Genomic DNA, 288358 nt, shown 5'->3' on the forward strand with positions numbered 1-288358 from the left:
CATCATATATGGGTATCTGTAATTCATTGTATGGGGTCCTGGGGTTGGCAAGCACATTAGCTGGCAATCTGAGGCTGCCACTGTTCGTTACCCTGGTGTTAGTACTGCTCATCGTATAAAACTGAAGGTATGCTAGTATTATCATCAAGGGTTAGATGTCATCACCACCAGAGGTCAGAGGGTATACAGCCTTCTTACTTTTGCTTAACCCACACACCATTCTTTTTCCACATGGAATCTAACAGGTGTCTAACCCTGGGAGTTTTTTTTTAAATGCATGGGGCAAAACAGAAGGCAAGCAACCCGGGACAGACCCCTAAAATCGGGACTGTCCCACAAAAATCGGGACAATTGGGGGGTATACAAGTGAGTTGGGGGGTATGGATTAGTGTTATTCAAGAGAGGAGCATCCATTTAAAGGGACAGTATACACTCATTTTCATATAACTGCATGTAATAGACACTACTATAAAGAATAAGATGCACAGATACTGATATAAAAATCCAGTATAAAATGGTTTAAAAATTTACTTAGAAGCTTTCAGTTTAGCTCTGTTGAAAAGGCAGTCGGAAAGCCCACTGCAAGTGGGAAATAAGACACTCCCCCCTCCCCCTTCTTTTGCATATGAAAAGAACATTTACACCAACAGGAGCAAGCTGGAAAAGGTAGCTGACAGTATTCAAATAAAACTTTGGGGCTTGTTTAGGAGTCTGAAAATCAGAGCAATGTTATTTAATAATAAGCAAAATTATAATTTAAAAAAAAAAAAAAAAAAACTTTATGGGCTTTATAAATAGGTCATCTAAATGGTTTTTAGATGACCTATTTATAAAGCCCATAAAGTTTTTTTTTTTTTTTTTTAAATTATAATTTTGCTTATTATTAATAACATTGCTTATTAAAAACCATTTATGCAAAGAAAAAATGAGTGTATAATGGCCCTTTAATACAACTCCAAGGATTTTTGCAGCTGTGTGTTGTGAACCATAAGGAGCAGTGTGTTGCCTAAGGGCGCTGACAAATATTTCTGTAGGGATTCTTAATGGTAAAAATATGTTTTAAAGAAGCTTAGCAACAACATTATAAGCATGTGATGAAATCTTCCAAATGGATCCAGTACTCCTAACAGACTATAAAAGCAGTATAGATAAACTATAAAGCATAGTACAGATGCAAGATAGGCACTTCCTGGATTTGTAGAAAAAATAATAAGCGATAACAACAACTTGATTTAATTTTTTTTGCTATGAATCCAATGAGTGCATATTATTCTGCATCTATATATACAGTATATCTATTTTTTCTTTTTGTTTATTAGTCTGTGTTTCATTGTGTCTGTGTGTATAAGTGTGTTTTTCTCAGTCTTTCTATGTGAGTGTCTGTGAGTGTTTTTGTGTCTTTGAATCTGTGTTTCTGTGTCTCAGGAGTGTTTCTGTGTATGAGTATTTCTGAGTGTCTGTTAGTGAGTAAATGTTTCTGTGTGTGAGTATTTCTGTGTGTGTGTGTGTGTGTGTGCCTTTGAATGTTTCTGTTTGTGTGTGCCTGAATGTTTAAAGGGACACTGAACCCAAATTTTTTCTTTCGTGATTCAGATAGAGCGGGACATGTTAAAGGGACAGTTCACCCAAAAATGTTCTCCCTTTTAAATTGTTCCCAATGGTTCATTTTTCCTGCTTGAGTGTTTTAAATTGTTTACAAGTAGCTCCTTTACTCCTAATTTGGCATTTGAAATAGTTGATTTAGCGTGTGGTATCCCAACCTATACTGAAAGTTTCTATACTGTAGTATATTCTATTGAATAGCCTAAGTAAACACAGCCAGCAGAAGAGATTACACTCTCAGTGGGGTACAGGATAGTTAAGTAATACAATTATAATTTTCCATTGTTCTCTCTTGAGCTTTGGTTTTCAAGACAAATATAAGATAAGGAAGCAAGTGTGTGTACACAAAGTGATAACATAATGAGATCTGATATTACCTGAAGCTCAACCCATTGTAATAGGCTGTGGTTTAAAAGCACAAAACCAGCTACTTCATATACACAAATAAACCGAAAAATGCAATTTCTCATACATTTTATACTCTGTAGCTGGTATAACAAGTCATTGAAAATACATTCATATAAAAACAATTTTACAGTGTACTGTCCCTTTAAGAAACTTTCTAATTTACTCCTATTATCAAATTGTCTTCATTCTCTTGATATCTTTATATGAAATGCAAGAATGTAAGTTTAGATGCCGGACCATTTTTGGTAAACAACCTGGGTTGTTCTTGCTGATTGGTGGATAAATTGATCCACCAATAAAAAAGTGCTGTCCGGAGTACTGAACCAAAAAAAAAAAGCTTAGATGCCTTCTTTTCCAAATAAAGATAGCAAGAGAACGGAGAAAAATTGATAATAGGAGTAAATTAGAAAGTTGCTTAAAATTGCATGCTCTATCTGAATCACACAATAAAAAAATTGGGTTCAGTGTCCCTTTAAGCAGATTTAAAGGGACATAATACTCATATCCTAAATTGCTTGAAAGTGATGCAGCATAACTGTAAAGATCTGACTATAAAATAACACCTAAATATCTCTATGTAAAAAAGGAAAATATTTTACCTCAAAATGTCTTCAGCTCACCAGAGTAAGTGCTGTGTAAACAGTTATACTTCAGCTACTGTCCTGCTGCAAGTTGAAAAAACAAACAATAAAGCAATAGCCAATCAGCATCAGCAGTGCTGAGGTAATGCTTTGCCTTTGCTTTGATCTCATGAGATTTCATAGAACTTACTTAAAGGGACATTTTAGTGAAAATTGAAATGCACATAGATGAATTAGATCTTTGAATATAAACATATTTGCAATATACATGTATTGGCAAAATTGGTTCTAGTGAAAGTTATTGCTGTTTTAATGTTAACATTTTTCTCTGCACTTGCATGTGAAGAATAGCTAGATATTCTCAGTGCACCAACATTTTAAATAATGCAGCTGCTCAGAGCACCAGTGGGGCTTGTATCATGTCAGCAGTTAACAACTGAATCTTTACCAGATGTTACAAGCACCTTAGACTCTCTGAGCAACTGCTGCATTTAAAATGCTGGTGCACGGTGCATACTTAAAGGGACAGTATACTGTAAAATAGTTTTTCCCTTATGTGTTTACAATTGCTTTTTTTACCAACTGCAGAGTAAAAAATGTATGAAAATTAGCTTTTTAAGGTCTATTTCTGTATATTAAAGCTCTGATTTTGTGTTTTGAAGCCACAGCCTAATAAAATAGGTTGAGCTTGTAGGTATAATCAGATCTCATTACTGTATCACATTGTGCAAATATACCTGCTTCTTTATCTTATATCTGTCCTTAAAACAATCACCAATACTTTGAGAGAACAATGGAAAATCAACATTTTATTACCTTATATCTGCTTTATCACACTGGGAGTGTAATTTCTTCTGCTGGCTGTGTTTACAAAGCTTATCTATAGCTGGTACGCGCGGCCACAAACTTTCAGAATAGGTGGGGATACCACATGCTAAATTAACAATTTCAAATGCCAATATAAGGGTAAAGGAGCTACTTGTAAACAATTTAATACACTCCAGCAGGTAAAGTGGATCATTGGGAACAAATTAAAGGGGAGAATTTTTTTGAGTAAACTGTCCCTTTAAATACTCTTTTGAAACAGCTATAGCTTTTATTAGAATAATTTTTGCTTATACATGTATATTAGTAAAATGCTTCTATTCAAAACTTAAATTCATCCATGTGGATTTCAATTGTGTCTGGTATGTCCCTTTAATACCATGGGGTCAATTTATTTAATGGCAGGCAGACATAATTAGCTGTAGTGAATCATGTCTGCCCGACATCGCTAAATGCCGACAGCATACGCTGTCGGCATTTAACATTACACAGGCATTTCTTGTGAAATGCTTGTGTAATGCTGCCCTCGCTAGCAGGGGGTGTCAATCATCCTGATCGTATCTAAAAGGTGGCGGACAAGTTAAGGAGCAGCAGTCTTACGACCGCTGCTTCTTAACTTAAGATTCTGGCGAGCCAAAACTTAGGGGGTAGAAAGCAGCATTCGCTGCTTAATAAATCTACCCCATGACTTTGCCTGCACATTACAGATGCACACTCCCTAGCTTGTCCTGGGACAAGCATCCTGACTGGCTGCTTAAAGTATCTTTGCAGTGGGGTGTGTAAAATATATTTCTTTTTTACATAGGTGGGTCTACATCTGGGTCTACATCTCATACTTTGGGGCTTGGTTAGAAGTCTGAAAGTCATCACATTCACCTAGATTACGAGTTTTGAGCACTATAGGGAGAGTAAAGAACGCCACAAAAGTGGTGTTAATTAAACCCCCTATAGCGCTGCCATTACATGTTTTGAAAAACACAACTTTTGCGGGTGATATGGAGATTTTAAGCTCCATACCAGACTCAAAACAAGCGCTGTGTTTGCCGTGCTCGTGCATGCTTTCCCCATAGCCATCAATGGGGAGAGCCGGCAAAAAAGCTTGGAAACAAAAGCTCTGTAACGCAGCCCCATTAATGTCTATGGGGAAAAAGAAAATACAGTTTAAACCTAACACCCTAACATAAACCCTGAGTCTAAACACCCCTAATCTGCTGCACCCGACATCGCCGACGCCTGCCTACAGTTATTAACCCCTAATCTGCCACTCCCAATATCGCCGCCACCTAAATAAAATTATTAACCCCTAATCTGCCGCTCCCGATATCGCCGCCACTATACTAAAGTTATTAACCCCTATTCTGCCGCACCACAACATCGCTGCAACTATAATAAAGTTATTAACCCCTATTCCGTCGCTCCCGATATCGCTGCCACCTAAATAAAGCTATTAACCCCTAAACCTCTGGCCTCCCACATCACTACCACTAAATAACCTATTAACCCCTAAACTGCCAGCCCCCCACATCGCAACAACCTAAATTAAACTATTAACCCCTAACCCTAACATAACCCTAATACTAACCCTAACAGCCCCTGACTTTAACATAATGAAATTAGATCTAAATTAGTTATAATTATTAACTAAATAATTCCTATTTAAAACTAAATGCATACTTACCTGTGAAATAAAACCTAAGCTAGCTACAATATAACTAATAGTTACATTGTAGCTAGCTTAGGATTTTTTTATTTATTTCACAGTTAAGTTTGTATTTATTTCAACTAGGTAGACTAGTTAGTAAATAGTTATTAACTATTTAATAACTACCTAGTTAAAATAAATAAAAACTTACCTGTGAAATAAAACCTAACCTGCCTTACACTAAAACCTAACATTACAAAAAATAAAAAAACCTACCATTACAACAAAATAAAAAAAACCTGCCATTAAAAAAAATAAAAAAACCTGCCATTACAAAAAATAAAAAAACCTACCATTACAAAAAAAACGAAATTATCAAAAAACAATAACGATTGTTCCTATTCAAATACCCTTTAAAAAAAAAAAAAAGCCACCCCAAAATAAAAAATCCTAATCTAGAATAAACTACCAAGGGCCTTAAAAGGGCCTTTTGTAGGGCATTGCCCTGAGATAAACAGCTGTTTTGCTCCAAAAAAAATACAAACCCCCACCCTCAAATTACCAAGGGCCCTTAAAATGGCCTTTTATAGGGCATCGTCCATAGATAAACATCTCTTTTGCTCCAAAAAACAATACAAAAACCCCCTAACACTATCCAAACCCCTACCCCCCAAACTACCAAGGGCCCTTAAAAGGGCCTTTTGGGGGGCCCTTAAAAGGGCCCTTTGTAGGGCATTGCCCTAAAGATATCAGCTCTTTTAGTGGAAAAAAAAAAAACGTACAAAGACCCACTAACATTACAAACCCTCACCCCTCAAACCCACAAAATAAAAAAATAAATATCTAAAAAACCTAAGCTACCCATTGCCCTGAAAAGGGCATTTGTATGGGCATTGCCCTTAAAAGGGCATTTAGCTATTTTACTGCTCAGACCCTAAACTAAAAAAACACCCAAAAAAGCCTTTAAAAAGCCTAACACTAACCCCCTGACAATCCAATTACAGTGCTTTGAAGTCCTAAACCAGGCGGCGAGAAGTCTTCATTAAGACAGCCTCTTCAATCTTCGTCCCGATGGCAAAGTTCTGATCCAAGCGGCTAGAAGTCTTCATCCAGGTGGCCTCTGCAATCTTCATCCAGGCGGCATCTTCTATCTTGATCCAGGAGGCGTGGAGCGGGTCCATTCTGGAGAAATCCGGCGCGGAGCATCCTCTTCATACAGTCGCCGCCGTACACTGAATCTTCAATACAAGGTAAGCGATCCAAGATGGCATCCCTTGCATTCCTATTGGCTGAAAAATTTGAATCAGCCAATATGAATTAGGGCTGCTAAAATCCTATTGGCTATTCAAATCAGCTAATAGGATTTAAGCAGCTCTCATTCTATTGGCTAATTTGAATTAGCCAATAGAATGAGAGCTGCTTAAATCATATTGGCTATTCAAATAGGTACAGCTATACCGACAAGACTTGTAATGGCGGCGGTGCTGTTTTAATGCTGAAAATACCATATTTTCAACGTTAAAAGACGAACGCACAAACTTGTAATTTATCTGAAACTATACAGTGTTACAAATGAATCATCTACAAAACATTTATGCAAAGAAAAATCTAGTGTACAATGTCCCTTTTTAAAGGGACATACAAGTGCACATAAATGTTATAGTGTTTTATTATTGCACTATTAATTACATATAAATAAAATATCAAATTGTTTATCTACAAATCTCCCCATACACATTAATGGTGTTTTTTTGTAAAACAAAAACACAAGATCTATTTTTTTAAAAGCATTGTAATCGATCCCTATGTATTTATCACGTGCAAAGGCAGCACTGCACACTGGGACCCAGCTGCACATATCTGATGAGGTATATGTGTGTAGTCACCAATCAGCAGCTAGCTCCCAGTAGTACATTGCTGCTCCTAAGCCTATCTAGGCATGCTTTTAAACAATGGATATCACGAGAACAAGGTACATTTGATAATAGAATTAAAATGAAAACTCTATTCAAATGATATGCTTTGTCTGAATTATGAAATTGTCATTGTTACATTGATGTAAAAATTGTACTTTGTCCCAAGCTCCATAATGAACTCAAAAAGCAGATTCTGTAATCTAAGTCTTCAAATTTATTAGGACAGTGTTTGTTTTTTTATTTGATTTTTTACTACTAGCATATACAGTAGTAAAACCCAGTGTATTTTACAGGAATAGAGTTGTTATTTAAAATGAATAGATGAAAATGCACAATTATTTAGTTATAAAGGACTAATATTTGTTTAATACATACAATGATCTAGTATCTCTACAAGCTATCACAAACTATACACTGACACCACTATTTCTACAAGTGACATGTGTCATGGGGGAGAGGAAATAGTTAATGGGAGCATCTGGGAGTCTCGCCCACCATCCTGCACCTCCACCAATCAGCAGAGAGACTGGCTAAATGCTGGGAGAGAAAAAAAACAGACAGGGAGAGGCAGGGAGCTAGAAAGGGAAACTGCGATAAGGAGGAATGAGCAAAGGAAGGAGATAGAGGTAAAGAGAGAGAGAGAGAGGGGCAGCACATAATGTGGGAGAGGAGTATAAAGGTGAGTTAGGATCTGAGAGAGGGAAAACAGTGTCTCATTGCTAAAGGTTGTATGAGATATAGATGAAGGAGGACGAGCAGGTGGAAGAAGTGCTATTGCTTACAAGAGATAGTAAAAGCACTGACGCTGCAATTGTGATTTTATTTAAGGAGATAATAATCCCCCCTTTGGAAGTCTCACAATAGAGGGGCATTTGCTACTTCCGAATTCCATAGAAGAGGAGCCGTCTGCTTTTTTTATCCACCCTGAAGCAGAGACAGGAGGAGACAGAACGATTCTTTGTATTAACACAAGAACCATGACTGTCTGCAAATCGAACTCTTTATCTTGCCTGCAGGCGGCTAAATCTGGACCTCCACCGCCGCCTGCAGGTGAGGTAGCGACGGACTCCACGGCCACTCTCAACAAGCTAGCACTGGCCACAGGTGGTGCAGAGAAGTCGTGGCACCGCTGTGTGTTTCCATTTGGGGTGGTCGCCCTGGTTATTGGCATTGCCGCTACCTGCATTACATTTAAGTTCCGAGGGCCACACATGGACATTGCCAAAGCTGTGTCAGTAGCTGCCCTGGCAGCAGGTGTGGCCCTGTTGGTGGCCGCTTTTTTGTGTTGGAGGTCCAGAAAGGAGCGGCAAAAGAGACGAAGAGAGGAGGCAGAAGCAGAGGAACAAGGTGGACTTTAATTTGGGTTATCCAAATTATTCATGGACAAACAACTAAATTTAGCATGGGGCAGCCAAGTAGTATGTGTGTGCACCAGGCAATAAGGCACCAAGGGAGTTGGCTGGCTTCTGGCAATGAATGGGGCAATGTCCCACGTGATGTTTATGAATGTGAGGTATTTGCTTAACCCATTACTACAATCACAAGGTGTATTCGCTCTTTATAATTGGTTATATGAGCTCTCTTAAATGACATAATTTAAAGTTATTTTGTTTTACTTAAACTGATAAATGACTGTACCTATGCATTCTTGGTGGGTGTAAAATGATATGGTTGCATCAATGCAGCACTTTTAATGATTCATCATAATACTGCTGCCTTGGTTAAGCTTTCAGGATTTTCTTTAGAAAAAAAAATGTAAACTTGACATGTGCTTCAGTAACTATGTGGAAAATCATGAATGCACCTTTGTAGGGTAAAAAAAATATCTTGCCAGCTATGGGTTGCAAATCAGGAGTGCCTTATTGCCCTTCATAACAAAAAGCTGTCTCCTTTCCCCTGTTTCATATGTGGACCAATATGATTAAATTCTGCAAGATCTCTGTGAAGTGGCCTTAACTTCTCTTATCTAAGAGGCATTAGACTTGGGTACCCAGACCCCTTATCACCCCTCTCAATAAACTGCAAGTCTCTATGGAAAAGGAATTACAGCAATGCTCTGACCCCTGCAGGGTCACAATCAGTGGTTTTGAGAAACCCAAGTACATTGTAATTGTCTACATCTTGTCTTTGTAGGGGAAATTAGACCTATGCTGGTGACTGCTTATTTGTTTGTGGGGTGTTTAATTCCTTGTTCTTATAAATTGTTATGTGTTTGAGTTTGTCTTTCTATCAATGCCTTTATGAATTTCTGTAGTTATTATCTATTTCTCTACCAGAGAAGAAAAAACAAAAAAACAAGCAGGACAGATAGACAAGGATTAAGGAAACCCATACTAAGTAGCAGAACTGTTCACACCCTTCAACTGTTTAAATGAATGGAATATATATATATCAAGATGTATTTTGGTGCATAAGCTATGGAGGCTGCAACAGACAGGTAATGGTTATGTTGTTACAATACATCTGGCAGTCTATAAATGGTTAATCACCATTACATTTAATTCTATATAGAAAAACCCAGCAGCATTCCTACTAAGGATAGGTAAATAAGTAATCATCTGCATAGTTATGTTTCAATAACTTGTCCACAGTTAAAAAGAGGTAATCAGTTCAGTGTAGTGATCTTTAGAGAATAGGTATGCAAAATATTACATGCCAGGATCATTAAAAAAATGATTATTGTTCCAAGCTGCATTTATGTCCGTGACTTTATTGGTGACATATGTCTTAATTGTTATTGCAGCTATATTTATGTTATATATGTAATTTCCTTGTAATCTTAGGTGCAGCCTTTTTTATCATATTTATTTTTATTGTTGCATTACATATTCTATATAGACATTTATTAAAAGTTTTTCCAAGATAAGGCAGTTTTATAAATGTGGTCGAAAAAGATGACATCAGGGGGACTTTGTAAACACAGCTGAGACTAATCATATATATACATAAATGATTATCTATCTAATCTATATCATCTATCTATCGCATCTATCTATCTATCTATCTATCTATCTATCTATCTATCTATCTATCTATCTAATCATGTATATCCCATAGTTTCTGCATTGTAGTGTATGTGGACACATCTCGTATATGTTGATAAAGAGTAGGAAAACTACTTTTATAGGTCTGATTAATTAACTATATCTAGGCACTGCATAATCAATTTCCCTCTGTATTCTATTTTTTGCTCCTTTCACCCTTTTCTTTGCCTTTAAAGCTAATAATTATTTTATTGCCTTCTGATAAATTCTTTATATGACTCCAAATGATCTCCATTCCCTGCTGTCATTAGAAATTAAAATAACTGCCACCACTTCAAAGGCCAGTACATTGCCACTGAACTGTCCCCCCTTTCTAGTTATTCCACTGCATTTGCTCATCATTATACTGTAATCGTTTCTCTCCCACTTCCCTATATCATTAGCCAGACTCTCTCAATTATTTCTCCCAGACTCCCCTCCTCTGTCTCTGCTAAATTCTTAGTATTACAATGACTGATAATCTCTCTGCTCAAAATGTTTCCTTCCCATTATAAGTTTGCTTACTCTTTTTTTTTATATAATTTACTATTAATCTTCAATACCTTTTTGGTACCTACCTTCCCAGACTGCACCAATACCATACTCCATTATTTAATTCTCTCACACATATTCCCATTGTCTTATTTCATTTACTTCCTCACATAGCTCGCTCTGTCTCATCTTTTGTGCTTCTCTATACAAAGCTTTTTTTTGTTTGTTCTATTTTTTTCTTTTATTCTTCCAAACAGCTTTTCCTGTACCTAATTGTTTTTGTAAAGCATGATCTGTATAATGTATTCACACAATGCTTTCATGCATTCTCATTCATTCAATTCATCCACACTGTCTCTCTCTCTCTCTCTCTCTCTCTCTCTCTCTCTCTCTCTCTCTCTCTCTCTCTCTCTCTCTCTCTCTCTCTCTCTCTGTGTCTTCTATCTATTCTCTGTTTCACACATACTAATTTATCTTCTATTTATATATTTTTCATTTATCTTCATTTCTGCTCTCTGTCACCCTCATTCCTCCCACCTCCTTATGTTTTTAGACGTGACACGTTGAGGTTTCCCAAGACGTATCTTGCCATTAGCTAGTGCCCTCAGTTTTGTCACTATGAGAAACTGTCATCTGCAGCTGGTGACATTGTTTGAGGAAAGATGATAAAATGTTAACCTTTCAATGAAACCAACTCTACTTGACCTTTTATAGTTCAGTATTTTCTTAACCTTTTATAGTTCAGTATTTTAATTTGTAGAGTATATTTAACCCCTTGGCTGATAAACAGAGCTGCATCAGATTGTTATGCATTTCAATGCTTTCTTTCAGCCAATGGGTTAAATAATATAGTAGAGCAATAATCTAAATATTATAATAACTGTAACTATACCTCTAAATGTACCACACTTATCCCCGCACCCCCACAACATTACTGTGTGTATTAGACTATCTGTGCCCCTATACTTGCCCACAAGGGACAGATTTTGCTGTGCGTCAAACAAACGTACCAACTCTAACTATAGCACTGTGTTCTGACATATCCAAAGGCCAGGGATTCCTGGGGGTCATGAGAAGGAGACAGAGGGATCATTTAGGGAAGAGGTAACATTTTTCCATTACTCTGTTCCTTTGTAATCCTTGAGTTGCACACACAGATAATTTTACAGGGTTTCCATTTAAAGCACAAAAAAATATTAGTATGGAGTTAAATTGCAGTTAGATTCTCAGCTCAAAGAATAACATAGGTATGTGACAAGCAAATGTAGCAGTGCTACAAATCCAAACCGTTAAACTTCACCCATAAATAACGCACACGGGCACTTATTGCCTTACCACAGTCCATACATGTGTCCTGCTACTGTATATTCAGATGCCTAGGGCTGGCCCTAGTTAGATTGAGACTATTGTCAACATTTTGTTTGGGTCTCTGAGCTGGAAAAAAAATCTAGTGACAAGATAACATTTTTTTATTATTTTGGCAAAGCATAGATTGCATATTTTTTGATAATTTGTAATATTTACAGAAGCAGTTTGCAACATCTGTTAAACTTTACATGGACTTATGTCGTTTGCTAACAGTTGCTAAAATGAAAAAAAAAAATAATAATTGCCAGGGCATTTTTGCTTTTGGCAAGAATAAAACTTAAATCAAACCAAGCATTTGATGTAATTTTTTTTTTCAGCAGTGTATTTTAAAAGTAGTTAAAGGACCAGTAAATACAGCAGATTTTCATAATCAACAAATGCATGATGAAAAGACAATGCAATAGCACTTAGGAGCCGATTTATCATGGCCTGAATGAATAAATCTGTTTCCGTGCAAGCCTTCAGGTTCGCCGAAACAGGAGTTGAGAAGCAGCGGTCTTAAGACCGTTGCTCCTTAACTCGTACACCGCCTCTGAGCACGTGTACAGCAATCCGCCCGATCACATACGATCAGGTTGATTGACACCCCGTGCTAGCGGCCGATTGGCCGCGAATCTGCAGGGAGCGGCATTGCACAAGCATTTCACCAGAACTGCTTTGCAATAATAAATGCTGACAGTGTATGCTGTCTACATTTATCGATGTCTGGCGGTCATGATCGTTACAGCGGATCATGTCCGCCAGACAGACACATGATAAATCGGCCCCTAAGTCTGAACTTCAAATTAGTTTAATTTTGAATTGAGTGTCCCTTTAAAAAACTGTTCACGAGTTATGCTTACTGAATGTTTCATGGCATGAATAGATGTATGTAATCCAGAAGGCGACATTATTATTACTATTCACAGGTTTTGACATTTCCAGTAGTCCCGGAGGAGTAAGAAATTGCAGTAGACAAGTACAACATTTTAAGGGACACAAAACCCACAATTTTTTCAGATCGAGCATATAATTGTAATTAACTTTTTACTTTACTTCTATTATCTAATCAGCTTAGTTCTCTTTGTATCCTTTGTTGAAAATCATACCTAGTTAGGGTCAGGAGCTGAAAGCTAGCTGCTGATTGGTGGCTGCACATATATGTCTCTGAAGAAAAAAAAAGTGAACCATAAATTAAAAGTTCATATGTAAGGATATATTCGTTCCTTTGGGATATGTCTCCTCACTCCTCTGCGATCCTCCGTGTGTTCTCAAGAAAAAAGAAACAAAATATGCAACATAGTGTAACTCTGTAACCACTTGAAATGAAATAGTTCTGCTTGTATGACGAGTGATTACTCACATTGGTTGGAGCTTATGACCAAGCTCAGGGAAATGCGCACTCCCACTTTATACTGGTGGGAAAACAGTACTCTCAGGCAAATCTCTTAAAACAAATATTTATTTAAAATACATAAAAAACATCACAAATGCCCCCAAGACACCTCTTACAAAGGGTAAATGAGTAATAGTAATAGTAAAATTGCTCAAAAGAGCTGATACAAGTCCTGGATGGAGATGGATGGAAAAGCAGAACCTTATTCCTTGAAAAAGCTGATCCAGCGAAACGTACGTCGGAATTGACACTCTCTTGTGCGTCTTTACATCTGCCTGTACACCTGGGGGAGGAGCGTTCTATACTGGCATTGTGAGGTGTTGGATTTAGCGGTTAAGGTTCTGCTTTTCCATCCATCTCCATCCAGGACTTGTATCATCTCTTTTGAGTAATTTTACTATTACTATTACTCATTTACCCTTTGTAAGAGGTGTCTTGGGGGCATTTGTGATGTTTTTTATGTATTTTAAATAAATATTTGTTTTAAGAGATTTGCCTGAGAGTACTGTTTTCCCACCAGTATAAAGTGGGAGTGAGCATTTCCCTGAGCTTGGTCATAAGCTCCAACAAATGTGAGTAATCACTCGTCATACAAGAAGAACTATTCTATCTCAAGTGGTTACAGAGTTACACTATGTTGCATATTTTTTTCTTTTTTCTTGAGAACACACGGAGGATCGCAGAGGAGTGAGGAGACATATCCCAAAGGAACGAATATATCCTTACATATGAACTTTTAATTTATGGTTCACTTTTTTATTTTTTTATCACATTTATTTCACTTATTTTTATTATTGTGATATTTGGTATATTTATTGTATACATATATGTCTCTGATTATTGGATAACCCATGTGTTCAGCTAGCTCCCAGCTGTGCATTGCTGCTCCTTCAACAAAGGAAACTCAGAGAATGAAGCACAATTGATAAAAGAAGTAAATTGGAAACGTGTTTAAAAATATATTCTCCATCTGAATCACAAAAGAAAAATGTGGGGTTTCATGTCCCTTTAACGAGCGGGCTAGTAAATGTTAACCCATGACTAGTAAACTACAGGGAGTGCAGAATTATTAGGCAAGTTGTATTTTTGAGGATTAATTTTATTATTGAACAACAACCATGTTCTCAATGAACCCAAAAAACTCATTAATATCAAAGCTGAATAGTTTTGGAAGTAGTTTTTAGTTTGTTTTTAGTTATAGCTATTTTAGGGGGATATCTGTGTGTGCAGGTGATTATTACTGTGCATAATTATTAGGCAACTTAACAAAAAACAAATATATACCCATTTCAATTATTTATTTTTACCAGTGAAACCAATATAACATCTCAACATTCACAAATATACATTGCTCACATTCAAAAACAAAACAAAAACAAATCAGTGACCAATATAGCCACCTTTCTTTGCAAGGACACTCAAAAGCCTGCCATCCATGGATTCTGTCAGTGTTTTGATCTGTTCACCATCAACATTGCGTGCAGCAGCAACCACAGCCTCCCAGACACTGTTCAGAGAGGTGTACTGTTTTCCCTCCTTGTAAATCTCACATTTGATGATGGACCACAGGTTCTCAATGGGGTTCAGATCAGGTGAACAAGGAGGCCATGTCATTAGATTTTCTTCTTTTATACCCTTTCCTGCCAGCTACGCTGTGGAGTACTTGGACGCGTGTGATGGAGCATTGTCCTGCATGAAAATCATGTTTTTCTTGAAGGATGCAGACTTCTTCCTGTACCACTGCTTGAAGAAGGTGTCTTCCAGAAACTGGCAGTAGGACTGGGAGTTGAGCTTGACTCCATCCTCAACCCGAAAAGGCCCCACAAGTTCATCTTTGATGATACCAGCCCAAACCAGTACTCCACCTCCACCTTGCTGGCGTCTGAGTCGGACTGGAGCTCTCTGTCCTTTACCAATCCAGCCACGGGCCCATCCATCTGGCCCATCAAGACTCACTCTCATTTCATCAGTCCATAAAACCTTAGAAAAATCAGTCTTGGGATATTTCTTGGCCCAGTCTTGACGTTTCAGCTTGTGTGTCTTGTTCAGTGGTGGTCGTCTTTCAGCCTTTCTTACCTTGGCCATGTCTCTGAGTATTTCACACCTTGTGCTTTTGGGCACTCCAGTGATGTTGCAGCTCTGAAATATGGCCAAACTGGTGGCAAGTGGCATCTTGGCAGCTGCACGCTTGACTTTTCTCAGTTCATGGGCAGTTATTTTGCGCCTTGGTTTTTCCACACGCTTCTTGCGACCCTGTTGACTATTTTGAATGAAACGCTTGATTGTTCGATGATCACGCTTCAGAAGCTTTGCAATTTTAAGAGTGCTGCATCCCTCTGCAAGATATCTCACTATTTTTTACTTTTCTGAGCCTGTCAAGTCCTTCTTTTGACCCATTTTGCCAAAGGAAAGGAAGTTGCCTAATAATTATGCACACCTGATATAGGGTGTTGATGTCATTAGACCACACCCCTTCTAATTACAGAGATGCACATCACCTAATATGCTTAATTGGTAGTAGGCTTTCGAGCCTATACAGCTTGGAGTAAGACAACATGCATAAAGAGGATGACGTGGTCAAAATACTCATTTGCCTAATAATTCTGCACTCCCTGTATAGTGATATTTTTCCAGCCCTGGCTATTCATGTATTCATCCCCCTATAGTTTGGTCCCAGTTGTGCCCACTATAATCTGCTGCTTCTACAAGTATATTTTTGCTTTGTGAGAGCTACACTTACCCATATGCAGTGTGCTGTCAATTCTGCAGTTTACAAACTGCAAGAGGTCAGAGAGGGATTATTTGAGTAAACTTGCCCCAGGCAACTATTAACTGTGACATTTTTAATGACTTTAGCTCAGGGTAAATGAGAATGTGGTATTTGAGGAATCTAGAAGAGAAATGAAAGGTAAAAAACTAAGTGATATGGGTAGATACATTCAGAATATATTTGGGGTGAAAGAGAGTACAAATAAAGTGTAGAAACAGATTCTAAAGCAAGATCACCATTTAGTTGATCATATTTGTATGTAAACTCTGGGTCCCATTAGCTACCCTGCCTTGTTCACAAAGAATTCTTGAATTCCTCTATTATATTTTTTTCTCTTTCTTCTGCATGAATCAACCATCCTTTTTGGGACATAATACCAAATGTTGAAGCACTTGAAAGTGATGCAGCATATCTGTATAAAACTGACTAGAAAATATAACTTGAACATCTCTATGTAAAAAAGGAAGATATTGTACCTCAAAATTTCCTAAGTATTGACACCTCACAGTAAAGAGACTTTAAGCAGCCAATCAGGATGCTAGTCTCAGGACATGCAAGGGAGTGTGCATCTGGCATGTGCAGACACAGTCATGTTATTTTCCTATTCAGTTTAATGAGGTTTACTATGAAATCACACAATATTTCTGTGAAATCTCATGAGATCACAGCAAAGGAATGCATTACCTTAGCACTACTGATGCTGATTGGCTATTTTTTTTCCAACTTGCTGCTGAAGTATAATTGTTACCAGAGCACTAACTCTTGTAAACTTAAAAAGATTTGAAGTAAAATTATCTTCTCTTTTTACATAGAGATGTTCAGGTGATATTTTCCTGTCAGCCTTTTACAGCTATGCTGCATCACTTTCATGTGATTTAGCATATAAGTATAATGTCCCTTTAAATAAAAAAAAACCATCATGCTATTCTCCAACTTCCTCTAAATCATTGCCATTATTTTGATATTCTTTGATTTGTTAAAAAAAAAAAAAAAAATCCTCCATAAAATGATATGAAAACCAAAATGTTTCTTTCGTTATTTAGATAGGGCATACAATTTTTCAAATATTTCCAATTTACTTCTATTATCAAATTTACTTAATTCTCATGGTGTTCTTTGTTGAAGAGCATACTTAGGTAGGTAGTGCACATGAGCACTAGATGGCTGCAGTGTTTGCACAGGATTTAACATTGTTAAAAGCATTCTTGCAAAATAGACATGAGCATGCTCCTGTTGCTTTTCAACAAATGATACATAGAGAACAAAATATATCGGATAACAAAAATAAATTGGAAAGTTAATTTTAAGACTTTATGCTCTATCTGAAACATGAAAGAAAAATTTGGATTTTTATGTCCTTTTCCTCATGATATCCTGTAATATATTTTGAAATTTTCTATAATATTGCCCATCTATTTTCTATTCTTCATGCTATACAGTTTTCCTAAATAATTTTCTTTTTTAACCTTTTAACGTCGTTAGGACGTTTCATGCCGTCCTTACTGTGCTGGGCTAGCGCTGTTAGGACGGCATGGAACGTCTTAGCCTTTTGGCTGTCCTGAACCGATCCCATCATTGAAATCTTGCGATCATGTGCACGATCGCAGGATTTCAATTTGTTTACATCGGAAATTAACCATGTCATCAAACAGTTAAACCATGCACCATTTTAGTTTTTTTTCTTAATCTTTTATTTAAGGCCAAAAGTGGAGACAGAAAAAAGTAACAGTACTATGGCGTCACGAAGGACCCAAAACACAAACCAAATTACACAAAAATATATAGAGGTCAAGAGCAGGCCGTGCATATAGACCATCTGTCTCCATATTTGGAGTTTTTAAATTATATAATAAGAGTTACAACTTCATAGTAATTACAATACAATCTTTCCCTTATCAAAGCGTACCTATTGTTCCTTCACAATATAGAATCTATCATTAACAGGGCAAAACTTAAAGGGACAGTCTACTCTACACCAGAATTTTTATTGTTTTAAAAGATAGATAATTCCTTTATTACCCATTCCCTAGTTTTGTATAACCAACACAGTTATAATAATACACATTTTACCTCTGTGATTACCTTGAATCTAAGCCGCCGCAAACTCCCCCCCTTATTTCAGTTCTTTAACAGACGTCCATTTTAGTCAATCAGAGCTGGCTCACTGGAACTCCATGTGCGTGAGCACAGTGTTATCTATATGACACACATGAACTAACACCCTCTAGTGGTGAAAAACTGTCAAAATGCCCTGAGAGGAGAGACGGCCTTAGAAATTAGCATATGAACCTCCTAGGTTTAGCTTTCAACTAAGAATACCAAGAGAACAAAGCTAAATTGGAAAAATGTTTAAAATTACATTCTCTATCTGAATCATGAAAGTTTATTTTGGACTAGACTGTCCCTTTAACTATACTATATTATATCTTAGCAGTAATTCATAAAAGGGAGAGAGAGAAAGAGAGAAAAACACAACAACATAAAAAGTCCATAAAATTAAACAACATATGAAAAAAAGAGAAAAAAAGAAAAAAAAAGGGGGGGAGGGGCAGCCCTCCTCTCTCAGTCGCTCTCATGACCCAGCCACAAACTGGGTAGGTGCCCAGTATACACATTCAGCTGAGTGTGCTTTCCTTGATCTTAAAATTTAGGTTACGAGCTATAAACACAATTGTGTTAATTAAACTAAAATGTTTATATGAACCTCTAGAAAAAACACTTCATATGGACGAATACAAAAGTCTAGAGTTAGTACTGAGTTCATCCAGTGTGTAATTTTTGCCCAAAACTGCGCAATTTTAGGACAGCCCCCAAAAAAGTGAAAGATGTCAACGCGTCTCGCACTACATCTTGAACGTAAGATATTTGATTTATACCATCTGGACAGAATCTCTGGTGTTAGGTAGACTGCAAAACTTAATTTAATCTGGGACTCTCGCCAAGTCGTCACAACCCAGGCTTTATCTATTATTTTAAAACTATCTGGAACTTCCTGTGTATTGATATCAGGGAAATATTTTAGCCATTTAACTACTATATATTCTAATTGCTTAGACGAGGGGCGTTGATTTAATAAGGAGTAGAGGGAAGAAATGGAATGTAATATATGCCAGCTTGGTATAAGTTAATTCTGCTAAACACAGCACCAAGAGACTAATCTAGGTCAAAATGTTATTTCAATTCAGAGATATAATGCCTTTACAGTAAGAATGCTTAGAAGTCTCTTTTTGATAATCCGAATTTATTTCATAAATCAGAAAATGTTTTGGGGACTAGATCGGATCTTAATATTTGATTAACCCATCTTAGGCCTTTACTCTGCCATTGTCTAAAAACTATCGGCTATATTACGAGTTGTGCGTTAGGCTTAAAAAGCAGCGTTGGCCGGTCCTAACGCTGCTTTTTAACGCCCGCTGGTATTACGAGTCTTGCAGGTACAGGTGTACCGCTCACTTTTTTGGCCAGACTTGGAAATACCGCAAATCCATTTACGTAAATTGTGTATCCTCTTTTTTCAATGGGACTTGCATAGTGGCGGTATTACGAGGCTGACAAAAAGTGAGCGGTACACCCTCTCCTGTCAAGACTGGTACCGCATTTTAAAGTCAGTAGTTAAGAGTTTTACACTACAACGCTGTAGCATAAAACTCTTAACTAAAGTGCTAAAAAGTACACTAACACCCATAAACTACCTATTAACCCCTAAACCTAGCCCCCCCCCCACATTGCAAACACTAAAATAAATTTTTGAACCCCTAATCTGCCGAACCGGACATCGCTGCCACTATAATAAATATATTAACCCCTAAACCGCCGCACTCCCGCATCGCAAACATTAGTTAAATATTATTAACCCCTAATCTGCCGTCCCTAACATCGACGCCACCTACCTACATTTATTAACGCCTAATCTGCCGCCCCCAACGTCGCCGCCACTATATTAAAGTTATAAACCCCTAAACCTAAGTCTAACTCTAACCCTAACACCCCCTAACTTAAATATAATTAAAATAAATATAAATAAAATTAATATAATTAACTAAATTATTCCTATTTAAATACTTACCTATAAAATAAACCCTAAGCTAGCTACAATATAACTAATAGTTACATTGTATCTAGCTTAGGGTTTATTTTTATTTTACAGGCAAGTTTGTATTTATTGTAACTAGGTACAATAGTTATTAAATAGTTATTAACTATTTAATAACTACCTAGTTATAATAAACACAAAAGTACCTGTAAAATAAAACCTAACCTAAGCTACAATTACACCTAACACTACACTATAATTAATTTATTTCCCTAAATTAAATACAATTAAATACAATTAAATTACATTATCTAAAGTACAACCCCCCCACTAAATTACAGAAAAAAATAAACAAAATTACAAGATTTTTAAACTAATTACACCTAATCTAATCCCCCTAACAAAATAAAAATGCCCCCCCCAAAATAAAAAAGCCCTACCCTAAATTACATATAGCCCTTAAAAGGGCCTTTTGCGGGGCATTGCCCCAAAGTAATCAGCTCTTTTACCTGTAAAAAAAAAGTACAAATCCCCCCCAACATTAAAACCCACCACCCACACAACCAACCCTACTCTAAAACCCACCCAATACCCCCTTAAAAAAACCTAACACTAACCCCTTGAAGATCACCTTACCGGGAGAAGTCTTCATCCAACCGGGCCGAAGTCCTCAACGAAGCTGGGAGAAGTCTTCATCCAACCCGGGCGAAGTGGTCCTCCAGACGGGCAGAAGTCTTCATCCAGACGGCATCTTCTATCTTCATCCATCCGGAGGGTCCATCTAAGGCTAAGACTGAATGAAGGTTCCTTTAAATGACGTCATCTAAGATGGCATCCCTTCAATTCCGATTGGCCAATCGGAATTAAGGTAGAAAAAATCCTATTGGCTGATTGGATCAGCCAATAGGATTTTTTCTACCTTAATTACGATTGGCTGATAAAATTCTACCAGCCAATCGGAATTGAAGGGACGCCATCTTGGATGACGTCATTTAAAGGTACCTTCATTCAGTCTTAGCCGTCGTCAGAAGAGGATGCTCCGCATCGGATGTCTTGAAGATGGACCCGCTCTACGCCGGATGGATGAAGATAGAAGATGCCGTCTGGATGAAGACTTCTGCCCGTCTGGAGGACCACTTTGCCCAGCTTGGATGAAGACTTCTCCCAGCTTCGTTGAGGACTTCTGCCCGGTTGGATGAAGACTTCTCCCGGTAAGGTGATCTTCAAGGGGTTAGTGTTAGGTTTTTTTAAGGGGGTATTGGGTGGGTTTTAGAGTAGGGTTGGTTGTGTGGGTGGTGGGTTTTAATGTTGGGGGGGATTTGTACTTTTTTTTTACAGGTAAAAGAGCTGATTACTTTGGGGCAATGCAATGTAATTAGTTTAAAAATCTTGTAATTTGTTTATTATTTTCTGTAATTTAGTGGGGGGGGGGTTTGTACTTCAGATCATTTAATTTAATTGTATTTAATTTAGGGAAATAATTTAATTGTAGTGTAGTGTTAGGTGTAATTGTAACTTAGGTTAAGTTTTATTTTACAGGTACTTTTGTATTTATTTTAGCTAGGTAGTTATTAAATAGTTAATAACTATTTAATAACTATTGTACCTAGTTAAAATAAATACAAAGTTGCCTGTAAAATAAAAATAAACCCTAAGATAGCTACAATGTAACTATTAGTTATATTGTAGCTATCTTAGGCCTAGATTTAGAGTTGGGCGGTAGCCGTCAAAACCAGCGTTTTTACCGCCCTCTGGTATTTAGAGTCAGTCATTAAAGGGTCTAACGCTCACTTTCCAGCCGTGACTTTTGCATACCGCAGATCCCCTTACGTCATTTGCGTATCCTATCTTTTCAATGGGATCTTTCTAACGCTGGTATTTAGAGTCGTGTCTGAAGTGAGCGTTAGAAATCTAACGACAAAACTCCAGCCGCAGAAAAAAGTCAGTAGTTAAGAGCTTTCTGGGCTAACGCCGGTTCATAAAGCTCTTAACTACTGTGCTCTAAAGTACACTAACACCCATAAATTACCTATGTACCCCTAAACCGAGATCCCCCCACATTGCCGCCACTATATTTAAATTTTTTAACCCCTAATCTGCCGCTCCGTATACCGCCGCCAACTACGTTATCCCTATGTACCCCTAATCTGCTGCCCCTAACACCGGCGACCCCTATATTATATTTATTAACCCCTAATCTGCCCCCCACAACGTTGCCGCCAGCTACCTACAATTATTAACCCCTAATCTGCCGACCAGAGCTCACCGCTAGTATAATAAATGTATTAACCCCTAATCCGCCTCACTCCCGCCTCAATAACCCTATAATAAATAGTATTAACCCCTAATCTGCCCTCCCTAACATCGCCGACAGCTAACTTCAAGTATTAACCCCTAATCTGCCGATCGGAGCTCACCGCTACTCTAATAAATTGTTTAACCCCTTAAGCTAATTCTAACCCTAACACTAACACCCCCCTAAGTTAAATATAATTTTTTTCTAACTAAATAAATTAAGTCTTATTAAATAAATTATTCCTATTTAAATCTAAATACTTACCTGTAAAATAAATCCTAATATAGCTACAATATAAATTATAATTATATCTTAGCTATTTTAGGATTAATATTTATTTTACAGGCAACTTTGTAATTATTTTAAACAGGTACAATAGCTATTAAATAGTTAATAACTATTTAATATCTACCTAGTTAAAATAATTACAAAATTACCTGTAAAATAAATCCTAACCTAAGTTACAATTAAACCTAACACTACACTATCAATAAATAAATTAAATAAACTACCTACAATTATCTACAATTAAACCTAACACTACACTATCAATAAATAAATTAAATACAATTCCTACAAATAAATACAATTAAATAAACTAACTAAAGTACAAAAAATAAAAAAGAACTAAGTTACAAAAAATAAAAAAATATTTACAAACATTAGAAAAAAATTACAACAATTTTAAACTAATTACACCTACTCTAAGCCCCCTAATAAAATAACAAAGACCCCCAAAATAAAAAAATGCCCTACCCTATTCTAAATTACAAAAGTTCAAAGCTCTTTTACCTTACCAGCCCTGAAAAGGGCCATTTGCGGGGCATGCCCCAAATAATTCAGCTCTTTTGCCTGTAAAAAAAACAAACAATAACCCCCCCCAACATTACAACCCACCACCCACATACCCCTAATCTAACCCAAATCCCCCTTAAATAAACCTAACACTAAGCCCCTGAAGATCTTCCTACCTTGTCTTCACCATGCCAGCTATCACCGATCGTTCCAGGCTCCAAAATCTTCATCCAAGCCCAAGCGGGGGCTAGACATCCATCATCCGATGGCTGAATAAGTCCAGAAGAGGCTCCAAAGTGTTCATCCTATCCGGGAAGAAGAGTAGATCCGGACCGGCAACCATCTTCTTCCAAACGGCATCTTCTATCTTCATCCGATGAGGACCGGCTCTATCTTGAAGACCTCCACCGCGGACCCATCTTCTTCTTCCGACGACTTCCCGACGAATGACTGTTCCTTTAAGGGACGTCATCCAAGATGGCGTCCCTCGAATTCCGATTGGCTGATAGGATTCTATCAGCCAATCGGAATTAAGGTAGGAAAATTCTGATTGGCTGATGGAATCAGCCAATCAGAATCAAGTTCAATCCGATTGGCTGATCCGATCAGCCAATCAGATTGAGCTCGCATTCTATTGGCTGATAGGAACAGCCAATAGAATGCGAGCTCAATCTGATTGGCTGATTGAATCAGCCAATCGGATTGAACTTGATTCTGATTGGCTGATTCCATCAGCCAATCAGAATTTTCCTACCTTAATTCCAATTGGCTGATAGAATCCTATCAGCCAATCGGAATTCGAGGGACGCGATCTTGGATGACGTCCCTTAAAGGAACCGTCATTCATCGGGAAGTCGTCGGAAGAAGAAGATGGGTCCGCGGTGGAGGTCTTCAAGATGGAATGTCCAGAGAATATCAGTCAGCACCTGAACCACTTGCACGCCATGTAGGGGTACCACCAAACCCTACTCACAATATAGTAAAAATCCAAGAAGTATGGCAGCAATCAGTGGTTTAACAAATGGTTTTTATTTGGAGCACAGCAAAAAGAGCAGCGACGTTTCGGGAGCTTCCTCCCTTTGTCAAGCATAAAACATTGTGGTAACAAACCTCTTAATATACCCACATCCACTAGGTGGCAGCAGAGAGTAATTTCCTCCTATATAGGATACATTTTAACTAATTCATGTACTTGGCATATTACAAAGAGTTTAACCACATAAATATATTACAAAGATACACTATACAAATTAAAAAGTATATATATTTTAAATTGTTTCAGAATACACAATCACAATTGATACATTATTTAACTATATATACACATGGTGCAAGAATCATTCCTTATAAGCTAAGGTGCATAATTATTGGAGATGCAAAAATTACATTGCAAAAACAGTTACAAAAGTAAATTTAGCAAAGAACATCTGTACAGAAAACAGATCCAAATTTATTTATTCTATAGGAACACTGATAGGTCCCAATCCTTGTTAAGCCCTATAGGTTGGAGGGTATTCAATTCAAAGATCCAAAATCTCTCTCTTTGATGGAGCAACAGCTCCCTATTACCTCCTCTCCTGGAATAGGGACATAATCAATCACTTGAAATCGTAATTGGTTAATGGCATGTCCAGCTGAATTAAAGTGACAAGCAACAGGGGACTTTTCATTCTTTATTCTAATGGAGCTCTTATGTTCCACAATTCTATCCCTAATGTGCCTAGTGGTCTCGCCCACATAGCTCCGCCCACAGGGACACTTGATTAGATAGATAACGAATTTTGAGTGACAGGTGTAGAAGTTCTTAATTTTATATTTTTTGCCTGAGCTGGGATGATAAAAGGTAGATCCCTTAATCATATTACCACAACAAGAACATCCCAGGCACGGAAAAAAAAACCCTATTCCTGTCAGTCAAAAATTGGACAGAAAAAAATTGGACAAACCTTTATTCAATACAGCTAACTCAATATCAGAAATTTCTGCTTTAGAGATATTTAGCACTATATCACTCTTAGTAATCTTAGCTGCTGGTTGGGATACACAGCAAGAGGACACAGTCTCTGATGGTAAATGGACCAGTCCTTCATATAATGTAAGTTCATCATGCCCAATCGTGTTAGCATTCTCCTCAATTATTGGCCCCAATCTTACCGGCCTTACTTCTGCTTCTTCCTGACAGTGCGAAGCGGACGTGGAGCTTTTTCCTTTCCTCCTTCGGTGATGTTTCCGCCCCCCACGATGGCCATAATCTTCAACAAAAATTGATTAGGGCTGATATTGGTAGCTCTAGGAGTGGGGATGGTCAAAGATTTTTGACTGACAGGAATAGGGGTTGTTTTCTGTGCCTGGGATGTTCTTGTTGTGGTAATATGATTAAGGGATCTACCTTTTATCATCCCAGCTCAGGCAAAAAATATCAAATTAAGAACTTCTAGAGCTACCAATATCAGCCCTAATCAATTTTTGTTGAAGATTATGGCCATCGTGGGGGGCGGAAACATCACCGAAGGAGGAAAGGAAAAAGCTCCACGTCCGCTTCGCACTGTCAGGAAGAAGCAGAAGTAAGGCCGGTAAGATTGGGGCCAATAATTGAGGAGAATGCTAACACGATTGGGCATGATGAACTTACATTATATGAAGGACTGGTCCATTTACCATCAGAGACTGTGTCCTCTTGCTGTGTATCCCAACCAGCAGCTAAGATTACTAAGAGTGATATAGTGCTAAATATCTCTAAAGCAGAAATTTCTGATATTGAGTTAGCTGTATTGAATAAAGGTTTGTCCAATTTTTTTTTGTCCAATTTTTGACTGACAGGAATAGGGGTTTTTTTTCCGTGCCTGGGATGTTCTTGTTGTGGTAATATGATTAAGGGATCTACCTTTTATCATCCCAGCTCAGGCAAAAAATATAAAATTAAGAACTTCTACACCTGTCACTCAAAATTCGTTATCTATCTAATCAAGTGTCCCTGTGGGCGGAGCTATGTGGGCGAGACCACTAGGCACATTAGGGATAGAATTGTGGAACATAAGAGCTCCATTAGAATAAAGAATGAAAAGTCCCCTGTTGCTTGTCACTTTAATTCAGCTGGACATGCCATTAACCAATTACGATTTCAAGTGATTGATTATGTCCCTATTCCCAGGAGAGGAGGTAATAGGGAGCTGTTGCTCCATCAAAGAGAGAGATTTTGGATCTTTGAATTGAATACCCTCCAACCTATAGGGCTTAACAAGGATTGGGACCTTTCAGTGTTCCTATAGAATAAATAAATTTGGATCTGTTTTCTGTACAGATGTTCTTTGCTAAATTTACTTTTGTAACTGTTTTTGCAATGTAATTTTTGCATCTCCAATAATTATGCACCTTAGCTTATAAGGAATGATTCTTGCACCATGTGTATATATAGTTAAATAATGTATCAATTGTGATTGTGTATTCTGAAACAATTTAAAATATATATACTTTTTAATTTGTATAGTGTATCTTTGTAATATATTTATGTGGTTAAACTCTTTGTAATATGCCAAGTACATGAATTAGTTAAAATGTATCCTATATAGGAGGAAATTACTCTCTGCTGCCACCTAGTGGATGTGGGTATATTAAGAGGTTTGTTACCACAATGTTTTATGCTTGACAAAGGGAGGAAGCTCCCGAAACATCGCTGCTCTTTTTGCTGTGCTCCAAATAAAAACCATTTGTTAAACCACTGATTGCTGCCATACTTATTGGGTCTTCAAGATGGAGCCGGTCCTCATCGGATGAAGATAGAAGATGCCGCTTGGAAGAAGATGGTTGCCGGTCCGGATCTACTCTTCTTCCCGGATAGGATGAAACTTTGGAGCCTCTTCTGGACTTCTTCAGCCGTCGGATGATGGATGTCTAGCCCCCGCTTGGGCTTGGATGAAGATTTTGGAGCCTGGAACAATCTGTGGTACCTGGCATGGTGAAGACAAGGTAGGAAGATCTTCAGGGGCTTAGTGTTAGGTTTATTTAAGGGGGGTTTGGGTTAGATTAGGGGTATGTGGGTGGTGGGTTGTAATGTTGGGGGGGGGGGTATTGTATGTTTTTTTTACAGGCAAAAGAGCTGAATTATTTGGGGCATGCCCCGCAAATGGCCCTTTTCAGGGCTGGTAAGGTAAAAGAGCTTTGAACTTTTGTAATTTAGAATAGGGTAGGGCATTTTTTTATTTTGGGGGTCTTTGTTATTTTATTAGGGGGCTTAGAGTAGGTGTAATTAGTTTAAAATTGTTGTAATTTTTTCTAATGTTTGTAAATATTTTTTTATTTTTTGTAACTTAGTTCTTTTTTATTTTTTGTACTTTAGTTAGTTTATTTAATTGTATTTATTTGTAGGAATTGTATTTAATTTATTTATTGATAGTGTAGTGTTAGGTTTAATTGTAGATAATTGTAGGTAGTTTATTTAATTTATTTATTGATAGTGTAGTGTTAGGTTTAATTGTAACTTAGGTTAGGATTTATTTTACAGGTAATTTTGTAATTATTTTAACTAGGTAGCTATTAAATAGTTATTAACTATTTAATAGCTATTGTACCTGTTTAAAATAATTACAAAGTTGCCTGTAAAATAAATATTAATCCTAAAATAGCTAAAATATAATTATAATTTATATTGTAGCTATATTAGGATTTATTTTACAGGTAAGTATTTAGATTTAAATAGGAATAATTTATTTAATAAGACTTAATTTATTTCGTTAGATAAAAATTATATTTAACTTAGGGGGTGTTAGGGTTAGCTTTAGGGGTTAATCCATTTATTACAGTAGCGGCGAGATTCGGTTGGCAGATTAGGGGTTAATAATTGAAGTTAGGTGTCGGCAATGTTAGGGAGGGCAGATTAGGGGTTAATACTATTTATTATAGGGTTATTGAGGCGGGAGTGAGGCGGATTAGGGGTTAATAACTTTATTATAGTAGCGGTGCGGTCCGCTCGGCAGATTAGGGGTTAATAAGTGTAGGCAGGTGGAGGCGACGTTGAGGGGGGCAGATTAGGGGTTAATAAATATAATATAGGGGTCGGCGGTGTTAGGGGCAGCAGATTAGGGGTACACAGGGAAAATGTAGGTAGCGGCGGTTTACGGAGCGGCAGATTAGGGGTTAAAAAAATATGCAGGTGTCAGCGATAGCGGGGGCGGCAGATTAGGGGTTAATAAGTGTAAGGTTAGGGGTGTTTAGACTCGGGGTTCATGTTAGGGTGTTAGGTGCAGACGTAGGAAGTGTTTCCCCATAGAAAACAATGGGGCTGCGTTAGGAGCTGAACGCTGCTTTTTTGCAGGTGTTAGGTTTTTTTTCAGCTCAAACAGCCCCATTGTTTTCTATGGGGATATCGTGCACGAGCAAGTTTTTGAAGCTGGCCGTGTCCGTAAGCACTGCTGGTATCGAGAGTTGCAGTGGTGTTAAATTATGCTCTACGCTCCCTTTTTGGAGCCTAACGCACTGAAAACCCAGCCATTCTGTGAACTCTAAATACCAGCGGTATTTAAAAGGTGCGGGGGAAGAAAAGCACGCGTAGCTAACGCACCCCTTTGGCCGCCAAACTCTAAATCTAGGCCTTAGGGTTTATTTTACAGGTAAGTATTAAGTTTTAAATAAGAATAATTTAGTTAATTATAGTAATTTTATTTAGATTTCTTTTAATTATATTTAAGTTAGGGGTGTTAGGTTTAGGGTTAGACTTAGGTTTAGGGGTTAATAACTTTAAAGGGACACTCAGGTTAAATTAAATTTTCATGATTCAGATACAGCATGTCATTTTAAACAACTTTCCAATTTACTTCCATTAAAAAAAATGTGCACAGTCTTTTATATTTACAATTTTTGAGTCACCAGATCCTACTGCGCATGTGCAAGAACTCACAGAATATACGTATATGCATTTGTGATTGGATGATTGCTATCACATGGTACAAGGGGAGTGGAAATATACATAACTTTAAAATTTGTTATAAAAAAATCTACTACTCATTTGAAGTTCAGACTAAGTGCTATGGCATTGTCTTGTTATCTTGCATTTGTTGATTATGCAAATCTAATGTGTTGACTGGTCCTTTAATATAGTGGTGGCGACGTTGGGGGCGGCAGATTAGGGGTAAATAAATGTAGGTAGGTGGTGTCGATGTTAGGGCCGGCAGATTTGGGGTTAATAATATTTAAATAATGTTTGCGAAGCTGGAGCGTGGCGGTTTAGGGGTTAATATGTTTATTATAGTGGTGGTGACGTTGGGGGCAGCAGATTAGGGGTTAATAAATGTAGGTAGGTGGCGGCGACATTGGGGCAGCAGATTAGGGGCTAATAAATGTAGGTGGCTGCGATGTTGGAGGCAGCAGATTAGGGATTCATACGTATAATGTAGGTGGCGCCGGTGTCCGGAGCGGAAGATTAGGGGTTAATAATATAATGTAGGTCGCGGCGATGTCGGGGGCAGCAGATTAGGGGTTAATAAGTGTAAGATTAGGGATGTTTAGACTCGGGGTTCATGTTAGGGTGTTAGGTGTAGACATAAAATGTATTTCTCCATAGGAATCAATGGGGCTGCGTTAAGGAGTTTTACACTGCTTTTTGGCAGGTGTTAGACTTTTTTTCAGCCGGCTCTCCCTGTTGATTCCTATGGGGAAATCGTGCATGAGCACGTTACACCAGCTCACCGCTAACGTAAGCAGCGCTGGTATTGGAGTGCGGTAAGGAGTAAAATTTTGCTCAACGCTCACTTCTTGTCTAGGTTGTAAAAACCCATAATACCGTCGCTGTCTGTAAGTGAGCGGTGAGCATAAGCTGCTCGTTAGCACCGCACAGCCTATAACGCAAAACTCGTAATCTAGGTGTATGTTTACCAGGCCTAGAGGGAAATTAGGATTCCCCATAAATGGGAAAAATTTTGAAACATATGGAGAGGCACCAGTGTTCTGAGCAAAATTTCTGCCATGCTACCACAATATTTGTAAAGGTTATTAAATTGAAGACATTAGATGGGAGAGATGTTATTGGGCAGTGCAATAATGCATTCAGATGAAACGGGGCAACAAGATTAGATTCACAGGTCAAAAAGGTAACCTGTTCTTTTTCAGTGATCCAGTCTATGGCTATTTTGGTAAGGATAGCTAAATTATAGCTTTGGCACCTTTCCATATAAACCTGGAACAAGATTTATTAAACATTTGCATATCAGATTTGTGTATGAATACCGGGATATTTTGGATTAGGTATAATAGTTTGGGAAACAGTAAGGTTTTAATCAGCATGGCACGAGCTGTCAGAGATATAGGTAAAGTAAACCAGTCATCTAGTTTCTTATTACAATTATTAAAACATTTGGGGAAATTTAACCTATACCACTCATACGGGTTGATACTTAATCTTATACCTAAATAGGTTATCTGGGAAGTCTCAATGAATGGATGCTTGATGGTATTGTCACCCGTCTTATTTAGCCATAGGAGTTCTGATTTTGACAGGTTTATATTATACTCTGAAATTACACCAAACATAGGAATATCATTCGATAGCCAAGGCAAATTCATCTTTAAATTACTTAAAAATAGGAGAAGGTCTCCTGCATAGAGTGATAATACTAACTTTTGCCCACCTAATAAGATTCCCTTAAGATTTTGATGAAGGAGGATCGCCAATGGCTCTAACGAAATATTAAAAAGAAATGGCGAGAGTGGGCTACCTTGTCTGGTGCCCCTTTGCAAAGCCAGGCGCTGGGAGATGGAATTATTAATAATTATGGAAGATATTGGAGAACTATAAATGTATGAAATTATTAAGATAGCCTGTCAAACCAAATTGTTCTAACGTAAAAAACAGATGATCCCAACTAATACGGTCAAATGCTTTCTCTGCGTCAACTGTCAATATGGCCAAGTCAGACAAATCTCTGCGTTTGGAGGATTTAAATTTGTTCCAAAAAAGTCTAATGCTAACATCACCTTACGCATATTTTTCACTGAGTTTCTCTTGGGCATAAATCCTGTTTGATTTTCGTGTATTATATTGCCTAAATGAGGTTTTAATCTATTGGCTATGATAGATGTAAGAAGTTTGTAGTCAGAATTCAGGATCTGTATATATAGGTATGACGGGTTCCATGCACAAGAAAAGATTTAAAGAGACATAAAGCCCAAAAACTCAATTTTAAACAGCTTTCCAATTTACTATTATGATAAAAAATTTCCTGTTTTTTTGTTATTCTTTGTGCAAAAGCAGGAAGGACTGTGCACGTTCACGTGTCGGCAGCACTAGATGGCAGCACTAGTTCCTGTCATGTAGAGCTACAGACATGTCTCCACTACCTGTCTAGACATCTCTTCAATACAGAATAACAAAATTTGATAATAGAAGTAAATTGGAAACTTTTTTAACCCCTTAACAACCAACAACGTTGGTCGTTATGCCCTTAACGACCCCTTAATGACCTGTACGACTATGTTCATTATGCCCTTAAGGACCAGCGTTGTACCCTGTATGTCACTGCAGTCTTGGGCTTCTCTCTGCCGCGATCTCGCTCAAAATAGCAAGATTGCGCTATTTCTGCATGCCCCACGAGTGGGGCACTGCAGAAATAGAATTTCAAAGTTGTCAATGCAGAGAGGGCCACTCTGTGGCCCTCTCTGCATCGGCAAGCGATGGTGCCGATCGTTGGTAGGTGGGAGCCAATGCAGGGAGGCAGGTGGGCGGCCCATCGCCGGTGCGTGCTCCGGATCCTGTGATGAAAGTGTCCGTGAGCATGCAAGGAAGCGGGGGGCGGGGTTCGGGAGCATGCACGCATGTGGCCATTATACTCAAGGAAAGGAGGGAAAGGGAGAGGGAGGGGAGAAAAATAGTTTGGAAAGGGATCGGGGAGGGGGGAGGGTATTCAGGGGGGAAGCTACACTACAGAAAAAAAAAAAGATTTATATGGACAACTGGGTACTGGCAGACAGCTGCCAGTACCCAAGATGGCAGACAATAAGGTAGAGGGGGGAGGGTTAGAGAGCTTTTTGGGGGGATCAGGGAGGTTGGGGGCTAAGGGGGATCCTAAAAGGAAGAATAAATATTTAAAAAAAATAATAATAATAATAATAAACTGGGTACTGGCAGACAGCTGCCAGTACCCAAGATGGCAGACAATAAGGTAGAGGGGGGAGGGTTAGAGAGCTTTTTGGGGGGGATCAGGGAGGTTGGGGGCTAAGGGGGATCCTAAAAGGAAGAATTAATATTTAAAAAAAAAAATAATAATAATAATAATAAAAAAAGTACTTTCTGCCAGTACTCAAGATTGCGGGGTCAATTGTGGGGTGGGGGAGGGAAGAGAGCAGTTTGGGAGGGATCAGGGGGTGGGATGTGTCAGGTGGGAGGCTGATCTCTACTCTAAAGCTAAAATTAACCCTACAAGCTACCTAATTCACTACTGGGCATAACACACGTGTGGTGCGCAGCTGCATTTAGCAACCTTCTAATTACTCAAAAGCAATGCCAAAGCCATATATGTCTGCTATTTCTGAACAAAGGGGATCCAAGAGAAGCATTTACAACCATTTGTGCCATAATTGCACAAGCTGTTTGTAAATAATTTCAGTGAGAAACCTAAAGTTTGTGAAAAAGTGTGTTTTTTTCCCATTTTTTTCATCATATTTTTTATAGTAAATGATAAGATATGATGAAATAATGGTATCTTTAGAAAGTCCATTTAATGGCGAGAAAAATGGTATATAATATTTGTGGGTGCAGTAAATGAATAAGAGGAAAATTACAGCTAAACACAAACACCGCAGAAATGTAAAAATAGACCTGGTCCTTAATGGTAAGAAATTGAAAAATGGCCTTGTCCTTAAGGGGTTAAATGGTATTCTATGTATTATGAAAGAAACAATTTGGGTTACATATCCCTTTAAAAGAACTGTGATTACTTTTCAAAGAAGCAATTTTAAATTTAAAAATTCTATTTGTCCGTTTAACATAAGGGGCGCGATCCGATATACGGCGTAGTTTTCGGCGCAAGCGAGGTAACCCGCGCCGTCCGTAATTTCACCTTGCACATCGGGGTATTACATATACGTCGCCGTCAGATGCTAAAGTGGCGTAAGTAGGAAAAACTGGTGTTGTTCCGAAAAGTGCGCAAATACACATTTTAGTCGTTGCAAGTACTTACGCCAGTATTTTGTCCACGTAAAGTCTCAATAAAGTGTAGTTTTATGCAAATTAGGCTAACACTCGTAAAAATGACTCGTGACTTCATCTAAAAATGCGCCACGTAATTACGCTATTCAAAATTCATATATAAACCCATGCGCAGCCGCCATTTTCTTCAGTGTGTTTGGATGGTTCGTTGAGCTAAAGCACACTACAGTGGAGTTGAGAATTAGTTAGAGAAGAGAGAGAGGCGCAAACAGAGGAGTTAGGTCGCATTGTTGGTTGGGTAAGCTTGTACACTTACACATCTTTTTACATATTGCACACATTTTGAATACATACATATACAAAATACACAACACTTTTTTTTTCTAACACCTCACACATTTTATTTGAATTTTACAGTGTGATAGGCTGAGTGTTTGGTTGTGATTGTGTGTGATTGAACTGGGAGTGAGTGTGAGTGTGTGTAGTGTGAGGATGGTAGCGGGAGGTAGGGCGGAGGGGAGGAGGGGAGAGGAGTGGCAGGGAGAGGAGTATTGTAGCGGATAGGAGGAGCAGCGGGGTCCCCGTCAGGGAGTAAGCAGAGTGGGGAGAGGGAGAGCTAGAAGGGATGATGGGAGGGGAGATGCCCAGAGACCAGGCACATCTAGGAGAGGGACAGAGGATGCACATGGGTAGGCTTACCATAATGAGGTGAAACTGGGACCAGCTGGTGCGGTGCCAGTGGGTGTGTGGTCAGGGGCGTGGTCAAGGGGGCGTGGCAATTGCAGGTCCTTTTGAAGTAGTAACTTTTATGTGTAATGTTTTGTTGATACTCTACCCTTCCTCAGTCTAACAACAAGTGAATCACACAGTTTAAATAGACCATAACATCACCCCCTAGTAAAAAAGGCACCATTACGTTGTCATGGCAACCCATACACAACATGAGCAAATAAATCATTCATCTAAATCTCAGATTCTAAATAATGTCAAACATCAAGCATAATGATCAATTTAATAAAATAGTGAAAGCGTATACATCACACAATTTAATATCTGCAGTGTAATATGTGTTTTATGTGTCTAATTAAGGAACAGAGCCAAATACTGATAAGGCATAAATACAACATTGAATGAAATAAGTGAAAAAGAAACACGTACCTGCTAAAGCTGTTTAAGAGGCTACTCTATACCATAATGCAGGAAGTTTACAGCCAAAATGTTATTCTGCATGAAGTAAAGAAAGATCCTCGCCAAAAATCCTGCCTGTCTGCACTTCCTGGTCATACCCATATGATTCCCCTAAAGGTGTATGACTGGTGATGTCACCAAGGGTGGGGGATGTTAAATTCTTAGAAAAATAAACCAAGTAGCACTACAAAATTAAGAAAACCCTATACTGCTCACTCTAAATGTAAACTTTGAAGGACACAAGCGTTAAGCTAAGCAGGGCTGTATGTAACAAAGTACCAGCATCTAACTATGCTGGAGAGTCACAGTCCAGTCATTTTGACTAATGTGTCTGGGTTTCAGGCGGTCCGAAACTCGGACACATGATTTGAAACCCGGAGGTGGCAACCCTACTGGGACAGAATGAACAACCGGGTGGGACACTGGGACAGTGCCTCCAAACAGGGACAATCCCAGTAAAAGTGGGACTTCTGGTAAGCCTACACATGGGGACAGAAGGGGGGAGGAGGGAGAGGATAGGGAGGAACCCACACCAGGGACATCGCAGGGAGGAAGACAGGTGTCCACAGAGGATGAGAGGATGAGATGTCCTAATTTCTCATTCTCTGAGAATGTTGCCCTAGTCCAGGCCATCATGGACAATCACAGTGCCCTCTTTGGCCGAAAACAGCATGGTTGGCGGTAGAGGATGCCGTCAACAGTGTGGCCCCGCAGAGGAGGACTGTTGAGGGCCTTAAAAAAATGATGGAATGACTGTAAGAGGCGGGTGAAAGAGAAGATGGGGCAGGAAGCCATGCACCAGAGGGGAACAGGCGGTGGTCCACCCTTGGAAGCAGAATACAACACCTGGCAGGAGATGATACGCAGGTCCCTGAGTATCACAGCAGTCTGTGGACTTCCAGGGGCTTGTGACTCAGGGGTTGCAACCACAGCACCTCATGCTGGTGAGTAACATCCCACACATCAGTATGATATGTATTTGAGATATAACATCCTTTAATGTCACACATTCATGTACACAATGAGGAGCATGGTATTTGGCCTACTAACAAAAACATCTACAATTATATTTGACATTAATGCTACTTAACACAATGCAATTCATGATATGAGGTGGAATAGTGCAATACTAACATGTCTCAGAGTAACACAGGCCACAAGTCACATGTAGAGTTTTCAGTAAATGGACACTGTAGCCATCACAATACTTTTAGCTCAGAAAGCAGGTTCTGTGCCTACATCAGGCTAAATTAAATTGTGTGACCATAGTGTCACTTAAAGAACACATTTTTTCCATCACTGACATGTACACATAACTATTGTATGAAACACATACCTGTATACTGTGCAGATTAAAATCCCTCATATCACAAATCACATTGTGCACATGCATTTTATAGAGTTTGACATGAGAATGAGTATAGACCCTAGCATGTATCAATGTACATTGTATGCCCACATGGACATATATATGACTGTACTAATCCCTCTCATCATTTGACTCCTCCACAGAACCTCCTGTCACCAGGCTGCAAACAGGCATGCCGCCACCTCCACCACCACCACCACCACCAGTCACAGGCATGCAGCCACCACCACCAGTCTACAGGCAACCACGTGAACTTTATGCTCCCAGGCATGAGCAGGGTTGGATGGCTTCTGTTGAGGACCCGGAAGTGATGCCACCACCATTGCCATATGAGCCCTGGCAAGATTCCTGGCCAGAGGAATACTCTTCTTTTGGCTTTGAGGGGGAGCCAAGTCAGTCACAAAGGGTCCATGTCTTTACCCCCCAACACAATATCAGGGCAGTCATGGCTATTACACACAGGGTATGTCCCAAGAAGTGCAAACTGGACAGGCTGAGTGGTCATAATGGGACTACCAATCCACCCTGAGAGCTCCACCATCCTCTTCCCTTGGGAGAGCTCCACCATCCTCTTCCCTTGGGAGAGCTCCACCATCTGCAGATGAGCATATAGCTGAAGATGTCCCACAAGCACCAGCAGATGAAGATGTTCCACAAGCACATGCAGATGAAGATGTTCCACAAGCACATGCAGATGCAGATGCAGCTGAAGTTGTTCCTCAAGCACATGCAGCTGAAGTTGTTACTCAAGCACATGCAGATGCAGCTGAAGTAGTTCCTCAAGCACCAGTAGATGCAGCTGAAGTAGTTCCTCGAGCACCAGCAGATGCAGCTGAAGTAGTTCTATATAATATATGCGCATAACTTGTATGCCACGCCGTATATGTGATACCAGACACGTGCAAAATCTGGCATCACCGGCTTTTGCGGGCGACGCTGCATATCGGATGGAGCGCAAGGTCTTTTTTTTTAAATATATATATATATATCCATACATTTGGGAAGAGATCTTTGTGTTTACACCTATAATAACATCAGAAAAAGTTACGATCTTACCGGAATGAGCAAGGAGAGGAGGAAAAATACGTCTAAAAAGTTCAATTTATTGAATCCAGTTTAAAAGCGAGAAAAGGACACAGCATGACAGAGAGAACAGCTGACGCGTTTCCTGCCACAGGGGCAATTCATCAGAGCTGAGAAACAAGCGTCACTAACAGCTGTTAAATCTACACAGAGGGAGGTAATGCAACCAATCAAAGGTGCATTTTGTGATCACTTAGTTTTAACTCTTTCAGTACCTCCATATAGATAGATATCATAATACATATACATATATATAAAAAATACTTAACAACTATAAGATAAACTTGTTTAAAAACGGTATACACTATATCAAGTTAGAAAATTATTCATGGGACAACCCTGTATGGATGTGTATTAAACATAAGTGTGGATTTAGATATCGTTTAGAGAAAATGGGAAACAGCAGACATAGACAAGTATATGAATAAGGTATTGTCAAGCTGCTGTAAACCAATAACTCATCACAACAACCAAATACCACAGTATCATATTTGGGAACGGCTTAGGCTGGGCTTATAATTTTCAATGAGTTTTATGTTTTATGATTTATAGCACACAAAAAAATAAGAAAAACAAATAATCGATCTACACCTATAACCAGGGCTCAAGATTTCTATGGAACTAGAGAAGTTTCTCCTGACTAAACCTTTTTTGCCCTGATCAGTAAACCATAGTCATATCTTTCCACCCTTAGGGGACAGTGAAGTCATAATTAGATATTCATGATTCAGAAAGAGAATATAATTTTAAACAACTTTCCAATTTACTTCTATTATTTAATTGGCTTCCTTCTCTTGTTATCTTTTGGTGAAAGGTTTATCTAGGTAAGCTCAGGAGCAGCAAAGAACCTAGGTTATAGCTGCTGATTGGTGGCTGCATATATATATACCGATTGTCATTGGCTCACCCATGTATTCAGTTACAAACCAGTAGTGCATTGCTGCTCCTTCAACAAGTGATACCAAGAGAATGAAACACATTTGATAATAGAAATTAACTGGAAAGTTGTTTAAAATTGTATGTTCTATCTAAATCATGAAAGAAAAAGTTTGGGTTTCATGTCCGTTTAATGCTGAAATTATCATAGCGTTCAAGTTTTCAAAGGCAATCAAGGAGATTGTATATTATAAGCAACGAATGCACAATAAAAAGACAATGCAATAGCACTTAGGGGCACTGAGCGGCGGACAGCAATCAACCCGATCCTATACGATCGGGTTGATTGACACTCCGAATCTGCAGGGGGTGGCATTGCACAAGCAGTTCACCAGAACTGCTTTGTGATGCTAAATGCCGACAACGTATGCTGTCGGCATTTAGCGATGTCCGCCGGACATGATCCGCTGAGCGGATCATGTCGGACAGACGTTTACTAAATCGGCCCCATCGTCTGAACTTCAAATGAGTAGTAGATTTTTTTCTGTCATACTTTAAAGTTATGTCTATTTTCACTCCCCCCTGTGTCATGTGACAACCATCAGCCAATCACAAATTCTGTGCATTCTTGCACAAGTTCAGTAGGAACTGGTGACTCAAAAAGTGTAAATATAAAAAGACAATGCAGCGTTTGTTAATGGAACTAAATTAGAAAGTCGTTTAAAATTATATGCTCTATCTGAATCATGGAAGTTTAATTTTGACTTGAGTGTCCCTTTAAGTGATGAAATGTGCATGGGAGCATTTCAACTTAAAACAGAAGCATTTTTGTAATATACTTTAATTAGTAAAAAATGCTTCTAATAAAAGTTAGTTTTTATGTGGCATACGCACCTATCCTGTGTGGGCCCGTGCACCAGTATTCAAAAATCACACCTTCTCATAGTGTAAGAAGTAGCTTGTTTGACACAAATGACATCTTCAAAAGCAATACACACTACCGGCAGCTCTCTGAACAGGCCTGGTGTTTGAATACTGGCGCACCCATGCACTTTTACATTTTGGGCTTTCTATCCCTTTAAGAAAATTTTTAAAGAAGCTCTTACTTAAAATGTTCAAGAGACTTTTAAATGGGTCTGTTCCTGGACATCTCTGAGTTTGCGAAATATTGCAAATTCTAATAACAAACACTAAACGTTTCCATTGCTTTGAAAATAATTATGTTGTATTCAAATCTTTTGTAATGCAGTGGGTAATTGCTGGGATCTGCTATGCAAATATAAATAAGTGACTTCAGGATCACAGTACAGGAAAACATTTAAAGAATGTATGTTTAGTAACTTCATGGATATTTTAAATTAAACTTACTCCTTTTTTTAGCTTCCAGACAACCTTTATTTGCTCTTCTGTTTTTCTAAAAAAAAAAAATGGTGTGGCAGTTATACCAAATCAAAGGCTATAATGCCCCTGTCAATGTTCTCAGCGCCATCATGCTCACTACTGTTTGGTGCCTTAAGGGCAGAAAGACACTATAAGCTAGATTACGAGAGTAGCGCTATCGTTGGCGCGAGGAGTGTAAACACAATCGCAAGATCACAATCTTTTTTTTAAAATTCTAATCCATATTACAAATGGCGTGCTCTTTAAATTACCGTGAAATAGTTTACGCAAACTCATGGTAATTTATGCTCCCCATATTTTCTGTGGGCGTTCTTGAACAGCAATGTCCGCTAGTATTACAAGCTGAAAGTAAATGCGATTGTTTGAATGATTTTTACACAACCTGAAAGTTCACAAAAAGAGTTTGGCCGGAGGAAACAGTAGCACCAAACTATATTATTAAAGGAATAGTCAAGTTATAATAAAACTTTCATGATTCAAATAGGGCATGTCATTTTCTCAAATATCATTTTTATTAGGGAGAACAAAATGCACATACAGATCAAGGTTCAATGATGCTGTCATGTTACAACAAGGGACAGTTGTTCATTACAATGTCGTAAAGTAGTATACAATTTCCATGGTCAACACAGTGTTTACCATTAAGAGATAGCAGTCAAAATTTGCATTACAGTATATGTTAAAAATAGGAATGACAAATGTGCATAACTCCTACTCCCAAACTCTTCTTTTTCCTTTTTCTTTCAAAATACAAAACCATTAGCCTAACTAACCAATATAACACTAACTAACAAGAGCAATCAGTAAAACCTCCGTCAGAGGTAACTGGTATGGACCTGACAGAGCAGGACCGCTTCAGTGCTGGGGCCCGGCTGGGGAAAAAAAAAAAAAAATTATAATAATAATAGGGAAAGAAAAGGAGGTGGGGGGAATAGAGATACAGGAAGGTTACGGAACTTGACACTATATCCCCAACAGATTTTTAGTTGAGTAGGTGATCCCAGTCTCCTCTAAGAGTATCCTCCATGAGAGCGACTGAGTCTCTAAATGGCCCTAGAACCAGCCTCTGAACCTCCAATTCAAAAGTGAGTATAAGTCTGCGCTATTTACGTAGGAACAGCCTTAATCTATTCTGAACATCGAGTCTCACATCCATCTGTTTTATGAAAATTTGTGATTTTAGCAGATTTTTGAAACCTCTTAAAGAGGGCCCTTTGGCTGCTATCCAGTGTTGCACTAAGTGTTTCCTAGCCACTAAGATAATTAAGCTTAGTATCGAGTCATGTTGTCGGAGTCTCTCATCCCATAGTTGGAATATAATAGTCTCAGGGTGCATGTCAATCTGTATCTGTAACCGTCGTCTCAACCAGAATTGTATCTTACCCCAGTATTGCCTAACTGGGGGGCATTCCCATACATAATGTAAAAGACCGGGATTAGCTGAGGCGCATTTGGTACACCTATTCGGGCAGGATGAAACCCATTTTGCCAGCGCCCTTGGGGTGAGGTAGGCCCTGTGCAAGAAACGTATTTGAGATTCTCTGTATGAAGCTGACAAAGTTGCTCTCTAACGGCTAGATTTAGAGTTCGGCGGTAGCCGTCAAAACCAGCGTTAGAGGCTCCTAACGCTGGTTTTGGGCGCCCGCTGGTATTTGGAGTCAGTGATTAAAGGGTCTAACGCTCACTTTACAGCCGCGACTTTTCCATACCGCAGATCCCCCTACGCCATTTGCGTAGCCTATCTTTTCAATGGGATCTTCCTAACGCCGGTATTTAGAGTCGTTTCTGCAGTGAGCGTTAGAGCTCTAACGACAAGATTCCAGCCGCCTGAAAATAGCAGGAGTTAAGAGCTTTCTGGCTAACGCCGGTTTATAAAGCTCTTAACTACTGTACCCTAAAGTACACTAACACCCATAAACTACCTATGTACCCCTAAACCGAGGTCCCCCCACATCGCCGCCACTCGATTAAAAATTTTAACCCCTAATCTGCCGACCGCCACCTACGTTATACTTATGTACCCCTAATCTGCTGCCCCTAACACCGCCGACCCCTGTATTATATCTATTAACCCCTAACTTGCCCCCCACAACGTCGCCGCAAGCTACTTAAAATAATTAACCCCTAATCTTCCGACCGCAAATCGCCGCCACCTACGTTATCCCTATGTACCCCTAATCTGCTACCCCTAACATCGCCGACCCCTATGTTATATTTATTAACCCCTAATCTGCCCCCCACAACGTCGCCGACACCTACCTACACTTATTAACCCCTAATCTGCCGAGCGGACCTGAGCGCTACTATAATAAAGTTATTAACCCCTAATCCGCCTCACTAACCCTATCATAAATAGTATTAACCCCTAATCTGCCCTCCCTAACATCGCCGACACCTACCTTCAATTATTAACCCCTAATCTTCCGATCGGAGCTCACCGCTATTCTAATAAATGTATTAACCCCTAAAGCTAAGTCTAACCCTAACACTAACACCCCCCTAAGTTAAATATAATTTTTATCTAACGAAATAAATTAACTCTTATTAAATAAATAATTCCTATTTAAAGCTAAATACTTACCTGTAAAATAAATCCTAATATAGCTACAATATAATTTATAATTATATTATAGCTATTTTAGGATTAATATTTATTTTACAGGCAACTTTGTAATTATTTTAACCAGGTACAATAGCTATTAAATAGTTAAGAACTATTTAATAGTTACCTAGTTAAAATAATAACAAATTTACCTGTAAAATAAATCCTAACCTAAGATATAATTAAACCTAACACTACCCTATCAATAAAATAATTAAATAAACTACCTACAATTACCTACAATTAACCTAACACTACACTATCAATAAATTAATTAAACACAATTGCTACAAATAAATAAAATTAAATAAACTATCTAAAGTACAAAAAATAAAAAAGAACTAAGTTACAGAAAATAATAAAATATTTACAAAGATAATAAAAATATTACAACAATTTTAAACTAATTACACCTACTCTAAGCCCCCTAATAAAATAACAAAGCCCCCCAAAATAAAAAATTCCCTACCCTATTCTAAAATACAAATATTACAAGCTCTTTTACCTTACCAGCCCTGAACAGGGCCCTTTGCGGGGCATGCCCCAAGAATTTCAGCTCTTTTGCCTGTAAAAAAAAACATACAATACCCCCCCCCAACATTACAACCCACCACCCACATACCCCTAATCTAACCCAAACCCCCCTTAAATAAACCTAACACTACCCCCCTGATGATCTTCCTACCTTGTCTTCACCATGCCAGGTTCACCGATCCGTCCTGGCTCCAAGATCTTCATCCAACCCAAGCGGGGGCTAGACATCCACTGAAGAAGTCCAGAAGAGGGTCCAAAGTCTTCCTCCTATCCGGCAAGAAGAGGACATCCGGACCGGCAAACATCTTCTCCAAGCGGCATCTTCTATCTTCTTCCATCCGATGACGACCGGCTCCATCTTGAAGACCTCCAGCGCGGATCCATCCTCTTCTTCCGACGACTAGACGACGAATGACGGTTCCTTTAAGGGACGTCATCCAAGATGGCGTCCCTCGAATTCCGATTGGCTGATAGGATTCTATCAGCCAATCGGAATTAAGGTAGGAATTTTCTGATTGGCTGATGGAATCAGCCAATCAGAATATAGTTCAATCCGATTGGCTGATCCAATCAGCCAATCAGATTGAGCTCGCATTCTATTGGCTGTTCCGATCAGCCAATAGAATGCGAGCTCAATCTGATTGGCTGATTGGATCAGCCAATCGGATTGAACTTGATTCTGATTGGCTGATTCCATCAGCCAATCAGAAAATTCCTACCTTAATTCCGATTGGCTGATAGAATCCTATCAGCCAATCGGAATTCGAGGGACGCCATCTTGGATGACGTCCCTTAAAGGAACCGTCATTCGTCGTCTAGTCGTCGGAAGAAGAGGATGGATCCGCGCTGGAGGTCTTCAAGATGGAGCCGGTCGTCATCGGATGGAAGAAGATAGAAGATGCCGCTTGGAGAAGATGTTTGCCGGTCCGGATGTCCTCTTCTTGCCGGATAGGAGGAAGACTTTGGACCCTCTTCTGGACTTCTTCAGTGGATGTCTAGCCCCCGCTTGGGTTGGATGAAGATCTTGGAGCCAGGACGGATCGGTGAACCTGGCATGGTGAAGACAAGGTAGGAAGATCATCAGGGGGGTAGTGTTAGGTTTATTTAAGGGGGGTTTGGGTTAGATTAGGGGTATGTGGGTGGTGGGTTGTAATGTTGGGGGGGGGGGTATTGTATGTTTTTTTTTACAGGCAAAAGAGCTGAAATTCTTGGGGCATGCCCCGCAAAGGGCCCTGTTCAGGGCTGGTAAGGTAAAAGAGCTTGTAATATTTGTATTTTAGAATAGGGTAGGGAATTTTTTATTTTGGGGGGCTTTGTTATTTTATTAGGGGGCTTAGAGTAGGTGTAATTAGTTTAAAATTGTTGTAATATTTTTCTTATCTTTGTAAATATTTTATTATTTTCTGTAACTTAGTTCTTTTTTATTTTTTGTACTTTAGATAGTTTATTTAATTTTATTTATTTGTAGCAATTGTGTTTAATTAATTTATTGATAGTGTAGTGTTAGGTTAATTGTAGGTAATTGTAGGTAGTTTATTTAATTATTTTATTGATAGGGTAGTGTTAGGTTTAATTATATCTTAGGTTAGGATTTATTTTACAGGTAAATTTGTTATTATTTTAACTAGGTAACTATTAAATAGTTCTTAACTATTTAATAGCTATTGTACCTGGTTAAAATAATTACAAAGTTGCCTGTAAAATAAATATTAATCCTAAAATAGCTATAATATAATTATAATTTATATTGTAGCTATATTAGGATTTATTTTACAGGTAAGTATTTAGCTTTAAATAGGAATCATTTATTTAATAAGAGTTAATTTATTTCGTTAGATAAAAATTATATTTAACTTAGGGGGGTGTTAGTGTTAGGGTTAGACTTAGCTTTAGGGGTTAATACATTTATTAGAATAGCGGTGAGCTCCGGTCGGCAGATTAGGGGTTAATAATTGAAGGTAGGTGTCGGCGATGTTAGGGAGGGCAGATTAGGGGTTAATACTATTTATGATAGGGTTAGTGAGGCGGATTAGGGGTTAATAACTTTATTATAGTAGCGCTCAGGTCCGCTCGGCAGATTAGGGGTTAATAAGTGTAGGCAGGTGTCGGCGACGTTGTGGGGGGCAGATTAGGGGTTAATAAATATAACATAGGGGTCGGCGATGTTAGGGCAGCAGATTAGGGGTACATAGGGATAACGTAGGTGGCGGCGGTTTACGGAGCGGCAGATTAGGGGTTAAAAGTGTAATGCAGGGGTCAGCGATAGCGGGGGCGGCAGATTAGGAGTTAATAAGTGTAAGGTTAGGGGTGTTTAGACTCGGGGTACATGTTAGGGTGTTAGGTGCAGACGTAGGAAGTGTTTCCCCATAGGAAACAATGGGGCTGCGTTAGGAGCTGAACGCTGCTTTTTTGCAGGTGTTAGGTTTTTTTTCAGCTCAAACAGCCCCATTGTTTCCTATGGGAGAATCGTGCACGAGCACGTTTTTGAGGCCGGCCGCGTCCGTAAGCAACTCTGGTATCGAGAGTTGCATTTGCGGTAAAAATGCTCTACGCTCCTTTTTTGGAGCCTAACGCAGCATTTGTTTGAACTCTCGATACCAGAGTTAAATTTATGGTGCGGCCAGAAAAAAAACCCGCGGAGCGTTAACAGCCCTTTTACCGCCGAACTCTAAATCTAGGCCCTAGTTTTTTCCAAGCTATAGCTTACTTCTATCCATGAGACTTCCCTCATACCCTCTCTAACCCAGCCTGTCTGTATCGAAAACTGGTGAGTTGTGGAAAGATGGTGCAGGAGTGTATGGTAGATTTCCGAAAGTGAGAATTTACCCATGGCATATAGTGTCTGAGAAAGGCGCCCAAAAATCTGCATTGTCTCTGACCAACGCCCCCACATAATGACGAACCTGTAGGTAGGCATAGAAATGAGCTCTTGGTATATTGTAATCTCTCTGCAAAGCCCCAAATGTTTTAATTGTTTTAGTTAGCGGGTCTAGCAAATGTTTAAGTGATGACAGCCCCTGCGCCTCCCAAATGCGAAAAGGTAGGGTCTCGGAACCCGCCGGAAAGACTGGGTTTCTCCTAATGGGTAAGTAGGGTGAGGCATGGCAAGTTTTACCCAGGTACCTATGTGCCAATTGCCAGGCCTTCAAGGGGTCTTTGTATAACGTGCTAAGACCCAGGGTCCGCAGGGATCCCATGTCCGTCACGTGGGGGAGGTAAGCCAAAGAGACATTACCTAGTACCGCCTGTTCTAGATCTGCGCGACAAAAGTGGCCAGTGCCAACCTGCCAATCCACCACCAGTCGGGTCAGTGTGGCCCAGTTGTATAGCCAAAAGTCCGGAAGTGCCAGGCCCCCGTGAAGAAAGGGCAAGCTAAGCTTGTCTCTTGAGATCCGCAATTTTTTCCCCTGTCAGATAAAGGTTCTTGCTGCCGAATTTAAGAGTTTGATATCAGATTTGTTCAAAAGTAAGGAGAGCATGAGCAGTGGATAGAGAACTCGGGGGAGTACCACCGTTTTGAGTAGAGCCACCCTTCCCGACAATGAAAGCGGGAAGGTCATGTCATTTTAAACAACTTTCCAATTTACTTTTATCACCAATTTTGCTTTGTTCTCTTGGTATTCTTAGTTGAAAGCTAAACCTAGGAGGTTCATATGCTAATTTCTTAGACCTTGATGGCAGCCTCTGCATTTGACAGTTTTTCACCACTAGAGGTTGTTAGTTCATGTGTTTCATATAGATAACATTAAGCTTATGCACATGAATTTACAGAGAAGTGAGTACTGATTGGCTAAAATGCAAGTCTGTCAAAAGAACTGAAATAAGGGGGCAGTCTGCAGAGGCTTAGATACAAGTTAATCACAGAGGTAAAACGTGTATTATTATAACTGTTGGTTATGCAAAACTGGGGAATGGGTAATTAAGGGATTATCTATCTTTTAAAACAACAAAAATGCTAGTGTTGACTGTTCCTTTAACCCCTAAACTGCCACACCCCTACATCGCAAACTACCCCTCTACACTTTTAACCCTTAAACTGCCACATTACCAATCACAAAGTACCCCACTACACTATTAATCCCTCCACAACCCCCATCACAAAATAACCTCTATACTATTAACCCCTAAACCACCATAACCCCCCACGCAAAATACCCCACTACACAACCCCTAAACCGACACATAGCCCATTGCAATATATCCTACGGCACTATTAACCCCATAACATCTAAACCCCCTAACCAACTAACACCCCTAACCTAACACAATCTAAGTTACATTACCTTTGAAAAACAAAAACCTAACATTACCTTAAAAAAAAAACAAAAAAAAACTAAGATTACCTGGAAAAAAATATTATTAAAAAAAATAAAAACCTACCATTACAGAAAAAAATTACCAAAAAGAAAAAGTTACGCCTATTCTAAAACTAAAGTCCCACAAACTATAGTAATAGGACTTTTTGTAGGGCATTTTCCTAAAGTGATTAAAGGGACAGTATACACAAATTTTCATATATCTGCATGTAATAGACACTACTATAAAGAAGAATATGCACAGTTACTGAGCAAAAAATCCAGTATAAAACCTTTTAAAAACATACTTAGAAGCTCCCAGTTTAGCACTGTTGATGAGGTCAGGCTGGGACACCCACTGAAAGGGGCAGGGAAAACAAGAACAGCAAACAGTCCCCCCTACCCCTTACCTGCATATGAAAAGACAGATTATACAAACAGGAGCTGCAGACATCAGTATACAACTAAAACTTTGGGGCTTGGTTAGGAGTCTGAAAATCAGCACAATGTTATTAAAAAATAAGCAAAACTATACATTGTTACAAAAACACTCTCAGGTGGGCTATATAAATGTATAATCTACAAAACATTTATGCAAAGAAAGTTCTAGTGTATAATGTCCCTTTAAGCTCTTTTTCACACACAAAAACGACCCCATTCTACAACACTTTGCGGTGGGCTATGTGACGGTTAAGAGGTTATTAGTGTTTTGGGGTACTTTCTGGTGGGCTGTTTGGGGGTTTAGGGGTTATTAGAGTAGGGAGCTTATGGCGATTCTGGTTAGTGCCCGAGTATGGGTGTAAGATTTTTTACCTGATTTTCTCACTCAATTGAAGTCTATGGGGAGTAAGTTAACACGGTCGCAATATTCTAACTTTGGCCCTTTGTGTGCGTCGTGTTAGCATGCAAGCAAAATAACTTTACTTCTTACTTGTAATACGGGCGCTACCTAACTTGGAGTTAGCGCTTCTTTTGTAATCTAATCTAGCCCTATGTTCATCTCCAAGGCAAAATGACATGCTCTGATTAAAAAGCAATAGCTTGGGTACTATAGCCTCTAATTGGAAGATGCACCCACATTCTATTTTTGAAAAAAATAACAAGCGGCGTGACCAGAGGGGTCTGCCAAAAGGCTAAAAAATATGGTAAGTTTCATATAAAATATACATGAACTAAACATATATATTCTAAAAGCTTCCCTGTAATGAATTCCTCCTGGGACATTAGGAGTTATGAATTAACTTTAATAAGCATGACATAAGTATAAATAGCGTGTGCTGCTTGATAACAAATCAAGAGTACATGAAAAAGTATTAATTTATATAATGAAAAGATATGGAAATCAATGCAGATTCATTATTTACATGTGATTTAATATCTTCATGATTTATTTATAATGCATATTATTCATAATAATTTGTATCAGTTTCATGAATTCTTGATTTCTGTCATGAATTGACCCTCAAAAACATATTTGAAGAACACACTTGTCCCTAACAATTCTATTTAAATCTTATTTTCATAAAATAATGCTTAAAAGGAACATGATACCCAAATGCTGAAGTACTTAAAAGTAATGCAGCATAGCTGACAAGAATATATCACCTCAACATCTCTGTAAAAAAATGAAGATACTTTACCTCAAAATTTTCTCAGTAGCCTCATCCCATTGTAAAAGGACTTTGAGCAGCTAATCGGGAAGCTAGTCTTGGGACTTGAAAGGTAACGTGTATGTGGCATGTGCAGCAGGCTTAGTCACTTTATGCCTCTCCTCAGTTTAAGAAAGTTTACTATTAAATCTTATAATATTTAAGTAAAATCTTATGAGATCACTGTGAAGCAAAATATGGCATCAGCATAGATGAAGCTGACTGGCTGTGGGTTTTTTTTTGTTGTTGTTTTTTTAAATGCAACTTATAGCAGCTTAACCCCTTAAAGACCAGTGACGTACCTTGTAAGTCGCTGGTCTTTCTCTGGGGGTGACTTTTTCAATAGCGCGGTCTGCAAGATCCACGCTATTATACCCAGACAATCCTATAACGACCAGTGATGTACAGGGTACGTATTGGTCATTAAGGGGTTAAAGTGAATGTAAATTTTGATGCTAAAGTGCCTGGTTTTTAAAAATTTGATTAAAAACAGGGGCACTTTAATTCATCAAAATTTACATTTCACTCATTGTGAAAAAAATACTTACCTTTTAAACTTGATAGCCACCCCAGCTTCCGCCGGTCGTCGCAAAGCCATTTCTGAAGTCAGAAATTATGGATCGATCAATCCTCCAATCACGGCTTCCTCCCCTGGGGTATCAGTGTCTGATTCAACGCCGTGATTGGAGGAAGCCGGATTCCTCATTTTGGATCCAGGAAGAGGCTTTGCGACGGGCGGAGGAAGCTGGAGCGGCTGTCAAGTTTAAAAGGTAAGTATTTTTTTCACAACAACACAAGTGAAAACAGAATTTATGCTTACCTGATAAATTACTTTCTCCAACGGTGTGTCCGGTCCACGGCGTCATCCTTACTTGTGGGATATTCTCTTCCCCAACAGGAAATGGCAAAGAGCCCAGCAAAGCTGGTCACATGATCCCTCCTAGGCTCCGCCTACCCCAGTCATTCGACCGACGTACAGGAGGAATATGCATAGGAGAAATCATATGATACCGTGGTGACTGTAGTTAGAGAAAATAATTCATCAGACCTGATTAAAAAAACCAGGGCGGGCCGTGGACCGGACACACCGTTGGAGAAAGTAATTTATCAGGTAAGCATAAATTCTGTTTTCTCCAACATAGGTGTGTCCGGTCCACAGCGTCATCCTTACTTGTGGGAACCATTACCAAAGCTTTAGGACACGGATGAAGGGAGGGAGCAAATCAGGTCACCTAAATGGAAGGCACCACGGCTTGCAAAACCTTTCTCCCAAAAATAGCCTCTGAAGAAGCAAAAGTATCAAATTTGTAAAATTTGGCAAAAGTGTGCAGTGAAGACCAAGTCGCTGCCTTACATATCTGGTCAACAGAAGCCTCGTTCTTGAAGGCCCATGTGGAAGCCACAGCCCTAGTGGAGTGAGCTGTGATTCTTTCAGGAGGCTGCCGTCCGGCAGTCTCATAAGCCAATCGGATAATGCTTTTAAGCCAAAAAGAAAGAGAGGTAGAAGTTGCTTTTTGACCTCTCCTTTTACCAGAATAAACAACAAACAAAGAAGATGTTTGTCTGAAATCCTTAGTAGCCTCTAAATAGAATTTTAGAGCACGGACTACGTCCAAATTGTGTAACAAACGTTCCTTCTTTGAAACTGGATTCGGACACAAAGAAGGTACAACTATCTCCTGGTTAATATTTTTGTTGGAAACAACTTTCGGAAGAAAACCAGGCTTAGTACGCAAAACCACCTTATCTGCATGAAACACCAGATAGGGCGGAGAACACTGCAGAGCAGATAACTCTGAAACTCTTCTAGCAGAAGAAATTGCAACCAAAAACAAAACTTTCCAAGATAATAACTTAATATCTACGGAATGTAAGGGTTCAAACGGAACCCCTTGAAGAACTGAAAGAACTAGATTTAGACTCCAGGGAGGAGTCAAAGGTCTGTAAACAGGCTTGATTCTAACCAGAGCCTGAACAAAAGCTAGAACATCTGGCACAGCTGCCAGCTTTTTGTGAAGTAAAACAGATAAAGCAGAGATCTGTCCCTTCAGAGAACTTGCAGATAATCCTTTCTCCAAACCTTCTTGTAGAAAGGATAGAATCTTAGGAATTTTTATCTTGTTCCATGGGAATCCTTTAGATTCACACCAACAGATATATTTTTTCCATATTTTATGGTAAATTTTTCTAGTTACAGGCTTTCTAGCCTGAATAAGAGTATCTATTACAGAATCTGAAAACCCACGCTTTGATAAAATCAAACGTTCAATCTCCAAGCAGTCAGTTGGAGGGAAACCAGATTCGGATGTTCGAATGGACCTTGAACAAGAAGGTCCTGTCTCAAAGGTAGCTTCCATGGTGGAGCCGATGACATATTCACCAGGACTGCATACCAAGTCCTGCGTGGCCACGCAGGAGCTATCAAGATCACCGAAGCCCTCTCCTGATTGATCCTGGCTACCAGCCTGGGAATGAGAGGAAACGGTGGGAATACATAAGCTAGGTTGAAGGTCCAAGGCGCTACTAGTGCATCCACTAGAGTCGCCTTGGGATCCCTGGATCTGGACCCGTAACAAGGAACCTTGAAGTTCTGACGAGAGGCCATCAGATCCATGTCTGGAATGCCCCATAATTGAGTTATTTGGGCAAAGATTTCCGGATGGAGTTCCCACTCCCCCGGATGGAAAGTCTGACGACTCAGAAAATCCGCTTCCCAATTTTCCACTCCTGGGATGTGGATTGCAGACAAGTGGCAGGAGTGATCCTCCGCCCATAGAATTATCTTGGTCACTTCCTCCATCGCCAGGGAACTCCTTGTTCCCCCCTGATGGTTGATATATGCAACAGTCGTCATGTTGTCTGATTGAAACCTTATGAATTTGGCCTTTGCTAGTTGAGGCCAAGCTTTGAGAGCATTGAATATCGCTCTCAGTTCCAGAATGTTTATCGGGAGAAGAGATTCTTCCCGAGACCATAGACCCTGCGCTTTCAGGGGTTCCCAGACCGCGCCCCAGCCCACCAGGCTGGCGTCGGTCGTGACAATGACCCACTCTGGTCTGCGGAAGCTCATTCCCTGTGACAGATTGTCCAGGGTCAGCCACCAACGGAGTGAATCTCTGGTCTTTTGATCTACTTGAATCGTCGGAGACAAGTCTGTATAATCCCCATTCCACTGTCTGAGCATGCACAGTTGTAATGGTCTTAGATGAATTTGTGCAAAAGGAACTATGTCCATTGCTGCAACCATCAATCCTATTACTTCCATGCACTGCGCTATGGAAGGATGAAGAACAGAATGAAGTACTTGACAAGAGCTTAGAAGTTTTGATTTTCTGACCTCTGTCAGAAAAATCCTCATTTCTAAGGAATCTATTATTGTTCCCAAGAAGGGAACTCTTGTTGACGGGGACAGAGAACTTTTTTCTATGTTCACCTTCCATCCGTGAGATCTGAGAAAGGCTAGGACGATGTCCGTATGAGCCTTTGCTTTTGACAGAGACGACGCTTGAATCAGGATGTCGTCCAAGTAAGGTACTACTGCAATGCCCCTTGGTCTTAGAACCGCTAGAAGGGGCCCTAGTACCTTTGTGAAAATCCTTGGAGCAGTGGCTAATCCGAATGGAAGTGCCACAAACTGGTAATGCTTGTCCAGAAAAGCGAACCTTAGGAACCGATGATGTTCCTTGTGGATAGGAATATGTAGGTACGCATCCTTTAAATCCACCGTGGTCATAAATTGACCTTCCTGGATTGTAGGAAGGATCGTTCGAATGGTTTCCATTTTGAACGATGGAACCCTGAGAAATTTGTTTAGAATCTTGAGATCTAAAATTTAAACACCAAAAAACTCTTAACCATCTCCGTGGAGATGTTGCCTGTGCAACGGCAAAGAGAATGACTGGGGTAGGCGGAGCCTAGGAGGGATCATGTGACCAGCTTTGCTGGGCTCTTTGCCATTTCCTGTTGGGGAAGAGAATATCCCACAAGTAAGGATGACGCCGTGGACCGGACACACCTATGTTGGAGAAATGTACATTTTGATGAATTAAAGTGCCCCTGTTTTTAATCGAATTTTTAAAAACTAGGCATTTTAGCATCAAAATTTACATTCACTTTAAGGATAACTATTCACAGAGCACTTACTATTGTGAGCTAAACAAATTTTGTGGTAAAATATCTTCCTTTTTTACATAGAGATGTTCAGGTGATATTTGATTTTTACAGTTATACTGCATTACTTTCAAGTTGTTTAGCATATGTCTCTTTAAATAAATCTGCTTAAATAAGAGTATGTAACAATTCCATTTAATAAGAAAAGTGTAATGGGAAGACCCTGCTACTGGATTTAACACGTAGGGCCGATTATCTAAATCTCTTTAGGCTTTCTTTTTTCTAAGAAATCTCATCAGTACTATAAAGCTCCTATCTTAATTCTCTAAAGGCAGTTTTTACTTTGAGAATAGTGCGACTTGCAAATGGTAGGACTCAGAAAAAAATCGTAATTAAAATTTTTTGTATAAAATGAATAAATTAATTATTAAAATAAAATGATGCAGTAGAACAATTGTACATGCACATGCAAAAAAAGCTGTAAAATTTTATTTTTATAATATATTTAAAGCATATTGTTTCCTTTATTGTAAATTGAGTTGCCATGATTCTGCTGAACAGGGGAATTCTATGGATGTAGCTGAAATTTCTCTGCTAGGAGTGGCGTATTCTTGAAACATTCTGCAGATTCCCTGCAGTTCTCGCTGTTTTTTTTTTTTTTGCAAACTGAAAAGTAGTGAGATTTGTTAAAATACGCTAAATACTTATCACCCTAATAGAAAAACACATACATGTAAAAATAGAGATGATTGTAAAGAACTAAGGGCCAGATTACAAGTGGAGCGGTATTTAATGCTCCCGCTCAAGCGCTAACTGCGCTAGAAGTAAGCTTTTTGTGTGTGTCAGGTCACGCTTATATTACAAGTTGAAAATAAACTTTTTTAATTGTGCACTAACTCGATGCTTGTAAAAAGCTGAACTTAGAATATCTAATGTGTAATAACATATTCCCCCATAGATGTCAAAAGAGCAAGAAAAAGTGGGAAAAACCCTACTCGCACGCAAACCCAATCGCATATTCTCAAGTGCGCTAAACCAACATGAAAATATAAATATTTCACATTCCAATGTTCTTCACATAGAAGAATATGTTCTATTTATTCATAAATACATATTTCTACATATATCTGATGGTATTTTGGTACAGTATATATCTATACCTATTTATATACATTATTATATATAGGTATAGATATATACAGATTAATCTAGGAATATCTATTTAACCATACATAGAACATATTCCCCTATGTGAAGAACATTGTATTTAATGTAAATATTTCAAATTCCAAAGTATAACACTTTATTAAATATGGATATTGCATAAATATTTGTACATGTTTTCATCTACTTAAAGTGATGGTAAATCCTAGCGTTTGTGAAAATGCTTGGATTTACTATTGGAACAAATAAAGGGGACTTTCAGTCATGAAGTATTAAATACTTCATGCTGGAAGTTCCTTTATTTGTTTGAAGCGTTCACCGCGCTGAGCACCTCAGGCAGCCCAAGGCAGAACGCTTTTTCATAGCCCAACTGGCGCCAAGCCGGATAGCCCGCTCGGCTATTGGCTATGAGGTGGAAATGTCACCTCTCAGCAAAAAAACGTTCTGCCGTGGGCTGCCTGAGGCACTCAGCGTGGCAAACGCTTCAGGCAAATAAAGGAACTTTCAGCATGAAGTATTTTATACTTCATGACTGAAAGTCCCCATTATTTGTTCCAATGGCAAATCCTAGCGTTTCACAAACACTAGGATCTACCATCACTTTAACTGTAAAGGGTTCCAAAGCTATATATATATATATATATATATATATATATATATATATATATATATATATATATATATATATATATATATATATATATATATATATATATATATATATATATATATATATATATATATGAGTTTATGTAAATAAATACATATATACACATTTCAATACATCTGTACACACATATAAACATATCTATACATACACATATTTAGACAAGTAATGTATATGTATGTATCTCTATGTTAAAGTCATTTAGCTGCCTTTTTTTATAACCCCTAAGATCTCATATATTTGAACCCTTATAACTTTTTTGTGCAATTTTTTTTATATAATTTTTACTAGATAGTGTTATATTAATGTAACTGTACTTTGTAAAGCATTTTAAGTGTTTTGTTACACTTTAGTTTCGCGAAACAGCTAACCAGAGCTCTGAGGACGCAGTAATCATTCTATTGTAAATCTTAATTGCACTCAAACGATCACATTTACTTTTAATTAGTAATACGAGCAGTAAACCTGATGTGCGCAAAGATCCGCGATAAACCACTTTTCGCTCGCTACTCGTAATCTGGCTCTAAATGTGTAAAGCAGAGTAATCTAATTTGTATTGGTTATAGTATTTTATTTTTAAATTGAGCCCCTTGCTACCTGCCAACTTCTCTCCCCCCAGCGTAGTTTCACCTTCCTGCAAGCTTCTTAACTTTCTATCGGAGACGTCTCAACACTCACAGACGGAGCCCCTTTTTTAAAATTCCCTAAGGGCAGCCTCTGAGGATGTCAATGTTTTTTTTTTCTCGTCAGGCCAGGCAAAGTTGTGGGCATGTAATGAGAATATTTTCCTGAAAAATAGACCCTGTATAGCTTCATAGAATAAATTAAAAATCGGGGAAGCTTCTTTCACATCTACGTCAATTAGAATTGTCCTCAATACAGGGAAATAGAGGTTCTACCCTGGCAGTGGAAGTCTTGTGAATATGACAATGCATTCCTATGGGATTAGTTGGCATTCTGACAGTTTCCTGCATTTCTATAATTCAGGATTCTTTCAACCATGGGAGCGATCTAAGAAAATGTAGTTGTGAAGATTAAAGGGACAGTCACGTCAACATTTCATGATTCAGATAGGGCATTTCATTTTAAACACTTTCCAATTTACTTTTATCATCAAATTTGCTTTGTTCTGTTGGTATTCTTTGTTGAAAGCTAAACCTAGGTAGGCTGATATGATAATTGATAAGCCCTTAAAGGCTCTTATCTCTGTGCATGTTGGCCATTTTTCATGCCATATAGATAACATTGTGCTCACTCCCCTGGAGTCAGCACTGATTGGCTAAAATGCAAGTCTGTCAACTGAAATAAGGGGGCAGTCTGCAGAGGCTTAGATACAAGGTAATCACAGAGGTAAAAAGTATATTAATATAACAGTGTTGTTTATGCAAAACTGGGGGATGGGTAATAAAGGAATTATCTATCTTTTTTAACCATACACATTCTGGAGTAGACTGTCCCTTTAGAGCAGTGCTTCTCAACCTTTTGGTAGTAAGTGCCCCTGTAGGTATACATTTATTTTCTATGTACCCCCAACTGTATCGGAATCAGATATTGGTTTTATGTTTTCCAGAATTCAATATGTGGCAATATGACAAAAGGAATAATAAACACATAAAACACAGATATATAGTCCATTGATATTAACAATTATATGCAATTAATCTGCTTCTTACAATAATATAGAGGGGAAAAAATATTTTTTGCATGATGAGGAAAGTAATATTTATGGTACCATCTGTCTATTTTTAATAATCATTTCATACACAGTTTATCTGTCTCATTTTACTGAGGCATACTTCAGTATGATACACTTTACCTATTTCCCAGTGGCATCTGCCACTTGCCTCTGTGACAATTGGTAAAATTTGTGATAAAAGTAAATTGGAAAGTTTTTTTAAAACTACATACCCTATTTGAATCATGAAAGTTTTTTTTGGACTTGACTGTCCCTTTAAGTTTTTGCGTGCATGTATTTCCCCATATAAGTCAATGGAGAGAAAAAAATTTAACACCTGAGATCGCCCAACACGATCGCATTTTCACATTCTCCATAGAAGTCAATGGAGAAAAAAGGTTTGGGGGAAAAAAAACACCCATTGCGCAAACAACATAGAATATTCGCATTAGCAATTGTTAAATATTTACAGTAAATACATAGTTAAAATCTTTATCAAATATGAATATTGCATAAATATGTTTTTACATCTTTTCATCGGACATAAAACCCAATTTTTTCTTTCATGATCATGAAAGAAAATTTTTGGGTTTAATGTCCCTTTAATGTCCCTTTAATGGCAAAGGGATCTAAAGCCATTATATATATATATAAGTATATATGTGTGTGTGTGTGTGTACATATATATATATTTGTGTTTATATTTGTATATATGTCTGTCAATATATATATATATACACACATATAAATACATTACTATATATGTAGATATACTGTATATATCTAGCCCTAAACACCTTGTAATTACAAGATATGTCTGTGTCCGGTTTCTTGCAATAGAAAAACATATCAGCCAAATCTGAACATTTTGCCATACTCCTCCTACCGCTTGCCTCATTTGGAAGAGCCAATCCAGGTTTGAGTGTGCAGCTGACAAGGCTAGGAACTGTAATAATGTTAAAATAAAGTGCATTATTTAGCTCTTGGTATCTGCTTAAAGGGCCACTAAAGTTAAAATTAAACTAGGGCATTATGGACTGCTATTAGCTTTGAGAAGTTTCCAGTATACATTTCCAACTCTGAGAATGATAAAATCATAGCTAAATTATATGAATTCAAGTATATTACAAAGTTGTTTAATACTAGTACTCATAACAAAACATTTTCTATAAAAAAATCTCAAGGTGTTTGCTTTCTCAGTCTACTTGAAAATGTTTACGATTTAAAAAGATTAAAATGACAGACTTGCATTTTAACCAATCAGTGCTGACTCATTTACTCCACGGGAGTGAGCACAATGTTATCCATATGACACACATGAATTAGCAATGTCTAACCGTGAACAACTGTCAAAATGTCAAAATGCACTGAAATAAGAGGCGGCCTTCAACGGTTTAGAAATCAGTTTGAACCTACCTAGGTTTAGCTTTCAACAAAGAATACAAAAGGAACAAAGCAAATTTGATGATAAAAGTAAATTGGAAAGTTTTTAAATTTAAATGCCCTATCTGAATCATGAAATGTTGACTTGACTGTCCCTTTATGCTTCACAGCTACATTTTTTTAGATAGCTCCCATGGTTGAAATAATCATGAAATACAGTAATGCAGGAAACTGATAGAATGCCAACTAATCTCATTGGAATGCATTGTCATATTCACAAGACTTCCACTGCCAGGGTAGAACCTCCATTTCCCTGTATTGAGGACAATTGTAAATGACGTAGAAGACATTGAAGAGGATATAAGTCCTAAAATACAGGAAGGAAAACCAGTATACATTCTATAACAAGAGGTCTGCTGTATAAATGAGAATGGTATATCAATCAGGTTTTACCCAGCTCCCAGACAAATAAAAAGTATGTACCTTTTGTTCAGTGCTTGCTGTCAGTATTTGCAGCTTAGTTTGGGTAGGAAGTTTTGTGTCACTTTAATCAAGACTGAAACAACAGACACCCTGCACTGCAGGATTATTTAACCTAATTAACCCTGAAACTTCCATCATCTTCCCCCTAGAAGACCCCCTTACCTAAGTAACCACTAGACCACTACATCACTTACGTTAAAGGGACATTCATGTGGATTTTTTTTTGTATTACTGACCCTAGTAAACTGTTTAACTCCTTCATTACCGGGACTTTCAGAGTAGAACTTGCCTTTTTAGCATTTTTGCTATCGCTCCATTTAAACAGAAATAGAGCCTGGAGCTAGCTGAGCACATCAGTTGAGCCAATGACAAAAGGCATATATGTGCAGCCGCCAATCAACAGTATTCCAGGAGTGCTTTGCTGCTCCCTAGCCTACCTATGCTTTTCAATAAAGGATAACAAGAGAACAAAGTAAATATGGAAGCAAAAGTAAATTGGGAAGTTGTTTTAAAATGAATGGTCTATGTAAATTATGAAAGAAAATGTTGGGGTTTCTTGTTACTTTAACTCCCAGGAAGGGTTTCAACACATAGGTAAAGTCCTGCTTGGACGCCTCAAGCTCTAAAACTCTGGAGCTGAACACATGCAGTGATTGGCAGGATTGTGCGGCTTGTGCTGCTGATTGGTTCACCATCTGTTTTCTGCTCGGGACCAGCAGTTCTCTGCAGCTCCTAAACATAACTTTATCTAGGTGCTTAATCCTTTTTAGGGACTTTACCTGTATACTTAACCCCTTTACAGTGGAATTATTATAGTTTTGCATTTTCCAATTAGTTTTTATTTTACTACAATTTCTAGATTCAATTTCATTTTAATTTTAGTTAGTTCCAGCAATGGTTTCGTTAGTTAGAGTTTAGGTTTTATTTTGTGGCTGCATTCCTGTTTCATGTAATTTACTTTTCTTTTTAGTTGTATTAATCATAACGAATCAGTTTAGGAATTAACAGAAGATTGTCAGAGAGCAACTTTTAAATACACTTAAAGGGACTAGAAAATATCACCTGAGCATCTCTATTTAAAAATGGAAGATATTTGACCTCACATTTTCTTAAGTATTCCCACCCCACTGTAAAGAGACTTTTAATAGTCCCAGGACTTACAAGGGAGTATGCATCTGACATGTGCAGACACAGTTATGTTATTTTCCTATTCAGTTTAAAGGGACAGTCAAGTCCAAAAAAACCTTTCATGATTTAAATAGGGCATGCAATTTTTTTTTTTTTTTATTTCTTTTATTTATAACCAACACGTAAAAAAAAAAAAAAAAACACTGTACATATCATTATGCCTCACAGGGCAAAGAAAAAAAGAAAAAAAGTTCTGATAATACACAGTGTTGCATTATAATTAGGTATACAACATTTACATAAACAACATGCTCTAGTAATAGAGTTCACTATATTATGAGCAGATGATATGTTAATATATACATCTTAAATAAAATATGTACATACCTATTCTATTCGAGACGTGCTTAGGTCCACATTTTATAAGGATAAAACTTGTCTTATACGGTTTAAATAACCACGTTGTTGGATTTTTATATTTTTAACAACCAAGCCAAAAGATTCATCTAAACAAGATAGTGAAGAACAAAGCGGGGTAAAACGAAACATAGCAAAACTAAACAAAGAGAAAAAAAAAAAGGGGGGGGGGGGTTCCTCTCTCCTCCCCCCTCCCCTGCTACCAGGCATTTAACTGCACCAGCTCTGAGTTTCTAAATGGAAAGATCAGATGCTCTATTTCATTGCCCGGAAAGCTTTTGATAAATACTGACCACTTCTTGAAAAATACCTTGATATCTTCCTCGTTACTTAAATTAGTATCTCTCTGTTCTAACATGCATTGTTTTTTGAGATAATTTTTTACTTCTGATATTGTGGGGGCCCTATGCTTCTTCCAGCACCCGGTTATTACGTTTCTGGCAGCTAATATTGAGAGAATCACTAATTTTTCCTGGGGGTGTTGCTTTTCCTGCTTTTTTATGCAGAAGACCACCTGCGTAAGTGTGAGACCCAGAGGGGAAATCCCCAACGTGTTATTGAGCCAATACTCTAATTTATGCCAAAATTGGCTAATTTTCGGACAGCTCCAAATCATATGTTTTAAATCTGCTGCAAAGAGGGAGCATTTTGGACATGTGTTAAAATTTATGTTGTGCAGTTTATGACCCTTCTCTGGCGTGAAATAAGCTCTATGCAAAAGTTTAACATGTGCCTCTCTCCAATTCGCAGAGAGCGTGGCCTAAGATACTTTTCTAATAGATCTTTGAATGAATTTTGGTTCAATGTCATTAGAGATAGTTAACCTATTCCAACCCATCGTTATGTGATCTAGTACAAATAGTCCCTTGGTATTACATATAGATCTATAGCAATATGTGATTGATGTATGCCCGCTCTTTGTTAATAAGAGCCAATTTTCCATTTTTCCCATGTCCCAACTCTAGCCTATCTTTCTCACCAATTCTGAGATATAGGGCGCGATCCGATATAGATCGCAGTTTGCGGCGCAAGCGAGGGAACCCGCGTCGCTCGCAGTTTCAGCTCGCAACTCGAGCCATCCAATATGCGGCGCCGTCACTTGCTAAAGTGGCGCAAGTCTCACAAACCAGCGATGTCCAGAAATCTGCGTAAGTACAGATTTTTGGAGTCGCCAGTGACTTGCGCCACGTTAGAAACTGCCGGCGCCTATAAAACCTGACTAAAGTCTAAATCACCCGCACTGTCTAACACGCCTCCTAAACATAGCCCGACACGTCTAACTCTCTATCCGCTATCCCCCCTCACTAGCCTAACAATAAAAAAAGTTATTAACCCCTAAACCGCCGCTCCCGTACCCCGCCGCAACCTAATAAAGTTATTAACCCCTAAACCGCCGCTCCCGTACCCCGCCTCCAGCTATATTAAATCTATAACCCCCTAAAGTGAGCCCCTAACACCGCCGCCATCTCTATTAAAATTATTAACCCCTAATCTAATCCCCCTATACAGCCGCCAGCTATATTAATATTATTAACCCCTAATGTAAGCCCCTTACACCGCCGCCATCTCTATTAAAATGATTAACCCCTAATTTAATCTACCTACCCCACTGCCAGCTATGTTATCTATATTAACCCTAAGTATATTATAGTTAATATAGGTATTACATTATATATATTAACTATATTAACCCTAATTATATTAGGGTTAATATAGTTAATATAGTTACTATAGTATTTATGTTATATTATAACTATATTAACTCTATCTAACCCTAACACCCCTAACTAAATTCTTATTAAATTAATCTAATTCATATTATAAACTAAAATATTCCTATTTAAATCTAAATACTTACCTATAAAATAAACCCTAAGATAGCTACAATATAATTAATAATTACATTGTAGCTATGTTAGGGTTAATATTTATTTTACAGGTAAATTGTTAATTATTTTAACTAGGTATAATAGCTATTAAATAGTTATTAACTATTTAATATCTACCTAGTTAAAATAATTACCCAATTACCTGTAAAATAAATCCTAACCTAAGTTACAAATACACCTACACTATCAATAAATTAAATAAACTACAAACATCTATCTAAAAATACAATTAAATTAACTAAACTAAATTACAAAAAAAACAAACACTAAATTACACCAAAAAAAAGATTACAAGATTTTTAAGCTAATTACACCTATTCTAAGCCCCCTAATAAAATAATAAAGCCCCCCAAAATAAAAAAAATTCCCTGCCCTATTCTAAATTAAAAAAATTTCAAAGCTCTTTACCTTACCAGCCCTTAAAATGGCCTTTTGTGGGGCATGCCCCAAAGAATTCAGCTCTTTTGCATTTAAAAACATATACAATACCCCCCCCATTACAACCCACCACCCACATACCCCTATTCTAAAACCACCCAAACCCCCCTTAAAAAAGCCTAACACTACCCCCCTGAAGATCTCCCTACCTTGTCTTCACCACACCGGGCCGAACTCCTCATCCGATCCGGGCGATGTCTTGCTCCAAGCGGCAAAGAAGAATTCTTCCTCCGGCGATGTCTACCTCCAAGCGGCAAAGAAGAATTCTTCCTCCGGCGACGTCTTCCTCCAAGCGGCAGCAAAGTCTTCATCCTTCCAGCGGCATCTTCAATCTTCTTTCTTCGCTCCGCCGCCGTGGAGCATCCATCCCGGCCGACGACTGAACGACGAATGAGGTACCTTTAAATGACGTCATCCAAGATGGCGTCCGCCGAATTCCGATTGGCTGATAGGATTCTATCAGCCAATCGGAATTAAGTTAGAAAAATCTGATTGGCTGATTGAATCAGCCAATCAGATTCAAGTTCAATCCGATTGGCTGATCCAATCAGCCAATCAGATTGAGCTCGCATTCTATTGGTTGTTCCGATCAGCCAATAGAATGCGAGAATGGGGGGGGGATCGCGGTTGACAGGTAGATAGACATTGCGCATGCGTTAGGTGTTAGGTTTTATTTAGCAGATCGCGGGTGACAGGTAGATAGACATTGCGCGTGCGTTAGGTGTTAGGTTTATTTTCTAGCTAGTTTAGGTAGTTACGGGGCTCCAATAGTCAGCGTAAGGCTTCTTACGGCTGCTTTTTGTGGCGAGGTGAAAATGGAGTGTTTTCTCCATTTTCGCCACGTAAGTCCTTACGCTGCATATTGGATACCAAACTGCGCTGGTTTGGTATACCTGCCTATAGCCCAAAAAACTACGGGCGACGGCAGAAATATACGGGCGTAACTTCTAGGTTATGCCGTATATAGGATACCAAACCAGCGCAAATATTGGCGTTGCCGGCTTTTGCGGGCGACGATTTTTATCGGATCGACCCCATAATGTCTTAATTGCAGATATGCAAAAAATTTGTTATTTGCTAGATTGAATTCACTTTTCAGTTCCTCGAATGTTCTCACACATTTTATATCTGCCCTGACAATTTGATAAACTTTCACCAGGCCCCTAGAAGACCATTTATTGAAAATTGCAGAGTTCAAACCCGGGCAAAAGTTAGGGTTGCCCTGTATGGGTAAATACTGTGAGGCGCTACACTCAGCTTTTAAAATACTCCCTATCTTCCACCATGCTTTGATGGGATTTAGCATAGTTTTAAGATTCTTGATTTCGGTCGGGAGTGCTTTAGGCTCGCAATGGGCCAGTCCTGCAGGAATAAAAGGATAGCAGATATTTTCATCTAGCTGATTGTTAGTCGCATAGTTTTTGGAGAGAAACCAGTCTGTCACCGTGCGCGCGAGAAAAGCGAGATTATAAATTCTTATATCTGGCAAAGACAGTCCTCCAAATTCTTTACCTACTGACAGTTTAGATATTGAGATTTTAGATCTCCTTCCTTGCCAAATAAAGTTTCTAATTGCCGAATTAAGAAACCGAATGTCTTTTTCAAGCATCATTATTGGTGTGTCTAGACAAATCAGAATAGAGGGCGCCACATAGTGCAGATCAGAAGGTAAATAATATAACATGCAAAGAGGACATAAGAATCCTACTCACAATAAGTAAAGCACAGATGTGCAAAACCAGCAATCCGGAACCACTCGTCGTCCGGTAGACCGATAGATGTTTATCACAAGGGTAGATCCTCGTCTCACCAGGGAGAGTCCAGGGATACTCAGGGATGTTTGAACAGAAGTCAGTCCACAATAAAGGAATCCAGCAATAACCAGTCTCACGCCTCAGGCAGCTGGAAGGGAGACTAGAGCAACTCCAAAAAAAAGGGAGGTCAACGGTTCAAAGGATAAAGAGGTCGGCAGCAAGTGAGGAGATGGTTAAATCTTAAAATTTATTTAAAATGATAAAAACAAAAGCAACGCGTTTCTCAGTGTAACACACTGTTTCATCAGGCTGTATCATCATACAGCCTGATGAAACAGTGTGTTACACTGAGAAACGCGTTGCTTTTGTTTTTATCATTTTAAATAAATTTTAAGATTTAACCATCTCCTCACTTGCTGCCGACCTCTTTATCCTTTGAACCGTTGACCTCCCTTTTTTTTGGAGTTGCTCTAGTCTCCCTTCCAGCTGCCTGAGGCGTGAGACTGGTTATTGCTGGATTCCTTTATTGTGGACTGACTTCTGTTCAAACATCCCTGAGTATCCCTGGACTCTCCCTGGTGAGACGAGGATCTACCCTTGTGATAAACATCTATCGGTCTACCGGACGACGAGTGGTTCCGGATTGCTGGTTTTGCACATCTGTGCTTTACTTATTGTGAGTAGGATTCTTATGTCCTCTTTGCATGTTATATTATTTACCTTCTGATCTGCACTATGTGGCGCCCTCTATTCTGATTTGTCTAGATCCTTTTCACTTGTGTCGTGGCGTGACACCCTAGAGGAGCGGCCCTTCCATCCGGATTTTTCTCTTCTGGAACCTTACGCTACGGACATCAAGGACTTTCCCTTCCTATGCCATTCCATACTGGACTGATTGTTTGTATATCATAGTTATCATACTGTGTATATTACTGTCTTTAGCTAATTATTGACATATATATCAGATTCTATCACCAGTTATTGTTTGTCACTCCTAGGCGCCTCTTTTTAGTACTATAGTGACACAAGTTGTCACTACAGTACTAGTTTGCTTATTATTGGTGTGTACTGTAAAACGTATAAAAGTTTAGGGAGGAGGACCATCTTGAATAGCGCAATTCTCCCGGAAAGTGAGATTGGTAAATTTAACCAGATTTTCAGTTTCTCTCGGATCAGTAAGAGAATTGGTGTTACATTGAGTTTGTATAGATCTGAGGGATTGACTGGAATAATAATTCCCAGGTATTTGATTGATTCTATCACCTCTTTGAATGGGCAATCACTTAGTGAATCTTTTTTTTTTTCTGAGCCACAGAATCTCTGATTTAGATGCATTTATTTTGTATCCGGAAAAAGACCCAAACCTGGTTATTACATGTATATGCATCAATTTGAGTATATTCCTCTTTGTATTTGAGATATACAGAAGTATATCATCCGCATAAAGCGCAATTTTTATTTCATGCTTAGATATGTGACCCCTTGAAGAGACTGTCTGATCCTTATTGCCAGAGACTCAATGGCTATGTCAAAGATGAGAGGAGATAGGGGGCAGCCCTGTCGTGTACCCCTTTGAATTCCAATATCTGGTGATAAAAAATTATTGATTATTAATTGTGTGTGGGGATTTTCATATAGATTTTTTATGAAATTTAAAAATTTGCCTGAGATTCCGAATTTTGCCAAAGATGTAAATATATGGCTAAAATATACCGAGTCAAAGGCTTTCTCGGCATCGATTGCAATTATTGCAAGGTCTGAGGTGCCCCCTATCTCCTCCCCGGCAGCTATCTTCCGAGAAAGATATTCTGTTATTACTAGTACTTCTCTAATTTTAGAAGCCAAGTTACGATGTTTAAGAAAAGCTGCTTGATCACTATGGATGATATGAGTGAGACCGCTTTGAAGTCTACTTGCTAATATTGAGGCTAAGATTTTATATTCAGTATTCAGAAGAGCTATGGGCCTATAAGACTCTCTTTGAGTTGGATTTTTCCCCCCTTTGAGCAATAGAGTTGTATATGAAGCCGTGAAACTAGGTGGTATATTTTTACCATCTATAAAAAATGTGTTAAATAGCTTACAGAGATATGAAACCGCTTCAGAGGCTAACATTTTATAAACTTCATTAGGGAGCCCGTCTGGGCCTGCCGCTTTATTAGGTGATAACTCAGAGATCGTTTTGCTAACTTCTTCCTCTGAAATCGGTTTGTTCAGATAAGAGATTATTTCCTCAGGAACTTTGGGACAAGTTATTTTGCTCCAAAATTCTTGAGACTGATCCGAATCCGCAGCTCTAGCAGAATAAAGATCTTTATAATATTTTGTAAAGCTCTCTAAGATATCCTCCGATTTTGTGAGAGTGATCGCTTTTTGTTGTAGTCTATCGATAAATGAGGGTTTTTTTTCTCCCTTGACTAACCTAGCCAATAATTTCCCGGATTTGTTACCGAATCGATACATTTTTGCCTGAAATCTAAGACCTTTTTGAGTTTCTGTGAATAATGTTAAGGCATCTCTTTCTTTTTTGGCTTTAATGTATTTAGCCCAATTAAAAGGTGACTTGTATAAAAGATAATGGTTGTATGAGTTTATAACAAAATTAGTAGCTTCCTTTTCTCTATTTTTCATAATCTTAGTTATTTTGGCCGCATACGCTATTATTTCTCCTCTAATGACTGCCTTAGCAGCTCCCCAGAAGATTTCCGGTCTGTCAATATATTCCACGTTAAATTGAATATATTCTTTAAATTTATCATTTAGATATTTTTTAAATTTTGCATCATTAGCCAGATGGTAAGGGAACCTAAATCTCAGGGGGGCTGTTTTTAAACTATTTAAGTGTATCTCAAGAAAAATGGGGGCATGGTCTGAGATGATTATGGGTGTAATTCCTGTTTTTATATTCTTTGAGCAGAGTCTCTCGTCAGCTAGGAATAGATCTATTCTGGATAAAGTTTTATATACCCTAGATAAGCAGGTATAGTCTCGGACATCAGGCTTTTGCATCCGCCAGATGTCTTTGACAAATTCTGAAAGAGATTCTTGAAAATTTTTGTTTCTAGTTTGTCCTTTTTTACCTTTAGTTGTCTACTGCTATATCTCAGTCTGTCCAAAGGAGATTGTGGGGCCATTGTGGGGGATGTAGTTTTAATATAATAGCCCTGTTATGCTTATGTGATAGATAAAGGAAAAAAAAAAGTGTCACAAAAAACAAAATTATTTCTGTTCTCTTAATTTTGAGCTATATGTCCTTGCTAAGAGAGAGCTTATCCTACTGACTCTACTTCAGTATATAACCTTTCTGCCGCTTTAGCATTGTCAAAAAAATGTATGTTATCTCCAATGACTACTTTAAGTTTGGATGGATAGATTAACATTGCCCTGTAACCTTTTTGAATGAATTTTGTGCATATAGGTGCTAGGTCTCTCCTTTTTATGGAGGTTTCTACTGAGTAGTCCTGAAACAATAAAATTTTAGCACCATCTATATTGATAGGTTGCTTTTTTCTAAACTGTTGCAATATAAAGACTTTGTCTAAGTAATTAAAAAACCGAGCAATAACTACCCTAGGCCTCCTGTTTCTTTTATTGTTATCTAAGGGAGGACCAATTCTGTGAGCTCTTTCGATTATTATCTGTGTGCTTGATATTTCCAGTAGTTGACCTAGCGTTTCTGTTATAAATAGCGTTAAATTTTCATATTTGTTTTCCTCTGGTATACCGATTATCCTTATATTATTTCTTTGTGACCGATTTTCTAGGTCTTCTAATCTGAGCTGCATTTTTTGTAGCTTAATTTCTGCGTCTTCCAATTTAGAGCCTTGTGCCACTGTAAGATCTTCTAAATCTGACACCCTCTGCTCTGCCTCTTGCAGTCTGCTTGAAAATTGCCTAACTTCTTGAGATAGTCGATCTATATCGTGTTTTATTTCAATTCTTAAAGTGTCAAATTTAGGAGTCAAGGCTTCTGATATATTGGTGACCAGGTTTTGTAAATTCAGTCCCTCACTCATTGGATTAGGATTAGTTGCAAAGTGTACCTCCGCTAGAGGCTCAGCAGTTCCTTTCAATTTCGTATCTCTATGTCTGCCTGTCATGCCTGGCGATATTGTCTTGGAGGAAGTATTAAGAAATTTATCCATGTGCCAATTGTGCGTGCGTAAAATCACTTATTGGGGGGAACACCCTTGGATAGTGAGTGATGATATTGAGATAGGGGAATGGGTGACTTGTGTAAGCCAGAGAAAAAGAGAAAAAGAAAAAATGAAGGTGACTTGTAAATGTGAGGATAGTTAAAAGGGCAGGGAAAGTGAAGGAAGGTGACTAATTTGTGTGACTATTTGTGAGGAACGTGCAGGAATAAAAAAAAAAAAAAAGAGTGTGAGTGACTTCAAGATTATAATATCAGGCTTTGGCAGTCAGACAAAGAATCGCAGTCAAATTTAAAAAGATAAGAAAGGACAGATAATATGTGGTCTCTGCCTCCAGGAACAGTTCCTTTGCTAGTTTTTAAATTTAAATTAGCTACAACATTAAATCACGATCTTAAATCTCTTAATAGGGGGCTAGTTAAAAAGATACTGGCCACAAGATATTATGCAACTCTGCTTAAATTTACCCTGCAATTAGATGTCTGCGATTAAGGCTAAAACCTTATCCCAGAAAATTCAGGTGAGGGACTTCTCAGAACAGTTACCCAGACTTATCACAAATAACAATATGGCTAGACCACAGTACAATTATAGCAATGGTTAGACAAGCTTTTTGTTCTTAGGCCAAGCGCTTTGTTATATTTTTTATTTTTTATTTTTTTATTTCCTTTTCTTTTTTCCCTTTCCTTCCCCTTCCCTTCCTCTCTTTTTTAGATAGTTATGATACGTGCTCTTTTACCTGACTGTAATTAGATATGATTTATCTATATATACACATACAAGGAGAAAGGAATGTAATGTCTGCAGTTAACGGAGATTTCTAAGATTGGCAATTTTGGCCCTATAATTCCAGAGCCTCTACATAAACCTAAGAGCTTAATTTACAGATACCTGACAAATACCCTCTGAAGACAAGTTAATAAGGCTAACCTAGGTTATTATACGACATTGTTTTAGACTCAGGGAGTGGATTGGCAATGTTAATGATAAAAATACAGCAACTGACAGTAAATCTACACACAGCTATTAAATCAACAATTTGACAGGTCACAGGTGATTCTTATATGAGAATTTATACAGTGACAATCCTTTTAATGCAGTAAGGGAAAATACTTATTATGCTAAGGTCAGAGCAGAGACTTTTAGTGCTACTTTGTCTCTTTCTTTAACTTGTGCTGTTCAAAGAAGAAAATTATGTAACTTTTTATTGTAGCTATATCTTCTAGCAGCGTCCCCTTAGTATAAGTCTTTGATTTGCCCCTGCTTTCAATTCTTTGGGCTTTTTCACAGCGTTCTGTATTTTTTATTTTTTTTTGAGGTCCCACAGGCTATGTCTTGTTGTTCACAGAGGTTTTGTCCCAAAGAAAAAAAAAAAAAATAGTGTAAGATACTTTTCCCAGGTAAAGGAATATTTTGATTTTCTATATGTTTCAGTCCAGCTTGCGTAATGTTAGTGCTTCTATTCCCCCTTCTGACTAAGCCCCTTTCCTCTTTCTCCTTTCCCTTTCACCTTGAAGGTTTTTTAGAGGGAAAAAAACAAAAAGTCCTGAAGTTTCCAGAGATACAGTGTTTAACTCTAGTTGTTGCACTCACCCTCCGGTGTCCTTTTGGTGTCTACAGTCTGATGGATATCCTCTGGGCTTGAAACTTTTCCGTTGCCAGCCGAGGAATAGGGAACACTCCTGAGTCCTGCTCCGTTTCGCCAGAATAGGCGACCCCTCTAATCCTCTCTGACCCACCTCCTCCCACGCAACCCCGGTGGGGGGTGGGGAATCAGATGGTAATCTCTGGGCTGGGTCCAGGAGCGGCACCGCCAATACAGGTGCTAAACAAGCCGTCCCCAACCGAGGACTCTAAGTGAAGTCTCCACGCTCAGAGTCCCTCCGATACTCCGACGCAGCTGGCTCCCGCAGATACCTCCTCCTGCGCAGCACCGGTGGGGGAGGAGGGGCAGACCTCGAGCACTCACCAGACTCCCAAGCTCTCCTAGGTGTAATTCAGCATTCCTCGACGGCCTGAAGCGGTAGGTACTCAGTCTTTACACTGGGAGGGGAGGGATGCAGACAAGGAAAGTTGGCAGGGGACGGTAATGTGAAACAGGCAGTCAGAAGCCTTGTCGGGTAAGCAGCCTTGCAATTTTTCTCCATCAGTTGCACATGTAGGTCTTTCTGATTTGCAACGCAGTGTGTTGGGGTTGCGCTCCCCTTCAGAACAGGGGGTCTCTCAACAGTGGGCTGGAATTTCCACTGTGCATTCCGGCAGCGTGTGATTCTTGCCGTCCAGGTAGCAGCCTCTAGATTCAGGGCTTGGCGCGTGGATTACACTGCCAGGTGCTTGGGACTGGAGGACAACCGCTCAGCTACCTGTGCTAAGCTCCTCCTCCGGAACCAGAGATCAGGGCATGCAATTTTAAACAACTTCCCAATTTACTTTTATCACCAATTTTGCTTTGTTCTCTTGGTTAGTTGAAAGCTAAACCTAGGAGGTTCATATGCTAATTTCTTAGACCTTGAAGACTGCCTCTAATCTGAATACATTTTGACCACTAGAGGGCATTAGTTCACATGTTTCATATAGATAACATTGAGCTCATGCACGTAAAGTGACCTAGGAGTGAGCACTGATTGGCTAAACTGCATGTCTGTCAAAAGAACTGAAATAAGGGGGCAGTCAGCAGAGGCTTAGATACAAGATAATTACAGAGGTAAAACATGTATTATTATAACTGTGTTGGATATGCAAAACTGGGGAATGGGTAATAAAGGGATTATCTTTCTTTTTAAACAACAAAAATTCTGGTGTTGACTGTCCCTTTAAGGAAGTTTACTGTGAAATCTCATGAGATTTAAGTGAAATCTCACAAGATCACAGCAAACCAATGCGCATAAGTTCAGCACTGATGATGCTGATTGGCCATTGTTTTTTTTGTTTGTAGCTTTACACCAGCTCTAACTGTTCACAGAACACTTACTCTGGGGAATTGACGAAATTCTGAGGTAAAATATCTTCCCTTTTTACATAGAGAATGATATTCAGGCGATTTTTCTTGTCAGCTTTTAACATTTCTTCATCACTTTCAAGTGATTTAGCATATGAGTATTGTATCCCTTTAAAAAAAGCAAGAATACTTGCACATTTTGCTTGGAATGCAGCATGCTGGGAACTCACAGTAACATGTGAAAGTCATACCACACTCACAGTAATATATTAAAGTCATACTACACTCACAGTAACATATTACACTCATACCACACTCACAGTAACATATGAAAATCATACAATACTCACAGTAACATATAAAACTCATACCACACTCACAGTAACATATGACACTCATACCACACTCACAGTAACATATAAAAGTCATATCACACTCACAGTAACATATGACACTCATATCACACTCACAGTAACATATGAAACTCATACCACACTCACAGTAACATATGACACTCATACCACACTCACAGTAACATATAAAAGTCATATCACACTCACAGTAACATATGACACTCATACCACACTCACAGTAACATATAAAAGTCATATCACACTCACAGTAACATATGACACTCATACCACACTCACAGTAACATATAAAACTCATACCACACTCACAGTAACATATGAAAGTCATATCACACTCACAGTAACATATGAAGCTCATACCACACTCACAGTAACATATGACACTCATACCACACTCACAGTAACATATAAAAGTCATATCACACTCACAGTAACATATGACACTCATACCACACTCACAGTAACATATAAAACTCATACCACACTCACAGTAACATATGAAAGTCATATCACACTCACAGTAACATATGAAACTCATACCACACTCACAGTAACATATGACACTCATACCACACTCACAGTAACATATAAAAGTTATATCACACTCACAGTAACATATGAAACTCAAACCACACTCAAAGTAACATATGACACTCATACCACACTCACAGTAACATATGAAAGTCATACCACACTCACAGTAACATATGAAACTCATACCACACTCACAGAAACATATACAACTTATACCACACTCACAGTAACATATGAAACTCATACCACACGTAACATATGTATATCGTACCAAGAACCAAAGCACTGCACAATAAGTTAAAATGTTTATAAAAGTCTCAAAACATAACTCTGAACATTTGTGTAGGTTTTTGTTTACGCAAGTTATACAAATTTGTATGTTTTTATTTTTTATAAACTCACTTAATTTAAATCATTTCTGATAGAGGAGCTTTTAAATACACCTGGAAAATTAAAAGGTAACAGATGAATACTTATACAAGTTACTTGAACTGAGAAAGCTGAGCATTCAAATTAATGTATTAATTGGTTTGAAATATACATCATACTAAGGAGTATGTCATTTTTGCACTACTAACTAACTAGGTAGCTAGTTAAAATAAATACAAAGTTGCCTGTAAAATAAAAATAAACATTTCCGTAAAAGTCACATTTAAGACTTACGTGGAGTGCTCGCTGACACGTCATCACGCAGTGTAGGCGGCGTGATCCCAGAACGAGGGCAGGCACGATAGCGGGGAGAAGAAGCCACGCCTGCTGCAAAGGCTGGGATTCTTGGGCCCATTGGAGTTCCACCGGTGTGAAGGAGGTGTGGAGGTACAACGGCAAGTTACAGCAGAGCCGCCACCTCTGACCTAGGGAACCAGCCAAGAGGGAAACGCTGCAGCGCGGGTGACTGCGCAGACTGCAGGGACAGCGGCACAAGAAGGGTCTAGCAGCTCTCTGTCTGTTTGGAACTGCCGACCAACGCTGGGGCTATACGGTGCTCTGAGAGGTGGGAGTAGGACACCTTAGAAGTCGCAGGGTTGCCTCTAGTCGAGAGGCCTTTAAAACCCCCCCCCAAAAAAAAAATAGAAAAGGGAAGAGAATCTGGAGAGATTTGCAAAGACCTGGCAGAAGGAGAGAAGGGAGGTAGGAACTGTTAATCTATTTATTTCCCTTGCTAATCCAGCCTTGAATCAATGGTCTGGTATTGATGTTAAACAAGATGGCTAAGAACTGGGTTAAAGACTGTAATAACTAGGAGTTTTTCCTATTTTTAAAGCTGAAACCCTAAAGCTGCTGTTCTCTAAGCACTACTTTGCTAAACAAAGTTGTTTTTTTTTTTTCTCTTCTTGTTGTGCTTGCTGGACTTGATGGTAAAACAGGGCCTCTCAATGTGTTAAACCTTCAGCCTTTTCCCTCTCCCTAACTTCCTATTAATAAAGACTCCCTTAAGGGATTGTTCAGGGATTTAACATCTTCAGTGGATGTGAGGCAACATATGTACACCTGGTAGCCATAAAATTAGCTACAGTATTTTGTGGTGAAGGAGTTATTTCTCTTTTGCAATATGGGTGGTCACTAAAAAAAAAAATATATATATATTAGATATCTGAGTTGATGAAGCTTTTCCTATATAATCTGCTGTGGAACTTTAGGAGCTTTTTAAGAAAACCTTGCATGATTGGAGGGCTTATGAAACTTCAGAAGTACTTATATGTATAGGAAGATTGAGGTGCTGGATTTAAGACAGAACTGCCTTATAAAATGATATGGATAAATATCTCATCCAAGCGAAAATGTCTCCAAAAATGAAACAAACAGAGAAAAAAGGCAACAAATCAGCCATCTCAATTAGCTCTCCTAATAAATCCACACTAGAAGATAAGAGTTCTGACACCTCTTATGCTGGTGAGATCGCAACTCTGGTTGCTGCTCTAATTAGCCCAAAGATAGAGGAAATTTACACATTATTGAATACAATACTGGAAGAGTTGAAAAATCAAGCGGAAAGAATAAAAGAAACAGAGCAGAGGATTTCAAATTGTGAAGACACCCAGAATACTTTACAATTGCAACTTGAATCTCTTCTAAAACAAAACATAAGCCTGGCCAGTAAAATAGATGATATGGAAAACAGGGCAAGGCGAAACAATCTGCGGTTAATTGGAATCCCCGAAGCCTTAAGACCTCAAGATCTGAAAAAATTTGTGGAACACTCCATTCCAGAGCTACTAGGCCTAAATCCAGGGGATAACATCTTTACAATTGAAAGAATACATTGATTGGGGAGAGAGAGGGAAGACTCAGCACCCAATCCCAGAAAACCAAGACCAGTCATAGCAAATTCTTAAATTTCCAAGGGAAACGTGAGATCCTGAGAGCCTATAGGAAACAACAGCCCTTACAGTTTCAAGGAGTGAAGATCTTGCTTTTTCAGGACTTTTCTATTGAAACTTCAATAAAAAGAAAACAGTTTTCGCCTCTATATTCTCGTTTAGTGGCTGAAAATAGATTCTTCTCCTTGATATATCCAGCTAGGTTGAAGATAAAGTCTGGAATGGATTTTGTTTTCTTTGACTCTCCGAAAGCAGCATTAACTTTCTTGGAAAAGGAATCAAAGAATTAAAAGATTTAATGAGAGTCCTCTTTTCAGTCTCCAGATATTTTGTGCTATATTGCTCACTGTGTGTATTATGTTTCTATTTGTGTGTTTTTTTCTCCTTCTCCTCCTCTCTATTTAAACTATGAAAACAATTGAGAACAATGTGATACATGGTAATCGCTTTAGCCTTTTTATACTTAGCGAGTTTACTATACAAACCACATATTAGAAAATGCTATTTTCAATGGGCTTTAGGTTGTATTGTGTATTTGTGCATGGCCTAATTTTTTTTTTTTATTTATTTTCTTGATGAAAATTTTGATTATAGGTTATATAAAGTTTTGCTCAGGTGTTTTTTTCTAAAAATGGTTTTAGGTATATTGTGCACTATATATATATATATATATATATATATATATATATTTTTTTTTTTTTTTTTTTTGATCAATTAATATTTGAAAATATTGATATACACATATATAGCCTTATTGGCTTAATAATCTATCTTATTAAGCACATACTAGAGAATGTTGGGTCATATTCACCAAAGAGTATTGATTACTTACACTATATTAAGTATACAAATTTTTTTTTATTTTTTTTTGTAAATCAACTGATAATTGAAAATATTGATATATATATATAGCCTTATTGGCTTAACAATCTATCTTATAAAGCACTTACTAGAGAATGTTGGGTTATATTCATCAAAGATTATTGATTACTTACACTGTATTAAGTATATATAATTTTTTTATTTATTTTTTTACATAAAAAAGAAAATGTTGATTATATGCTATATAAAGCTTGTGCAGGTGTTTTCTAAAAAAGGTTTTAAGTGCATTGTGCACCATATATCTGGACATGGGTTTTTTTTTTGTTTTTTGTTTTTTATATAAAAACGTTTGAAAGATATACTTTTGCCCGTAAAGGTAAAGATATATATTACACAGGTTTTTTTGTTTTAATAGTTCACTTTATAAAACACTTATTAAAGCATGTTGATTATATGTATTGGAGAATATTGATTAGATGCATTATATTGTGTGGTATAAAGATTTTATTTTTTTATGTAAATTACACTTTGGAAAAAGTTGGCTATTTGTGTAATATTAATTGGCACAACTTTCTCTTAAACTCGATTAGGATGAAAGTTTTAGAAGGTACTATATATGTCTTTTTTAGTGAGATTAGTACTTTATTGGGCACAGAATGTATTAGAATATGGTGGATAGAGCGTTTTTTTTTTCTCTTCTTCCCTCTCTCCCCTTCGTTCCTCCCTCTCCTCCCTTCTATCTTCCCTTTTTTTTGATTGAATGGTTAAAATTTTAACATGGAATATAGGGGGGATTCATTCCCCAGTAAAAAGAAAGGCGGTTTTGAATTTTTTAGGAAAAAGAGATTTTGATATAGCTTGTTTACAAGAAACCCACTTGTCAGACAAGGAACATTGAAAGATTAGAGCAAGATGGCTGGGGGAATCGTGTTTTTCATCCTATATAAAATCCTCTAGAGGAGTGATCGTGTTATTCCATACAAGATTTGACTGCAAAATTCTAAGCACTATAACGGATAAAGAGGGAAGATTTTTAATTATTAGATTCTTTACTCAAAACGAGGAATATTTGCTAGTTAATATCTACGGCCCGAATAACCCCAATGAAAGATTTTGGAATTTGTTGGTTAAAAAAAATGTTTAAATTTCCGAAAGCTAAGATATTAATGCTAGGGGACTTTAATCTCACTCCTAACTCATATTTGGATAGAAGGAAAGTGGGGGTCAATACTTCTAAAGTGAAATATAAACCTTTCCAGTTGAAATTTGAGAAAAAAATATTTAATTTACTTCACAATTCATTAAACTTAGTTGATATATGGAGATTACTGAATCCTAGTAGTCTGGAATACACATGTTGTTCCAAGACACACAATACTCTTTCAAGGCTAGATCTTTTTTTGATTTCTGATCAACTGGTCTCTAAAGTAAAGAATTGTAAGATCTGTGATTTTAGTCTTTCGGACCATGCCCCGGTCATTTTAACACTTACAGCGAAAAATAAATTTCTATTTAATTCTTTTTTTTACCCAACATATCTTCGGGATTCTCCCAAATTCAAAACTTTTTTAACTACAGTGTGGGGAGAATTACAATGAGATGATGTTCAGTTATTCTGGGAAACTGCTAAAGTATATCTGAAAGCAGAAATCAACACTTATGTGGCAAGACTTAAAAAAGAAAGTCTTAGGAAAGATAAAGCTCTCTCAGACAAAGTGAGGGAGGCTTATACTCGGGTCTTAGAAAACCTGTGTAAGGTAAATACAGAGAGTTATTTTCAGCTTAGGAAAGAAAGAGAGATTTTTCTTCTGGGAGAGGCACAGGTACTTTTATCTAAAAACTCTGCTAGATTCTCAAAATTCGGTAATAAGGTAGGTAAATTTATGGCTTCCATGTTTAAGAGACAAACCAGAAGGAAACCAGTGGCAGCTTTAAAATTAAAAGATGTCATTTATACAGAACAAGATAAAATTTCACAATTATTTCATAAATTCTATTTTGAATTATATGCATCTCAATGCCCAGACCCAGAAAACATTAAAACATTTCTAGATGAGATTCAGTTTCCTAAAGTTTCAGAAAAAGAATGTGATGTACTGAATCAACCAATAACAGAAAATTAGGTTAAAAAAATAATTAACTCTATGGCTAGAGGGAAAACTCCAGGCCCAGATAATCTACCTCTTGAGTTTTATCAAACTATGCGATCAGAAGTTGGGCCCGTACTAACTGAATTATTTAATGTATATTTTAGTACAAATAGCAAGATATCTGAAAGCTTCAAAAGAGCTAATATTATTTTAATTCCAAAGACTAATAAAGATCCCTTGGATATGACTTCATACAGGCCCATCTCTTTGCTGGATTTCAAAAGAACTCCAGCCACCAACTTCTTTAAAAGACCTTTATTCTTTTATCTTGGGTCCCATTGATAATACAATGTTTCAAGCCTGCACTGGTACATGACTAAGAGCCTAGTGCAGGCTTGAAACATTGTATTATCAATGGGACCCAAGATAAAAGAATAAAGGTCTTTTAAAGAAGTTGGTGGCTGGAGTTCTTTTGAAATTCATGGATGTTGGTGAGACTTGGCAAGTCTGTTGCTCCGTGCCCCACTAAAGGAAAATACAGGTGTGCTGTTTCCACTATTCTGAATTTACTCCATCTCTTTGCTGGGCCTGGATTATAAAATTCTTATGAAGCTACTAGCTAAAAGACTGAAGCCTTTATTACCATTGATTGTTCATCAGGACCAAGCAGGGTTCATAACTGGAAGAGCCTCAGAGATGAACATAAGAAAGATATTACAAGTAGTCTGTCACTATGGAGGGGACCGCTCTGCCCTGCCTGAGGCCTTCCTGCTATCTCTGGATGCAGAGAAGGCCTTCGACAGGGTAGAATGGCCCTTCTTGATTCAGGTTTTGGAGAGATTTGGGTTTGTAGGCTATTTTAAAGATTTCATTGTTAAAATCTATTCAGATATTAAAGCCTCTATATTGATTAATAACTGTATTTCAAACTCCTTCACTTTAACAAGAGGGACCCGCCAGGGTTGCCCGATGTCCCCTCTATTATTCAACTTGATAATGGAGCCCTTAGCTATTAGATTGAGGAAATTGTTGATCAGAATTAATATTGGTCAGGCAAGATTTAAAATGGCCTTATTTGCAGATGATCTTCTGCTTTTTGTTGTGGATCCAAGGAGTCAAATTGATGCGGTTGTGAAGCTACTTGACCAATATAGCATGGTTTCAGGTTACAAAACTAACTTTACAAAATCTAAAATCCTATGGCTTAAACAAAACCCAGAGGGTTCACAGCCCTATCAATTTATAGAAACTAAAACATTAGAGTACTTGGGGTTAAAAATCTCTGCAAATACAGCCGATTGGTACAAAGATAATTTTTCAACATTTTTAGGAGATAGTATAGATAAGTTGAAATCGTGTTCATTGCTCCCAGTCTCCATACTGGGTAAGATAGCTCTCTTTAAAATGTTTATTATCCCTAAAATTCTTTATACCCTGAGTATGCTTCCCTTTTTGATAAATAAAAATGATCTTTGGCGCTTCAATCAATCATTGAGAATTTTTTTATGGAGTGGGAGAAAACCAAGAATGAAACTAGCTAAGTTATATCAACCCTATGATAAAGGAGGGCTAGCTCTACCACATTTGGAATGGTATAATCACGCTTCTATCTCACGATTCCCTATGGACTGGCTATCAAGATCCTTTCTATATTCGGACGAGGTCTTAGAGAACCAGGTGTGTTTCCCGCTCTCATTAAATTATGCTATGTTTGCATCAAATAAGGATCTGGGGGAAGAATCTTGAAACATCCCTTATATAAGGATATACTATGGGTCTGGAGAAATCTTTCTAAGCGTATTGGTACGAGGCAAAATATTTCAAAGTGGTTACCGTTAGGCGGTAACACTCACTTTCCTTTAGGTAACTCGGTGGACATCTTTAAAAGATGGTCGCCAGAAAAATCACTGATAGTGAGGGATTTCTGCGACACCAATTTTTGTAAACTTTATACGTTTGAAAAATTTCAAGAAAACTTCCCCGCAGTACAAAGAAAACACTTATTTTTCTTCATACAAGTCAAAAATTATATTCTTAAGTTAATATACTTAGATCCCCAGATTTGGGGACACCACCCTCTTCTTGATGCAGTAAAAATAGGGAAAGGTTCATTGTCTCTAATCTATAATTTTTTTCTATCCTTAGAAGAAACTTCTTCGGTGTCAGAATTGGCATCTGGTTGGGTAACAATGGTAGAGTTAGCCGACCTTGATAAAATATTGTTAAAAAGTTTAAATACAACCCAAAACCTTTTTTCCTCATCCTATTATAGAGAATCCCAATTTTGAGTAATACATAGGGATTATTTAATCCCACGTAGAGTGGCCAAATGGAATAAAACTGAGTCTAATTCCTGTCCTAAATGTCGTTTTTATGATCCAGATTTAGCCCACTTGCTATGGGACTGCCCTAAACTGAATCAGTTTTGGTCAAAGATAAGTTGAAATCGTGTTCATTGCTCCCAGTCTCCATACTGGGTAAGATAGCTCTCTTTAAAATGTTTATTATCCCTAAAATTCTTTATACCCTGAGTATGCTTCCCTTTTTGATAAATAAAAATGATCTTTGGCGCTTCAATCAATCATTGAGAATTTTTTTATGGAGTGGGAGAAAACCAAGAATGAAACTAGCTAAGTTATATCAACCCTATGATAAAGGAGGGCTAGCTCTACCACATTTGGAATGGTATAATCACGCTTCTATCTCACGATTCCCTATGGACTGGCTATCAAGATCCTTTCTATATTCGGACGAGGTCTTAGAGAACCAGGTGTGTTTCCCGCTCTCATTAAATTATGCTATGTTTGCATCAAATAAGGATCTGGGGGAAGAATCTTGAAACATCCCTTATATAAGGATATACTATGGGTCTGGAGAAATCTTTCTAAGCGTATTGGTACGAGGCAAAATATTTCAAAGTGGTTACCGTTAGGCGGTAACACTCACTTTCCTTTAGGTAACTCGGTGGACATCTTTAAAAGATGGTCGCCAGAAAAATCACTGATAGTAAGGGATTTCTGCGACACCAATTTTTGTAAACTTTATACGTTTGAAAAATTTCAAGAAAACTTCCCCGCAGTACAAAGAAAACACTTATTTTTCTTCATACAAGTCAAAAATTATATTCTTAAGTTAATATACTTAGATCCCCAGATTTGGGGACACCACCCTCTTCTTGATGCAGTAAAAATAGGGAAAGGTTCATTGTCTCTAATATATAATTTTTTGCTATCCTTAGAAGAAACTTCTTCGGTGTCAGAATTGGCATCTGGTTGGGTAACAATGGTAGAGTTAGCCGACCTTGATAAAATATTGTTAAAAAGTTTAAATACAACCCAAAACCTTTTTTCCTCATCCTATTATAGAGAATCCCAATTTTGAGTAATACATAGGGATTATTTAATCCCACGTAGAGTGGCCAAATGGAATAAAACTGAGTCTAATTCCTGTCCTAAATGTCATTTTTATGATCCAGATTTAGCCCACTTGCTATGGGACTGCCCTAAACTGAATCAGTTTTGGTCAAAGATAAGTTGAAATCGTGTTAATTGCTCCCAGTCTCCATACTGGGTAAGATAGCTCTCTTTAAAATGTTTATTATCCCTAAAATTCTTTATACCCTGAGTATGCTTCCCTTTTTGATAAATAAAAATGATCTTTGGCGCTTCAATCAATCATTGAGAATTTTTTTATGGAGTGGGAGAAAACCAAGAATGAAACTAGCTAAGTTATATCAACCCTATGATAAAGGAGGGCTAGCTCTACCACATTTGGAATGGTATAATCACGCTTCTATCTCACGATTCCCTATGGACTGGCTATCAAGATCCTTTCTATATTCGGACGAGGTCTTAGAGAACCAGGTGTGTTTCCCGCTCTCATTAAATTATGCTATGTTTGCATCAAATAAGGATCTGGGGGAAGAATCTTGAAACATCCCTTATATAAGGATATACTATGGGTCTGGAGAAATCTTTCTAAGCGTATTGGTACGAGGCAAAATATTTCAAAGTGGTTACCGTTAGGCGGTAACACTCACTTTCCTTTAGGTAACTCGGTGGACATCTTTAAAAGATGGTCGCCAGAAAAATCACTGATAGTGAGGGATTTCTGCGACACCAATTTTTGTAAACTTTATACGTTTGAAAAATTTCAAGAAAACTTCCCCGCAGTACAAAGAAAACACTTATTTTTCTTCATACAAGTCAAAAATTATATTCTTAAGTTAATATACTTAGATCCCCAGATTTGGGGACACCACCCTCTTCTTGATGCAGTAAAAATAGGGAAAGGTTCATTGTCTCTAATCTATAATTTTTTGCTATCCTTAGAAGAAACTTCTTCGGTGTCAGAATTGGCATCTGGTTGGGTAACAATGGTAGAGTTAGCCGACCTTGATAAAATATTGTTAAAAAGTTTAAATACAACCCAAAACCTTTTTTCCTCATCCTATTATAGAGAATCCCAATTTTGAGTAATACATAGGGATTATTTAATCCCACGTAGAGTGGCCAAATGGAATAAAACTGAGTCTAATTCCTGTCCTAAATGTCATTTTTATGATCCAGATTTAGCCCACTTGCTATGGGACTGCCCTAAACTGAATCAGTTTTGGTCAAAGATAAGTTGAAATCGTGTTCATTGCTCCCAGTCTCCATACTGGGTAAGATAGCTCTCTTTAAAATGTTTATTATCCCTAAAATTCTTTATACCCTGAGTATGCTTCCCTATTTGATAAATAAAAATGATCTTTGGCGCTTCAATCAATCATTGAGAATTTTTTTATGGAGTGGGAGAAAACCAAGAATGAAACTAGCTAAGTTATATCAATCCTATGATAAAGGAGGGCTAGCTCTACCACATTTGGAATGGTATAATCACGCTTCTATCTCACGATTCCCTATGGACTGGCTATCAAGATCCTTTCTATATTCGGACGAGGTCTTAGAGAACCAGGTGTGTTTCCTGCTCTCATTAAATTATACTATGTTTGCATCAAATAAGGATCTGGGGGAAGAATCTTGAAACATCCCTTATATAAGGATATACTATGGGTCTGGAGAAATCTTTCTAAGCGTATTGGTACGAGGCAAAATATTTCAAAGTGGTTACCGTTAGGCGGTAACACTCACTTTCCTTTAGGTAACTCGGTGGACATCTTTAAAAGATGGTCGCCAGAAAAATCACTGATAGTGAGGGATTTCTGCGACACCAATTTTTGTAAACTTTATACGTTTGAAAAATTTCAAGAAAACTTCCCCGCAGTACAAAGAAAACACTTATTTTTCTTCATACAAGTCAAAAATTATATTCTTAAGTTAATATACTTAGATCCCCAGATTTGGGGACACCACCCTCTTCTTGATGCAGTAAAAATAGGGAAAGGTTCATTGTCTCTAATCTATAATTTTTTGCTATCCTTAGAAGAAACTTCTTCGGTGTCAGAATTGGCATCTGGTTGGGTAACAATGGTAGAGTTAGCCGACCTTGATAAAATATTGTTAAAAAGTTTAAATACAACCCAAAACCTTTTTTCCTCATCCTATTATAGAGAATCCCAATTTTGAGTAATACATAGGGATTATTTAATCCCACGTAGAGTGGCCAAATGGAATAAAACTGAGTCTAATTCCTGTCCTAAATGTCGTTTTTTATGATCCAGATTTAGCCCACTTGCTATGGGACTGCCCTAAACTGAATCAGTTTTGGTCAAAGATGGAATATTTTCTTTCAAATGTAGTAAAAAGGAGAATACAATTGACGAAAAACTCTGTTCTTTTTCTGATGACCCATACTTCCTGGGATAGCAATGTGAACTTTATATTATCAGCAATAATAGTTGCTAGGACACTTATCTTTAAGAATTGGATTACCTATAAAATACCTTCCATTTCAGAAGCAAAGAAATTGTTACTAGACTCAGCAATTAAAGCGGCCTATGAACTTAAATTAGAGGGGACGACAGGAAAAAAATTTTATAAGACGTGGAAAGATTTTGTATGCTCTCAGGGTAATGAGGTTGTATTTTATATAGAACAAATTGTTAATAGGAAGCTGAATTAGGGAGGGAGAGGGGGAGGAATAGGTGGAGGAGAGAGGGGTTTCTTTTTTTTTTTTTTTCCTTCTCTTTCTCAGACACAAAGAGAGGAGAGGTATGGAGGGATTAGATTAATTTAGGTATGGAATTGGAGGACTATGAATGATGTTTTTTTTTGTTTTTTTTCCTTTGATGTTTTGTCTTGTTTGTTTCTGGAAAACCACCAACAAATGTCTGATGACCATGCTTTTATGTATTGTAATATGTTGTTACTGTATGTTGTTGTTTTTTTTCTGTTGCATTTTTGTAAAAAAAATAAAAAAATAAAAAGAAACTCATACCACACTCACAGTAACATATGAAACTCATACCACACTCACAGAAACATATAAAACTTATACCACACTCACAGTAACTGAAACTCATACCACAGTAACATATGTATATCGTACCAAGAACCAAAGCACTGCACAATAAGTTAATATGTTTATAAAAGTCTCAAAACATAACTCTGAAAATTTGTGTAGGTTTTTGTTTACGCAAGTTATACAAATTTGTATGTTTTTTTTTGTAAACTCACTTCATTTAAATCATTTCTGATAGAGGAGCTTTTAAATACACCTGGAAAATGAAAAGGTAACAGATGAATACTTATACAAGTTACTTGAACTGAGAAAGCTGAGCATTCAAATTAATGTATTAATTGGTTTGAAATATACATCATACTAAGGAGTATGTCATTTTTGCACTACTAACTAACTAGGTAGCTAGTTAAAATAAATACAAAGTTGCCTGTAAAATAAAAATAAATCCTAAAATAGCTACAATGTAATTATTAATTATATTGTAGCTATATTAGGGTTTATTTTATAGGTAAGTATTTAGTTTTAAATAGGAATAAATTAGTTAATTTTAGGAATATTATTTCGTTTAATATAAATTATATTTATGTTAGGGGGGTGTTAGGGTTAGGGTTAGAGTTATGTTTAGGGGTTAATAACTTTATTATAGCGGGAGATTAGGGGTTAATAATTGTAGGTAGGTGGTGGCGATGTTAGGGAGGGCAGATTAGGGGTTAATACTATTTATTATAGTGTTTGCGAGGCGGAAGTGCGGCGGTTTAGGGGTTAATACATTTATTATAGTGGCAGCGAGGTCCGGTCGGCAGATTAGGGGTTAATAAGTGTAGGTAAGGTGGCGGCGACGTTGGGGGGGGTAGATTAGGGGTTAATAAATATAATATAGGGGTCCGCTATGTTAGGGGCAGCAGATTAGGGGTTCATAAGTATAACGTAGGTGGCGGCGATGTCCGGTCGGCAGATTTGGGGTTAAAAAATTTATTAGAGTGGCTGCGATGTGGGGGTGCCTCGGTTTAGGGGTACATAGGTAGTTTATGGGTGTTATTACAATAAATATACCGAATATCACAAAGAAATAAATGTGAAATAAATGTGATAACAAAAATCATAAAAGGAAAACCAAATAAAGTTCTGAATCAAGGATATGTCTGTGTCCTCTGGATGAGTTTTTCAGCTTGTTAGCATTCCTCAGTGAGATCCCATAAAAAAGGAAACAGAAAATTGCAACATAGTGTGAATCTGTAATGGCACTTTGAGGAAGTAGTTGTTTTGTAACAAATGACTACTCACATTTGTTGGAGCTTTCCACTAAGCTCAAGGATATGCGCACTCCCACTTTATACTGATGGGAAAACAGTACACTAGGCAAAACTTGGATACAAATTTATTTTAAAATATATAAAAGCGTCACATAAGCCTTGATAACACCACAATGTAAGGGTACAATAGCAGATATGCTGTAACAAATGCTTCAAATCGCCAAACTTACAAAGAGGTAAATGGATCAGCAGGAGTGTGACCGCTGAAACCAAAACCTTTTTAGTAGCAAGACAATAGCGCTAAGCCCCCAGGTGTCCTGGCTAGTGTAGAGACGCAATAAAACTCAATATAGAACAGTTCAGTTCCTTGAGCTTAGTGGAAAGCTCCAACAAATGTGAGTAGTCATTTGTTACAAAACAACTACTTCCTCAAAGTGCCATTACAGATTCACACTATGTTGCAATTTTCTGTTTCCTTTTTTATGGGATCTCACTGAGGAATGCTAACAAGCTGAAAAACTCATCCAGAGGACACAGACATATCCTTGATTCAGAACTTTATTTGGTTTTCCTTTTATGATTTCAGTTTATGGGTGTTAGTGTACTTTAGAGCACAGTAGTTATGAGCTTTATATTCCGGCGTTAGCCCATAAAGCTCTTAACTACTGACTTTTTTTTGCGGCTGGAGTCTTGTCGGTAGAGGGTCTACCGCTCACTCCAAATACCGGCGTTAGGCAGATCCCATTGAAAAGATAGGATACGCAATTGGCGTAAGGGGATCTGCGGTAGCCTGGAATCGTGGTAGGGAAGTGAGCGTTAGACCTTTTCCTGGCTGACTCTAAATACCAGCGGGCGGCCAAAAGCAGCGTTAGGACCCCTTAACGCTGCTTTTGACGGCTAACGCAAAACTCTAAATCTAGCCGATAGAGTTCCACTGTGGGTAAAAAATACTTGCTTTAATTAATTAGAGCATGCCATTTTTCTACTACAATGTATCTTTAAATTCCAAGTATTTCCACATGGGGCTCTACTGTTTCCTACCCGCCATAATATAACGATTACGGCCTATCAGTAATTTTACTTGCATAGTTCACCATATACAGCAGTGATGGCAAACTTCCTAAAACATGGGGGCAGCAGATCAGTATTTAAGAAGCTTTAAAGGGACACTTAAGTCAAAATTAAAATTACATGGTTCAGATAGAGCAGCAATTTTAAACAACTTTCCAATTTACTTCCATTAACTAAATGTGCTCAGTCTTTTTATATTTACACTTTTTTTGTCACCAGCTCCTACTGAGCATGGGCAAGAATTCACAGAATATACGTATATGCATTTGTGACTGGCTGATGGTTGTCACATGGTACGTGTATGCATTTGTGATGGGCTGATGGTTGTCACATGATACGTGTAAGCATTTGTGATTGGCTGATGGTTGTCACATGGTACGTGTATGTATTTGTGATTGGCTGATGGTTGTCACATGGTACGTGTATGCATTTGTGATTGGCTGATGGATGTCACATGATACAGGAGGAGTGGAAATAGACATAACTGAAATTTGTCAGAAATGTCTACTACTTATTTGAAGTGGAGACTAAGTGCTGTTTTTATTGTCTTTTTATCATGCATTTGTTGATTATGCAAATCTGCTGTATTTACTGGTACTTTAAGCGTGGCAAATGTATGACTACACACAAATAATGATATATTTCCTAAAAATAGCCAATAGGACAAGCCCAGATTTCGGTATGGTTGGAGGTGTTTGCCCATCACCAGAATTCCACAAAACACACATGACCTGTTAGTCATCAGGTTCCGGCCCCTCCAAAACAAATAATAACCACCTTACAAAACAACCCCCAACTCCTTAAAGAATGACTCAAGACTTAGTTATTGGTGCAACTTGGCCGCAGCTCCTTTATTTTATAAATAACCTTTTAGAAAACTTAAATATCTTAATAATTAACAGTGCAAATATTGCAATAACATTTTTTTAAATTACACATTAAGCGGTGCTAGTTCAATATAATATTTTTAGATATGGCCGTCATTTCACTGGACCCAACCATGCAATTGATTGAGGCCGTAAAAGATAATCAACATCAGTCTCAAGGATCCCCTTGCCCTTAGAGACCCCAAATAGCATTCCACCCCGTGGGAATGCAATATTCTGCCACACTACCAATTGGCCATAACCTACTGTACCTGCAAGGACTAGCACCCCTGCCAACGACAGGCCTGAAACCTCAGTCCAGTCCTGTCAACCTCACAACTTTACAAAGGACCTCCTTAAAATCAAGGATAAAAAGCTGCAGTCCAAAGTCATTTAGATGCACCCCATCCTGCAAATAAAATTCACCCTGCCCAACCTCCTCCAAGTCTGGATGATGAACTACCACACTTCCAATTCTACGGACAAAAGACCCCATCAGCTTATTAACTTTCCGTCTGCTTTTATCTAACCGCACAGGGTCCTAAGCGGCCCTCCAAACCATCCGTGGAATAATATCCGACCACACAACCATCAATGTAGGGTACAACTCAACCAACCTCCCAAGATCTCTCTTAATGTGCCGCATCAAATCCCTCTGTGGCACAAAACCCAGATCATTGCCCCCGGCGTGGACCACCAACACAGACGGAGGTTGAAACCGCCTGGAATAGTCCACCACCAAAGCAACAACCTGTCCCAATGAAGTTCCCGGACACCGAACCATTTAACTTCACAACGCGACCTGTCAAAACCCATTTGCAAACCATCCACCTTCATTGCAGCTGCTCAACATGCCCAATAAATGAAAGAGTGGCCGACCAATCATAAATGTTCCAAACCTAGAACACAGAAATATAAATAAATGAACAACACCATTAGACACCCAACTCAGGACGGACATACAGACGAAACCTCCCAGATCCCCACCTGCCAATGCCCTTAACCGCATTCTCAGACAAACCTCTAACTGAGGCCTCCGTGGAAGCCCCGATTCTGAAAGAATGGGATCCAAAATCCCCCGCAGGGAGCCCCAATCTCCCTAACGATTTTTTGAAAACAGCATGAAACTGGAACTGAGACAAAGGAGAACCATCCTGGTGGACCAACAATGATCCCCCCACAATGGGGGTGAACCTGCAAATAAGACTTCAAACACATCCAAGGACAAACTTCCAAACCAGTTGGAAAAAGGACAACTGTCCGTCCCCTCCCCATCTGGTCCATTTTACTCCATCTCAAGAATATTTCAACCTTTGAATCAGCCAAAAACACATTGAAAAAACTTAAGCCACCCATGGTAGCCAAATTCTTGCCAATTCTGAAATTCTAAAAGCCCCAAAAAGGCCAAAACATAAGCCAATCGGAACAAACAAACTTCAAAATCCGATACACACACGACCGATAACACCCCATAAAGACGCTGTAACAAGGAGAATGTAATCGGACGCCTGCTATCAGGAAGACTACGCCCAAAACCCTTCTTCAAACCCTTCAGAACCTGACGTACACAAAAACTTTTGGTAATGTCACACAAACCCAAAAGCCAGAAATGGAGACAAACGCCTAACTATAACAGAAGAGGACATATGTGAGGATCCCCAATCCCACATCCATTCCAACAAAGGACCAGTAAGGTCATTGTTACCCTCGAAAACACCCTTGGAAGTCAACAGAGCTTCCCATTCCCACCACACTCTAGAGTAAGCCACCCAAGTACCTGGCGCAAGCGAAGCTCTCACCAATCCAGCCAGTCCTCCACTCCAAGCTGCCACAGGAAACTTGGACATGGATAACCCTCCACGTCTGCCAGCGGAGCCATCTCCCGAAACTGCTGCCACTGAAAACGAGAGAGAGAGTCTGCTATATAATTAAATACACCTGGAATGTGTTTAGCTTTAATGCAGACATTCATTCTCAGACATTTCAAAACTAAGACTCTCAACAATCTCAATACAGGAGGATATGAGGACGTCAAACTATTCAACACATAAACCACTCCCATATTGTCCGAGTAAAAAACCACTGCACGATTGGCCAAATCTACTTCCCACACAAACAAGGAAACAACAATTGGAAACAACTCCAAAAAGACCAAGTTCGTAACTAAACCCAATGCCGCCCATTCAGCCAGCCATGCAGCAGCACACCAATGACCCACAAAATAGGCCCCAAAACCGCAACTGCCAGCAGAATCAGTCACAAGACCCAATTCCTCATTAGACACCTGCGCCTTCTGAATCAAAGTTGAGCCATTAAATCCCAACAAAAACTTCCTCCATACCCTCAAATCATCCTTAAGCTCTTTAGAAATCCGTACAAAATGATGCGGCTTGGTCACCCCAGCAGTAGCCAGGGACAATTTTCTGCAGAAAACCCTCCCAATCGGGATAATTCTGCAGGCAAAATTCAACTTGCCCAACAGGGATTGGAGCTCCCGAAGCGTGATCTATTTTGCCAACAAAACCCATTCAATGACTGCCAAGAGGTCAGAGACCTTATCACCGGGAAGCCGACATTCCATATTAACAGAGTCAATAGTGATGCCCAAAAAGCTGAGGGACGTGACAGGACCCTCAGACTTCTCAAGAGCAATGGGCACACCAAAATCTGCCGCTACCAGGTAGCACACATCCCTCAATGATCTACAATCGCCTGCACCAGCCGGGCCCACGAACAGGAAGTCATCAAGGTAATGAACTAGAGACGTAAGACCCAACCTCTTTCTGACAACCCACTCAAGGAATGTGCTGAAACATTCGAAGAGTGAACAGCAGATGGAGCACCCCATTGGCAGACACAGGTCAACATAGTAAAGACCATCAACACAACAACCCAGAAGATGATGCGACGACGGTTGCACCAGCAAAAAGCGAAAAGCGGCCTCAATGTCAACTTTCGCCGACCAGGCAGAAGGACCAACCTCCCTAACCAGGCTGACTGCTTGATCAAAAGAAGTATATTTGACAGAAGACAATTCCTATGGAATACCATCATTTACCGATGCCCCTTTAGGAAAAGATAAATGGTGGATCAACCGGAATTTACCCGGTTCACATTTTGGAACAACCTCAAGCGGCGAAACCCTCAAATCCACAATGGGAGGACCGGTAAACGGACCAGCCATGCGACCCAATGAGACCTTCTTGTGGAGCTTGTCACGAACAACCTCCGGCCACAAATGAGCGGATTTTAAATTACCACAGAAAACCCCACTAACCCCTTGGGAAGGAATGACAAAACCAAACTGAAAGCCATGCAATAACAAAGCAGCCTTCTCCCGGCAACCCCGCCGCCTAGCGTACAAGGCGAGCCAAGGCTCCATCACGCCTGGCATCACCGGCGTTACCCCCTTTGTCAGGGGCTTCGTCATTACCACTTGGCTTACCCTTGCGGAAACATTTGGCATAGGGGTGGGAGCCCCCACACCCACAGCATTCATGCCTAAACTTGCACGCGGATCCCCACTTGCAAACTTTTTCATTATAGACAAAGCAAAAGCCTTTTTTACCCGCTGTCAGGGACACATTGATAGATTGTCCACTGACAGCTGACCGAAAGGACTGCAAGGCCCTAAGAGGCGTCATAATCTTGAGCCACAACCCCATGTCCCGGTCGTTCAACTTCATATCCGGTTTTACAGACAAACACTGTCTAAACTGTTCATCGTAAGACCACCAGGCTATACCCCCGTACGTCCGCTGGGCGGCCGCCACCTCATCAAGATAACAAAACAACGCCCCACCCTGCTCTGGGAACCGACCCGCGAGTGCACTCGCATAGATAACAAAGGCCTGGAACCAATTGGTAAAGGTTTTAAGCAACTTCCGATACCGTTTTTGGAGTCCTCCGGGACCACAAAAGACTACTCAAGAGGGAGGAGAGAGAACAACTCAATAAATTCCCTCTTATATATTTTTCCTTAACTTCCGACGACAAGTGCATACCCAAGGGACCTATGGAGTAGAGGCATGACCGAGACATAGCCGTGTCTGCCACCCTCAATTCAGCCCCCCCCAACGACTTCATGGGAACAATAACGGGCACATCGGGCGCCACAACAATGCCTGGCCCGAAACGGCCACAGGAACACTTGCCGTGCTAGAGGCAGGGGGCTGAACGCTGATCGCCTCCACCCACCCAAAAACAGGCACACCCACCATCTCAGGGGCAGGTATGCAGGCCCTCTCCACCGAAGCATTGGGGGGGGCCGAGGGACCCTCCAGCTTCAATAACAACTCCCTCAAACCAGCTACCACCCTACCTGCCACTGAATCACTTTCACCCCCACGAACACTCCCCTCTAAAACTTCCCTTCCCCGCACAGTCTGCAACCCCATCTCACCTGTCACGGCCTCCGCCGACTGCTGTGCTCTTGAGGAGTCGGAAGGTGCCGACTGGAGCCCGCCCATGTGATGCTCCGTTATCCGATGTCCAACTCCAGGCATTATGGCAGCAGCCCCTCCGGGCTGATCCAGCTGCCGTGGTTGATCCTAAAAAAAGGCAGAATGTGAGCACATCTCCAGGGGAATAAAACTTCTATCTCCCTGTCTCCCCCATGTGCAGGCTGGAACCCCTAGCAGTAAAGCCACCCCTCCCTCTCTTAGGGGCCCCTCCTCCAGCACCACCAGACCAAGTAAGATCAGTCACTGGCCGTCTCCGTGACCTGCCCCTTGTCTCCTCAACACATTCCCTAAGCCTCCCAGGCCGTGTTATTCTACCCCTACCTCCCCTAGCGGCAGCCGTACATATCCTGCCCCACCGCGATTCCTGGCCAATTCTCCCACCTTGACCGTACACCTCTGCCTCACCTGGCTTCCGCCAACCGGCCGAACCTCCGGCTGCATGCTGTCATCAGGCTCCAGATGAATAGACTCCTTCCAGGAGCCATGCAGGCCAAAGAAATCCTCCTCCAGGCCGTGAACTCTCTCAGCCGCCATGGATGGACCAGGCTGAACCAATGGCCGTTGCCCCGCAGGGCCAGAACCTGGAAAAGAAAAACTGAAATGTGAGGTACCCACACCAACATCCTCCAATACCCCAGAAGCCCCGGACCCACCAGGAAGGGGCAGAAGACCCACCAACCTATCCCCAGTAACAGACCTGCCTCCAAATCCCTTAAAGAGGGCCCTAGGGCGTACCTGGGCCACAGGGGAGGGGGGACAAATTCCTCCTCAGATGAATTTAGGTACAATTCAGCAACACCTGCATCTAGCTCCAACTCCTCATCCTCACCTGACCCATACTCCTCATCAACCAATCTCCGGTCAGGGACAACCCCACTGTCCCTAAAAGGGGGTCCCTCAAGAGGCCTTGAACTACTACCCCCCATGCAGGGGGTTTCCCTCCCACCTCTCCCACACTAACAGCAACAGCCTGGCTAGGAGCCCAAGCACCCTCCCCTTCACTCCCGCTATCCCCAACGACCCCCCCCAAAATCAACAGTAGGCCCAAACAGGCCGTAACTCCCCTGCTGCCCCTGCTGCCCAGAAGGCCCTACCCCAACAGATTCAGGCCCACACGGACCGTGCCCCACCTTAGGACCGCCCCCTTTACCCTTGGTGGACCGCCTGGAATAGGCTTTCAGCTCCGGATCACCGCCGTTCTCCACCTCTGCTGACGACACCACCAAAGGCCCCACCGGATCCTCCACTGCGTCAGAGGACTCCAGATGAGACGATCTCCTGCCGGAACCGGAGCTGCTCTTCTTTCCGCCTCCCAGCCGCTTACTGCCATCAGGACCGAGACAGACCGGAGACCTGGAACGCCTGGATGACTTCTGCCGGGTCACAATCTTCTCCTGGACCGGATCCGGACGAACATCCAGCAAGGACCGGACCTGTGATTCCAGCCAGGTAGGTCCCCTTGACACCGCCGCCTCCTTCAACTGAGCCAGCAAATCCTCCTCAGAGGCCATGGCCAGGGCGGGAAAGACACACAGTAAGAGATGCTTCCACAAATTTTACAATAACAAACTGCTGCCTTTCCCGCCCAGACCAGCCATACATACTGGCCTCCAAGCTCCGCCCCCTCTGTACCCTCTCAACCAATCACCATGGGCCTCTTCCTCCCTGGTCAAAGCTCCCTCCGGCAATGCGCTGCCCGCCTCAAGGAGCAACTTTTTAGTTTTACTTTTTGGGACCACAAAAACTATTGCAGAGATTCTTAGTTTTTGCTTTCTCCTTAGGGTCCGCACAAACTAGTGCAGAGGGCCGCATGTGGTTGGTCATCCCTGATCTACAGGATGGATATCATTTCAGACAGTGGTTAGGCAATTCCAGAATCCTTTATCAGTCATGTGAAGAAGGCAGAAATACAAAGAAAACATAAATGTATTTTTTCTGTTTTGTTTATTTTTAATTTTTTTTTAGTGGGACCACTACAGACAAAAACTTCAGTGCGTGGGAAGGAGGGAGGGGGGGATCCGAGGTGGGAAAGGGATCTGGGACGGGGAGGAGGTAGGTTAATGAGGGGGGGGGTAGCTACACTACAGAAAAAAATGTTATTGTTTTTTTTTTTTTTATAAAAAATGAACATAATTTGCAGCAAACTGAGTACTGCCAGACAGCTGCCAGTACCTAAGATGGCATGGCAGCAAATAGGTAGAGGGAGGGGAGGGTTAGAGAGCTGTTTAGGTGGGATCTGGGAGGTTGGTGGGTAAGGGGGGATCCTACATTGCAGAAAAATATATAAAATAATATATATATATATTAAAAAGAAAAGAAAAAAACTTTTATTTTCATACTGGCAGACTTTCTGCCAGTACTTAAAGTGAAGGTAAAGTCAAGCTAACTGCGTTATGCAATTGAACAATTGCATAAAATAAGCCTAAGTTTCATTCATGGATTTGTCAATCAATGCTTATTTAGCAGTTATAATACCTTATAAATGATATATGTAATAACGCAGTTCGTCCGCCCGCATTATTCTAATTTTTTAATACAATTTCCAATCAGCACTGCCCCCCCGGGGTGTTCAACCACCTTTACAAATACGCCCATTGTATAATGTGTGCATGCGCAATATAATTAGCGCATGAGGACAAAAACAAATACGCCCATTGTATAATGTGCGCATGCGCAATATAATTAGCGCATGCGGACAAAAATACTGATTTGTATTCTGTGTATATGTGCGTTCATGAGCCGCGCATGTCCTGTTACAGCCAGCACGATCGATACAATGAAGTGAAGAGACAGCTACTTTCATAGCGCTTTGGTGTGATATATATTAATCGTACCTATCTATTATCAGTAAGATAATAAACACATATAATAAAACACTTTTTATTTATAATTCTTATATTCATATTATTGAATTATATTATTTTAATTCAATTCGTTTAATCACGTAATCCAAATGTCACATAAGTAAGTTAGTATTGGAAGTCTTCAACGATTGCAAAGAAACAACTGTGCTCTGTTCAGAAATAGTTCACAATCAGTTTACCAACTCATTGCATATATATGTATCATTGAAGTTTAAGCGGAGAGTGGTGCATGCGCATATACATTTATTCACGGGAGCACTCTTCATTGCTACGTATAGAGCGGGTGGGTCACACACTGAAAAAACAGGAAGTTTTGGATGGGAGGAGTTGGCGACGAAACGGTACAGATTTTAAACTTAGCAACAATGTTTACTGAGACTTAAAGGGACATGAAACCCAAATTTTTTCTTTCATGATTCAGATAGAGAATACAATTTTAAACAACTTTCCAATTTACTTCTATTATATAATTTTCTTCCTTCTCTTGTTATCCTTTGCTGAAATGTTTATCTAGGCAAGCTCAGGAGCAACAGAGAACCTAGGTTCTAGCTGTTGATTGGTTGCTGCATATATATTGATTGTGATTGGCTCACACATGTGTTCCATTACAAATCATTAGTGCATTGCTGCTCCTTCAGCAAATTATACCAAGAGAATGAAACAAATTAGATAATAGAAGTAAATTAGAAAGTTGATAAACATTATATTCTCTATCTGAATCATGAAAGAAAAAATTGGGTTTCATGTCCCTTTAATATAAGTGTAGTATAGATCCAGAATGGTTAACATTACCTTCACTTTAAAATAGGGGTGACCATTGGGGGGTGGGGGAGTAAAGAGAGCTGTTTGAAAGGGATCAGGAAGGGATCAGGGGGTGGGATGTGTCAGGTGGGAGGCTGATTTCTAAACTAAAGCTAAAATTAACCCTACAAGCTACCTAATTAACCCATTCACTGCTGGGTATAATACAAGTGTGGTGAGCAGCTGCATTTAGCAGCCTTCTAATTACCCAAAAGCAATGCCAAAGCCATATATGTCTGCTATTTCTGATCAAAGGGGAAGCATTTACAACCATTTGTGCCATGATTTCACAAGCTGTTTATAAATAATTTTAGTGAGAAACCGCATTTGGCGGTGAAATGGTGGCATGAAATATTCCAAAATGGGCCTAGATCCGTAGTTTGGGTTGTCTACTAAAAAAACAAATATATCGTTTTGATAGGTAAATATAAAAAAAGGCTCTATTTCTGTTTAAATAGAGTGATAGCAAAAATGCTAAAAATACTCTGGTCTTTTGGGGAAGTTTTAGTCTGAAATTCCTGGTCCGTTAATGGGGTAAACATTGGGTATTTCTAAACTCAGGACAAAATTTAGAAACTATTTAGCATGTGTCTTTTTTAGTGGTTGTAGATGTGTAACAGATTTTGGGGGTCAAAGTTAGAAAAAATGTGTGTTTTTCCATTTTTTTCATCATATTTTATAAAAAAAATTTATAGTAAATTATATGATACTAGTCCTAAATCCCGTGTACATGGGCCAATTTTTGCAGTACAGCGGTTCCACTCCTTGCTCTCTATCTCCCCCCTCTCTTTTGCTCTCTCTCTCCATCCTCTCTTTTCCTCCCTTTTTTGCGCTCTCTCTCCCCCTCTCTTTGCGCTCTCCCCCTCTCTTTTGCTCTCTCTCTTCCTCTCTTTTGCTCTCTCTATCCCCCCTCTTTTGCTCTCTCTCTCTCCCTCTCTTTTGCTCTCACTACCCCCCCTCTTTTGCTCTCTCTCCCCCTCTCTTTTGCTGTCTCTCTCCCCCTTTCTTTTGCTCTCTCTCCCCTCTCTTTTGCTTTCTCTCTCCCTCTCTTTTGCTCTCTCTCCCCCTCTCTTTTTCTCTCTCCCTTTCCCTTTTGCTCTGTCTATCCCCCCTCTTTTGCTCTCTCTCTCCCCTACTCTTTTGCTCTCTCTATCCCCCCTCTCTTTTGCTCTTTCTCTCCCCTTTATTTTGCTCTCTTTCCCCCCTCTCTTTTGCTGTCTCTCTCCCCCTCTCTTTTGCTCTTTCTCTACCCCCTCTCTTGTGCTCTCTTTCCCCCCTCTCTTATGCTCTCTCTCTCCTCTCTTGTATGCTTTTTCTCTCTCTTCCCTCTTTTGCACTCTGCCCTTCTCTTTTGCTCTCTCTCCACTTTCTCCCCCCTCTCTTTTGCTGTCTCTCTCCCTCTCTTTTGCTCTCTCTGCCTCTCTTTTGCTCTCTCTATCTCCCCTCTTTTGATCTCTCTCTCCCCTTTCTTTTGCTCTCCCTCCTCCTCTCTTTTGTTGTCTCTCCCTCTCTTTTGCTGTCTCTATCTCCCCTCTTTTGATCTCTCTCTCCCATTTCTTTTGCTCTACCTACCCCCTCTCTTTTGCTGTCTCTCTCCCTATCATTTGCTCTCTCTATGCCCCCTCTTTTGAGCTCTTTTGAGCTCTCCGCATGACCTCGCAAGGCCCCACCCAGTCCAGCCACGCCCACGTCACGCCCAGCGGCCCGTCACGCTACTCACTCTGAGTCTGCAGTGTAGAAGGCCAGGTGTGTTTGTCCTCATGCTCAGTCTCTACTGCGCATTACAGCTTCGGACAAACACACTTGGCCTTTTATAGTATAGGATGATGAAAATAATGGTATCTTTAGAAAGTCCATTTAATGGCGAGAAAAACGGTATATAATATGTGTGGGTACAGTAAATGAGTAAGAGGAAAATTACAGCTAAACACAAACACCGCAGAAATGTAAAAACAGCTCTGGTCCTTAACGGTAAGAAAATTGAAAAATGGTCTGGTCACTAAGGGGTTAAGCCTTTAAAGGGACATAAAACCAACATTTTTTTTCTTTTGGGATTCAGATAGAAAATACAAATTTGAAACAATTTTCACATTTACCTCTATTATCACATTTGCTAAATTTTGCTGATATCCGTTGTTGAAGGAGCAGTAAAGTCAGCCCCAGGACATGCGTAGCATAGGGGGAGGGGGCCCATGACCCAATGGGAGGAGTCAGGCCCCTAGGTGTAAGCAAAGGGGTGGTTCCTTGCAGGGGATGTATTTAAGGGGAGGAGTGGCGGCCATTTTAGGTCAGACGTTAGCGTAGCAGCAAGTTTTCGCAGGGATAGTTTTCACTCCACTGTTTGCATCATGGACGTGGAGGAGCTTCTGCAGAGAGTTAGAGCGCTGGCGGAGGAGAGAGGATCCGGGTGGATCAGTGAACAGCTTGCAGGTGTTCTTCAGGTTACCAGTGCTACAACACGGCCGCTAGATGAACCAGCTGGCAGGAGGACCACGCGGCGTTCTAACCCACTGAAAAGGCTCAGTCCTGAGTTGAGCCGTGGTCCTGTCGGTAAGAAAAAGAGCAGGGGCAGCGATTCAATCAGCAAACTCAGCTGGAGTCCTGGAGTGGAGTCTATCGTGGAGGAAGGGCCTTGTGTGAGCCAGGGTGTTCCGGTCTCAACGGCTACGCAGGTGGAGGTCCATCCAGTGCATCAGGACATGCTGGAAGGTGAGGCTGGGAGCGGGATTTAATTTATGGCCCGGGTCGGCCTGAGCAGGGTAATGTGGCCTTTGCAAATCAGGAGTGCGCAGACGGCTTAGCAGAGCCTGAAGGGGGAAGGGTTGAAGGGGACATTGTTTTTTGTGTGGATAATGTGGGTGAGGGTGGACTGATTTAAATTCCTGGTCCTCCTGAGGACATTGTGGACGTTGAGTCTATTTTCTCTGTGGGGGGTAGTGACCAAGTGACTATTATTTCACCTAAGGTTACTGACAGGCCTGGCCCCCCTAGGTATGTGTTAGCCAAGCAAATAAAGGTCTACAGGGGTATGACAAGAGCAGGGGTTTCTAGGGCCCCCATGCCTGGGGGCCGTGCATACCATGCATATCCAGGCTATTCCAGGGCTAGAGGTCAGTCTAGGAGGGGCATGAGGGGCCGAGGTTCTGTGTATTATGGCTTAGAGGAAGGTAGAATTGAGTCTTTTTCTAGTCCCTCAGATGGGGAAGATGTTATCCCCCCTCGCCGCAACCTTGGATTTCTGGTCATAAGTTCAGCCAGTTATGGTCCGTAGCTGGGGCTAACACTAGAGCCAGGGTACAGTTGCCTTAGGCCCCGTATGTAGTAGGTTCAGATTCTGGTACAGTGGGACAGGGCCGCGTTGTGTCTGTTACTAATTTGTCTCCCTCAGCAGATATTCCCATAAGACATCTGATGCCTTCAGGGCCATCAGTGGTATTGGAGGAGGAGGCTGAAACATTTTGCCTGGCGGATTCTTGGACTGAATCCATTCGTTTGGATGCAGATGGCGGTGTGGATTTGGGTGGGGCCGAGGACTCGGCTGGTGCGGTAAGTTTTCCTGTACCTGTGGGAGTACCAGGAGAAAGGTTAGGTTTGACCAAGGGTGCCGGTAGGGTACGGCAGGATCCCATAATGGTTCCTGTTCTGACTGGGGGTGTGCAGGATACTAAGAGCAGGGTTAGTGTTAAACGGAGAGGTGGAGTGTCTAGCTCATCAATGGGGTGGGACAAGCTATTGTTAAGCGGGCCAAGGGGTGTTCCTTGGCTGGGGCAGCCCTTCCACGAGGAGGGGTTAAAAATACATTATCAATTCAGGGCAATTCTCAAATTGATATGTTGCAGGATTCATCACAGTCTTTGGGGAAGGACTTGAGCATCGAAGTGCCAGTTCGTGCGCAGCCAACTCAAAGGGAGGAGATGGATGTTGCATCAACAGCAGGTAAGCAGATTCCTGTGGGTCATTGTAGGGTTATGGGAGGAGTTGGTGGTTCAGGAGGGGTTTCTGCTGACTCAGCTTCAGTTCAGATATTGGAAGGGATTAAGGAATTGCTTAAAAGGTTAGAGACGTCAGCATCTGTTGACTCCCCTTCTTCTACTGTATTGAGGGCATGGGTCCCTGCTGTGGGATTGGGTACAATTCCACCAGCTGAGTCCAGTGTTGTTGCACACAATGCAGAGGCGCAGGGGGTCGGGGGAACCAGTGGCCTGCCTGCTCAATCTACCCAGGTTGAAACTCTGATAGTGGGTGTTGATAAGGCTAAAGAGGGCTCAGAGCTGTGGGTGGCGGACACGGCCTTGTCCAGATCTTGCCTCTGTTCGATTGGCCCATTGGGTTTGCATTTATCAAAGGATACTAGGGAAAAAATATGGAAGAGGGAGTACTTGGAGTTGTTTTCTTTGTTACCCTTGGAGCAATCTTTTGAGTTGCCTGAGGACTCTAAAAAAGAGACCTCAAAAAAGGAGGAGGAGGAGCGCAAGAAGCGCTATAGGAAACTCCCTAAGACCTTTACCAATTGGTTTCAGACATTCGTCATCTACGCTAGTGTGCTGGCAGAAAAGTTCCCGGGTCAGGGTGCCCCCCTTTTTGTTACCTGGATGAGATTGCTGCAGCGCAGCGTACATACGGGGGTTGGCCTGGTGGACGTATGACGAACATTTCTGTCAGCGTTTGGCCGTGAAACCTGACATGAGGTGGGACGATAGGGATATGGGTCTATGGCTGAAAGTCATGACAATGCTTCGTGCATCACAGCCTTTTCATGGGGTTGCCGGCAGATTAGCATCCACAGGTTCATTGGCCCCCTTTAAAAAAAGTTTTTGTTTCGCCTTTAATGAAGGTCAGTGCAAGTGGGGCACCTCTTGCAAATTTTTGCACGAATGTTCAGGATGTGGGGGTGTCCATTCCTACTCTAAATGTTTTAAGAAAGGAAAACCGCCCGGTAGGACAGACTGGCCTGCCAAGGGGAATAACTCTGGTATGGGTGGAAAAGATGGAGACGTGGCTAGGCCAGTACGGCAGTAGGCGTGGTTTCTTTGATAGAGCAGCTGTGCTTTTGCACGGTTTTACCTACGATTTTATCATACCGCCGGTTGGGGGGTTGAATTGTTTTTCTGGTAATCTTAAATCGGCTAGGGAATGGCCATCTGTGGTTAGAGATAAACTTAACCGTGAAGTTGAATTGGGTCGAATGGCCGGCCCCTTTATTTCCCCTCCATGGGCAGATTTGAGGGTTTCTCCCCTGGGAGTGGTACCCAAAAAGGAAGTTGGCAAATTCAGACTTATCCATCACCTCTCTTATCCTGATGGGCTATCAGTGAATGATGGCATTCCACCGGAGTTAGTGTCGGTCAAATACGCTTCCTTCGACCAAGCTTTGGACTTGGTTAGGAACGCTGGCAGGCATGCGTTGATGGCCAAAGTGGATATTGAGGCTGCCTTTTGCTTGTTGCCCGTTCACCCTGTTTCTCATAAGCTTCTGGGGTGTTTCTTTGATGGGGCTTTCTATGTGGACTTGTGTCTCCCCATGGGGTGTTCTATTTCTTGTTCGTTGTTCGAGAGTTTTAGTTCATTCCTGGAATGGGTCTTGGGTGAGCAGTCTTGGCTTCCACCATCCATTATTTGGATGACTTTCTGTTTGTTGGTCCTGCCGACTCCAACACTTGTATGAGTTTGAGGGATAATTTTTACAAGCTGGCAGAGGATTTTGGTGTGCCCATAGCCTTCGAAAAGTCTGACGGTCCGGCTACGGTTCTTTGTTTTCTGAGAATTACGATCAATTCCAACAGGTTGGAATGTAGGCTTCCTGAATCTAAGGTTTTTGATTTACAAGAGGAAATAAGCAAGTTTTTGTGGTCAAAAAGGGTACAGCTTAAAGTGATGCAACCGCTGTTCGGAAAACTCAACTTTGCCTGCCGAATTATCCCGGTTGGGAGAATTTTTTGTAGGCGTCTGGCGAGGGCTACAGCGGGGGTGAAATGCCCTCATCATTTTGTGAGGCTTTCGAAGGAGCTAAAGAGCAACCTTCGGATTTGGGCGGATTTTCTGGTAGATTATAATGGATCAACGTTGATTCAGGCACCCAGAGTTTCTTGTGAGGAATTGGGGTTGGCCACTGATGCCGCAGGGAGTACGGGTTTTGGTTCTATATTCCGGAATGAGTGGTGTGCTGCGGAATGGCCGGTGGCATGGAGGGAGGGAGGTCTGGTTAAGAACATGGTCCTTCTGGAATTGTTTCCTGTATTGGTGGCTATGTTTGTGTGGGCAGGATCTTTTCAGAACAGGTCTGTCCTATTGCACACGGACAACATGGATGTTGTGTCAGCTGTTAACACCTTATCTGCTTCCTCTCCTCCAGTCATCCGGCTGTTGAGGGTGTTTGTGTTGCAGTGCTTGAGATTGAATGCAGTAGTCAGGGCACAGCACATAGCAGGAGTCAATAATTCATTGGCTGATGCGCTCTCTCGTTTTCAGTGGCAACGCTTCTGGGAGCTGGTGCCTCAAGCCGACAGAGTGGGAAGGACCTTCCCGGCGTGGTTGTGGACCCTTGGTACAGAGGATTAGCAAATTTTGTTAGATCCTCCTTGTCGACAAATACTTGGTCCGCTTATGCAAAGGTGTGGTCGGAGTGGGAATGCTTGCTTTCCCAGAATGGCATTTCAGATGGTGATGAAGCTTGTATGGGAGTATGGTTGCAATGGTTGTGGACGTGGGGCACCTGCGGGTGGTCGCCGTCCACAATACACAAGAGAATTGTAGCCATGACATTCCGATTTAAGTTGCTAAATGTGGTGGATTTAACAAAGATATTTTGCGTCTGACAGGTCATTAAGGGTATTAAGAAGGGATCAGGGCGTTCAACGGATGTACGGCGCCCTGTATCATTTTCCTTATTGGTTAAGCTGATAGAGAAATTGCCTTCAGTATGTGTTTCTCGTTATGAGGTCTCCCTGTTTACGGCTGCTTTTGTCCTGGCCTTTTTTGGAGCCTTTTGGATTTCCGAATTAATCAGTCGGAACAAATGGTGTCAGGGAGGGTTGGACGTTAGGGACGTGGTGGTCACGGACTCGCAAGTGTCCATTTTCCTCAGGCAATCAAAGACAGATCAGTTAAAAAAAGGAAAGTCTATGTCTTTGTTCCCGACTGGGGTTGCTACTTGTCCATGTGTGGCTTTACGTACTTTCTTACAGTTGAGACCTAAGATTGGGGGGTCTTTGTTGATTCATGAGGATGGTGGGTCTCTATCACAGTTTCAGTTTAGGGCTGTGTTGGCTAAGTTGTTGGTGGTATTGGGTTTGAATCCGGGTGAGTTTGGGTCCCATTCTTTCCGGATCGGGGCGGCCACTGAAGCAGCAGTTTCGGGGCTGGGGCAGGAGGTTATCAAGGGTGTGGGTAGATGGAGTTCGAACAGGTTTCAGACATATGTTTGACCTCATTTAACAGTTTAAGATGTTCATGTTGTTTTGTTCTTCTCTTTGTAGGTCCGGTTCACGTGTGGGTGGTGGGCCACTCATTTATTTATTGGGCCAGGAGAGAGACAGCAGGCAAGACGGATGGTCTTCAGTTGGGGTTTGAGAGGACTAAAGTACTATTGAAGTGGTTTGGAGTCAGGGGACTGAAATGGGATTGAGTGTTACCATTAGTGGTGGATTACGCTAAGCAGTTTCCTCCCCCTGAGGTTTTGGTGGTGCATGCGGGGGGAAATGATCTTGGTTTTTTGCCACAGAAGGAGTTGATGGGTAGGATTAAAAGGGATCTAGTGAGATTGTTGGCTCTATTTCCTGGTTTGACTATAGTGTGGTCGGCCATGGTCCCGAGATTAAAGGGACAGTCAAGTATAAATTAAACTTTCATTATTCATATAGGACTTTTAATTTTAATCGACTTTCCAATTTACTTTTATTATCAAATTTGCTTTTTTCTCTTGGTATTCTTAGTTTAAACTAAACCTAGGTAGGCTAATATGCTAATTTCTAAGCCTTTGAGGGCTGCCTCTTATCACATGCTTTTTAAATCTCTTTTCAACACAAAGCGACAGAAAGTACACGTGGGCTATATAGATAACACTGTGTTCAGGCACAGAAAGTTATTTAAGATCTAGCACAATACAATGCTAAATTTAAGACAATAGATAATAAACAGTCACAGTCATGTGATCAGGGGGCTGGAAGAAGGTTCCTATATACAAGGTAATCACAAAGGTAAAAAGTACATTAATATAACTGTGTTGGTTATGCAAAACTGGAGAATCAGTAATAAAGGGATTATCTATCTTTTAAAACAATAACAATTCTATGGTTGACTGTCCCTTTAAGCTGGAGGGCGGCGTGGGACCATGTAAGGCTTAATAACAGCAGAAAAAAGGTTAACAAATTGGTCGCAGCCTTCATGCATAGGGTTCAGGGAGTGGTAGTCCGGCATTTGGACCTGGAGGATGTTGGAAATGGCAAGTTTTATCTGGCGGATGGTGTGCACCTTAATGTCTTTGGATTGAGGCTTTTTATCCTGGGTCTCCAGGAATCCTTGGAGAAGTTGTTGTGAGGGTTGGCTGGTCTGGTCTGTCTGGTATCCAGTCCAGTCTTTGGCGGGTGCTAGTCCCCTCACGTCAGTAATTGGACTATGGCCTTAATTTAATAGGTTAACCTCCCCACGGGGTGGGAGAGCAGTTTAAGTAGCTCTTCGTGCAGGGGGTCCCGTTGAGCTTGGGGTAAAAATGAGTAACGGACTTATTTAAGTCCATGTGAATCTAAATATGGCCTGGTCAACGTGAAGAGGGATGTTAAGATTTATGATTGGGGCTAGAATCTTTGTTTTGTTTGCACTTTACCATTTTCTATTTATAAAGTTTATATAATTCAAAGAGTTATTTATTAAGTTTTTTAAAGTGTTATTTAATAAACAGGATGTGGCCAAGTTTTATACCAAATATTAAGTGTCTGTGTCTTATTTATATTTATAAGAGTGTATTGTGATCTAGAGATTAGGGGTCGTTACTTGACGACTCAGGGGGTCATGCACTGCTGGGGGCTAGCTAAACACATTAAGTCAGCCAATCACAAGAGATAAATGTGTGCAGGCACCAGGTAGCTCCCACTCGTGTAGGATGTGTACATATTCTTTTTCAACAATTGATAGCAAGAGAACAAAGTATGGATTTGAAAATAAAATTTAATTTAAAAGTGTCTTAAAATGACATGCTATATCTGAATCATAAAAGTTTAAATTTTACCTTCTATTCCTTTAAACTAACAGCCTTATATTTTGATTTGTATTTGCTCCGTAGGGAGTGCTGGGTAGTGGGTATCTCTATAATTAACTTTACAGTTTATGTGAGATGAAGACTTTAAACAAGACATATTGCTTTTTATAGGATGCTACTTACAGATTTCTAGCACTTCAAAGCACATCTATTTGGCTTTGGTGAATTCTTTGGGGACATGCAAGCTATATGATTTTTGCTATGTATGAGTTGCTTGCATATGCTTGATGTACATTACTGAATTCAGGATACAACATGTGTGTAGCATTCATACTGTTTATGAATGCATGTGCCTGACTAACCCTGTGATATGAACATCAGGGACAGGGTATGAGATTACAGGTAGCATGGCAAATCCTTGCTGTAACTGGAAACTTTAGTATTAAAGGGACAGTCTACTTCAGAATTGTTATTGTTTTAAAAGATAGATAATCCCTTTATTACCCATTCCCCAGTTTTGCATAACCAACACAGTTATAATAATACACGTTTTACCTCTGTAATTACCTTGTATCTAAGCCTCTGCAAACTGCCCCCTTATTTTAGTTCTTTTGACAGACTTGCATTTTAGCCAATCAGTGTTGACTCCTAGGTAACTCCACGTGCGCAAGCACAATAGTATCTATATTGCACACATTAACTAACGCCCTCTAGCTGTGAAAAGCTGTCAAAATGCCCTGAGATAAGAGGCAGCCTTCAAGGGCTTAGAAAATAGCATATGAGCCTACCTAGGTTTAGCTTTCAACAAAGAATATCAAGATAACAAAGCAAATTTGATGATGAAAGTAAATTGGAAAGTTGTTTAAAATTGCATGCTCTATCTGAATCATGAATTTTAAAGGGACATGAAACCCAAATTCTTTCTTTCATGATTTAGAGAGAGCATGTCATTTTAAACTTTTTTACTTATGTTATCTAATTTACTTACGTTATCTAATTTTCTTCATTCTCTTGCTATCCTTTGCTGAAAAGCATATCTAAAGAGGCTCAAGTAGTTTCTGATTGGTGGCTAATCATACATGCCTTATGTGATTGGCTCACCCATGCACATTGTTATTTCTTTAACAAAGTATATCTAAAGAATGAAGCAAATTAGATAATAGAAGTAAATTGAAATGTTGTTTAAAATTGTATCCACTACCTGAATCATGAAAGAAACATTTTGGGTTTAGTGTCCCTTTAATTTTAACTGTCCCTTTATTGTTTTTTCAGCTACCATTAGATAAGTGTGCAGCCCATGGCAATATTTATAGAAAAAAAGTTGATTCAGACAGTTATTATCAGTTCCCATTTTAAAAGCTTATAACTATTGAACCACTAAGCATATTTGGCAGTTAAACTTGGTTGAGTATTTTTCGGTTTATTAAAGACATGAATAAACATGAGATTGAAAATTGGAAAAGGACTTCAGTTTTAAAAGTCGAAATTGTTTTTATGGTCCCTAAAAATTAAGCTGTTAAATTTTGGAAGAGTTTATATGATTTTTTTTGGCACTAATAAAAGCCACAGTTTAAAAAAGTGGACAATTTAGTTGGAATTGAAATACATATTAGAAGCAATTTTGGAAAATACTTTCTAAAGCAAAACTGTTTATGTGAAAGGGATAATCTAGTCAAAATTAAACTTTCATGATTCAGATAGAGCATGCAATTTTAAGCAACTTTCTAATTTACTCCTATTATAATTTTTTCTTTGTTCTTTTTCTATCTTTATTTGAAAAAGGAAGAATGTAAGCTTAGGAGCCGGCCCATTTTGGTTCAGGTACTGGGTAGTACTTCCTGATTGGTAGCTAAATGTAGAAACCAATTAGCAAGTGCTACCCAGGTGCTCAACCAAAAATGGTCCAACTCCTAAGCTTACATTCTTGCTTTTTCAAATAAAGATACCAAGAGAATGAATAAAAAATGATAATAGAAGTAAATTAGAAATTTGCTTAAAATTGCCTGCTCTATCTGAAACTTGAAAGTTAAATTTCGACTAGATTATCCCTTTACAACTAAGGCGCCTTGCTCACATGTAGTGTTTATGTTGTATCACATTACTGGCACTATACGCCCTAGTTAGACACAAACCGTGAAATAGTGCGCACACAACCTACGTTAGTATGTTCCCCATGTCAAGGGGGTCGCTACCTTTTCTGCGAAAAAATACTGGCCATGCTAATTAGCATACATTTGCATAAATAATTATACAACATAAATTAGAAACTAAAGCTGATAGGACTGATTTTTTTTAATAATCATTGGTTTCACCATGATATCATCTGTATTTCTATATTTAATCTTTATTTCCAACTTTGACCTGAGCCTTAAAAATACCGACCATGTCAGTAAAACCCTACATGTCACGTGCAAGGCATTATTAAAACAGGTTTTACTCGAAGCGTTTCTACTTGTGAAAGAATATTGAAAGACTTAATTAAAAATGAAATGTACTGCTGGGATTTTCATTATCCGCACCATATCACTATGGAATATAATTACAGAGCTCATTTGTCACCGTATTACACCTTTTGCAAAGATGTACCAAGTGTCAAACTTGTTATGAAATATAATTTTGAAGATGAAAACTACTAATGAGTTGGTCAATGGGCAAGAAAGGCATTTAATGTATTCCTGTTTTTCTGGCAATAAAGTTAGTGCCCTTGGAATTATAGATATTTAAAAAATACATTAAACATTGAACAATTATTTCATTTTACACTATTGTTGGGAGCTCTGGTATTTACAGAAATAATATTAAAAACAAACAAACAATACTTCATATAAGATCGTCATCTTCGAATTGTTGTTTGAAATCCTGCCCCAGTTGAGAAATATGCCAAATCCGTAGTTACAATCCTAAATTCAACAGTTAAAATGTTGTGAAGTTTATGTGGATATATTTAGCTGAATACGTTTTGCTATTAAAATATTTCCCGTGGTATGAAATGGTCACTATTTGACATAGCAAGTTACAGAAATGAACAGTTGCTTATTTCTACGCTAGCCAGGTGGATCACCATTTCTTTAAGATAGTATTTATTTTAAGGACCCCATGGACAGGAAACTTGAAGGTTGCCATAGGCAATGTTTTCAATTGACAGGCTTCTCTGTAAGTCAAAATGTGTTGATGAGCAGTCCCCTGAAGAGACTGACTTTTATACAAAGGAAACAGTATTTCTACAAGTTTGGCCATTTAGTGGGTTTTCCAGAGAAGGTTCAACCGGTATTGGGTGTCTTATACTAATAATGTTTAAGCAGTAGCAGTGTCCTTTTTTTTTTTTTTTTTACAATCTTTTTCTTTTATTGAGAAGATAGAAAAACAAACAAAAAGAAAAAAATATTTACATTTATAGGCTGCTCATGATGGGTTCCCGGAGACGCAGATCCATTAATACAGTACCTTAATTTGGAGAGGCAGCTCCTCATTTATCATTTATAATCTGGAGACGCAGCTCCTCGTTTAACATTTATAATCTGGAGACGCAGCTCCAGTATACCTCCAAAAAATCATAATTATCTTCTCCATTCTGAATTAGACCCCTACTACAGCCTTTATAACTTAGAGATGGGGGAAGAGGGGAGAAAAAACCAAAACAAAAAAAACACAAAATAATTATAGATATATTTAAATGAACCTATTGTCTTTCCTTCCCTCCCCTAGACTCCCTCTCCTCTCCACCCCTGTAACCTCCATAGGAGGTATGTACAAAATAATCACGTGTTTACCAGATTCCCAGCAAAACTATTTCAGAGTTCCTATAAGGGTAGATCAATTGATCTATTTCCCCAGCAGGCAATATTTTAATGAAAGACTATTTAAAAAAATGTTTTTAAAAATTGTATAACATTCTGAGTTCATGTCTGTGTCAATTTGTTCAATAATAAATTGCTTCTTCACATAATTTTTAATGTCTGTCAAGTTAGGTACAGTTTTATCCTTCTACTTTTTAAAAATTAAATTTCTTACTGCTAAGATTATAGTATTAACGATTTTATCATGTTCACTGAGCTGTTTTTCCCCTTTAAGAAAAATTATTCTTACTAAGGTAAGGTCAGCCGGGTTAATCTTCAGAACTTTTGTGACCCAGTAGTCAATTTTTAACCATAATTGCCTAATCTTAGGGCAAGCCCAGATCATATGTATTAAATCAGCTGCTGAAAGATCACATTTCGGGCATTTGTTAAAATTAAGATTATGCCATTTATATCCTTTTTGTGGTGTATAATATGTTTGATTTAACAATTTTAGATGGGACTCTCTCCATGTCATCAACAAAGTTGTATGCAGGATTACCGCAAAAGATTGTTTTATAAAGTTTAAATCTAAAGCATAGTCAGCGATTAGGGTTTCCCATTTATGTGCTATGTCCGATAGATTTCTATCGCCCTTCCATGAAACTAATAAATCATATCAGGGTGAAACCGATAGCCAATGATCAATTTTCCCCCAGGTCCAAATCCAGCCAAACTCAGAGACAAATTGAAATACTAAGGGGCTGAATTATCAATGTCTGTTCGACATGATACACTGTAGCATATCATGTCCGACAGAAATCGCGTTGGCATTTAACATTGCACAAGCAGTTCTGGTGAACTGCTTGTGCAATTCCCCCCTGCAGATTTGCGGCCAATTGACTGCTAGCAGGGGGTGTCAATCAACCCGATCGTATAGGATCGGGCGGATTGATGTCCGCATCCTCAGATGCAGGGGACCAGTTAAGGAGCAGCGGTCTTAAGACTGCTGCTTTATAACTGCCGTTTCCGGCGAGCCTGAAGGCTCGCGCAGAAACAGGGGCCACTGACCCTTGATAAATCGGCCCCATAATGTCTAGTTTGTAAGTAGGCAAATAAATCTTTTTTTTATCAAGTTTGAATTCCTGTTTTAAAGAATCAAAGGATTTGTTATGTTGTAAGTTACGGTCTAAAAGTTGAGTTAAACATGTAAATCCTAAATTTTTCCACTTATGAAAAACTGGTGCCTGTGTGCTGTGTTCCTTCTTGAAACTCAGGGTTACCTAGAAATGTTTGAAATTTGGGTATATTAGAGTTAAAGCCTGATATTATTCCTTGTTTTCTCCATGCCTGTACTACAGTATATATGGATTTAATTTGTTTCACCTGTTTAGGAATTAGTCTAGGTGTACAGTGAATAAAAGCTACCGGAGAGAATGGATAGATCATGTTTGTTTCTAAACTGTTATTTGTAAAGTAGTCCATGTTCAAAATCCAGTCTATCACTATTCGACTCAAAAACACTAAATTATATATTTTTATATCTGGGAGGGCTAGGCCTCCAAATTTCCTAGGTAGAGACAGTTTCTTAATAGACATTCTAGGCCTCTTATTTTGCCATATAAAATATGAATTGCAGTATTGAGACCTTTAATATCTTTACTTTTTAATAAAACTGGGTCATTTTGCAATGCATACAACATTTTTGGAGCAGGAGCATTTTAAATAACGTGACCCGTTCTGACATAGAAATGAGTACGTTCTGCCAGTTTCTCATGTCATCTTTAATCCTCTTTAGAACAGGGAGAATATTAAGATTATACCAGTTCTGAGGGAGGGAAGAGATATTAAAGGGACACTGAACCCAATTTTTTTCTATCTTTATTCAGATAGAGCCATGCTTTGGTATCTCCTGATCGCAGTGTTGCAGTTGGGAGATCTTGTTGTTGACTATATCCTCATGAAAGAATATTGTGGCCAACCTCAGTCTCAGGTAAGGTTAGGGGTTAATGTTAAAGGGACACTGAACCCAAATCTTTTCTTTCGTGATTCGGATAGTGCATGCAATTTTAAGCAACTTTCTAATTTACTCCTATTATCAAATTTTCTTCATTCTCTTGGTATCTTTATTTGAAATGCAAAAATGTAAGTTTAGATGCCGGCCCATTTTTGGTGAACAACCTGGGTTGTTCTTGCTGATTGGTGGAAAAATTCATCAACCAATAAAAAAGTGCTGTACAGAGTTCTAAACCAAAAAAAAGCCTAGATGCTATCTTTTTCAAATAAAGATAGCAAGAGAATGAAGAAAAAATGATAATAGGAGTAAATTAGAAAGTTGCTTAAAATTGCATGCTCTATCTGAATCACAAAAGAAAAAATTTGGATTCAGTGTCCCTTTGATTCCTAGATATTTAAAGGAACTGGTTACAATTCTAAAAGGTATGCCTAGAGATGGATCCTTATTATTTCTGATCCAATAAATCTCAGACTTTGAAGCATTAATTCTATAGCCAGAAAATGAACTGAAGGAGCATATTATAGAGAGAAGTTTCGGGATATTGACCAAGGTATTGGAGACAAAAAGCAGGATATCATCCTTTTTGGACTGGTGTTCTTAGAAGGATTATCGTTGTTACTCTTTTTTGAATTTCTAGCATTATGGAATTTCTTCAGGAGGGTTTAGAGAAAGCCTTATCTTTCAGTTCTCTTAAAAGTCTGAGTTCAGCTTTATCTGTCCTCTACCACAAGAAGATCGCCAAAATTCCTAATGTTCAGGCATTGATTTGACCAATATTTCCTCCTTTGAGTCTTAATCTGTTATTGAAGGTTCTTCAATTCCCTTCTAACTCATGCATGGATTAGACCTTCAGCTATTGCCCTGGAAGGTTCTTGTCAGGTAACATGCTCCCACTTCACCTACTCTGCCTTTGTACTGCACCTTTAAGACCTGCAGCACTTAAACTCCTCTCCCTATATAAGGCTCCTCCTTGTTACATATCATTGCTTAGTATTGCAGAATCTGTTTATGGTCCTCTGTGAGCCTTGCCATTTGTGAACGCTGTTCTTATCCTCCTGTTCCAGTGATTTCAATTGTATGCACTACCCTCTAATGTGTTTTCTGAGCCTCTCCTGTCTAAGGTCATCTAGCTCTTAGCCTTTCTACTCAGCCTCAACGGACTTACCATCACTTCAGCCTGATACCTGTTCCCCGTGAGCGGCCCCGCTCTGCCTCCCTGTCAGTCTCCTGCGCACAGAACCGGAACGCGGTGACGTCATCCGCCAGCTGCGTATCTCTGCCGCATACAGCAGGCCTGAAGCCCTGCTCGCTCTCCGAAATTGGCCTGTCTCACCTCCGTTCTACCTCGGTAAGCCTAACCCTTTCAGTAACTCTGAGCTGCTAACGTATTTGGCTTACACTTATCCTCAGTGCACTGAATCCTTTAACCTTGGTCCATATGCAGCTATTTGTACTCCGATATTACCCTACCCTTGCTTAGTTTATATTTATTGGCTGCCTTTACCTCTACTTGTATTCACTCTTCAAATGTTTATATCATATGATATCCAGACCAACCATTATTCCTCAGTTCAGCTTGTATTTACCCCTGCTGCTATTTTTTCTATCACAGTGTCTACCCTGACACATGTGGCAGCTATAGGGTGCAATTGCAAACTACACCTGTAGATTAAACATTGCATGTTGTGATTATGAGTACTACATTGTTGCGCAGGTTCTATATATGTTATCTATACTGATCACCTATGCAAAACACCCTATGATTTTATCTGACTTCCTAGCAGTTGTGGTCCTCAATTCTAACCATACACATATTTCTTAGATTTTTGATTCCAGTCTACTCTGACAGAATACTAAGCCCGCAACTATGGACCCAGCTGGGATGAACACTCATGTGCAGAACCTTACTCAGAGGGTTGATCTGCTTACAGAAGCTTTAAACTCCTTGAAGGTTGAAAATGACAATATGAAGGCATACATCAGGGATGTTGTGGATAAAAGGGTTCCCATACTTGAGCCCCAGGTTAGTACCCCAGAGAAGTTTAGTGGTGACAGGTCTCAATATAGAGACTTTAAGAATGCCTGTTTGCTTATGTTTTCCTTGAAACCCCATACATACCCAAATGATAGAGCAAGATTTCTTACAGTTATTTCCTACTTAAGGGGAGAGCCTCGCACATGGGCTAAGTCCTATTTTGAGAACAACGATGACATACTGAATTCCCTGGAGAATTTCTTTACTGCCATGGGTCAACTTTACGAGGACCCATACTGTATAAACAACTCACCGCGGAAAACGCTATGAGAAGCCTGAAACAAAAGAAAAGAATAGTCGAAGACTATATTACAGAGTTTAAAAGATGGGCTACGGACTCACAGTGGAACAATCTCTCACTGAGAAATCAGTTTAGGTTGGGCCTTTCAGATGGCATAAAGGATGTGCTCTCCAGATCCGAGTTACCCCAAACTCTTGAGGAATTAATGTCACTTTGCATCACCATTGACAGACGTCTCAGAGAGAGACAACAGGAGCGGTCCTACCATGATAATTACCCTAAAAAACAAACTATACCCCCTGTCAGCAAGTCCACACCTGAACCTATGGATATAGGTTTCATTAAAGGGCCTCTTTCCCCTGAGGAGAAGATCAGGAGAAGGTCTAACAATTTATGTTTATATTGTGCTTCTGAGATTCACACTGTCAGAGACTGTCCTTCCCTGCAGAAACAAAACAAGGGTAAGACTTCCATTCAACCTTTTTGTTGTACCACTCAGCAGTTACCTGTTCCATACTTACACTTATCTCTTCTCTTGCAGTGGGACTCTCAGCGGGTCAACGCTTCCGCGATCATTGACTCGGGAGCAACAGCTTCATATATCGATAGTGTATTTGCTCATACAAATAAAATACCTGTAGTGAAAAAAAAGTCTCCTGTTTTATTAAGGGGAATTGATGGTAACCCTATCCCAACTGGTCCTGTAGAATACCACACTATTCCTTTACTTATCTCTTCTACCGACCATCATAGGGAATATATTACATTTGACATCATTCCTTCTCCCATTTCGCCTATTGTATTATGTATAAAATGGCTCCGTTGTCATAACCCTCAAGTAGATTGGTCCACTCTGAGACTTACCTTTAACTCAACTTTTTGTCTTTCTACTTGTTTTCCAGCTACTGTTTTGCAGACATCTGAATGTCCCGACATTCCCCAGCTTCCTGACGTTTACCAGGATTTCGCTGATGTTTTCAGTAAAGCAGAATCTGAAAATTTACCGCCCCATAGAAAATATGATTACCCTATAGAGATCATACCAGGTTCTGAAATCCCTACAGGGCATATCTATCCCCTTTCCAATCCAGAACTCTCACATCTAAAGTCCTACTTAGATGAAAACCTCAAGAAAGGGTTTATTCGCCCCTCTACCTCTCCAGCTAGTGCAGGAATATTTTTTGTGAAAAATAAGGATGGTACACTGAGACCTATTGTCGACTATCGACAATTAAACAAAATCACAATAAAAAACCGTTACCCCTTACCTCTTATTCCCGAGTTGATAGAGAGGTTAGAGGGTGCAAAGTTTTTTACTAAGTTGGACTTAAGGGGTGCTTATAACCTCATTCGTATCAGAGCTGGGGATGAGTGGCTGACGGCATTCCGAACCCGCTATGGTTTGTTCGAATATGTCGTCATGCCTTTTGTAACGCCCCTGCAACTTTTCAGCACCTTATCAACGACATCTTTAGGGATATATTAGATGTTTTCATTGTCATATATCTCGATGATATTTTAATCTACTCCAAAACATATCAAGAACACATCTCACATGTTAGGCAAGTACTTTCTAGACTCAGGGGAAACTACTTATATGCCAAGGCAGAAAAATGTCTCTTTAACACACAGTCCATATCTTTCCTGGGTTATCAGATTTCTCCCAATGGTATCTGTATGGAGGACAAAAAGGTTGAAGCAGTCTTGAATTGGCCTATACCCAAAACCATACGCCAGGTCCAATCCTTTATGGGTTTTGCCAATTTTTACCTCAAATTCATAAAAAAAACTTCTCCAGGATAGCTCTTCCTCTCACCTCCCTCACTAAAGCTAACACACCATTCAAGTGGACACATCAAGCCCAGTCTGCTTTTGACTTGTTTAAACAAATGTTCACTACTGCTCCAATACTCCGTTTTCCTGACCCTAACTTGCAATTTGTATTGGAGGTAGACGCATCTAATCATGCTATTGGAGCAGTTCTCTCACTAAGAGAGAACTTGACCACACCTCTCCATCCTGTGGCCTTTTACTCTAGGACTTTAAACTCTGCTGAACAAAATTACCCTATAGGTGATAAAGAACTTTTAGCCATAAAACTGTCCTTAGAACATTGGCGGCACCTTCTTGAAGGGACTTCAATTCCGACTCTCATTTACACAGATCATAGAAATCTACAGTATCTGAAATCCACTAGAACATTGTCAGCCAGACAGGTTCGGTGGAATCTATTTTTTTCCCGTTTCAACTTCCTCATTACTTATCGACCAGCAGGAAAGAACCAGAAGGCTGATGCTCTTTCAAGAATTGGAAATCTCTCCTCATCCCCACCAACAGTTCGCTCAGTGATACCAGAAAACAACTTCATATCTTTTGCAGTTGATATGTCATCTGTTCTTAAAAGAGAACAAACTAAAGATTTGACGAAACCATTACATCTTCTACAAATCAATGCTCAAGGCCTTTATTCTCACAACACTAAACTATATCTGCCACCATCTCTCTGACCCTCACTTCTTCGTTCTGTACACGACTCTATCCTCGCTGGCCATCCAGGTCTCCACAAGACCCAAGAATTGGCGAACAGGAATCACTGGTGGCCAACTATATAATCCGATGTTAGGAACTACGTGTCCTCCTGTCCTACCTGTACCATCTCCAAGAAGGATAAACATGCCCCTTATGGTCTCCTATTATCTTTACCAACACCAAAGAAACCTTGGGCTGAAATCGCTTTAGATTTCATCGTGGATTTACCCCTATCTTCTAAGAATAATACCATCCTAGTCGTAGTGGACCTCTTCACGAAGATGTGTCACTTCATCGCCTTCTCCAAACTTCCTACTGCATTCGAGACCGTACAGTTACTCATCAAACACGTCATCAAACTTCATGGGTTACCTCTTTCCATACTTAGTGATAGAGGGACCCAATTTTCTAGCAAGTTATGGTACCAATTTTGCAAGACCTTCTCTGTTGAAAGAAAATTGACAACTGCTTATCATCCTCAATGCAACGGCCAGACCGAGAGATGTAATCAGTGGCTGGAACAATTTCTAAGACTATACTGCTCCAACAATCAAAATTCCTGGTCTGACTTTCTCCCCTATGCAGAATTTTGTTATAACAACACGATCCATTCCACTACTGGGATCTCTCCATTCTTTGCAAATTATGGGTTCCACCCTAGTTTCCACCTATTCGAATCCTCTAACACTACCTCACCCAATATCTCTGAGTTGTCTGACAACATATCATCTAATTTCAAAACTATAGAATCCGCCATAATCAACGCGAAAGAGATATAAAAGAAGTACTACGACAGGCATAGACATCCTCCTCCTGTCTATACTGAAGGTGATCTTGTCTGGCTCTCCACCAAACACTTATGTCTCAACACTCCTTCTAAGAAAATGTCTCCTCTCTTCGTTGGACCATACCCAGTATCACGTATTCTGGGAGAGTGGGAGAAATCAAAGCTCTAGTATGTTTTTGCCTCCTCTTAGTGGACTGGAGTGTAATCCCACACGTGATGCCTTGTGGACTCTCACCATTATTAAAGAAATTAATTTATCAGGTAAGCCTATGGTAATAGCATAGTATGTGTGTGTGTATAGATCTCAGATAGTCTAGTCTTGTTTTTATGTATCAGTGTATGTATCTTAGTCCGAATTTTGTGCATTGGTGTATCGTGTATGGTGTATTTGTGTTTGTTTTGATTTGATCTATATAAATTCATACCTTTGGACCCAGACCACCTCAATAAAGTGAATATTTCTATAAATCATTAAATGTAGCGACCAATCAGCAAGTGCTACCCATGGTGCAGAACCAAAAATTGGCTGGCTCCTAAGCTTACATTCCTGCTTTTTCAAATAATGATACAAAGAGAAAGAAGAAAAATTGATAATAGGAGTAATTAGAAAGTTGCTTAAAATTGTATGCTCTCTCTGAATCATGAAAGAAAAAATTTGGGTTTTTTCCTATCCCTTAATCTTTTTGCTGGTGGGGTGTGTGTATGTATGTAACTATGTATGTATGTATGTGTGTATGTATATATATATATATATATATATATATATATATATATATATATATATATATATATATATATATATATATAAAACATTGTATTCAACAGAACGTACTTTCTGGATTTACAACATTTAAAATTTTATTGTGAATGTTTTTGAACCCCTTTGAATGCTATAAAAAGAGAGTGCATCCTGTTTGAATATTGTTGATGTTGAAGATTGCACTCTGGTCCAGAAGAATTTGTGTTTGTGAGAGTGTGCTTCTAAGGATTTATTTATTTTTATATATATACAGTGGGGGGAAAAGTATTTAGTCAGCCACCAATTGTGCAATTTCTCCCACTTAAGAAGATGAGAGAGGCCTGTAATTTCCATCATAGGTATACCTCAACTATGAGAGACAAAATGTGGAAACAAATCCAGACAATCACATTGTCTGATTTGGAAAGAATTTATTTGCAAATTATTATCCTTTGTTGCCTAATACCTGAAATATGGACAAGTGAAAGGTCACCACCTAGCAATGTCCTATTTCTAATTGTTAAAAAAGATGAGTGAGAAGGATGGTATCAAGGCGCACTGTTCATGTGGAAGATTATATATATAACAGAGGATATATAGTGTGAATAAATCCCACAATGCTAAACAGGTAATAAGCTTAGACAAACCAAAAATTAGGTCACATAAAATAAAAATATAATTTATGCTTACCTGATAAATTCATTTCTCCTGAAGTGTAGTCAGTCCACGGGTCATCCATTACTTATGGGATTATATCTCCTCCCTAACAGGAAGTGCAAGGGGATCACCCAAGCAGAGCTGCTATATAGCTCCTCCCCTCTACGTCATATCCAGTCATTCGACCGAAACCATACGAGAAAGGAGAAACTATAGGGTGGAGTGGTGACTGGAGTTTAATTAAATTTTAGACCTGCCGTAAAAAACAGGGCGGGCCGTGGACTGACTACACTACAGGAGAAATTAATTTATCAGGTAAGCATAAATTATATTTTCTCCTGTTAAGTGTAGTCAGTCCACGGGTCATCCATTACTTATGGGATACCAATACCAAAGCTAAAAGTACACGGATGACGGGAGGGACAGGCAGGATCTTTACACGGAAGGAACCACTGCCTGTAGAACCTTTCTCCCAAAAACAGCCTCCGAAGAAGCAAAAGTGTCAAATTTGTAAAATTTTGAAAAAGTGTGAAGTGAAGACCAAGTTGCAGCCTTGCAAATCTGTTCAACAGAGGCCTCATTCTTAAAGGCCCAAGTGGAAGCCACAGCTCTAGTAGAATGAGCTGTAATCCTTTCAGGAGGCTGCTGTCCAGCAGTCTCATAGGCTAAACGTATTATGCTACGAAGCCAAAAAGAGAGAGAGGTAGCCAAAGCTTTTTGACCTCTCCTCTGTCCAGAATAAACGACAAAAAGGGAAGAAGTTTGACGAAAATCCTTAGTTGCCTGCAAATAAAATTTCAGGGCACGGACGACGTCCAGATTGTGCAGAAGTCGTTCCTTCTTTGAAGAAGGGTTAGGGCACAATGATGGAACAACAATCTCTTGATTGATATTCTTGTTAGTGACTACCTTAGGTAAGAACCCAGGTTTAGTACGCAGAACTACCTTGTCTGAATGAAAAATCAGATAAGGAGAATCACAATGTAAGGCAGATAACTCAGAGACTCTTCGAGCCGAGGAAATAGCCATTAAAAACAGAACTTTCCAAGATAACAGCTTGATATCGATGGAATGAAGGGGTTCAAACGGAACACCTTGCAGAACGTTAAGAACTAAGTATAAGCTCCACGGCGGAGCAACAGTCTTAAACACAGGCTTAATCCTAGCCAAAGCCTGACAAAAAGCCTGAACGTCTGGAACTTCTGCCAGACGTTTGTGTAAAAGGATAGACAGAGCTGAAATCTGTCCCTTTAACGAACTAGCAGATAAACCCTTTTCTAAACCTTCTTGTAGAAAAGACAATATCCTAGGAATCCTAACCTTACTCCATGAGTAACTCTTGGATTCGCACCAATATAAGTATTTACGCCATATTTTATGGTAAATTTTCCTGGTAACAGGTTTCCTAGCCTGTATTAAGGTATCAATCACTGACTCCGAGAATCCCCGCTTTGATAGAATCAAGCGTTCAATCTCCATGCAGTCAGCCTCAGAGAAATTAGATTTGGATATTTGAAAGGACCCTGAATCAGAAGGTCCTGTCTCAGAGGCAGAGACCATGGTGGACAGGACGACATGTCCACTAGATCTGCATACCAGGTCCTGCGTGGCCACGCAGGCGCTATTAGAATCATCGATGCTCTCTCCTGTTTGATCCTGGCAATCAATCGAGGAAGCATCGGGAAGGGTCGAAACACATAAGCCATGTTGAAGACCCAAGGTGCTGTCAGAGCATCTATCAGTACCGCTCCCGGGTCCCTGGACCTGGATCCGTAACAAGGAAGCTTGGCGTTCTGGCGAGACGCCATGAGATCCAGATCTGGTTTGCCCCAATGATGAAGCAGTTGGGCAAACACCTCCGGATGAAGTTCCCACTCCCCCGGATGAAAGGTCTGGCGACTTAGAAAATCCGCCTCCCAGTTCTCCACGCCTGGGATGTGGATCGCTGACAGGTGGCAAGAGTGAGACTCTGCCCAGCGAATTATCTTTGAGACTTCCATCATCGCTAGGGAACTCCTTGTTCCTCCTTGATGGTTGATGTAAGCCACAGTCGTGATGTTGTCCGACTGAAACCTGATGAACCTCAGAGTTGCTAACTGAGGCCAAGCCAGAAGAGCATTGAAAATTGCTCTTAATTCCAGAATGTTTATTGGAAGGAGTCTCTCCTCCTGAGTCCATGATCCCTGAGCCTTCAGAGAATTCCAGACTGCGCCCCAACCTAGAAGGCTGGCGTCTGTTGTTACAATCGTCCAATCTGGCCTGCGGAAGGGCATCCCCCTGGACAGATGTGGTCGAGAAAGCCACCATAGAAGAGAATCTCTGGTCTCTTGATCCAGATTTAGCAGAGGGGACAAATCTGAGTAATCCCCATTCCACTGACTTAGCATGCACAATTGCAGCGGTCTGAGATGTAGGCGCGCAAAAGGTACTATGTCCATTGCCGCTACCATTAAGCCGATTACCTCCATGCACTGAGCCACTGACAGGTGTTGAATGGAATGAAGGACACGGCAAGCATTTAGAAGTTTTGATAACCTGTCCTCCGTCAGGTAAATTTTCATTTCTACAGAATCTATAAGAGTCCCTAAGAAGGGAACTCTTGTGAGTGGCAATAGAGAACTCTTTTCTACGTTCACCTTCCACCCATGCGACCTTAGAAATGCCAGAACTAACTCTGTATGAGACTTGGCAGTTTGGAAACTTGACGCTTGTATCAGAATGTCGTCTAGTTACGGAGCTACCGCTATGCCTCGCGGTCTTAGTACCGCCAGAAGAGAGCCCAGAACCTTTGTAAAGATTCTTGGAGCCGTAGCTAACCGGAAGGGAAGAGCTACAAACTGGTAATGCCTGTTTAGGAAGGCAAATCTTAGATACCGGTAATGATCCTTGTGAATCGGTATGTGAAGGTAGGCATCCTTTAAATCCACTGTGGTCATGTACTGACCATCTTGGATCATGGGTAAGATGGTTCGAATAGTTTCCATTTTGAACGATGGAACTCTTAGGAATTTGTTTAGGATCTTTAAGTCCAAGATTGGTCTGAAGGTTCCCTCTTTTTTGGGAACCACAAACAGATTTGAATAGAATCCTTGCCCGTGTTCCGACCGCGGAACTGGGTGGATCCCTCCCATTAGTAAGAGGTCTTGTACACAGCGTAGAAATGCCTCTTTCTTTATCTGGTTTGCTGATAACCTTGAAAGATGAAATCTCCCTTGTGGAGGAGAAGCTTTGAAGTCCAGAAGATATCCCTGAGATATGATCTCCAACGCCCAGGGATCCTGGACATCTCTTGCCCAAGCCTGGGCGAAGAGAGAAAGTCTGCCCCCCACTAGATCCGTTTCCGGATCGGGGGCCCTCACTTCATGCTGTCTTAGGGGCAGCAGCAGGTTTTCTGGCCTGCTTGCCCTTGTTCCAGGACTGGTTAGGTTTCCAGCCCTGTCTGTAGCGAGCAACAGTTCCTTCCTGTCTTGGAGCAGAGGAAGTTGATGCTGCTCCTGCCTTGAAGTTACGAAAGGCATGAAAATTAGACTGTTTAGCCCTTGGTTTGGCCCTGTCTTGAGGCAGGGCATGGCCCTTACCTCCAGTAATGTCAGCGATAATTTATTTCAAACCGGGCCCGAATAATGTCTGCCCTTTGAAAGGAATATTAAGCAATTTAGATTTAGAAGTCACATCAGCTGACCAGGATTTAAGCCACAGCGCTCTACGCGCTTGAATGGCGAATCCGGAGTTCTTAGCCGTAAGTTTGGTTAAGTGTACTACGGCATCAGAAATAAATGAATTAGCTAGCTTAAGGGCTTTAAGCTTGTTCATAATCTCATCCAATGGAGCTGTGCTAAGGGTCTCTTCCAGAGACTCAAACCAGAATGCCGCCGCAGCAGTGACAGGCGCAATGCATGCAAGGGGTTGTAATATAAAACCTTGCTGAACAAACATTTTCTTAAGGTAACCCTCTAACTTTTTATCCATTGGATCTGAAAAGCACAGCTATCCTCCACAGGGATAGTGGTGCGCTTAGCCAGAGTAGAAACTGCTCCCTCCACCTTAGGGACCGTCTGCCATAGGTCCCGTGTGGTGGCGTCTATTGGAAACATTTTTCTAAATATAGGAGGGGGTGAAAAAGGCACACCGGGTCTATCCCACTCCTTGTTAACAATTTCTGTAAGCCTTTTAGGTATAAGAAAAACGTCAGTACACGCCGGTACCGCAAAATATTTATCCAGCCTACATACTTTCTCTGGAATTGCAACTGTGTTACAATCATTCAGAGCCGCTAATACCTCCCCTAGTAATACACGGAGGTTCTCAAGCTTAAATTTAAAATTTGAAATGTCTGAATCCAGTTTACTTGGATCAGATCCGTCACCCACAGAATGAAGCTCTCCGTCCTCATGTTCTGCAAATTGTGACGCAGTATCAGACATGGCTCTATTATTATCAGCGCACTCTGTTCTTATTCCAGAGTGATCGCGTTTACCTCTTAATTCTGGCAATTTAGATAGTACTTCAGTCATAACATTAGCCATGTCTTGCAAAGTGATTTGTATGGGCCGCCCTGATGTACTTGGCGCCACAATATCACGCACCTCCTGAGCGGGAGGCGAAGGTACTGACACGTGAGGAGAGTTAGTCGGCATAACTTCCCCCTCGTTGTCTGGTGATATTTTTTTCACATATAAAGTTTGACTTTTATTCAAAGTAACATCTATACATTGAGTGCACAAATTTCTATTGGGCTCCACATTGGCCTTTAAACATAGTGAACAAACAGCTTCATCTGTGTCAGACATGTTTAAACAGACTAGCAATAACACTAGCAAGCTTGGAAAAAAACTTTTAAATAAATTTACAAGCTATATAAAAAACGCTACTGCGCCTTTAAGAAACATAAAAATGTGACACAGTTGAATTAACAATGAACCAAATATGTTAAAACAACCAAATTTTAACAGAAAATGTATAAAGTTAGCAGAGAATTGCACCCACAAGCAAAAGGATGATTAACCCCTTAATACCCAAAACGGATAACAGTTGAAATAATAAACGTTTTTTATCACAGTCAAACACACTGTCACAGATCTGCTGTGACTGATTACCTCCCTCAAAACTAGTTTTGGAGACCCCTGGGCTCTGTAGAGACGTCCTGGATCATGGAGGAAGAAATAGGAAGACTGTGACTAAATTTTTACTGCGCAATAAAGCGCTAAAATAGGCCCCTCCCACTCATATTACAACAGTGGGGAAGCTCAGTAAACTGTTTTTATTCAGAAACAAACGACAGCCATGTGGTAAAAATCATGCCCATAAAATTTTATCACCAAGTACCTCAGAAAAAACGATTAACATGCCAGTAAACGTTTTAAAATTGAAAATTATGAAGTGTTATTAATAAGCCTGCTGCTAGTCGCTTTCACCGCAGTGCAGGCTCAAATATTACTTTAATATAGACAGTATTTTCTTAGTGAAATTCCATTCCCCAGAAATACCTCAGAGTATACATACATACATATCAGCCTGATACCAGTCGCTACTACTGCATTTAAGGCTGCACTTACATTACATCGGTATTAGCAGTATTTTCTCAGTCAATTCCATTCCTTAGAAAATAATTTACCGCACATACCTCCTTGCAGGTGGGCCCTGCATGCTATCCCCTGTTCTGAAGTTACCTCACTCCTCAGAATGGCCGAGAACAGCAAGTGGATTTTAGTTACGACCGCTAAGATCATAGACAAACTCAGGTAGATTCTTCTTCTAATGCTGCCTGAGAAGAAACAACACACTCCGGTGCCGTTTAAAATAACAAACTTTTGATTGAAGAAATAAAAACTAAGTTTAACACACCACAGTCCTCTCACACGTCCTATCTTTAGTTAGGTGCAAGAGAATGACTGGATATGACGTAGAGGGGAGGAGCTATATAGCAGCTCTGCTTGGGTGATCCTCTTGCACTTCCTGTTAGGGAGGAGATATAATCCCATAAGTAATGGATGACCCGTGGACTGACTACACTTAACAGGAGAAATAAGGTAAAAAGATGCACACCAAAATCCTAAATGGATCAAATATGAATATATACTCTTTTCAGAGTGATAGTTTTTTTCACAATGTGTTTTTTTTTCCCTTTTTTCCAAGGGCTAAAAATTAATCAATCAGTTCATAAAATTTGCAGTCCAAAGTATAAAGCAAACACAAAATATGAGTCCCCAAATATTAGGCGTAGGGTCTTAGTCACATGTTATCCACACACAAGTAATAAGTGTCCACTTACTAAAAGCAACCTCAATCCTATTAGGTAAGTATTTGCGTCCCTTTAAGGCAATCTGTCCCGTAGCAATTCTGGAAGCCGCTTCAATGCCACCTCAGTATGGTAGAAGTTCTTATTCTTCCTTCCAGATCTGTTCTATAAACTCCTCTTACAAAAAGGAAGTGGAATAAACTCATTAGTAGAATGGAGACATATCTGTTTAATTACTTTTAAATGAAGTTGACACGTCTAAGCAAGTTGCTGGATGTGTAAAGGAATGTCGGGTTTAACAAGGAAAACAGAGTTTTATTCCTTATAACATGTAATGTTTCGGAGTTTTACCTCCGTTTTCAAACAAACAACCTCATCTTTTTACCTTATTTTATGTGACCTAATTTTTGGTTTGTCTAAGCTTTATACCTGTTTAGCATTGTGGGATTTATTCACACTATATATCCTCTGTTATATATATAATCTTCCACATGAACAGTGCGCCTTGATACCATCCTTCTCACTCATATATATATATATATATATATATATATATATATATATATATATATATATATATGCATGTGTATTTATGTGTTTATATGTGTATATATGTTGGAAAAATGGCGACAATAGACTTCCTCAACGCAGGGTTGCCACAAACCTACAATTTGTAAAAAACGTGATATCTGCAAAGTGCAGCTCTTTCTCTCATACGCTCTCTCTCACTCTCTCTATCTCTCTGTCTCTAACACACACTCTCACTCTTTCTCTCATACTCACTTTCTCTTTCACACTCTCACACACTCACACAGGCCCCAATGATCGAAAGTGCTGCGAGGTGATGATATATTCAAAAGGGATCCGATGCGATGTTGAGAATGCCAGCGAAATATTCAAAAATCAAAACTCCATATTGAGTTGAAAATTGAGGGAAGGCAGTCACCCTTTTTCCACGTGTATCAGATTAACTCTTGCTTGGCGAATTATTCAAAAAGGGCCGACATTACTCTTTAAAGGCAGCATTGCAGAGGGGCATTTTACTATACAACGCAATGGGTGGCAATGCTGGGGGTATATTCCAAGCAGCATCGGCACCGTCATTGGCATTGTAAAGTAAAGGATCCCTTTCCCTTTTAAATATATAGCACTGAGCCTAATAACTATACCTATGTACCCCTAAACTGCCATAACCCACCACCTCAAACTAACCCTGCACTAACTAACCCCTAAACCTTCAAAATCCCACCACAATCATCTCCTACACTACTTAACACCTATTCTGCCAATACCCCCTAAGCTATTAACCCTTATACCGCCCCAACACAAACTACCCCTACACTACTTAACTACCTAACACCGAACACCCCCACCCACCTCAAAGCTAAAAAAACCCTTGGTTAGAAAAATAACAAGCACTACATTTACAAACAATATTACAGAAAACAACACTACCAAAAATAAAAAAACCCACAGTTATGCCTATGCTAAAACTAAGGTCCCCTAAAAGTCACTTTAACAATCGCCCTTAAAAGGGCTTTATGTAGGGAATTGCCCTAAAGTGACACAGATCTTTTTCAAATAAATAAGGTAAAAATGAAAGGGCGCCTCATAGAGCAGACTATGGGGCCGATTTAACAAATGTTGAACGGATATGATCCGCTGTAGCGGATCATGTCCGCCCGACATTGCTAAATGCCGACAGCATACGCTGTCAGCATTTAGCATTGCACAAGCATTTCTAGTGAAATGCTTGTGCAATACCGCACCCTGCACATTCTTACGACCGCTGCTTCTTAAAGGGATAGGAAAGTTAAAATTAAACTTGCATGATTCAGATAGAGCATGTCATTTTAAGACACTTTTAAATTCGCTTCTATTTTCAAATGTGCTTCGTTCTCTTAGTATCCCTTGTTAAAAAATAAATATGCACATATCATACACTAGTGGGAGCTGCTGCTAATTGGTTTACAAAGAGAAGATTACCAATGGCACTACTGGTGTATAAGAGACCTGCCTGGTTTGATATCTAGTTGGCTGGAATAGCCTTATATCTAGATGCAGGGCCGCCATCAGGGGGTGACAGGGGTGACTCCTGTCAGGGGCCCAATGGGCCAGGGGGGCCCCATGAGGCAAGAACTAAAAAAAAAAAAAAAAAAATTAATTTTAGCAGCCACCAGTGGGTACTACAGCAGAGTGCTAATTGAGCATGGGAAATGTTATTACAAGGAGTAAAGTATTAGTATTTGAGATGATTTTTGAGTGTGCACTAAACCACTATGCACAGTGTGAGACAGATTAGGCACTTTGTTTGTACAGTGTGTGCCTGAGTCAGACAGCAGATCACTTTCATTTTCAGAGGAGGTAGGACTTACTTAGCAAATGTTTTTTATTTCTTTCTGCAATTTCGGATTGTAACTTCAGTGTGGTAGTAGTTGTATGGTGGGGCCAGGGGTCCTTAAAAACACATTTTTTAGCAATATGTAGCAGCATATTTATGATTATTTGACAATGCTGTAGAAATATATTCTATATTTAAAGCCATGTAGAAATGTTTCCTCCTCAATACACAAATGGTAGGTGCCCTTTTGGCAGATATTTGTTTTTTTTATTACTATATATATTTTCATTACATTCCAGTTTACTGCCCCTTTATGCAAGGACTTTCCAGATGCAAGGAGGCATTTTATCTAAGGGTTTTACATCTGCATAAAATGTTACTCTCAGACTAAGATTGCTCAGTGTTTGAAATGAGACAGGTTAACTTAACACTGTTCAGTTTACACTACAGCTGACTTGATTTTGAAATACATACCAACAAGCCTAAATCCTGCATTAAACCAGATCTAATGGTATGAGTACCACAGCTTATGGTTCCACCAAGACCATATAGAGTACAGCATTTTCAAAATACATAAGTACAGCTGACAGATGGGAACATTTGTACACTATATTTGAAGTGGTGCTCTTGGTTGGGAAAAAACAAACAAACATATGTCAACCTTTTAAAAGTACTTTTCTTCATCTAGCCATCTACCCAGATCATTCATGTAAAATTTTGAATTCACAAAATTCTTTTTGTTTACGCATTTACAAATATGATTCTTTAAAAAGTGTTCTCTTAATTTCTGCAATTTTTTTATCATGCATGTCACACACTGTTGATTTAGGGGATGCAAGGTGCATAAATGTTTCCTCCTGTAAGTGTTTCTGTGGGTGTCTGTGTTTATGTCTTTGTGCTTTGGTTTGTGTCTATGAGTGTGTATGTATTTTTTTTCTGTGGGTCTCTCTGTGAGGGTGGGTGTGTATGTCTTTGTGCATTTTCTGTGGATGTCTGTAAGGGTGTGTGCATATGCCTTTGAGCTTTTTCTACGGGTGTCTCTGTGAGGGGGTGTGTATCTTTGCCTTTGTGTATTTTCTCTGGATGCCTCTGTGAGGGTGGGTGTGTATATCTGTTTTCTGTGGATGTCTCTGTAAAGGTGTGTGTGTGTATTTATGTATGTCTGTGTTTTCTGTGGATGTTTCTGTGAGGGTGTGTGTTTTCTGTGGGTGTCTCTGTGAGGGTCTGTGTGTGTCTTTGTGTGTTTTCTGTGGGTGTCTCTGTGTGTGTGTGTATGTCTTTGTATGTTTTCTGAGGCTGTCTCTGTCGGTGTTTCCTTGGGTGTATGTGCAAGTTTGAGTTTGTGTGTGTGTGTCTATTGTCTGTTCCTTTTTAGGACATTTTGACCTTACTACTGATTATTCACATCTTTCTACAGACTTTGAGACTAATGAGACCTTTACGGAAGTCACAAATCCACCATTTAACCTTTAAATTATTGTTTAGGCAGTTCAGGGCCCTTCTTTTCAGCCACTGCATGCTGTTGTCATCATTTAGCTGGCATCTTCCTTTACAAAAAGATAATCAGAACTCCATATTTTGTTTTCTAAATCTCCTTTTTTTTACAAAACTGTAGTCTACCTCATCACTTGTCAGGTCAATGTAATCAAGTGCTGAGTGTCTGTTTGGGTGTCTGTGTCTGAGTGTGTTTGTGTGTTTCTTTGCATCTGCTAGAGTGTCTATATGTGAATCCTTATGTGTGAGTGTGTGTGTTTCAGTGTATGAGTGTGTCTGTGTGTTTGTATGTTACTACCTTTACAACATTTCCGATTTTAAATAGACACTTAAGAATAAAGTGCATATACGTTTTAGTCACCTGGTCAAAAATTGCACATGTCAAAGGGGGGGGGGGGGGGCATGGTCAATGGTTAAGTCAGGGGCCCCAAAATTTCTAGTGGCGGCCCTGTCTAGATGGCCTAATTAATGCGGCTAAATATGGGTGCTGTGTGTAAGTCCTTGAGTTTCTACTACCAAAAGAAGAAAGTATACACAGAAATAGCACTCCCAGGTCACATAGAAATGATAAGAATATATTAAATGTAGTCCAACGTTGGAATGTGGGGAGACAGAAACTTAACTAAAATTAAAATATAACTTTTATTGGGGTTTATAGATAAAACATAGGAAAAATAGAATTTTAAAAATACTCTCAAGCTTCGACTGTAATCAAATCAAATAATATGGCAGTAATACGTGTACAAAGAGGAAACCAAGAGATACTCTCAGGTTAGGTTTGTCTGTTAGAAATTTAGCTTGCTTCTCCAATGTGATCAGAGAAAAAAAGAACTATTCGTTGTATTACTGAATAGAACGTGAATGCAGGTACATGACAACCTATATTTATCAAAAATGTCTAATCTAGACCACTCAGGTGTTAAAGGATTCTACACCTTAGTATATTAAGTGGATAATATCCACTTCTATTATCTATGGTAAACACTGTTCCTTTGTATTAGGTAAGTAAATTGCCCAGGTGCTATTACAGAGCTGCTTGTATACATTTAAACACAAAAATACTAATAGCCGTTGTGCATGACTATTAAGACTGTGCCAATGACAGTTCGATAATGTATGGTATGTAATTCAATAGAATGCTTTCATGTAGGGTGACACTCAGTACAACAAATGTGATAATATGGATTATATTATTTCCGAAGTTGCAGCTGAATTTTCAAAGCGGATATATGCTTAGAGTCAGAATTACTGATTATCACAGTTTGTGTAGCAACCTACTAAGAAAAGTTGTATGGCTCATATACTGTCTACACAATTATTTGAGCAACAGTGTATAGTTTATGAATCGTCCAGATTAAATGTTGTGAATGGATGTGTCTTCTGTACCTCCACAGTGGGTCGTGAGCTTGGGCAAAATTATTTTGTGATATTAAATTGTGAGTACTTATGAGCTTGATCACTGTTGTGATAGATAGTGTGTGATGTCAGCGTGTCCAGTGTTACCTCCTCTTATACCCAATTCTTTCTTTTCAATTCCAAAACATTTGAGTTCCGATATCATTAATATAGATATCCAACGTATATTTGAATTTAAATACATAGTAACATCTGTAACTATTAAGGCACTCAGTCCCAGTTGAAACAAGGTGAATACATGCTCAACGAGATGTTTGCTCTTATATAACCACACGGATATACTATCACCCCTGCTCTGATCAGAAAGAATAATTGTATCGAAACACCACTTGTAATTACGAATACACCTCTAGCCAATGACCTATTACTAAGGTGTAATTTTAGATACATAAATTATTAATTAATGTTGTACAAACTTGCTAGTGCAACCGAGCCAAGACAATACCTTTAATACCTACAACTTGTATGGTGACTAAACGACGTATAATCTAGGCAGCCAACACATACTGTACTTATGGCCAATAAATAAATATGGTTATACCAATGATTCTTACAACAGCTGTGGTAAAAAATAATTGTGTGGACAGTATATGAGCCATACAACTTTTCTTAGTAGGTTGCTACACAAACTGTGATAATCAGTAATTCTGACTCTAAGCATATATCCGCTTTGAAAATTCAGCTGCAACTTCGGAAATAATATAATCCATATTATCACATTTGTTGTACTGAGTGTCACCCTACATGAAAGCATTCTATTGAATTACATACCATACATTATCGAACTGTCATTGGCACAGTCTTAATAGTCATGCACAACGGCTATTAGTATTTTTGTGTTTAAATGTATACAAGCAGCTGTGTAATAGCACCTGGGCAATTTACTTACCTAATACAAAGGAACAGTGTTTACCATAGATAATATAAGTGGATATTATCCACTTAATATACTAAGGTGTAGAATCCTTTAACACCTGAGTGGTCTAGATTAGACATTTTTGATAAATATAGGTTGTCATGTACCTGCATTCACGTTCTATTCAGTAATACAACGAATAGTTCTTTTTTTCTCTGATCACATTGGAGAAGCAAGCTAAATTTCTAACAGACAAACCTAACCTGAGAGTATCTCTTGGTTTCCTCTTTGTACACGTATTACTGCCATATTATTTGATTTGATTACAGTCGAAGCTTGAGAGTATTTTTAAAATTCTATTTTTCCTATGTTTTATCTATAAACCCCAATAAAAGTTCTATTTTAATTTTAGTTAAGTTTCTGTCTCCCCACATTCCAACGTTGGACTACATTTAATATATTCTTATCATTTCTATGTGACCTGGGAGTGCTATTTCTGTGTATACTTTCTTCTTTTGGTAGTGCTGCTAATTGGTGCCTGCACACATTTGTCTCTTGTGATTGGCTAAATAGATATTTTCAGCTTCCTGTCAGTAGTGCAATGCTGTCCCTTCAGCAATGGATAACAAGAGAATGAAGAAAATTTGATAATAGAATCAACTTGGAAAGTTGTTTAAAATTGTATGTTCTAACTAAATCATAAAAGAAAATTTTGGGGTTTACTATCCCTTTAACTTATGTTTCCGGCGAGCCTAAAGGCTTGCACGGAAACAGCTGCATTTGCAGCATGTTAAATCGGCCCCTATGTGAATTATGAAACAAATTAAAAAAAATCCAAATGGTTCACTCACAAGTGAGATGGCTCTACATAGATGGATAGTGCAAATAGGCAGGCTGAATATCGCAACCACCAGCTGGCTGATGCTCCCAGCAACAACCTCCAGAGGAAATACTCCTTAGACATGGGAGTCTCCAATATCCGGCCACAAGCAATCAGAAATCCAGCAGCCACTTTCCACAAACATTACGCTGCAACCTAATAAAGGTACTAAAAACTTTCATTGGTCATCAGTGTACAGCTGATCTGTTTAAAAATATACAACGCATTTCTCAGCTTAAAGGTGAGCCATAGAGTTGAGAAATGCGTACTGTTTGTGGAAAGCGTACTGTTTGTGGAAAGTGGCTGTGGGACTTCGCCTCATTACCTGTGGCCGGATATTGGAGACTCTTGTGTCTATGGAGGAATTCCCCTGGAGGTTTCTGCCGGGAGCATCAGCCAGCTTGTAGCTGCGACATCCAGCCTGCCTATTTGCACTATTTATCTTTATAGAGCTCTCTCACTTGTGAGTAACCCATTTGGGATTTCTTTTTATTTGTTTCACAATTCAAATAGTCTACACCATGAGGTGCCCTTTGTTTTTGTTAGAATTATTATTAGTTAGTAATAATTTATTAAAAGGGACTGGTGCTGTGTATAATAAATTCTACTATTCAAGAATCAGTAAAGACACTGAAAAAAAGTATATACTGTCAAGCACTCCACCAAATGTTCTCACAAGAGATTGGCTAAAGACAAAGAAAAATAAATAGAGGTACTTTTACCTCTCTGTTCTGTGTGTGGCGCTAAGGCGTACTAGTTAAAACATAACTTTTATTGAGGAAAATATTCACATACTGTTAAAAATGGGACATTAAAAAATGAGGTTACACCTGCTATTAAAATAAATAAAATTGTCCATATATAAATTATCTTAATAGATAGAATATTCCACTATTATATTGGACCTAGGATATGTCCATCATCATATTATATATCCTATTCTATACTTGGCTATATGTCTATATGGACAGATGGTATAATATTATACTTGATATCCGAGCTCATATGTACTTCAAAAAGATCACTAATATTGGGAATTAAATAACTGGTGAGCGATAGTTCTATTTAACAAATATTGTATCAATTAAATGACAGATCACTGATTGTTATATTGTATACTATATATTCCCCTTTGTGTTACACTTCTTAGAAGGACTTGTTTAAATCAGTGAATATTAAATGCAACAAATGTTGCTAAGTGTGATTATTAATAAATGGGTTTGCTACTTTGACACAAACAGGGATGGAATATAATTACACACAATGGGGCCGATTTATGAAAGTGCGAGCGGACATGATACGATGTAGCGTATCATGTCCGCCACACATCAATAAATGCCTACAGCATACGCTGTTGGCATTTATCATTCCACAAGCAGTTCTAGTGAACTGCTTGTGCAATGCCGCCCCCTGCAGATTTGCGGCCGCTAGCAGGGGATGTCAATCATCAGTCCGATCATATAGGATCGGGCAGATTGATGTCTGCAGCCTCAGAGCAGATGGACAAATTATGGAGCAGCGGTCTTTATAACTGCTGTTTCCGGCAAGATAATTCGGCCCCTAACACTCATCCACTGATGCTAAGTATAAGCTGAGAGTATAAATCTGTGCATATTAAAGGGATAGGAAAGTCAAAATTTTACCTTGCATGATTCAGATAGAGCATCTTTAAATTCACTTTTATTTTTAAATGTGCTTTGTTCACTTAGTATCCCTTGTTGAAAAAGAATATGCACATATCCTGCACTAGTGGGATCTAGCTGTGGATTGGTACCTGCACACATTTGTCTTTTGTGATTGGCTAACTAGATGGGTTCAGTTAGCTACCAATATTCCTTCAGCAAAGGATAACTAGAGAATGAAGCAAATTTGCGAATAGAAGTAAATTGGAAAGTTGATTAAAATTGTATGTTCTATCAGAGTCACGAAAGAAAATGTTGGGGTTTCCTGTCCATTTAAGAGTGAGTCTGTTTGTACGGTTATGTGAAATCTCAATAAAGTTTGGCTAGTTTTATCTCAAATATATTGTTAATCTGCCCATACTTATAAGTGTATGTGAGAAGATTGTTTAACCCTGATATTTAAAGCGAATCAACATTTGTGCTTATAAAACACTTTTATTCAGCAGCTAAGTTATTGCTATCTCGCCCTGTGACTGGAAATTATTTGTTTGTATTTCACAATCACGTGATATTTATTCATCTACTATATTGTATAATCCTATCAACCATTAAATTATCTCCATCAGCAGAGTATCGTTTCCCTGTAAATGTTAAAATGATTCTGTATAATCCAGTATTAAGAATGGCATAAGCGTTTGTATTTCTGCTTGTCTAATACCGTTTACCAGCCAAATTAACTCAACGTAATCTACTGATCAAATAAATACACTTTGTTTGCTTTAATATTTTTATTGAAAATTTTTGAAAGAATAATAGGGTTACATAACATAAAAAATAACAACAAAAGAAAATAGTGTCTCACTTTATCGACATAAAACTGACAATATTAAAGTAAAAGTATACTGTAAAATTGTTTTACCCTTAATGTGTTTCCAATTACTAATATTACCAGCTGCAAAGTATAAATGTATGAGAATTTTCTTTTTAAGGTTTGAAGCCACAACCTAATAAAATAGGTTGAGCTTGTAGATAAAATCTGATCGTATTACTTTATCACTTTGTTTACATATACATGCTTTTTAGCTTATATCTGTCCATAAACCAAAGACCAATACTTAGAGACAACAATGGAAAATTAACATTTCTCTTGTAAGGTGTATCCAGTCCACATACCATCCATTACTTGTGGGATATTCTCCTCCCCAACAGGGAGCTGCAAGAGGATCACCCACAGCAGAGCTGTCTATATAGCTCCTCCCTCAACTGCCACTCCCCAGTCATTCTCTTGCAGCTCTCGACATGGGTAGTTGCTAGAGAGATGTGGTGCATTAATGTAGTTTATCTTCAATCAAAAGTTTATTATTTTCAAATGGTACCGGAGTTGTACTATTTTAGCCTCAGGCAGAAAGTTGAAGAAGAATCTGCCTGAGGTTTTTGATGATCTTAGCAGTTTGTGACTAAGATCCACTGCTGTTCTCACACATAACTGAAGAGATGAGTAACTTCAGCTGGGGGAATGGAGTGCAGGGTCTCCTGCTCTGAGGTATGTGCATTTAAAAAAATTTCTAGAGAGAGGATAAGATAGAAAATGCTGACAGTACCTGATTTATTTAATGTAAACCTGATTACAGTGATTTAATAACGACTCGTATCATGCTTGCTGTAAAGGGTAATATTTTTGTTATTTACTCTCCTTACTGAAAAGATATAACGTTTGCTTGATGTATATAAACGTTTATTACAAATGGTGATAAAACTTTATTCTGGGGCCCAGTTTTTCTACACGGCTGATGCCTAGGGATAGTTTTTTATGGCCCTCTCACTGTGAGTACAGGTTGAGAGGGGCCTAATTTCAGGCCTAAATCGTGCAGTAGTTTTTGCAGCTTGAGACTTCCAGCTTCCCTGAAGGAGTCCACTGAACATATAGGAACTCTCTAAAGGGTTTTTGTTCCTTCCAAAGTCGTTGTATGGGCAGGTAGAGCCACAGCAGAGCTGTGGCAGTTGGTTGTGACTGTTTAAAAACGTTTATATCGTTTTTTTTTATCTGGTTTTGAAACTAAGGGGTTAATCATCCATTTGCAAGTGGGTGCAATGCTATTTAAGTCTATTATACACACTGTAAAAATTTCGTAAAATTTACTGCTTTTTTCACTGTTTTGCAGTTTCTGTGATTGTTTTTTTCTCTTAAAGGCACAGTACCGTTTTTATTTTTTGCTTGTTCACAGTTATTATAGTGTTTTACAAGCTTGCTGGTCTCATTACTAGTCTGTTTAAACATGTCTGACATAGAGAAAACTCATTGTTCATTATGTTTAGAAGCCATTGTGGAACCCCCTCTTAGAATGTGTACCAAATGCACTGATTTTACTATAAGCTATAAAGATCATATTCTGGCTTTAAAAGATTTATCACCAGAGGAAACTGACAAGGGGGAAGTTATGCCGACTAACTCTCCCCACGTGTCAGAACCTATGACTCCCGCTCAAGAGACGCCCACTCTAGAGGCGCCAAGTACATCTAGCGCGCCCATAGCGTTTACCTTACAAGACATGGCGGCAGTTATGGATCATACCCTTACAGCGGTATTGTCCAAACTACCAGGGTTACAAGGAAAGCGAGACAGCTCTGGGACTAGGAAAAATACAGAGCACTCTGACGCTTTAGTAGCTATGTCTGATATTCCCTCACAATATGCAGAAGATGAGGAAGGAGAGCTTCTATCTGTGGGTGATTTTTCTGACTCAGGGAAGATAATTCAACCTGATTCTGATATGTCTACATTTAAATTTAAGCTTGAACACCTCCGCGTGTTGCTCAGGGAGATTTTAGCTGCTCTGAATGACTGTGACACTATTATGGTCCCAGATAAATTGTATAGATTGGATAAATACTATGCAGTGCCTGTTTACACTGATGTTTTTCCAATACCTAAGCGGTTTTCAGAAATTATTACTAAGGAATGGGATAGACCAGGTGTACCGTTCTCTCCCCCTCCTGTTTTTAAAAAGATGTTTCCCATAGATGCCGCTACACGGGACTTATGGCAAATGGTCCCTAAGGTGGAGGGAGCAGTCTCTACCCTAGCGAAGCGTACAACTATCCCAGTCGAGGACAGTTGTGCTTTCCTACATCCAATGGATAAAAAGTTAGAGGGTTACCTTAAGAAAATGTTTATTCAACAGGGTTTTATTCTCCAGCCTCTTGCATGCATTGCCCCTGTCACTGCTGCTGCGGCCTTCTGGTTTGAGTCTCTGGAAGAGGCTCTACAGGTAGAAACCCCATTGGATGATATACTTGACAAGCTTAAAGCTCTTAAGCTAGCCAATTCATTTGTTTCTGATGCCGTTGTTCATTTAACCAAACTAACGGCTAAGAACTCAGGTTTTGCTATTCAAGCGCGTAGGGCGTTATGGCTTAAATCCTGGTCAGGTGACGTTACTTCAAAGTCTAAGCTTCTCAATATTCCCTTCAAGGGACAGACCATATTCGGGCCCGGACTGAAGGAAATCATTTCTGATATTACTGGAGGAAAAGGTCAAGCCCTTCCTCAGGATAGGTCCAACAAATTAAGGACCAAACAGACTAATTTTTGTGCCTTTCGAAACTTCAAGACTGGCGCAGCATCAACTTCCTCTAATACTAAACTAGAGGGAAATTTTGCCCAGTCCAAGCCGGTCTGGAGACCTAACCAGGCTTGGAACAAAGGAAGGCAGGCCAAAAAGCCTGCTGCTGCCTCTAAGATAGCATGAAGGATTAGCCCCCGATCCGGTAACAGATCTAGTAGGGGGCAGACTTTCTCTCTTCGCCCAGGCTTGGGCAAGAGATGTCCAGGATCCCTGGGTGTTGGAAATTGTGTCCCGGGGTATCTTCTGGACTTCAAAGCTTTTTCCCCAAAAGGAAGATTTCACCTCTCACAATTATCTGCAAACCAGATAAAGAGAGAGGCATTCTTACATTGTGTTCAAGACCTCCTAGTTATGGGAGTGATCCACCCAGTTCCAAGGGAGGAACAGGGGCTAGGATTCTATTCAAATCTGTTTGTGGTTCCCAAGAAAGAGGGAACCTTCAGACCAATCTTAGATCTCAAGAGCCTAAACAAATTTCTCAGGGTCCCATCCTTCAAAATGGAGACTATTCGAACCATCCTACCTATGATCCAGGAGGGTCAATATATGACTACCGTGGACTTAAAGGATGCTTATCTTCACTTTCCGATACACAGAGATCATCATCGGTTTCTCAGGTTCGCCTTCCTAGACAGGCATTACCAGTTTGTAGCTCTTCCCTTCGGGTTAGCTACGGCACCAAGAATCTTTACAAAGGTTCTGGGGTCACTTCTGGCGGTCCTAAGGCCACGGGGTATAGCAGTAGCCCCTTACCTAGACGACATTCTGATACAGGCGTCGAATTTTCAAATTGCCAAGTCACATACGGACATTGTTCTGGCATTTCTGAGGTCTCATGGGTGGAAAGTGAACGAAGAAAAGAGTTCTCTGTCCCCTCTCACAAGAGTTTCCTTCCTGGGAACTCTGATAGATTCTGTAGAAATGAAGATTTACCTGACAGAGGCCAGGTTGTCAAAACTTCTAAATTCCTGCTGTGTTCTTTATTCTACTTCTCGCCCTTCAGTGGCTCAGTGTATGGAAGTAATCAGCTTAATGATAGCGGCAATGGACATAGTGCCATTTGCCCGCCTACATCTCAGACCGCTGCAACGCTGCATGCTCGGTCAGTGGAATGGAGATTACACAGTTTTGTCCCCTCTACTAAATCTGGATCAAGAGACCAGGGATTCTCTTCTCTGGTGGCTATCTCGGGTCCATCTGTCCAAAGGTATGACCTTCCGCAGGCCAGATTGGTCAATAGTTACAACAGATTCCAGCCTTCTGGGCTGGGGTGCAGTCTGGAACTCCCTGAAGGCTCAGGGATCATGGACTCAGGAGGAGGCACTCCTTCCGATAAACATTCTGGAACTAAGAGCGATATTCAATGCTCTTCAGGCTTGGCCTCAGCTAGCTGTGGTCAGGTTCATCAGATTTCAGTCGGACAACATCACGACTGTAGCTTACATCAACCATCAAGGGGGAACAAGAAGTTCCCTAGCAATGTTGGAGGTTTCAAAGATAATTCTATGGGCAGAGATTCACTCTTGCCATCTATCAGCTATCCATATCCCAGGAGTAGAGAACTGGGAGGCGGATTTTCTAAGTCGACAAACTTTTCATCCGGCGGAGTGGGAGCTCTATCCGGAGGTGTTGGCACAGTTGATTCAACTTTGGGGCAAACCAGAACTGGATCTCATGGCGTCTCGTCAGAACGCCAAGCTTCCTTGTTACGGATCCAGGTCCAGGGATCCCAAGGCAGCACTGATAGATGCTCTAGCAGCGCCTTGGTCCTTCAACCTGGCTTATGTGTTTCCACCGTTTCCTCTGCTCCCTCGTCTGATTGCCAAGATCAAGCAGAAGAGAGCTTCTGTGATTTTGATAGCACCTGCGTGGCCACGCAGGACTTGGTATGCAGATCTGGTGGACATGTCATCCTTTCCACCATGGACTCTGCCGCTGAGACAGGACCTTCTACTTCAGGGTCCTTTTAACCATCCAAATCTGATTTTTCTGCTTCTGACTGCTTGGAGATTGAACGCTTGATTTTGTCAAAGTGTGATTTCTCCGAGTCGGTCATTGATACCTTTATACAGGCGCGAAAGCCTGTCACCAGGAAAATCTATCATAAGATATGGTGTAAATATCTTCATTGGTGTGAATCCAAGGGTTACTCATGGAGTAAAGTCAGGATTCCTAGGATATTATCCTTTCTCCAAGAAGGATTGGAGAAGGGCTTATCAGCTAGTTCCTTAAAGGGACAGATTTCTGCTCTGTCTATCCTTTTGCACAAACGTCTGGCTGAGGTTCCAGATGTTCAGGCATTTTGTCAGGCTCTGGTTAGAATCAAGCCTGTGTTTAAACCTGTTGCTTCACCATGGAGTTTAAATTTAGTTCTTAAAGTTCTTCAAGGGGTTCCGTTTGAACCTTTGCATTCCATACATATTAAGCTCTTATCTTGGAAAGTTCTGTTTTTAGTAGCTATCTCCTCAGCTCAAAGAGTTTCGGAGTTATCTGCTTTACAATGTGATTCCCCTTATCTCATTTTCCATGCAGATAAGGTAGTGTTACGTACCAAACCTGGTTTTCTACCTAAGGTGGTATCTAATAAGAATATCAATCAGGATATTGTTGTTCCGTCACTGTGTCCTAATCCTTCTTCGAAGAAGGAATGTCTATTACACAATCTTGACGTGATTCGTGCTTTAAAGTTTTATTTACAAGCTACTAAAGATTTTTGTCAAACATCTGCATTGTTTGTTGTCTACTCTAGACAGAGGAGAGGCCAAAAGGCTTCGGCAACTTCTCTCTCTTTTTGGCTAAGTAGTATAATCCGCTTAGCTTATGAGACTGCTGGTCAGCAGCCTCCTGAATGAATTACGGCTCATTCTACTAGAGCGGTAGCTTCCACATGGGCTTTTAAGAATGAGGCTTCTGTTGAACAGATTTGTAAGGCGGCGACTTGGTTTTCGCTTCATACTTTTTCTAAATTCTACAAATTTGATACTTTTGCTTCTTCGGAGGCTATTTTTGGGAGAAAGGTCTTACAGGCAGTGGTGCCTTCCGTTTAAGCGCCTGCCTTGTCCCTCCCTTCATCCATGTCCTATAGCTTTGGTATTGGTATCCCACAAGTAATGGATGATCCGTGAACTGGATACACCTTACAAGAGAAAACATAATTTATGCTTACCTGATAAATTTATTTCTCTTGTGGTGTATCCAGTCCACGGCCCGCCCTGTCATTTCAAGGCAGGTGTTTTTTATTTTTAAACTACAGTCACCACTGCACCCTTTAGTTTCTCCTTTCTCTTGCTTGTCTTCGGTCGAATGACTGGGGAGTGGCAGTTGGGGGAGGAGCTATATAGACAGCTCTGCTGTGGGTGATCCTCTTGCAACTCCCTGTTGGGGAGGATAATATCCCACAAGTAATGGATGATCCATGGACTGGATACACCACAAGAGAAATAAATTTATCAGGTAAGCATAAATTATGTTTTTATTACCTTATTTCTTCTATACCCCACTGGGAGTGTAATTTCTTCTGCTGTTTGTGTTTACACAGTGTATCTATAGCTTGGTCCTAAGGTCAGAAACTTTTAGAATACGTGGAGCTACAGTCAGCTAAATCAACTATTTCAAATGCAAATATAAGGGTAAAGTAAACACTTATGAACAATTTAATACACCCCAGCAGGTAAAGTGGATCATTGGGAACAAATGAAAGGGGCAACATTGTTGGAGTAAACTGTCCCTTTACAGCATAATACATAATGGTTAAGGTATTATATTGATAGAAGTTGATGAGTTTGTACATCTCACAATTGTTGGGGATATAATTTTGACCTATATATTTACCCAAGAGGATAGTGATAGTTTCTAGACCTGAAGGGGAACTCAAGCGAGATCGCATTTATCATAGCTTTGAAGCTTAAATGGTTTCTGTCCAAAAAAATTGTACATTGAGAAAAAAATCCAATTTCTCCATTTTGACATAATGGGGTTTTTCTAGTTTTAAAGTTTTAGTTACTTACGGCTAGATTTAGAGTTGAGCGGTAGCTGTCAAAACCAGCGTTAGAGGCTCCTAACGATGGTTTTTACCGCCCTCTGGTATTTGGAGTCAGTCAGGAAAGGGTCTAACGCTCACTTTCCAGCCGCGACTTTTCCATACCGCAGATCCCCCTACGCCATTTGTGTATCCTATCTTTTCAATGGGATCTTTCTAACGCTGGTATTTAGAGTCGTGGCTGAAGTGAGCGTTAGAAATCTAACGACAAGACTCCAGCCGCAGAAAAAAAACAGGAGTTAAGAGCTTTCTGGGCTAACGCCGGTTCATAAAGCTCTTAACTACTGTGCTCTGAAGTACACTAACACCCATAAACTACCTATGTACCCCTAAACCGAGGCCCCCCCACACCGCCGCCACTCTATTAAATTTTTTTAACCCCTAATCTGCTGCTCCGTACACCGCCGCCAGCTACATTATCCCTATGTACCCCTAATCTGCTGCCCCTAACATCGCAGACCCCTACATAATATTTATTAACCCCTAATCTGCCCCCCCCCAATGTCGCCGCTACCTTACCTACACTTATTAACCCCTAATCTGCCGACCGAACCGCACCGCTACTATAATAAATGTATTAACCCCTAATCCGCCTCACTCCCGCCTCAATAACCCTATAATAAATAGTATTAACCCCTAATCTGCCCTCCCTAACATCGCCGACACCTAACTTCAAACATTAACCCCTAATCTGCCTAATCTGCCAATCAGATTCAAGTTCAATCCGATTGGCTGATCCAATCAGCCAATCAGATTGAGCTTGCATTCTATTGGCTGTTCCGATCAGCCAATAGAATGCGAGCTCAATCTGATTGGCTGATTGGATCAGCCAATCGGATTGAACTTGAATCTGATTGGCTGATTCCATCAGCCAATCAGAATATTCCTACCTTAATTCCGATTGGCTGATAGAATCTTATCAGCCAATCGGAATTCGAGGGACGCCATCTTGGATGACGTCATTTAAAGGAACCGTCATTTGGCGAGTAGGCGTCGCTTGAAGAGGTTGGATCCGCGTCGGCTGGGAAGAAGATGGCTCCGCTCCGGAAGAAAGAAGATTGAAGATGCGGCTTGATAGAAGACTTCATCCCGATGATGGACTTCCAACTTCAGCCCGATGATGGAGTTCTTCAGCCGCCGCTTGGATCAAGACTTCGGACCCTCTTCTGGACTGATCGATGAACCCGGTGAGGTGAAGACAAGGTAGGGAGATCTTCAGGGGCTTAGTGTTAGGTTTATTTAAGGGGGGTTTGGGTTAGATTAGGGGTATGTGGGTGGTGGGTTGTAATGTTGGGGGGGGTATTGTATGGTTTTTTTTACAGGCAAAAGAGCTGAATTCTTTGGGGCATGTCCCGCAAAGGGCCCTTTTCAGGGCTGGTAAGGTAAAGAGCTTTTCTATTTTAATTTTAGAATAAGGTAGGACATTTTTTTATTTTGGGGGGCTTTGTTATTTTATTAGGGGGTTTAGAGTAGGTGTAATTAGTTTAAAATTGTTGTAATATTTTTCTAATGTTTGTAAATATTTTTTTATTTTTTTGTAACTTAGTTCTTTTTTATTTTTTTTACTTTAGTTAGTTTATTTAATTGTATTTATTTGTAGGTATTGTATTTAATTAATTTATTGATAGTGTAGTGTTAGGTTTAATTGTAGATAATTGTAGGTATTGTATTTAATTTATTTATTGATAGTGTAGTGTTAGGTTTAATTGTAACTTAGGTTAGGATTTATTTTACAGGTAATTTTGTAATTATTTTAACTAGGTAACTATTAAATAGTTATTAACTATTTAATAGCTATTGTACCTGGTTAATATAATTACAAAGTTGCCTGTAAAATAAATATTAATCCTAAAATAGCTACAATATAATTATAATTTATATTGTAGCTATGTTAGGATTTATTTTACAGGTAAGTATTTAGCTTTAAATAGGAATAATTTATTTAATAATAGTTCATTTATTTTGTTAGATTTAAATTATATTTAAGTTAGGGGGTGTTAGGGTTAGAGTTAGACTTAGCTTTAGGGGTTAATACATTTATTATAGTAGCGGTGAGATCCGGACGGCAGATTAGGGGTTAATTATTGTAGGTAGGTGGAGACGACGTTGTGGGGGCAGATTAGGGGTTAATATAATATAGGGGTCGGCGGTGTTAGGGGCAGCAGATTAGGGGTACATAGGTATAATGTAGCTGGCGGCGGTGTACGGAGCGGCAGATTAGGGGTTAATAATAATATGCAGGTGTCAGCGATAGCGGGGGCGGCAGATTAGGGGTTAATAAATATAACATAGTAGCGGTGAGATCCGGACGGCAGATTAGGGGTTAATTATTGTAGGTAGGTGGAGGCGACGTTGTGGGGGCAGATTAGGGGTTAATATAATATAGGGGTCGGCGATGTTAGGGGCAGCAGATTAGGAGTACATAGGGATAACGTAGCTGGCGGCGGTATACGGAGCGGCAGATTAGGGGTTAAAAAAATATGCAGGTGTCAGCGATAGCGGGGGCGGCAGATTAGGGGTTAAGAAGTGTAAGGTTAGGGGTGTTTAGACTCGGGGTACATGTTAGAGTGTTAGGTGCAGACGTAGGAAGTGTTTCCCCATAGAAAACAATGGGGCTGCGTTAGGAGCTGAACGCTGCTTTTTTGCAGGTGTTAGGTTTTTTTTTAGCTCAAATGGCCCCATTGTTTTCTATGGGGGAATCGTGCACGAGCACGTTTTTGAAGCTGGCCGCGTCCGTAAGCAACGCTGGTATTTAGAGTTGCAGTGGCGGTAAATTATGCTCTATGCTCCCTTTTTGGAGCCTAATGCAGCCATTCTGTGAACTCTAAATACCAGCGGTATTTAAAAGGTGCGGGGGAAAAAAAGCACGCATTGCTAACGCACCCCTTTGGCCGCAGAAGTCTAAATCTAGCCGTAAGTGTTCCCATTCTAAATAGGTTGAAGTATGAGTTTGTTTCCAATAACGTGGAATTAGGCGTTTGCGCAGCATAACATTACTCTAAACAACATCAGTTTATATTTACAGGGGATTTGGCGGGGGGGGGAAAGTAAGCAAAAAGGTCAGTGGAGATGGAGCTATTGTGCAGTTTAAAGTGGTTTCCATATGATGAATTATTTGGGACCAATATGGTCTGATTTCCCTGCCTTCCCACCAAATGTGACAGAGTGTGATTAAATAAATACACTTTCATTATAATCAGTGGATGCTGTATTGTGTTTTAAGTCTGTTACTTCATATTCTTACATCAGTACACTGTTCATTTGTCCCCATGGATGTCACATCTGTTTATATACAATCTATTTATACAGTCAGCATATGCAGCTGTATTGTTATACTATATGAACACATTAACTTAGGTTTTCAAATAGTAGCATAAGGAATTATAGCAGGTATAACTAATGTTAAAAGAGGAATCCCATATGTTCCCCACTCCTCCCTGACGCATTTCGCTAGTATAGCTTAATCAAAGGCAGCGTGCTGGCATTTTTTCCAGGTTATATTACCTGCTTAGATCCACTTTCATTATTCAATTTGTACATGTATCTGTCAATCACTGATGACGTTCTAGTAATCTATTATTGTTTGTACTGTTGAGGTTTCACGGTTCTATCTAAACCATATATTCAATACTTGTAATGACAAGTTTGGGGCACTATCTGATCTCTGGTTAATTTTCTGAGTGCTAATTTGTACCAAGCTGTGACAACCTACAAGGCAATTACTTACTTCTAAGGGCTATTGTTATGGTAAGTTTTAGTATAGGCATAACTGTGTGTTTTTTAATTTTGGTTGTGTTGTTTTTTGTTTTCTGTAATGTTACGTTTTGGTATTTTTTTTTAAATTTAGTGTTTGTTATTTTTTGTAATTTAGGGGGTTTAGCATAGAGGTGGGTGGGGGGATTAGGTGTTAGGTAGTTATGTAGTGTAGGGGTAGTTTGCATTTGGGGAGTTGTGGCGGTATAGGGGTTAATAGGTTAGGATGCTTATTGCGTGATGTTGGCAAAGTTTAGCTGATGTAGCGCTCCCCATTATATCCTATAGGAGACACATCGCCACTTGCCGGCACTTCACAGGTCTGCTCCCTTTTTTAGAAAATATCATCAGTCCGACGGACTGTGAGGCCTACGAAGCCAGAAAGGCAGTTTCTCGTTGATTTGTCGATGCTTTGAATATCGGGGCCACAGACACTCTCTCACTCACACAGACACTCTCTCACATACACAGACACTCTCTTACAGACACTGACACACACTCAATATTCAGGAACACAAAGAATAGGCAGACACACCAAAAGTAATCTTGAAATCTTTACTAATTCATATAAGGCAACAGTATAGAGCAAGGTTTCGGGGCTCCCACCCCTTCCTCAGGCTCAATATTTAAATGTTGTATCTGATAAAAAAACAAAAACAGAGAAGTATATTCAGAACCCTGGCCTATACCATAGACTAGTTGTGCCACAGATTCCTATGCTGTATGCCTGGTGGTGTAGAGGGGGAAGAGAGAGGAGGGAGGGAGAAGAGAGAGGAGGGAGAAGGAAGAAAGAGAGAAGGGGAAATGAAAGTGAAGATAAGGGGCAAGAACAGGGTAGGAGTGGTAACTTTTGACCCATTGGGCAAGTAGAACACCTGTATGTATGTATGTATGTATCTATGTATGTATGTATGTATCTATGTATGTATGTATGTATGTTTGTGTGTATATGTATGTATATATGTATGTATGTATATATGTATGTATGTATATATGTATGTATGTATCTATGTATGTATCTATGTATGTATGTATCTATGTATGTATGTATCTATGTATGTATCTATGTATGTATGTATGTATATATGTATGTATGTATATATGTATGTATATATGTATGTATGTATATATGTATGTATATATGTATGTATATATGTATATATGTATGTATATATGTATGCATGTATGTATGTATCTATGTATGTATCTATGTATGTATGTATGTATATATGTATGTATGTATGTATGTATGTATGTATCTATGTATGTATCTATGTATGTATCTATGTATGTATGTATATATGTATGTATATATGTATGTATGTATATATGTATGTATGTATCTATGTATAGTAACAAATTCAGCACTAGAGGAATCAGTTTAAATTCAACAAAAACCTGCAATTACAAAATATAACCTGGTTATCCACTAGACTTTTTTTTAAATACATAGTAAGAACATATTTAACATATATAACTGTTAGCGCTCTGCTTCCACTCTTGCTCTCACTGTTTTAGACTGTCAGTGATCCAGCCACCTTGAAATGGCAAGTGGCCGTGTATGTAATGTGGGGAACAAATTGGGGCCACCAAAGTGAAATTTGAGTGTACCAAATTGTATATAAAAATTAGGGACAGAGGCGCAAAATCTGGGGCTGTCCTGGAAAATTCAGGAAGTCTAGTCACCTTACTATTATGTATATGTCTGCATACCAATCAGATGTGCTAAATCCAAATGTTCCTTAACATTTAACTAACATATATCAAGAGGCCTCACATATTCACTCACTAGTATTTTGCAGGGATTGGAATATACCGGTAGTTTATAATGATCTTAACAAAAACATGTTGGGCAGCAAAGAAATATTAAAATATATACCCATCTGCCAGCCTGTGTTTGTGATTGTGTCTGCATGTGTACAGCAGTATGATATTGTGTATTAGTGCATGCTGTTTTTGTGTATCAGTATGTATGTGCGCATCTACCTGATTGTGTGTGTGAGTCAGACTGTTTTTCATGCATCAGTCTATGTGTGTGTGTATTTGTGTGCCTGCCCTAATTTTCTGGGCACATCTCTGTATCTGAGTCAGTCTGTTTTTGTTTGTCAGTGTGTGTGTGTATGGCCCAGTCTGTTCTATGTTTAGCAGCATGAGTGGCATTTCTGGGCATTCTGGAGGTGATCTACAGCTCACCAAGGGCTCGATTTTCTAAAGCTCTCTACAGGGAAACAGTTACCTTAAATGTTGTGTTTCTTGCCAAGAATTGTACCCTACATTTCATTATTCAATAAAAGGACATATAGGGGCCGATTTATCAGGCTCTGAACGGAGCTTGATGCCCCTGTTTCCGTGTGAGCCTTCAGGCTCGCCGGAAACAGTCATTATGAAGCAGTGGTCTAAAGACCACTGCTCCATAACTTGTCCGCTGCCTCTGAGGTTGCGATGTTCAATCCGCCCAATCCTATACGATCGGGCTGATTAACACCCCCTGCTAGCGACCGATTGGCCGTGAATCTGCAGGGGGCAGCACTGCACAAGCAGTTCACCAGAACTGCTTGTGCAATGATAAATGCCGACAGCGTATGCTGTCTGCATTTATCGATGTGCGGCGGACATGATACGCTACATCGTATCATGTTCGTCCGCACTTTAGTAAATCGGCCCTATAGTAAAATGGCTCCCAATAAAATTAGCAGTTTAAAAAAGTGTTTTGAAAGTATTATGCAAAAATTGTAATCAATGCATGCAATAAAATTTTGATTAATACTTACTAAAACAAATATTTGAAGGGGCACTGAACATCTTGAGCTTTATATATATATTTATTTATATATATATATATATATATATATATATATATATATATATATATATATATATATATATATAATGTTATACACAAAAACTTTGCAATACACTTTAATTTTGCCCCCTTCTCATGTAATTTAGACCAACATTTTGATTTTAGTAATTCTCAGAACTTGAAATGCACACTGCTGACTTAACCCTGCGAATATATCTTTCCCTAATTGTTTTCTTCTACAAAACGATGCACGCTATACTAACAAAATGGCAGTGCCTAGCCTTGTCAGCTACAGACTCAAGTCTAGATTGATTCCTTTAACCCTTTGAGTGCTAATGACAGCTCTGAGCCGTCACAGAGTTTCTCACTCTGGTGCTAATGACGGCTCAGACCCGTCATGAGCACTCTCCCACCTTGAGGAAGATCTGGGGGCTCCTAACCGCTCCTACCCTGGCGATCGTTCCTGTAGAGTGACAGGCATCGCCGGGGCTTCACGTGATGCTCGGTGACGTCACGTGCAAAGATGTGATGACGTCACTGCGCAACTTTATTTATACTTAACAATGTTAAGTATAGGAGGAGGGGGCATGCTGCTTAGGAGCCTGTATCTCAGGCATCTAAGCAGCTACAGACCCCGAAGACCCACCATTGGAAAGGTAATCGCCTAACCTTTCCAACAGGTCTGTAAAAAAAAAAAAACGTTAAAACATTTTTTTCAAAAATTAAAAAAATAAAAAAAAACAGAAAATATTAGCACCCAGGTGGGAAAGTGCTTAGCACTCAAAGGGTTAAGTAAGGCAAATGCTGGGTAGAGTTTGTCTATTGAAAAAAAAAGTTTAAATGTGGCTGATATGCTATTCTATAGCAATACAACAGAGATGTATTGTACCTACAAGGTGCTTCCTTTAGAAGTATGGGGATTTTTCTGTGGTGAATAAATGCATGCATGCGCTGTTTAAATTGAATGTCACAATACTATTAAAACAAATACAAATTACATATAACAATTATATATATATATATATACACACAGTTCAATCACATGTCACAGTGATGAAAAAGGCGATGATGAAAGTGTCCTGTATGTGTGTATGTATATATATATATATATATATATATATAATTTTTATATTTCATTTTTATTTGTTTTACAGTATCGTCACATTGAATTTCAACTGTGCATGTCCTGACCTCAGAGCGCGCATGCTGCTGATATACATAATCGCATTCCACACATTCCTTTTTAACGTATGTGGAGTGTGATTACGTAAAACAGAGCATGCGCAGTCAGAGGTAGTAGATTCTGAGAAGGTAGCAAAATCTGATAGAACACCGGCCCACAGCACTGCTCATTTTTTTAATGAGGTGATGTTTCTACCTCTTAGCAGCATAATGCCGATCGGCCAGCACGGCTATTGGCTAAGTGGTGGAAACATCACCTCATTGAAAAAATGAGCAGTGCTGTGGGCCTGCAGAGTTGCTTAGCTAAACAATGAAGCTGCAGCAAAATAAAGGCACCTTTCATATTTTTTATAACTGATGAATGAAGGTGGCCTTTATTTTTAGTGATGGTAAATCCTAGCGTTTTTTGTTTGTTTGTTTTTGAAACACTAGGATTTACCATCACTTTAATGTACAATGATATTTCAAAATGCAAAGTTAAAATCATGAAGAAATAAAGGGGCACCTCATATCATGATTGAGTAAGTGAAGATATACACTAGGGGTGTCAAACTGGCGACCCGCGGACCGCATGCGGCCCTCAACCTAATTTTGTGCGGCCCACACCACCTCCATGAAAAATAATATGAAAAATAATAATTTGTTATATGCTTATTACTTAAAGAGCGAGTTAGTGCGCTTACTGTTAGTGATGCGCATACGTGCAACCTCCATTCAGCTCTCAATTATAATGAATGTATCCCTTTGTTCTGGTATTGCGATTCACTTGTTGTATAGTGAGCAGCTGCACTATGGTAGCGAGATCATTAATACCTCTCAGTCTATAACGAGTAACATTCAGCCAGATTACGAGTTGTGCGTTATGAGTGAAAAAGCAGCGTTATGGCTCTTTTTCACTACCGTTGGTATTACAGGTGTTGTAGATATAGCTGTACCGCACACCTTTTTGGCCGTAACGCAACGTAACTACCGCACCTTTCAAAAAGTCCTTTTTCAATGGGACTTCCATAGCGCTGGTATTACAAGCTTGTCTGTCCGGCCAAAAAGTGAGCGGTACAGCCTATAACTACAAGATCTGTACCGCCACCTGAAAGTCAGTAGTTATGAGTTTTACGCTACAAAGCTGTACCATAAAACTCATAACTAAAGTGTTACAAAGTACACTAACACCCATAAACTACCTATTAACCCCTAAACCGAGGCCCTCCCGCATTGCAAACACTAAAATAAAATTATTAACCCCTAATCTGCCGCTCCGGACATCGCTGCCACTATAATAAACATATTAACCCCTAAACCGCCGTACTCCCGCATCGCAAACACTAGATAAATATTATTAACCCCTAATCTGCTGCCCCCAATGTCGTCGCCACCTACATACACTTATTAACCCCTAATCTGCTGTCCCTAACATCGCCGCAACCTACATTACTGTTATTAACCCCTAATCTGCTGCCCCAATGTCGCCGCCACTATACTAAAGTATTAACCCCTAATCTGCTGCCCCCAATGTCGCCGCCACTATACTAAAGTTATTAACCCCTAAACCTAACCCTAAGTCTAACCCTAACACCCACTAACTTCAACATAATTAAAATAATTCCAAATAAAAATTACAATTAATACCTAAATTATTCCTATTTAAAATTAAATACTTACCTGTAAAATAAAACCTAAGATAGCTACAATATAACTAATAGTTACATTGTATCTAGCTTATGTTTTATTTTTATTTCACAAGTAAGTTTGTATTTATTTTAACTAGGTTGATTAGTTAGTAAATAGTTATTAACTATTTACTAACTACATAGTTAAAATAAATACAAATTTACCTGTGAAATAAAACCTAACCTGTCTTACAGTTAAACATAACATTACACTAAAATTAAATAAATTACATGAATGAAATACAATTAACTAAATTACAAAAAAAAACCACTAAGTTACACAAGATAAAAAAAAATATCAAATACTTAAACTAATTATACCTAATCTAATAGCCCTATCAAAATAAAAAAGCCCCCCAAAAATAATAAAACCCTAGCCTAAACTAAACTGCCAATAGCCCTTAAAAGGGACTTTTGCGGGGCATTGCCCTAAAGAAATCACACAACCAACCCCCCCAAATAAACCTACCTAAAAACCTAAGCTCCCCATTGCCCTGAAAAGGGCATTTGAATGGGCATTGCCCTTAAAAGGGCATTTAGCTCTTTTACATTGCCCAAACCCTAAGCTAAAAATAAAACCCACTCAATAAAACCTTAAAAAAACCTAACACTAACCCCCGAAGATCCACTTACAGTTTTGGAGGACCGGACATCCATCCTCATCCAGCCGGGAGAAGTCTTCATCCAAGCTGCAAGAAGTCCTCAATGAAGCCGGGAGAAGTCTTCATCCAAGCTGCAAGAAGTCGTCCTCCAAGTGGGCAGAAGTCTTCATCCAGACGGCATCTTCTATCTTCATCCTTCCGGCGCGGAGCGGGTCCATCTTCAAGACATCCGGCGCGGAGCATCCTCTTCATATGGTCCCAGCCGTACACTGAAGGTTCCCTTTAAGGGACCTCATCCAAGATGGCGTCCCTTGAATTCCAATTGGCTGATAGAATTCTATCAGCCAATCGGAATTAAAGGGTAAAAAATCCTATTGACTGATGCAATCAGCCAATAGGATTGAGCCCGCATTCTATTGGCTGATTGGAACAGCCAATAGAATGCAAGCTCAATCCCATTGGCTGATTGGGGGCGGCAGAGTAGGGGTTAATACATTTATTTAGGTGGTGGCGACATTGGAGGCGGGAGATTAGGGGTTAATAAGTGTAATGTAGGTGTCGGCGATGTTGGGGCGGCAGATTAGGGGTTAATACATTTATGTAGGTGGCGTCGACATTGGGTGCGACAGATTAGGGGTTAATAAGTGTAATGTGGGTGGCTGTGATGTTAGGGGCAGCAGATTAAGGGTGTTTAGACTTGGGGTTTATGTTAGGGTGTTAGGTGTAAACATACATTTTCTTTCCCCATAGACATCAATGGGGCTGTGTTACGGAGCTTTACGCTCCGTCATTGCAGGTGTTAGGCTTTTTTTTAGCCGACTCTCCCCATTAATGTCTATGGGGAAATCGTGCACGAGCACGTAACAGCAGCTCAAAGCAGCGCTGGTATTTGTGTGCGGTATGGAGCTCAACGCAGCCATATCGCCCGCAAACGCCGGGTTTTTGCAAACCTGTAATAGCAGCGCTATTAAAGGTGAGCGGTGGAGCCACTCATAACGCAAAACTCATAAGGTGAGCGAGCCACTCATAACGCAAAACTCATAAGGTGAGCGAGCCACTCATAACGCAAAACTCGTAATCTGGCTGATTGTTAATAAAAAGAAAAAGACCAACACAAATAAGTGCATAATGATTTATTTGACACATGCAGCACTTCTTTATATATGTTCATTACTATGGCAGCACTGATTTCACACATCATTTTTGCCCATTCCTTTCAATATTTTCTCTTTAACTAAAATCACATACTTTATATTTGATACATATATATTTTATATGTGTTTATTTTATATTATATACAACAGGTCTATTTCTATCACTATATAAACAGCATTGTGATCCACTATTTATAATGCAGAGGAAATGTTATACTATGCACATGCGTATGCTAAACTGTGAGCCACTCGGAACAGGGCTGATAGAGAAAAAATAGCACGGACTCTGTGGGAGAGGAACAAGATGTAGTGTGTGTGTCACCTTTTTAATCCTTTGTTGAAGAAATAGTGATGCACATGGGTGAGCCATTCACATGAGACATCTATGTGCAGCTACCAATCAGCAACTAATGAGCCTATTTAGATATGCTTTTTAACAAATGATATCAAGAGAATGAAGCAAATTAGATAATAAAAGTAATTTCAAATTGTAAGCTCTTTCTTAATCACAAAAGAAAAAAATTGGGTTTCATGTCCCTTTAAAGGGCGTTTCTTCAAGCCAGAGTAAGTTAATTAGGAATTAAAGAACACAATCTCTTTGAAATGTATACAGTTATAGCAAATGCCACTGCTTTGTTTAGCGATGACAAGATATGTAGGTAGTGTGCGGCCCACGTGAGTTGTACTTATATGGAAAATGGCCCGCGACTCAAATGAGTTTGGCACCCCTGATATACACAGTATATAAATGAAAAGAAACTCAATAGAGAGATGGCAGCTGGAATGTAAGGTACTTGCAGTCAGACTGGCACTTGCAGTGGTCATCTTGCTGTGACTCCGGCAACAGCTCTCTCTAAAGAACAGGTGAGCGCACACCCCAGGAACTGGTCGATAGCAAGAGATTGGATAAAGGATAAAAGTACAGCACTTTCCTCAGACATACAACCAACAGAAAAAGTGCTCTTTTAAAGAATGATACAAAGTATCCATATGTAACAAAAACAGAACAGGTCCTAGGTAACATATATATATATATACACACACACAATAGTATTAAATAATGCTAAAATACATATTATGCAATAAAAGCTAATACATTATGGGGCCGAATTATCAAAATTATTAAATGGCGGACAGACATGATTAGCTGTATGGAATCATGTCCGCCCGACATCGCTAAATGCATATGCTGTCGGCATTTAACATTGCACAAGCATTTCTGGTGAAATGCTTGTGCAATGCAGCCTGATTGTGTCAATCATTCCGATAGTATCTGATCAGGATGACTGCAGTCCGTCACCTAAGAGGTGGCGGATGAGTTACGACCGCTGCTTCTTAACTTATGTTTTTGGCGAGCCGGAAACAACCGGACAGAGCAAGCAGCATTGGTTGCTTGATAAATCTCCCCCTATGTCTCAATATAATGGATATTGTGAAAGTGAATATACTGTTAAAATCATACGAAAAAGTACAAAATTCAAAATGTACTTTATTTTTCTATTACATGTTTGGTAAACCAATAATTATTGGCATACTTATATAGCCTCTAGCTAATGGCCATGTCCTGCTTAGGGTACTTAAGAATAATTGTTCAATAATACAATATCATGCCTTCCAAGATTTACTGGCTGGGTATTAGAGACTCAGGAGGTTGAGGGGCCTATCACCGTTTGGGGGCAGAGCTGTGTTAGAAGGTGGCGATCACAGGTGGTTAGTGGGCGGGATCATGGCCAGTGATGGCGAACCATGGCACTCCAGATGTTTCAGAACTACATTTCCCACAATGCTTAGGCACTCTGAAGTCCAGTAAAGCATCATGGGGAATGTAGTTCTGAAACATCTGGAGTGCCAAGGTTCACCATCACTGGTCTAGGCAGTCTGAAGGTGTGTCTTAATGGTTTGTGGTAGTGCTTGGGTGGTTCATGGGTGGGGCTAAAGGAAATTATTTTGGCTATCTCAGAGAGACAGCGGGACAGAGCTCAGAATTAGAGACTGTCCCTCTTAAGTAGGGACAGTTGGGAGGTCTGCGTGAATGTTCTAACAAGTTAGATCTTTAGATGTTTTTATAAATGCATTAACACATTTATTTACTATTTAGCCTTTTCCACCAACATTTTACATATGTATCTGTGTATATATATAATATAAGAGGAAAATATATATTGTTTTGACAGTTAAATATCAATTTATTTATGTCTCCAAAAATGTATTACATACTTTTTCAAATTAAAATCATCTAGATATTTAGTTCTTTAAGCAAATATCCAAAATGCTTCACTTTTCATTAGGACAAGTAATTTATCTTCATCTCTATAATGAAGAAAAATAGGGTAAACTTAAATCATCCTGGACTTGCTTGTACTGAATGACTCGCTAGCCCTTCTCTTGCTTTGTTGGGGAGCATGGGGAGGAGCGGCACATGTAACAACTTGGGTAACAATAAATGCAGCAGATACCCGGCCCCATGTGAGGGTGGATAGCTTTCCAAATTATAAACAAGAGTGTATGTGTGTACATCTGAATAAATTGGTTTGTGTGTCATTGATACATGTGTAACTAATTCAGTCTTCTCTATGCCAGTGTTTGTATGTCTGTTTTTATGTGTGTTTATTTCTGTGTGTGGGTATGTGTCTGTGACTGTGTGCGTGTGTCTGTGTATTTCTGTGTGTGTATATATGTGTGTGTGTTTGCATATGTGTGTGTCGGTGTGTGTGTGTATGTCTGTGTGTGTGTGTGTCTGTTTTTGTGTGTGTGTGTGTTTATGTATATGTGTCTGCGTGCGTGTGGGACTGTGTGTGTGTTTGTGTGTGTGTTTGTGTGTTTGCGTATATCTGTGTGTGTCTGTGTATGTTTATGTCTATGTGTGTGTGTCTGTGTGTGTGTGTGTCTTTGTTTATTAATGTGTGTCTGTGTGTGTATGTGTGTGTGTCTGTGTGTGTGTCTGTGTGTGTATGTCTATGTGTGTGTGTCTGTGTTTATGTATGTGTGTCTGTGTGTGTGTATGTATGTATCTGTGTGTGTATGTCTTTGTGTGTGTGTCTGTGTGTGTATGTCTGTGTGTGTGTATGTCTGTGTGTGTGTATGTCTGTGTGTGTGTATGTCTTTGTGTGTGTGTCTGTGTGTGTATGTCTTTGTGTGTGTTTGTGTGTTTGTTTACGTATGTCTGTGTGTGTGTCTATGTGTGTATGTCTATATGTGTATGTCTATGTGTGTGTCTATGTGTGTGTCTGTGTTTGTGTATGTGTGTGTATGTCTATATGTGTATGTCTATGTGTGTGTCTATGTGTGTGTCTGTGTTTGTGTATGTGTGTGTGTGTCTGTGTGTGTATGTCTTTGTGTGTGTGTCTGTGTGTGTCAGACTTCTCTGAGTGTTTCTGTGTAATGTTGTGTAACTGCTAGAGATCTGAGTAGAACTAATAAATGTGTACAGCTAATTTACAGTGTAGGTTTGTATATGTATCCTGTGTACCATTTTAATTTTAGTGGCTTCTGCCTCTGTGCAACATGAGCAAAAGCATTACAAGACCATCATCTCTCTGAAGAATTGCCAATAAACCCAGAGCTTGATAAATCCAGTCCTTGGTGAGCCTTAGCTGGGTAAATAAGGGGGAAGGTCAGCCACATTCAGAATGTTACCAAGGGGACAGAGAGACAGAGGACGTTGTGTTCCTCTGAAGGCTAGTGATGAGGGCACAGGGAAAGGCTGTCTTTGTGTGTGGATAAAAGCTCACGGAAACACAGCCAAGGCTGGATAAATAGGAAAAGGAAAGGATGGGAGGTTGTAGGGTGAGGAATCTCATGTTGTATTGTGAATGTGCATTTTTGTGCATGTGAAGGCTGAATAATCAGATTTTGCCCTCACCACCTCTTCCCACGGCCAAGGAAAAACCACCTCCACAAGCCCTTAATAAAGCTGGTGGGAGGGAGATACCACGCAGGCTGATTTACAATGGAATTCTCAGCCAAAAAGGGTCACACAGCAAGCAGATTCTTTTCTGTATATTATTATATAGATGCAGGCTAAGTAGCTGACAGTAGAGAAAGTTTGTATTTTTACTATGAAAAAATCTGCAACTCATTTAATATAACTGATGGTATATAAGAAGGCTGCACTCAATGTTTATTTCCAACTTTTCCTACTTAAATTAAAGCATTAGTGTATGAATGACTGTCTCTTTCAACAAGAACACAATCATATCAGTATGTACTCTGAAATATCTGTAGGCAATGACCTGCTGTGAAGTAAAATCACATATTTTTTACATTTAGTATACATTTGTTTTAATGAGGGGGTCTCTAGAGGCCATCAAAAGTGTCTAGATACCCACAAGACCCCTTTTTCAAAGCTCAGAAACCCCTCTTTAAAATAAATCCCCTATATAAGTTTTAATAGCCAGATGATCACTAAGTTAATAGTTATCACATGGCATGAATAAAAGTGATCCCCTATATGCTAGGTTACATAACTGTACAGAAAGGCCTTTATTTATATGAGGATATTCTCTTTTTAACTACAGAGAATATTGTTTATTTCTAACCTCTCACTTTCTCTCTACAAATACACCTGCTCTAATCCTGGGGGACTTTAACATCCCCATTGATAACCCATCTGCCCCTGCTGCCTCTAAGCTTCTCTCACTCACAAACTCCTTTGGACTCTCACAATCCACCCTATTCCCTACTCACTCCGATGGACACTCTATTGATCTGGTATTCTCCTACCTCTGCTCTCTCTCTGACCTCACCTGTCGCCCATTTCCCATCTCAGACCACTATATGCTCACCTTTAATCTTGATATACAGGCTAAACCTACTTCTTTCCCCCCGCACCTGTAGAAATCTGCACACTGTGGGTCCTCTCCAACTTTCCAACCTTATTCAAAACCACCTCCCCCACACTTCCACGATATCCGGCCCTGACCTTGCTACAACCCACTATAACAATACTCTCTCCTCTGCACTTGCTCCTCCCCAAATATGTAAAAACCCACGTCGTCAGCTCCAACCCTGGCACTCTAAGCAAACGCTCTACCTGCAAAATTCTCCCGTGCTGCTGAACGTGCCTGGAGGAAATCCCGCTCTGAACCAGATTTCCTCCACTATAAGTTCATTCTTTATTCTTACTCCTCTGCCCTTCACTTAGCCAAGCAAAACTACTTGTCTTCTTTTATATCTACTTACACCTCAAACCCTAATTGTCTCTTCTCCATTTTCAACTCTCTCCTCTATCTACCTGCACCACCCCCTTCATCTGCCTTTAGTGCTCAAGACCTGGCAGACTACTTTTTTAACAAAATACCATCCAAAGCAATATCCCAACACAAGACTGAAACCTTCCATCTCTGCCCCCGGTCACCCCATCCACCACTCTCAACACCTTCCCCCCAACCAATGAGAATGAAGTGAGTTTCCTTTTGTCTTCCTCACGCCTCACTACCTGCCCACTTGACCCTATTCCTTTACATCTAATACAATCTCTGTCTTCTACCCTCACTCCAGCTCTTACTCACATATTCAACCTATCCCTTACTACCGGTTTATTCCCATCTTCCTTCAAACATGCAAAGGTCACCCCCATCCTCAAAAAACGCTCGCTCTACCCCAATATGCCTGCAAACTACCGCCCCATATCACTGCTTCCGCTAGCTTCAAAAGTCCTGGAAAAACTAGTTTTTGATCACCTAACCCACTGCTTGACCCCTGCAATCTGGCTTCCGTCCCCAACACCACACTGAAAATGCCCTCACCAAGGTTACTAACAATCTTCTTTCTGTTAAAAACAATGGCCACTACTCTATACTTATCTTACTTGACCTGTCTGCTGCCTTTGACACCTTCTCCTATGGACTCTCAGCTCCCTTGGGCTCTCTGACACTACCCTCTCCTGGATCCACTCTTATCTCTCTAATAGGTCCTTTTCTGTCTCCTTTGCTGGCGACTTCTTCTCTCCATTGTCTCTGTCTGTTGGAGTACCTCGAGGCTTTGTTCTGGGTCCTCTACTCTTCTCTATTTATACTTCCTTACTGGGTAAACTTATCAGTAGCTTTCGTTTCAACTATCACCTCTATGCTGATGATACTCAGATCTACCTATCCACCCCTGCACTCTCTCCTTCGGTCCTTTCCCACATCAGTGTCTGCTTATCTGGTATTTCTTCTTGGATAACCTCTCACCACCTAAAAATCAACATGTCCAAGGCTGAGCTCCTTCTAATCCCCCCTCTAATTTGACCCCAGTCTCTAACTTTTAAATCACTGTTGGTGACACCACTATCTCCCCATCACACCAAGTCCGCTGCCTAGGAGTTACACTTGACTCCAATCTATCCTTCATACCCCACATCCAATTGCTCTCTTCATCCTGTTCCAACCACATACACAATATCTTCAAAATTTGTCAGTTTCTGAGTGCTAAAACTACTAAACAGCTAATCCACTCCCTGGTAATTTCCCGACTTGACTGCTGTAATAACCTATTAACTGGCCTTCCTCTCTCCTGTCTCTCCCCTCTTCAATCCATGCTAAATGCCTCTGCTAGGCTAATCCACCTCTCCCACCACTCTGTATCTGCTCTGTATCTGCTCTGCACCTCTCTGCGAGTTCCTTTACTGGCTCTCCATTCACAGCAGAATTTAATTCAAAATTCTCACCCTGACCTACAAAGCCCTCACCAACACAGCCCCCCCCCCCACACCTGTCCTCACTCATCAACAAATATACTCCAGCCCACCCCCTAAGATCCAACAATGACCTGCTCCTTGCATCTTCTACCATCATCTCCTCCCATGCTACACTACAGGACTTATCTCGAGAGGCACCAACCATCTTAAACGCACTTTCTCAAGCTGTCAGAATTTCCCCTAACCTTTCCTCCTTTAAACGCTCCCTAAAGACCTTTTGTTCAGGGAAGCTTATCACCCGACTCAGTAACAAATTAATTCCACTTGCCTAATAGCTGTCCTCCTCTAACTCCACACTAACATCATTCCCACCTTTGCAGTCCCCACCTCCTGTTTCTCACCCATCTACCCATCTATATTGTAAGTTCCCATGGGAACAGGGCCCTCAATTCCACCTGTATTAGTTTGTTGAACTTTGTCTGGTGTCTTTTATATTGTATTGTACTGTACTACTCTATTGGCGCTTTATAAATAAATAATAATAAATAATAATAATAACCTTGTTTATTAAAATTTTAATTAAACAAATGTATTTTTTCACACTTTTTGTTACAGTTTTCTTACATGTCATGATATATACATACAATTATAATATAGTCTGAATCTGCTGGGTCTCCTGAAAAAAAATAATTTTATATATATATATATATATATATATATATATATATATATATATATATATATATATATATATATATATATAAAATTAGTGTGGCTTTCTCACTAAAAAGTTAACTACTGTTATGTTTAATTATGATAAAGAGAATAATATGAAATCTAAAAAGAGACCATAGAATTCAAAAAACACAGGCGCTAAGCAGCTTAAAATAGAAAAAATATATATAATAGCTTATTGAGCATATAACGCCAAATATATGTGCAAATAATAACACCAGGTGCGAATTGGATCAACCAAGAAAGTGCTAACAACAAAAAAATATAAAATGTATAAATTTAATTACATATGTGAAACAAATAAAATACAATATATTTTGCAAACACGATAGCGCTGATCAGGCCCAATATTGAAGTGTAGTATACAAATAGCAACAATGTGGTATAATATACAATACAAATGTAACAATGTGAAGAGTGTGATGGTAATCGATTTCCTGATAAGATTCGATGTGGTGGTTTTTGAATTAGCCCAGATTTTGAAGGAGGATTTTGATCTTCAATGAGAGACCGGAGATCGGTGGTTGGATCCTATATGTTCCTCTCAGTGGCGTAAAACTCCAAACTGCAGGAAGCAGAAAATTCAGCCCAGCAAGGAGAAATGCAAACACCTTTACACACAGGTAACTGGGAAACTGCACCTACGGAGGCCAGAGAGAGACAAATACAGAACAGAGCAGAACAACGTGTTTCAACCCGTAGACAGGGTCTTTTTCAAGCTCCCAACAATAGGTAAGTATGCTATATATAGCCGATGCAATTGGGCTATTGGTTAATTTGCTTCAGTGGGCGTGTGTATTCGGAAATCTTTTACCAACCATATTATTCGTATATCACAGTAAACTCAATGCTTTAACATGTACTGTATCATACTTAAAAAGCAATTTCATGTATACATATGTGCGTCTTTTAAGATGCACAATTCTGGTTATATCCAATTCGCATCAAGGGCTCCCTGAATATACAAAAAACACATCATGCTCAATGTAAAAACTTAATAATATTTTAAAAAATCGCCTGAACAGGCACATAATAAAATTGTAAGATATATGTAAAGAATATATATAAAAAATATAGAATTATAAAAATAGGCACATAATATAAAATAGAAAAAGTATATATATATAAAAAATTTTTAAAGATGTATATATAAAAATATACAAAAATATATTTATATATATTAGTGACAATGGAAAGGATATATTTAGAGGGAGAACAGCAGATGACCCTAGAAAGATATATAAAATACATTTAAAAAATATATATAAGCTGGATTTATAGATAGAATAGGAAGTCAGTCGTTTAAGAAGCAGCCAATATCAAAATCGACATTCAGACCTAGGGGTTGTAAAGTTTTTAGATCAAAGATCCATTTACTTTCTCTTTTTAAAAGATCATTAATTATATTTCCTCCTCTCCATTTATTTTTAACTTTTTCTATTCCTAGAAAAGAGAAATGGCTTAAATTCCCATTATTGCAAACGCCAAAGTGTTTAGCAATTGGTAGGTCTTTATTTCTTTTTAGTGTAAAATTTTCTATAGACCACATGTGTTCCCTAATACGCGTACGTAGGGGTCTGGAGGTCTCGCCTGTATATTGCAAACCACATTTGCACTGGATGATGTAAATAATATTACTATCCGAGCATCTAATAAGATCTTTTATCTTGTATGATTTACCTGTTACATTTGATTTGAATTCTCTGCATTTACTTGAATGCTTACAAGACTTACAAGTTAAACAAGGATAGAAACCAAAAAGACTATTGCCTTTTATATCAAGTTGGTTAACACTATTCACAGAATTCTTTGTACTATGTGTAGGTGCCAAAATGGTCTTAAGATTTTTAGCTTTTTTATACACTACTTGTGGTCTTGGTGGAAGAACAGGACCTAGTATTTCATCATTTTTCAGTAACTTCCAATGCTTATTCAAAATTTTCTCTAGTAGATTTTTATTTTGGCTGTAATTTGTGATCAACGGAATGAATGTCTGCTCATTCCCCTCTCTAGCTTTATTAATAGTGTATGCAGTTTGTTTACGTTTGCGGATTAATAAGGAATTTCTGTCAACTAATCGGACCTCATTAAGAGTTTTATCTATATCACTTTCCCCATAACCTCTCTCTATAAATTTTTGTTTGACCAAACTTGACTGGTTTTCAAAATCTGTCAGGTTTATGCAGTTTTTGCGAATACGTAAAAACTGCCCTTTGGGGATATTGTCCAACCATTTTTTGTGGTGGCAACTTGTGTAATGTATGTAGCTATTAGCATCAACCTTTTTGAAAAAGGTTCTAGCATTTAATTAATTGTCTTTAACAAAAATTTCTGAGTCAAGAAAGTTGATAGTGGTTTTATCACGTGTATGGGTAAATTTAAGATTAATATCATTGGAGTTCATGTCTTCAACAAATCTATCTAGTGATGGACAATCTCCTCGCCAAATAATTAAAATATCGTCGATATATCTTTTGAAGGACACCAGGCTTGCCCCAATTGGGTAATTTGGTAGAAATTGGTGTTCCCAATACCCCATAAATAGATTGGCATAACTTGGGGCAAACCTGGTGCCCATCGCTGTACCTCTCTCTTGATTATAAAAGTGTCCTTCATAAAAAAAGAAATTATGTGTCAAAATGAACTCAATAGCTTCTAAAATAAAAGTCTTTTGTTCATATTTCATAGATATATCTTGTTCTAAATAGAAATTGATAGCTTTTAGTCCATCTTTATGATCAATACACGTATTTAGAGATGCAACATCACAGGATGCCAGCAAATAATCATCCTGCCATGATACATCCCCAATAAGATTCAATACGTCTGTTGAGTCCTTTAAAAAGGATGGGAGTAGTTTTACATACTTTTGCAAAAAGACATCCAAATATTCAGATAAATTGGCTGTTAAAGAACCTAAGCCTGAAATGATTGGCCTGCCTGGGGGATCTATCATGCTTTTATGTATTTTGGGCAGACAATATAGCAGAGAGATTCTTGGATACTTAGGGAGAAGGTATTCACGTTCTTTTACATTTAGGATTCCTTCCTCTTTGGCCTTATTGAGAATAGATATTAAACATAATTTATATTTCTCTGTAGGATCAAACTGTAACTTTTTGTAAGTTAATTCATCTGTGACTATATCATTACACATTTTCTGATAATTGCAACTATCCATAACTACAATCCCGCCGCCCTTGTCGGCGGGCTTGATCGTGATGTTTTTATTATCCTCCAATTCTTTGATTACTTTTAGTTGTTTTTTAGTTGTATTATTATGAGCATTTTTAAGTGTTTGGATGTCTTTTTGCAAAAGTATGTAAAACTACTCCCATCCTTTTTAAAGGACTCAACAGACGTATTGAATCTTATTGGGGATGTATCATGGCAGAATGATTATTTGCTGGCATCCTGTGATGTTGCATCTCTATGTACGTGTATTGATCATAAAGATGGACTAAAATCTATCAATTTCTATTTAGAACAAGATATATCTATGAAATATGAACAAAAGACTTTTATTTTAGAAGCTATTGAGTTCATTTTGACACATAATTTCTTTTTTTATGAAGGACACTTTTATAATCAAGAGAGAGGTACAGTGATGGGCACCAGGTTTGCCCCAAGTTATGCCAATCTATTTATGGGGTATTGGGAACACCAATTTCTACCAAATTACCCACTTGGGGCAAGCCTGGTGTCCTTCAAAAGATATATCAACGATATTTTAATTATTTGGCGAGGAGATTGTCCATCACTAGATAGATTTGTTGAAGACATGAACTCCAATGATATTAATCTTAAATTTACCCATACACATGATAAAACCACTATCAACTTTCTTGACTTAGCTACATACATTACACAAGTTGCCACCACAAAAAATGGTTGGACAATATCCCCAAAGGGCAGTTTTTGCGTATTCGCAAAAACTGCACAAACCTGACAGATTTTGAAAACCAGTCAAGTTTGGTCAAACAAAAATTTATAGAGAGAGGTTATGGGGAAAGTGATATAGATAAAACTCTTAATGAGGTCCGATTAGTTGACAGAAATTCCTTATTAATCCCCAAACGTAAACAAACTGCATACACTATTAATAAAGCTAGAGAGGGGAATGAGCAGACATTCATTCCGTTTATCACAAATTACAGCCAAAATAAAAATCTACTTGAGAAAATTTTGAATAAGCATTGGAAGTTACTGAAAAATGATGAAATACTAGGTCCTGTTCTTCCACCAAGACCACAAGTAGTGTATAAAAAAGCTAAAAATCTTAAGACCATTTTGGCACCTACACATAGTACAAAGAATTCTGTGAATAGTGTTAACCAACTTGATATAAAAGGCAATAGTCTTTTTGGTTTCTATCCTTGTTTAACTTGTAAGTCTTGTGAGCATTCAAGTAAATGCAGAGAATTCAAATCAAATGTAACAGGTAAATCATACAAGATAAAAGATCTTATTAGATGCTCGGATAGTAATATTATTTACATCATCCAGTGCAAATGTGGTTTGCAATATACAGGCGAGACCTCCAGACCCCTACGTACGCGTATTAGGGAACACATGTGGTCTATAGAAAATTTTACACTAAAAAGAAATAAAGACCTACCAATTGCTAAACACTTTGGCGTTTGCAATAATGGGAATTTAAGCCATTTCTCTTTTCTAGGAATAGAAAAAGTTAAAAAGAAATGGAGAGGAGGAAATATAATTAATGATCTTTTAAAAAGAGAAAGTAAATGGATCTTTGATCTAAAAACTTTACAACCCCTAGGTCTGAATGTCGATTTTGATATTGGCTGCTTCTTAAACGACTGACTTCCTATTCTATCTATAAATCCAGCTTATATATATTTTTTAAATGTATTTTATATATCTTTCTAGGGTCATCTGCTGTTCTCCCTCTAAATATATCCTTTCCATTGTCACTAATATATATAAATATATTTTTGTATATTTTTATATATACATCTTTAAAAAAAATTTATATATATATACTTTTTCTATTTTATATTATGTGCCTATTTTTATAATTCTATATTTTTTATATATATTCTTTACATATATCTTACAATTTTATTATGTGCCTGTTCAGGCGATTTTTTAAAATATTATTCAGTTCCTGGCAATGTTTTTACATTGAGCATGATGTGTTTTTTGTATATTCAGGGAGCCCTTGATGCGAATTGGATATAACCAGAATTGTGCATCTTAAAAGACGCGCATATGTATACATGAAATTGCCTTTTAAGTATGATACAGTACATGTTAAAGCATTGAGTTTACTGTGATATACGAATAATATGGTTGGTAAAAGATTTCCGAATACACACGCCCACTGAAGCAAATTAACCAATAGCCCAATTGCATCGGCTATATATAGCATACTTACCTATTGTTGGGAGCTTGAAAAAGACCCTGTCTAAGGGTTGAAACGCGTTGCTCTGCTCTGTTCTGTTTTTGTCTCTCTCCGGCCTCCGTAGGTGCAGTTTCCCAGTTACCTGTGTGTAAAGGTGTTTGCATTTCTCCTTGCTGGGCTGAATTTTCTGCTTCCTGCGGTTTGGAGTTTTACGCCACTGAGAGGAACATATAGGATCCAACCACCGATCTCCGGTCTCTCATTGAAGATCAAAATCCTCCTTCAAAATCTGGGCTAATTAAAAAACCACCACATCGAATCTTATCAGGAAATCGATTACCATCACACTCTTCACATTGTTACATTTGTATTGTATATTATACCACATTGTTGCTATTTGTATACTACACTTCAATATTGGGCCTGATCAGCGCTATCGTGTTTGCAAAATATATTGTATTTTATTTGTTTCACATATGTAATTAAATTTATACATTTTATATTTTTTTGTTGTTAGCACTTTCTTGGTTGATCCAATTCGCACCTGGTGTTATTATTTGCACATATATTTGGCGTTATATGCTCAATAAGCTATTATATATATTTTTTCTATTTTAAGCTGCTTAGCGCCTGTGTTTTTTGAATTCTATGGTCTCTTTTTAGATTCCATATTATTCTCTTTATCTCACTTTATCAATAGAGGTTGGGAGTTTCCTCTTAATCACCACAGGTTTAATAGGTTTCTTTCTTTTTTGCGCAGTTAACCCTTTGCCCCTTTTTTTATGTTTAATTATGAGCAGCATCTAAAAACTGCAAAACAGCTCAGCACAAGTGTGGAATTGGCTCAGCAGTTAAAGCGTTAATTATTCATGATTAAAAAAATCACAATGCACTTTCATTATTTATTTTGCCTGCTTTTCATATAATTTCATTTTGAAAATTGTAGCGTTTTTACTCCACCTAGAGAGGCTGTAATGACAGTCCAACATGCTGCACGGTGAAGGGTTGATATGTGCAGGAGGTCATTAATATCTGTCTCTAATTGTCCACAGTAAAGGAAGAAACATAAGAAATGCACTGAATAATTTCTAATGCATCAAAAAAAAAAAAAAACTTAAGGACCAGGGGCCCGATCCGATATGCAGCGTCGCCCGCCAAATTTTGCATGGGTTTGGTATCCTATATACGGCGTAACCTAGAAGTTACGCGCGTATATTTCTGCCTTCGCCCGTATTATTTTTACCCTTAGACTGACATACAAAACACGTGCAGTTTGGTATCCAATATACAGCGTAAGGACGTAAGGATTTCAGAATATCTACTCCATTTTCATCTCGCCACAAATTGCAGGCGCAGGAGCCCTTGCACTGACTAAAAAACCAACGTAACTCCCTGGAAGCCTTAACAAACACATACATTTAAGCAGCATCTCAAGGTTAAAGGGACAGTATACTATGATATGTCTTTTTTAAAGTTTATTTGTGTATTTGAAATAGTGAAATGGATTGAGCTTGTAGGTACTTTATCACATTGTGGACATATACTTGCTTATTTACTGTAAATTGGATTACCTTCATCTCTTTAGAACCCACTGGAGTGTAATTTATTCTAATGCTAACACAGCTTGGCACTGATGCCAAATTATATAAAGTGACAATCAACTCCAAAGAAAACCTTCTTCTTTTAAATAGGGCATGTTATTTCTAACTACTTTCAGATTTAATTTGAACACTTGCTTTGTTCTCTTGGTATTCTTAGTTGAAAGCAAAACCTAGGATGGCTCATATGATCATTTATAACACCTTCTTGAAGGCTGCCTCTTTGTAATTGTGTTAAACCAATCACACACACCACAACCTCTCACCTGCAGACTTAAAACACCTGATAATGCCCACCCTATCAGTAACATCACTACTGTCAATTTATATTGGATGTGAGATACATTGATTTACATCTTACAAGTGAATATTACTATATGTACCCTTCAGAAACAACTATTGTGGATGGGAGTAAAGTACAAGAATATGTTAGAAATAGGATATTACCTTTTTTTGGCCATTTCCACACAGGCCTTATTATATGTTTTAACAATATTAGTGTACTAAAACACCCCTCACATGGATGTGGATGACAATTATATGGTAAAAAACATAGGACAAGATTTATGGTGAACTATAAGAATATTTGTTTTTTTAGGCTTCTTGGATGAGGGGGCAGAGGTGACTGTAGTGGATTTCCTGGTTCTCCTGGTTTGAGAAGCTTCAGATGATTCTGCTGGAGTGCTGGCCACAGATGAAAGGCTGGAGGCAATGTCCTGCTGGTGTGTGAAGTGCTCAACCAACACACCCAAGAGTTGGTTTTGTTCACGCCATCTGTTGTCCATCTGTATCTGCATATCAGACTGGATTCTCATCATTTGAGACTGATTTTGGACAATTCCATTTCATGAGGCTGCAATGTCCCTCTGCAGCTCAATGCTACACTTGAGTAGCCTCTCTTGGCTCCTATGAAACCTCTGTTGGCCTCTTTGAATGCTTTCGCAGCTTGTTATCAGCCTCCTCTGTAGTGAAATGTATTCCTCTCCCAGGGGAGAATACAGTGGATCTACAGGCTCTTGAGCAGCAGTGATTCTAGGTGCAGGTTCTGCTCTATCTGCTGGTGCATCATGGACAACTTCAGCTGCATCTGCTTCATGGATAACTTCAGCTGCAGGTGCTTCAGGGACAACCTCAGCTGCAGGTGCTTCAGGGACAACCTCAGCTATATGCTCATCTGAGGATGGTGGAGCTCTCCGAAGGGAAGCGGATGGTGGAGCTCTCCCAAGGGAAGCAGATGGTTGAGCTCTCATGCTGGATTGGTAGTCCCATTGTCCACTAGTGTGTGACCACTCAGCCTGTCCACTTTGCATACCTTGTGACATCCCCTGTGTGGAAAAGCCATGACTGGCCTGATATTGTGTTGGGGGGGGGGGTAAAGACATCAACCCTTCGTGGCTGACTTGGCTCCCCCTCAAAGCCAAAAGGATGTTCCTCAGGCCAGGTATCTTGCTATGGCTCGTATGCCAATGGTGGTGGCATCACTTCTGGGTCCTCAACGGAGGCAATCCAACCCAGCTGATGCCTGGGAGCATAATGTCCATGTTGCTGCATGAAGACCAGTGGTGGAGGTGGCTGCATGGCTGTGACTGGTGGTGGAGGTGGCTGCATGGCTGTGACTGGTGGTGGTGGTGGAGGTGGTGGCATGCCAGTTTGCAGCCTGGTGACAGGAGGTTCTGAGGAGGAGTCAAATGATGATAGGGATTAGTACAGTAATATATATGTCCATGTGGGCATACAATATATATTGATACATGCTAGGGACAATACTCATTCTCATGTCAAACTCTCTATGAGGGATTTTAATCTGCACAGTATACAGGTATGTGTTTCATACAAGAGTTATGTGTACATGTCAGTGATGTCAGTGATGGAGAAAAGGTGTTCTTTAAGTGACACTATGGTCACACAATTTACTTTAGCCTGATGTAGGCACATAACCTGCTTTCTGAGCTAAAAGTATTGTGATGGCTATAGTGTCCATTTACTGAAAACTCTACATGTGGCTTGTGGCCTGTGTTACTCTGAGACATGTTAGTATTGCACTATTCCACCTCATATCATGAATTGCATTGTGTTAAGTAGCATTAATGTCAAATCTAATTGTAGATGTTTTTGTTAGTAGGCCAAATACCATGCTCCTCATTGTGTACATGAATGTGTGACATTAAAGGATGTTATATCTCAAATACATATCATACTGGTGTGTGGGATGTTACTCACCAGCATGAGGTGCTGTGGTTGCAACCCCTGAGTCACGAGCCCCTGGAAGTCCACGGACTGCTGTGATACTCAGAGAGTTACGTATCATCTCCTGCCATACGTTGTATTCTGCTTCCAAGGGTGGACCACTGCCTGTTCCCCTCTGGTGCATGGCTTCCTGGCCCATCTTCTCCTTCACCCGCCTTTTGCAATCATTCCATCTTTTTTTCAGTCCCTCGACAGTCCTCCTCTGCGGGGCCACACTGTTTACAGTCTCCTCTACCGCTGACCATGCTTTCTTATGCCTTCGGGCAACGCCTCTGCCCTTCTCCTGGCCAAAGAGGGCAGTGTGGTTGTCCATGATGGCCTGGACTAGCACAAAATTCTAATCAAATGAGAAATTTAGGTATCTCAAGCGCTCCTCCTCTGTGGCCACCTGGCTTCCTCCCTGGGATGTCCCTGGTGTGGGTTCCTCCCTATCCTCTCCCTCCTCCCCCCTTCTGTCCCCATGTGCACCCTCTGACCCTCTTCTAAGTGTGCCTGGTCTCTGGGCATCTCCCCTCCCATCATCCCTTCTAACTCTCCCTCTCCCCACTCCACTAACTCCCTGACGGGGATCCCGCTGCTCCTCCTGTCCGCTAGAATACTACTTTCCCTGCAACTCCGCTCCCCTCCGCCCTACCTCTCCCTGCCATCCTCAAACTACACACACTCACACTCACTCCCAGTTCAATCACACACAATCACAACCAAACACTCTATCACACTGTAAAATTGAAATAAAATGTGTGAGGTGTTAGAAAAAAAAAAGTGTTGTGTATTTTGTATATGTATGTATGCAATATGTGTGCAATATGTGAAAATAAGTGTAAGTAAATGTACAAGCTTACCCAAACAACAATCCAACTTAACTATTTTGCTGCGCCTCTCTCACTACTCTTACTAATCCTCAACTCACTGTAGTGTGCTATAGCTCAACGAACCATCCAAACACACTAAAGAAAATGGCAGCTGCGCATGGGTTTATATATGACTTTTGAATAGCGTAATTACGTTGCGCAGTTTTAGATGGAGTATCGGGTAATTTTTACGAGTCTTAGCCAAATTTGCATAAAACTACACTTTATTGAGACTTTACGTGAACAAAAGACTGGCGTAAGTACGACGACTAAAATGGGTATTTGCGCACTTTTCTGAACAACGCAAGTTTGTCCTACTTACGCTCCTTTAGCATCTGACGGCGCCATATATTGGATAGCCCAATGTGCAAGGTGAAATAGAGCCTTTTTTATATTTACCTATCAAAACTATATATTTTTTTTAGTGGCCAACCCAAAGGGGCCGATTTATTACAGTGTGGACAGATATGATACGATGTAGTGTATCATGTACGCCGCACATCGATAAATACGCTGTCTGCATTTATCATTGCATAAGCAGTTCTGGCAGATTTGCGGCCAATTGGCCGCTAGCAGGTGCAAGGGTGTCAAGCAGCCCGATCGTATAGGATCGGGCAGATTGAAGACCGCAGCCTCAGAGGCAGCGGACAAGTTATGGAGCAGCGGTCTTTAGACTGCTGCTTCATAACTACTGTTTCCATCGAGCCTAAAGGCTCGCGTGAAAAAACAGGGGCATCAAGCTCCATTCGGAGCTTAATAATTCGGCACCAAAATATTGATCTAGGTCCATTTTGGTATATTTCATCGCCAAATACGATCAAATAAAAAAAACGTTAACTTTTTCACAATTTTAGGTTTCTCGTGGCACAAATGGTTGCAGACATATATGGCTTTGGCATTGCTTTTTGGTACTTAGAAGCCCACTAAATGCAGCTGCGCACCACACTTGTATTATGCCCAGCAGTGAATGGGTTAATTAGGTAGCTTGTAGGGTTAATTTTAGCTTTTGTGTATAGATTACACTCCCACCTGACACATCACACCCCGCCCCCCCACCCGCCTCCCTCCTTATCCTCCCACCCACCAACGAACGGCACCACCGCTTCCTGATGCAGAGAGGGCCACGGAGTGGCCCTTTCTGCATTAGTAACTCTGCCCATCTATTTCTGCACTGCCCCACTCGTGGGGCCTGCAGAAATAGTGCTATCTCGCTAGTTTTAGCGAGATCGCGGCAGAGAGGGGCCCAGGACTGCAGCGTTATACAGGGTACAACACTGGTCCTTAAGGGCTTAACGACCAGCGTCGTACAGGCTATGGCACTGGTCGTTAAGGGATATGAAACATAAATGTTTTTCTTTCATGATTCATGTCCATTTAATAAAAGCAGCTCACAACTTGATCAAGCTAAAAAAAAAGCTACTGTGGGGACTGGTAGCAGAAAATCTGGGATGGAGGATATTGTAAAGGTGAGTAGGGGACTGGGGTAAAGTGGCAAAGAAATAAATTTGCCCAAACCCGTTCCCCCCATCGCTATTATCTCTAATCATGGTCCTGTCCCAACACATCAACATCCTCCTCAACATCAAACTAAATTATCACCGTCTACATGATTCTTCCTACTGCAACAAGCAGCAACCAAATCCCCCCTCCAAACAATACATCGCTAAATATACGAGCTTTAAAGAGACAGTCTAGTCCAAAATAAACTTTCATTATTCAGATAGGGCATGTAATTTTAAACAACCCTCTAATTTACTTTTATTTTGCTTTGTTCTCTTGATATTCTTAGTTGAAAGCTAATCCTATGAGGTTCTATTGCTAATTTCTTAGACCTTGAAGGCTGCCTCTTATATGAATTCATTTTGATAGCTTTTCACCACTAGAGGGTGTTACTTCATGTGTGTCATAAAGGAGTTACCTAGGAGTCAGGACTGATTGGCTAAAATGCAAGTCTGTCAAAAGTACTGAAATAAGGGGGCAGTCTGCAGAGGCTTAGATACAAGGTAATCACAGAGGTAAAAAGTGTATTAATATAACTGTGTTAGTTTTGCAAAAAGGGGGAATGGGTAATAAAGGGATTATCTATCTTTTTAAACAATAAACATTCTGGAGTAGACTGTCCCTTTAAAGTGATGGTAAACTATGAACAATAAGAATGTCGTATAATAAAGACCATGTAAATATTAGTATGATTTGTTGATTATTTTACTACAGAGTTACGTCTAACTGGAAAATCGCCAAGTTTATATTCTTGCGTTCCCCCGCCGGCCCCGCTTGTTAGTCATTTTTTCCCCCAGTTGTCTTCAAGCCACCAATCAAAAATGTTGCCTTATGGCTTTCTATTTTTAATGGGCCATTTGTAGTAATGACTATACGCGTGCGCTCCAATACTGTGATGTGTAGAATGTTCTCACCAGCGCCACATTTCACTGAAGTGAAGACCTGACAGTGAAGGCTGTAAAGTTTTGAGAATCTGGCCCTTAGTAGTAGCGAATACAGAAATATACGCCCCCTAATGACAGACACCTGCACTGCAGCTAGATTGATAATGTGCTAGAGAAGAAGCGCTCTGCTGAGATATAACTGCACACAACCTGCCCTGTTGGCTTCTTTAAAACAAAAGCTAATTTGAATGAAATAACTTAACAATAATAACTTATACACTAAAAACTGCCAAAGGTCATTGTAGGCCATTAAAAAAGTATATGTGTACCTTTTTTTTAACTCATTGCCTATAGTAATGCTTATATTACAATGTTATGCCAGCCCACTGGGATTAACTTTTTTTAATGACAATTACAATGAACATCCAATCAGTGTGTGCGTCATATGACACTCTTGAAGTCCAGCCCTTTATAAACCCCTTAGGAAGCCTATGTAGAGAGTGGGTGGGACTGCTCTCTATGTCACAACCCATTTAAAAGAGGAAATTAAGGGGGGCAAAGGAACAGAAGATACCAAGTAGGATTATAAATCTTTTAATATATAATATATATACACTTTTTAAAAAAAAATAATTTTGCAGTTTTGGTTGTACACTAATATATTTACCATCACTTTAAACTATAGCTGTCCTACAAAAAAATGTGCATACATATGTAATATAGTCTTAATATAATGCAATGAGAGAGGATGAGGACCTGATGATACAAGGCTGGATACAATTTCATTTTACTGGGCATAGAAAATAGTCAGTGGGTTTATTTATTTAAAAAAGTAGTATCATATATTTTTATTTTATGGTAGGTTGTCATGAGACCATGAAAAGAGACTAGTTAGGGTTAATGGCAATTGAATTTTACTCACTGAAAGGGATCCTTTCTATTTGATACTGTTGCTTATATCATTGTATCTTGGCCCCACTGGTAATAATTACCAGTGAGACCCCCTCTCCAGAGGGGTGTGGACAGAACTATCCACTCCCCTCATTTACCATAAAAGCTTTCAGTGGGACACCACCCCTTCCTCCTCCTAGTTCTGTCCAGCCTGCTAGGTGGACAGGGCTAGGAGTCCCTCTCCGTGCTTTTCTTCTGGGCTATGAAATATTCCCTTCCTTGGATGGCTTACCTTGGCCTCATACTAGAACTGGTGATCTTCCCAGCTGTCCAACGCCATTTTTTATATGACCGTAGTCACTGTTGTAGTGATAGGCGCTGGAAAACCGTTCCCTATGGTTTCCCTGTGGGGGCGGCCATGTTACCGTGATGTCATTGGTAAGGGATGTCGCGGGGGCCACGTGTGAGGGCTGTCATTTTCGCACGTGTGTGCAAATCCATTTAAGCCTTGGCGAGGTCTTTAACTTGCAGTGTTCCTGTTTCTCTCCCCATGAAGATTTCTACACTTCAAAGCCGCTTTTGGTGTTTGCCGTCTCTGCATTTGGGTGAGTGCTCGTTTTAGGGCTTAATATATATGTTATGTATATCCAGCATTATCATGGATTGTGAGAGTGATCAACCTCAGCTTCAGCCTTGAGAGTGATCAACCTCAGCTTCAGCCTTAACCCATTACAGCCCAGGAGGAAGCAGGGGATTCTTTTCTAGTCATATTATTTTCAGACCTGTCACTTACTATAGGTGGGTGTTTCTATTGCAACATTAAACCTATTTTTCTCTTCATTATTCAAGATTAAGATTCTCTGTCCCAAACTAGGGGCAAGAGGGGTGGCTTTCCTTTTCAGCTCTTCATGATTTTTAAATCCTATTCATACGCTCACTTGCCTCTGCTTGCAACCAACTTTCCAACTTGGAGACATTTTTTAACTAGATTTTTCATTTTTTGTGTTGGTATATTTCCACTCCCTAGGAATCTTTGAAATTAAACGCTAACTTTCAGTTGATAAGAAGTTTTTGAAAAGCTGGGGTTTATATTTTCCAGTATTTTGATCTGTTATTTCTAGAAACAGCTGGCTTTTCTTTCACTGCATTCTCCCTTTTCAGTTGTATAAAGGAAGGCTCTTCTTTTGTCAATTCAGAATTTATAATCTGTCGGAAGTCTATCCTGTTGGAGCCAAAATGGGTTCATTTTGCAATGACATAACAAGAAGTCGGTTAGTTCTGAAGGAGAACTTTATTATATATTTTTGTGGGCTCAATGCAAGTTTCTGATAGCCATTCATATTGCAGGTTTTATGTATTTCAGCACAGACTTCCTTTGCAGGGAGTAGGTCTTTCCAACAAATTACTAAGTCTACCATTTAGTTTTTGTAAGGATTGTGGACAAATGGAATTTTCCATATATGAATCCATGACTTCTAGTTTCTTTTGTCAATTTCACAATACAGATGGCCCTCAATTTACAACGGTTCAATTTACACCGTTTCAGAATAACAACCTTTTTTCCAGTCATGTGACTGCTATTGAAAAGCATTGAGAAGCAGTGCATTTATTAAAATAGCCAGTAGGTGGAGCTGTCCACTTGTGTTGCAGCAAAGCCAAGCAAGCTGAAATTAATCAATTTAACCAGACCTGAGCTATCGAGCAGATTTAAAAGGAACAAGATCTTCCTGTCTATAAATCAGTCCAGATTGGAATGCATAGAAAGAACAACAGTTCTTTCTATGCATTCCAATGCAAATGAAGTCTGTGTTGTGTGATTATTTTATTAGGTTTATAATGCTGTTTAGCAAATGTTTTTGTTCATTTAACTTAGTCTAATTATATATTCTGTGTTGTGTGATTATTTTATTAGGTTTATAATGCTGTTTAGCATTTAAAGTCTTCATTTTAAAGCTTTAAAAATAATGTATTAGGTGTTACTTATGACAATTTTGAGAGGGGCCTGGAACCTAACTCCCTCGCTTCCCATTGACTTACATTTTAAACTGGGTTTCAATTTACAACGGTTTCAATTTACAACCATTTCTTCTGGAACCTAACCCCAGCGTAAACTGAGGGCTACCTGTATATCTATTTTTTTCCAGTTGTCAAGCCCTAGGATTGGATACTCTGTTTTGGGAATTCACTCTGATATGTGTTTTCTCTATTTTTCCTGATTATTTATCTACTAGAGAATTTTTAGGGAAAAGATAATATTATTTGTAATCCTTCTCTTTTGTCATGCAGATTTTAGTTCCCTCTGGGACACTGATTTTTGGGCATATTCTCTTTTTTTAGGGGCACAGGTGAAAACTCAGCTGATTCTTTTTACATGGCTGTTGTGCCTGTTTGTATTCTGTTGGGGAGGCCAGGAGGCGAATTTGGGGACTGGTGCCCAGTGCTAATGTCGACAAACTCCCATAGATATTTTCAAATTGAAAGTTTTAGATTTAAGGCTTTGCTGCTGAAAGTGTCTGTTAACCGCAGTTTAATTTATTTTTTTTGCCTTAATGTTTTGTTTACACTCTTGTAAACCTACAACTTTTTGTATTTTTTGATTCTTGATCTGTTTTTCCTTTTGGATGGTCCAATATAATGCTTCAAAGCAGATATTCTGCTGTCTGTTGGTATTCTGTAAATAAGATTATGAGGCCCATTTATCAAACTCTATATCGAGTCTTCAGACTAAAGACCGTTGCTCCATAACCCTGTCCGCCTGCTCTGAGCTCGAGTACGATCGGGTTGATTGACACCCCCCTGCTGGCGGCCCATTTTGTGAGCTGCTGGTGCAATGCTGAATATGGAGAGCGTATTGCTCTCCGCATTCAGCGAGGTCTTGCGGACCTGATCCTCACTGTCAGATCAGGTCCACAAGACCTTTGATACATAGAGGCCTATTTATCAAGCCGTCAACTGTGCTGCATTCGCCGGCTCCAATACGCTCGCCTGACATCGCGGCCGCGGACCTTAATACGCTCTCCTTATTTATCAAAAAAGCTGTCAAAAAGCTGTGCACCAAGTATGGGGCGATGACTGTTGTTAAATAATAGTCATCGATTTTGCTGCTATTTGGCTTTTTCCCAACTTTATTTATACCCTGTCACTAAACACCGCCACTATACTAAAATGTTTAACCCCTATCCCGCCGCTCCCGTACCCCGCCGCAACTCTAATAAATGTATTAACCCCTATCCTGCCACTCCCGGAGCCCACCGCAACTCTAATAAACGTACTAACCCCTATCCCGCCGCTCCCGGAGCCCACAGCAACTCTAATAAACGTATTAACCCCTATCCCGTTGCCCCCGGAGCCCACTGCAACTAAATAAATGTATTAACCCCTAAACCCCTGGCCTCCCACATCACTACCACTTACTAAACCTATTAACCCCTAAACCGCCAGCCCCCCACATTGCCATAAACTAAATTAACCTATTAACCCCAAAACCTAACAACCCGCTAACTTTACATTAAATATTACCTCATCCCTATCTTATAATAAATTAAAACTTACCATTAGAATTAAAATTAAATATCTTAAACTATTAATTAACCTACCCTAACTATTATACTAAAATTACATTAAACTATATTAAACTACTAATTAACCTACCCTAACTATTATCCTACAATTACATTAAATTACATTAAACTGCAGTGGGGCCAAAAAGTATTTAGTCAGCCACCAACTGTGCAAGTTCTCCCACTTAAGAAGATGAGAGAGGCCTGTAATTTTCATCATAGGTATACCTCAACTATGAGAGACAAAATGTGGAAACAAATCCAGACAATCACATTGTATGATTTGGAAAGAATTTATTTGCATATTATGGTGGAAAATAAGTATTTGGTCACCTACAAACAAGTAAGATTTCTGGCTCTCACAGTCACACTCCAAACTCCACTATGGTGAAGACCAAAGAGCTGTTGAAGGACACCAGAAACAAAATTGTAGACCTGCACCAGGCTGGGAAGACTGAATCTGCAATAGGCAAGCAGCTTGGTGTGAAGAAATCAACGAACGGTGGGAGCGATAATTAGAAAATGGAAGACATACAAGACCACTGATAATCTCCCTCAATCTGGGGCTCCACGCAAGATCTCACCCCGTAGGGTCAAAATGATCACAAGAACGGTGAGCAAACATCCCAGAACCACACGGGGGGACCTAGTGAATGACCTGCAGAGAGCTGGGACCAACGTAACAAAGGCTACCATCAGTAACACACTACGCCACCAGGGACTCAGATCCTGCAGTGCCAGACGTGTCCCCCTGCTTAAGCCAGTACATGTCTGGGCCCGTCTGAAGTATGCTAGAGAGCATTTGGATGATCCAGAAGCAGATTGGGAGAATGTCATATGGTCAGATGAAACTAAAGTAGAACTGTTTGGTAGAAACACAACTCGTCGTGTTTGGAGGAGAGAGAATGCTGAGTTGCAACCAAAGAACACCATACCTACTGTGAAGCATTGGTGGCAACATCATGCTTTGGGGCTGTTTCTCTGCAAAGGGAACAGGATGACTGATCCGTGTACATGAAAGAATGAATGGGGCCATGTATCGTGAGATTTTGAGTGCAAACCTCCTTCCATCAGCAAGGGCATTGAAGATGAAACATGGGTGGGTCTTTCAGCATGACAATGATCCCAAACACACCACCCGGGCAACGAAGGAGTGGCTTCGTAAGAAGCATTTCAAGGTCCTGGAGTGGCCTAGCCAGTCTCCAGATCTCAACCCCATAGAAAACCTTTGGAGGGAGTTGAAAGTCTGTGTTGCTGTCATATATTCATTCCCCTTCTCCTATTCCTTAACCTGTCTCTTTAAGGATTCAGTCACATTCAGCAAAAGGGCTATATAAGCTCCTCCTTTTCACTTCTCCCTTGCTGGATTATTTTGTGACTTCCTAGGGAACGCTCATTTTGATTTAGCTTGTGGAATCCCTCTAATCAAGAATCATCCTCCAGCTCCCCTGTGGATCTATGCTATAGTTCTGCCTGCTCACCGTTCACTGCAGACAGGCTTACTCCTATCCAGAACAGGCTCTCTTACCTTCTGAGCCGTTCCGGTTCCAGGACAAGGAGCTCTCAAGCAGGAGCTCAAGCAGTGACGTCATCAGCTACGGCCGCATTCCTTACCGCTCTCTGCAGCACACAGCTTCACACAGCCTCCCTGGCAGCTATTCCACTCAGACTCGGACAAACCCTGCAACAGAAGCGTTGTCCTTAAGCAGCACACAGGTCATATATGCTCTTGAGACTCTGAATTATTGTTATATGCAAACAGTTCAATATTTCCATCTGCTACTCATTACCTTGCCATAATACACTGACTGCCTATAAGATTGTATATTAACCAGTGTGTGAATATCTGTTACAATTGCAGTTGTTACTGGGCGAACCTGATAAGTTTTAGCTCTGAAGTATATATCTGCTGCCCTGCTTGTACTTCTTGAATTCCTTTCATAATTCAGGATTAAGCTACTCAGGCTATACTAAGACACAGATTCAACACCTATGACTATTTGTTGCTGTTGAAGCTGTGTCACACAAACTACCTTTCCTTATAATTACTAGCCAGTGTCATACAAAATAGTTAGTAGTGTTATTATTACATATATCTCAGGATTCGTTACATAATAATCCAGCCTATAAAAATGTCTTCTGAAGATATTTCTGAACATCTGCTTAACCTCTCTCAGAGACTTGATAACCTGACACAAAATATCAGGGATCTACAAAGTGATAATGAGACTGTGAAAACTTGTTTGAGAGATTTGTATGCAGCTAAAGTCCCACCCACTGACAACCAACCAGAACCACAAGTAAGCAGTCCTGAAACATTCTCAGGTAACAGATCCCAGTTCAGGGAGTTTAAAAATGCTTGCTTGCTGTTGTTTGAGCTTAAGCCTAAAACATTTACCACAGATAGACTTAAGGTTTTGACAATTATTTCGTACCTTAGGCCTGAGCCCCGTGATTGGGCTGATGTTTATTATGAGCAACAGGACCCTATTCTAAACTCCTTGGAAGATTTCTTAAAACAAATGTCCTCCTTATACGAGGATCCGTTCAAGCAGAGTTCAGCAGAATCCGCTATACGTGCTTTGAAACAACACTGTCAACCTGTAGAGGACTACATAGCACAATTCAGGATCCATGCTAGGGCTCTCTTTGGAATGAGGCTTCCCTCAAAAATCATTTCCGCATAGGTCTCAATGAGGAGATCATAGACAAACTGTCCAGGATTGGTGTTCCTCAGTCTCTTGAGGAACTGTACACCCTATCCATCACTATTGACAGGCGTGTCAGAGAACGTCGTATGGAAAAAGCAGGTGGTCCTTCAAAGCTCAGGAAATACACCTTCTACCCTGCTACAACTTCCAAGGTCCAGGATACCTCGGTTCCCATGGAGATTGGTTTCGTTAAGGGTCCCCTCACCCCTCACGAGAAGAATAGGAGACGTTTACTTAACCTTTGTTTGTACTGCGCTGCAAAGGAACATGATGTTAAGCAGTGCCCATCTCTCCTGAAGCAGAAATCGGTTATGTCTCCAACATTCTGTCACAGTGTCTTACCTACACAACGTAACGCTTCTTACTTTCTAATGTCTTTTTCTTTGCAGTGGCGTCGGCACTCGATCAGAGCTGAGGGCTTGGTGGATACAGGGTCTTGTGGGAATTTTACAGACCTCAAATTTGTAAAGGCTAATAAAATACCCATTGTGGCAAAGCATACACCTGTGTATTTTAATGCTGTAGATGGTACACCACTTTCTTCAGGTCCTGTAGTACACCAAACTGTTACCTTACTTAAGCGTGCTCCTTGTGGTCATACAGAACAAGTTAGTTTTGATGTTATTTCCTATCCTGTTTTCCCACTTATCTTAGGTATAACATGGCTAAAAATACATCAACCCACCTTCTCCTGTCATGTCATGTCACTATCCTTCCCTTCAGCTTATTGTTCCACTAATTGTTACCCCAAATCTGTACTCTCTCTGGTTACTCACACTACACTTCCATCCTATTATTCAGATTTCTCACGTTTTCAGTAAGACTCAGGCACAGTCTTTGCCCCCACATAGGTCCTACGACTGCCCTATTGACTTACTTCCTGGCGCCACAGTCCCCTTTTGGCACATCTACCCACTATCCAAACCAGAGCTTGACCATTTGAAGGTTTATTTGCAGGAGAATCTTGATAAGATTTTTATTAGGCCTTCAACCTCCCCAGCTGCTGCTGGTATCTTTTTTGTGCGTAACAAAGACCATAGTCTAAGACCCATAATTGACTATAGGCAGCTGAACAAGATCACCAAGAAAAACAAATATCCTCTACCACTTATCCCCGAGCTGATAGAGAGATTACGTGGTGCTAAGGTTTATACCAAGTTGGACCTAAGAGGCGCCTATAATCTCATTAGAATCAGGGCCGGTGACAAATGGCTGACAGCATTTAGAACCCGTTACAGTCTTTGATTTGTTATGCAATGCCCCAGCAACATTTCAAAACTTTATCAACTACATATTTTGTGATATTCTTGACACTTATATAGTTGTGTACCTTGACGACATTTTGATTTTTTCATCCACACTTCAGGAACACATCACACATGTCAGAACTGTTCTCTCCCGTTTATGCTTACATAACCTTTATGCTAAATTGGAAAAGTGTTCTTTTCATACCACACAAGTCTCCTTCCTTGGCTATCGTATTACTGATACATGTATTAGTATGGAAGACACTAAGGTCAATACCATTACACAGTGGCCTACTCCACATAATAAGAAAGAAGTCCAGAGGTTCTTAGGCTTCGCTAATTTTTATAGAAAGTTTATTCACAACTTTGCTACCCTCACAAAACCTCTGTCAGATCTCACCAAGATGCATACCAAGTTCCTTTGGTCCCAACAAGTCCAACAGGTGTTTGATTTACTCAAGAGGTGTTTCACTACCGCTCCTATACTCCAATTCCCCGACACTAGCCTTCAGTTTGTGTTAGAGACCGACACCTCTGATTATGCATTGGGGCCAATACTGTCTCAACGCAAATCGTGTAAACATCCGCTTCATCCTGTTGTCTATTTCTCCCGACTCATGATTCCCGCAGAACTCAACTATCCAGTCGACGAGAAAGAGCTACTAGCCATCAAATGTTCCTTCGAACACTGGCGACACCTCTTGGAGGGTACTTCCCTGCCTATCATCATCTACACCGATCACAAAAATCTTCAGTACCTGCAGACCAATAGGACCTTATCTGCACGACAGCTGAGATGGAGCTTGTATTTCTCTCGCTTCCATTATGTTGTTACTTACCGTCCAGGTACCAGGAATGGAAAAGCGGATGCCCTATCTCGCATGCTATCTAAACCTGTTATACAGGCACAGCCCTCCACAGTCATACCAACTACCAATATTCTTGCTCCCATCACACTCGATACTTCTGATTTAAAATCTAGTCTTATTCAGGATGTCTCTAAACCACTTCATCTATTGACTGAAGAACCTCAAGGTTTTTTTTACCGCAAAGATAGGCTCTATATTCCCCCGAATCTACGTACCACAGTTCCGCGTTACGTCCATGACAGTCCCCTCTCTGGTCATATGGGCATTCAGAAGACATTGGATCTGGTACAGCGTTCTTTCTGGTGGCCTTCCATAACGTCCGCTGTTAAAGATTATGTCACTAATTGTACTATTTGTTCTAGTACCAAACCCTCAAGGATGAGACCAGTTGGGTTCCTTCAACCCTACCCTGTACCAAACAAACCATGGACTCATTTGTCACTCGATTTCATAGTAGATCTCCCAAAATCGACCACCTACACTTGTATATTGGAAGTGGTTGACATTTTCTCAAAAATGGCACACTTTATCCCCACTGTATCTCTACCTTCCGCTCTACAAACCTCTCAGCTATTCATCAGGGAGATTGTTCATTTACATGGCCTTCCAAACAGTGACTTAATGATAGGGGGTCCCAGTTCACCTCCAGGTTTTGGAAAGAATTGTGTAAAGGCTTATGAATCTCACAGAAACTTAGCACCTCATATCATCCTTAGACCAACGGACAAACGGAACGGACGAACCAATGGCTTGAACAATATCTCCGTTGTTTCTGCTCACACCAGCAAGACTCCTGGGCTTCCTTCCTCCCACTTGCGGAGTTTGCATACAACAACACAACTAACTCGTCAACTAATCACAGCCCATTTTTCATCAACCATGGTATGCATCCCCGTATTCATTAATACCCGAGATTGGAATCCTCCTGTCCTCAAGTAAACAATACAATGAATGAGATCACTCAAGTTTTTTCGGTTATTGAACATAACATCAAACAAGCTCAAGCAACCTACAAAAGATACTACAACCTTCGCCATAGATCTCCTCCAGTTTATCAGGTAGGACAAAAGGTTTGGCTTTCCACAAAAAACCTTAAGTTGCATATAGCATCCGAGAAACTAAATTGTTCATAGGTCCTTTCACTATTCTGGCTCTTCCTAATCCAGTAACGGTCACTCTACAGCTACCCTCTACATTTCGGATTCACCCGACCTTCCATATCAGCCTGATCAAGCCATGTACCTCGACCTCTGTAGCATCCACTGATCCTGTTGACTTGGCTTCCGACCCTGAGTTCGAGGTACACAGTATACTCGATTCCCGACTTCATCAGGGACGCCTCGAATATCTTGTTCACTGGCTTGGGTTCAACTCAGCCAATGATTCCTGGGAACCCGCTACGAACCTCTCTGCTCCTAAGGTGGTTTCTCTCTTCCATAGACGGCATCCTGATAGGCCGTCTCCTTGAAACCTTGCTGAGGTTCCCTCATATATTCATTCCCCTTCTCCTATTCCTTAACCTGCCCCTTTAAGGATTCAGTCACATTCAGCAAAAGGGCTATATAAGCTCCTCCTTTTCACTTCTCCCTTGCTGGATTATTTTGTGACTTCCTAGGGAACGCTCATTTTGATTTAGCTTGTGGAATCCCTCTAATCAAGAATCATCCTCCAGCTCCCCTGTGGATCTACGCTATAGTTCTGCCTGCTCACCGTTCACTGCAGACAGGCTTACTCCTATCCAGAATAGGCTCTCTTACCTTCTGAGCCATTCCGGTTCCAGGACAAGGAGCTCTCAAGCAGGAGATATCTGAAGGGGTGATGTCATCAGCTACGGCCGCATTCCTTACCGCTCTCTGCAGCACACAGCTTCACACAGCCTCCCTGGCAGCTACTCCACTGGGACTCGTACAAACCCTGCAACAGAAGCGTTGTCCTTAAGCAGCACACAGGTCGTATATGCTCTTGAGACTCTAAATTATTGCAAACAGTTCAATATTTCCATCTGCTACTCATTACCTTGCCATAATACACTGACTGCCTATAAGATTGTTTATTAACCAGTGTGTGAATATCTGTTGCAGTTGTTACTGGGCGAACCTGATAAGTTTTAGCTCTGAAGTATATATCTGCTGCCCTGCTTGTACTTCTTGAATTCCTTCCATAATTCAGGATTAAGCTACTCAGGCTATACTAAGACACAGATTCAACACCTGTGACTATTTGTTGCTGTTGAAGCTGTGTCACACAAACTACCTTTCCTTATAATTACTAGCCAGTGTCATTCAAAATAGTAGTGTTATTATTACATATATCTCAGGATTCGTTACAGTTGCCTAGCGACAGCCCCAAACATCACTGCTCTAGAGGAGATCTGCATGCAGGAATGGGCCAACATACCAGCAACAGTGTGTGACAACCTTGTGAAGACTTACAGAAAACGTTTGACCTCTGTCATTGCCAACAAAGGATATATAACAAAGTATTGAGATGAACTTTTGATATTGACCAAATACTTATTTTCCACCATACGGCTAGATTTAGAGTTTTTTCGGTAACGACCCGAAAAACTAACGCCGGCTTTTTTCTGGCCGCACCATAAAAATAACTCTGGCATTGAGAGACCACATAAAGGCTGCGTTAGGCTCCAAAAAAGGAGCGTAGAGCATTTTTAACGCAGCTTCAACTCTCGATACCAGAGTTGCTTACGGACGCGGCCAGCCTCAAAAACGTGCTCGTGCACGATTCCCCCATAGGAAACAATGGGGCTGTTTGAGCTGAAAAAAAAACAAACACCTGCAAAAAAGCCGCATTCAGCTCCTAACGCAGCCCCATTGTTTGCTATGTGGTAACCCTTCCTACGTCTGCACTTAACACTCTAACATGTACCCCAAGTCTAAACACCCCTAACCTTACACTTATTAACCCCTAATCTGCCGCCCCCGCTATCGCTGACCCCTGCATATTATTATTAACCCCTAATCTGCCACTCGGTAAACCGCCGCTACTTACATTATCCTTATGTACCCCTAATCTGCTGCCCTAACATCGCCGACCCCTATATTATATTTATTAACCCCTAATCTGCCCCCACAACGTCGCCTCCACCTGCCTACACTTATTAACCCCTAATCTGCCGACCGGACCTGAGCGCTACTATAATAAAGTTATTAACCCCTAATCCGCCTCACTAACCCTATCATAAATAGTATTAACCCCTAATCTGCCCTCCCTAACATCGCTGACACCTAACTTCAAACATTAACCCCTAATCTGCTGACTGGAGCTCACCGCTATTCTAATAAATGTATTAACCCCTAAAGCTAAGTCTAACCCTAACACTAACACCCCCCTAAATTAAATATAATTTAAATCTAACGAAATTAATTAACTCTTATTAAATAAATTATTCCTATTTAAAGATAAATACTTACCTGTAAAATAAATCATAATATAGCTACAATATAAATTATAATTATATTATAGCTATTTTAGGATTTATATTTATTTTACAGGTAACTTTGTATTTATTTTAACCAGGTACAATAGCTATTAAATAGTTAAGAACTATTTAATAGCTAAAATAGTTAAAATAATTACAAATTTACCTGTAAAAGAAATCCTAACCTAAGTTACAATTAAACCTAACACTAGACTATCAATAAATTAATTAAATAAACTACCTACAATTACCTACAATTAACCTAACACTACACTATCAATAAATTAATTAAATACAATTGCTACAAATAAATACAATTAAATAAACTAGCTAAAGTACAAAAAATAAAAAATAACTAAGTTACAAAAAATAAAAAAATATTTACAAACATAAGAAAAATATTACAACAATTTTAAACTAATTACACCTACTCTAAGCCCCCTAATAAAATAACAAAGCCCCCCAAAATAAAAAAATGCCCTACCCTATTCTAAATTACTAAAGTTCAAAGCTCTTTTACCTTACCAGCCCTGAACAGGGCCCTTTGCGGGGCATGCCCCAAGAAATACAGCTCTTTTGCCTGTAAAAAAAAACATACAATACCCAAGCCCCCCAACATTACAACCCACCACCCACATACCCCTAATCTAACCCAAACCCCCCTTAAATAAACCTAACACTAAGCCCCTGAAGATCATCCTACCTTGTCTTCACCTCACCGGGTATCACACCGATCCGTCCAGAAGAGCTCCTCCGATGTCCTGATCCAAGCCCAAGCGGGGGGCTGAAGAGGTCCATGATCTGGCTGAAGTCTTCATCCAAGCGGGGCAGAAGAGGTCTTCCATCCGATTGAAGTCTTCATCCAAGCGGCATCCATCCGGAGCGAAGCGGCAGCATCCTGAAGACCTCCACCGCGGAACATCCATCCTGGCCGACGACTGAACGACGAATGACGGTTCCTTTAAATGACGTCATCCAAGATGGCGTCCCTCAAATTCCGATTGGCTGATAGGATTCTATCAGCCAATCGGAATTAAGGTAGGAATATTCTGATTGGCTGATGGAATCAGCCAATCAGAATCAAGTTCAATCCGATTGGCTGATCCAATCAGCCAATCAGATTGAGCTTGCATTCTATTGGCTGATCGGAACAGCCAATAGAATGCGAGCTCAATCTGATTGGCGGTGTTAGGGGCAGCAGATTAGGGGTACATAAGGATAACGTAGGTGGCGGTCGGCAGATTAGGGGTTAAAAAAAATTATTTGAGTGTCGGCGATGTGGGGGGACCTCGGTTTAGGGGTACATAGGTAGTTTATGGGTGTTAGTGTACTTTAGAGTACAGTAGTTAAGAGCTTTATAAACCGGCGTTAGCCCAGAAAGCTCTTAACTACTGACTTTTTTCCTGCGGCTGGAGTTTTGTCGTTAGATGTCTAACGCTCACTTCAGAAACGACTCTAAATACCGGAGTTAGAAAGATCCCATTGAAAAGATAGGATACGCAATTGACGTAAGGGGATCTGTGGTATGGAAAAGTCGCGGATGAAAAGTGAGCGTTAGACCCTATTTTGAGCGACTCCAAATACCGGCAGTAGCCTAAAACCAGCGTTAGGAGCCTCTAACGCTGGTTTTCACGGCTAACGCCGAACTCCAAATCTAGGTCATAATTTGCAAATAAATTCTTTCCAAATCAGACAATGTGATTGTCTGGATTTGTTTCCACATTTTGTAGTTGAGGTATACCTATGATTAAAATTACAGGCCTCTCTCATCTTCTTAAGTGGGAGAACTTGCACAATTGGTGGCTGACTAAATACTTTTTTGTCCCACTGTATATTCAACTATTCATTAACCTACCCTATTATACTAAAATTACATTAAACTACAAATTAAATTAACTATATTACATATTTAAGAACCTAACCCTACTCAAATTATTTAAATCTACAATTAAAAATTACAAAGTTAAAATAAACACTGTTACACAAAATAAAAAAGAAATGATCAAATATTTAAACTAATTACACCTAATCTAATAGCCCTATGAAAATAAAGAAGCCCCCCCCCAAAATAAAAAAAACCCTAGCCTACAATAAACTACCAATGGCCCTTAAAAGGGCCTTTTGCAGGGCATTGCCCCAAAGAAATCAGCTCTTTTACATGTAAAAAAAAATACAAACACCTCCCAACAGTAAAACCCACCACCCATGCAACCAAACCCCCCAAATTAAAACCTATCTAAAAAACCTAAGCTCCCCATTGCCCTGAAAAGGACATTTGGATGGGCATTGCCCTTAAAAAGGCATTTAGCTCTTTTTCAGCCCAAACCCCTAATCTAAAATTAAAACCCACCCAATAAACCCTTAAAAAAACCTAACACTAACCCCGAAGATCCACTTACAGTTTTTGAAAACCCGACATCTATCCTCAGCGAAGCCGGCAGAAGTCCTCATCGAAGCCGGCAGAAGTCTTCATCCAAGCAGGCCGAAGTCTTCATCCAAGCGGGACAAAGTCTTCATCCAAGCCGGCCGAAGTCTTCATCCAAGCCGGCCGAAGTCTTCATCCAAGCCGGCAGAAGTCTTCATCCAGACGGCATCTTCTATCTTCATCCATCCGGCGCGGAGCGGCTCCATCTTCAAGACATCCAACGCGGAGCATCCTCTTCTTCCGACATCTTCTGAACAATGAAGTTTCCCTTTAAATGACGTCATCCAAGATGGTGTCCCTTACATTCCGATTTTTTGATAGAATTCTATCAGCCAATAGGAGTTAAGGTGGAAAAAATCCTATTGGCTGTTGCAATCAGATTGAGCGATTGTCTGATTGGAATAGCCAATAGAATGCAAGCTCAATCCTATTGGCTGATTGGATCAGCCAATAGGAGGAAAGCTCAATCCTATTGGCTGATTGCAACAGCCAATAGGATTTTTTCCACCTTAATTCCTATTGGCTGATAGAATTCTATCAGCCATTCGGAATGTAAGGGACGCCATCTTGGATGTTCAGAAGACGTCGGAAGAAGAGGATGCTCCGCGCCGGATGTCTTGAAGATGGAGCCGCTCCATGCCGGATGGATGAAGATAGAAGATGTCGTCTGGATGAAGACTTCTGCCGGCTTGGATGAAGACTTCGGCCCGCTTGGATGAAGACTTCTGCCGGCTTCGATGAGGACTTCTGCCGCTTCGTTGAGGATGGATGTCGGGTCTTCAAAAACTGTAAGTGGATCTTCGGGGGTTAGTGTTAGGTTTTTTTAAGGTTTTATTGGGTGGGTTTTAATTTTAGATTAGGGGTTTGGGCTGAAAATAAGCTAAATGCCCTTTTAAGGGCAATGCCCATTTAAATGCCCTTTTCAGGGCAATGGAGAGCTTAGTTTTTTTAGATAGGTTTTTATTTGGGGAGTTTGGTTGTGTGGGTGGTGGGTTTTACTGTTGGGAGGTGTTTGTATTTTTTTTTACAGGTAAAAGAGCTGATTTCTTTGGGGCAATGCCCCGCAAAAGGCCCTTTTAAGGGCCATTGGTAGTTTATTGTAGTCTAGGGTTTTTTATTTTGGGGGGGCTTTTTTATTTTCATAGGGCTATTAGATTAGGTGTAATTAGTTTAAATATTTGATAATTTCTTTTTTATTTTGTGTAACTTAGTTGTTATTTTTTGTAACTTTGTAATTTTTAATAGCAGATTTAAATAATTTGAGTAGAGTTAGGTTTTTAAATATGTAATATAGTTAATTTAATTTGTAGTTTCAATGTAATTTTAGTATAATAGGGTAGGTTAATGAATAGTTTAATATAGTTTAATGTAATTTAATGTAATTGTAGGATAATAGTTAGGGTAGGTTAATTAGTAGTTTAATATATTTTAATTCTAAAGGTAAGTTTTAATTTATTATAAGATAGGGATGAGTTAATATTTAATGTAAAGTTAGCGGGTTAGGTTTAAACGTTACATTTATTCTACCATAGAAATTAATGGGATATCTGGCAGCATCAAACATAAGCTTTCACTGCTTTCAGACTCCCATTGATTCCTATGGCATCTGCGGCCTCCAGTGTGGCGGATTGAAAACCAGGTACACTGGGCCGTAATAGTGGCGAGCGTACCTGTTAGGAGTTTGATAACTTACAAAAGTTGTCAGATAGTGCCAAATTTGTATTCGGAACATCTGTAATGACGTAAGCATCAATCTGTGTCAGACTGAGACCTGCGGATCGTATGTTATGTCACAAATTTCAACTTCTGCTGGTCTGTAGGCTTTGATAAATGAGGCGAATCAGGCTCGCCACAATTACGCTGCAGAATTCCAGCGTATTTGCGGTTGACGGCTTGATAAATAGGCCTTAATATCTCAGTTATTTAAAAAGTTTTGGTCTTTTTCTAAGGTGCTCCAACACCTGAGGCTTTAGATCTCTTGGTTATGCAATATTTTAAAGTCTTGGTCCATAGCCGATTTACTTACAGTTTTACAATTTCATCCTGGGTTCTTACTTTTGGATCCTTCTTAGTTTTATTTCTATCCGGTCTCTCATTGAAATAATTTTTCCAAAAACTATTTATTTCAACACCAGTGATGTTTAGAATTGTAGTTACTTTGTGTGATACTGTCATACCTTATTATTTTATTATGATGGAATAATCTTGAGAACTGTTACCAATGTTGTCTCTGACTTTTATTGAAGTTAAGACATTCTTTTTTCCTTAATTCAGTCCTGATAAGCAGGAGTATTGAATTAACTAATTTTAACCTATTGGTTGTGATCTGTTTTACGTTTTCTGCTAGAAGACTCAATTTTTTTTTTGTAGCTGTTTTTTCTCTTTGTTTTGTTACGAGGTCCTCATTTTGGGTGGACATTTGTAAGGTCTACCATCTTTATATCGTTTGTTCAGGTTATTTTGTGTTCAAACAAGTAATAGAATGAACAAGTTCCAGAGGGCTCATCATATTCTCGTCAGGTCAGGCTCCTTCTGGTTCATCTTTGGTTTGCTTGTACAGATGTTCTCTGTGGCTTACAGAAAAAAAGGGAACTATGTTTTTATTTTTAAAACTTGTTGTTTGCCTATCAGCTTCTGCTAGGTTTGGTTAGAAGATTTTGTCTTCAGTTTCATCTTTATGGATTTTATATCAATGTTTTTATTTCTTTCCCATCCATTCTTGTATTGCTGCTTTGTATTCTCTCACTGGTAAGTATTACCAGGGGGCCAAGATAATTGGAAATTAGCAACAAAATATAAGCATTTTCTATATCTTGGCCCATACCCTGGGTAATACTTACCAGGCTCCCTCCATTTGCTTGGTTCACCTGGCTTGGCTGGACCTCTCTAGGAGGAGGAAGGGGTGGTGTCCCACTGGAAGCTTTTATGGTAAATGAGGGGAGTGGATGGTTTTGTCCACACCCCTCAGGAGAGGGGGCCTCACTGGTAAGTATTAACCAGTGTATGGGCCAAGATATAGAAATTGCTTATATTTTGTTGTTAATTTCCAATTTTCTCAACCATGGTCCTCAATTACCCCCAACAGGCCAGGTTTCCATTATGGCTAAACCTGTGCACAGGTGAAATAATCAACTTATGGGTGAGAGCAGGTTAGTAACCATGTTTACTGATCAGCTAATCACTTCACCTGTGCACTGGTTCAGCTGTAGTGAAAACCTGGCCTGTTGGGGGTACTTGAGGAACGCTGTTGAGAAACACTGGCTTATATGTTATAACAGATTACATAAAAAGTAATCGGTTGTCACTGTTTCTTGGGAACTGACAGAATGATTGAGCCACAGAACATTTGTCCTGCTTGTGTGATCACTGGTCAGGGCTGCTATTGATAGTGACACAGCTGTCTCTATGCTGTAGCTCTTTTGTTCTCAGTATCAACAAGCAAAGGGTCTACTCAGGGGTGGGCAATTATCGGCCCTCCAGATGTTATGGACTACATCTCCCATGATGCTTTGCCTGCATTATGGCTGAAAGAGCATAATGGGAGATGTAGTACATAACATCTGGAGGGACGATAATTGCCCACCCCTGGATCATAGTTTTAACTTCATTTGAAAAATTGTAAAAAGAGCTTTATTTATGTATTGCAGTTATATAGGAATATACTTAGATACCCTCATATACAGGTCAAAATATTAGATGCCTGCAGGGCTATGCAGTATTACAAAATAGATCTTCAATACGTTTGTTTTTAATTATTTTTGTACAGTCTGTTTTTTTGTTGTTGCCAGTTTAAGAAAGACAAACATTTCAAATTTGGCTGAAAAATAATTGTATCATTTGGTCTTTAATTAATATACATTTTCTGGAAATTAGATGCATTACCATTGCTTTATAAGCCATTTCTGTGCCCACTCAGACAATTAGATAGGGTTGACTCTTTAAGCAGGGTAAATGCATTTTATATCACACTGTGAGAAGACTGAAATGGTATTTAGCTGGATACTTACAATTTATCAACCTTTTGCAGATTGTGTCTCATTTTTAATCTTGTAAGGTACAGGTTGCAGAAATGAAAATGGATGTTAACACAATAAATAACAACCTCTAGTGGGATATTCATCAAAGAATTGATAAGACTTGTTGATCATATTATCTGCTTTGCTGCCAGTGAGTTATCCAGTGTTACTAAATGTGTTTGCAAAGATTTTGAAGTTTATCAGACATGAAGAAAAGATCTCTATTTTGAAAAACATCTTTATAGAAGAATGCACAAGAGTCATGGGAAATTTTAAATGATTACTGGAGGCTGAAAGCAAAGAAAATGGAAGCTCTGAACATGACAAATAGAGTTTAAAAGCACGTACAAGATCAGTGGAGACTGGCGCAAGATCATAGGAGAAAGGAACAGGAACAAAGGACCTTTAGTGCAGATTTACAGTAAGATAAGTGTTAACTGATTCAGTGTAAGCAATGATAGATGCAGAACTAATATAGGCTTTGAGCATGACTAATAAAGGCTGCAAGAGATACTAGTTGAAATGCACGTAGGACAGGTGATGATGGATGCAGGACCAGGGGTGGTGGGAGCAGAAATGATGCAGTTAGAAAGCATAATTAAAGGGACATGAAACCCAAAATAGAATTATATACAGGATACAATTTTAAACAACTTTCCAATTTACTTCTATTATCTAATTTGCTTCATTCGTTAGATATCCTATGTTGTAGAAATAGCAAATGGGTGAGCCAATCACACGAGGCATCTATGTGCAGCCTGTGAAAAAGAGAAAATGGGTTAACTGCGCTGTGGAACCCTATTAAGCCTGTGAAAACAAGAGGAATCTCTCAACCTCTAAACAAATACTGAAGTGAAAAAGGGAATAATATGGATTCTAGAAGAAACCATAGAATTCAAATAACACAGGCGCTATAAAGCTTAAAATAGTGGTGGTGTAAAATAAAGAAAATGGTAATTACCAAATGTGTAAAAACACGTGTAAATATAAAATGTAAATTAAATTCTGTGCAAACACAAAATAGCCAATAAATGTGAAAAAACACAAAATTATTGTGCAAGATTCTGCATATATTTAATACCAAGTAAAAATGTAAACAGTTTAAAAAACGAAATACAAAGTGGCAAATGCACTGATTAGACGCAGTAACATGTGCAGTATACAAATAGCAACAATTACTGAATAAAACAATTGAAAAACAGAGGATGGAAATGAGCGATCTCCTGAATCCAAATGGTCATCCGATGAGGCGATCTTTATTGAGCCCAGGTTGAAGATATTTCCATCAGGCTGGAACGAGACGAGAGACCGATAAAACGGCAAAAGAGGCACCAATATAAGGTTAACACTTATACTTACACCGGAATCGGTGATGCGGTCATGTGAACTCCTCTCAGTGGCTTAATCTCCGGATAGCGGGAACAGCAGTTTGAACACACCATACAAGTGTAGTGATGAAGTGAAGCAGGGTAATTGTTTCAGAAACACCTTTGCACACAGGTAACTGAAATCTGTACCTACGGAAGCCTACGAGGGACAAACAGCAAGCAAATACAGAGCAACGTGTTTCAACCCGCCAAGGGTCTTTTTCAAGCTCACAAACAAGTATCAAAGTGTACTATATATAGCCAATATAGCAATACTATTGGTTAAAGGTTAATAATAATTTATGGGCTATTGGGAACATCATTTTTTTACAAAAATACCCACTTGGGGCAAGCCTGGTGTCCTTTAAAAGATATATTGATGACATTTTTATTATTTGGCAGGGTAGCTGTTTATCCTTTGATGAATTTGTTGGGGATATGAATTTTAATGAGGTTAATCTTAAATTCACATGTGCAAGCGATAGAACCACTATTAACTTTTTAGATTTAGAAATTTTTGTAAATGACAGTAAACTGAATGCAAGAACTTTCTTCAAAAAAGTTGATGCCAATAGTTATATACACTACACAAGTTGCCATCATAGAAAATGGCTAGATAATATTCCTAAAGGCCAATTTTTGCGAATTCATAAAAACTGTACAAACATAACAGACTTTGACAATCAGTCAGAATTAGTTAAACAAAAATTTCTTGTTAGAGGCTATCAAGAATGTGACATTGATAAAACACTTAATGAAGTTAGATCAGTAGACAGAAATTCTCTGTTAACCCCGAAGTGTAAAAAGATTACAGATATACCATATATGGACAAAGATAACAAAGAGTTTGAATTTATTCCATTTATTACAAACTATAGCCAAAATAAAAACTTGCTAGAGAGGATCCTTAATAAACATTGGAGACTGCTAAAAAATGACGAAATATTAGGACCTATCCTCCCGTCTAGACCACAAGTGGTGTATAAAAGAGCAAAAAATCTAAAGACTATTTTTGGCCCCTACAGAGAAGGAAAAGAAATCTTTGAATCATTTTAATCAACTTGATATAAAGTGTAATTGTATAGTAGGTTTCTATCCCTGTCCCACCTGCAAGTCTTGTGAACACTCAAGCAAAAGTAAAGAATTTAAATCAAATGTAACTGGGAAAATATAGAAAATAAAAGACCTTATTAGATGTTCAGATAGCTATATCATTTACATTATTCAATGCAAATTTGGTTTACAGTACACTGGAGAGACCTCTAGACCACTGCGTACCCGCATTAGGGAACATATGTGGTCTATAGAAAACTTTACTCACAAGAGAAACAAAGACCTTCCCAAAACATTTTGGTGCTTGTAACAATGGAAATTTGGACCATTTTTCCTTTTTAGGAATAGAGAAAGTTAAAAGAAAATGGAGAGGAGGTAATATACATAATGATCTTCTAAAAAGGGAAAGTAAGTGGATCTTTGATTTAAAGACCCTACAACCCCATGGTCTCAATGTCGATTTCGACATTGGGTGTTTTTTAAATGACTGACTTCAATCCTTTTCCAGCAAGGTACAGCCAAAATATGCTTATGAATTTATCTAGATAAGTTTATCTGAATTTACTAGATCATCAGCTTTTTAGTGGTTATCAATTGTCTTTTAAGAGTTATGTTATATGTGCATTTGTCTTTATCAATTGATTTTTTAAATATATACATTTTCCAAATTTCTATATGTATATATAATTTTCTAAAAAAAATGTAAAAAATTTTTTAAATTTTTTATATATATTTTTTGTATATACATTTCTTTATAAATTTTATATACAAATTTTTTTACACATTTTTTACATATTTTTTATATATGTGGTTTTTGTGCAAGCAGAATGGGGTTTAATTCATGTGTTCCAAAAGATCTGTATACATTTAATTAATTTCATAAGTCAGTTGCTAAATTATATATAATGTAAATCGCAGTGTAACAAATTGATAGGTCAGAATTATATGCACGCTGACAATGTTGTGAAATAAAAGTAGCGGTTCGTCATTTCTACATTCTGCCCCTATAACGGCTATTTTCTGCAGTAATTACATACGCCCATTATTAACCTTTAACCAATAGTATTGCTATATTGGCTATATATAGTACACTTTGATACTTGTTTGTGAGCTTGAAAAAGACCCTTGGCGGGTTGAAACACGTTGCTCTGTATTTGCTTGCTGTTTGTCCCTCTTAGGCTTCCGTAGGTACAGATTTCAGTTACCTGTGTGCAAAGGTGTTTGTGAAACAATTACCCTGCTTCACTTCATCACTACACTTGTATGGTGTGTTCAAACTGCTGTTCCCGCTGTCCGGAGATTAAAGGGACAGTCTAGTCAAAATTAAACTTTCATGATTCAGATAGGGCATGCAATTTTAAACAACTTTCCAATTTACTTCTATTATCTAATTTGCTCAATGCTTTAGATATCCTTTGTTGAAGAAATAGCAATGTACATGTGTGAGCCAATCACACAAGGCCTTTATGTGCAGCAACCAATCAGCAGCTACTGAGCATATCTAGATATGCTTTTCAGCAAGTAATATCAACAGAATGAAGCAAGTTAGATAATAGAAGTAAATTAGAAAGTTGTTTAAAATGACATGCTCTTTCTAAATCATGAAAGAAAAAAATTGGGTATCATGACCCTTTAAGCCACTGAGAGGAGTTCACATGACCGCATCACCGATTCCGGTGTAAGTATAAGTGTTAACCTTATATTGGTGCCTCTTTTGCCGTTTTATCGGTCTCTCATCTCGTTCCAGCCTGACTGAAATATCTTCAACCTGGGCTCAATAAAGACCTCCTCATCGGATGACCATTTGGATTCAGGAGATCGCTCATTTCCATCCTCTGTTTTTCAATTGTTTTATTCAGTAATTGTTGCTATTTGTATACTGCACATGTTACTGCGTCTGATCAGCTCATTTGCCACTTTGTATTTCGTTTTTTAAACTCTTCACATTTTTACTTGGTATTAAATATATGCAGAATCTTGCACAATAATTTTGTGTTTTTTCACATTTATTGGCTATTTTGTGTTTGCACAGAATTTAATTTACATTTTATATTTACACGTGTTTTTACACATTTGGTAATTACCATTTTCTTTATTTTACACCACCGCTATTTTAAGCTTTATAGCACCTGTGTTATTTGAATTCTATGGTTTCTTCTAGAATCCATATTATTCCCTTTTTCACTTCAATCTATGTGCAGCCACCATGTGCAGCCACCAATGAGCAGCTACTGAGCCTATTTATATATGCTTTTCAAAAAAGGATATCAAGAGAATGAAGCAAATTAGATAATAGAAGTAAATTGGAAAGTTGTTTAAAATTGTATCCTCTATCTGAATCATGAAAGAACAAATTTCAGTTTCATGTCCCTTTAATGAAAGCAGTGGCTACTGAAGACTTGGAGAAGGACCACTTAAGATGAAAAGGGGTATAGGAGCTTTGATAACTTGTGCAAGACAGGTGTCAGTGTTACTGAATACAATGCATATTGATCCATATAGCATAAAAGTATATGATATAAAACACAAATCCAGATAAACAAAAACAAGTGAATAATATCTATATGTTAACCCTTTCCTGACAGGACTTATTTGTTTACATCGGAACAGAGTTCAGATGTAAATAAATACGATCGTTCATGCAATCTCGTGACTTCAATGATGGAATTGGTCAGGGTAGAGTGCCTATGACGTTAGTCACACCCTCAAGTCCACAATCCCATTTAACAAGTGGCTATGGCTTCAGGACAGCAAAACCGCTAGGATGTTCCATTCCGTTCTAACGGCGCTAAAGCCCAGCGCAGCTAGGACGGCATTGAACATTCTAACGTCAGGAAAGGGTTAAAAATAAAGAAAAAAATAACTTAATAATTGGTATATAAACAAAAAACAAAAAGAGTCCCAAATGATAATCCCAAATAAAGTCCAAGGGGCCTATGTATCAAAGGTCTTGTGGACCTGATCCGACAGTGCGGATCAGGTCCGCAAGACCCCGCTGAATGCAGAGAGCAATACGCTCTCCGTATTCAGCATTGCACCAGCAGCTCACAAGAGCTGCTGGTGCAACGCCGCCCCCTGCAGACTCGCGGCCAATGGGCCGCCAGCAGGGAGGTGTCAATCAACCCGATCGTACTCGATTGGGTTGAATTGTGGCGATTCCTGTCCGCCTGCTCAGATTCCTGACCGCTGGTTCATAACTGCTGTTTCTGGTAAGAAACACGGACCCACAAGCTCCATACGGAGCTTGATAAATGGGCCTCCAAGTGTTGATCAAAAAAAGAGAGATGAGATTGATGTCTCCACAAACCTTTACATTTTTATAGGATCATTGTGACCAAATGCATCTAAAGTAGAACCAAACAAACAAAATATAGTGCGACCAAAAATTAGGTCCTTTGCAAAAGTAAATGCTTACCGGACCAAAATAGAACACACCATGGATAAAACAGAAGATTTGGCATAACCAAAAACAATTGGAACCATTGAGAACAATATTATAACAAACAGGTGCGGGGAACCAAAACTAGCGATGCTGGGAGCATGATCACTGATGTAGCCATTGCAGTATCGCTCACAAGACAGATCATATATATCAGTACTAATGGAAGCAGGTAATACCACTGCTAGAGCTGGGAATAGGTAAAAACACCATTAGTAATAGGAGCTCTGATACTGGAGGTTATGAGCAGGGATACAGGAGATTAGAAGACCCCCTCCCTCTCACACACACACATATTCGCACACCAAGATCCGAGCATAATGAAAAGATAATGAAAAGATAACCACTGGAGGTGACATCAAATCCGTCTGACACATGAAAGGACTACTTGAGTTTTTGCTTGCGAGCTAACTGGGTTCAAAGTAAAATTTTAACACAGCTGGGTTAGCACGCATATTACAAGTTGAAAGTAAAAATTTAGCTTGAGAGCAAAACCCTATGAATGCTGATTTCAGGACTTCGACCACTTTAATTTCTTCTTCACATAGACTTCCACAGAGCGCACTGAATAAAAAAAAAACTAACCCTTGCGCACTAACTAGACACGTATTGGACCCACAGCTCTAAACTCAACGTTTTTTATTTTTAAATATATATTTCTATATATATCTGATGATTTTTTAAAAATATATATCTATACCAATATATCTATATGAATACATATATCTATTATTTATATATATATATATATATATATATATATATATATATATATATATATATATACACACACACACACACACAAGGGGGTAGAAAAATTTACTATGGTTTACTAGTCAGGGGTTAAAAGTTACTAGCCCAGAGGGAAAAGTTACTAGTCCACTCAATGTTAAAGATGGAAACACATTTCTAAGTTGCCTGGGACAAGTGGATCACTGGAAATTTCTATTCAATTTCAATTCCCTGTGTGTATGTGTATATAGATAGATAGATAGATAGATAGATAGATAGATAGAAATATCTATTTACAATGAACATGAAGTGAAGAACATTGATATGTAAAATATTTACATTAAAAACTAGGAGGGAGGGAATAATAGAGCGGTCACGCCACTCACGACTGGACCCACGCTATTATACCCAAGAAAACCCTTAATGACCAGCGACATACAAGGTACGTTGTGGTCGTTAAGGGGTTAAAATTGATTACAAATATTTTTTTTATGTTTAAATGTATTTGATTGGAACGGGCTCCAAAGTCTGGCAGCTACATTTTAAAGATCTCCTATAATTGTATGCATTATTACCATGGCACAGAAAGAAGTGACACTGGCAGCCAAGTATTTTTCTTGTGAACAGCTGACAAGTCTAGTTACTTGGGACTATATAAATATGGGTATAGGATGGGTGTTTCATTGGTGGAGCTAAGGGAAACGCTGCAAGCAGGGACATGTGGCTGTCTCAGAAGGACATAGCTCAGAATCAGTGACTGTCCCTCTTAAATAGGGACAGTTGGAAGTTAAATTGCCAACATGACAAAACAAAGCACTAAAATCAGACTTCTCAAAGGGGTATGACCTGGCACTGCCAATACAATGACAGTTTTAAATGCTTTTGAAACATTTATTTTGTATGTAGATATTTTCCAATGCAGAGAATAATTTCTGGTAGATATTAAAAAAAACTGCTTTAAAGGGACAGTATACAGTAAAATACTTTTTCCCTTGTGTTTCTAATTACTTTTTAACCAGCTGCAGAGTATAAACTGTATGAGAATTAGCTTTTTAAGGTTTATTTGTGTATATGAAATAGCTGATTTTGTGTTTTGAAGTCACAACCTAATAAAATGGGTTGAGCTTGTAGATATAATCAGAGCTCATTACTTTATCACAATGTGTACATATAACTGCTTCTTTATCTTCTATCTGTTCATAAACCAATCATCAATACTTGGAGAGAACAATGGAAAATTAACATTTTATTACCTTATCTCTTCTATAACCCACTGGGAGTGTAATTTCTTCTACTGGCTGTATTTACACAGCTTGGCCTTGAGGCCAAAAACTTTCAGAATAGGTGGGAATACCACAGGCTAAATCAACTATTTCAAATGCCAATATAAGGGTAATAGAAATACTTGTAAACAATTTAATACACTCCAGCAGGTAAAGTGGATCATTGGGAACAAATTAAAGGGGAGACATTTTTTGAGTAAACTGTCCCTTTAAGTTACGTCCGGACCCTTAAGATGTTATTTGCATATAAGGGTTGTAAACGCAGAGATTTTATTTCAGGTCCTCTGTTACACAGCTTTTTACCTCTTTTATTTGCTACTTACCACTAAATATGTATACTCTATCATTAATAGTTTTTCTATTGATAGTGCGTCACTTTTTCATATTCTTTTTTTGTTGGCTAGGTATATAGTTATCCTTAAGCATGCCATGAATAGGTTAAATTGTAATATGGTACAAATCTGAGAAAAACTTTGTTTACTGTATCTTGTATTTTGACTAACAACATAAAGCAAAGAATGCTTTTAAGTGTTCACCTCTTCTTCGTGTCAAGGTATTGCCAAACACAAACATTGACAAACATTGTGTGCACAGATATCAATAGATGAAGGACAAAGAAACAAAGAGACAATAGTAGAGAGGGGGTTGAGGGATATAGGAACAGATAAAAGCAAAAGAGAATGAGAAAGACTGTGCAAGACATAAAGATTTAGGGCTAGATTACAAGTGGAGTGCTATATTAATGTGAGCCCGTAAAGGGGCACATTTGCCAGTTTACGGACGTACATTAAATAACCAGCCATTACAAGTGTCTGGTTAATGCTCTCGCTAGCTTGCTGTTTCACTTGCACTTAGCCCAATTAACCAGAGGTCAGACCTCTGGTTAATGAAAAAAAGTTGCCCCAATTGCCCACAAAATAAAGAGTACATTAGTTCAATATAAAATAAAAATATAAGCATCTTTATTTTTAAAATAAAAAACTGCACAAAGCAGTTATAAGGGGTTACAGTGAGGGGATGTGGGGTGTTGTGCTTGAAAAAAAAAACAGCACTGAAAGTGTCTTTACATTGCGGTCTATGGGTGACTGTGTTTTTACTATAAATATATATGTATATGCTTATATAAATATATATTTATGTGTTAATATGTGTATATACACATATAAATGCATTAATAAAATATGTATATATTAATATACGCATATATTTCTTTTTTGCTGCCCAACACTGCGCGAAATGCCCCCTGTACTGTGCTAGGTGGTTTGCCGTCACTCACTGCATGAAAACGAGGCTCCCATTGGAGCCTATGGAAGTGCGCTCTTATGAGTGCAAGGCTTCCAGGTAATGCGAACACGAGGTCACGTTCACATTACACGTGACTTGTAATACCAGTGCACATTTACATGTGCTGGTATTACTGAGTGGAGCACAAATATTGCGAAAGCGCAATTTTACCCTCCACTCTAGGCCTTAGAGTGAGGGCTCATTCTCTAATGTTCTCTCTAAAAAGCCGTCAGTGCTACAAGATCCTTCACAGAATTCTAGACAAATTCTACCTTGTTTGTTGCGTATCTCGCTAAGGTGCATAACCTATATTTCTGACACACACATTAAAGTATAGTGATCAATATAAAAAATAAAAAGCACACAATGTAAAAACTACACATTAAAAATCATATTCATTGGATTCCTTAGTTTTCTGCTGTACAATTAATTTTGCAGCCTTAGTGAGTGTATTGGGCGGTTCTGTTCCTTGAGCATGTCTGAAGTTATCCCACAGAGGCAAATGCAAACTAAAGTACATGGCCATTTGATTTGTATGTGCTTCAAAATAAATGTTCTTATCAGTGCCGGGTGCTTCCTGTCACACTCACTGTCCCCTGTGAGTTTCTGCATTCCAGAGAGCTATTTTTTGGGACTTTCAGGTACAATCCACTTTTTTAGAGAATCAAGTGAAGGAATGAGACAGAACTGTATGTAAGAGAGAAGACAGATTAAACTATGTGAGAAACAGAGACTATGGGGCATATTTAACAAAGTGTGAGCGGACATGATACGATGTAGCGTATCATGTTCACTGCACATCAATAAATGCTGTCGGCATTTATCATTGCACAAGCAGTTCACCAGAACTGCTTGTGCAATACCGCCCTCTGCAGATTCGCGGCCAATCGGTTGCTAGCAGGGGGTGTCAATCAACCCGATCGTATTAGATCAGGTTGATTTCTGTCCACTGCCTCAGAGCAGGCGGACAAGTTATGGAGCAGCGGGTCCCCGGCGAGCCTTTCGGAGCTTGATAATTCGGCCCCAATGTGAAAGAGATCCAGACACAAAGGGGTATAGTCCAATGGTTTAGAAAAGCTTATGAAATGGTTTATCTACAAAAACAATCCTTTAGGGGACAATTTACAAAAGTGCGAGTGGACATTATACGATGTAGCGTATCATGTCCGCCGCACATTGATAAATGACGACAGCATACGCTGTCATAATTTATCATTGTACAAGCAGTTCTTGTGAACTGCTTGTGCAATGCCGTCACCTGAAGATTCGGCCGCTAGCAGGGGGTGTCAATCAACCCGATTGTATAGGATCGGGCGGATTGAAGACCACAGCCTCAGAGGCAGCGGACAAGTTATAGACTGCTGCTTCATAGCTACTGTTTCCAGTGAGCCTGAAGGCTCGCGCAGAAACAGGGGCATCAAGCTCCATTCGGAGCTTGATAATTTGGCCCCTTAGGCTTTAATTGTGAATTTTGTGAACAATTAGATAAGCCTTTCTGTGGGATTAGATTAACCCAAATTACAGAATTAAAAAGCTAAAGAGACAAAATAATAGAGAGAAGAAAAAAAAAACATACGGTTATTGAAAGAAAAGGAAACCAATAAAAATTAAAAAGCAAGTTAGCTCTTCAAGGGAAAGTCATCTCTTTGAACGAGCTTGCGTTTGTTTATACATCATTAACCTCTGATGTACATAGAAAAGACGTGGGCAGAAAGCTATCGCTTATGTGCAACTGGGTTTGTAGTCAAGAAATAAGATTCCCATTGAAGCGTGACTATGAGTTGTTTGTAATAGGAAGGTAGAATGTCTAAAAGTAAAAAAAAAAATGCTTTAGTATTGCTGTATATTTACTGGTATGGTAAATTCTCTGATACCAGACTGACATAGTTGCTAGACATGTGCGATTCGATTCGGTCGAATTTGTCGAATTCGGAGATTCGGATCGATTCAAATTTCCAAATTGCGGTAGTGCCGAATCTACCGAATAAATCTGAATCGATTCGAATTTATTCGGTAGATTCGGATGGCCGTGTATTACACTAGTATTGTACAGTATACTAGTGTAATACACAGCACATCCCACTTAACACTGAGCGAAATTCCGAAATTCCAAATTGATTCGAACCGAATTGTTCACGAATCCGAAAGCATCCGAATGAATCCGAAACAAATTCATTCGATTTCTTCCGAATTCAAATCGATCCGAACCGAAATTCGAATCGGTCCGAATCGATCCGAACCGAACCGAACCTAATTTTTCGCAGCTGCACATGTCTAATAGTTGCCAACATTTCAAAAAAAATTCCAGGGTCACTAGGTTTCAGTTTGTTACTAACAAGATGAAACAGACAAAAAATGTACCAGAAACAAGTAGAGATCAGTAAACACATAGCAGAGGTTAATGGTCAGTTAAAAAGGGCTAGAGAATGGATGGAATGAGTAAGTTTTAATTAAAATAGAAGCTTTTTATAAGGGAGCACTAAATGGAACATAAATATCAAAGTCTTTAGATTGAGCTGCAAATATCCTCCTGCACCCTTTCTATATCATGCAGCAGTAACAGTAAAAAAAGTTATTTTAAAATTAATATTTTTTCTGGTCACTTTGAAATAGCTGTCAAGCTCCGCCCACTGATAACATCACGTTCTGGGCTGCATCTATGCCCTCTGATGAATGGCACTGACAGTCTGTTGAATCCAATTAGGGAGTCTTTTGTAACTAGAGAAGCCTTTAATGCAGCCCAGATCATGATATCATCAGTGGGCGGAGCTTGGCAGCCATGTCAAAGGGACCAGAAACAATAGTCATTTTAAAATAATGTTTTTACTGTTACTGCTGTATGATATAAAAAGGGTTGCAGGAGGCTATTTGCAGCTTAATCTAAAGTAAGACTTTACTATGACTAAGGTGTAGGCTGTACCTTTAAACCAATAAGTAATAGAAAATTGCATCACTTACCACCAGTGCTAACCTCTAGCCTCAATTCACTCGCAAATTTTATATACTGTAGTCTAGAGATGCCTTTGACTGAAATTATCTAGACATGCATAGACCATTTACTGAATGGCTGATAAGGACAACTCCAATAGCACCATTGGTGGACAGGGGCAGACCTGCTAATGCTTAACCTGTTTTAGAAACTACAAGAACATCTTGTAGAAGCAAGAAAGAAAAGAAAAAAATCTATAGTATTCACTGCTTATTTAGAATATTGTCATGCCTGAAGAAGTGTCAGAGTGTTAGCGGTGGTGTCAAGTGGAAGAGAGCTCTAAGCACAAAAGTAGACCAAGGGGGGTAGACCAAGGGGGTTTACTTTCCTGAGAATTTACCTTTTTCAGGAATACTAAAGAAAACTTGAGAAATTTTGCAGCACAGGATTGCAGATTGTGGTTACATTGTAGTTAATACTGGAACACAGGATGAGAGAAAGGATAGATCACAGGATAACCCACCACCGGACAAGGATAGTGGCCCAAGAACCCCAACTAGGGGCTCGTTTCCTTAGAGATGTAAAAAATTGAGCCGTAAACGACTGAAGTTGCCGACAGTAGTTTACGTCTCCATGTTAGAACCATGTTTCCACTGAAATATTTTGCGCAGTGTGTGCAGTTGCTCTTTTCGTGTAAGTGTAAGTTAACGTTGTGTTAACACTTCCATCCAACGTCGGAGTTTTTAAAAATAGAACCATAACAAGTTAATTGCTATGATTACCCGACTGTACTCTATTAAATTTATGTTTAACGTCTGCACTCTCTACCTGTGATCACCTCTAAAGATAAACAGATTATTATTATACACTAATTTATAATACATATTTTTTGAACTATAAGCAAATACTATTTTTTATTATAATTATATTTTCCACTTTATTAATATATGCAATATGCCCTAGGCATAGGTCTAGTTTGAATTTTGTAGATATGTGCTTGCATACATTCTTATATGTAAATATCAAAGTAACAAGAGTATTGCATTGAGCAATGATACTTTTTTATTGGAGTAACTATACATTTATAAGATGACAAGCTTTCGGAGGAATGTCTTCCTTTTTCAAGTCTCAAGCAATACTGACCAATTTGATGGAATTTACAGATAATATCTTAAAACATAGGATGGCTAAAAAGACAGAAAGTGTTACAGAGGTCTGAATGCAGGGGGAGGAGGGGGTGTCGTAAAAATCATGATGGGGGTTTAGGAGACAGAGACAGACAGTGTCAGTAAAGGTTAACAGACAGGGGAAATATATGGTTATACACAAAGCATATACTGACATAAAGTTATATATATATATACTGATATTTCCATGAGAACATAAATGCAACTATTCCTAAACATGGGACAACCATAAATATTACTTATGACAATTTCTCCTAATTTTTCCTCTTTTTCACCTAGTTGAGGTGGGTGTAATTATTTTTCTATGTATTAACAGCCTCCGACAGTGTATTATTGGTTTGCGCTTTCATTGGAAACCTGGTGTAAATTAGCGCTTAATGGCTTCTAATATTTTCTATGGGATGCGAAAATATTTTTGGCTGCCAATATTGTGGTATTACACACCATCTGAAGCAGTCGATACATGAAATTGCTTTCAAAACCATATTTATCGGTTTGCAATGTTACGCAAATCAAATTGCGGCTCAATGGAAACGAGCCCTAGGTTGGGTCAAAGGCTCATGGCTGGGAAGAGAGTAGCTCAAGCCTGTTTTAAACTTTAAGGACACGCCTGGGTTAGGAAACTCGAGCTGAAGTGGACACAGACTAGTTGTCTATGGCTGGAGCAGTGCAGAAGCACAGCCATGGGATGCTGAGACCCAACTCCTTCTGCTCTGCTGCAGCTTCCCCTAGGCACACGCGGCCGAACGCTGCATGGATTTAAAGGGGCCATATCCTAATTACAGCAACTCCCACCTGGGGGACTCAGGTGTCGGAGTTCCTATAAAAGCTCACTCAGTCCATCACTCTGGGCTGAGTTATTGCCTTTCTACCTTGTTCCTGGTTCCTGTAAGCCAAAGCATACTTACCTAAAGCCTGTGGGGCCCATTTATCAAGCTCCGAACGGTACCTGCTGTACCTATCTGGTATCCTTTGACAATCCCTAAGGGAAAAGGGGGCAATCAGACATGGGGGCCGAATTATCAAGCTCCGAATGGAGCTTGATTCCCCTGTTTCCATGTGAGCCTTTAGGCTCACCGGAAACAGCAGTTATGAAGCAGCGGTCTTAAGACCGCTTCTCCATAACTGATCCGCTGCCTCTGAGGCTGTGGTCTGCAATCCGCCCGATCCTATACGATCGGGCTAATTGACGCCACCTGATAGCGGCAGATTGCACAAGCAGTTCTGGTGAAATACGTTAACACATTTGCGAAATTCAAAGTTTGGCTTTTTTGCCCCGACAGATTAGTGCTCGTGCAAAAACATTTTACCTTTATCTTGTAATACACATGCTAACCAACGCGCGCAAAAAGCACGATCGGGAGCGATAAATAGCGCTCCATTTGTAATGTCCATGGGAGAACACTGAGATATGAATCAAGTATATAAATAAAATGTGTCATTCTATATATAGTTTTCACAATATATAGCCGTTTACTTTTAGAAGATGAGGATAATGTATAGAAAAGATCACAATATGTAGATATGGAGTGACATGCATGGATTCTGTGTAAGATCTAAAGATACTACTGACTATTCATACTATGGAGCAGAGTATTTTTAGCTGATTTTATAACAGTTGTCAACACCATCAGTTTATCACTAGATACCCTTAGAACTTTGCTGTACAGTAATGAATTCTTTATATTTATTGTATTTATGGTTAAGTAATAAAAGTGTATTAATTACAATCTGGAATTATTGTAACTCTATAAAGGTTTATTCACTTAGACTTAAAAATCTCTATGTGAGAATCATACCACCTGTTACTAATCACCAGTTAGTAGTAATAGCCAAGGAAGGCAAATAAGTCATAAGCACTTTTCCAAACGTAAGTATTGGCTAAAATTAAACATATTTCTTCTAAAATGTTTTCACTGACCCTAGGAATCCAAATCTATCAGGTAAGCAGATAAAAATACCCCTGATTTAAAGGGACATAAAAGTGAAAAATTAAACTTTCATGATTCAGAAAGAGCACTCAATTGTAAGTCTTTTCAATTTACTTCTGTTAGCAAGTTTACTTTGTTCTCTTTGTTCGCTTTGTTGAAAAGCATGTATAGATAGGCTCAGGAGCAGCAAAGCGCTAATGGGAGATAGCTGGTGATTTGTAGTTACATATGCCTCTTGTTATAGGCTCACCAGATGTGTTCTGCTAGCTATCAGTAGTGCAGCCGTTCCAAGGGGTTAAAAGCGGAAGGAGAAAAGCGGAAGAAAACCCATACTTGCGCATCTAACCCAAATCGCCATAAGCCCCCTACTCTAATAAGCCCTAACCTGCCACATAGCCCACTGCAAAGTCCCCACTATACTAATAACCCTTAAACCGCCACATAGCCCACCGCAAACCCGCCGTTACACTATTAACCCCTAAACAGACACAGACCCTCATCGATAAGTCGATGCTATACTATTAACCCTTAAACTGACACACTCCCATATTGCTAAGTCCCTGCTACACTATTAACCCCTAAACTGACACCCCACCACATATTGCTAAGTCCCCGCTAACTATTAACCCCTAAACTGACACATCCCCACATCTCTATGTCCCCACTACACTACTAATCTTTAAACAACACCCCCACATCATTCCCACTACACTATTAACCCCTAAACTGACACACCCCACATTGAAAAAAAAAACCTCTACACTATTAACACCTAAAACTCCACAAACCCCATTGCAAATGACCCACTAACCTTTAAACCCACTAACCAGCTAACCCCCTAACACCCTAAACCTAATACCCCCTAAGTTACAAAAAAAAAAACTAGCATAACATTTAAAAAGCCTAACATTACAGAAATTAAAAAACCTAATATTACAGAAAATAAAAAACCTAACATTACAGCAAAAAATGACTTAGCTCTTTTTCACCCAAAAAAATACAAGCCCATTCTACAATGCAAGGACCCCCCACGCCCTAAAAAAAGACTTCCTAAAAAAAATAAATCTAAAAATTGCCTTGAAAAGGGCATTTGTTATGGCAGTTTTAGTTTTAGAATATACGTAACTAGACTTTTTAGTTTTCTTGTACTGTTAAGTATTTTCTTTTCTTTAATGTAAGTTTTTTCTATAATGTTAGCTTTTTTTAATGTAAAGTTATTTGTTTTTTTTTATTACTTAAGGGGTGTTAAAGGGGTTAAGAGGTTAGTGGGGGTTGCAGCGGTTTAGGAGTTAATAGTGTAGAAGGGTACTTTGCAATGAGGGGGTGTGGTGGAATCTTAGCGATGTGGGATTGTGGCAGTTTAGGGGTTAATAGTGTAGAGGGGTACTTTGCGGTTTGCTATGTGCCAGTTTAGGGGTTAATAGTGTAGAGGGGTACTTTGCGGTTTGCTATGTGGTAGTTTAGGGGTTAATAGTAACGTTTAGTTTAACTGTTTCCTCTGGCCAAACTCTTTACGCAAACTTTCAGGTCTTGTAAAAAAAATTAAGTATTAAATGCGATTGAGTTCTATTATTCGTATTAACTTTTAACTTGTAACGCTGCCCATAGAAAATATGGGGGGGGGGGGGACACATAAATTACTGTGAGTTTGCCTAAACGAATTCACGGTAATTTAAACAGCGTGTCACTTGTAATATGGATTTCAGCATAAAAAATACACTGTAATTTTGCAATCTCATTTACGCTCCTTGCGCTAATGATAGCATGCCATTCATAATCTGGCCCATAGTTAAATGCAAGCAATACAATAATACAATGCTCTCTAACATATTATAACACTTTCTTTTTAAACGTTTATATCCCTTTAAATAGACAGCAATAATAGTAGGATATCCATAGCCACAAATGTTGGTGAAGTGAGATGACAATTTTGAGGTTATAGTTTCTATTTTTATTTTCAGTTTACATGTCATCCGTAAAGGTCATTAATCAAGTCCTGTGTATTTCGACATCAGCAGGTGCATGTTAATGGTAACCCAATCTGCTTCTTGGCATTGCACCTATAGTCTTCATTGCTTTCTTATGTCTTTAGTGTTCAACTGATCCCATCTTTTCACCACTATCCCAACCTCTTAAAGGGCCATGATACCCAAATGTTGAAACACTTGAAAGTGATGCAGCTTAGCTATAAAAAGCTGACTAGAAAATATTACCTTAACATCTCTATGTAAAAAAGAAAGATATTTTACCTTAAACTGTCCTAAGTATTCACATACCATTGTAAAGGACTTTAAGCAGCAAATCAGTATGTCTGTCCCGGGACAGGCAAGGGAGCCTGCCTCATGCACACTCATGTTTCCCTATTCAGTTTAATGAAGTTTACTATGAAATCTCATGAGAGTTAAGTGAAATCTCATGGGATCACAGTAAAGAGTTCATGACCTCAGCACTGTTGATGCTGATTAGCTGCAGTTCATTTCTTTATTTTTTTATTTATGTTTTACCTACAGTTGAACAGCAGCTGAAGTATAACTTTTTACACAGCACTTACTCTGGTGAGCTGAGGAAATTGTGAGGTAAAATATATAGAGATGTTCAGGTGATATTTTCATCTCAGCTTTTTACAGTTATGCTGCATCAGTTTCAAGTGATTTAGCATATGAGTATTATGTCCTTTAAATCTTGATAATTATAGGCAACCCTAATAGCTGCTCTTTAATTTCAGTTTTCTGTTTTCATCTTATCTCCAGAATATGTCCAAAATTTGGCACTTCCTCACACAGAACACAACTAAAATATTAACTTCAACATCTCTTGACTACTGAAATTAATCATCTCTGGGGTCTCTAGCTACCATCTGTCCTCTTTGCAATCCATCAAACATTTCACCAGACTTATCATCCTTGCATTACAATTGCAACCAGTGAAACCAAGCAGCATGGTAGCTCAAGGGCAGAATCTGTTATGTGTGGGCCATAGGTTTGTCACCCCTGTTTCAGCAAACGCATGTTCACAAAAGTGAAGTATTTGAAGGTTATACAAATTTATAGTATATTTTAACACAAACTAATAAGCAAATGGTTAATAATATACCCAAACCAGTAACAACAAATCAATTTTTGATGCTGTTCTTATTTTGTATTGGCTGCTTATTTTTACTACTGTGCAGATTTGTGAAGAGCTTGTGAAAATACCTGTTACGTATAGTACATTTGTTTAGGAAATTCAGATGTTACATAAATAACTATTATGTATAAATGGCAGTCTAATATAGTCAAAAGCTAGCATTTTGCAAACATTAGAAGATCTTTTAAAAAGTGCACTACATATTTCGATTTTGCATAGTAATTCTAATATATGTGCAAATTTATCTAATATCTGCAAAATTTGTAGAGTAATATACCTTTAATACAGTCCCTTCAAATGCTCCTTAGACCTTACTCCAAACTTATTTTTTTTTCATTTGTGAAATTTTAAGTGGTTGTTTTACCTAACAATGCCATCATCCCCTCAATCATTAGTCTGCCAGACCTACTTCACGGGGTACACATCAAGCGCAGTGCAGGACACAATGAAATCGGAAGACTATCCAGTCATTTTGGAGTAAAACATACTGCCCAGTGTCAGAAAGCTGTGTCTCAGTCACAGGTCATGGGTCCTCTAGAAGTATAATGACCAGAAACATACCTCAAAAAGCACCCAAGAATAGAGGAAGAGATAATATTGGTCCTTTGGATTGGTGGTGCAGAGGCAGAGCTACAGGCTGTGAATCAGGATTCCGAGGTTCAAGCCTAGGCATGGGTGTGACAGTTCCAACTCCTCAAGGATGTTCTCTTGGCAGCTTTTGCCTTTTCATATATTTGTAATTCTAACTTGCTGACCACAGTCCCGTAAGAGGCAAAAGTACAATCTGGGAAATAACCTTGGCTAAGGGTCCCTACTGTACAGGATCCTGGCAGAGAACTGCAAGGATGGTATCCTGAGGCTGTGACTTTATTTCTGGTTTGAAGCGTTTAAACAAATAAGAAAAGTGATTATATCTGGCAGGACCTTGTTTCCAGACTGCAGTTTGTGGCTCAGAGTGTTCACAGTCAGATCCTTCTTTAATGGTGGTATAACCATCTGACTGCTCTTCATCAGTGTTGTGGGTAACTGAAGTATTGGTTAAACAAACACAATTGGGATTGATCTGTAGGTCAGTACCCATGACCTCCTGAACAGGACAAGCATTATTAGACACCGATGGTTGTAGGAAAATTGTACCCAAACAAACCTCAGGTTTAAGCAGACTGGAGGCTTTTTTTGTTGTTTTCCCAGAGGCAACCTCAGGTTCCACTACCCCCACAACAAAAACAGAGTGACAGTGACCTTCTTCTAGCAATTTCTGCAGCTGAGAATGAATCACAAAGATACTTGGAAGACTTAGTGGCCATGGTATCTTTTTTGTTTGCTGTTCATTCTTCCTCTGTTTTCAAGGCAGTCTTTGGACTATCCATGGGTGCTATGGAAGTGGGTTGAGTTCCTACTTTATATGCACCAAAGGTCTTTTCAAAAAAGTCCTTTTGACCATCCATAATAGTCTGGAAACTTGCAGACAAAGGCTGTGAAAATAATTGTAGCTTATCAGTAAGGTCACAGAGAGCCTGAAAATACTGCTGTATCAGCTGTGTCATGTTTTTCACCTATTCTAGTAGGGATCTCAGAATTTGGACCACCTCAAAGAGCTCCGATGTTTGGCCCTGACATATTGTCGCGCTCGGCTGAGCAGGTTCTGGGGTATGGAGCTTATGCGAGGTGGTTGCAGGCTTAGGACTGTCTAGAGTACTAAAAGGAGCCGAAGGTATGTGCTTCATTATGGAATTACCCCTTTTTGGCATGGTTGAGTAACAGATAAGCAAGCAAATTTATTGTAATGAAAACAGGGATTGCACCCTGCACTCTGTAAAACCTATCTAGGTTGGACAAAAGGCCCAGGCTTAGCTGGAGGATGGCCAACACCTGGGTTAAACTGTGAGCCCATGCTAAGGCTAGCAAGAGGTGCACTCTCTAGGGCTGAGACAGGAGTTGCCCACTATAAGGCATAGACAGGAATGCCCACTTGAGGCCGAAGACTGGAACAGGATACAGAATCTGGGTGGACAGCCAGTGCAGAGTTTGAGTACAATAGCTGGAGACTGGCACTTGGCAGATACTCTCTGTAGAGCTATGGTACAGGAACTTGACAAACACCATCTGCAGAGCTTAAGTACAGGAACTGGATGACAAATACCCTCTGTAGATCTTAAGTGCAGTAGCTGAAGACTGACACTTGACAGATACCCTCTGCAGAGCTTTAGTTTTGTAGCTGGAGACTGGCACTTGGTATACACTCCCTGCAAAGCTTTGATGCAATTGCTGGATACTATAACTTGGCAAGCTCCCTCTGCAGTGCTAGGCACTGAAACAGGATACCAGTGGTTGGCAGGCACCCTCTGCAGGACTTGGGTACAGGGACAGGATACAAGAGAAGGCAGGATGGTGACACAGGATAACAGGTAGCATTGACAGGCTGGTGATGAGAGAATAGCCAGGAGACAAGCCGAGAGTCAGAAACTTGAGATCAGTCTGATAAGTCACCAAATATAGGGAGAATCTGTTCTAGTCAGAAGTCAGAAAACAAGGCCAAGTTCAGTATACTAGAATAGCAGTCCGATCTTTCATCAAACAAAAGGAATATCCAAAAGAGTAGTCAGGAGGCAAGCCGAGCTCAATAACCAGAGTACAAACATAGCAGGAAATAAGGCAAGGTCAGAGGCACTAACAGACTGGTAGAACCACAATGTTAGGGTAGGGAGTGGTCTTTGAGGCTGTATTTTATAACAGTGCTGACAAGGTAAGTGCCTGCAGCTGGCAGGCAGGTGGAGCTTAAGTGCACAACTGGTGCAGGCAACAGGTCTCCTGAAGCATCAGCACAAGCTAAATCCCTCTGGTGGTGCAGAGACAGGACTAGAGGGGCTGTAAATCAGGAGTCTCAGGTTCAATCCCAGGCACGGGTGTAACACATATGGTATTATTTCTTTTGGGAATTAATAAATCTTTCCTATCTAGGTGATCAGCTTTTTTCCCTATCTAAACAGATCATCTAGATAGGAAAAATGTATTAATTCCTAAAAGAAAGAATGCCATAAGGTTAAATAAGAACAACAATCCCCTTTTCATCACAATATATTCTGAAGGTGCAAAAACAATAAATAAGGTTTTACAAAAACACTGCAAAATTTTACAGAATGATCCTATACTGGGACTTGGTATTGATGGTAAGGCTCATGTTATTTATAGAAAGAATAGGGACTTGAAACATTATCTAGCCCGGGGGTTTACAAAGTCTTCGGGCCAGATCATAAGTTAAAGGGACAGTCTACACCAGAATTGTTATTGTTTTAAAAGATAGATAATCCCTTTATTATCCATTCCCCAGTTTTGCATAACCAACACAGTTATATTAATATACTTTTAACCTCTGTGATTATCTTGTATCTAAGCCTCTGCAAACTGCCCCTTTATTTCAGTTCTTTTGACAGACTTGCAGTTTAGCCAATCAGTGCCTGCTCCCAGATAACTTCACGTGCACAAGCACAGTGTTATCTATACGAAACACATTAACTAACACCCTCTAGGGGTGAAAAACTGTTAAAATGCATTCTGAAAAGAGGTGGCCTTCAAGGTCTAAGAAATTAGCATATGAACCTCCTAGGTTAAGCTTTCAACTAAGAATACCAAGAGAACAAAGACAAATTGGTGATAAAAGTAAATTGGAAAATTGTTTAAAATTACATGCCCTATCTGAATCATGAAAGTTTATTTTGGCCTAGACTGTCCCTTTAAGCGCAAAATATTGCTTCTGTAAAAGTGATATTTGTGCTCAACTTAGTACTACCAGCACACGCAAATGTGCGCTGGTATTACAAGTGAGGTGCAATGCAAAATTTGAACGGAAGCATTGCGCTCACGAGATCGCACCTCTATATGCTCCAATAGGATCCTTGTTCTCATGCTGTGAGACACGGCATGAGAACTAGCGCAGCGATGGACAGCAAATATAAATATATATGTATAAAGCATATACATATATACTTATAGCGCACATACAGTCCCCATAGACTGCATTGTAAAGGCACTTTTCACACCCGACAACTTTAGCCCCTAAAAATTGCTTCATGCTGTTTTTTGCTTTTTTCAAAAAGTTGTTCTTATTTTTTATTTGAAAAAAAAGGCACACTACACTGTATTTTGGGGGCAATTGGGGCACATATAAAAAAATAACCAGATGTCTGATCCCTGGTTAATTGTTTGAGCACTAGTTTTTACTGCAAGTTTTCTGGTTATTTATTGCGCCCGTAAACGGGTGAATTTGCCAGTTTGCTGGTGCGCAATAAATTAGCGCTCCACTTGTAATCTAGCCCTTAGTCGTTGGGTCTCCCCTCTGATGAAATTTACAAGACAGCCCCCCCCCATAAAATATGTTACTTTATTTTTTCTCTTTAAAGAAAATTGTAAGATTTATTTTATTTTTCATTTTAATTTACATCTGATCCAGGGTTCACACACAACTCTAAAGAACTGGTTCTTTTCAACCAAAAGAACTTAACTTACATTTCCATTTGTAGTTTGTTACTCCTGTGTTAAACGCAAGTTACTGATCAAGACAACAAACGCATTTCGACCTCTGTGCCTTTCGTCCACCTACCTCCTGCCCTTTGCCTTATTTCACCACTACACAGCCAATGTCATTGTTGACTCTTAAAAAAGATTCTATGTTTTGCCAAAGTTAGCTGCTGCTTGTGGTTTCCAGTGCCTCCCATTTTATGCTCTAGCGCCCCCTGGGGAGGCCGCCTCACACTTTGAAAACTTTCTAAGTTGAGACAAATCAAACAATCTTCAGTTCAAATGAATTGGCTTACTCCCTGTAAAGGCACCTTCCCCTGTGACAAAAACCTTGCTCCATGTGTCCACATATCAGCAAGGGGAAGACAGATACACAGGCAACTCTATTTATACAGTGTATCAACTTACTTGCCCATGTAATAAAATCTATTTAGATCACTCAAAAAGAAAGATCAAAACTATATTTCACGAACATATGTATAAGATAACATATGGTACAGTTAAACATAGCATTGTAGAGCATCACCATAGTGATCCTAAAGATCTTAGGATAAAAGTCATAGATTTGATTCCACCATCATTAGGAGGTCCCAATAGATTAATTATTTTACAGGGAAAAAGAATCTTTCTGGATAATAGAATTACAAAGTCTGCAACAAATGGGTCTAAATGTAGACTTTGATTTAGCTGCCTTTATGTAACAGTTTAATGTCAAGACATCTATATGTACTGGTAAAATGTATATATTTTTAAACATTATGTATTCTTTTTTCTATGTGTAGCGAATGGTTTTCTGCTCACTATAGTTTTTAATTTTCTATTATGTCTCAGTATTGAGTATAGTTTTGTATTTTATCAATTAATTCCTGGATACTATCTATACTATAATCGCGTTTGTAATGCGTCCGTCACTGTCGCCAGTTGCGCACGCATCCTCAAAAGAATGTTCGCTGCGTGAGGCAGCCAAAAGAATGATGGCTTTGCGCGCACCCAAAGAATCTAACTGGATGCAGCGAAAACTGCATCCAGGTGGATTTAAAAAATGGCAGGGTGGTGAAAGAATCCACTGCAGAAACGTAAACTACCCATTGCCCCTAAAGGGGCATTTGTATGGGCATTGCCCTTAAAAGGTCATTCAGCTCTTTTACTGTCCTTCTTCCAGGCGGCTCCATCATCTTCTATCTTCATCCGAAGTGAAGGCAGCACAGAGCAGAGGTGCAGAGCTGGCTTCCCCAATGCGCGGATCCGGAGTGGTGGTCCTCAGCGGTGGCGGTCCTCGGCAGTGGTAGTCCTCAGCGGCGTGGAGGCTCCTCAGCGGCGTGGAGGCTCCTCTTCATGCGATCGTCTGCCGTAAACTAAAGATTGAATGAGCAGCAATGTTGTGACTCACTAGTCACTTTTGAGGGAGCGCAGCGGGCTGCCGCTCGGCTATTTCCAATTCCATAGCCGCAATTGCATCGCTGTTTACATCACCACCCATCAGACAGTAATCCTACTGAGGGGCTGGCATTCCAACAGATTCAGTATCCGGTTTCCCCCATTAGAATTTGTATCCCTGTCTCTTGCCGGCGCCGCACTTGCTTTCAATCCCTCCCCTTTGTCACACGACATCCAGCCAACGATGGGCGCCCCCACAGGGAGAAGGCAGTATCGCCGCCTTAACGGGGCCCCTTGAAACAAATTTAAAACCAAGAGCAGGAAAGAAGTAAAAGTTGTGGAAACGGCGGCAGCCCAGAGCTCTCCGGAGGTGTAATGGACAATCCATCCATAGTCACCCAGGTCATCAGAGAGGATGTGAATACGCATTTGCAAGAAAAAAATATAAGTAATGACTTCCTGAGCCCTGGGACTTCACCCCATATAAATAGAATGCACGGTGCACCCCAAAAATTCTAGGGCTCATAGCACTGAGGGACATTTTAGGAAATACTTCTTAATGCTGTCAGATTAGAGCCGCTGGAGGGAGTTTTAAATGCCCCATGCCTTTTTTGAAAAGGTTAATATTGAAGAAAGGGTGAGGGAGGATTGACAGATTGCTTGTAGGGGTCGGGGCACTTTTGGGGAATGTGTCAGATAAGATGGGATAGTGATCCTATAAACTGCCCCCTGAGATCAATTGGAATGTTTATATCATGCAGATTGCAAATACTTGACTTGCTTGCTGATTGCAATGCCTGTGCGTTTTTATTGATTTGAGGATTGAGAGCAGTGATCCTGCTATTCAAATGGAGGAGTGAACTGGTGTTAGAATGTGAGCTGTCACTAAGTACTCAAGAACTAAAACTAGTGTGGAACAGGATAGCCCTTTCCTTCCAGATTCCTTTCCAATTCCGGAGGGGGAGCAGGACTGGAGGGGGGCGGGGCTGGGCTGGAGGGTGCGGGGCTGGGCTGGGCAAGAGGGGGGGCTGAGGGGGCAAGGCTGGGCTGGTCTATACAAATTTCCCAGTCCGGCCCTGAATGCAAGGTACCCCAAATTGAATGCGGTTCCTTCCATTCAACTTTTAGTGTACAACGGAGATCGAATGAAGAGGAGCCTCCAAGCCGCCGAGGATCACCGCCGCTGAGGACCGCTGCTCTGGATCTGTGCATCGGGGAAGATCGCTCCGCACCTCCATGCCACGCCGCCTACGCTCTGGATTAAGATAAAAGATGATGGAGCCGCCTGGAAGAAGACCTTCATCGCCGGACTTCAGGAACGGTGAGTACCTATTTGAGGCCTAGTCTTAGGCTTTTTTTTATTTTTTGGGGTGTTTTTTTTTTTTTAGATTAAGGGGTTTTTGTGCTGTAAAAAAGCTGAATGCCCTTTTAAGGGCAATGCCCATACAAATGCCCCTTTAGGGGCAATAGGTAACAGGTTTTTTTAGACTTTTTTTTATTTTGGGGTGGTTGGTTGGTTGGGGGGGTTTACTGTTAGGGGGTACTTTGTAATTTTTGTATGTAAAAGAGCTGATTTCTTTAGGGCAATGTCCTACAAAAGGCCCTTTTAAGCGATATTGGTAGATAATTGATAGATCAGGGTGTGTTTTTATTTTGGGGGGATTTTTTTATTTTTATAGGGGTATTAGTTTAGGTCTAATTTTTTTATTTTGGATAGCTTTGTTTATTTTTTTCTGTAATTTTACATTTTTTATTTTTTGTAATATTAGCTTTGGGGTTTGTAGTTTTTTTTTAAAAAGACTGCCCTCTGGGCAGGCTTATCGCCTAGTTTATATAATAATGTTAATAGTGTTCTGATTACTTTTGCAAGCATCATCCTAAATATGGCCCAGATAATACCTCTGTATACTAGCTTAATATAATGCTGTACAGACGAAAGTCCTTATTTATATGTATTTATTTATTCCAAGATGTATATGCCTCTACTTTGTTGTGAGCTATTATGATGGGCCATGTCTTTTATGTCAGATTGTCAGATGGCATTTTTATGTGCACGTTAGCTCCCAGACATCACTTCTGGTTAAGTTTTTTTTTTAAACCCATGACCAGTACAATCTTGCATAAAATATTTGTTATATACCTGAGGAAGTCTGCTCATGTTCAGCAGATGAAACGCGTAGGAGGATTTTTTGCAGACACTAAAATATTTCACAGGACCTGTTTCAGACCAGTTACAGTAATCATTTCCTGCAATACAGAACTTCTGGCTGTTACATCTTCCAATCTCACTCCCTTCGCCTTCACTTGGTAGATAGTGGAAATCATTTTGGGAAGGGCACCAAACCAATCAGATTCCAGTAGACTTTAGATGTGCCGGTTTTTATTACTTTCCCTGTAAGTATATATACCAGCAGGGTCTGTGACTGTGTTGATTAAATACTTTACTTTGAATTGAGGTTGCGCTCTGTTTACTATGATTCAGATACATATATATGTACACGAATGTGAGCTTGCATTTGCATTGCTGGGAAGCATTGCGTTCACAAGAGTGCGCTTCCATAGGTTCCAATGGGAGCCTCGTTCTGATGCCGTCAGAGATGGCGTCAGAATCTAAGTGCAGCAAAAGGGGTAAGAAGCGCAGTGATGGCAGCATTTTTAAATGTATACATATATGCTTATATATACGTATATACACATATTAATACATAAATGTATATAAGCATATACATATATATTTACTGGGAACACACAGTGCTGTTTTTTTTATCAAACACCCCACTCCTGCCAACTTTAGCCCCAAAATACTGCCTAGTGCAGTTATTTTATTAAAAAACATAAGATGCTGCTATCTTTATTTTTTTTATAAAATACACTAGATAGTATTTGGGGGGTTCATTTTATAAGCACTACTTGCTACTGCAAGCTCGCGGTAGCAATAACCAGCCACTGGTAATGGCTGATTAGTTATCGCACGGCCGCAAACGGGCAAATATGCCCGTATGAAGGTCTGCATTAATTTTGTGCTCTACTTGTAATCTAGCCCCAAATGTTTAGGATGCTGACTAGAGGCTGCCAAAAGTCTATTGATTGCAGTAAGTTTCCTGTGGTTCAACGTAGCTAATTTGGTACCTTCCTTTTTAATTTTGAGATCTAAAAAAGATATTTCTACCGCATCAAAGTCTAAAGTTATAAAAAAATTTACTGCTATTTAAATTGGCAACAAAATCCTTTAAAAGGATACTAAACCCAATTTTTTTCTTTCATGATTTAGATAGAGCATGCAATTTTAAGCAACTTTCTAATTTACTCCTACTATCATTTTTTTTTCGTTCTCTTGCTATCTTTATTTGACCACGCAGGAATGTAAGGTAAGGAGCCAGCCCATTTTTGGTTCAGAACTTGGAGAGCTGATTGGTTTGTTACATTTAGCCACCAATCAGGAAGCGCTTCCCAGGTGCTGAACCAAAAATGAGCCGGCTCTTAAGCTTACATTCTTGCTTTTTCAAATAAAGATAGCATGAATATGAAGAAAAATTGATAATAGGAGTAAATTAGAAAGTAGCTTAAAATTGCATGCTCTATCTGAATCACAAAAGAAAATATTTGAGTTTAGTATCACTTTAAGGTTTCAATGTGTCCATTCCACAGTACTAAAATAGCGTCCACATACCTGAGCCATAGCTGGAAGTACTTGACCACATAGTGGCTCAGGTTGCAGAACACTTCCAAGTGTAGGCAAGCATAGGTAGGGGCACATGTAGCCCCCATTGCCGTTCATCGAATCTGACATTTTCCATCAAAGCTTAAAACAGAGTTTAGTGCATAGCTGCGAAATGTTACGCCCATACTATAATATACAAAATAAGATTGTTAGATTTTTTTACAATGTTATCAAGCTCAATAATACTTTTCTAATAATTGAAACATTCTTTGTTAGTTTTACTTAATGCTGTACACAAATTATAAAGCTGGTTTCATGCCAGAACAATGTTATTGTGAATGTTTCCAACATAAATAACTTCTACTACTTTACCTTCCTCCAGAGACCTGACGAAGATTTAAAAAGTTCCTTGACGTGAGTAACATTTTTTGCTTCAATAAGTGTTCATACAAGGCAATGGCTTAGATTAAAAAAAAACAATTGTTTATGAAACTAAAATGTTGCTGAGAAAACTCGCAACAACATCGCAAATGAAATGTAACCGCCCCTCGTCCCAGCTGGTTGTTGCAAGATCACCTCCATTATGATTAAAGGAGCCTCATCTATCTCACAATTGTTAAAGGGACACTGAGCCCAAATTTTTTCTTTCATGATTTAGATAGAGCATGCAATTGTAAGCAACTTTCTAATTTACTCCTATTATCAATTTTTCTTCATTCTCTTGCTATCTTTATTTGAAAAGCAAGAATGTAAGTTTAGAAGCCGGCCCATTTTTGGTTTACAACCTGGGTTGTCCTTGCTGATTGAACAGCACCAATAAACAAGTGCTATCCAGGGTCTGTACCAAAAATTGGCTGCTCCTTAGCTTAGATGCCTTCTTTTTCAAATAAAGATAGCAAGAAAACGAAGAAAAATTGATAGATATCTGAATCATGAAAGAAAAAAATTGGGTTTAGTGTCCCTTTAACTTGATGCCACTTAGAACAAATTTCCCTTTCAAGAATATCGGCATCAAAAAATACGTCTTCAAATATGTTATTAAAAATGTAATTACAAAAAAAAAAATAAACCCTTTGTAAAACAGTCCATTTTAATTGTAAAATTAAAAATGGAAAAAATGGAAATAAAAGAAAAATGATAATGAGGCTTAGTTAAAAAAGCTCAACTATGCGTCTAGAACAGCTAGTCTTGTTTGCTTTCACTAAGTTTCTGAGACAAATTTCATTGTATCCAGCTCGAATTCTTCAACATAAAAAATAAAAAACAGAGACAAATATTTTACAGTTAAGAATAATTACATAGCCCATAATGTAATTGTTGCAGTTGTAATTATTTTAAAAAATATAAAAACAAGGGCGCCACATAGCGTAATCCAATTTTAGAGATAAATTTCACTAAATCAACAAAGGAGTGGTATTAACAAAAGAATAACAACTCCAGTTGCTGTATACAAGGACTGGAACCTCACAGTCTCCCAGCTTTTCCTCAGTGTGAAAAATTTGTGCTCTTAGTGAGCTTTTCTATTGCCGTTGCACAATACTCCAACATTTCTGTTCGCTGGGAGACTATGAAGTCCATTCTTTGTATACAACATCTGGAGGTGTTCTCCACTTGTGAGTACCACTCATTTGCCTCTCAAATTTAAAGTGCGTTGGGTTAGCGTGACTTCAGAGCTTGTGTAAAGGTTAGTGCGTTAAAAACAAAGTTCATTCAGGTCTTAGTTAAAATCAGACCTGTATTCAAGCCTATTTTTCCTTCATGGAGTTTTAATTATGGTTCTCAAGGTCTTACAATATCCACCCTTTGGAACTATGCATAAACTAGATATTTATTTTGATTCTTAAAAGTTATTTACTCAGAGAAAGATGATTGCTGCTTTCAAATAAAGGTTCTCACGTTTATTTATGTATTGTGGGGCAACAAAGAGGTACACCAACTCTTGATGTTGTTCTATATGCTTGGTTCTGACACGTAATCATTGTTACAACAGTGAGTGGCGATTAACCACTAGCACATATGACCTCCTCCTTTGAAAGAGCAGCCTCTCCTCTTTGACAAGAGGGGTCTTTACCTCATTGTAGTGCTCATATTGGGTGCTAGGGTGCCTTCTAAAGCCCAGAACACTGTAAAAGGCACCATTTCAAAATGGATAATTCCTTCATTCATGTGAGGGGTATTGTGTGTCCTTTGAATCCACTGCCCCTATACAGTAAATCCATTAGGTAGGTATTTGCAATTATTATGCCAATCACCTACTAATATCAGGGTTATAATACCCCTCGTTAGCAAGATGGTGTTTCTCTCTTCTAAGTTGGGGTCTTATATCCCTTTGTGCTTTATGTGGGAGAATGGCCTATCACCATCTCCAACTCTTAGAGCAGGTAATCACCATTACTATTTACCATGGTGATCACCTGAGAATTAGAGGAGGGGTGTCACCCTCATTTGAAAGAGGGAAACTTCCTCATTTACATGAGGAGCCCCATATCCCTTTTAATTAAATTAAAAGAGGAGATAGGGACTCTGTAGTAGCCATCCTTCCTCCACCACTAGAAGTTATTTGTGTTGTGGGGAGATTACCATTTTTAACTATGATCAGCTGCATCCTAGGAGGGGATCTCTCCATTATTGCCCCTCAGGTTGAGCAGCTGTCTTAAAGGGATGATAAACCTAAGCGTATAACAAACGCTATGATTTACCATCACTTGAAACAAACATTAGTTTCTTTAATCGTTTGAAAAAAAACAATGTTAAACTCACCCTATCTGTAAGGAAAGAAGATCACTAACACAGCACCTCCGGGAACATATGGCGCAGCGCTTTCTGCAATGAGGTAACGTTTCCACCTCTAGACCAATAGCCTTGCGTGTCAACTGACATCCGAGTACGGCTATAGGTCTATCTTATTTCCTTACAGATAGGGTTAGTTTAACATAGTTTTTTACAAAACGATGAGAGAAACTAATGTTCATTTTTAGTGATGGTAAATCCTAGTTTTTGTTATACGCTTGGATTTACCATCACTTTAAGTGCCACTTTATGGCAATTACCTACATCTTACAAGTATATGCAGACTCCCCTATTTAAAATGAGGGCTCTATTGGCCCAGAAGCCAATAAGGTAGGGTATACATTACCTTAACAACTCTTCACCAAAAGACATATCAACCCCCTCTTTTGTATTTTTAATCTTTGCTGTAGTTTTCACCAGAATCACCAAGTAGCTTGTTTTGTAATATATTTGGAATTGGCAAGGCTCATGATATAAACAGCAAGACTCAATATGAAACAGCCCCCTCAATATTTATATACAGGCACAGTAGTGTTGTAGAATGGTGCCTGTTAAATGTAACCCTCACACAGCTTGCCAACAGGAGTTCATTTATTAACTGTTATGTATGGCTGCCTCTGAGCCAGCCAGGGATTTAAGTGACATTTTCACACTGCTGAAATGTCACACGTCATTTTGTAATACTGTTATTTCAGTGAAATATGAGAAAAGAGGATTGGGGGAAAAAAAATGAAATGGGGTATATGAGTTGTTGGCACAAGGAGAAGGGGAAAGAGAAATGGGTGATAGAGGATAATGGAAGGCAGAAGAAAAAAAAGACAAAGAGGAAAGAGATAAAAGAGGTGTAAAGAGGAAAAAAAGATGGAACAAAAGGTATTTAACAAAGGTCTGTTGAACCTGATCCGAGAGTGCGGATTAGTGTCCGACAGACCTCGCTGAATGCGGAGAGCAATACGCTCTCCGTATTCAGCATTGCACCAGCAGCTCTTGTGAACTGCTGTGGCAACGCCACCCCCCCCCCCCCCCCCGCAGATTCATGGCCAATCGGCCGCCAGCAGGGGGGTGTCAATCAACCCTATCGTACTTGATCGGGTTGAATTCTGGCGATGTCTGTCCATCTGCTCAGAGCAGGCGGACAGGTTATGCAGCAGCGGTCTTTAGACCACTGCTTCATAACTGGTGTTTCTGGCGAGCCTGCAGGCTCGCCAGAAACACGGGCCCTCAAGCTCCATCCAGAGCTTGCTAAATGTACCCCATGAGAGGATTTCAGGAGATGAATAGAAAGAAGAGAAGAGATAAAGGGGCATATTTATCAATGTGCGAGCAGACATGATACGAAGTAGCATATCATGTCCGCCACACATCAATAAATGCAGACAGCATACGCTGTTGTCATTTATCATTGCACCAGCAGTTCTTGTGAATTGCTGGTGCAATGCCTCCCCCTACAGATTCACGGCCAATCGGCCACTTGCAGGGGGTGTCAATCAACCCGGTCGTATTCAAACGGGTTAATTTCTGTCCACGGTCTCAGAGCAGGCAGACAAGTTATGGAGCGGCGGCCCATACGGAGCTTGATAAATATGCTCCAAAGAGGGAAGAGAATGGAGACAAAATGAAGGGGAAAGATGGGGTTTTGGAAAATGATATTGGCAAGGAAGGCTGCAGTTCCCAATGCAGTAAAAAGCAGACTACACATTAAGGGCTACCATGAAGAGGCTGAGTTTGCTTTTTAACATAAATACATTGAAAATTACAGTTACACTCATATAAAGTCTATATGCTTCTAGGGAATTTTAAGCTCGAGCAAAATTGCTAAATTGTGTGCCACTTGTAATATAGCCCTCTGTTGTGATGGGCCACACTAGATATTCTGCAGGGAAGACTTTGTATTCTTTCAGTTTTAATTCTTGCTTCCTCTTGCCCAGTTGGGACCCGATAGTGAGTCATCCCATAGCAACTGGTAACTGTCTGTTGCCCAGTGCTCTGCTGTTAAGAGTTCCTATCATGCACTCAGTATTTGTATCTTGGCAGTCTCTGTGTGTGGGCATTTGATGTCTACTGTAATCCCCACTTGCTCACTGCCTGACATGATTTACGGCTTTGAGAGATTATTTTTTTTCCTTCATTGTCTCTGGTCCTTTCTTTACCCGGTCTTGAAGACCTCTTGTTACTGCCCTGTAACATATCCCTATGCCATTGCAGCCCTTCTGTTTATTCTATGTATTTCAGTACAAGACCTCTTATTACTGCCCTGTAACATATCCCTATGTCATTGCAGCCCTTCTGTTTCAGCACAAGACCTCTTGTTACTGCCCTGTAACATATCCCTATGCCATTGCAGCACTTCTGTTTTATTCTATGTATTTCAGCACAAGACATCTTATTACTGCCCTTTAACATATCCCTATGCCATTGCATCCCTTCTGTTTTATTCTATGTATTTTAGCACAAGACCTCTTGTTACTGCCCTGTAACATATCCCTATGCCATTGCAGCACTTCTGTTTTATTCTATGTATTTCAGCACAAGACATCTTATTACTGCCCTGTAACATATCCCTATGTCATTGCAGCACTTCTGTTTTATTCTATGTATTTCAGCACAAGACCTCTTGTTACTGCCCTGTAACATATCCCTATGCCATTGCAGCCCTTCTGTTTTATTCTGTGTATTTCAGCACAAGACCTCTTGTTATTGCCCTGTAACATATCCCTATGCCATTGCAGCACTTCTGTTTTATTCTATGTATTTCAGCACAAGACCTCTTGTTACTGCCCTGTAACATATCCCTATGCCATTGCAGCCCTTCTGTTTATTCTATGTATTTCAGTACAAGACCTCTTGTTACTGCCCTGTAACATATCCCTATGTCATTGCAGCCCTTCTGTTTCAGCACAAGACCTCTTGTTACTGCCCTGTAACATATCCCTATGCCATTGCAGCCCTTCTGTTTTATTCTATGTATTTCAGCACAAGACCTCTTGTTACTGCCCTGTAACATATCCCTATGCCATTGCAGCCCTTCTGTTTTATTCTATGTATTTCAGCACAAGACCTCTTGTTACTGCCCTGTAACATATCCCTATGCCATTGCAGCACTTCTGTTTTATTCTATGTATTTTAGCACAAGACCTCTTGTTACTGCCCTGTAACATATCCCTATGCCATTGCAGCCCTTCTGTTTTATTCTATGTATTTCAGCACAAGACCTCTTGTTACTGCCCTGTAACATATCCCTATGCCATTGCAGCCCTTCTGTTTTATTCTATGTATTTCAGCACAAGACCTCTTGTTACTGCCCTGTAACATATCCCTATGCCATTGCAGCACTTCTGTTTTATTCTATGTATTTTAGCACAAGACCTCTTGTTACTGCCCTGTAACATATCCCTATGCCATTGCAGACCTTTTGTTTTATTCTGTGTATTTCAGCACAAGACCTCTTGTTACTGCCCTATAACATATCCCTATGCCATTGCAGCCCTTCTGTTTTATTCTGTGTATTTCAGTACAAGACCTCTTGTTACTGCCCTGTAACATATCCCTATGCCATTGCAGCCCTTCTGTTTTATTCTATGTATTTCAGCACAAGACCTCTTGTTACTGCCCTTTAACATATCCCTATGTCATTGCAGCCCTTCTGTTTTATTCTATGTATTTCAACACAAGACCTCTTGTTACTGCCCTGTAACATATCCCTATTTCATTGCAGCCCTTCTGTTTTCTTCTGTGTATTTCAACACAAGGCCTCTTGTTACTGCCCTCTCTGGTCCTTTCTTTACCCGGTCTTGAAGACCTCTTGTTACTGCCCTGTAACATATCCCTATGCCATTGCAGCCCTTCAGTTTTATTCTGTGTATTTCAGTACAAGACCTCTTGTTACTGCCCTGTAACATATCCCTATGCCATTGCAGACCTTTTGTTTTATTCTGTGTATTTCAGCACAAGACCTCTTGTTACTGCCCTATAACATATCCCTATGCCATTGCAGCCCTTCTGTTTTATTCTGTGTATTTCAGTACAAGACCTCTTGTTACTGCCCTGTAACATATCCCTATGCCATTGCAGCCCTTCTGTTTTATTCTATGTATTTCAGCACAAGACCTCTTGTTACTGCCCTTTAACATATCCCTATGTCATTGCAGCCCTTCTGTTTTATTCTATGTATTTCAACACAAGACCTCTTGTTACTGCCCTGTAACATATCCCTATGCCATTGCAGCCCTTCAGTTTTATTCTGTGTATTTCAGTACAATACCTCTTGTTACTGCCCTGTAATATATCCCTATGCTATTGCAGCCCTTCTGTTTTATTCTATGTATTTCAGTACAAGACCTCTTGTTACTGCCCTGTAACATATCCCTATGCCATTGCAGCCCTTCTGTTTTATTCTATGTATTTCAGCACAAGACCTCTTGTTACTGCCCTTTAACATAGCCCTAGCCGCCTTTCACTTGTGGTCAGTACCCTCCTTGAGTTATAGTTGCCAGTGCCACCCCTATCCTATGGTCAACACTGACAGTGACCCTGATAGATGTGAGAGGGACTGATAGAGAGGAGAATGTGAGACAGACAGTTCACAAAAGAGGGAATGGAAGGGGCTTAAGAGACAAATAACGTACAGGTCTGAGTGAGAGGCGCAGGAGAAGACAGAAAAAGACAAGGGAACAATAAAATGGGGTTGTGGAGTTGCTGTTCTGGGTGTGTATTTACTACTCTAGCACCCCAAAAGTTTCCAGCTGCCCTGGATATGAAAGGCAGTGACTTTTTATGTGACCAGCACTCTGTGCAAACCAAGCACAGATCTAGGGGAGAAGAGGGGGCTAAAAATTAACGATACAGATCAATTGTAGAAAAGGGGACCCTTCAGTACATCCTGCATTCTTTATATTTTGGTTTACAATTAGCTTTTTGGACCCCTCATTTTTTTAGAGTCTAGAACCAACCTTGGGATGTAAGCAAATGTATAGAAAAAAAAGAGAGAAAAAAGAGAAAATTGAAGACGAGTGATTATAGATTAAAAAAGAGAACACCAAAACGGGAGCAAATGTTAGAAAACAAGGGGTAGATTTAACAAAGGTCAAGCGGACATGATTTGCTGTAGCAAATCATGTTTGCTCGACCTCGCTAAATGCTGAAAGCATACGCTCACTGGCGGCCAATCAGCTGCTAGCAGGGGCCGTCAATCATCCCGATTGGATCAGGACGATTTCAGTCCGCCACCTAAAAGGTCTTACAACTGCTGCTTTTTAATTTCCGTTTCAGGCGGAAGTTTATGAAAAAGGCAACAAGTGTGGACAGATAACAAGGTAAGTTCCAAAAATGATGAGGTTTAAAAATTTGCAGAGACAATGGGAGGGCAAATTCACAAACATGATCACAGGGCCTAAATCATCACTGCCTGCTGTGATTAACTAAAGAAAAGTAATAGCACTGCCCCCATTGACTATTAGCTAATGTCGATGCGTTCAAAGGGGGCTATGAACTTATGTTTATAATAATAAAGGTTATGATACCTGCTTATGAAAATACGATAACCCTCTGATTGGCTCAATCAGACAAAAACACCTCACTAAGGCCTAGTTTCCCTTGCTAGTGTAAACTGTGTAAATTGCTGGTAACATAAAACATCTCCGTAGACTAGACTTTAATAGAGATGTTTGTTGTTACCACCAGGTTACACAGTTTACAATGAGAACTAGGCCTTAGTGTAAACAGCATAAGCAGAACAACAGATTTGTGTGTAACAGAAAAAACAGCACAACGCTGAGCGTCAGCAGCAGAGCATTATGTCATTGTGTGTAAGCAGCAGAGCATATGACAGTACAGATGGCCAATTCTATTCTCATTCCCAGACAAATTGCGTAGGATGTTGTCTCCCCTCAATCTTGAGGAGTAGCAGGGTCACTTGCATTCATGCTCTGTGTGGGCGAGACATGAAATTCACCCAGATTATGTGATATATTTATTCCACTGCTTGGGTTTCCAGGCCGCATATTAATCCTACCAAAACTGTGTGGAAAGAAAATGATAAATTATAGTGGGTTTTTATGCCTCTGGGGTTATGTAAAGGAGGAAGGGAATTTCCCATATTACACCATCTGCACCATGTATTATGTTCACGATCTGAAAATGAAGAGTATTTAAATATAATTGTTACATGAAAGAGGTCAGGTAAAACATTTTTAAATCTATATTGAAACTAGTAGGAGTATACATTTATACAAAAGCCCTGCTGCAGTATTAACATTATTTTGCTCATCAGGGCAACACAGGGACAAGAACTAGAATATGAATAAATAAAAAAAATGACTACAATTTATTTCAAGACTTTTTTTTAATGCCACACAGAAAATGTTATATGCCCCTTTAAATAAGAAACTCAGCTGTAGGTTTGCGAACCTGCAGCTCACCTGAACAGTAAACGTGCACATGGATATCACATAGGAGGGGGACAAGTGTGGGAAAATGCCACAATTTTAAATGTTAATATCTGCACACCATCCTCAACCCAATATGGAAAATGGGATTTTAGTACCATATTATGGCCAAAGTATGTAAGCTCAGCTGCCAGCTTCAGGGTAAATCCTATAGGTAAGTACTACTATAACAGATTTAAAGTGAAGGTCAGGTTTAGCTGACTCGGTCATGCCGTTGGATACATTATTAAAAATTAGCGGTACTTTAGTTAATTTTTTTTTTTAAATTATGAACATTGTATGCTGTTTTTAACCTTTAAAACAATCTCCGATCCACTTCTTTCCTCCGCCCACCATTGTGTCAAATTGATTGACAGGCGAGTCCATTTAATACACCAATGCAAAACAATAGTGTGAACACCCTGGGGGGGGGGGATGACCATTGGTGTATTAAATAGAACTCGTCTGTCAATCAATTTGACAAAATGGCAGGCGGAGGAAGAAGAGGATCAGAGGCTGTTTTAAAGGTAAAAAACAGCATTCAATGTTCATAATTAAAAAAAATTATGAATTAAAGTACCGCTAATTTTTAATAATGACCTTCACTTTAATTATAATATGATCCAAGAAAGTTAAAAAAAAAACAACGATATATAATCTAGGGGCGCACAACAATTTTGCAAATTTCTATCAAAAAGTGGAAATATATGAAAACTTACAGCCCTGGGTGCTCACCAGCACTCACAGACAGCTGCACAGCTTTTAGGGACACAGGCAGTTAACCCCAGACAAGCCTGGGTGCAAAGGGAAAATTTCAAAACAAAATTATTAAAACAACACATAGAAAGTCTGGCACTTTATTGCAAGCATACAGCTAGATTAAAAGCAAAATCCCTAATGTGATCTCAACCTATTCTTTTACTCTTAAACAAGGAATTTTAAAATAGAATTACAGAATATTATTTATTTTTTTTGGACAGAAAAAACAGATGTTCCTATGTGTTTTTTCTTAACAAGCATGTAGACACTTGTCCCTCTGTACCAGTAAAGCTTTGAGAATTGTTCCTATCTAAGGCCGGATTGGCCTACCAGGACACCAGGAGATTTCCCGGTGGGCTGAAACCACTGCGGCTGGCCAGTTACAATTTGACGGTGAGGTGATACGATGGAACTGTATCACCTCTCTTTTCTCCTCTAAACTACACGTATTAAGGTCACAAAGTATTTCCTTGTAAGTTTTATTTTCTTTACCATATACCATTTTAGTAGCCCTCATTTGAATGGTTTCTAGTGTCTCGTCAATTCACACTATGGGGTAGATTTAACAAGCAGCAGATGCTGCTTTATTCCCCCGAATGTTTCAGGTCCGATGATTGACACCCCCTGCTAGCGGCCAATTGGCCGCGAATTTGCAGGGGGCGGCATCGCACGAGCATATCACAAGAAATGCTTGTGCAATGTTAAATGCCGACATTGTATGCCATCTGCATTTAGCGATGTCGAGTGGACATTTTGATAAATTGACCCCTATGAGACACACATTTTTGAGTGTCTTCTACAGATCACGCTATGGATAATCATTTTCAAACTGTGAAAGGGAATTATGGATAAAATTTGGTTGTAGGGTATCTTTATAGCAACAATTTTTATTACAAACTAATATAATTTAATTCTGAAAAAAAAAGAAATAGGAGAAGGAGTATCCCAGTAATTGTCTTGAGAAAAATTGTGTGTGTGCATTCTGCGGACTCAAAGGAAAATAGGGCTGTGTTTTTTATTTGCAGTCTGACATTGTTCCTATCATTGATTACCTTGGTAAACGGCATACATTTCCTACTATTTGGTTTTTAAACAGTTTTAATTAACCATTTTTTGCACATAAATATTCTTTAATTGCAACATGCAATACATAATGAACCCCTTTTATTTACATTCCTTGGATTAAACATTCTAGAACACTTACATGGGGGATACTATCTTTAAACATTTAAACTATACTGTTTAAATAAAATAGAAATGTGTTTAATGTCAATGCCCATATATTTTCAAGAGGGATAAGCAAAATAAATCCAAAGAGGCCTATTTATAATGGTGCGAGCGGACATGATCCGATATAGCGGATCATGTCTGCTGCACATCGATAAATGCCGACAGCATACGCTCTCGGCATTTATCATTGCACCAGCAGTTCTTGTGAACTGCTGGTGCAATACCGCCCTCTGCAGATTCGCAGGTTGATTTCCGGCGATTTCTGTCCGTCGCCTCAGAGCAGGTGGACAGGTTATGGAGCAACGGTCTTTGACCGCTGCTTCATAACTTCTGTCTCCGGCAAGCCTGAAGGCTCGCCGGAAACACTGGGCATCAAGCTCAATACGGAGCTTGATAAATATGCCCCGCCCCTTAGGGTGGACTTAGGTGTTCCAAATCATGCACTCTTGATATCATCATATTTTTATTTACCACCTTCACAATAACAAGCTTGATATTCTCCAGGGCTCCCTTTGTGTCCTTGGATATTTCACATCTGCAAGGTGTGCACTAATATTCCTGTACACCTCCTTTCTCATGATTTACAATCTGGGTTGCTGCATACATGATCATTTTGCTGGCTCTTTCACAGTTTCATAAAGGGATAGTGAAGTCCAAATGAAACTGTCATGATTCAGATAGGGCATGTAATTGTAACCAGCTTTCTAATTTACTTGTATCTTCTATTTTGCTTTGCTCTTTTGTTATTCTTAGTTGAAAGCTAAACCTAGTTAGGCTCATATGCGTATTTCTAAGCCCTTGAAGGCCGCATCTTAGCTGAATGCATTTGACAGTTTTTCACAGCTAGAGGGCGTTAGTTTATTTGTTTCATATAGATAACATTGTGCTCCCGCACGTGAAGTTATTTAAGAGTCAGCACTAATTGCCTTAAATTGCAAGTCTGTCAAATGATCTGAGATAAGAAGGCAGACAGCAGACGCTTACATACAAGGTAATCACAGAGGTAAAAAGTATATTTCTATAACAGTGTTCGTTATGCAAAACTGGGGAATGGTAAATAAAGGGATTATCTATCTTTTTTAATTATAAAATTTTTAATGTTTACTATCCCTTTAACATCTCAGTTGTAACACAAGTATCTGGATATCACTGGCAATCATATAGTTCTTAGCCACCTGCAGTTAGACTTGATCCTATTCTGTTTGGTTTGCTACATAAAAGAGAAACAATATTGTTCCCATATAAGCAGAACATTGATAATCTTTTTGTATCCTGCTGATTCTCATCACAGCTTTGTGTGCTATATCATGCTTCAGTTACTTAGCCACCTGATTACTGGTTTCTTGGTATAGACTGGCCCACCATACAGAGAAATGATGACCCTTCATAATGATTCTCCCTTGTGCCCCTGAAACATACAGTTAAACCTCTATTAAACTGGTCTCAAACAAAACTAGATTATAAGTTTTGAGCACTATAGGGAAATTAACGACCGCAACAAAAGTGGCGTTATCTCACCTCCCTATAGAGCTGCTATTACAAGTTTACAAAAAGCAGGCTTGTGCGGGTGATATGGTTGCGTTGAGCTTCATACCGCACCGAAAACAAGCGCTGCTTTGACGTGCTCGTGCACGATTTCCCCATAGACATCAATGGGGAGAGGTGGCAAAAAAAAAGCCTAACACCTGCGATCGTGGACACAAAAGCTCCGTAACGCAGCCCCATTGATGTCTATGGGGAAAGAAAAAGTTATGTTTTTTAAACCTAACACCCTAACATAAAAACCACGTCTAAACACCACTAACCTGCTGCCCCCAACATCGCCGCAACCTACATAATGTTATTAACCCCTAATCTTCCGCCCTTAACATCGCCGCCACCTAAATAAAACTATTAACCCCTAATCTGCCGCTCCTGATATCGCCACCACCTACATTAAGTTATTAACCCCTAATCTGCCGCCCCAATGTCGCCGCCACTATACTAAAGTTATTAACCCCTAAACCTCTGGCCTCCAACATCACTAACACTATATAAATATATTAACCCCTAAACCTAGCCCTAACCCTAAGCATAACCCTAACGTAACCCTAATTCTAACACCCCCTAACAAATATAATTAAAATAAATCTAAATAAACCTTACAATTATTACCTAAATAATTACTATTTAAAACTAAATACAAACTTACCTGTAAAATAAAACCTGTAGCTATCTTAGGTTTTATTTTTATTTCACAGGTAAGTTTGTATTTATTTTAACTAGGTAGACTAGTTAGTAAATAGTTATTAAATTAGTTAAAATAAATACAAAGTTTCCTGTAAAATAAAACCTAACCTGCCTTACACTAAAAACTAACATTACAATAAAATAAATTAAATTATTAAAATACAATTTTCTAAATTACAAAAAAAATAAACACTAAATTACAAAAAAAATAAACCTAAGCTAACCATTGCCCTGTAAAGGGCATTTGGATGGGCATTGCCCTTAAAAGGGCATTTAGCTCTTTTACATTGCCCAAACCCTAAGCTAAAAAAGAAAACACCCAAAAAACCCTTAAAAAAACACTAACCCCCGACGATCCACTTACAGTTACAATTTTTGAGCTTTCATCCTATTGGCTGATCCAATAAGTCAAAGGAATTGAGCTCTCATTCTATTGGCTGAATGGAACAGAAAATAGGATGAAAGCTCAATCCTATTGGCTGATTGCAACAGCCAATTTTCAGCATACGCTGTCGGCATTTAACATTGTACAAGCAGTTCTAGTGAAATGCTTGTACAATGCTGCCCCCTGCTCACCGGCGGACAATCAGCTGCTCTTACGACCGCTGCTTCTTAACTTCCTTTTTAGACGGACCTGAAATGATGGCCGTAGAAAGCAGCATGCGCTGCTTAATAAATCTACCCCATAGGATCCATGGACAATATCGACTTTCACAATCCACCAGACTACAACTTTATTGACTAAATATTGACAACAAAACGGACACATCGAATTCAACAGCCAAAAGCATTTGAAAAATGCTCAAAACCCACAGATTAACTGATAACAGATAATGATATCAGCCACCAATCTGCACATGCTCAGACCTAAAATTCAAAATGGCTATGCCCATGTTAACAAAGGCGACGGCTTTGATGATGATGATTTGCATGAAACACAAAATGACTAGACACATCATCATCATTATTATCATCAATTACATGAAATGTAAATGTAAAAACACTAATAAAACAAATCTACAGGATATTGACAGTTGCAAAATCAATACAGATAATAATACTAATGTATACCTATCAGTAAATGATATTAAAATGTATTTTAATAAATAATAATAAACATTCTATCCAATTACAAAAACACACACATTTAGGGCCCGTTTCCATTGAGCCGTTAAAAATAGAGCCGTAAGCTACCAAAGTTACCGGCAGCTTAAAGTAATTTAGCTAAGCTCCATTTTAGTACCAGGTTTCTATTGAATTATTATTATTATTTTTTTAAACTTTATTTTTGAAATTTCTAAAGAGGAGCTTGGACAGCTCCACACAACATTATGCAATTACAATCATCATAAAGCTTAGTGTAAGCAACAGTATACAGTTTCAACAATATAGGTGAGTTAGTTTTGAGTCCGATAAGTTTGCTTCTTGAGCTGTGTGACGTAGCCAATCCTCATATATAACCATAAAACATAAACAAGTACAACATTAAAACAACAATTAGTGGTTAATGTCGACCAAAGGGCGGGGTTGAAGCCTGAAGGCATCATATCATAGATTACATAAAGGTATCTGCCAACATCTGGTTATAGATTGACTTACAACAGTACATGTTTCTCCTCCTTTGGTCGTGCTCAGTGTCCTCACTCAAGAAGTGGAAACTGAAATAGTGATTAGTACAATAACAGTGGTAATTAAACCTAATGAATCGAGTGTCCCTTCCATAGGAAAATGCATGTGTCGGCGGATGGGTGCAGTCACAGTCAGGGAGTTGCCTCGCCCGGGCTATAGTCTATATAATGTCAGTGTAATCCATCATGTGTCTAAGTCAAGTCCCTGCAGGCACCAGCGACCATGTAGGTTTTCATTTGGGATGAATGCAGAATGTTGAAAGGGCTGTATTAGTTTTTTTCTTAGACCATCTGGCAGGTAAAGTAAATATGCCTCCCATTTAGTTATAAATGCCTTTACTCTAGCCTCACGGTCCCCCTGGGTGTCTGCATGTTCTATCAATAGCTGTTGGTATAATGCATGGGTAAGCTTTTTAAAAGGAGGTTCTCTAGTTCTGACCCAGTATTGTAGAATTAATTTCCTGGCCATCAGCACAACTAAGTTTAGAAATCTTTGACGGTTATGTGTTATGGAGGTGTCCTGGAAGAAGAGTACCTGTGCTGCTGTCAATTTTATGTTAGTTTTAAGTATCTTGGACAGCCAGAATGTAACCTTGCCCCAAAATCTCTGCACCTTGGGGCAGCCCCAAACCAGGTGTACCATATCTGGGGTGGGTATTGAACATTTGGGGCATTCATCTACAGCGTCTTTCACCCATTTCGATCTGTTTTTGGGAGTTATGTATGCTTGATGTAGTAATTTTATTTGAGATTCACGTAGGTAAGAGGATAGTGTGGCTGTCCTGACTGCCAATATGCTGTGCGTGATATGGTCTTGTGTGACCTCCGGAATCCCCTGTCCCTGCCACTTGAGTGTAATACTCTGCATTGTTTGCGTCTCATTATGTGTCATTATGAGTTTATAAATGGGCGTGATAGAGTGTGTTCCCTGAGAGGCCAAAGTACAGAGAGTAACAATTTTGGGGACAGCTAAGGATGCTAGGCCCTCTGTTAATAGACTTTGAACATAATGTCGGCTCTGAAAGTAGGCAAACCTGTGTGCGCCAGGGAGATTATATTGTGCTTGTAGGTCTGGGAAAGGAATTATTTGATGCGTTGCGGGGTTAATCAGTTGTGCCACCATTGTCAATCCCTGACGTTCCCAGTCTTTAAAGACAGCGGTCGTGTATCCCGGTATGAAGTTGGGGTTACCTTGAAGAGGTAGGTATTTACTAAATGTAAATGTCATCCCCCATGTTTTACAAAGCCTGGCCCACGCCCTCAGTGGATCTCTAAATAGTATGTTTTGCTTGATTTGTGGGGGAAGGGATGGTAGCGGGGTGTGTGGCAAAAAAGCAGGATGTGTGGGAGCTAGTAATTCTTTTTCCACTGGGTGACAGAAATAATCTGAGTGTGCCAACCAGCCCACAATCACCTTCACCAAGGATGCCCAGTTGTACCATTTAAGATTTGGGAGATTAAGTCCACCCGAACCGATTGGCATTGCTAAGTGTAATCTGTTAATCCTTGGCTTCCCATGTCGCCACACAAACGTGCCAAACAAGGTTGCCAATTCACTTAAATCTTTCTTTGTAGCAAGATAGGAAGCATCTGGAGGGGGTATAGCAGTTTTGGTAGGATAATCATTTTTAAAAGTTGGATTCTACCTGTGAGTGACAGTGGTAGGTTTCTCCAACCTTTCACTTGGTTTTGGATGAGGGCTATTGTTTTGCCTATGTTTAGGTGGTATAATTTGTTAGTGTCGACGTGTAGATGGATCCCTAGGTATGTGAAGTGGCCTGCAGTTATTTTCAGGTCAATCTCTTGTAGTGGGATTTTTTGGGTATTGAGTAGCCATGTGAGTTCCGATTTATCTATATTTATTTTGTAGCCTGATATGGCACCAAATTTAGTTAATTTATGTAACAGTTTGGGTATATTGTTGTGAGGGTTAGGAACATATAGAAGAAGGTCGTCGGCGTAGAGTGATAAGTGTATGATTTGTCTATGAATTTTCAGGCCTTCGCTAATTTGGCGAATGTGACATGCCAAGGGTTCTATCGCCAAGTCAAAGAGCAACGGGGACAGGGGACACCCCTGTCTAGTCCCCCTTTCCAGTAGGAATGAAGGGGATGTTTGGCCATTGACAATTACCGAAGCAGAGGGCGAGGTATACAATTGTTGGATTACATTGAGGAAGTTCCCAGATATGCCGAATTTTTCTAAGGAGGCGTAAAGGTGATCCCATTCTATTCTATCAAACGCCTTCTCAGCGTCAATGGCGAGAAGGCATGCGTCTGTATTGGGTCTTTGAAAGTCATGGTAGTATGAGTTATTGTAGTGGGATATGACAGCTAGCGTTTTCCTGATGTTAATTACTGAGGTGCGGCGTTTGATGAAGCCAGTCTGATCTGGGTGTATTATGTCTGGGAGCATTTCCGCCAGTCTGTCCGCCAATATCTTTGTAAACAGTTTGTAGTCACTGTTGAGCAAAGAGATCGGCCTGTATGAGGAGGGAAGCGTGTGGTCTCTGTTTGGTTTAGGGATTATGCATATATTAGCGTCCGTAAATCTTGCGTCTGGTATTGATGTACCTTGTAAATAGCTAGTGTAGGTGTCGGCTAACACTGATGCTATATCTGGACTTAGAATCTTATAGTACTCTATTGGGAGTGAATCTGGACCTGCAGCTTTCCCTAATTTTGAACTACCAATGGCGCGTATCACTTCTTGTACATGTATGGGGGCATTAAGACTGTCTTTTTGAGCTTCAGAAAGTCGAGGTACTGTAACGCTTCGCCAAAATGTGTGTTTGTCTTCTTCGTTTATGATCTGTTTAGTGTATAGAGATTTGTAATAATCTGTAAATACCTCCATTATGTCCTTGGTATTTGTCTTAAGGTGTGCTCCAGACTTAATTGCAGCTATGATGGATTTAGGCGTATGAAGTCTTACCAGATTTGCTAAGAGCTTGCCAGCTTTGTTGCCGTGGCGGTAAAACCTACCCTGTCTGTGCAGATTGAACTTGTGGTCAAGAATGTGCAAGTGTGTGTCTCTCTCTTTCTTGGCGTCATAGTATTTCTGGCGATTCGCTGCTGTAGGGTTAGTTAGATAGATGTTGTAGGCATTAGTTAGCTCTGAAAGGAGCTGTGTAGTGATTTTTTTTTAGACTGAAAATGGTGTGCTGTGTATGCAGTGATTTTACCTCTTATAACTGCCTTAGAGGCATGCCAAAACAGGTCAAGATTGTCCCTATGCTGTCCATTGTCAAAAGTATATTCCAGCCAAAACGCCTTCAGGTGTTGTCTAAAATCTGCATTAGTGTACAGGTATGATGGGAACCTCCATGTCTTTTTAGTAGATTCAGTTCTAAAAGGCTGAAGCTTTATTCTTATGGGGGCGTGATCTGATATTGTGATTGGGAGAATAGATGTGTTTATTATGTTTGGAGTGATTTGCGGGGAAGTGAGGAAAAAGTCTATACGGGAGAGGGTGTGGTGCGTCTTAGAGACACACGTATAATCCCTTTGATCAGGGTGTTGAGATCTCCACAGATCCTGTAGCCCCAGTCCATCTCTAAACATAGATATTATTTGTGTTTCATGTTTGTGTTTGGAATGTATTCCCCTCCCTGTTGTATTGGGTTGGGATGGGTCAAGAAACCTATCTAGCGGGTATGCCTGTGCCATGTTGAAGTCCCCCCCCACTATTACTGGAGATTCCGAGTGTTGGGCTATGAGGGATTGCAAGGATGACCAGAAAAGTCGGTCAGAATGGTTTGGGCCATAAACCTTACATAATTGAAAAGTATGTGTGTCTATGTGAAGCGAAGTGAAAATGTAGCGACCCTGCCTGTCAATCTTTGTGTTGGAAAATGTTATGGGTAATTGCTTGCGTATTAGGATTGCCACCCCACGCTTCCTCCCCTCAGATGGTGAGTATAGGATTTGCCCAACCCATCTAATTTTTAGTTTTTCATGTTCCTCCGCAGTGAGATGTGTCTCTTGCAATAGCGCAATGTCTACGTGCAGCGATTTTAGGTGTTGGAGAATTTTGCTTCGTTTGGCTGGGGATGTTATACCCCCTACATTCCAAGATATCACATTAAGTGTCCCAGTCATTTGAGTAGTCACTAAGGAGGTGGGCACAGCAGATCTGTTTGTTAGTGTGTAGGAGGGGGGCCCCAACATGTGTAGAACTCAGTGTGGGGTGTAATACAGAGAAGGACTTACGGACACCACTGGTGAATGGCAACAAGTGCAGTGTATTGGTCACAGGTCTAATTGTCAGTTTCCGGTTCACCCATCCGCCGAACACAGCCCACAAACTTCCTGCTAAAAAAGAAGAGAGGTTAATGCATATATCAATTCCTATGTGTATGAGAAAAAGGTATCCCTTAATTAGAGCATGTAAACCACCTGCTTCAGGAGTGAGAAAAGAGGAGAACAAACTAAATATAAAAACATAGTAAACATCAATAGTAATTTTAAATAACATGTCCCTTAGCGAACCAAGGGGTTCAGAGTTGTGGATGATCATCCACAGGAGGGTCCATTCCTGAGATAAGAACATGTCCTGCAATGTGGTGGCCTGGAAAGTAGCAGTGGCCACATCAGGGAAGGCACCTGTTTCTAAGGCCTCCCTGTACTTGCAACAGTTGTCCTGTCTAGGACCCATCACTCCAAGTAGGTCTTAGATTGTCCAGTGGTAGGAGTTGGGATATGTGTCAGCATGCGGTTTCTCAGCATCTAGGTAGGATTTTAGTTCTTTGGGGGAACGGAAGAACTTATCCCCTCTGGGGGTTTGTAGCCGGAGCTTAGCAGGATACAGAAGTGCCACTTGTCTGCCCTCTTTATACAATTGAGAACAGTAGGGTGCAAACTCTTTGCGCAACTTGGATACATCTGCAGAGAAGTCCTGGAATAGTAGCAGCTTTTTCCCCTCATATAGAACATCTGCATTATGTGATCTGTATGCCCTCAGCAAGGTTAGTTTTTCTTGATAATCTAAGCACTTAAAGATGACCTGCCGTGGTCTGGTGGAGGCTGTGGTAGAGAGTCCATTATCAGGGCCGATGCGGTGTGCTCTTTCCACATCCAGTGGAAGACGATCCGGATCTACACCCAGGAGCCTAGGGAAGGTTAAAGCTGTGAACTCCAGTAGGTCTTTATTTTTTATATGCTCTGGGATTCCGACTATGCAGAGGTTATTGGGTCTGCTCCGATTCTCAAGGTCGTCTACCTTGTCTTGTAAAGCTTGGTTTTGCCGTAACAGTTGCCTGAGAGAGGTGGAGGTGTCATTTTGGCGGTCTTCCATGTCTGATATTCTCTGTTCCGCCTGGTTCATTCGTGTAGAAAATTGGCGCACCTCACTGGTCAGGGTGTCCATACCAGCTTGGAGGGATTCCATTTTAGGAAGAAAAAAAGACTTTAATTCTTGCAGCAGGTTTGATGAATCACTTAATGTTAGGTGAGAGGTGTTTGGAGACGGTGGATTTTCCATCTGAGTCTCTGTATTATGTCTTTGTCTCCTGTCTGTGTGCTTGGCTTTTGCAGTCATCTTACCCTCCAATGTGTTGGATAGAGGTTTAAAGTATTGATCAACCTTCATAAGAAGTGCAGTAAGTAAGAGAAATATAGCAACAAAAGTTCAGATGAATGTTCAAAATTAGAGTTTAAGGCCCCCAGATGGCGTTGCTGTATTGCAATTGGGGGGAGAGGGGTTTGAGATGTATGCGAGACAGAGCCTGCAATTGTATGGGAGACTGTAGCAAGCCTATTTGACTGTGGTGTGATGCAAATAAAATGTTCTGCAGCTATCTCAAAGCTGGCACGGTGTGCTTCTTAATGCTGGGATGTGAAGCTTTATTATTGTATCAAGCCTCAGGGACCTCAAAGTTCCAGTCAAATTGAAGTGCGCTACACTTTTTATTGGTTTAATCCAGGCAGGTAAGTAAAGACCCCACTTTCCCCCATATTGTCTCTGTAGTTCCCAGTATATACAGTATATAAGGACCACTGAAACGATTAAGCCCTTTATGCCTTACCGGATTCTTATAATCAGTGTCCAGTGTCCAGTGTACACCGTCTCTCCTGTGATCTCTCTCTCTACCGGAGCAACTTCAGGGCCCTGCTTGAGCCAGCACGCTTGTTAATGCTGAGGAGGCCCTTCCAAGATGGCGCCCGCGTGTGTGACAAGTTGCGCAGCGTGGCGCAGTATAAAGTGCTTCTCGGGGCTAGGGCGATCTTCTGCCCTGCACGACTTCTTTTTAGCCAGTTGGGGTGTTTGGGGTAATAGCCCAACAAGGCAGCGTCGTGGGAGAGGCGGGTAGCAGCAAATTTAGTACGTTTTCTAGAACTGAGTTACGGAGCTCCTCTTCCCTGCTGCCATCCGCCAGCTCCGCCTACCGGAAGTCCCTCTATTGAATTATTTTTAGCGCATTGCATGCAGTAGCACTTTCCGTGTAGGTGTAAGCGTTGTGTTAACGCTTCCACCCGATGCCAGATTTTTTTTAAATTAATAGGTTGCTATGGTAACCCGACCTTACACTACACTTACACTCGATCGCATATACGGCGCCGCATACAAGTGCGGAATATATTTTACGTGTTGCTTGCTGTTAAAATAAAAGCAAACACCTAACACATGCGCAATATCTACCTCTCAACCACCAACTCCCCCCCCCACCGCAATAACTAATAAATGTTGGGGGGGTTTACTGTTAGGGGTTAATTTGTTTTTTTAAGGTAAAAGAGCTGATCCCTTTAGGGCAATGCCCTACAAAAGGACCTTTTAAGGGCTATTGGTAGTTTAGTCTTAGATTCAGGGAGTGTTTTTATTTTGGGGGGCTTTTTTATTTTTATAGGGGTATTAGATTTGGTTTAAAAAATATTTTTGATAATTTGGTTTATTTTTTTCTGTAATTTTAGACTTTTTTTTATTTTTTGTAATTTTAGATTTAATTATTGTAATTTAATCTTAGGTTTTATTTTTAAATTAATGTTAGGATTTTAAAATTTTAATTGTAATTTAGTATTTATTTAATTTATGTAATGGGGTTAATTTAGGGGGTGTTAGGTTAGGGGGCTTAGTGATTAGATTAGTTTTTTGCGTTGTGGGGGGATAGTGGATTAGGGGTTAATGCTTTAAATAGGTAGATAGCGTTGTGGGGGGGGTGGATTTTGGGTCCGGTCTGGGAGTACTGTTCCACTTTCCTTGTTTTGCTTGTGCTTAAAGGTGATTACAAAAGTCTGTGAACCCTGACTAGTTCCCAGTTTGTTTGAATATAAGCTTGTACCTGTGTGTGAGCCTACATCTGTGTTGCTGTATTAGGGTCCCATGTTTTAAAAGAGACCTTGATGTGGTACCTGGGCTTGTCCCATTTGGCCAAATGCGGTAACTGACTCTTCCAGTTTCTTTTAAACTTAGCTGAGAGCTTGTAAGCGAGTGCTAGACTTTATTCTTGTGTGTATTGTAATATATATATATATATATATATGCCTAAATATTTGAATGTGTGTAAGTATACAGGTGTATTTATGTGTTTATATGTGCAAATATATACATACATATAAACACATACTGTATATACACGTATATAGACATAAATATATACTTTTGAGCCCTTTCTAGTCAAATAACTTGAAATATGCAATATCATTTTTAAACAATTTTAATGTTTTTTGTTTTTTTATCAGAAATAGTTGCAATTCCTATGTTCTTCACTTAGAAGAACATATTCTTTTTATTATATATATATATATATATATATATATATATATATACACATATTTTATACTGTATATATATATATATATATATATATATATATATATATATATTAACTAAATATAGGGGGTGTGAGAGAGTAGGTAATATTGCTAATTTGCTTTAAATGGTGCCACCCTTATAGTAAATATAAAATATAAAAGAAAGATAGAAAAAAATACCAGGGTATATAAGATTACCCTAGAACAGCAAGGGAATAAACGGCACACATAGAAGACTTTCAAAAATTTATTTATAATAATTTCCCAAAAATACACTTAAGTATATAGCGATATCTTATCTGTCAATATCAGTTACCACTAAAGACAGCAAAATCTAAAACATTTTAAGTGCACTTAGACCTAATACTTTCCCTATGCTATAAATTACAAAAAGACATCATAAACAATAAGGGGTTAACCAGAAAACTCATGTTTATAACGAATGTTACATAGAATCTAATGTTTATAGGACATTTATAGTAAGTAGGCAAAATACATGTTAAACATATGGCTGCAGTCCAAACAGAGGTGAACTATATTATGTATCAAAAAGCGCTTGTTTTTCCTCTTTATATATACCAGGGAATCTTCTCTTAAGGCAAATAAATGTGCCGCAAGTAGTACTGCTGGATAAAGAGTCTCTAGCAAGTGTAATAATTCAGTTGGAAAACACAGCATATACTTAGCTTAAGTCCTCCGGTTTTTGTTGTTTCCACTTGTCTTCTGCTTGCAAGCACCTGTGATGATTACTTGGCGTGTGACATCAGCAATAGTGGGAGTGGTCTCTCGTCACCAGGGACTATGAGTGGCTATAGACAGAAGGATCCATTTGAATCAATTTTGCATTGTAAGTTTTGCCAAGAACTTTGACAAATGACTGTATCGCAAAGTTATGTATATGTTCACCTATCGTATAGGCACATCTTCCATTGCACTCCAATAGCACACTCCTCAAAACCACTTACTCCACTGTCGGAGTCACACCTGAAAGATTCGTAGCTCACTTTAAAGGTACAGCTGCATGTATAGAGCCAAAAATGTCTCTGAAGAAACAAAAGATTCAGGGAATAGGCCTGGACAGGTGCACTAGAAATCCTGGCCCACGGTACATTCGACAGGTACCTGGGTTCTCATAAACACATAGTGCCAACGCACGTTTCTCCCCCACCTCCAGTATGTGTTACAGGGGATCATCAGGGCATGTAGAGTCCTCAGTGGACTTCCTCTTTTATGCAGATACCTAATTGCTTACAGGTGTTTTTTCCCAAGTATCCTTGCAACACCTTAAAGCTGTATCACTTTTAACCCTGTATTTCAAAAAAGCCTCTCAAAACTCAAAATTGTGTTAGAAAGTAATAGGTAAATATGTTTTGGTTCAACCTAATTCCTGGTTACCCCCAATACTTTCAAATACACAACAGAAGAGATAGAAATTACCCTCTTAAACTGGCGCACACTTCAAACAGATGTTTATTATATTTAAAAAAAATGAAAATTTATAAAAAGTGGACAAATTCAAGCTTATCGTTTAAACCTTTTGGGAATCTAGTTCCCAGTCTGTAGATCCATTTCGCCTCTTTTTGCAGGAGGACCCTATCATTATTTCCACCACGTCCATTTGTGATGCCTTTATCTATTATGATAAATTTCAATGAATCTACATTTTTATTGTGTACATTACAAAAATGCCTGGCAACATTAGTTTCTCTGGAGTGGAGAATATCGTCCCTGTGCTCCTGTACTCGGTCCTTCACCAATCTTTTCGTTTTTCCAACATAGAAAGCCGGACAGGAGCACCGCAGAAGATATATCACCCCCTCCGATTTGCAGTTAAAGAAGAATCTTATATCAAAGATCTTTCCATCCTGGACAGAGAATTGTTTAGTGCTATCCATGTGGGCACAGTATACACAGTGCCCACATGGAAAGCTACCCTTAATACCTCTGTCCTTTCTCAGCCAATCAGAGGCCGAAGGGCCCCTTGAGAATTGGCTCCTCACCAGTTTGTCCTTTAAACTTTGTGCTTTTCTAGCTGTTAGCAAAGGTGTATCCCCCATCACACTGTTCACTTTTTCATCAAGGGATAGGATGTGCCAATTTTTCTTGAAAACTGACCTTAGACTCTCCCATTGATTATTAAAATTAGAGATAAATCTAATTTTATTAGTTTCATTTTTAGAATTATTGCGATATAGTAAGTCATCCCTGGACATATTTCTTGCTTTCCAGAGAGATTTCTTGAGGCACTTGTTAGAATAACCTCTTTTTAGGAATCTCTCTTTCATTAGGGCTGCATGAGTGTCAAACTTGGAGAGAGAAGAGCAATTTCTCCTCAGACGGAGGAATTGGCCATACGGGATCCCTTTTTTAAGGTGGTTCGGATGGCTACTATCTGCATGTAATATATTGTTAGTTGCGGTCTTTTTCCTGTAATTTTCCGTCACTATTCTTACTCCCTCTTTTTTCAAAGTCACATCTAGAAAATTTAGTTCTACTGTATTGGTTTCTGACGTCAGGATGATGTTCTTGTCGTTGTGGTTAAGGACCGCAACGAATTCATTGAATTCTTCTGCCGTCCCATCCCACAGGACAAGAACATCATCCACATATCTAATCCATAGTAGCACTTTGTCCTCAAAGATCCTTGAATAGTACTCAAAGATCTCTGATTCCCAAAGGCCCAGATGTAGACATGCATATGTGGGGGCACAAACTGCCCCCATCGCTGTCCCACACAGTTGGCGAAATATCTGTCCGTCAAATGAAAAAATATTATTTTTCAAGACAAACTCTAACAGGGAGTAGACAAATTCAGTATGTTCAGCATATGTTGGTCCTCTGGTCTCTAAGAACCTCCTTATTGCTGTTAAGCCTATTTTATGTGGTATGGAGGAGTAAAGACCCTCTACATCAAGAGATGCCAGAATGGTCTTTTCATTTACTACTACTCCATCCAACTTTCTCAAAAGATCGGCTGTGTCTTTAACATATGATGTTAAGGTTAGTAAAAAGGGTCGCAGGTATTTATCAACATACTCCCCAATTTTTTCAGTTGCACTCCCTATTCCCGAGACTATAGGCCTTCCCGGGGGGCACTGCATGTTTTTATGCAGCTTTGGCAATACATAAAAGACAGGCATAACTGGATGCTCAGGATATAGGAATTTGAACTCATTTTGGGTAATTACCCCTTTGCTTCTTGCATAATTCAAAAGTTTAAAAAGGGAATTTTGGACATGGACCAGAGGGTTGCCACCAATTTTTTCATATTGCTTTTTGTTATTTAGCTGCCGTTTGACTTCATTCACATAAAAATGCTCATCAAGTAAAACCAAATTACCGCCCTTGTCGGCAGGCTTTATCACCAAACCTTTGGCCATACTTAGTTCTTTTAGTGCTATTCTTTCCCTAGGTTTTAGGTTATCAAAAGTTTGTTGGCTCGATATATCTTCTATATCTTTCTCCATTTGTTTTACAAAAAGATTAACCGCTGGAACCAGGGAAAGTGAAGGCATATATGTTGATTTTGGTTTAAAGGCATACTTTCTATCCACCAAAGATTCTCTCTGTGTGTCATTATCAAAAACAGCTTGGTTTTCAGCAAGAAGTAACTCTAAATCATTAAGGGCCACTTGATCAGTTGCATCTAACATATAGTTGTTATCTGATTTAGATTTCATAATGACAGACAGGACAATCTTTCTTGCAAAAAGATGTAGGTCTTTTATGACCTCAAACTTGTCAATTGGTGTATTGGGGCAGAAGGACATACCTTTTTTAAGGAGTTCGATATGAGCTAGGTTTAGAGGAAAAGAGGAGAGGTTTACTATCTGTAGTTCCTCATCCATTGGGGTTTTTAAAAGCCCCTGCGTAATCCCCTCCCTCTGTACCTCCCCCTGCTCTGTGGAGCCTGGTCCCCTCTCCCTCTCTTTTCTCTGGTAGGATATCTCTTTTCCTTCCCTTGCCCCCCATAAGGGTCTCTTCCTTTTTCCCCTTCTGTTTTTCCTCCTCCTTCTATTTGTGTGTTTGCTAGGGAGTTTTTTGAGGGTCCTGATTCTGAGTCTGACATATCAGTCCCGGAGTCATAGGTCCCTTTCTGAGATTTATATGTGTAAACCCTGCCATTTTTATAATCATCCTGATCTCTCCTTAGTTTCCTACATTTTCTTGATTTAATGTCAATTTTCAACTTTGAGATATTTGAGCTTGTTTCTCCATTCAATTTCTCAAATTTAGGGTCACATTCGAAAGAGTTAACCTTGATCATTGCTATTTCTGCTTCCCCCTTTACTTTCTCTAACCTTTTATTGTTTCTTTTGATCATCATTTCCATTAGATCAAGGGAGGTTGAGGAGAGTTTCTCATTCCATTCTTCTATGAAAGAGTCTCCCTCCTCATCCTCCCTTGTATTGGCACCTGGATCAAGTGACAATCTTAGTCCCCTAGGGATTATTTTCTTTTCAATATAGTTTGCCAGACTAGCATTTTCTGCCTTAATTTTCAATTGTCTACTCAAAAGGTATCTATATTTTCTGAAAGCACTGAAAATAGTTACCACTTCTTCATCATTTTCATCATTCCCCCCACTAATATCATTAGCCAGAGAATCTTTGAGTTCTGCCTCCCATAAATCATCTGAGAGAGTGTACGCCATGGTAGTGGCAGCTGAACAAAGACAGACAAGATTGTGGGAAAATGTAGGAGTTTTGAAACTAAGAACTCCTTAACCCCTTAATGACCACAGCACTTTTCCATTTTCTGTCCGTTTGGGACCAAGGCTATTTTTACATTTCTGCGGTGTTTGTGTTTAGCTGTAATTTTCCTCATACTCATTTACTGTACCCACGCATATTATATACCGTTTTTCTCGCCATTAAATGGGCTTTCTAAAGATACCATTATTTTCATCATATCTTATAATTTACTATAAAAAAATGATAAAATATGAGGAAAAAATGGAAAAAAACGCAGTTTTTCTAAATTTGACCCCCAAAATCTGTTACACATCTACAACCACTAAAAAACACCCATGCTAAATAGTTTCTATATTTTGTCCTGAGTTTAGAAATACCCAATGTTTACATGTTCTTTGCTTTTTTTGCAAGTTATAGGGCAATAAATACAAGTAGCACTTTGCTATTTCCAAACCACTTTTTTTCAAAATTAGCGCTAGTTACATTGGGACACTGATATCTGTCTGGAATCCCTGAATATCCCTTGACATGTATATATATTTTTTTAGAAGACATCCCAAAGTATTGATCTAGGCCCATTTTGGTATATTTCATGCCACCATTTCACTACAAAATGCGATCAAATAAAAAAAAAATGTTCACTTTTTCACAAATGTTTTCACAAACTTTAGGTTTCTCATTGAAATTATTTACAAACAACTTGTGCAATTATGGCATACATGGTTGTAAATGTTTCTCTGGGATCCCCTTTGTTCAAAAATAGCAGACATATATGGCTTTGGCATCGCTTTTTGGTATTTAGAAGGCCGCTAAATGCCGCTGCGCACCACACGTGTATTATGCCCAGCAGTGAAGGGGTTAATTAGGGAGCATGTAGGGAGCTTGTAGTTTTAATTTTAGCTTTAGTGTAGTGTAGTAGACAACCCAAAGTATTGATCTAGGCCCATTTTGGTATATTTCATGCTACCATTTCACCGCCAAATGCGAACAAATAAAAATAAAACGTAAAATTTTCCCAATTTTAGGTTTCTCACTAAAATTATTTACAAACAGCTTGTGCAATTATGGCATAAATGGTTGTAAAAGCTTCTCTGGGATCCCCTTTGTTCAGAAATAGCAGACATATATGGCTTTGGCTTTGCTTTTTGGTAATTAGAAGGCAGCTAAATGCCGCTGCGCACCATACGTGTATAATGCCCAGCAGTGAAGGGGTTAATTAGGGAGCTTTTAGGGAGCTTGCAGGGTTAATTTTAGCTTTAGTGTAGGTATCAACCTCCCACATGACACATCACACCCCCAGATCCCTCCCAAACAGCTCTCTTCCCTCCCCCACCCCACAATTGTCCCCCGCCATCTTAAGTACTGGCAGTAAGTCTGCCAGTACTAAAATAAGAGTTTTTTTGGGTTTTTAAAAAAAAAAATAATAATTATGTTCTGTAGTATCCTCCCTTAGCCCCCAACCTCCCTGATCCCCCCCCAAACAGCTCTCTAACCCCCCTCTCTCTGCCTTATTGCGCCATATTGGGTACTGGCAGCTGTCTGCCAGTGCCCAGTTTGCAATCAAATATGTTTTTTTTTAGTTTTTTTTAAAAAAATACTATTTTCTGTAGTGTAGCTGCCCTCCCTCAACCCCCAACCCCCCAACCCCTGCCAGATCGCTAAACAGTTTTGAGATGCCCACCCTCACTCCCACCGAGTACCATCATTGTTCCATAGTGTAGGGCTCCCACCCGCGCGCGCGCGCCCGCTCCCGTGCACGCGCGCGCACCCGCTCCAGTTCACGAGCGCGCACCCGCGCGCACGCCCGCACTCGATCCCGCCCCCCTTCCCACCGATGGCCGCCCACCCGCCTCCCTTGGTAAGCTCCCACCCACCAACGAACATGGCCATCAATGGCCGATGCAGAGAGGGCCACAGGGTGGCTCTCTCTGCATCGGACGGCTAAAAAATGTTATAGCAGGATGCCTCAATATCGAGGCATCACTGCTATAACATGAAAGCAGTTGGAAGTGATCAGGATCGCTTCCACTGCTTTCAAAGACCAACGACGTACGGGGTACGTCCTTGGTCATTAACTGCATTTTTTTTGCAGGACGTACCCCATACGTCGTTGGTCGTTAAGGGGTTAAGCAATCTACTCCAATCTCACCAGAAAAGGACAATTGAATCCTCAAATTATTATCCTCAAAAAGTAAAGACTAAATATAGGGGGTGTGAGAGAGTAGGTAATATTGCTAATTTGCTTTAAATGGTGCCACCCTTATAGTAAATATAAAATATAAAAGAAAGATAGAAAAAAATACCAGGGTATATAAGATTACCCTAGAACAGCAAGGGAATAAACGGCACACATAGAAGACTTTCAAAAATTTATTTATAATAATTTCCCAAAAATACACTTAAGTATATAGCGATATCTTATCTGTCAATATCAGTTACCACTAAAGACAGCAAAATCTAAAACATTTTAAGTGCACTTAGACCTAATACTTTCCCTATGCTATAAATTACAAAAAGACATCATAAACAATAAGGGGTTAACCAGAAAACTCATGTTTATAACGAATGTTACATAGAATCTAATGTTTATAGGACATTTATAGTAAGTAGGCAAAATACATGTTAAACATATGGCTGCAGTCCAAACAGAGGTGAACTATATTATGTATCAAAAAGCGCTTGTTTTTCCTCTTTATATATACCAGGGAATCTTCTCTTAAGGCAAATAAATGTGCCGCAAGTAGTACTGCTGGATAAAGAGTCTCTAGCAAGTGTAATAATTCAGTTGGAAAACACAGCATATACTTAGCTTAAGTCCTCCGGTTTTTGTTGTTTCCACTTGTCTTCTGCTTGCAAGCACCTGTGATGATTACTTGGCGTGTGACATCAGCAATAGTGGGAGTGGTCTCTCGTCACCAGGGACTATGAGTGGCTATAGACAGAAGGATCCATTTGAATCAATTTTGCATTGTAAGTTTTGCCAAGAACTTTGACAAATGACTGTATCGCAAAGTTATGTATATGTTCACCTATCGTATAGGCACATCTTCCATTGCACTCCAATAGCACACTCCTCAAAACCACTTACTCCACTGTCGGAGTCACACCTGAAAGATTCGTAGCTCACTTTAAAGGTACAGCTGCATGTATAGAGCCAAAAATGTCTCTGAAGAAACAAAAGATTCAGGGAATAGGCCTGGACAGGTGCACTAGAAATCCTGGCCCACGGTACATTCGACAGGTACCTGGGTTCTCATAAACACATAGTGCCAACGCACGTTTCTCCCCCACCTCCAGTATGTGTTACAGGGGATCATCAGGGCATGTAGAGTCCTCAGTGGACTTCCTCTTTTATGCAGATACCTAATTGCTTACAGGTGTTTTTTCCCAAGTATCCTTGCAACACCTTAAAGCTGTATCACTTTTAACCCTGTATTTCAAAAAAGCCTCTCAAAACTCAAAATTGTGTTAGAAAGTAATAGGTAAATTTCTAGTGCACCTGTCCAGGCCTATTCCCTGAATCTTTTGTTTCTTCAGAGACATTTTTGGCTCTATACATGCAGCTGTACCTTTAAAGTGAGCTACGAATCTTTCAGGTGTGACTCCGACAGTGGAGTAAGTGGTTTTGAGGAGTGTGCTATTGGAGTGCAATGGAAGATGTGCCTATACGATAGGTGAACATATACATAACTTTGCGATACAGTCATTTGTCAAAGTTCTTGGCAAAACTTACAATGCAAAATTGATTCAAATGGATCCTTCTGTCTATAGCCACTCATAGTCCCTGGTGACGAGAGACCACTCCCACTATTGCTGATGTCACACGCCAAGTAATCATCACAGGTGCTTGCAAGCAGAAGACAAGTGGAAACAACAAAAACCGGAGGACTTAAGCTAAGTATATGCTGTGTTTTCCAACTGAATTATTACACTTGCTAGAGACTCTTTATCCAGCAGTACTACTTGCGGCACATTTATTTGCCTTAAGAGAAGATTCCCTGGTATATATAAAGAGGAAAAACAAGCGCTTTTTGATACATAATATAGTTCACCTCTGTTTGGACTGCAGCCATATGTTTAACATGTATTTTGCCTACTTACTATAAATGTCCTATAAACATTAGATTCTATGTAACATTCGTTATAAACATGAGTTTTCTGGTTAACCCCTTATTGTTTATGATGTCTTTTTGTAATTTATAGCATAGGGAAAGTATTAGGTCTAAGTGCACTTAAAATGTTTTAGATTTTGCTGTCTTTAGTGGTAACTGATATTGACAGATAAGATATCGCTATATACTTAAGTGTATTTTTGGGAAATTATTATAAATAAATTTTTGAAAGTCTTCTATGTGTGCCGTTTATTCCCTTGCTGTTCTAGGGTAATCTTATATACCCTGGTATTTTTTTCTATCTTTCTTTTATATTTTATATATATATATATATATATATATATATATATAAATATTTAAAAATAAAAATAAATTTTTCTTCAATGTCAAGAACATAGGTATTTGATATCTAATGCACCTTCGGACTTGCACTCAAGCGAAAAGAAGGAAAGGCTTTTTAGCGCGCCCCATAGAAGTATAAGGAAAGGGAGTTAGCGTTGTTGTGTTAACCAACCTCCAGATGTTAATGCGCCTGAGTCTTTTGTTCTAACAATAACTTTTTACTTTCAACTTGTAAAACCAGTGCAAACATGGGGGTGCTATTGATTTACCTTGAGCACACTTAAATGGGTGTTCTAGAGTAAAACTAAAATACTCTTTTTATTCAAGTATTTTATTTTTCAACAAACTGAAGTCTTTTAAGTTCTTAAAAAGAGTTAAAACAGTAGTCTGATTTGCACTCCTTGAACGCAACCTTTTTGTTATACTGTACAGGCCAATCAATAATTGTGGGATTAGCCAAGAGTCACAGTTCATAATTATCATTCTTATGCTAAATGTAACATCTCAAAATAAAAATGAGATGATGATCACATTTTCATTAAAATGTACACAGGTGCACCCTAATACAGCCACACAGGCACCTGTGTGTGAGCCTGCATTTGTGTGGCTGTAGGGTCCCAGGTTTTGGAAGAGACCGTGACGTGGTACCTGGGCTTGTCCCATTTGGCCAAATGCGGTAACTGACTCTTCTACTTTCTTTTAAACTTAGCTGAGAGCTTTTGAGCGAGTGCTGGACTTTATTTTTGTGTTTATTGTAACGTCTGTTTAGTAATTTTCCCTAGGGACTTGCTCCCAGGCTGGTCTGAGCTAAGACTGCATGTGACTCTAGAAATAGTGCGGCTTTTTGAGAGTGCTATAGCACCATAGCGGAGCAGTGTTTCAGGGTCATGCGATGTGTCCCTGGTCCGGTCTGTGAGTACTGTTCCACTTTCCTTATATATATATATATATATATATATATATATATATATATATATATATATATATATATATATATATATATATATACACACACACACAAAAACATACTTTGGAGCCCTTCCCAGTCAAACACCTCGGTTTATACTATATTTGAATATGTTTTACATGTTTTGTGAAACTATTATTGTAGCCCTAACACTTTTCTTCAGGTCTCGGGTAATGCTAAGTCTTCTAGTGCTAATTTTTGCTTTCGCTCAAGTGCAAGCAATAACTTTCATTTTGTAATATAAGCGATATTTAGCGCGGTCGCAATATCCATTTAAAGTATGGGGTGGGCAAAAGGGATGTCAGCCGCACTAAACCTTCTCTGGTAAATCTATTTTACCTTGGACCTGCAATATCATTTTGCTTGCTAATTTTAGGTCCAGCAATATTATTATCACACCTTGTGCTATCATTAGCACTCAACTTGTAATCTGGGCCTAGATACAATTCTGAAGTCTCAATGGATGCATACAATTTTATACATTAATTGCACTAGAATAATCAAAGTGCTGATAATCTCATAATGAAAAAAAAGGGAATTAAAGGAACAGTAAAGTCAAAATTCAACTTAAATGGATTTAATAGATCCTGAAGTTTTAAACAATTTTCTAATTTACTTCTGTTATCAGTTTTACTTAGTTCTCTTGGTATCCTTTTTTGGGTTGGCACGCTATCGTTTGTGGGCGAGTGGTATAGTTTCTTCACAGCCATTTGCGCACAAGTTAAATTTCGCTCGTATTACAAGCTAAAAGGAAATGTTAACGCGAGAGTGTAAACTTTTTACTTTCAACTCATAATACGAGCACTAATCGCTTCTAGCGGTTTTAACTAGAGCGCAAACTACCATTCCACTCATATTTTTTAAACAGTAATCCAGGGTGAATTCAGGAGCGTGCATGTGTCTTTAGCCATCTGACTGCAAAATTTGCAACAATATTTACAGCAATGTTATACATAGTTGCAAACACAGCTGACATATGGGCCGAATTATCAAGCTCCGAATGGAGCTTCATGCCCCTGTTTCTGTGTGAGCCTTTAGGCTCACCGGAAACAGTAGTTATGAAGCAGCGGTCTAAAGACCGCTGCGCCATAACTGATCCGCTGCCTCTGAGGCTGCGGTCTTCAATCCGCCCGATCCTATACGATCGGGCTGATTGACACCCCCTGCTAGAGGCCAATTGGCCACGAATCTGCAGGGGGCGGCATTGCACAAGCAGTTCTGGTGAACTGCTTGTGCAATGTTAAATGCTGACAGCGTATGCTACAGCATATCATGTAGGACAGACAATGATAAATCGGCCCCATACACTGCTAAAGACAAATTCACATTCTGGAACTGCTATCAGACTACCTAGATTTATTCCTCCACAAATGATAACAAGAGAAAAAAGCAAATTAGAATATTTAATAAAGTGTTTTCTCTGTCTGAATTACAAAATAATTTTTGGGGGTTTCATATCCTTTTATTGTCTATGCACTACTGGGAGCTAGCTGATCATATGTGGTGAGATAATGACAAAAGTCGTATGAGTGTAGCAGCTAGCACCCAGTAATACATTGCTGTTCCTGAGCCCTGCTTTAGCAGTTAGAACGTTTTATTATCACACTAAAATGTCCCTTTAAATTCAAATTATCAGGGGATTTGATAAAAGCTCTAAAACGATATCAAATTACTTTATGTCCACTTACATAACATTACATAACAGTACTAAATTTTATATTGCTTTCATATTAAATGTAATTTTGCATTTTTTATAATCTCCGTAATTATATCCCTGATTCTAAGTCTAAAAATGTGAGTGTAAAGTGTTTTGGGCAGGAGAATGTTTTTCTATATATTGAGAGCACTGTACTGTATCATTCAAGGGTCTGTGTCAATTTTCTCATTCAGCGTGCAGGGTGACAAAGTGACATTGTAATTACGGGGGATAAGGCAGCCAAATTTAGTTCTAGTAACGAAGATATATTATGTTATTATCTCCAACTGACTCATCGCAACATCACCTGCTCAATTATCTTCATCTGACCTTTCCTTTTTTTTCTCTCTCTCTCGTACGCTCTCTCTCTTTCGCTTTCTTTCCCTTCGTGGTCTCTCTCCCTCCTCCTTGGCTTCTGCTGTATGTGACATTAGCATTGTGTATTCATGATACCCCAAGGTCTCCCTCTGTCTCGCTGGCATACAAATTGATGACAAAGAACATAGAATGATAAAGGCGCCTGCGGTAGAAATGTACTAAATGGACCCCAGCGCTTTGTGTTCTGAGATTCCATTTCATTGTGCAGTGCAGTGAAGAAGATGGGCAATATTCACTGACATGTCCTTGTGCCACACATTTGAATGGTTTGGAGGATTATAAAGTTTTAAAGTTCAAAAATAAACTTTCATGATTCAGATAGAGCATTCAATTTTAAGAAGCTTTTCGGTTTACTTCTAGTGTCAAATTAACTTTGTTCTGTTGGTATCCTTTGTTGAAAAGCACTGCTGGGAGCTAGATGCTGATCGGTGGCTACACACTTATGCTTTTTGTCATTGTCTCACCTGATATGATCAACTAGCTCCTAGTTGTGCAATGCTGCTCTTGATCTGACTTTAACTATCGGCTAGTTTTAGAGTTTGGTGTTAGCCGTCAAAAGCAGCATTAAGGGGTCCTAACGCTGCTTTTTACTGCCCGCTGGTATTTAGAGTCAGCCAGGAAAGGGTCTAATGCTCACTTCCTTACCAGCGACTCCAGGCTACCGCAGATCCCCTTACGCCAATTGCGTATCCTATCTTTTCTATGGGATCTGCCTAACGCCGGTATTTGGAGTCTTGGAAGAAGTGAGCGGTAGACCCTCTACCGACAAGACTCCTACCGACAAAAAAGTCAGTAGTTAAGAGCTTTATGGGCTAACGCCGGAATATAAAGCTCTTAACTACTGTGCTAAGTATAAAGTACACTAACACCCATAAACTACCTATGTACCCCTAAACCGAGGCCCCCCCACATCGCCGCCACTATAATAAAACATTTTAACCCCTAATTTGCCGACCGGACACCGCCGCCACCTACATTATACCTATGAACCCCTAATCTGCTGCCCCTAACATCGCCGACACCTGTATTATATTTATTAACCCCTAATCTGCCCCCCCAACGTCGCCGCTACCTAACTACAAGTATTAACCCCTAATCTGCCGACTGGACCTCGCCGCCACTATAATAAATGTATTAACCCCTAAACCGCCGCACTCCCACCTCGCAAACACTATAATAAATATTATTAACCCCTAATCTGCCCTCCCTAACATCGCCGCCACCTACCTACAATTATTAACCCCTAATCTCCCGCCCGCAACGTCGCCGCTACTATAATAAAGTTATTAACCTCTAAACCTAAGTCTAATCCTAACTCTAACACCCCCCTAACATAAATATAATTTAAATTAAACGAAATAATATTCCTATTATTAAATAAATTAATCCTCAAGGTAGGGAGATCTTCAGGGGGTTAGTGATAGCTTTTTTTTAAGGGGGATTGGGTGGGTTAGAATAGGGGTATGTGGGTGGTGGGTTGTAATGTTGGGGGGTATTGTATTTTCTTTTACAGGTAAAAGAGCTGATTACTTTGGGGCAATGCCCCGCAAAAAGCCCTTTTAAGGGCTGGTAATAGAGCTGATTACTTTTGTAATTTAGAATAGGGTAGGGATTTTTTTTATTTTGGGGGGCTTTTTTATTTTATTAGGGGGCTTAGATTAGGTGTAATTAGATTAAAATTATTGTAATATTTTTTTATTTTTTTGTAATTTAGTGTTTTGTTTTTTTTGTAATATAGATTAGTTTATTTAATTGTATTTTAGTTTAGCTAATTGTAGGTAATTTATTTAATTAATTTAATGATAGTGTAGCGTTAGGTTTAATTGTAACTTAGGTTAGGATTTATTTTACATGTAATTTTGTATTTATTTGAACTAGGTAGCTATTAAATAGTTAATAACTATTTAATAGCTATTGTACCTAGTTAAAATAAATACAAAGTTGCCTGTAAAATAAATATAAATCGTAAAATAGATACAATATAATTATTATTTATATTGTAGCTATATTAGGGTTTATTTTATAGGTAAGTAGTTAGGGTTAGACTTAGGTTTAGGGGTTAATACATTTATTATAGTAGCAGCGACGTTGCGGGCAGGAGATTAGGGGTTAATAATTGTAGGTAGGTGGCGGTGATGTTAGGGAGGGCAGATTAGGGGTTAATAAAATTTATTATAGTGTTTGCGAGGCGGGAGTGTGGCGGTTTAGGGGTTAATACATTTATGATAGTGGCGGCGAGGTCCGGTCGGTAGATTAGGGGTTAATACTTGTAGTTAGGTTGCGGTGACGTTGGGGGGGCAGATTAGGGGTTAATAAATATAATGTAGGGTTTGGCGATGTTAGGGACAGCAGATTAGGGGTTCATAGGGATAATGTAGGGGGTGGCGGTGTCCGGTCGGCAGATTAGGGGTTAATAATAAAATGCAGGTGTCAGCGATAGCGGGGGCGGCAGATTAGGGGTTAATAAGTGTAAGGTTAAGGGTGTTTAGACTCGGGGTTCATGTTAGGGTGTTAGGTGTAGAATGGGGCTGCGTTAGGAGCTGAACGCTGCTTTTTTGCAGGTGTTTTTTTTCAGCCCAAACTGCCCCATTGTTTCCTATGGGGATATCGTGCACGAGCACGTTTTGCCAGCTTACCGCTACTGTAAGCAACGCTGGTATTGAGGGTTGAAGTGGACCTAAATTATGCTCAACGCTCTCTTTTCTGAGCCTAACGCAGCCACTCAGACAACTCTCAATACCATCGTTGTTTAAAGGGTGCGCTGGGAAAAAAAAGCAGCGTTAGCTACGCGGGTCTTTACCCGACAAAACTCTAAATCTAGGCGTATGTGTTTAATAATTTTGCAGTGGTTAAACACATATTTACTGTATATGCAGCAAGTTTATGCAATAATAAAATACTCTAAGATAGGACATTTTCTTTTTGCACTATCATGTCCCTTTAATTAATTTTCTTTTTCCATTATGAGAATATCAAACCTTTGATTATTCTAGTGCAATAAATGTATAAAGTTATATGCATCCATTGAGCCCTAAAGGCACATAATACCAATATGCTAAATCACTTTAAAAGTGATGCAGAATAACATGTATCACACGATAATCTCTTTGTATAAAATAAGATATTTTAAAGCTCACAATAGTAAGTGTTCCGTGAACAGTTATCCTTCAGCTACTGTCAGCAGCTAATCAGCATCATCAGTGCTGATGTCACACTTTGCTTTACTGTGATCTTATGAGATTTCACAGCCAACGGTAACCTCCTTAACATGTGTCAATCGAAATGCGACAGCGCATCTGCAAGCACATTGTTCACACCGTGGACATGCCTAGCCCTGAAATGAATGTTAAATCTTGTGAACTGCTGGTGCAATGCCGCCCCCTGCAGATTTGGTGTCAATCAACCCGATCGTATTTGATCGGGTTGATTTCTGTCCGCGGCCTTAGAGCAGGCAGACAAGTTATGGAGCAGCGGTCTTTAGTCTGAAAGTCTGTTAATTGCGTGTACTATATGCTAAGGTTGTCCAACCAAAACACGATGGAGCAGTTACTGAGAACGGGTCCCCACAACTCCACTGCCAGTACAATAGGAAAAAGCTCAAGCAAAACAATGTTCCTTGTGAAGCCTGCCTCCTGCCAAGCCGCTGGCCAGGGCCTTCACTTCACTCACCTTGAAAATAGGCCCCAAACCCATGTGAGCCAGCCGCAACCGTAAACAGATGCAGTACCTAGTTCAAATGTGGATTTCCACACCACAGGCGTACTCCACTGAATTTGAGCAAGAAAACTCCCAGACCCTTAAATCTTCCTGCATATCCCTACTGAGTAGGACTTTTGTGGCTGACCAACCCTTACCCTTCAGGGAAGCCTCTGATCGTTTGTTAAACACCCTGCATCTTATCCTCAGCGATTGGAACACCAAAAGCTAACCACAGTGACCCATTTTTTCCAGTAGTCTAGTGCATTGTTCAGAGTTTCTTGAGCCCACCAGCAGGAAGTCATCAAGGACCCGTATCTCGGGTAAGATAGGTATTGAATAAGGCAGAATTTACCTTCCTCCATCTCCCAAAGGCGAGATTACCAAATTGGCCCACTATCCTACCTAGGCTAACTTCTTCAGCCCTAACTACCTTGGGATACTGGTATGCTGATTTCTAATTATGATGGGTTTGAGATCCCACTACCTTTCAATGGGGATCTGGAACCCATCCCTTAAGCCTGTCAAGAGTCGACCAGCTGTTTGACAGTCAGGGTATGCGCGCAGTCATGGCTCAAAGACGGCCACCCTCACTGGGGTTTGCACCCTTTTGCTACAACATTAGTTTTAAGTGACTGTTTTCTGCGACATTATCTTTTCTCCAAAACAGTTTCATCCAGGATGTTTCCTTCCACATTATTTGCAGATGGGGTGAAAAATACAGGCTGCACCTTTGTTGTAATGCTTCTGCTGAAATGCCCAATATGCACAGCCTTTTATTTTATTCTTGTTAAGCACTCTACCACTTGACGCCCTTACTGCATTTGAGAGGGACGGAGAGCGTTTTGGTTCCCCATGCGCGACCAAAGCTGCATGTCAGCTTCTCCGAATGTTAGTATAGAATTACCCTCCATCTTTCTCCTAAATAAGGAGTCATATTCTCGCTAAGCGCCATCCATAAAGTGATTATAGAACAGCGTATTGTGTCCCCATATTTTAATATAGAGTGGGCTTGGGCTGGGTATTTTTCCAAATAAACGGAAGCCAGCACCCTGGAGCAGCGCTACCATTCATCATAAATGTCCGGTCGCTTAACATGCTTGGGTCCTGTGCCAACTGAGCTGCACTTACGCTGCCTGTGTGCTTCAACTGTTAACTCAAAAATGTTAACATAGAACCCTTCCTGAATCTTTTTAACTATTTAAGGTTTAAAGTGTGCATGCTGGAAATGTGTTAGGCAGGTATAAGAATCCCCATGTATAGCGATTAATGCTGGCTTAAGGTGGCTGAGAAAGTTTGTTTCCGCTGGCCTTCTGGCTCCCAATTTGCGTTATTCTTTCCTGACTTGACACCAGTTTTTGTAACATGCCGACTATCTGCTTTTGCCCTTTGTTCATCACCCCTAGGGAGTCGTGACCACTCTAGTATCTGAACCTAAAACTGAGGAAGAGTCTGCAATGCTAGAGCGTTCATATACAAACAAAGAAACCTCACCTGGTGCATCACCTGAGACTCCCACTGCCGTTCCCGATGGTGCCATGCCTTCATCCTCTGATACCTTGCGGTCTGTATCCAGTCATGTATTCACTAGCTTCCCTCTGTCAGGCCGACTTTGGCGAACCTCAGTAGCTGGATTATGTGTAGCTGCAGTGCCACATGGCTCCTGGAAGACAGATAAAACATTGCGAGCACTGTAAACTGATGGAAGGGGAGTCTCAAAAGGCAATCTACCCTGTACTATCTATCTATCTATTGGGTACTTGTAAAGCGAAAACTAATCACCCATGAGGGTCTCAAGGCGCTATTGGGGGGGAGAGGCAGGCTAAGGAAGACGATTCAGTTGAAACGCCAGGTCTTGAGGGAGGTGGATTGTCTGAGGTGCAGCGGGAGGGAGTTCCATGACCTTGCTGCCATATAGGAGAAGGATTTTCCTCCAGCTGTTTTTTTCTTGATGCGGGGGATTTCTGCGAGTGCTTGGTCGGCAGAGCGGAGTTTTCTGGAGGGGGTGTAGAAATTGACACGGTGGTTAATATATTCAGGACCGATGTTGTGGAGGGCCTTGAATACATGGGTTAGGAGCTTGAAGGTGATTCTCTTGTTGACGGGGAGCCAGTGTAGGTTCCTTAGGTGTTCGGTGATGTGGTTTTGGCGAGGGATGTCGAGGATGAGTCTGGCTGAGGTGTTCTGGATGCGTTGGAGTCGTTTCTGGAGCTTGATGGTGGACCCGGCGTAGAGTGCATTGCCGTAGTCCAGTCGACTACTGACGAGGGCGTGGGTGACAGATTTTCTAGTTTCAGTGGGGATCCACTTGAAGATTTTTCGCAGTAGGTGGAGTATGTTAAAACAATTCGAAGAGACGGCGTTGACTTGGCGGTCCATGGAAAGTTATGAGTCGAGGATGGCATGTACTGATTCCTCTCCCTTACTAACAACTTGTGATACTGTAAGTTTATCACATGCCAATGTTCATCACATACAGGAATATGTTCTAAAAGAATAAATAGAACATTTTCTGCTATTTGAAGAACATTGGAATGTGAAACATTCATATTTTATCTTGGGTTAGCGCACTTGGGGAAACACGATCAGGTTTGAACGGAAGTAAGAGTTTTTCTGCGACTTGTCGCACTCTATTGAAGTCTATGGGGGAATACGTTAACACGTTTGTGATATTCTAAGTTTGGCTTTTTGCGTGTGTCAGGTTAGCGCTTGTGCAAAAACTTTTTACTTTTAACTTGTAATACGCGTGCTCTCCGTCACACGCAAAAAGCTTACTTCTAGTTAATGCGGGATCAATAAATAACGCTCCACTCATAATTTAGCCCATACTTGGATATCATTCTGCTGGATTTATTCACAAGCATTGTACCAAGTGTATGAACAAGCTTAAAGGGACAGTAAAGTCAAAACTAAACTTTCATGATTCAGATAGGGTATACGATTTTAAAACACTTTCCAATTTACTTTTATCATCAAATTTGCTTTGTTCCCTTGGTGGTATTTTTAAAAAGCTAAACCTAGCTAGGCTCAAACTGATTTCTAAACCTTTGAAAACCGCCTCTTAGCTCTCAGCATTTTGAAAGTTTTTCACAGTTCGACAGTACTAGTTAATGTGTGTCATATACATAACATTGTGCTCACTCCTATGGAGTTATTTAGGATTCGGAAATGATTGGCTACACTGCATGCCTGTCAAAAGCACTTAGATAAGGGGGCAGTGTGCAGAGGCTTAGATACAAGGTAATCACAGAGATAAAACATATATTAATATAACTGTGTTGGTTATGCAAAACCAGGGAATGTGTAATAAAGGGATTATCTATCTTTTTAAATAATAAAAATTCTGGTGTGGACTGTTCCTTTAAATGAAGGAGATTGAGAGTCAGTTAAGTGATGTCAGTGTCTATGCAGCAATATTGTATGATCCTACATTTAAGATCAATAAAGAAATCAAACACATTATACAACAGGCTGTAAAGCAAGACATTATTTCTGAGGAATTAGGTGATTTTTTTATATATAGAACATCCAGTTAGACCAGTAATATACTGTTTACCCAAGATACATAAACATAAGACTAGACCCCCAGGGAGGCCAATAGTCTCTGGCTCTAGATCTATATTCACCAACATTGCAATATTCCTAGACAAAATCCTTCAACCATATGTACTTAAGACATCGTCATATATTAAAGACACCTATGATTTCCATGATAAACTAAAATCTGTTGATATACCAAGAAAGAAATTCATTTTATTTACACTTGATGTCAAACGTTTGTATACATCAATAAAACATTTGAGTGGGATAATGATGATCAGAAAGATTCTTACATCAGACCAACAATACACTATACAACAGATACAATTTTTTCTAGACCTCCTTAATATTGTACTCAATTGTAATTATTTTTTATACAAGGACATTTTCAACATGCAAAGTCAGGGTACGGAAATGGGATCCAATGTCGCCCCTACATATGCCAATCTATTTATGAGCAATTTTGAGGAAACATGTGTATGAGAATCATCTTTTCGGAAAGTATGGCGCCACCTGGTGGCGATTTATAGATTATATTTTTGGCATATGGTTGGGCGACATTGGATCCCTACTTGCATTTGTCTATCAGTCAATGGTATCACATCTACCCTAACATATAGCGAAGAAGAAATCCAATTTTTGGATACAAGGGTATATAATGACAGAGGCTTGTTGAAAACTGACATTTATGTCAAACCAAACACTTTGGTTTTTGACAGTTTTCATCTATTAAGGGTGAAAATATTAGTTACTGATGAGGATATATGTGATAGGAGACTTATAGAAATGAGTGATAAATTCAGTCAAAGAGGTTACCCTGGCAAATTAATCAGGGAATACATGACATGCAGGTCTACATATGCTATATACATCATTAAAGGGATACTGAACCCAAATTGTTTCTTTCATGATTTAGATAGCGCATGAAATTTTAAGCAACTTTCTAGTTTACTCCTATTATCAATTTTGCTTTGTTCTCTTGCTATCTTTATTTGAAAAAGAAGGCATATAAGCTAAGGAGACAGCCAATTTTTGGTTCAGAACGCTGGACAGCACTTGTTTATTGGTGGGTGAATTTATCCACCAATTAGCAAGAACAACCCAGGTTGTTCACTAAAAATGGGCCGGCTTCTAAACTTACATTCTTGTTTTTCAAATAAAGATACCAAGAGAATGAAGAAAATTTGATAATAGGAGTAAATTAGAGAGTTGCTTAAAATTGCATGCTCTATCTGAATCACAATAGAAAAAAATTGGGTTCAGTGTCCCTTTAACCCCTTAAGGACCAAGGATGTGCCAGGAACGTCCTACAAAAAAACACCTTTAACGACCAAGGACGTTCCTGGCACGTCCTCTGGTCTTTCAAGCGGTGGAAACTATCCTGATCGCTTCCAGACGCTTTTATGGTATTGCACTGATGCCTCGATATTGAGGCATCCTGCAATACCAATTTTTTACAAACCAATGCAGAGACAGCCCTCTCTGCACCAGTAGCGATGGTGCCGATTCATCATCGTTGGTGGGTGGAAGCATTGGCGGGTGGGCGGCCCATCCCTACCCAGCATCCTTTCAGTGCAATGTGCACGCTGCATGCCGGGAGTGTGCGGGGGGGGGGCCTGCGGGGGGCGCGTGTGCGTGTATGTGCGCGCGCACGCACAGCAACCACTGCAAGCAATGAATGTGAATGGGAAGGAGGGAGAGGGAGGGAGGGTAAAAAATAGCGATCATAGGATCTGGGAGGGGGAGAGGGAGGGGGGTTTAGACGAGGGGGCTGCTACACTACAGAAAAATTCAATTTAAAAAAAAAAAAAAAAAAAATGGGTACTGGCAGACAGCTGTTTGGGGGAGATCAGGGAGGTTGGGGGCTTAGAGGGGTCCATCAGAGCCACATAATTTTTATTTATTAAAAAAAAAAAAAAAAAAAAGCATTTTATTTTAGTACTGACAGAATTTCTGCCAGTACTCAAGATGGCGGGGACAATTGTGGGGTGGGGGAGGGAAGAGAGCTGTTTGGGAGGGATCAGGGGGTGGGATGTGTCAGGTGGGAGGCTGATCTCTACACTAAAGCTAAAATTAACCCTGCAAGCACCCTACAAGCTACCTAATTAACCCCTTCACTGCTGGGCATTATACAAGTGTGGTGCGCAGCGGCATTTAGCTTCCTTCTAATTACCAAAAAGCAACGCCAAAGCCATATATGTCTGCTATTTCTGAACAAAGGGGATCCCAGAGAAGCATTTACAACCATTTATGCCATAATTGCACAAGCTGTTTGTAAATAATTTCAGTGAGAAACCTAAAGTTTGTGAAAAAGTTTGTTAAAAAGTGAACGATTTTTTTTATTTGATCACATTTGGCGGTGAAATGGTGGCATGAAATATACCAAAAGGGGCCTAGATCAATAATTTGGGTTGTCTACTACACTACACTAAAATTAACCCTACAAGCTCCCTAATTAACCCCTTCTCTGCTGGGCATAATACACGTTTTGTGCGCAGCGGCATTTAGCGGCCTTCTAATTACCAAAAAGCAACGCCAAAGCCATATATGTCTGCTATTTCTGAACAAAGGGGATCCCAGAGAAGCATTTACAACCATTTGTGTCATAATTGCATAAGTTGTTTGTAAATAATTTCAGTGAGAAACCTAAAATTGTGAAAAATGTAACACCTAAAATTGTGAAAATTCAGGCTCGCCGGAAACAGAAGTTATGAAACAGCGGTCTAAAGGCCGCTGCTCCATAACCTGTCCGCCTGCTCTGAGGCGGCGTACAGAAATCAACCTGATCGAATATGATCGGGTGGATTGGCACCCCCTGCTAGCGGACGATTGGCGATATTGCACCAGAAGTTCACAAGAACTGCTGGTGCAATGATAAATGCCGACAGCGTATGCTGACAGCATTTATCGATCAGCAGTGGACATGATACCCTACACCGCTCACACATTGATAAATTTACCCCTAGGTATGGAAATTAGTTTGCGGTGTGAACAAAAGTCGTGATACTAGTGAGAGTGTGGGAAGCTTGGGATGCAAAGATTATTGAGAGAATTGTTTTTTGTAGTTGGTAACTTTAGATAGGGTCATTGGCAGTCATGGTATGTAGTGAAAAGTTGGACAGAACATTAAGAGGTTGATCACAATCTTTTGTCTTCTAGTGGGTGATGAGCAGTATTCAATGTCAATACAATCACAATCAACCATTTTCACTATTTATTGTTAGCATTATTGTTGATTAAAAATGGCCCTATACATAACATGTGTTCTGTTTTTCTGATCATAATCCATATTATCAACACTAAAAAATACATTAATGTCTAAACGCCATTTCTAGATGTTGCAGTTGTGGTTTCCATTTTCTTGTGTTTCCTGCAGATCTCATTTGCAGTACAAGATATCACGTATATGTCTATTAAATACATATACATATGTAAATGTCTGTCCTGCGCTGCTATGGGACAATACAATAGTGATAAATATAGGTTTAATAAATCTAGACCATATATTGATAAATACATCTAATATGGTTTCTAAATTCCAAATTTACAAAATAGAATTATTCCAAATTTTCTTGGAATACTAGGAAACATACCAAAAAGGCAAGCTTTGTACCCTATTAACACTCTGGGGCCGATTTATCATGGCCCCAATGGGACCGTATACCCCGATTTCCACACAACCCTTTAGGCTCGCCGGAAACAGGAGTTAAGAAGCAGCGGTCTTAAGACTGCTGCTTCTTAACTCGTCCTCTGCCTCTGAGGCTGCGGACATCAATCCGCCCAATCTCATACGATCAGGTTGATTGATTACCCATGCTAGCAGCCAATTGTCCGTGAATCTGCAGGGGGGGCATTGCACAAGCAGTTTACCAGAACTGCTTGTGCAATGTTAAATGCCGACAGCATACGCTGTCGGCATTCAGCGATGTCAGGCAGACATGACCCACTACAGCGGATCATGTCTGTCCGACAAATGATAATCGGCCCCATTGTGTTGAATTCAATGTTACTATTTGTTAACAAAATAAAGTGCAAAACCTGTGGTCTAAAATTGTAGTGGCTGAAGCCTTTGCTGTACATGCATCGTATTGGAGATTTTCCTACTATCTGCTCAAATCTGATCTGAACTTTTCCCAATATGGAAATGGTATTATTGTTTGGATTTTGATAGCTCAGAATTAAAAAAATGAAGATTGGAAGCAAATAGAAAAGAAAAAAAAAAACCCTGATTATCATAAAGGTTAGAAGAGTTTTATTTTATTAACTAAATAACATTATGTTCCTATTCATTATTTCTTTAATGAGGACTTGGGATAATACAGTTTTAATAGGAAACATTGTCGATAGCAGCGAGGAACAGAACGATGCTATTATAAGACTTCAATTTATATATTATTATGAACAGCAGTGATTACAATGGATGTCACATTAAGCTAATTAACAAAACAATAGTGCATATGGAGTAGTAGAACAGCACATGTCCTATGAACACACAGTTAAGCTGTGTAAAAATAAACTTCTTGTTAAATTTTTAGCATCTGAGCAATTTTAGTACAGACCACCACCGTTTAATGTCAGACAACATGTAATGTGGAGGTGGAAAGCTTTCCTCAGAAAGCTAAAACACAGCTATATATAAGCACTAGCAGTGTGTGGTTTACCTAGGGGCTCGGCAATAATTCACAGCTGTATTTTTCCTTCGGTTAAAAACTGCTATTAGGAAGATGGCTCTCACACGTGCAAGGACTTAAATAGACAGTGCCAGCCACGCAATTCTCAGAAACTGCAATGTGTCATTCCCAATGTGCCAATAAGATGGAAAAAGAGAGGCGGGAGAGATGGTGAGTGAGAGGGATAAATGACAGAGAAAGCAAGAGATGTGCAGTCTGAAAAACAAAGTGTATAGCGTGTTCACAAAACAGAGGCCGTGAAAACAATCGTGGGGTAGAAAATGAGGTAATTTAGAGAGAAAGGCCTTAACAATAATTTACTAAATAAGTAATGGATTTACTAAATAAGTAATGAATATTCGCTATATAGAATCTCACTTCAAAATTGCTTAATTGGACATAGTATTTTAATATTTTCTTTCCTCAATCTTAAAGATCATTCACTGAAAAAATACTTTTCATTTACACATAATTACTAGGGATGGGGAATGCATTTATATTCGAATTTGAATGTTATTGTAGAAATTCGATTTACATAATCGAATGTTGATAAGAATAAATATTCTTAAAAATTCTATAATCAAATGTTATTTACAGTTTTCGAATGTCACTTTTAATATTACATTTATAAAGCACAGTATTAGACTAGATATACTATTTTGAATTAGAATGTAACATTCAAATTCAAATATTACATTTATAAAACACAGTTGTAGACTATAAATACTATTTCGAATTTGAATGTGACAATTGAATTCGAATATCACATTCGAATTCGAAAAATACATTCATAAAACACAGTTGTATGAATCTCACACTATTATTACCCTCCTCACTGTCTGTATTAACTTTCTCTTTGAATTTATTGACCTGCAGAAGATTCTTACGCTCACAAGTGGCATTAATTTCCCTAGCTTGTGTGACTAGTTCCAAATAATATTCTTTTTCCACTAATTTATTTTGGAGAACCTCTGCTTCCGCCTGGTAATCTTCAATTTTTGAACAGTTTCGCCTAATACGGCGAAACTGCCCATAAGAAATATTTTGTTTCAAACTTTTTAAATGTCCACTATTGGCATTAAGAAAGCCATTACTGTCAGTTGGCTTTCTGTAATTTCTAACCATTACTGTATTAGAAGCGGAATCTACAAATAAAACTATATCCAGTAGAGTGTAGAGGTGTAGAGGCATTTTGTCGTAACGGGAGGTCTAGTGGGATATCTGAGAAGCATTTGGGTTTTTTAGAAAATAGCATCAAGTTTATTTTGAACAATAACTATTTTTGTTTTGATAATACTTATTATAAGCAAATACAGGGTACTGCCATGGGTACTCCCATGGCACCCTCATACGCTAATTTATACATGTCTATTTTTGAAGATGAAATGATTTGGCAGAACAATCCTTATGCGAGTAATGTCTTCAAATATTTCAGATATATAGACGATATTATTATCATATGGCAAGGCGACATCAGTGTGGCACAGAAATTTATTGAATATATTAGTAACAATCATTTTAACCTCACTTTCACAGATAAGATGTCTAAAATTAGTATTGAGTTCCTGGATATAGTTTTATTTGTAGATTCCGCTTCTAATACAGTAATGGTTAGAAATTACAGAAAGCCAACTGACAGTAATGGCTTTCTTAATGCCAATAGTGGACATTTAAAAAGTTTGAAACAAAATATTTCTTATGGGCAGTTTCGCCGTATTAGGCGAAACTGTTCAAAAATTGAAGATTACCAGGCGGAAGCAGAGGTTCTCCAAAATAAATTAGTGGAAAAAGAATATTATTTGGAACTAGTCACACAAGCTAGAGAAATGAATGCCACTTGTGAGCGTAAGAATCTTCTGCAGGTCAATAAAGTCAAAGAGAAAGTTAATACAGACAGTGAGGAGGGTAATAATATTGTGAGATTCATCACGACCTATAGTGAGGGTGCTGGCTTTATTAAAAGAACATTATATAAACACTGGGGAATTTTAAAAGAAGACCCCATATTAGGACCTATTATTGATGAGAAACCTAACATTACCTTTAAGAGGAATAGAAATTTGAAAAATATATTGGCCCCCTCTAAGATTAAAGGCCCAAAAGAGTAATGGAAATAGCAGGGGAACCCTGGATCTATGGGTGACAAGTAAACCAGGGACATTCAAATGTGGACGGGCTAATTGTTGCATGTGCATTCACAGTGTGAATCGTGATTTTATCATGAACTGGAATGGTACCAAGAAGGTACACATTAAATCCAGGGGCAATTGCCACTCCACATTTGTTGTTTATGGTTTAACCTGTGAATGTGGGAAAATCTATGTTGGCAGAACAAAAAGTAAAATAAAAAGACGATGTTATGAACACATCAACAACATAGAGATTGGCCTAAAAACACACAGTGTTTCAGAACACTTTAGGCTATACTATCAGCAGAACCCATGTAGTCTTCAAATTAGTATCTTGGAAACTGTCCCAATTGGTATTAATCCACATCAAAGACTAACTATTCTTAGACAAAAAGAAACAAAATGGATACAAGAGCTGGGAAGTTTAACCCCTAATGGATTAAATATAGATCTAGACCTACAAGCATTCATGATCTAGTTTAACCTGTTTAATATGTGGTGATGAGGTTTTTGATATGGAATGTTCATATGAATTTTTTTTAACTAATTTTATTATTATAATAAATATTTTTTTTCTTTATATTTTAAGGTTTCTCCTAACTAGGGTTTTAAATTAATATATTTATATAAACTAAATTATTTTTAAATGAATTATTGTTTTCTAATGAAGTATTTTCCAATGGAGTATTTTAACATGTAGTTATTATGAGCTTTGAATGAAGAATGTTCTATATGAACTTAGTATAGCACCCATCCTCCAATAATTTATCATTTTATATGCATGATAATCGTGCCATTGTTTCAATCTTTGTTTTAATTTTTATTCATTGTGCAAACATAATGTATCTTGTAATATTTTGTAAAATAATACATTTTTGTGCAAGTATTTTTACAGGTATTGTTGAGGAGCAAAACATAATATCCACGTATTAGTGTTATAAAAGCTGACACAATGAAAACTACGATCTGATGTGTCTATTCTACACGTGTCGGCCAGGGGTGTGTAAACAAATCACCGCGTCATCACGCATTACGTAGGAGAAGTGTCAGGGGTGTATACATAAGAAAGGGTCATACCGGACATTATCAGCTGAGCTCTATGTCTTGAAAAAGTCCCAATAAGGCGGACGAAACGCGTAGACGGAAGAGCTGTGTGACTAATTTTAAAATACATTCATTTCTGTTACCAGCAGCCGCATTGGAATATAAAGAGGCACAGAGGAAACGTCTGTAAGTGAGGAAATCTGTGATGCAGCAAATGGACACTGTCTCCAGCTGATACCCATTCCAGAAAGTGATTTTCCAGGGCTGACTTTTTCTTACTGTTGTTTTAAGGCTTGATTCTTTTTAACTTCTTGTAAGTGCAACGATTTGTGTGCTCTGAATAAATTGTTTTTGATTCACCTTGTGTCGTGGATGCGCTCTGTGCTTTATCGTTTCAGTATATTTTTTGCTGCCTAACTTCTCAGTAGTGTCCATATGTGGTGATATAATAGTTAGAATGGAAGGGGAAACATAGGTGGGCAGAGAGTGCAGGTCAGCCGGAACAGGTGGAAGCATCTGGCTGAAATACCTCACTGCACAGCCCCTATGCTCTCTGCAAAACTCTAGCAGCCTTCATTATAGTTTCTGGAGACGATGACAGCAGTGGGACTCGCCTACACCCACGGCTTTATGGGTATCACTGCAAGACTATCTTCTCCTGCACAATGTATGATAGTACTTTGTCCTTGATGACTTGTTGTGATTCCAAATAATATATATATATATATATATATATATATATATATGCTTTAACAAATGGTGAAATGTTCACCGTTTATTAAAACTTGTTTTGCTGATGAAAAGGACCAGTGAGGGCCATTTTACTGCTTTATTTATATTAACCTGTCTGGCACCCTGACAGTTGTACATTGAGGGTGAGAGTGCATATATTTGGACTTATATATACACTATGTAGGAAAAGAAGAGAGGGGAGGAATAAGATCCTCCTGAGTATACACTAGTAGCACTCCAAAGTCCAAGGAGAATTGATTAAATTTATTCATTTTCTCAAAAGGACACTGTCTCCAAAGCATGGGGTCAGGCACTAAGACTAGAACTATTAAAATATAACTTTTATTATGAAATAGCTAAAAAAAAAACAGGGTGCAACTTTAAAATAACGACCTGGGGTTGAGTTAGTGCAATGGAATGTGAACTGTGCTGCTGATACAGCAGTGTGCTGTGATCTCTTAGAATGCTGTATTGGATTGCCCACTACTGTACTATCATGAAGGATAACACTCGGAACCGTTGTCAAACAGTCACAAGTCACAATAGTCACCCAGGGTTCCTCTCTCCCTGGAGACCAGTAGAGAACGCAGGAAAACGGATCTTACGGTTACAGGCCAACAAACGTCCAACATGTGGGACAGCACTTAATGATTCTAATTGGCAAAGTAACACAAACTCCCCTTGAACAAGTAGTAGGCAAATACCTCATATGTTGTTGCTCCAGCGGCTTTCCTGTTGTCACACCGGACTGCAACGATGTATGCCAAACTGCAGAGGGAAGGCTGTTATCGATCCCTGGTCCTGCAGGCTGTTTCTTGAAGTCCGTCCGATCCACAGCTCACAGCCTCAAAATCAGTGCTCACTAGGGCCCAAAAGTGCAAAATAACGAACAAGAGAACAGAAGCACCTGATACTGGCCGTTAGTATTTAGAGTAAATTTAATGAACAGGGTATAACTTCACAAAGTACAGTATACAAAGTATACACAGGGCACATGACCCTAGTAAAAATCGAACAAACAATACAGAGGGGGTGAAAAATTGTAGAGCTAGTGACAAAAAAGCGGCTAACGCGTTTCGGCGTGAGCCTTACTCATAGCCTCTTAAAACACAAATAAACCATAGAGGTTTAAAAAACCTAGCTCCTAATCTGATTGGTTAGCGGGAAACACACCCTGCACCTTGTTAGCCAATCTAAGACTACTAAACTAATTAAGTATACACACACACACACACACACCCTCCCCCTGTGAATGCACAATAATAAATAAATAATGATAATCTTCATCACTGAGTTCTCCAGACCAATACTTATGAACCGGAAAAGACTAGCCGGTTTATTAAACGTACCAGGACGCTGGTCGGATAGTGCCAAAATCCAGCCCCGCCGTTAGGAGATTCTCCACTCCATTCATTGACGGAGTCAGAATCCAGGGCTCAAAGTGGGAGTGAACACACGATCTGATCATTCCTGATAGGATAACACCTGGGAGCATAACCAATAATACCACTAAAACCCGCCTACGTGTCATACGTCAACGCGGTTTGTAAACAAAGTAAGCCCAATGAACATGATCACATAGCCCCACTCTACAGAGTGAGTGAAGGAAAATCCTATCAGAACCAAGACTGTGTGGGAGCGTGAAGAGAGCAAAATATGTAGAAATCTATGAATACAAAGGAGCCAATATATAAATACAACCAAACAATAGGAATAATATTAATACGAATGATATTGTAGTCAATTACCCATCCGGGGAATATAGTCCGATCAATCTATAGTCCACAACAATCCTATTCAGAGTGGACAAATCTATGGATCAAGTGTGGTCAATACTATACACGTCACATACACAAATAAACCAATAAATGAAGAGTATAGACATAGAAGGAGAACTCAAAAACCGATCAGTCAAATTAATTAGCAAGGGAATATGACTATATCCACATCATCATAGATAGTGATAAGAAAAAAGTATTGATAAAGAAAGACACAACTATGCCGGCATGGCACAGATACATAAGGGGAGCAAACAAGCTGAAACCCGTAAAATGTAACACTGTCCAAAGATGTATCATTCAAACCAAAAACTACAAATGTTGCAAAGCCTATAAGGGCCTTCCAAACCACCCCAAATTGGAATGGATATAAAACAAATGAGAAAATACAGAAAAAGTTGTAATAAATTTAGGAGATTACGCAAAAGAAATGTAGCGGGATATACCCCCCTCTCACTCTATCAATCCAGATAGAGGTACCAAACATAACGTGATCAAAAGCCTAACTTGAAATATAGCATAACAGCACCAGTAATTTAACAAGACCAAAAATTCTTCTAGACCAAAAGTTTATTTAGACCAAAAATTAATCAGGTCAAACTCCGAATTAAGGCCACTTGGAATCCTGGTCTTTAACTTAAAGATCCAGAATGCCTCCTTTTCTCCAAGTTTATTGACCCTATCTCCCTGGCCTTTTCTTAAGGGAACCTTATCAATAATGGTCCAAACAAAGGACCTTAGTGACTTATTATGAGTCTCAACAAAGTGACTAACCAGGGGAGTCGTTTTGGAGCCAATCCTGATGTCTGACATGTGTTCCTTAACACGAGTTCTGGCCTCTCGTGTTGAGAGTCCCACATACTGTAAGGAACACAAGCTGCAAGTGATGAGATATACAATGTAAGTTTGTCTGCAATTTAGACAATATTTAATATTGAATCTCTCCCCACTCGCCGTGGAGACAAACGTGTCCCCCACAATAATCCTTTCACATGCCACACAAGTGTGGTAATGGCATTTAAATACTCCCAAAGATGTCAACCAAGAGGACGCCTGATTGGGGAGTTCTCTCCAAATCTTGGTAGGGGCAACCATATTACCTATCGTCTTGTTTTTTCTGTAGGCAAATCTGATACCCCTCTCCACTGTGTCAGTCAGCCCATCATCCGCCGACAAAAGGCTGAAATGTTTGTTCACTATCCGGCAGATTTCATCATACTGCTTGGAGTAGTCAGTGATGAAAGACACCCTGTCACCAAATTTGTATAAATATGAACCACCCCCCTTGTTCCTCTTGCCTAAAGTCAGAAGTTTCTCCCTAGGGATCCTCTCTACATCTTTTCTTGCCCTCATAATCGTTGGTGAATCGTAACCTCTTTCTTTGAGTCTCAGAGCCAGGTCATCCACCTGTTTCTCATATGCAGTACGCAACGTGCAATTTCTCTTCAGGCGAATGAACTGGCTCTTAGCCACACCCCTAAAAACCCTTTTGGGGTGACAGCTCGAGGCGTGTAACAATGAATTCCCAGCTATGGGTTTACGGAAAACCTCTGTGCTGATCCCCTGGCCTTGCACACCCTCCAGTGTGATGTCCAGAAAGTCAACACGTTTTTCCTGTACTTCAGAGGTAAAACTTAATCCACAATCATTGTTATCCAGCCCGGCCACGAATTCTCCAAGTTGAGAGTCGGTTCCTCCCCAAACAAATAGCAGGTCATCAATGTACCTGCGGTACCAAATGATGTTAGCTCTGAAAGGGTTCCGTTCTCCAAAGACATGGGACAGTTCCCACCATCCCATGAAGATGTTAGCATAGGACGGGGCAAACTTTGCTCCCATGGCTGTCCCACGTCTCTGGAGATAGAACTGTCCCATGAACTCAAAATAATTGTGAGTGAGGAGGAACCGAGTTACCTCTACTACAAACTCCACAAACCGGGAATTGCTGCCAAAATATCTGTTTAGAAAGAAACGTACAGCTTCCAACCCCTTGTCATGGGGGATGGAGGTGTACAAGGATTTAACATCTACAGTGAGCCATCTGTAGTTGGTCTCCCATGTTAATTGACTCAACAGGTTCAAGACATGTTTAGTGACCGCCAGGTGACTCCATAGAGTACTCACTAGTGGTTGCAAAATATCATCCAGCCATTCCGAAAGGTGTTCAAGTAATGACCCGATACCGTTCACAATTGGTCTCCCCCGTACATCCACCAAAGATTTGTGAACCTTTGGTAGATGGTTGAAAGTAGCGATTGTAGGGTTAGAAACAAGAAGGTATTCCTTTGTATCAGGGTCAATAAACCCACCTTCCACCCCATCATCTACAAGGGAGGCCAATTGTGACCGGTACGCTCTAGTGGGGTCCCCTGGCAATACTGCATAATCATCCGTACTAGTAAGTTGTCTCAGGGCCTCCGAAATGAAATCCTCTCTATTCTGCAATACTATAGTGCCACCCTTATCAGCAGCCCTAATTATAATCCCTTCATTCTTACTAAGCTTCTCCAGTGCTTTTTTCTGTTTCCTAGTCATGTTACTCTGTTCTCCTCTCACAGATTTGTAGTATAGGCAAGTGAGGTCTTCTTCTATTCTGTTTTGGAATTTCTCCAGAAGGCTACCTCTGCATTGGATAGGGTAAAAGCTAGACTTTTCCTTAAATGTGGGTAATCCAATGTTAACGGTAGGGTAATTGTCCCCACCTTCTGAGAGAGATTCCAAGGTCCCAATATCGCAAAATTCTTGGAAATTGAGAGAATTATCCCTTAGGTTTCCTGAGGGCCTGGAGTCTACCCCAAAATGAATGGCATCGTGACTCTCATCAGCAGCTCCTCTTCTGGGATACATCTTAAAGAATTTCTTTAAGGTCAAGTCACGTATCAGCTTATTAACATTAAGCAGTGTCCTGAGCAGATCAAAGTCAGCTGTAGGCACAAAAGTCAATCCAAGGCTGAGAACTTCAAATTCCTGAGCATCCGGGGTATAACTGGAAAGGTTGATGACATTCAGAACCTGTAGTTCCCCCTTCCTCTTCCCCTTCTCTGTGGGTACCTCCGCTGTTCTTTGTACTGATGATCTGCACCTTGGCTCGTGCTTTGGTTTCCTCCTCCCCCCCCTTCTGGTGTTTTTTGGGGTATGGAAAAAACCTGTTCTAGCTGTGTTTGGTCCCGAGCGCGACTGTCTGCTCTTATCCCTGTGTCACTAGTAGATTCTTCTCTATAGTTGGTCTGGGAGAAAAATTGTTGAGTGGGTGCTTTGAGGATGGGGAGGGTTTCCTTGGGTCTAACGCTCTGAACAGGTGGATGTTCCTCACCTCCTGACCCTGACCCTGAACCCTCAGATTCACCCTCACTCTCATAAAAATTAACCCTCCTTCCTCTGTTCTTTCTGTGTCTGTGACCACCACGTTGTTGGTTAGGATGGAAGGTATTCTTATTCTGTTCCCTTCTGAGGAGTGATCTGTCCCTTTTATTCCAAATGTAGACCCTGTTCAGGTCGTAGTCCTGTTGGTCCCGTAGGTACTTGTTATGCTTTATTTGGAGAAGTAGAGCTTTCGCCTCTGCCACTACCCGTTGTAGCGTATCATTAAACTTAAGAAAGTTTACATCCTCACTTCGAGTGTTAAGCTCCTTTTGTATCTCCCTAATTTTATTGGCTGTATCCTCTAATTCCTTCTGTTTGTAGTCACAGATTATCTTCATCAATTGGAAGGAACATTCCGATAGCTTGCTGTTCCACAATTCTATGAAGGTTTTATCATCCGTTAGAAAGGTCGGATATTTGTTTAGTCTTAATCCTCTAGGTATAATTCCCAGCTCCTGATATTTATTTAGGGTGTTAATATCCCAGAATAACTTGTCTTCCTTCAAAAGCAAGAATTCCAGCTCTTCAAAAAGTGTTATTAGGTTATAATTCCTCTTATTGGTTGAGAAAATTTTGTAGCAATCCTTAGCATTCAAATCCCTCTCTTCCACGGACCTGAGTGCAAACAAGGTGGGGGCTCCCTCTGTATTGGTTATACCCTCATTGTCCATGATAGCTGTGGATCTGGGCGGTAAAGTATAAACACCCGGAGTCGGGCCAGACCCCACACTTAAGTGTAAACGTTCCACAAATGCAGAGGAAAAAAGCAAAAAATGGGTGTTTATACAGTCAACAGAGGAACAAATGTGTGCTGATATCCACAGTTGTAGATGAAAGCATAGCCTACCAGCCCAGCTAGGTACTGTACATAACTTCCACCAACTGACTTAGTAGAAATCCTCCGTTGTCAAACAGTCACAAGTCACAATAGTCACCCAGGGTTCCTCTCTCCCTGGAGACCAGTAGAGAACGCAGGAAAACGGATCTTACGGTTACAGGCCAACAAACGTCCAACATGTGGGACAGCACTTAATGATTCTAATTGGCAAAGTAACACAAACTCCCCTTGAACAAGTAGTAGGCAAATACCTCATATGTTGTTGCTCCAGCGGCTTTCCTGTTGTCACACCGGACTACAACGATGTATGCCAAACTGCAGAGGGAAGGCTGTCATCGATCCCTGGTCCTGCAGGCTGTTTCTTGAAGTCCGCCCGATCCACAGCTCACAGCCTCAAAATCAGTGCTCACTAGGGCCCAAAAGTGCAAAATAACGAACAAGAGAACAGAAGCACCTGATACTGGCCGTTAGTATTTAGAGTAAATTTAATGAACAGGGTATAACTTCACAAAGTACAGTATACAAAGTATACACAGGGCACATGACCCTAGTAAAAATCGAACAAACAATACAGAGGGGGTGAAAAATTGTAGAGCTAGTGACAAAAAAGTGGCTAACGGGTTTCGGCGTGAGCTTTACTCATAGCCTCTTAAAACACAAATAAACCATAGAAGTTTAAAAAACCTAGCTCCTAATCTGATTGGTTAGCGGGAAACACACCCTGCACCTTGTTAGCCAATCTAAGACTACTAAACTAATTAAGTATACACACACACACACCCCTCCCCCTGTGAATGCACAATAATAAATAAATAATGATAATCTTCATCACTGAGTTCTCCAGACCAATACTTATGAACCGGAAAAGACTAGCTGGTTTATTAAACGTACCAGGACGCTGGTCGGATAGTGTCAAAATCCAGCCCCACCGTTACGAAGATTCTCCGCTCCATTCATTGACGGAGTCAGAATCCAGGGCTCAAAGTGGGAGTGAACACACGATCTGATCATTCCTGATAGGATAACACCTGGGAGCATAACCAATAATACCACTAAAACCCGCCTACGTGTCATACGTCAACGCGGTTTGTAAACAAAGTAAGCCCAATGAACATGATCACATAGCCCCACTCTACAGAGTGAGTGAAGGAAAATCCTATCAGAGCCAAGACTGTGTGGGAGCGTGAAGAGAGCAAAATATGTAGAAATCTATGAATACAAAGGAGCCAATATATAAATACAACCAAACAATAGGAATAATATTAATACGAATGATATTGTAGTCAATTACCCATCCGGGGAATATAGTCCGATCAATCTATAGTCCACAACAATCCTATTCAGAGTGGACAAATCTATGGATCAAGTGTGGTCAATACTATACACGTCACATACACACATCTTTGGAGAACGGAACCCTTTCAGAGCTAACATCATTTGGTACGGCAGGTACATTGATGACCTGCTATTTGTTTGGGGAGGAACCGACTCTCAACTTGGAGAATTCGTGGCCGGGCTGGATAACAATGATTGTGGATTAAGTTTTACCTCTGAAGTACAGGAAAAACGTGTTGACTTTCTGGACATCACACTGGAGGGTGTGCAAGGCCAGGGGATCAGCACAGAGGTTTACCGTAAACCCATAGCTGGGAATTCATTGTTACAAGCCTCGAGCTGTCACCCCAAAAGGGTTTTTAGGGGTGTGGCTAAGAGCCAGTTCATTCGCCTGAAGAGAAATTGCACGTTGCGTACTGCATATGAGAAACAGGCGGATGACCTGGCTCTGAGACTCAAAGAAAGAGGTTACGATTCACCAACGATTATGAGGGCAAGAAAAGATGTAGAGAGGATCCCTAGGGAGAAACTTCTGACTTTAGGCAAGAGGAACAAGGGGGGGGGTTCATATTTATACAAATTTGGTGACAGGGTGTCTTTCATCACTGACTACTCCAAGCAGAATGATGAAATCTGCCGGATAGTGAACAAACATTTCTGCCTTTTGTCGGCGGATGATGGGCTGACTGACACAGTGGAGAGGGGTATCAGATTTGCCTACAGAAAAAACAAGACGATAGGTAATATGGTTGCCCCTACCAAGATTTGGAGAGAACTCCCCAATCAGACGTCCTCTTGGTTGACATCTTTGGGAGTATTTAAATGCCATTACCACACTTGTGTGGCATGTGAAAGGATTATTGTGGGGGACACGTTTGTCTCCACGGCGAGTGGGGAGAGATTCAATATTAAATATTGTCTAAATTGCAGACAAACTTACATTGTATATCTCATCACTTGCAGCTTGTGTTCCTTACAGTATGTGGGACTCTCAACACGAGAGGCCAGAACTCGTATTAAGGAACACATGTCAGACATCAGGATTGGCTCCAAAATGACTCCCCTGGTTAGTCACTTTGTTGAGACTCATAATAAGTCACTAAGGTCCTTTGTTTGGACCATTATTGATAAGGTTCCCTTAAGAAAAGGCCAGGGAGATAGGGTCAATAAACTTGGAGAAAAGGAGGCATTCTGGATCTTTAAGTTAAAGACCAGGATTCCAAGTGGCCTTAATTCGGAGTTTGACCTGATTAATTTTTGGTCTAAATAAACTTTTGGTCTAGAAGAATTTTTGTTCTTGTTAAATTACTGGTGCTGTTATGCTATATTTCAAGTTAGGCTTTTGATCACGTTATGTTTGGTACCTCTATCTGGATTGATAGAGTGAGAGGGGGGTATATCCCGCTACATTTCTTTTGCGTAATCTCCTAAATTTATTACAACTTTTTCGGTATTTTCTCATTTGTTTTATATCCATTCCAATTTGGGGTGGTTTGGAAGGCCCTTATAGGCTTTGCAACATTTGTAGTTTTTGGTTTGAATGATACATCTTTGGACAGTGTTACATTTTATGGGTTTCAGCTTGTTTGCTCCCCTTATGTATCTGTGCCATGCCGGCATAGTTGTGTCTTTCTTTATCAATACTTTTTTCTTATCCCTATCTATGATGATGTGGATATAGTCATATTCCCTTGCTAATTAATTTGACTGATCGGTTTTTGAGTTCTCCTTCTATGTCTATACTCTTCATTTATTGGTTTATTTGTGTATGTGATGTGTATAGTATTGACCACACTTGATCCATAGATTTGTCCACTCTGAATAGGATTGTTGTGGACTATAGATTGATCGGACTATATTCCCCGGATGGGTAATTGACTACAATATCATTCGTATTAATATTATTCCTATTGTTTGGTTGTATTTATATATTGGCTCCTTTGTATTCATAGATTTCTACATATTTTGCTCTCTTAACGCTCCCACACAGTCTTGGCTCTGATAGGATTTTCCTTCACTCACTCTGTAGAGTGGGGCTATGTGATCATGTTCATTGTGCTTACTTTGTTTACAAACCGCGTTGACGTATGACACGTAGGCGGGTTTTAGTGGTATTATTGGTTATGCTCCCAGGTGTTATCCTATCAGGAATGATCAGATCGTGTGTTCAGTCCCACTTTGAGCCCTGGATTCTGACTCCGTCAATGAATGGAGCGGAGAATCTCCGTAACGGCGGGGCTGGATTTTGGCACTATCCTGGTACGTTTAATAAACCGGCTAGTCTTTTCCGGTTCATAAGTATTGGTCTGGAGAACTCAGTGATGAAGATTATCATTATTTATTTATTATTGTGCATTCACAGGGGGAGGGGGGGGGGTGTATACTTAATTAGTTTAGTAGTCTTAGATTGGCTAACAAGTTGCAGGGTGTGTTTCCCGCTAACCAATCAGATTAGGAGCTAGGTTTTTTAAACTTCTATGGTTTATTTGTGTTTTAAGAGGCTATGAGTAAGGCTCATGTCGAAACGCGTTAGCCGCTTTTTTGTCACTAGCTCTACAATTTTTCACCACCTCTGTATTGTTTGTTCGATTTTTACTAGGGTCATGTGCCCTGTGTATACTTTGTATACTGTACTTTGTGAAGTTATACCCTGTTCATTAAATTTACTCTAAATACTAACGGCCAGTATCAGGTGCTTCTGTTCTCTTGTTCGTTATAGAGATACTGAGTTAATAGTGGATTATCGTGACTCCTGTGTTTTAGGGCGTCCTGGTGGTATGAGTAGAGTGACCCCTTATTTGATGTGCTCAATTAATACTATTGAATGACCTGAATAACACCACTATTGTAATCTATGTGAGATTAAATTTTGAAGTTCTTAGGGCTTAAACAGCTGGTCAATTTAGATCCTCTTTAGACTACACCGAACTCCCTCTGAGCTAGCTATAACCATAGCCGCTCAGTAATACAGTCACATATAGTCATTACTTTTACTAATAATTCTTGTACTTATATCCCCTGTATCATGTACGCATATTTTGTGCCTTTATAACTACTTACATTGGCACCAACGAACCCTCACACAACTAGGTACATCCTGCATAGAACACGATTTGTGCTAACCGAGGGTTACAAATGTACAGCTACAACGATCTCTTGCTTTAACTGTTTATGTCCTGCATTCAACAGGACGAGCGCTGAACATTTTGTTTTCTATCTCCTAAACACTTACACTTTGCACACTTAACCCACACTATTCGTAATTGATCTCAACATATGAGAGACTATTGTGTTCTTAAGGTGTCAGGCACTCAGAATCGATATCGCCTTTGAGGTACTGCGGCTGCAGCGGCTTGTCAGTGCAAGGGTTCAGAGCAGTGGAGGTTTGGCGTGTATCCCGGTAGGAGCGCAGCTGGCGTGTGACGTCACCGCTTTCCGGAGGTTGAAGAGAGTAGGTGTGTTTGACAGAGCTGGCAAGTCTGTACGTAGGTAAACACACACAAATGCTGGTTTTGAGATGAATACTTGGTCCCAAAGTAGTAAATCCTAAGTTGGAAGTAAACGAGTTTACAGGAGTTAAAGTTCAAAGACAAAAGATAAAGCAACTAGGTAATCTTAATGAATCCGTCAGGAACTGGATGAGTAGTTCAGGCTTGGCAAGTTCTGAGTCAGTAAAGAACTTCAATACTACAGGGAGTGCAGAATTATTAGGCAAGTTGTATTTTTGAGGATTAATTTTATTATTGAACAACAACCATGTTCTCAATGAACCCAAAAAACTCATTAATATCAAAGCTGAATATTTTTGGAAGTAGTTTTTAGTTTGTTTTTAGTTTTAGCTATTTTAGGGGGATATCTGTGTGTGCAGGTGACTATTACTGTGCATAATTATTAGGCAACTTAACAAAAAACAAATATATACCCATTTCAATTATTTATTTTTACCAGTGAAACCAATATAACATCTCAACATTCACAAATATACATTTCTGACATTCAAAAACAAAACAAAAACAAATCAGTGACCAATATAGCCACCTTTCTTTGCAAGGACACTCAAAAGCCTGCCATCCATGGATTCTGTCAGTGTTTTGATCTGTTCACCATCAACATTGCGTGCAGCAGCAACCACAGCCTCCCAGACACTGTTCAGAGAGGTGTACTGTTTTCCCTCCTTGTAAATCTCACATTTGATGATGGACCACAGGTTCTCAATGGGGTTCAGATCAGGTGAACAAGGAGGCCATGTCATTAGATTTTCTTCTTTTATACCCTTTCTTGCCAGCCACGCTGTGGAGTACTTGGACGCGTGTGATGGAGCATTGTCCTGCATGAAAATCATGTTTTTCTTGAAGGATGCAGACTTCTTCCTGTACCACTGCTTGAAGAAGGTGTCTTCCAGAAACTGGCAGTAGGACTGGGAGTTGAGCTTGACTCCATCCTCAAACCGAAAAGGCCCCACAAGCTCATCTTTGATGATACCAGCCCAAACCAGTACTCCACCTCCACCTTGCTGGCGTCTGAGTCGGACTGGAGCTCTCTGCCCTTTACCAATCCAGCCACAGGCCCATCCATCTGGCCCATCAAGACTCACTCTCATTTCATCAGTCCATAAAACCTTAGAAAAATCAGTCTTGAGATATTTCTTGGCCCAGTCTTGACATTTCAGCTTGTGTGTCTTGTTCAGTGGTGGTCGTCTTTCAGCCTTTCTTACCTTGGTCATGTCTCTGAGTATTGCACACCTTGTGCTTTTGGGCACTCCAGTGATGTTGCAGCTCTGAAATATGGCCAAACTGGTGGCAAGTGGCATCTTGGCAGCTGCACGCTTGACTTTTCTCAGTTCATGGGCAGTTATTTTGCGCCTTGGTTTTTCCACATGCTTCTTGCGACCCTGTTGACTATTTTGAATGAAACAATTGATTGTTCGATGATCACGCTTCAGAAGCTTTGCAATTTTAAGAGTGCTGCATCCCTCTGCAAGATATCTCACTATTTTTGACTTTTCTGAGCCTGTCAAGTCCTTCTTTTGACCCATTTTGATAAAGGAAAGGAAGTTGCCTAATAATTATGCACACCTGATATAGGGTGTTGATGTCATTAGACCACACCCCTTCTCATTACAGAGATGCACATCACCTAATATGCTTAATTGGTAGTAGGCTTTCGAGCCTATACAGCTTGGAGTAAGACAACATGCATAAAGAGGATGATGTGGTCAAAATACTCATTTGCCTAATAATTCTGCACTCCCTGTAAGCGTTGGTAATAGAGCAGGAGGGGCTTATATAGGGAAGAGAACAGGTGTAGAATGATTTAAAGGAACAGTCTCATAGTGACTTAATGTAAGATGTGAAAAAGAACCTGACAGGACCCCCCTTTCAAGGAGCAACTCCCGGTGCTCAAGGTCCTGGGCGATCAGGATTCCGCTGGTGAAAACGTGAGATCAAACGAGCAGCGGAGATGTTACAAGCAGGCTCCCACGAATCCTCCTCAGAGGAATAACCCTTCCAACTGACCAGGTACTCCAGACGTCCATGGCGATGACGAGAATCCAGAATAGAGCGGACTTCATACTCAAGGTTAGGGTCCAAAGTAACCATAGGAGCAGGATTGAGATCAGTGGATCGCCTGATGTCTTTGTAGGGTTTGAGGAGGGAGACGTGAAATGTTGGATGGATCTTGAGAGAGGATGGCAGGGTGAGATGTACGGCATTCACATTGATTACCCGTTCAATCGGGTACGGACCAACGAAGAGAGGAGAAAGTTTCTTACATGGTTTGTTCAAGGAGAGGTTCTTTGTAGACAACCAAACCAAATCGCCAGGGGGCATAATGAGGTGCTGGTAAACGATGTTGGTCGTAGTATTGCTTGTGTATGCGTTTCGCATTGATAATGGCTGCTTCAATACCTTTAAAGTTTGAGGAGATGTCCTCGGTTAACTCGGAAATACTGGGCGAAAGTATATCAGAGGTTGGAAGTAACTGGAAACGGGGATGATAGCCATAATTAGCGAAGAAAGGTGTCTGGTTGATAGTGGAATGAATAGTATTGTTATAGGAAAACTCAGCATATGGCAAAAATTCGGACCAAAGATGTTGCTGACGGGAACAAAAAGATCTAAGAAACTGTTCAAGCCATTGATTACATCTTTCTGTTTGTCCATTTCCTTGGGGATGATAGGCGGTGGTGAGTTTCCTATGTACGGAAAAAGTTTTGCAGAATTCTTGCCAAAGTTTACTGGAGAATTGGGTTCCCCGATCACTGAGAATAGACTCGGGTAGACCATGAAGTTTTATGACATGTTTAATTAGTAGTTGTATGGTCTCCATGGCGGTTGGTAATTTTGTGTACGGTATGAAATGGCACATCTTGGTGAACACTACTACCAGATCCACGATGAAATCTAGGGCAATCTGCGACCAAGGGGTCTTGGGAGTAGGAAGTGGTGGTAGTAGACCGTAAGGTGCATGTTTGCTTCTTTTGGATATTGTACATACCGGACAGGAAAGTACATATTCTTGTATGTCTTTAGACATTTGTGGCCACCAATGATTCCTACACACTAACTCCTGTGTTTTATGTAGTCCCGGATGTCCAGCCAGGGAGGATTCATGTACCATGTGGAGTAGTGGACCATGTAGAGAGGGTGGTATGTACAATTTTGAGTTATAATAGTAACAACCATTAGGGTTGAGATGAAGTTGATGTAATGGTTTGGAAAGATCCTTAAGTTGTTCATTTTGAACAATGGGTTCTGACTGAAGAGTGAATAGTAGGAAATTTTTTGTGGGTATGATAGGGGCTTCTGTTAAGGGAGGTAAAGTCTCAGCAGTGATCCTAGAGAGAGCATCTGCCTTTTGGTTGTTTCTGGAGGGACGATAAGTAATGAGAAAATTGAAACGTGAGAAGAAAATGTTCCATCTGACCTGTCTTGCTGATAGGGTGTGAGTGGATTTTAAATATTGCAAGTTCCTATGATCAGTGTATATCAATGTAGGGATTGTAACACCTTCTAGCAGATGACGCCAATGTTCTAAAGAAAGTTTGATTGCTAACAGTTCCTTGTCACCTATAGGGTAGTTTTGTTCTGCAGTGTTTAGAGTCCTAGAGTAAAATGCTACAGGATGTAATGGTTTTGATATTTCTTCCCTCTGTGAAAGCACAGCACCTATTGCAAAATTGGAGGCATCTACCTCCAGTACAAACTGGAGTTTTGGGTCAGGAAAGCGTAAAATAGGTGCAGATGTGAATTTGTGTTTGAACATATCAAATGATTCTTGGGCCTCAGTTGTCCACTTGAAAGGTTTATCAATTTTAGTAAGGGTGGTTAGAGGTATGGCTAATTTGGAGAAATTCTTTATAAACTTGCGATAGAAATTTGCAAACCCCATGAAGGTGTCAGCCGTATTTAGTCAGTTCAGGATTTAACCCAACTGCTAGCGTGGATATTAAAACACACGCTAGCACACTGAGAAATATCCAGGACGTTCCTTTCTCAGGAAAATAGAAACAAACAAAGATTATGTCCCTTTAAGCAGGTTGTCAGTGGACAAATGAATATGTTTCTTTCTTGCAGGTTTGCAACAAACTAAGAATGTCCCTTTAAGCAGGTTGTTAGCAAACAAAATAATAATGTCCTTTTAGCAGAATTAAAGCAAACAAATGATAGTGTCCATATTAGCAGGAATAAAGCAAACAAAGATAAAGTCCCTTTAAGCAGGTGTCCGCAAACAAATGTTAATGTCCTTTTAAGCAGGATTGTCAGCAAACAAATGATAATGTCCTTATTAGCAGGATTAAAGCAAACAAAGATAAAGTCCCTTTAAGCAGGTGTCCGCAAACAAAAGTTAATGTGCTTTTAAGCAGGATTGTCAGCAAACAAATGATAATGTCCTTATTAGCAGGATTAAAGCAAACAAAGATAATGTCCCTTTAAGCAGGTGTCCGCAAGCAAGATAATAATGTCCTTGTAGGCAGGTTAGCAGGCAAACAAGATTTGTAAGCAAGAGGTATTGGCAAAACAATGTCATGAAGGATAGGGTCAGATTTCACAAGATAGTACTCACATAGACAGGGACCGGCAGAAGAGAACAAACGGGCACCGAGTAAATCTCCCGCCGAGATTTAAAGGCAGAGAGAGGCCGCCACGTCATAGGGGTTGTCCAGAGAATGCGTCACGTTGCCTAGCAATGTGACGTAGGAACCCAGAAGAGATCCGGGAGCCGCGGCGACACGGCGATGAACGGAGAATTCATGACATCACCCCCCCCTCAAGGACCCCTCCGGGGGACAGGACCAGGCCTAGTAGGGTGAAACTTGTGAAAGGCCTTAATTAAGGCAGGGGCACGCACCTGCCGGGCAGGTTCCCAGGATCGTTCCGTAACAGGATAACCCTTCCAATGAATGAGATAATACAGTTTCTTACCACGAAGTTTGGAATCCAGGATGTGACTGACCTCAAATTCAGGTCGGCCATGAATCAAAAGAGGTGGAGGTTTGAGCAGAGGTTTAGAATACCTATTAGATAATACAGGTTTCAAAAGAGATACGTGGAATACCAGATGGGCTTTGAGGGTCTTGGGCAGAGCAATTCGGTAAGCAGTAGGACATACTTGACCCAGTATTCGGAAAGGACCCACATATCGTGGTCCCAATTTGGTGGAAGGCTGCTTGAGGCGAAGATGACGTGAAGAAACCCAAACCTTATCGCCAGGCCGATATTTGGGAGCCCTCCGTCGCCGAAGATCAGAATAGAACTTATAACGTTCAGAAGCCTTGGAAAGAAGAAGGCGTATCTTCTTCCAATGACGAGTTAACCTCCTGGCGGATAGATCAGAAGCAGGATTTTCAGTGGAAGAAGTGTGTAGAGGAAACGTTCTGGGTTGAAATCCATAGGCTGCATGAAAAGGAGAGGTCTGAAGAGAGGAGTTGTAACGTGTGTTATGAGCCAATTCTGCTAGTGGAAGGTAACCAGTCAAATTAGAATGATGATGATCCACATAATGCCTCAAATAAGTTTCAAGGCACTGGTTAACCCTTTCGGTTTGGCCATTAGACTCCGGATGATGTGAAGTAGACAAAGAGATAGTTGTTCCAAAGTGTTTGCAGAGTGATCTCCAAAACCGAGAAACAAATTGTACTCCTCTATCCGAAACGATGTTCAGAGGGAAGCCATGTAATCTCACAATGTGTAAGAGAAAAAGTTCGGAAAGTCTTTTGGCAGATGGTAAACCAGGTAAAGGAATGAAGTGAGCTGTCTTAGTGAACCTGTCAACAACCACCCAAATAGTGTTGTTTCCAGCTGAAAGAGGAAGATCGGTAATAAAATCCATGGATAAATGGGTCCAAGGCTGATGAGGAATGGGTAACGGTTGGAGCAAACCGGAGGGAAGTTGACGAGGAGTCTTATTGCTGGCACACTGTGTACATACTGAGACATAATCTGTAACATCTTGAGACAGAGTAGGCCACCAGACATGTTACTTGAGCCTTCGAGCGGTGTTACTGATGCCAGGATGTCCAGAGAGAGGACTGTCGTGAGCCCAATATAGAATCTTGGAACGAAGACGTTTAGGAACAAAGAGTAGGCCATCAGGAGGTTTGCAAGACAAAGGAAGATCCTTTTGAGCAGATTGTAAGTCATGTAACCACGAGGTTGATAACTGGGCTAAGACTTTATGAGGTTGAAGTATGGTACCAGATTCAGGAGTTGAAGTATCTTGAAATTGTCTGGAAAGGGCGTCAGCCTTGATGTTCTTAGAACCGGGAATATAAGACAGATTGTAATGAAAACGTGAGAAGAACAAAGACCAACGTGCTTGTCTGGAGTTCAGTCGTTTGGCCGTTTGAAGATAGAGAAGGTTTTTATGATCTGTGAGTATAGTAAATGGCAAAGAAGTGCCTTCCAACCAATGCCTCCATTCATCCAGGGCCATTTTAATAGCAAGTAACTCCTTATTGCCTACATCATAATTTAATTCAGAAGGAGAAAATTTTTTGGAGAAGAATCCCACAGGGTGGATCTTTCCTGTGTCAGGTATACGTTGGGAAAGAACAGCCCCAGCAGCAACTGAAGAAGCATCCACTTCAAGAATAAATTGAAAATCCGGATTTGGGTGACGCAGGATAGGTGCAGAAGAGAAAGCTTTTTTGAGAGAATCAAAAGCTTCAACAGCTTCAGGAGGCCAATCTTTACAGTTTTGTCCTTTCCTGGTGAGAGACGAAAGAGGTGACGTTATAGTAGCAAAACCTTTGATGAATTTCCTGTAATAACTGGCAAACCCCAGGAAACGTTGCAGAGCTTTAAGAGAATCAGGTTTAGGCCACTCCAAAATAGCAGAGAGTTTAGTTGGATCCATTTCAAATCCTGATTCAGAGATTACATATCCCAAAAAGGGAATGGACCTTTGATGAAAAGAACATTTTTCCAGTTTAGCAAATAGATGGTTATCTCTTAAACGTTGAAGTACTTTCCTGACGTGATGTATATGATCTTGGTAGTTTTGAGAAAAAATTAATATATCGTCAAGGTAAATGATGACAAAAATATTCAAGAAATCCCGAAAAATCTCATTCACGAAGTGTTGAAAAACAGCAGGGGCATTACACAGCCCAAACGGCATGACCAGATACTCATAATGCCCAAATCGAGTGTTAAAGGCTGTCTTCCACTCATCACCCTTGCGCATACGGATAAGGTTGTATGCTCCACGGAGATCGAGCTTGGTAAAAATGGTGGAACCTTGAAGATATGTGAATAATTCAGGTATTAGGGGTAAAGGATAACTGTTTTTGATGGTAATTTGATTTAACCCTCTGTAATCGATACAAGGTCGCAGTCCGCCATCCTTCTTTCCCACAAAGAAGAACCCAGCCCCTACAGGAGAAGAGGAGGGTCGAATGAATCCTCTGGCCAAATTATCTTTGATATATTCTTCCAAGGCTACATTTTCAGGCCTAGAAAGTGGGTAAGTTTTGCCTCGAGGATAAGGAGCTCCAGGAAGAAGATCAATAGGGCAATCAAATGAACGATGAGGAGGAAGACGTTCTGCTTCTTTTTTAGAAAAGACATCGACAAAATCTTGATACTGCGTAGGTAGAGGACCAGAAGTGTCGGTAGTAAGAGCAATAGTGAGTGGTATTTTAGTAAGTGCTTGAAGACAGTTAGTATGGCAAGATAATCCCCAGGAGGTGAGTTCACCATGGGTCCAAGAAAAGGTAGGATTATGTAACTGAAGACAAGGAAGACCCAGGATTATGGGAAATTGAGGAGTAGTAATCACATCAAAACATATCCTCTCACAATGAAGTACTCCGACAGAAAAAAGTATGGGTATAGTAGTAAACTGGATGAGTCCGGAACCCAAAGGATCTCCACTAACAGTAGAGACGGAAACTGAAAACTTCTTTCTTAGTAAGGGAATAGTGTGAGTAGACACAAAAGTGGAGTCAATGAACACTCCTCCAGCACCAGAATCAATAAGAGCTTGGGTATGAATCTTGTTATCACCCAATTGAAGGGTTACAGGAACAAAGAGTTTATTATAGAGGGAATGAACTTGTTTTTGGCTTAACTTAGTTCCCTGGACAGAAGTTAAGCCCTGGCTTTTACTGGCCTGGTAGGACAATCCCTTAATAAATGCCCTTTAAGGCCACAGTATAGACACAGGCCAAGAGAACGTCTTCTCAAACGCTCAGTTTCTGTTAATTTTATGGTTCCTACTTCCATAGGTTCAGCCTGATCAGGAGAAGGAGAGGCAGTCGTTACCGGGTTAGAAAAACAAGGAGCCAGACGAAAAGGAGTTCGAGTTGAGGACCTCTGATTTCTTTCTCTTTCTTGTTGGCGTTCACGATATCTAGAATCAAGACTGATGCAAAGATTTATTAAGGCTTCTAGGGATTCTGGAAGTTCCCGATACACCAATTCATCTTTGAGACGTTCTGAAAGTCCTTTGCGAAAAGCTGCTCTAAGAGCTCCCTGATTCCAATTAGTTTCAGATGCAAGAGTGCGGAACTCAATGGCATATTGAGACACTGGTTGACCACCCTGACGTAGGTCTAATAGAGAAGCTTCAGCAGCGGAAGTCCTTCCAGGTTTGTCAAACACGTTAGAAAAAACAGAAAGAAAAGCATCCACATCCTGAAGTATAAGATCATCTTTTCCTAACAGAGGTGATACCCAGGCCAAAGCTCTTCCTTTCATTAAGGAAATAAGGAATGTAATCCGAGATGAGGGAGTAGCAAAAAGGGTAGGACTGTTACGAAAGTGAAGTCGACATTGATTCAGAAAACCCCTACAATCTTCAGGATTCCCATCATATTTATCTGGAAGAGGAATCCTAGGACTCAAATGTCCTTGTGATTGGTTGTTGGGAATAGGAGGAGGAGATGCCTCAATATTAGGATTGGGAGGGATAGGAGCAACCAAGCTCTGTAATAATGTAGTGATTTGATCCAGCTTAGTATCCAAGGATTGCAAGTGGGTAGCATGAGATCCCAGTAACTGTCCCTGGTGAGTCACGGCCATGGATAATTCAGTGGGGTCCATTTATGGCCCGTTTGTAATGTCAGCCGTATTTAGTCAGTTCAGGATTTAACCCAACTGCTAGCGTGGATATTAAAACACACGCTAGCACACTGAGAAATATCCAGGACGTTCCTTTCTCAGGAAAATAGAAACAAACAAAGATTATGTCCCTTTAAGCAGGTTGTCAGTGGACAAATGAATATGTTTCTTTCTTGCAGGTTTGCAACAAACTAAGGCCTAGATTTAGAGTTCGGCGGTAGCCGTCAAAACCAGCGTTAGAGGCTCCTAACGCTGGTTTTGGCCGCCCGCTGGTATTTGGAGTCAGTGATTAAAGGGTCTAACGCTCACTTTTCAGCCGCGACTTTTCCATACCGCAGATCCCCCTACGCCATTTGCGTAGCCTATCTTTTCAATGGGATCTTTCTAACGCCGGTATTTAGAGTCGTTTCTGCAGTGAGCGTTAGAGCTCTAACGACAAGACTCCAGCCGCCTGAAAATAGCAGGAGTTAAGAGCTTTCTGGCTAACGCCGGTTTATAAAGCTCTTAACTACTGTACCCTAAAGTACACTAACACCCATAAACTACCTATGTACCCCTAAACCGAGGTCCCCCCACATCGCCGCCACTCGATTAAAAATTTTAACCCCTAATCTGCCGACCGCCACCTACGTTATACTTATGTACCCCTAATCTGCTGCCCCTAACCCCGCCGACCCCTATATTACATTTATTAACCCCTAATCTGCCCCCCACAACATCGCCGCCAGCTACTTAAAATAATTAACCCCTAATCTTCCGACCGCAAAGCGCCGCCACCTACGTTATCCCTATGTACCCCTAATCTGCTACCCCTAACACCGCCGACCCCTATATTATATTTATTATCCCCTAATCTGCCCCC

Source organism: Bombina bombina, chromosome 11 (genome assembly GCF_027579735.1).
Source record: "Bombina bombina isolate aBomBom1 chromosome 11, aBomBom1.pri, whole genome shotgun sequence".
Taxonomy (NCBI): domain Eukaryota; kingdom Metazoa; phylum Chordata; class Amphibia; order Anura; family Bombinatoridae; genus Bombina; species Bombina bombina.